Source organism: Bemisia tabaci, chromosome 2 (assembly GCF_918797505.1).
Source record: "Bemisia tabaci chromosome 2, PGI_BMITA_v3".
In the NCBI taxonomy this organism is placed as follows: domain Eukaryota; kingdom Metazoa; phylum Arthropoda; class Insecta; order Hemiptera; family Aleyrodidae; genus Bemisia; species Bemisia tabaci.
This window is the reverse complement of record NC_092794.1, coordinates 73,899,631-74,107,445: the sequence shown is the minus strand read 5'-3', so window position 1 is coordinate 74,107,445 and position 207,815 is coordinate 73,899,631. Positions and strand designations below refer to the sequence as shown.

Below are 207,815 nucleotides of genomic sequence, written 5' to 3'. Positions count from 1 at the left end.
AGTTGAGTAAAACAGCAAAAACATAATTTTGAATTTTTTTTCTTAAATTTTGGTTGAACACACAGCGCACAGCCGTACCGGTTGAACACCAAAATAAATTTTACGGATGAAGTAAGACGTTAGCTTTCATATTTGGAGCAAAACAAATTTCTTGACTATAAAGAATCCGAGTACTAAGTACCCCCTAATAGTATATCCTCTTTTTTTGTACAAAAGGGAGGGAGGGATCTTGAACTATCTTTGAAACAATTTAAATGATTTTTTCATTTGTCTCTGATTTTTTCAGAAATTAACAGTTTGAAATTTGAAGTTAGGGTCCCCGGCCCCCCTCCCCTTGATGAGCCAGAACTGCCAGAAGAGAAAGAGTAAGAGAAGACCAGAAGAGAAAAGCTGAGAGAAGACCGCGCTCCAACTGGTCTAATTGACGAATATTATTCTCTTTAAAAATAAAAACAAATTCTGTTAGAAAAAATAAGCATTTTTGACATTTTGTCGGTCGAAAGAAATTTCATTCGATGAAATTTCTTTTAGCAACTCTGTGGAGGGCTTAGGGCCCAAAAGTGCAGCCACCCTTCTAACCAACTTCTAACGCACAAAATTTCACTGCCAGTCTGCAGATTCCAATTCTAACCATGATGGCAAAGAATGTACAGAAATGAGCGTTCTTCCGCGAAATTGAGTAAATTTATGCAAAAACTGAGTCAAACACGTGCTTAATAAACGACGGTTCGTAACAATAGTATTAGTAAATCGTTCTGGATAATTGAAATTCATAGGTTGGCTGCATTTCTGGGCCCTAACTTTATTCTTGCTTTATTCGCAGAAGCATCGGTGAAGGCCTGATGGATTCTCGGAGTTTCACATCTGTCCATACTCTCGCTATACAGGTACTCTAGTCTCCACGAGCCGTTTCACGAGATATTGAGTTAATCAATAATATTTTTCCCAGTACCAAGTATGGTACTAGGTAGAGTACCTGTATAGCGAGAGTATGGACAGATGTGAAACTCCGAGAATCCATCAGGCCTTCACCGATGCTTCTGCGAATAAAGTTAGGGCCCAGAAATGCAGCCAACCTATGAATTTCAATTATCCAGAACGATTTACTAATACTATTGTTACAAACCGTCGTTTATTAAGCACGTGTTTGACTCAGTTTTTGCATGAATTTACTCAATTTTGCGGAAGAACGCTCATTTATGTACATTCTTGGCCATCTTGGTTAGAATTGGAACCTGCAGACTGGCAGTGAAATTTTGTGCGTTAGAAGTTGGTTAGAAGGGTGGCTGCACTTTTGGGCCCTAAGCCCTCCATGAAGCGATCTGTCCTGTACTAGGTACTTGTACAGAAGAAGAAGTGAAAACGAATTGTGCGATATTTTATTCATTACTACATTGTTAATGTTTGTTTAGTTAAAGTAATGTGTCTAATTGTCAATGGAGAATTTGCACCTATTTTTTTTAATTCATTTTATGAAAGTAGGGGATGAATTGACCTTCCAGGAATTTTTTCCGATTTTTTTGAGATCGGGAACATTTTTTAATTTGAAAATGAAATTTGGGATCCAGTTCGAATTTGAATTTCGCGCTCACGCCGGTACTTCGTGACGTCAACTCGCGGCTGTCCGCCGTCGGCCTGCTGGAGCCCCATTGCTTACTGTGTAAACTTTCGTCGTCCCGACTTCGTTTTTCGTGCTGTTCAGAAGTGTTTTTTTATTGGTTTTTGCGATGAAACCCATCTACAAGACCTGTTTTGTGCCCAAATGCAAGAACACATCGGTCAGTGCTCCCGAAAAGTTATTTTTTTCCGTGCCGCAAGGACCCGTTCGGCACTCGTGGTGCGCGATGGCCAGGAGAGATAAAATCTCATTGGTATCAGCTGTTCAATGTTGTGAAGATCATTTCGAGGTTAGTTCTCAACTTTAAACTTGCTGCAGAGGTTTGTAAGCATTATCAGTCATTCTTTACTTCTTTCCGTTATGTCTCGTTTTTGGAAAAGTGCCCTGTAACCTGCTAGAAGCTGTGCTTTCTTCCTCTTCCTCATGTAAACCAACAAAGCATTCCCTGCTCCAGAGTTATCACAAAGAAGATATAATGTAGTCAGTGCTCTTATTTTCCCCAGGTACTTTCAGTAAGGAAGGATACGATCATGTCATTTTAAGTTCCTCTCCAAATATTGTTTCCTGCCTGAGTCCTATGACTTTACGGTCCCGACTAAGGGCAAGTTTCCAAGCGGCCCAGAGTGAGTTTTGTTGGGGAACTCTGTTTCATACATTTGTTCGTCCTGTATGGGCATCAGAATGATCGCTTATTACTCACACTACCAGCTTGGTTCCCATTTCCTCGAGGTAAAGCCCAGCGGTTTCCTGATAGGCTCCTAGATTTACTGGATGTTTCGGAATATCCTCCGGAAGTATGGTAAGAAATTAAGCGGATAACATCTGCAGGTTTTGGGAGATGTTCTCAGTTTCATGAACAAGCAATAAGCTATGCTTAAAGGACCATTCTATTAGAAAATTGCCCATTCTTTTTGTATGAGGACTTTAAAGATCTAGGGAACTGAGTCTGAAAGCCGTGTAACAGCTCCTAGAGCTTGGCACCCTAAGTGTCGAATCTACAACTCTCTTCTTAATAATTTTTCTTAAGTACACATCTCCGCCATATTACTTTTAATTTTCCATTAACACCCAACCTCATATTCGTTTTCAGCCGTCGGAAGATGTAGAGGAATGGACTCGTTACTGCTTCCTCAAAGAACGAGGCCTACCTACTTTCAACTTACGTATTAAGAAGGGCGTGCTTCCACATATTTTCAACTGTCAGCCTGATCGCAAAAGAGCTCACTCAACACCTTTACGTTCAGTTGTAGAAAAAAGGATCGCAGCGGAAACCAAGCGAATTGCTTTACAGCCTGTGTCAGATCGCAATAATAACAACAACAACAAGGTAAAGTTATTATAAAAGCCACACATTCATAACAATCACTATTCACTTCTCTGAAATGAAATCACTCCGCCAAATCATGAACCTCACTTTCTGCTTCCATATATCTATTCTTGTAAAGGGGGCGGTGCTGTTCATATCCGTCTATCAGTGTCACGCAACCAGAAACTTATTGTGATTGCTTGATTTTGCATTTTCTGAACTTTCCTTTATTTTTATTTTTCATTTTTATCTATTTATTTCAAAGACACATCTATATTTTACCACAATGTCAGCTCAGCCCCCCACCATGAGCACAGTTTGGTGTTCGGACAACCAAACAGAACTCATTTACTGTAGAACTGGAAGCTTAACTATTGGGAAAGTTTCATTTTTCTGATTTTTGCCGGCGGCATGGATAAAAGTTGGCTTTCTTACTTCTTGTGAACACTTTCTTCCTAGGACCAAGAAGAATATGATAGGAGGGATAGTATATTGTGGAAGATTTTATGTAGTTGTCTGTTCATCATTTATTGTCCTTTCTGATTTTTTTCCTTTGATGTCATTACAGGAAAATCACAACCCTCTCATCACTTATCGCCCCCGGCTCAGTGTCTATGACAGTAACTTCTTCATGAGCTGGGCTCATGATTCTGTCTCTTCGCATTATGAATCGGACATCGATGCAATCACTCTGGATACTGAAATCTCTAGTTTCGTGGACGGTGCAGCAAATGAGAACACCAACATTGAAAGAGGTCACAGCTTCAGCGCTAGTTCTCATTCAACTGCTGAGAATTCCACCCCAACAACTTCAGAAGTTACATGTCCGGTAAGTCACTACTCCAAAGACGAAATCAAGTAAAGTGAATTTGGGGGGGGGGGGGGGGGGGGAGTTCACATATCTGCAAACTGTCTTGGCCGAAATTTTAGCCTCCTTCCTATTACTCTACCTATCTACCCTACAAAAAATGCTTGCAACCTGAAGAAATTTAATGAACTGTAATTTTTAGAATATATATTTCTTTTTTCCTGTTTTCCCCTTCTTCTTAAATTTTGTTATTTGATTGGGAATAAAAAAAAAAAAAAAAAAAAAAAAAAAAAAAAAAATAATCAGCGAACATTGTACCAATGTGTGAGGGTAGCAGCACTTAATTTATGAGTTTGGGTTGGTAGCCGAGTGCTAGAAATAATGCAAAAAATGGATTAGGAATAATGGAGTAAACTTTAACAAAGTTTGAAGTAAACTGTAATCCCTGGCCTTTCACTTTCTGATGTATATTGAATGCATTGTGTTGGTTTTGTTTCAGACTTGTAAGCAGAGAGAATCTGCAGGCACACGTGACATTGCTACCTCACCCTGCATTTTGAATGCACCCGTGACACAGCAACATCACCTGTTGATTTTGCAGGAGCAATTGACGAAGAGGAAATTTTATCTTCCTGCTCAGAAGTAGAAACTAGTTATGTTTCTGAAGCTGCCTCAGATAGTACGTACAACCCCGAAGAAAGTGTTAATCAATGCACTGAGGAGGAAGACAGTGCAGAGGAAGACAACGTCATGGAAGATTTTACAACGGAATACACGAAGGATTTATTTTTAAAATTAGCTACTTTCAGAATGGAGCGTAATCCAAAGCAGTACCTGGGTTTACACCCTGAGAATTTAGAGCTTTTGACACATATAGAACAAATAGCAAACATTAGTAAAATCGAGTCTTACATTGTTCTCCGCAAAATTCGAACTGATGAATCTTTTTTTTTTATCGCAGATGACCTAGGTTTCAGCATTAGTAAAGTTTCTCGAATATTTGCTAAACATTTACCCACTCTTTCTGCATACTTTCAGATTTTTGTGTATTGGCCTGAGAAACGAAATATATTGATGACTCTTCCAATTTCTTTTAGAGCTAACTATAAAGATGTAGTTTCTATCATTGATTGCTTTGAAATAGAGTTAGAAAAGCCTTCAAATGCTCTTAATCAGTCTCAAGCTTGGTCCGAATACAAGAAAGGTAACACGGCAAAATATCTCCTCTCTTGCACTCCCAATGGTTTCATAAATTTTGTATCTCAAGGGTTTGGTGGTCGAGCCTCTGATGTTACAATTTTGAAAGAGAGTGATTATCTAAAGATATTGCCCCCTAACTCAGTTGTCATGGCCGACCGTGGGTTTAAGGAAGTTGAAAGTGTGTTGGCTCTGCACAATTGTCGTTTGGTAAGGCCTCCAAGCGTTTCAGAGGGTGTTCCAATGACACAGAAGGAAGCTTTGCTCACGAAAATAATTGCTAGTTTACGCATACATGTTGAGCGTGTTATCAAGCAAGTTCGAGAGACAGCCTTTGTAGATGCGCATGCTCGTTTTAACCACAATTTCACCAGCCAACTTGATAATGTTGTTAATTTAGTCTGTGCTCTATCAAACCTTCAAAAACCTTTGGTAAAGTAGCTCTTCGACAGTTAACCACTCCTCATGAAAATAATTCGCCCCGTTAATATGTGGAAGGGTAGGACCTTTCCATCCTGGCGAGCAACCTCATTATGTCACACCTGGTGTGGAACCGTAATTATCATACATTATTCGTCCAAAATCTTTCCTTGAAAGAGTACTGTAAATTTGACTTATTATACATTATTCCTGTGGAATCTATGCGTAAATACATTTTTATTCTTTTTACATTGTCTTCCTATATTATTTCTGTTCCATATTAAAATGCAAGTAAGATTTTGAAAGAAAAAAAGTATGTGAACCATCCCACTTTCCGTAACAGAATACTTTAGCCCCCAAATCAACTTATCTTCACCTGTGCAGCTATTTTTCTCTCTATTTTCTGTTATTTTGAAGAAAAAAAGTCATCACTTCACTTGTTTAATGCAACAGTTGCAGGTCACTATTTTTATTAAAAAAAAAAAAAAAAAAAAAAATAGAAGGAGAAATAAAAAAAAAGAAGAAAAAAAACCTACTTTTTACACAAAGAAAACAGATTTTATTAATTTACCATTTCAGGTGCTTAAAAAAAAAATCAACTTTCACTTGCCTGTTCGAGTTTCTTTGCTAAGTCCACTTAGCATCTTATTAGAGAAAAAAATTTTTAACAGTAATTCTGAAACTTTGTATTCTGGCATGAAATTCTGGGAGTTCTGTTCAAGTTTCAGTGACAGGTTCAATCCTTTAAAATAAAGGTTAAGCTTCTTGAATAGATTTTTATGCACTCTCTTTAGAATGAATGTAGACTGATCAGGTCAGGTTTGCTTAAAAAAGGTTTTGCCCATTTTCCCCTTTTGCTTTCCTTTCTTTTTCCTCATTTTTTTAAATCTGATCATGAGTGCACAAGTATAGCTATGCATTATTGTCAGATTCGTTTTAATAAATTTCAGTAAATATTTCTAATTTCTGCTCTAAAAAAAGTGGCTACTTCGAAAATGATGCAACTGTGCAACTTTAAATGATACAAATTAGGGTTCTGCGAGTTTTGTTCATCTTAAGAAAGTAGTCAATCACCAAGCTCTCCCATAAGTACTCATTGCCTCAAATAGTGATTTTATTTCTACATTCTCATAACAGAAATTTGCCACTCTCTTTGAAAAATAACAGACCTGCATCAATTTGTAAGTCACTGACAGACTTGAGAAGGTTAAGTAATGTCTGAGAGCTCACTCAGTGATGCAAGTACTACACAGATTCAAATATTATTAAAGATTCCTTTTCTTTTTGGCGGGGTGAGTAGAATATGGATTGAGTTTAACTGAAATGCAGCAAGCCGCATCAAATTTGAACCTAAGAAAATAGATTTAAAGTTTCATTCATCAGTAAGACTCAATCCTGAGGACCAAGTTCAACAACTTTTTTCATTTTCCAAATATACTTCAACAACTATCAATATTTGAAAGGAGAACATGTACGAATGCTTGTTATTGCATACCTCTTCCAACTAATCATTTTTCAAAAGAAGACTCGGTATTTTCCGGGAAACTACGTCTATTTTTAAATCCTCTCACTTTTTTTGCCTAAGGCCCAAAAAGTAGTGCATGGAGGAAATGGTGAGGGTAGAGACGGGTGGAATAGATTTTGAGGGTCAAATAAAAGAGTTCAGATGATTTGAAGGTAACTGCTGCTTATAATTTAATATTAAGAGCACCTTACACGATTATTATGCTACAATCACATTCAATGAAACTGTACAACGAAAATGGTAAGAAAAAACATTATGAATTATTATACTATCTACATTTATAACAGGAGATCAATTTTAACATGACTATATCAGAGAGGCACCAAACACTCTGAAATACTGACAAGTATTTATGAATGAGACTATAAGAATAATTAGATCTGCTTGTACAAAAGCAGTTCACTGATGTTGGGCTGGAATCCAATCACATTCACAGCTTAAACATCAAGTAATTGAATCTTAAATCGAAGAAAAAAACGTATTGTATCACAGTGATGAAACTCAGAAAAAACCCATTATCAGGCATCAGTGTAGTTAGGCACAAGATTCCCAAAAACCAACAAGTTTATAAGAATTGTTAAGGCGGAAATGAGAAGGCTGAGCATTCAAGGGACTTAATGAGGTCATGTAAAGAAGAGAATTGAGAACATGAGCAAGTAATATTCCACGACCCAACGAAGTAACATACATAAAAATTTCCAACGAGTGAGTAACCAAAATAAAGGATAAGAAAAACGTAATAATAATTTCCTAAACATGAACATGGTGAGAGACTTTAATGTGTACAACGGCTGAGATCATAGGAAAACGCCAGAGGTAGATACTTTACAACTTTGGATAAACATATTTACGCCAAAATTCTGTGGCAGCAGTAATCAATTCCATAATAGTAGCTCTATCAAACTTTACTTCAATTATTTTTACAAACCCATTATTTTCGAAATCTGGGTCAGCGACACAAAACAGGCCTTTTTGCTTGTCACATAAAAGCATTTGAAGCAAAATTTGGGCTTTGTACTTAGGTGCTGGTTCCGTAAAATCGTTGTTAAAATAAGATGGGTAGGTTTCCCCGGAAGCTGGACACTTAACTTCCACAACATGCTCTCCAAGAATACCATCAGGCGAAGCACCAAACATTGGGTACGCGCTGTTTAAAACTAATCCAGTCTTTTGCATAGGAACTTTTGTTTTCCGTATTTTCCTAACTTTACTTAAAACTAAAGGCTCTAACCTCCGCCCCCGGGCCATTGCTTTTGTATCTTTGAACTTTTTGGCTCCTAGTATAGTGGCAACTAGGGAACCGTCCTCAGTGTGGCACCTTGCTGCTTCATGCAGCTTAGATGCAGTTACTCGCCCGTATCGAAACTCAAACCACAAATCAGACAAAGCCTGGTTTTTTGTTTCCTCAGCTACCTTTAAGCATTCCTCTACAGTCATTAGAGAGGCACAAAAGTCTGTAAAACTGTCAACGGTATGAGGGTCTGGAGTATCATAAACATAGGATGTATGCATACGGTGAATTGATAAGGTGACCTTAGGATTTGTCACTTGCGCGTAAACTTGGAACCCTGACTTTTGGAAGGTCTTGTTGCTGAGATTTCGAAACTGGGCCAAATTTTCTGGCAGCACCGATGCAGTGTGGCGCTTCTTGCCCATTGCAGCAATCAACTTGAATTTGTCCGTGGAGCCAACCTTCGCAAGGGGCGATCGGAGCCAGTAGCAATCAACAGAAGTGACAGACGGTGTTTCACTTCTCCGATTCACCCAGGCCACAAATGCGAAAACATGCTTGCAAATAACTGTGAACAAAATGAACAGGTGAATTACATTGCTGTTATTAGGAAAATACAATCAGAAACACAAATACAAATCAAAAATCACATTGGTACAAGGGTTATGAAGGTGGCACATGTTCGTCATTTCAGAATATGATGACTTGGGAGGCAGCTGGATATGTGATGGATCTAGGGTGCGGAAAAATAGGTTAACCGCAGGAATCATCTGCAGTTCCAAGGGTTTTATTGCCTTCATATATAAAAACTAGACCCGCACCTAAGCTGCAGGTATTTCAATTCTTATTATTTCAGAAAGTTTCGGCATCCTAGTTTCTTATAGGGTTTGAACTGTCTTAATTATTTGCCGCATTCATGAATGCTGTGTAAGAGCAAATAAATCTTCTTTCTTTCTATGGCAACGTCTAATGAGCGATTTAACTTAGAAATCACCATGCGATGCTGCAGGATATTAAGAAAGTCTAAAACTGACGCCACTTAATCCGCTCTTAGGAACGATGGTAGCTCTTCCAAAACCCAAATTTCAACCGAAGATGCTGGAAAAAGAAGAGATGACTGTAATGAAAATTTCTCAAAAAACCAATAATTCACCTGAGCTAGCTGCACATCCGGAACAAGCTGCTTTCGTTATCTTCATTAGCCCTTCGTCAAGTTCCATCGTCACGGGGTAGCCCTTGTTACGTACTCTATGCTCTGGGGTGACTTCTCCTTTGAGGCACACTTTAAGTCCCTCTCTTTTTACTTGCACATAGCAAACCGCATGATCACCGTAGCTTGCCCGACTTGACCTAAAATGGAAAAAACAGAAGCGTTATAAACATGTACATTAGGAACAGCAACAGACTGTTCAGATAGTACAGGACTCAGAGTAAACAAGAAATCTCCATCATCACGGGATATCACTTGCTTAGCATGGAGCAAAGCGTGGGATGCACTGCGCACTTGGACCTCTAATCATCATGGTTCAGCATTGCCGAAAGGTACAAAAGGGGAAAATCAATAGGATGCACCAGAGAAATATTTCTATATACTGTCTGTCAGGAGTACCTTAGCTGTGATTGCATAAGTTGAGATTTAAAAGGTTCGTATAGTCTGACAGAATAAGTAAGTTGTTGTTTACATTTTGAAATGTCAACCTGTCACCTGAACTGAAAGTTCACGAGAGGCTCTTGTAGGGCCACTTGATCAGTCCAACAGCACCATGAATGATAAGCAAGCACAGGTTTGAATGTACGATAGCACTTTCATGACTCATCATAGTTCATGACAAATTAATGCATATCGCTCGCCCATAATCTGAACCCGATTGCGTAAAAGAAATCAGGTTACCATTACCAAACATAATCCGGCAGTAATGTAATTGAATACACATTTTCTATCTGCAAGGGTCTACTAAATTTCTGATTCCTTGCAAATCTCCAGGTAGAAAGTGGGATTATCATAATGCAAACAGATGTAAGCATGTGCATATTCAAGATGTTCAGGTACAGGCTAGGTGAGCAGAGTTCACATTGAAAAGGGTTAGATATAAGACATTTAAATGTGGAAACTAAGTAGGAGCATTGACTGTAAGTAAGATACTTAAACATTTGCACACAGCGTTTCCTTCATGATGCATTTAAATATGAGAGCTAGGCCACTTTTACACATTCACTCAACCCTGGGCTTGAATTGAAGGGGGCTTGCGATTAGCATTATCATCTGTTAACTCTACAGATGATCAGGATCACCTACTAACTGAACATATGATCCAGCAAACAATAAGCACAAGTAGAAGTACTAACCTTATCTCCTTCACATGCTGGACCTCGGGCTCCAGCCTGACCGATGAATTGAAGAAGTCGACGACCATCCTAAGAGTTAATTTGGGCAAATTGCGACTGTCTGCCTTTACGTATCCATCGGAAACAATTTTCGGCGCCATTCTCGCGATTAAATTAGCAATTCACATTTGATTCACACAATAATTGAACATTTCACGATAGAAAGCCGCACGCACAATGTTTACCTTACGGCCGATCGCCATGTTGGATTCGGATAGCCGCTAGATGACGTCATCAGCCAATCAGAGACCCGGAAACTTTCACGAGCTTTTTCCGCGCTGAAAAAGCACTGACGAACTTTTTTGACCACACCATCGTTTTTCTCGCGAAATTTTCATCTGGAAAAACATTACTTCGAAGGAATCCCCACTGCATGCAAATTCTCCATTGGGTGCATTTATTATTATAATCCCGGTTAAATACTCGACTTTAACTACTTTATCTTCCCGCGCAAACTAGTCGTAGGACTGTATGATCCCCGGCCGCCGTCCCGTGGAGACGGTAACTGGGAAAAATCCCAGAAGTTTCATTTCTATGATTTGAACTTGGGGCAAATCCCATAAAAACGTCCCGTGGAGACAAGGCCCTAGGCAATAAGATCGCAGCTCACCTCCCGTAATTATAAGTGAAACATTTTTGAGACACTTCCTTCCTTCAACAGTTGCGCTAATTTCCCTCAACAGTTGCGCCGTCGAGACAAGGCCTATAACTCGCTCAAAGAAGAATCGGATCCTTCTTTTCGGGTCAAGACGCGCATGTAGCGCGCAGCTGTTGTATCTCGCCCTTTACAGGGTGCTCTAAAAATCCACTCCACTCCCTCGATTATATTATCACATTTATATTTTTAGAACAAAACTTTGAGAACCTTCATGAATTGATGTAAGCTACTTATGAACCCATGATCATCGGGTCGGTAGGCGAACACTCTACCGCTCGGCCACGGGGAAAGTGATATTAGTAGCCGGTCAAGTCGGAAAATAGACATTGCGCTTCGTGCGGCTTGCCGGCGCTCAGTTGACTCGCCGGAACTCCGCGCGGAAACGTGCAAAAATCGTAACTTTAGAAATCCAGCTTCACCGCTCGACGCGACGTCGCGTTGAATAAATCATTTCGTTCTTACATGGTCTCGTCATAAATCTCTTACTAGATCCTGCGGTGTGAAATCATAAGTTCTAACGTCGTAACCTAAATTTGAACTCATAGTTCAACGCAGGGTTCTTGAATCATGACTTCATAAATTTCTACCATATCCTACCTACTACGTATTTAACTTTCTATTCTAACATCATAACTTAAGTTTAAACATATAACCTGTGATGTTACAAGTACTGGCGACTAAGTTTAAACATATTGCTTCACGTCGCGTTCAGATGACGTCATAACCTAAGTTTACCTACCCCAAAACCGCCATTTTGGCCGCCATCTCGAAGTAGGTTTACGGGGGGTTGGAAAAGCGAATTTTTCATTTTTTTTCAGTTTGCGGAGGGCTAAGTATGAGGTAGTGAAAGGTTTTCGGGGAAGGCTTGCGGCGGCATTCGCGATACACGGGCGCTAAGTGGGCGCGGGCGCTAGGTGGGCGCGGGCGCTAGGTGGGGAAGGTAAGATGGAGGGCGAGGGCGGAGGAAAAATTTTGTGTGGGATTTTTTTTTTTTTTTTTTTTTTTTTCAAGATTTTTTTTTAAAGCGAATTTTTCATTTTTTTTCAGTTTGCGGAGGGCTAAGTATGAGGTAGTGAAAGGTTTTCGGGGAAGGCTTGCAGCGGCATTCGCGATACACGGGCGCTAAGTGGGCGCGGGCGCTAGGTGGGCGCGGGCGCTAGGTGGGGAAGGTAAGATGGAGGGCGAGGGCGGAGGAAAAATTTTGTGTGGGATTTTTTTTTTTTTTTTTTTTTTTTTAAGATATTTTTTTTTAAGCGAATTTTTCATTTTTTTTCAGTTTGCGGAGGGCTAATTATGAGGTAGTGAAAGGTTTTCGGGGAAGGTTGCGGCAGCATTCGCGATACACGGGCGCTAAGTGGGCGCGGGCGCTAGGTGGGCGCGGGCGCTAGGTGGGGAAGGTAAGATGGAGGGTAGAGTCCCTTTATACCCAGAGTTAAGACAACTCACTTTTGGTTGGGCTGAAAGTGGCCTAAAAAAAAATCCAATTCTGATTGGTTCTCGCTCATGGAGGCCGAAACGAGTGCACCAAGATGGCGGTACCTCGAATGTGAACAAGAATAATGAAAATATTACCTAATTGTGGTTTATCAAGAGTAAATTGTTATTTCCATCGGTCCAAAATGAAAATAGATTAAGAAATTATTCACAAACCAATCTCATTTTCTTTTTAATTGATCAATTTGTTGATGTTGTTGTTTTTGTGTGACAGACATCGCAGGATTCCTGATCCTTATCCCTCAATATCGTTCGTTTGGGTGCACTCGTTTCGGCCTCCATGGCCAGACAAGGCCGGCTGCCAGTCAGCTGATAATCGAGTTGTCTTAACTCTGGGTATAAAGGGACTCTAATGGAGGGCGAGGGCGGAGGAAAAATTTTGTGTGGGATTTTTTTTTTTTTTTTTTTTTAAGATATTTTTTTTTAAAGGAATTTTTCATTTTTTTTCAGTTAAGTATGAGGTAGTGAAAGGTTTTCAATGGCGTTAGGTTCCGTTGGATTCTGCGGATTTGGAGGTTAAATTTTGTTGAAATTTAAGATTTTTAACATTTAAAAATCTTATTAACACCCACATTATTACGAAATTGACGCAATAAACGATTATAAGCAATTGCAAGTCAGTCTGGTGAACATATGTGGCGAAGAAGTGCGAAAAAATGGCGGTTATGGATGTAAACAATAACATTACAACAATCCAGCAAACTCGGCAGCGGTCCACAGCAGCCGAAAACCTCGCTGAGCTGTTGGGCAGTTTGCTGAGCAGCCATCTTGGAAAACGGGTAAATCCACCAGAATTTACCAACGCTTTCGTTGAGCTCAACGCTCAGCGGGTAATTTTCGTTGGGCAGTTGTGGACTTTAACAACGCACCTAAAGTTGCCACGAGCGCACCGGTAATCGACCGATGACCATTGACTATTCGGATGCTATCTCGTAGATTGGCGCGGGAATTTCGAAAAAGCAGTAGGATTGTAATTTTTAAGTCGGAAATTAAAAAAATTTAAGTTGAGTGGAACATTAATTTTTTTTTTGTTGAAAAACATTAGTTGAACAGAATGCCACTAATTTATTAAAGAGCTGATGACCTAACCTAGCCTAACCTAACCTAACCTAGCCTAACCTAACCTAACCGAACCTAACCGGTAAGTCAGTAAAAGTCGCTGATTTAGCTAACTATTTTCAATATTAAATTAATTGTTGTAAAAATGAGATTTGACCTTACCGCTAAGTCAGTAAAAGTCGCTGATTGAGCTAACTATTTTCAATATTAAATTAATTGTTGTAAAAATGAGTTTTGTGACTTATTTGGACGAAGAATCATGATTGGGGGATTTTACAGATTGGAAAAAAAAAAACAAAAAAAAGTTCCTGTGGCGGGAACCGAACTCGGCATCTTCATGGTAGCAGTCGAACGCTTTACCCGTAGGACCACCGATACTTATGAGGCTTTAATGGAAATAAGTAGTATATAAGGGTAGTGAGAGTTATTGTTGTTGAAAAGAAGATGCATCGTTGACCGGTGACCGACGCGGATGGTTGCTGGGGATTCTGCAACTTTTCATGCCTCTTTCCTTCTCAAGAGTAAACATCGAGTGGAATTTGGGAATATTTGATATTCGAATCATCGGCACCGAGATAATCGCATCACATTCGAATATTCGCTCCCCAAGTATTCGAAATCGCACATTCGAATAATTTGAATAATCGCATTCGAATATTCGGATAATCGCATTCAAAAGTGTCATTTTATCTCTCACGGTTCATAAAAAATCAAAAATCGAAGCAATAATCGAAAATATTCGAATATTCGCATCCGAACTGTTTGCAATCACAGGATTCGAATTCTCAAATATTCGCAATAATCGCATTCGAAAAGTTTCGAATATTCGCATTCCAATTCGATATTCATCCATCCCTATTCTGGACATCAAAACGAAGTGATTGATCTATGACACAATATGCCTTCACGAACTTGCACACGGGAATACCTATGCCCCCTGAATAGATAATCCTTAAGTAATCCAATTACTTAGCGCGAGTGGCGTATTTCGGGTTTTTGCGGTGATTAACGGCTATCATGTGATGTTTTGCAGATTTCACCGTGGTCGACTTTTTCAACCAGATCAGCAAGAATGAGTTGGTTTGAGAAAGAATGAGCCTTAATAAGACGACAGTAATTGTATTACCTACATAAAAGGTTTTAAGTGACCTCAGCAGGGCTGACTCCTACTCCGAGACTAATATTAAAGCTATTGTTGATGCTAATATTTAATATGAAATTGTTTACTTAAAGCAGCACAAAATTTTACTCGGGACCTGGAGTTAGTGGAAGAAAATAAATAACTAGACCAATAATTCTTTTTATTTTAAATAAACGCTTTTAGAAAAAATAAAACAATAAGGATAAAATGCCAAGTTTTTGTATACACTAGACATAACACTGTACAAAAATACAGATTAAAGATAGATGGCCTATGGCCAACTAAAAAATTCATGAAGTAAGTAAAACTGATTTACTTGGTGTGATGATCAGAGAAAAGTGCAGATATAGCAAATTAGGGTCGATATTCTTGTTCTGACTTGGCAGACTAGACTTGCTATGCTGCATCCCAGACTCCAAGGACCCATACTACTCATCGTCTTAAGAAACTCAATAATCCAAATCCTGCTGGCAGAAAGAAAAAAACCTTCCGGTGAACTTCTCAACTTTACAGGGATAAAGGAGAGCAACACGAGAAGAAAACTTTAGAGGGTGTCTACTAAAATCAATTTTGGATTTTTCTGATATTTTGAAAGAAATTCCATAATTTTTGGCGCAAATAAATTGATGCTTGCTTGATTTTACAAACAGACTTATTTAATGAACCTAATCAATGTTTCATTTATGCATGTAGTTGAAGAATGCTTTCATGCACTCAGAATTTCCTGATCCGGCACCAGTTTTCCTGATGACACCAAACTTCCAAACTTCGGTTTTTACTTGCAGTGGACACTCCTTACAAGTTGCAAACACTAAGTTTTGATTCGACCAGTAGGGTACATGTATTCTCAATCATAGCATTCTAGACTGCGGCATTTTCAAAATAAAATGAACCTTCAATTACCTCTATTGACATCTCTGTTACAAGGGCCATCAAAGTTAAGTTCCATATTTCATATCTTCTGCGTAGTAAGAGATCAATTTGATTTAAAAATACACATTAAACTCTTTCCTGCTTTCAGGCAAGCTCAAGTTTTTGAAAATCGGTCAAGGAATTCATAAAATCTCAGGAAATCAGTAATCTCAAGACTACGATCACTGCAGAAGGAGTAAATGACAAGAAAAAACAAATAGACACAAATTAAGGAGGGAAGCCAACCTGTCTCTCACTTCTCATTCTTTTCGCATTTGTTCTTTATTTTTTTTCTGTTGCGCTAGGCGCATACTTCTACGAAGTCGAGTTCCTACCATGCGTGACGGTGATGTTGACATCTTGGATACTGAGTCCCAGTTCATGATAATGTTGTCCCACTGAAAAGTAAAATAAAAATAGTATTGACACACCTACATAATGAATTTATTTAAGTGGGAGAACTGAGCTTTCAGGACTGGATAGTCGCAGGCACTTTCATTGCCTGATTAATACTCAAGATTTGCCAAAAAAGTCATGTCTTTAAATGCAGGTGCAATGGAAATTGAATAAATAGGACATTGCTTCTGACAACAGACAGTCGTAGCAACAAGTGATCTAGTCGGTCCAGTGGCTGAAATCCCATTTACACGATATAAACAGGGTGTTCCAAAAGTCCCGCTCCCCCTCTAACTTTGGAATGGTTAGAGATAGAAAAACGAAACTTTGGGAATGTTTCTATCTTAAAGAGGACCATCTTTAAGGGGGGCGTCAACATTTTTGGCCCTTCCTCCGGGGGGGGGGGGGGGGGTGGCCTCTCAACTTATTTTTTTCAAATGGTAACTTCTATCTTGTGATACATAATTGGAAAGAACATTAAAAACTAAGATTATCACGCAAACCGCAGATCCATATCTTAATTTTTGACAGAGATTTAAGTCAATAGTCAAATTTCACCTATTTTCAAAAAATCATAACTCCGGTTCAAATTATCATAAAGAGAAAAATAAAACGGGAAAATTCTTCAAATTGTGAGCATTTTTAAGTAAAAATCCCTGAAATCACTTCAAAGTAATTTCAAGGGGGGGCTCCGACCCTCAAATACGTCAGTTCGAAGGTCATACGATTTTCCCGCGAAATGTGCCAATTTCCCTTAAATTTGCCTCAACATTATTTCAGTAAGTTCAAAATTGGTTCAACGTTACGTTTTAAAGTTCCCAAATTTCGGAAAAAGTTAAAAAGAAAAACGAAATTGAAAGGTCAAATTTATTTCCTTAAATTTTTTTTGTTTTAACTTTTCCGGCAATTTGGTAACTTGAAAACGTAATGTTGACCCAATTTTGAACTTACTAAAATAATGTTGAGGCAAAGTTAGAGGAAATTGGCTCATTTCGGGAGAAAATCGTATCACCTTTGAACTGACGTATTTGGGGGTTGGAGCCCCCCCTTGAAATTACTTTGAAGGGATTTCAGGGATTTTTACTTAAAAGTGCTTCCGATTTGGAGAATTAACCGTTTTATTTTTCTCTTTACAATAGTTTGAACTGGAATTGATGATGATTTTTTGAAAATACAGGGTGATCCAAAAGTCCCTTCCACCCCCTCTAACTTTTTACCTAATTGAGATAAACATTTGTAATTTGGGGGATATTCCTAGGTCAAAGGGAGCTACTTTTTGGCCCCCCTAAAATTTTCAGGGAGGCCCCCCTTGGGGGGGGGGGGGGCAACGGCCCTCAACTTTTAATTTTCAAATGGGAAGACCCCCTTTGTGATAGCTCATTCGAAAGAGCATAAAAAAAGAAAACTTTCCGCGCAAACCCAAAGTCAATATCTCAAACCGTTTCAAAATGGCGGCCGGTTAAAGTTCAAAATGGCCGAAAATTCACACCGGTTATTTGTCGATGGAATTGCGCGAAAATCGGTGTGTACGGGTATTTTGACACGAGAAAAACAAATTTGACGTTAGATTTTCAAAAAACCGAAATTTCCAAAATGGCCGCCGGTTAAAGTTCAAAATGACCAAAAATTGGTTTTTTCAGAAATCTAAGTTCAAATTTGTTTATCTTATGCCAAAATACTCTGAAATTCTAAGTTTTGGGCAAATCCATCAGGAAAAAACCGAGGTGACAATTTTCGGCCATTTTAAACTTTAACCGGCGGCCACTTTGGAAATTCTGGTTTTTTTTTAAAATCTAACGTCAAATTCGTTTTTCTCGTGTCAAAATACCCCGACACACCGATTTTCACGCAAATCCATCGACAAATAACCGGTGTGAATTTTCGGCCATTTTGAACTTTAACCGGCCGCCATTTTGAAACGGTTTAAGATATTGACTTCGGGTTTGCGCGAAAAGTTTTCTTTTTTTATGCTCTTTCGAACGAGCTATCATAAAGGGGGTCTTCCCATTTGAAAATTAAAAATTGGGGGCCGTTGCCCCCCCAAGGGGGGCTCTCCTGAAAATTTTAGGGGGGCCAAAAAGTAGCTCCCTTGGACCAAGGAATATCCCCCAAGCTTCAAATCTTTACCTCAATTAGGTAAAAAGTTAGAGGGGGTGGAAGGAACTTTTGGATCACCCTGTAGGTCAAATTTGACCGTTGATCTATCATATCTTGGTCAAAAATTAAGATATGGATCTGTGGTTTGCGTGATAATCTTAGTTTTTAATATTCTTTCCAATTATGTATCACAAGATAGGGGTTACCATTTGAGAAAAATAAGTTGGGAACCCCCCCCCCCCCCCGGAGGAAGGGCCATAAATATGGATCTGTGGTTTGCGTGATAATCTTAGTTTTTAATATTCTTTCCAATTATGTATCACAAGATAGGGGTTACCATTTGAGAAAAATAAGTTGGGAACCCCCCCCCCCCCTCCCCCCCGGAGGAAGGGCCATAAATTTTGACACCCCCTAAAAGATGGTCCTCTTTAGGATAGAAACATTTCCAAAGTTTCGTTTTTCTATCTCTAACCGTTCAAAAGTTAGAGGGGGAGCGGGACTTTCAGAACACCCTGTATACAGGCATAGGTTATGCCCCTGCATAGGTTATGAGGACAATCAGATATAACGACCAAATAAAGCCAGTCCTTAGAGGGTTGTTCTATCCAATAACCATTATAACTAAAAAAGTGTGCTGCTAACAGTGACTATTGAATCCAGAAACTGAGGTAGTAAAGTTTAAAAACTAATGTCCTTATAAAAAATGAAACGCTTCAGTGCTTCCTTGTCAAAAAAAATATTTTTGTGGGTTTATGTTTACCAAGTCCACATTTCCTGACAATTTCTGATTGTTGTTTTAATGATTTTTTTTAAATTCAACATCAGTAATGAAAACTTTGGAGTTTTGCATCCCGCTGACGTAAAAAATGCAGCGTCTTCGAAAACTACCAAGTGGTCTTTCAAGTGCACAGATGGACTTCATTTTGCGAATTAGGAACTAAAATTTCTGGCTCATCCGTAAAAACACTTATGCGCACAGCAAAGGTAATGGTACCTACGTTGTTTTTAAACTGAGCCAGAATTTGTGGTTCCAAATTGCAAAATATAGCCCAAATGGGCCTCTAAACAAGATATGCATTAAAGCACAAATTGGGATGTTTTTTCTTTAAAATTTCATAAGGAGAATAATTCACACACAGGGAATGTGAAGGAATCAACCCCTCAACAAGCCATGGACTTACAGCCATGGGATACAATTGACATTGGTTAAACAGCAAAAATACAAATGACGCCATTTGAATAGTCTAACTTCCATCTGATCTGTGTTGAGGATACTTGTTATTACCTCATCGAGGAGTTGATTTCCAAACTTCATGTTGTGTGAATCGTTTTCAAAAAAAGATATTGAAGAGAAACCATCGAACGTTAATTCCTAGTTCAGACCTTATTTAGTGGCCCATGAACGGAAAATGTAACTATGTATATAGATTAGACAGGAAACAGTTGGCGACTGATAAACACTTACGGCTGTGGAGCAGAGTTCATTTCGATATGGGTGCCAAGAAACATCCCTCACACAGGCAGAATGGCCAGTCAGAGCCGCTGCGATCTCTCCAGTCAGTGCATCATAAACTGAAAGAATGAGAAAGGTCACTTGGACTTCAGGGGACATAATAAGCACGCTGAAGTGAGCTAAGACCTGTAAATTTTTTTTTTTTATTTTGAGACTTAAAAGCTGCAAATGCTATTAAACTTATTTTTGACTCAATGATGGCCGCATGTAAACATACATATTTCGCACAATGAACCACTAGACAAAGTACGAATTCAAGCATTCTGATTCACGGTTCTAAAGCAAAATTTCACGGAGAACACAATTCTTGCATCAAAAATTACTGTAATCAACTTCTAACTAAGATGTTAACGAGTTAATTTTGCACTGGTTACAGGAAATTTGAATTGCCCAGTCACAAGAAACAAAATACTCAAAATGAATCAAATTGCCCACTAAAACGGTTTTGGCAGGCTTTTCAATCAGACATTGTTCATTTCTCACCCTTTATTATTTTAAGTGTAAACAATTCGCTATAGCTCAGCCAAAGCGTCAGGATTGAGATTGCTATACTTTCGTATTGCAGAGACTGCCACAGTAACGTTTGGTTTGCGATCTGATGTACGTAGATCACTGTATTTACATGAGTGGGAGGTTTGAATTCACAAGAATAATTAAGAAACATTAGATATCTTGAATACGCGTCAATTTCAGTAATTTTTGTTGCACGAATTTTGTTCTATGTTAAATTTTGGTTTAGAAACATGTATCAGAATGCTTAACTTTGTACCTTATCTAGTGGTCCATTTTCTCCTGACACAAAAGTTTTGGGGTCATTCCGTGCTACATGGGAGGGACCAGTTAACCACCTGATTTGGATTTGCATGATTTTTCTTTGCTTATTATTTAGATCAAAGTGAGATATAATCCAAATTTTTGGTCCAAATACCCAACAGTTTTTGAGAAAAAAATTATCCAAGTTACAATGATTTTAAAAAAAGGCATTTTCGGAATCACAAAAGCGAGTGTATCTTCTCTTCAAAAAATTATCTTTAAAAATTTGAGTTTTGAAAATATCGGGCTGAAAATTTGTATCTTGAGTTAAATTGAAGACATGATACAGAGTACAGCTGCACTGATGAAACAAGCGATGATGATTTTTCAACATTTAAAGGATAAGAAAAGGTTTCCTTTACAGACACTGCTTTTTACTTGAGCAATCGGAAAGATCTAGAAAAAAACAACAATACTCACTGACAGTTTGCCCAGAAGCACAACCAGTATAAATATAGCGCTGCCCAGTTGAGAAGGCTGGAGAGAACCTACACCTTATCAGAGTTTGAAGGACAGAATGTCCGCGATAAGTCATCACAGATGAGTCTCCTTCTAGACTTTTGACATTTTTACAGACTAGAATAAAGAGCAGACAACGACAACAAAAAGTTAAAAGAATATTTTGATACAAATTGTTTAGAGATAAGGACATCCATCCCATAATCATGAATACTATTAATTTAAACAACCAAAGCTGCAGAACTTATCTGATTTGCCGAGGACATGTCAGATGCTACAATAACGAAGCTAACTAAGTATCTAATCAACCCTGTCACACTGGGCACCTTCCGCTTGTGAAAGCACGCAGATACCAAAATTTGCCCAAAAATGATCCTTCGTCCAATGTCTACGCAAGCAATTTAGCCATTACAAAAGTATATAAATCTTTCCCTAGTATTACCATATTTGGAAAAATGAGCCGATCTTTGTTGAATGGATTTTCATGCCATTTCATACCCTTTACTCTGAAAGCTTGGGTAATCATTCTTGCGATGTAGTTTCAATATCTAAAAAACGAAAATTCATAGCCATCTGCTGCTTGTAGATGTTCTTCAAGCTGAGAGACTTTTACAGTGTGAACTGCACGAAAAGAACAAAGCACCACGAAAATGATGCAAGAATAGAACATGCTTCCATAAAACACTCATGAAAATTTTGTTAGTGGGTTTTTTGCGTTGAAATTACTTGAGATTTCATCATAAGGAGAAGTCAATACTTTAAAACCGGCAGCCAAGGCTACGGTTGTCCAGTTTGCCACAGGTGCACCACCATAATACCGATCGTTCTTTCACCTTGAGATCCAATGGCCACACTTAACTGAAAACAAGTAGCAAAAGCTACCTGCTGAGGGGGCGCCGCCCCCCCAGACCCCCCCCCTTTCAAATTATATATGTGAGACTTTCAGTATCATAGAAGTCGTGCGGCGACATGCCGAATGAAATGCCACAATTAAAATTATTGGATCAGATGATGAGCTGATAAAAGCCTTACCCAGTAATTTGGGAACATTTCTGACACAGTTTGGTTGCTTTAACTATCACTTTGATTTGCGAAATACAAATCGTTTTCACTTCGTATGTTGTTAAATTTGATTTTGACTGACTAAGTTTCTGATGGATTCAAACTCATAATATACATTTAGGTTCCAGGGAAAGAAAAATGCAGATGAGCTACACTTCACATGAATATAAATTGAGTAAAAATAAATAATCCGAAGAAGTGATGAAATAAATGATAATTGTTTACTACAGTAAATACTATACCTAGGATTCATAGGAATTTTAAATAAAATCCCACCCATCACTAAAATAACCCATACGTATATACTCGTGGTGCCTGCTCTCGGCTCGATTTCGCCGAATGGAATTCTTTATCATCGCGGTTGTCCTTGTTGCGTGCGGGAGGAAATGAAGGCGCGCTCGCAGTAGCAAGAAGCAGACGCGCCAGGTTGCTTGCGACGCGTGAATGTAGCTTAACCTCCACAGATTAACAAACCGTCGAGCAGCCACGCGAAAAGTCCTATACCTGCATAGAGAAAAAAAAGGAGGTATTTGCATCTTGAGGTTTGTTTACACTGTGACGTAGGTCTGTACAACCTGGCCGGCGAAATCCGAAATTCGTACTATGAAAAATTGACCATAATTTCCGATTTTCCGAGGTGTAAAATACACAACTCAGCAGAAGGAAGAGAGAAAAATCGATTCTATATTTCTGGAGATAAATGTATCGATACGGACGATATATCAACGTTGAAATATCGATACAATATTTTGGTCTAAAATATCGATAGTCTGGTGGCGCGGAGCGTCTTTGGGGGGGAGGGGGGGGGGGGGGTTGGGCGCGTAGCGGCCAGTCGCAAGACGATAGAATATCGCACCCGAAGCCCGAACCCAAATTGAGCCTCATTCGAGCGGGTCTCAAAGCGGGGCCCAAGGCTGCAATCGCGGCCGAGCGGGCCTCACAGCGGCCCCGCTAGGCTAGCGGCCACCGACCCTCGGAAAAGTCATAAAAACGAATGACGCTGATCAATGTTCCCACAAAAATGACGCGGCGCAACGGCTGCGGCCACACCGGAGCGTGACTGTAAGAGGAGGAAGGGGGGAGGGGAGGGCCCCCTTCGGCCCTGGGCAGACCGACCCTGGCGAGAGTAATAAAAACGAGCATTGGAGCCAAATTGGTCTGTTTGTTATTTAGGGATAGTGTCCTAGCCTAAGTTTATTTAAAAAACAATTAAATAAGAGGAAGGATTTCAACCCTGAAAAATGTGTTTGAGACCACGGACAGCCTGTGACCCTGGGATCTTTGTCAGTTTTGGTGAGCACAGTTACAGAGATGGACCATTTTTTTTAGGGAGCGAACAAATCAAAATTTTGAGCCTTAAGTTGGTCGCAACCATATCCGGAAGTCGTTACAGTGACATTTTTGTGCAATATGCTTCTGTGGAAAGTGCAATACTTAATGAATACTTTTGACAAATCGTGTTTTATCCGGTTTGCGCTTCGAACGTGATTTATTTGTGGAGTGTCATACGTTCCTTTTTGAATTGAAAAACTCGTCAGATGCATTAGGTAATAAAGTACAGCATCTCTCATTTCTTAACGCAGGGGGCGGCAAATTTTGCATTTTTTTAAAATGTAGGTTTAAAAAAAATCGGAATCAGAAAAAAAAATTACAAACGAGAAAGCGCCTTTCGGTGACACAAGAGACAGCACCTTTAATTAGTCGAGTTAAAAGAGAAACTAAACACGCAATTTGGCATGGAGCGGTGCAGCAGTGATGATGAGGACTTGAGATAAAAAGGAGAAGCCCTCAGCGGGGCGCAAGGTGAATCGAGTCAATGAGAGAGGTCGGAAAAAATTTGGGAACTTAAAACGCTCATAACTCCGTTTATACAAGAATCTAATGTTCTGCAAGCTGTTCCACTCGTTTTCTCGTGATATTTTCTTCCAGTATCACCCCTTGAACTTTAAAATGTGACGAAATAAACATCGACATTTGCAGTTTTTGTCAAAAATTTCATGTCCGACCCCTCTAATTGACTCAATCCACTGTGCGGCGGTCGGCGTGAAATGCATAGCGCCTACAAGACCAACTACTACTACTACTAGGAATACTTCACGCATTGCGCCAAACACAGTGCGGTCAGCGCGGCGCGCCGGCGGAAGTTAAAATTATTAAACCACATTTATGTTTGTTCTTGCATAATTTTTACCTTCATTTCTTACAAATGGAAGGCCTTGTTCACACATATGTAGATAGGTTTACGGAACTTAACTTTCACACAAAGTTCCGTGCGAACTTTTGCTAGTAAAGAGGGGCATAGTGTCCTTTCTTTTAATTTTTCTTCTTTTGCCGGTTGAAAATGCGGGTGTGATCCCTGCGAAACATCCCGGGTTTCTTATTATATTTCATGTGTTTCTTTTTATTATTTGCGGCCTTAGTCCCGTTTTAAGTTGTTTCTCTGTTACTGTTTCGGGCCGATTAAGTTGTTTTTTATTGATGTTTCGAAACGAATGAGAAGGGGGCGGCAAAATACAGGTGGCCCATAGGCAGCAAGTAGGTAAATCCGGCCCATGGGCGGCAAGTAGGTAAATCCGGCCCTGTTTTTTAAATGAATTTAGAGTCAAATTTACGTGAGAAATTGATTTACCAAGATTATTTTTCTTAATTAAAATTAACTTTCTTTTTAATACAGTTTTTACGTACGAGGGCTGTCCCAAAAGAAACCGGACTTTCGTCATAGAAGGCGAACCGAGCGTCGTAATGAAGTTTTCTGGGGCTTGTTTGAAAGCTGATAAGCTACTAAAGATGCTTGTTTTTACGGCATGCAAAAATTCGTCTTGGTAAGGGAACTACACGCTTTGGAATAAAGGAAAGTCAAACTCGAGTTGCGATTTTTGTCTTTATTTCAAGAAAAATTTAGATACAACTTTACAAAAAAACCCAGGTTTTAAGTTAAAAAACTTCGTTGCTCTCTTCTTCAAATGCTTAAAAATAAGGAAATTAACATTTTAAGCAGCTTACCAAGTCATCACCTATCCCCTTCAAAATATTCGCCAGCTTTGTCGATGCATTTTTGCCACCGTTTCTTCAATGCGGAGAAACACTGTTGGAAATCCTCAGGTTTGAATGATCGCAATTCCTTCAAGGCGTTCTCTTGAATTTCCGGAATGGTTTGAAAACGTCGACCTTTCACGGTAGATTTAAGTCGCGGAAATAAGAAAAAATCACGGGGAACCAGGGCAGGTGAATAAGGGGGATGAGGGAGGACACTCATGGCATTCTTTGCACACAATTCGCGAATTTGGAGGGATGCATGGGCAGGTGCATTATCGTGATGCAGAAACCAGGAATTCTCTCTCCAAAGCTCGAGCCTTTTTCTACGGACATTTTCGCGTAATCGTCTCAGAACACCATTGTAATATTCGCCATTGACAGTTTCTCCTTTCGGTAAAAATTCATGATGGACAACTCCTCGAACCTGAGAATTTCCAACAGTGTTTCTCCCAATTGAAGAAACGGTGGCAAAAATGCATCGATAAAGCTGGCGAGTATTTTGAAGGGGATAGGTGATGACTTGGTAAGCTGCTTAAAATGTTAATTTCCTTATTTTTAAGCATTTGAAGAAGAGAGTAACGAAGTTTTTAACTTAAAACCTGGGTTTTTTGTAAAGTTGTATCTAAATTTTTCTTGAAATAAAGACAAAAATCGCAACTCGAGTTTGACTTTCCTTTATTCCAAAGCGTGTAGTTCCCTTACCAAGACGAATTTTTGCATTCCGTAAAAAAAAGCATCTTCAGTAGCTTATTAGCTTTCAAACAAGCCCCAGAAAACTTCATTACGACGCTCGGTTCGCCTTCTACGACAAAAGTCCGGTTTCTTTTGGGACAGCCCTCGTAAATACGTTTGTTCGTAATTTCCAATACTTTTTACGAAATTTTTATGTTAATTTAATCATTATGTAAATTTGACTTCCTTTTCCGACTTTTTTCTTTTTTCGCGTTTTTCTGTGACTTTTAACAATTTTAGACTTTCTTTCCTTTCTCTAGTAAGGATCTAGTTGTCAGAATCTATCCTGAACGACAACTTACATTCATGGAAAATAAAGCTTTAAATGTTCCTGACCATTTTTTACCATCCAAACTCACTACAACACATGGTATAGGTATATGAAAAATAAACTACAAAAACCCTCAAAAACATTTTTCGGGCAAAAAATCCGGTCGAGGAAATTGACGTGTCACTTCCTTTTAATCAAGTATATGATAGGCAAAAACCTTTGATGAATTCCCAAGGTCCACTAAGACTAATAATCATCAAAAAGTTCAAAAAAAAAAATAAATCCCTTGCCAAAAATAAATAAAAAACCGATTTTGAGATAAATCCCTCGAATGAACTTGAAATCACAAAATCGGTCGAGGATGTCAACTGAAACTTTTCCCCCTTTAATTATGAGCTCCGCAACAAGAGTGACTCGCTTGTACCTTTTCATACACGAGCCGCACGAATTCATCTCTTCTTCTCTCCTCTCCTTCCGTCCATGGACAGAGGTCCAAAATTTTTCGGATTTACTGACGCGACCGGCTGCGGCTCGGTGCGTAAACATGGGTGGATTATACTAAGATTACACATAAGTCAGAGAGAAACACGTACAACCTATCGACTTAAGTGGGGCTCATTCCGTGAAGGGACTTAACTCATCCACTATAACAATTCCACTAATAATTTTGCGATTCAGAAATCCCCTCACTTGTCCGGACCTAACGTGTCTGTCGAAATGTCATCCAATGGTACGGATGTACAGGGTGTCCCAAAAGTCCCTTCCACCCCCTCTAAAATTTTACCTAATTAATATTTTGAAACGAAACTTTGGGGATGTTCATCGATCAATGTAAGCTACTTTTGGGTCAAAAATTAAACGGTCAAATTTAATCACCTTTAATTTCGTTTTTTTTAACTTTTCCCGAAATTTGGGGACTTGCCAACGTGATGTTGAACTGATTTTGACCTTACTGAACTAATGTGGAGGCAAATCTGGTGGAAATTGACTTATTTCGCGGGAAAATTGAATGACCTTTGAATTGGCGTATTTGGGGGTCCGAAACCCCCCTTAAAATTAGTTTGAAGTAATTTCTGTGATTTTTCCTTCAAAGTGCTTACAATGTGGTAAATTTTCCCGTTTTATTTTTTTCATTACGATAATTTGAACCGGAGTTATGATTTTTTGATAATAGGTCAAATTTGACCTTTGACCTATCATAACTCGGTCAAAAATTAAGATATTGATCTGCGGTTTGCGCCAAAATTCTTAGTTTTTTATGCTCTTTCGAATGAGGTATCACAAGATAGGGGTTGCCATTTGAAAAAAAAAAGTTGGGGTCCGCAGCCCCTCCCCACGGGGGGGCCCGAAAATTTTGGGGGGCCCCAAAAGTAGCTTACATTGATCGATGAACATCCCCAAAGTTTCGTTTCAAAATATTAATTAGGTAAAATTTTAGAGGGGGTGGAAGGGACTTTTGAGACACCCTGTACATCCGTACCATTGGATGACATTTCGACAGACACGTTAGGTCCGGACAAGTGAGGGGATTTCTGAATCGCAAAATTATTGGTGGAATTGTTATAGTGGATGAGTTGAGTCCCTTCACGGAATGAGCCCCACTTAAGTCAATAGGTTGTACGTGTTTCTCTCTGACTTATGTGTAATCTTAGTATAATCCACCCATGTTTACGCACCGAGCCGCAGCCGGTCGCGTCAGTAAATCCGAAAAATTTTGGACCTCTGTCCATGGACGGAAGGAGAGGAGAGAAGAAGAGATGAATTCGTGCGGCTCGTGTATGAAAAGGTACAAGCGAGTCACGCTTGTTGCGGAGCTCATACTTAATTAAAGGGGGAAAAGTTTCAGTTGACATCCTCGACCGATTTTGTGATTTCAAGTTCATTCGAGGGATTTATCTCAAAATCGGTTTTTTATTTATTTTTGGCAAGGGATTTATTTTTTTTTTTTGAACTTTTTGATGATTATTAGTCTTAGTGGACCTTGGGAATTCATCAAAGGTTTTTGCCTATCTTATACTTGATTAAAAGGAAGTGATACGTCAATTTCCTCGACCGGATTTTTTGCCCGAAAAATGTTTTTGAGGGTTTTTGTAGTTTATATCAGGTCGTTTTTGGGTGAATAAGTACCTAAAGGTCTGGCTGTACGAAGATCTAGCAAAACCGAAGCGTCGAAAAAACACAAGCAGTGTTGTTGATTTCTCCATAAGCCACCATGTTAGAATGCCGGTTTGGTTCACACTTTGTATAAGTCAGAAATTAAATCCCTATATGAATAAAATCCAGGAGTAACATACATGAATGGATTTATTATGGCTTTGACCATCTATTTATAGCAAAATTTACACAAATTAATATCGATTGACTTAAAAAATGTCGAAAAAACACAAGCAGTCGTTGCTTTTCCCGTAAGCCGCCGTGATAAGAAATGCTTGTCGGTTCACACTTGGTTTAAGTCTCAATTTACTTCCTTTTTAGAATATTATTCAAGAGTATAATACATTAATGGATTCACTATGGCTTTAACTACCCGTTTGCAGCAAAATTTGCAAAAATTAATGATGATTGAATTAAAAATGTCGAAAAAACACAAGTAGTTCTTGATTTCTCCATAAGCCACAATGATGATAAGTGCCGTCGGGTTCACACAGCGCTGCTGGTGGAGAAAAGTGAAAGTGAAAACTGGGGTTTCGGCGTTAGCCGCGAGAGAGCGCACCAATGCTGATTCTGAAACGAATCTGCAGGTGTTCATTGGTTGAGAAGTAACTGCATCATGAAGAATGTGGCCACCACAATTGAGTCCTTATTTTTACTGAACTTCAGACAGTGGGAAACGCACACAGAACTGTTGTCAAATTAAATGATGTTTTTAATTAATAATAATGGAAATATCGTGATCTTTTTATCCAAAGGAATGACGCCAAATCACGGATCGGTTGGGAACAATTGAATCTATGAATCGCTGCATTGCAGCTAGTGTCCTTTGTCCACCCAATGACAAAAAATTATGTTGGTACCTGCACTTGGTATAAAGATTGACAACTGACTTGACCTATTTAATTTATTATCTTATGTGTTCTTAATGCAGTAAATATGTCTGGAGATCTAAGTATTGGCATGAGTTCATTAGAAAAAAAGGCTCATCTGAATGTGAGAGGCCAAAGCGGTACTTACGGTCACCATACCTGGGTTCGTAGGCTCACCCTCGTACCTACTGAGACGGCAATCTCCATCTCTTGATCGGAGGATATGCCGCACCTAGTTGGTAAGAGTGGAGAGGCATTTATGATTACATTGATACCATGGGGTCTAATTGTATTTAGCCTTGATTAACACGATCGCACTTATTCCAATGGAACTAGGCAGGAACACGTACCTACGTATCTTAATACTGAAGTCCTCTAAACAGATGGGCGATACATTCTGTTACTCTTTTAAATAGAGGAGGAATGAACGCACCCATTTCACACAGCAATTTATGCAAGAAAATGAAGCCTTCATTGTATTTTTATCATCAACTTATGAAATTATGAGAATAAAACGGGTACATACCTTTCATTAAAGACCTTGTTATACATTGTTGGGCAAAATGAAGTTTCTAACAACTCCTGACGCAAAATCAAAGAGACTCAGAAGAAACCAATTTGAGCAAATGCTCACAGTCAAAGACCTTTGATTATGTGACATTAAGTTGACCTATGATTGAACTGTTCCGAAAAGGTATGGAATTGTGCCTCACATACTCAGGTTCGCAAGCCATGCGTAACAAGAACGGTAGAAGAGATAGGAAGATTCCAAGATAAATCATGAAGGAAACATGTTCTTAATGTAAATAACATACACTTCAGAGAAGCATAATCACTCCAGAGCAAATAGGTTGATGGCAAGATATAGAGCGAATAAATTTTAGTCGAAGTTCAGTGACAGTCGCATGTGAAGACCGAGGCTCATATTCCAGTAATTTTTAGACTTTCGTAGTGAGAATACATTCTGTGATGTAAATGCTGCTTCCTTTGGAGAGTTTGGCACAATTTCGGTGTAATTTCTTTGACGTATTTACCTGAATTACATCTATCGCTTAGGTCAGGTACTGGCATAAACATGACGACATAACCTCACTTAAAAATTTGTCACATATCGTTCAATAAAATAAAGATATCACTTGAACATTTTAAGAGAAACGAAGGTAATAGTATATCGGGCTCCAGTAGAACACGTGAGACGTAATAATATGAGTAATAGTAGTTAGCATCTACAAAGAATTGAACTCTTATCCAAATTAGGTAAATCTATTCACAACTAGTCAAAGAGGTTGGTAACGACCGACCAGAAATCACTTGAGATTTTTAAGAAACCAATGAAGTAGTGTATCGGGATAAAAGTGGGCGTAATAATATAAGTGTGTAATATTAGTTAAGATCTAAAATGATTTGAACTTTTAAATTAAATCTGTTCATTATTCACAAATGAATACAGCAGCTGGAGGTTGGTATAATCGACGACGTTTCGTTCCCGTAACTCGGACGGACCTGAACGGAATCAACCAATAGCATTGATTGAACCACTACCGGTTTTTTTCTAAATTCAAAAGATTACAGCTAAAATTGTGAAAGATATTAGCCGATGCTGAATTATCCGTGCCATGAAGCCCTATTAAATGTGGTAGAAATGAAATCCTCATATCCTCAACCTTGATCCTTTGTAGGTTTCACTGGAATCGGCCAACGTGTAAGCGAGAAATCTGCTGTGAAAGGTGGTCTTGACGGGGAGGTCGGCAGTCAGTTTAGTCGTTTTTACGTAATTTCTCTTCTAAAACATTTGGAATGTTAAAATAAAGTCAAAAGCGGCACACACGGTAACATGGCGATTCTTTAGGTACCCACTTTTATGGGTCTAAGGTTTACCGTTATCGCGGAGTTTGAGTGACTTTCTCAGGACCCTGGATTCTTGAAATTCAAATTTCCCGGCAAAGTAAAAAGTAAAATTTTCCTCGTTTTGGGTCATTAAGTGCTTATAACTTTTTGAAAACTCAATGGATCTTAATGAAACTCTTCCACTTTGTAGTCCTAATTGAGATGCGTCCGTAGACACCAAGATCGTAGGAATCCGAGCCGTCGTTTGGGCTGCAGTCGAATGGGAATCGAATCAATTTTCAAGTTAAGGGAGTTGCCTGTGACTAAGAGTGTCGGCCACCTGTTTGTTATCGGGACTTTAGTAGGACGTCATTTTCCTCGACCGGGGGTGGCTACCGCCACTCTTGATTTGAAGAGCATCGCTGTCAAAAGCTAAGTTCTCCTTCAATTAAGCTCTTTTTGTATGGTCTACAGGTAAGGACAAAACTAACTGTTTTTGCTAAACGCTTACTGTTTTTTATTCATAAAATTTGAAAGTCTCAATGAAAGCAAAGCTATGTCCAATCACAGCTAGGTATTTTTATTTTGGGACTGCACATCCCAACTTCTCCCACTTTTTCAGCCGAATTATTTTTTTTTTTTTGGGCTAGATTTTGGTTGGTGCAGTAATGCTGATGGTTATTTTTAGAAGACTATGATGGTGAAACCTAAAGTTTCCAATGATATTTTATCAGCATAGTAAACTCAACCACGACTTCAATCATAAATAATTCCATTCAGCGAAATCAAGCTGAAAGGCACAAGTAAGGGATCATGAAAGTTGAAGTCATAGCTCAACATTATAGGGTAGGTTCAAGTAACTTTTAACGCGTTTTAGACTTTTTTTCTTACCGTAGACCCTGAAAAACCACTTAAATTCAAGGAAAATAAACCCTTAAATGTTCATACCCATTTTTAAATGTCAGAACTCCCTAGACCACATTATAATCATTATAAATTTGAAGAATATCGCTGTGAAAAGTTGAGTTTTCCGTAGATTTAGCACTTTCCGTATGGTCTTTAAGGTAATGACAAAAAGTGCTAAATTGAAGGAGAACTCAACTTTTGACAGCGAAATTCTTTAAATTCATCATGAATATAATGTGGTCTAGTGAGTTCTGACAGTTAAAAAATGGTTATGAACATGAAAACTTTTAGTTCGATGAATTGAAGTTGTCCCTTAGGGTCCATTAGCGCTAAGGAAAAAAATTCTAAAACTTGTTTGAACCAACCTTATAATATTCTCCCACAGGATTCACTTTTAGACAGTAAAAATTAATCAACATACACATCAACCATTACTGATAAATCATCAAAGATCCTATTGGGCGAAATTCAGCCAAAAAGCACCAGTTTGGAGTCTTGACATTTTGCCCACCGTTGGTTGCTTATTTACGCTATTAAACTGTGACTCGATGATAAAGAATGCCATTAGGCGACATTGAACCAAAAGGCACCTGTGTGGGTTCTTTACATTATGGTCACAGTTGATTGCTAAACGCTACCAAACCATGGCTAAATGATCAGAAATTCCATTTGGCAACACATGTTAGCACTCTTTGAACATCTGAGGTATGAGTTCTGGAAATTTTGGCTATACTTGGTCGCTAAACGCTACTTAACAGTAAATGTTCAACAGTGACTTGATGATAAAGAATGCCATAGGGCGACATTCAGCCGAAAGGCACCAGTGTGGGTTCTTTACATTATGGTCACAGTTGATTGCTAAACGCTACCAAACCATGGCTAAATGATCAGAAATTCCATTTGGCGACACATGTTAACACTCTTTGAACATCTGAGGTATGAGTTCTGGAAATTTTGGCTATACTTGGTTGCTAAACGCTATTTAACAGTAAATGTTCAACAGTGACTTGATGATGAAGAATGCCATAGGGCGACATTCCGCCGAAAGGCACCTGTGTGGGTTCTTTACATTATGGTCACAGTTGATTGCTAAACGCTACCAAACCATGGCTAAATGATCAGAAATTCCATTTGGCATAATAAAGATGTTGCATGTGTGAGGAATTTGCGATTTGACTGTTGAATCTTGTGTAAAAGGTCACTAGAAACACGATGGTGCCACTGGTTTTCTCTGAAATCATCTCCCAAGCTCAAAAAAAAGCACTCAAGTTGAGGCCAAAATGGAGGGAATATCCCACCCTACCCTGAGAGTCCAAGTCTAGATCAAGACCAACTCTTCATGCAAAGATAGGGAGCTAATACATTGACAGGGCTACTAATTTATCTGGGGACTCCAAAACTGAAAACACGGCAACCCTGCTAATGTATTTGCTCCCTATCTTTGCATGGAGAGTTTGTCTTCATGTAGACGTGGACTCTCAGGGTAGGGTGGGATATCCCCTCCATTTTGGCCTCAACTTGAGAGCTTTTTTTGAGCTTGGGAGATGATTTCAGAGAAAACCAGTGGCATCATCGTGTTCCTCGTGAACTTTTATACAAGAATCAACAGTCAAATTGCAAATTCCTCGCACATGTAACATCTCCATTGGGCCAAAATGCACCGATATCAATACTTCATATGTTTCTTGGTTCCTCGAAAATTCTCCTCTTGGACTTAGCCTAAAAGTGTGAACATTTTTTAGCCTCTGGCAAAACCTAGAGTCTATACGGCTTAGCCGCACGACTAAAAAGAGGTTTGGAGACCTCCAACCGTTACCTATCAATGCTGTATTGATACTGAAGTATAGTCCACGGTACAAGGAATCCAAAAAGCCGATGAGAGCGATAAATGGACCTATAGGCTTTGAAGTCCTTAGTCAGCAGTGCCCTCAATTAATATTTGAATTTCCCTCTAATGTGAATTGCTTCCTACAAGCAGTTTTAAAGGTAAATGAAACCAATTGTTGTATAACAAACCATGACCACCTACTCATTTGAAAAATTTTCCTTGGAGTTTTTGCATTTCCTCATACCCTCGAAGTTATACTTAGCATACTTACACTTTTTGGGGGCTTTCTGGAACCGATAATCCCATGCATGGGATGAAATGGCTTTTTCAGTTTTGTTGAGAGCATCTGCAGAGGAAAAAATACGAATATCCCATAATTTGATGGACTGATCTTTGCTATTGGTGATGAGATGTCTCCTGTCTTGTCTAGAATCAATGTAAGTGATTCCATCCAGATGGCCAGCAAGGATTCCGACAGGTTTTGGTGAGTTTTCATTTAAAGTGCGGGTGTCCCAAACCTATAAAATGTTTGATAAAAGAAAGTTGATTCTGCATTAGCAAAATATACTTAAGCAAAAAAATGTTTATTTTATATTTTAGGACCATCATGTTGCATTCCTTTCATCTCCATAAATATGCATCTTCAAACTTCTTGAAAATAATATTTTTTAGCAGGCCTTTTGATGAAAAATGCCAGTTATTATTCTTCAAAAATAAATGATAGAAAAAGTGAGAAAGAAACTGTTCTTATCAGTACTTCATATACTGCGCATGCATGCTTAGTATTACGCATGTAGAGTAAACTGTTGAAAAGCGTATCCATTAGCTTAACCGGTAATTTTTAATTCTTGCATTCTTGAAAATCAGCAAATGTACTTTGTTCACGGGAATTTTCTTTAAATTTGTTCTTTTATACCTCACGGTGCAATCGAAAATGCACCTACAGCCAGAGGAATGTTTATCAGGCGCCATCTAAGCTTCCCTAATGATGCACATTCAAATGATGACAGCAATTATGCAACTTTAAACTCGTTTTTCACGGGGAAATCTTTTTGCAAAAAATCCAGGAAAATTCCTATGAACTGAGTGCACTTTAAACATTTTAATAATGAAAAAATTATAACTTACAGAATCAGCTCACAGTAATCGACCTACTATGGTGTAGTGGTTGTAGCGCTTGTCGGCCTCCTATGGTGTAGTGGTTGTAGCGCTTGCTCTATAATCGGGAGGTCCTGGATTCGATTCCCGGCCAGGCGACCCGAGTTTGATGGTCTCAAACAATGGTTGCCTGGGACTGGTTCAGTAGGGACGGAGGGGGGATGGGACTTAAAGCGTGGGATTAGCCCTTGAGGGCTATTTGAAGTAGTTAGAAAAAAAAAAAAAAATAAATAAATGCACCCAGCGGCCTAACAAAATAGCTTTTGCTCACAAAATTCGACAGGTGCAAAATGACTGCCAAAACACAGCTATTTCAGTTGCAAGAAGTAAAATCAACCAAAAAGAGCCTTCTGCATTGCAGTGGAATTAATTAGTAAAAGAATATTTTTAGTTGCCAATATGCCCTCCACAACAGCAGATTTGTCGGACATCTTAACAAAAATAAGCCAATGATTTTTCTTACCTTGCAGAGACCATCATCGCCAGCACTATATAATATGTGAGAACTATCATCTGCATAGCTTACTGCATTGACATCCCGACTGTGAGCTTTGATCTAAAAACAATGGCAAAACTGATGATACAGCAAGCAGTTTGAGCAACAATTATTAATTTATATTTTTAAAAACTATTAACAGGCACAAGATGGTTTGAAATACGATGAAAACATGTGGACGATATCCATATGCTGAGAAAATATTTAGAAAAATATCGAGGCAACTGTGCTTTCTCTTGAGTTGACTTTACAGAAGTAAAAAGTAAATTGATTTGAAAGGAACTTCTCAAAAAAAAAACCTTCAAAATGAAATGAATGATAATTGAGACCAATGGAGATGTTGCATATGTGAGGGATTTGCAATTTGACGATTGATTCTTATGTAAAAGTTCGCGAGAGACACGATGGTGCCACTGGTTTTCTCTGAAATCAACTCCCAAGCTCAAAAAAAGCTTTCAAGTTGAGGCCAAATTGGAGGGGATATCCCACGCTATCCTGAGAGTCCACCTCTACATCAAGACAAACTCTCCATGCAAAGATAGGGAGCAAATACATTGACAGGGTTGCCGTGATTTCAGTTTTAGAGTCCTCAAATAAGGTGGCAGCCCTGTCAATGTACTTGCTCCCTATCTCTGCATGTAGACGAGGACTCTCAGGATTGCGTGGGATATCCCCTCCATTTTGGCCTTAACTTGAGAGCTTATTTTGGGCTTGGGAGTTGATGACCACTTCAAAATTTAAATTCACCTTTGACGAATAACCACTTCAAAATTTAAAAGCCAATGAATGAAGGATCAAAAAGATTTGATTTTTGAACTCACTCTAGTATGTTTGTCTCGCTCCAAATGGCAAATGTAAATGTTGCCATCATTTGCACCACCAATTATGTTCTGGCCATCTGCAGCGTAAGCCAAGGAAAAAATACAAAATCGCCTTTCTCCAGAGCAACTTGATAGGGAGATTTGGTCTTCTGGATCTTTATTTAAAGGAACTAGATGCACTAAGAAAGAGAAATAAATCTATGAAGCAGGCATGTCGTAACAATAAAATAACCCATCAAACAAGTTCTTCTTCCAAAAAAAATTGGATTCACATAAAAATTGAGAAAATGAAAAAGTCAACACTACTACAAAATTATTTATTCGATGAAAGCAAGCGATTTATTAAAGTATTTGTAGCGTATCAACCCTTTTGGGCAAAATTTGACGTTGCTGAAGTTTGGATACAACTAAGTCTTGTGCATGAAAGAAGAAATGTAAATCCAATAATGCAGAGTTAAGATTTCAAGGGCTAACCTGAAGTTCACTGTCCTGAAATCGCGGAGGAGGGTGAAATGGGGTTTTAAACTCGAAAATTAAGGTCCTCAAATAAACTGAAAGATCAAGTGTCGCTTCACAACTTCAAGTAATTTAGAGTAAGTTTTTCCATTTTGTCATTGCCAAGAGTACAAGAAGGATTGTAAACAAATATGAAACTTGATCAAGAAAGATTCAGCCTATGTAAAATCGTGGTCTCAATATCCAAAATGAAGTGATTTCAAACCTGACAATATATCAGTACTTTTTGTCTATGAGAGGATTGCATGAACGAAACTCAGTTCTGAAATGATTAGAAATCAGAAAGCTTGCAAGAATCAAACTATTATGTATCTTTAGGCTTTAAAAATCCAGTGTTTTGATTTTATCTTCATTGGTTTTAGCTCAAAAGTAGACAATCTAATAATTTTTACGCAAAAATTTGAGGAAAGCATGATCTGTTGCTCATCTATTCCCCCAAATAACTGAATTATTGATACAAAACGTGCAATTCATTTTAAGAAACTTCTAAACTTTACTTCCGCATTTGCTAGTGGTTTACATTGCTTTCCTCCGACGGCAGATTCTTTTGATGGTGAAAAAAACAAGACTGACAGAAACTTACCACTATCACACCAACTCGAGTAAGCAATAAAATTATTATCTGGACTGAATACTGCATCGAGAATGCTCCAGCTTACGTCCCGACCAGTGATGGTACTTATTGGTTTGAACTCGTCTCTTTCCGAATTATACAGTGTAATGTTGCAATCTGAGAAAAAGACAAGATTATCAGTTGATGAGGAGAAATTAAGCAGTCAGTAGTGAAAGACTGATCTAGTGGCAAGATCATTTGATCTGCATCTTGCAAAAACAGCATTCGTCTATTTCCTCTAGTCTTGAGAAAACTGCAAAAAACTGTGGAAGCCTTCTAAACACAAGATTAAAAAATCTTTAACAGTTAATTACTACAGTAGTGGACTAAAGAGAAGGAGCCCCAAACAGCTCCAGTCGCCTTCTTACTACATAGGCTGTCCCAAAACAACTGAGAGTAAGTCTGTATTTCAGAAACAATAATACGAGGGTCATCCAAAAAGTAAGGTTCCCTACCTTGTATCTTCCGAACGAAAAGAGATCAATCAAATCTGTAAAAACGTACATATTAGGCATACTCTAAGCTTTAAAACAAGCTCAAGTTTTTGAAAATCGGTTGAAGACTTCGCGAGAAAACTCAATTTTACTGAGACAACCTCCCGTCGTCGCGTGCCCAGCTCCGAGGTCAGGATGCGCGGAGAGTCCCTTACTTCAGACTCGGCTTATCGCCTCTAAACATCAAATCGAAAAGGAATTTAAAAGATTTTATCAAGTAGGCCTTACCTTACTTTTTTAGATAGTCTCCGCATATTTTTTGACATTTCTGGTTTCATTACAGCAGCTCTTTCATGCCTTCCGCGTAAAAGGTCTCGTCTTGGCTCCAAAACCAGTCATTGCCAGCGATCTGCACTTCCAAATCAGTTGCTTACCGTGGTAAAATTTTTCCCCAATCCTCCGTACTCTCTTAATTTAGCCTCAGGTGACTTTCGTCTATTCCTGAGATGAAAAACTCCCACTAAGGAAAGCGATTTCCAACCAATTTAGAGGTGCAGATCGCTGGCAATGACTGGTTTTGGAGCCAAGACGAGACCTTTTACGCGGAAGGCATGAAAGAGCTGCTGTAATGAAACCAGAAATGTCAAAAAATATGCGGAGACTATCTAAAAAAGTAAGGTAAGGCCTACTTGATAAAATCTTTTAAATTCCTTTTCGATTTGATGTTTAGAGGCGATAAGCCGAGTCTGAAGTAAGGGACTCTCCGCGCATCCTGACCTCGGAGGTGGGCACGCGACGACGGGAGGTTGTCTCAGTAAAATTGAGTTTTCTCGCGAAGTCTTCAACCGATTTTCAAAAACTTGAGCTTGTTTTAAAGCTTAGAGTATGCCTAATATGTACGTTTTTACAGATTTGATTGATCTCTTTTCGTTCGGAAGATACAAGGTAGGGAACCTTACTTTTTGGATGACCCTCGTAGATATTGAAACGCGGTTTGTGGGAGGTTGTAGCTCGTATCCTTAGCTATCCAACGAGCCCAAGATTAGCTCATTTGGTCAAAATTTCGCTGAGTTACAGCAATTTTCCGAAGCCGTTTAAAAGAAAACCCTACAGGATTTTTGAGTATTTTTTTCCTTGTCTGAACTGTTGTTCCGAGAGTCATGCAGTTGATCGCAACTTTGCGGATCACGTTGGCACTGGTCTAGATGCAAGTTCTAACATGTTTGCATGTGCTTTCATTGCATATCAGAGTTTTCTTCAACTTCCCTGAGCTCAGTGAAGCCAACATTGTCTAGCGTTAATGACACTTTCCTCGGCCGCCATGCGGAATCAAAGCCGCCGACTCGCGACCCTCGGAAAAAGCTGCATGCCACCGATAAATGGTGCTCTCCCCAAGTCAATTTTCTCCATAAGCAACTAACATCTCTTTCACGGTATCAGAGGCAGTTAAACCTCGGCGAACCCAGTAACAGATGGCATAGCGTTGCTCTTGTTTCAGCTCCGCGGGCGAACTCATTGTACCAAACGAGAACACGTGTCATTAACGCTAGACAATGCTGTCAGGGAAGTTTAAGAAAACTCTGATATGCAATGAAAGCACATGCAAACATGTTAGAATTTGGATCTAGACCAGTGCCAACGTGATCCACAAAGTTGCGATCAACTGCACGACTCTCGGAACAACAGTTCAGACAAGGAAAAAAATACTCAAAAATCCTGTAGGGTTATTTTTTACACGGCTCCGGAAAATTGCTGTAACTCAGCAAAATTTTGACCAAATGAGCTAATCTTGGTCTCGTTGGATAGCTAAAGATATGAGCTACAATTTTCCACAAACCGCGTTTCGATATCCATTATTGTTTCTGAAATACAGACTTACTCTCAGTTGTTTTGGGACAGCCTATGTAGAATGAAGTAATTGAAAACAAAGGACACTGGACTTTGGCTGTTTTCAAATGGCACGTAAGAATCTCAGAATTATAAAGCTATTTGATGTCTTCAAAATCTATCCTAAAAAGATTACAGTGGTAAAATATTATTCAAATAAATTTAAAAAAACAAAACGAAGCTAGAAGGTTCGATATCCAAGGTAAAGATTAAAAATGAGAATACCTTGACAAGCAGAGATGAATCTTGAGCCATCGTTGGAGTAGACGCCACAAAAAAGTTTCTGATTATGTTTGATGATGTGGTTCAACTGGGTTGGGAAGTATGATGATGATATTTTAGCCTGATCACCAGCTGTAAAACGGTCCGCTCCAAACATTCCAGTCTGCATCAAGAAAGTACGCGACTATTTACATAGGATATTGAACCTCAAAAGTACCACCAAAAATTTAACTGAAATTGGCTACAAGTTTAGTGAATAAAACCTGCTATCAAATCTATCAATGGAGGATTTGCACAAGAATTTTGTATTTTTTTAAGAAATTTAAAATAAAAGAAAAGGTTGTGTAATTTCATTTACTTAGTTCACTGTTTTTTATATATATATATATATATATATATATATATATATATATATATTCTGATGGATTCATTTAGTTTGACGCTGACACTGATGATAACATTTATCCATGTTTTCATAGTTTGTCATAGATTCACAGTCCAAGTTTATACATTGGTGACATCAATGATGCATAAACCTATGAGTCTTCACCTCAATGAATGAAGGGATTTTAAATAAATGGTGACATAAAAGGGACCGCATTTGCGTTCATCTACTCCAAGGATACCTTCATTGCTTAGAGTGCGAGCAGATGACAAGGGTGAATTCATTTGAGATAGATTACAATAATGTTTTGGTTGATAGAACAAGACTGACCTGTCTGGCTTGGATCATCTGTAGAACACTGTTAGGCCTCTCTTTGGCTTTGTTGTGCCGGAGTCCGGCATTTTGTTGCATCAACAAATAGAAGTCACTATTCTGGGGGAAAAAAAGCAAACAAAATTAAGGACTCTACCGGACATTTCGACACAACTTTGAAGATAGGAGAGATTGACAGCAAAGGTTGACTATAAAAAGGAGAAAAATTGCAGATTATACTTCGATCAATTATCTGTAGTAGTATACCATAATTTAAAAAAGTAATTTCTCACTTTCTATTGAATGTGCTACGATCTTTCAGTAAGATATGCCTTTCTTATATTCCATGCCACAAAAACCAGCAGTTGGGGGATGGAGTCAAATGACTGACTCAGTCAATTGTTTAGAGACTTTAATCCAAATAAAGTTGCATAATGAAATAGTCAGAACTAAACAGAGATGAATAAACTTTTTAACAAATTGCCGCACCCATTACTAGACTCTGATCTGCAGTCGTCTGTCTTCATGGTTTTAACTGTGGTATAGGATACTTAAGCCTTTTCTGAAAATTTTAAGGCCTGAAATTAACTCCTAGATCTCTGTAGCTACAACACCAACAACAACTTTAAAAATTTCTTATCTGTAGCCACTATTAGCCTTCCGTTACAAAAAAAGCAAGATACATCCAAGACTCAAAGATTCAGACTCCAAGACAGCACTGAAAGAGGTTAGACCATTATCATTCTTTGGATTCAATTCACTATATAGGAGAATCTCCAGGGAGATGACGCCACTAAATGAAAATACATTTCGAGCCATAATTATCTCTAAAATTTATTTCATGAAAATGTGCCTGAGTAGATATTTCGTTCCTTAGATGGCCTTTTCAGGCAAGGTATCTATCGTCAGTGATAAGCAAATCTATCACACTAGAAGCACGAAGTAGCTGATTAAGAAACAAAAAAGCCACCACTTGCACCATAGGTAATCAACCATAATCCTAATCAATAATGATATTATTTAAGCATATTTTTAAATGATAAGGTAATTACTTGTAGAACACATACAAATTTGCCTATTCAATTCACCTCAGAGCGGACGCACCGTATGTTGAGACAAAAGTCAAGTATTGTTTAGAACACCACTCATCAGTAATACCATCTGACTGCATGTATTATCCTGTTGAGTGGTGCTCATTTGGTGGTAATCAGAGATTGACATTTGTCTCAACATACGATGCGTCCGCTCTAGCACCGTTGCTATATTCTTAGTAAAGTATGGTCATTACTTTGACCCGTACCTAAATATCAATTAAGGAATCGCTTCGAGTTATTTCCTATTAAAACATTTAGGTAATGATCAAATTAACTGTGCACACCTTCAATTTGGTGGTATTCGGTTTCAAATCGGTACGAGGATGAGGAATGGATCTACGCATTGGGATCCCATCAAAATGGATATTGACCATGTCATCATAACTGTCATCATCGTCTCCTTCTGTATCATCATAGTCATCTTCAGTATCATCTAATTCATCATAGTCATCATCATCAGGATTGTAAAACCATCGTAAGAAATACACTGAGTCCGCATTCCTGCAGAGCAAAATGCAAAAGTTAAGATTCCTTAGAAGCCACAAGTGATGTTCCATCGACAGAAAAGTTCAAATGTGAACTGATGATATCTGTGGGCTTGCAGCATCATATCAGAAATACAAATGAATGCTCCTTGGTAGTAAGATTGAAATATGAAAATCTCCAATATTCCACCAAATGTTTTGAGATCTGGAGAATGAGCCTGTTGCAAGGTGCAGGGACTTGAGAATTGATAACTGATTCCAATGGCAAATTTCACGAAAAGAACGATGATCCTGATAAAAAAGCTTGAAATGACCTCTCAAACTCAGAAAAAACTGTTTATGGAACCGACTCATTCGAAACGGTCACCTTAATGTAGGGCTGGATCTGGCACACTCGTTACAACACATCGCGAGACAAACCTTGTCTTTTCATCACTTACAATGCATTTTCCCATAAGGAATTGGCAGCCGCTTTTCAAATGCAAATATCGAGTCAATCGATTTTTTGAACAAAATGGAATTCAGAAATGGATTCCTAGGACGTATAAATGGTTGGGACCTTCATTAGATAAATAAGAACCGACGGGATAAACCCTATTTTTAAGTAAAACTGTAGCCAATGGGCAATTGTTTCCATCTACCACAGTGACAACGGACATGGACGTTAGCTCAATATTCAGCCATTTTCATGAGTTTTTACTTATTTGCCACTGTTGCAAGGTAAATTACGTTTGTAGATCAATTCTTTAGTGCCTTAGGATCATATTAAAAGCTATAATGGTACACATTGTTGCTTATTAATTCAGAATACACTCCCGCAGTCCAACGCTCAATCCATGGATGTTCTCTCAATGCGTGTAAATCATTCTTAACTCTTCAACAAACATCTAAATATCATTCAGAACATTCTCACGTTTAATACACTTATGTTACTACTTTAAGATCCTGTGTGTTTTTAATGTGACACTATGCAGAGAGATGTATTGATAAGTTTGGGAACCGAAGAAGGATCCTGCGTCTACTTTCCTTGCCTTCATCCAAAACATACCGGTCTTCTCATCTCATCAGTATTGTCAAAGGTAAGTTCTTTTTATCATCAATGATTGATACTATCATTTTGGTGTCTTCAGTGAAACATTGAAGGGTAAATATTAAGAAATAACAACTGACTCGCTACATCCAGGTTTGAGCGTTGGATTGCCGGAGTGTGTTCTGAATTAATAAGTAACAATGTGTACCATTAGAGCTATTAACATGATTTTAAGGCACCAAACAATTGATTTAAAAAAGAAACTTACCTTCAAATAGCAACAAAGAAGTAAAAACTCATGAAAATGGCTAATTATTGGGCGTTTGAGTTTAGCAGAGATTCAGTCTTGGCTCAGAAGGCTCTAGGACATACAGAAAACCCTGCCGCAGATCATCAGTAAGCAGGAGCGTGTCACCGATGCGCATCTGCTCTTAGCTCTGGTGGAGAAAGAAAGAACTTTAATTGCCTAATCAATTAGCAATTCCGTCATTTATGTCATGATCCGCAGTGGCCTGGAGACAGCGTGTTCGCCTTTAGGGTGAGCGGCCCCCGGATTGCGACTCAGTGCATATAAAATTGTTGCTGTCAACATACTACACACAGAGTCATAAGTACCGCGAGTGGCTATAAAGGAATACTTTCTTCCATGAAATAAGAGCGAGGCGTGCTTTATGACGCACGTAATTGAAGAGGGCTCCTCTTGAAGAAAAGCCTCTGAACCTAGGGTGTAGGGCCCCTATATAATACATAAGTGTTTAAGGGTATACAGGGACCCTAATTTTACATGGACCGTCCAATTATCTTCTTTCTCTTTTAGAGGAAAAAGCGGACTCCAAAGACAGACATAAATGTGACATTAGTGGGCAGTAAACGTATGAGTATAAACCTTTACAAAGGGGCCGTCCACAAATCATGTAAGGCACTTACCGGGGGAGAGGGTCCAGATCTGCCTTACGTAAGCCAAACGCTCAGATTTCGTTTTCTTCCAAATTTCGTTAATTTAAAGACTTACTAGTCCAAATTTAGTTTTTTTAGACCTTTAATATTTTTTTGTTAAATTGTAATTTTTCTGAACTTTTTGCATTTAAAAATTGGTTACTTTTTTCAATATGTAGGTACAACTGTTATCCTTCATGATCTCCTAGCAGCGATTAGTCATGTTTAAAACAATACATACCGATTTGTTTCAACACCATTTTTCATTGGTGTATGCATTTAAACGGCAGATGAGGGGGGGGGGGGTTTGGCCAGCCTTACAAGTGCCTTGGGGGGGGGGAGGGGAGGAGTCTAAAAATCGGAAAAATTGCCTTAGGTGATTAATGGACGGCCCCAAAGGATAATTTTGACAATTCTTATTAGTATTTTTAGTATTCCTTATGGTCGTTTTACTCCAAATTCTATATCCTATAAATAAAAGAAGAGCAATTGTGCAGATTTTCTTTTTACATAAAAGGGATCTTTCAGTTTAAAAGATTCCGTCTTGACCCGCAGGATATTTTGTTAGCCCTGCCTGTCCCTACCTGAAGGCGAGGGCTGACAGAAAATCCATCTCCAGGTGCGGAGTGCCAAGAGTCTGCAGAAGGGGAACATCGATGCTCCTGACTGCGCACCAGACATTTTCCGATAGAAATTTGGCAGGATTTTTCGTCAGTCTTACCATTGCCCTGCCTTCGGAGCTCAGGACAGAATCTCTGCTAAACACTTGACTCTAATTATTGAGCTAACGTACATGTATGTTATCACTGTGGCAGATGTAAACAATTGCCCATTGACTACATACGGTCTTCCTTAAAAATAGGGTTTATACCATCGGTTCTTTTTTATCTAATGAAGGTTTTAAGCATTTGAACATCAAAGGAGTCTATTTCTGAATTCCATTTAGTTCAAAAAATCATCAATTGACTCGTTATTTACATTTGAAAAGCGGCTGCCAATTTCTTGTAAGAAAAGACCAAGTTTGTCATGCGATGTGACGTAACGAGGGTACGGGATCCGTTGCCGCGTTAAAGTGACCGTTTTAAAAATTCGAATTTTGAGGCGTTTTTTAGTTGATTTTATGGGGGTTTCAGGTGATAAAAAACTCTGGGAAAATTCCTGTGACATTAGGAGCCTTAGTTCTTTCCATCATAGCAATAAAAAAAAAAATGGTGCAACAGGCCCATTACACCAAGCTTGAAATACCTAAGCGCAAGTTCCATTCTCTTATCAAAGGAAATGCAGACACAGAAGACCAGGAAAGTCTCAGTGAGAGTAACTATGAGCTGTATAAAAATACTTATTCGAATAAATACTTAATACTAAATAAATACTTTAATTAAATAAATAAAGCAGATTGGAACCTTCTATCATCATAGTCCTCGATGGCTACCAGATCCACTGAGCGTTCCCTATTGTTAGCTTCGGAGTTTCGATTGGAGCTGCTCCTCAAAACTCTTCTTGACGGCTCTGGATCCATCCTAGTTGATAATATACCCATGAAAAAAACCTTTAGGCACAGTTAAAAAAACCTCCATCGTCAGACAAAGACCGAAGACATGGGCCTGCACAGATCGAGAAGAGATAGCATAAGTAATCACACAATTGAAACTGTTGGAAGAAGTAAACGGGGGCAGCTAGAACTTGATTTTGCACGAAAAGTTCACGCGAACACTAAAAAATGTCTGAAATAAGAGGCTGATGAGTAGAATTCGGATATCGTACATGAGAAATTGATAGTCCCTGTAGTCCCAGTCCCATGCAACTGTATGGTTATCATAGTACACATAGAATAGAAAGAATAATGGAATAATGCAATAAACCGCGCTTAATCTATCAGACCTCTATCAGACCGGCGCATGAACAACATGCCAGGGCATGCCCGCGTCCGGGCAAGTCTCTGGGCCCGCGACCATAGTACAAAAAACTACCGCTGCAGCGCTGCGCATCCGTTTACGTCCAGCTCCATTAAGAATCCATTGTAAAAGAAACTAAACCACAGATATCGATAAAACTTTTTGAAAAGGCCAACAATCCCTCTGACTGTTGAAAAACATCTTCCCTAGGAGCGCGAATGTGTCCCTTCATCCCCTAACACGCTCCCGCGCGCCCATCAGCCCAGCTCGGTTTTTTAAATTTACCGCGCGAAAGGGCAACTTTAAGCTCGAATATAAAAAAAACTAAACCACGGATTTCGATGAAACTTTTTGAAAACACGGATAATGTCGCCTATTATCGAAAAACATCTTCGCTGAGAGCGCGAATGAGTCCCTTCATCCCCTAACTCGCTCCCGCGCGCCCACCAGACCAGCTCGGTTTTTTAAATCTATCGCGCGAAAGGGCAACTTTAAGCTCGAATATAAAAAAAACTAAACCACGGATTTCGATGAAAAATTTTACATAATAATATTTTGATGAACACAAACATTGTAAAAATCATGTGCAATGATAACCCTAACACTGAAAACGAGACGATTTCAATTGAAAAACAAACACCTTCAGATAAGTGATAGGCACACACACACTAACACACCCTCACACATAAATTGAAAAACTAACACCTCCAGATAAGTGATAAGCACACACACACACTAACACACCCTCACACATATAACTAACACATTTTTGGAAGATATTCCTGGATTTCCCAACGTTCCAAGAAGATTGCAGGTCGAGGTATTTGTAAAGCAGGGTTATGTATTTTAGTTGAACGAATAACATTTTATAAAATAAGCCGAAAACGAATGAAATCCGTGTCAAAATGTGTCATATCAGCCGGTTGCTTGTTTTGCTTAGCCTCGATATTCGAATGCGTAGAAATACTGCTGACGACGCAAGGTCAAATGTGTGGCAAGAAATCGGGAGGCTAATTTTGATGCCATATTGGACTGCCGCTAAAGCGCGTGCAAACACGATGTTTAAAAATTCAAACTTCAACAGTCGTATTTGGAGGGGAAAACGGCTCGAAAAAATCTGAAAAATTCTGCTTGATCAGGAGAAAACGTAGTTTCTGAATATGCAAGAATTAGGAACAAGTTAACAAGCTCATTGGTGAAATCCAGCCTATGATGAAGATATTTAATACATTACCGGCACTGTCTGAGCAAGGTGTCGGTCAAACTCTTCTTCTTGTTGTTTCATTTCTTGCAGCCTTCGCATTTTTTCTTCAACATCAACTTGATCTTTCTGTAACTGAGCTTGCGAGAGATGAGCTTGCAAATTTTGGAGTTGACGTAGAACTTCAGGATTTGATAAAATGCTGAAAAATCAAAGGAGAACAAATCAGTTGAGGTAAATTCATTAAGGTGATTCGATGGACGCCATTTTTTGTGTCAGAATGGCAAGCGATGTATCGCATCGATTGGTTCCATTTTTTCAGCTACTCGTCATTTTTCTCCAATTTTGAGATCGCAATTCTGTTGTCAGGAGACTAAAGCACTCACCAATTTTAACAAAGAAATTCAACGTAATAAAGGCGTGGTTTTTTTAGAGAGAAAACATCGCATTCGATACTGATATCGAAACTGCACTCGAATGCGATATTTTCTCTCTAAAAAAACCACGCCTTTATTATGTTGAATTTCTTCGTTAAAATTGGTGAGTGCTTTAGTCTCCTGACAACAGAATTGCGATCTCAAAATTGGAGAAAAATGACGAGTAGCTGAAAAAATGGAACCAATTGATGCGATATATCTCATGCCGTTCTGACACAAAATATGGCGTCCATCGAATCACCTTAAATGAACACACAAATGCATTCAGAACGAATTCTAAAAAAAATGGCTACCCTAGACCAACAATTGCTATAAGGGGATTTTCATAATGGACCACTAGACAAAGTGCAAAGTTACGCATTACTTACAACATGTGTTTTCTCATCAAAATTTCACGTAGAACACTTTTTGTGACAAGAAAATTATTGACAGAGATATTGACGTTTTTTAATGCAGCGACTCAAACTTCCCACTCATAGAAAATATGATTATTTACTTGAGTTAAATCGCACACTAAACGTTACTGTAGCAGTATTTGCAGTAAAAAAATATCATAGCTTCAATCTCAGCGCTTTGGCTCCACTATTGCAGTTTGACTTGTTTACACTTTGAGCACCATGGGCTGGGGCGGAAACACTGCTTGATGGAGAGACCTGCCAAAACTGTTGTAAAGTGGGATTTGACTCAAGTAGCCTTGTTTTTCTTTAGAGCGGGAAATTCAATTGTTTTGTAACCAATGCTAAATGAAAATGTTGATATTTTGATTAAGAGTTACTTGAAGTTATATCAACTGCACGAATTGTGATTTATGTGACAATTTGGAAAGGGGACATATGAAGCCATATCTATATGAACAGCGGTTATCGAGCATTTTAGGGATTTTCAGAATCCACAATTCTTCTACAGTGTTGGTATCGAGTTTCAGACGTCTGGCATAATTTTCCGTTAAGATATGAAGAAAAAAAACCGTGTTATATCTAAAAACAGCTGATGACAGAATTTGCTGAAACTCATTAATCTACTTAGAGATTGTGTACATTGAACACATTACAATAGTAATACAAGGTAAAAACATCTAAATCATGTAGGTCTTTGGAAAAAAGAATCTTTTTCAATTTTTTCTCTATCATAGAAGACTAATCATATAATTTGTTCCTTATTTTATGTTTGGAAGTTACCGGATGTTTATTTTTTTCGAAATACAGTAGAGCCTTGCTAACTTGGAACCCGCTTTAGCCAGAAACCCCGCTAACTCGGTAATCATGGCTGCGTCTCGTTTTTTCGCCTATTTACGCAATGCTAAAATGTCCGGCTAACATGGAAAATCCTCGAACTCGGTCAAATGTTTTAGTTCCAAACTTGAAAAGATCCCATAAAAAGTTCGGTTAACTCGGGACTTTCCTCATCAGTCTGTCATCTTCTTTATTCTCATACCCATCCGAAAATTCGTTTCACCGCGCTAAAAGTGGGAGCTAAGTGACGGCGCCGCGCCGCAGCACAGTGCTGCCTTAGCTGCTGTCAAACAAATGAACCGGATGCCTCTGGCGTCCCCCCTCCACTCCGTGACATCAGCGCTAGGGATTTGAGGCGCCTCGGCTCGCAGCATCAGCGGCGATGCTGTATGCCCAGGTAGCGGCCCTGCGGGCATAAGGCTTCGAGCCTGATGCGCGCAACCCGCCGGCGCCGACCTCGAGCGCCGATGCCTGATGCTGACGTGCCGCCCTAGGGTGCGTCAAAAAAAATGAAAGTCTGAAATGTTCCGCTCCCCAGGCGGCAATCGATGACGTTTGGTAAAAAAACATGTTTGCCAAAATTTGGGCCAATTTCAACCATTTTAAATGGTGCCAAAGGTCAATTTTGTGATGAAATTATGATATTTTGGTTTAGACCTCGATTTCGTACAAAAAACTCGATTTTACGCTGAAATCGTGCGTTTACGAGAAAAATGCCAAAGAACTCGACTTATAGAGGATGAAATTTTACACTAGGGGAACGTCTTTGTAACCGATAAAAATCAAATTGAACTAGAAAAACTCAACTCGGTATTTATTTTTTTGGTCCTCAGAATTTCCGAGGTCTTACAAAGTAGAGGTTTAAAAGACTAATTTTTCACGAAAATGAGTCGAAAGAGGGTCTAAGTGAACTGTAGGCAAGTGTTGAGGATGCAAATGTCATCAGAACTTCCTCAGTTTCAAAAAAAGTTCCAACAATTTTGCACAATCCTTCAAAAAGTGTACGGCTCGAGAAGGAGGATCGTGCTATAATAGTAAGGGGAAAGTGCGGTTTGACCGGGAAAAATTGCGTAACAAACTTTCCCTATGTAATCGTCATCAGTAGGTCCCCCTGAACAACTTCCTAAAAGTTAAAAATGGCCCGACCCCGGAACAGTCCTCAAAAAAGTTAAAATTGAAAATGGCGGCCGTAATAAGAGGGTCCGGGAAATCGGTATTTTAAAATGCTCATTCTGTCTCATCATGTTAGGTATCATTTCCTATGTAATTTTGGTCGTAGATTTCATAAATGAATTACGCAAGGCCCCTTCTGAACTTACGTCTCTCTCGGTAGTTGTATGTTTCCTTTAATTTCCTTTATTAAATACGTTTATAACATCAAATTTAAGTTTCTTGGCCATAAATACATGAAAATAATAACACTTCACATTCCTTGTTCCTTCGGTGAATATTTAAAACAATGCAACCTCCTGCCTTTCACATTTGGCCGCCATCTTTGATTTGGAGCGCCTTCTTTGGCCGGAGGACCTTGTGGAATTCCTTAATGAAATTTACGACCAAAATTACATAGGAAATGATACCTAACATGATGAGACAGAATGAGCATTTTAAAATACCGATTTCCCGGACCCTCTTATTACGGCCGCCATTTACAATTTTAACTTTTTTGAGGACTGTTCCGGGGTCGGGCCATTTTTAACTTTTAGGAAGTTGTTCAGGGGGACCTATTGATGACGATTACATAGGGAAAGTTTGTTACGCAATTTTTCCCGGTCAAACCGCACTTTCCCCTTACTATTATAGCACGATCCTCCTTCTCGAGCCGTACACTTTTTGGAGGATTGTGCAAAATTGTTGGAACTTTTTTTGAAACTGAGGAAGTTCTGATGACATTTGCATCCTCAACACTTGCCTACAGTTCACTTAGACCCTCTTTCGACTCATTTTCGTGAAAAATTAGTCTTTTAAACCTCTACTTTGTAAGACCTCGGAAATTCTGAGGACCAAAAAAATAAATACCGAGTTGAGTTTTTCTAGTTCAATTTGATTTTTATCGGTTACAAAGACGTTCCCCTAGTGTAAAATTTCATCCTCTATAAGTCGAGTTCTTTGGCATTTTTCTCGTAAACGCACGATTTCAGCGTAAAATCGAGTTTTTTGTACGAAATCGAGGTCTAAACCAAAATATCATAATTTCATCACAAAATTGACCTTTGGCACCATTTAAAATGGTTGAAATTGGCCCAAATTTTGGCAAACATGTTTTTTTACCAAACGTCATCGATTGCCGCCTGGGGAGCGGAACATTTCAGACTTTCATTTTTTTTGACGCACCCTAGTGCCGCCCGGGTAGGCATCTCGCCCTGATGCTGAGGTTTGATGCTACGAAAGTGACCAAGAAGCAATTCATCTTGTGATGCTGGGAGCTCGGTTGTCGGTCTGATGCGGCATCGCTCTCCAAGCCCGAACCTCCTTACCTACGGGGCTCTCCCAGAAGACTGCCGGGGTGTGCGACCCTTAGACTTGGCAATGAATTCGCGGAATACCCCTTTGTCTTCGGTTCCCGTCCGCGCGGCGGCCCACGCCTCGCCGTGCCGGGCGCCGTCGGGCGCTGGCGTCCGACCTCTCTAAATGATGCCGCTCGCCCTGAGAGCCGAGGAGCGGGCATCACAAAGTGAGGCAGCATACCTAACGATGCTCGGTGACGGCTTTGCAAGTGAGGCAGCATCATCTAGCTATGCCAGGTGTCGGCATCGCTACCTAAGTCGGCTCACGGGCAGATGCGCTGTTCTAGCGCGCTGTTCGATGTGGCATGAAAGTCCGCGCCGGATACCTGCCTCGCACGGCGATGCCGCTCCGAGTATGATACTGCCTCCGACCTTAGCCAACGCACCTTCTGTCCTGAGAAGTCATGAATCATTCGCTTCGCTCGCACTCGTTTCGTCCATCGGCTACCGCGCAAGATAAGGATCGCTGCTGCGAAGTGTGAATTCATGTCGCGTTTTCCTAGGATTGGTGGTTGCCGGTTGCCACGCGCTATCCCGCAATTTAAGCCCATTTAACCAATGTATTCCTTACAGTTTCAAGAGGCCTTAAGGCTAGAAGAATGACTGAAATACTACCTTCAGTTGCCCTTTTCAGCGCGTAGAGCCTTTCATTCCTTGGTTCCGGTGGGCGCCCATCGTGTTGTTACGACGTGGAGCAATTATGGCGCGAAATTCAAAATTGCCGAACGAAAGAATACTCAGATTTGTACTTTGCACAGTGGCCGACTAACAGAATAAATTCAAAGGAGTTCATGCAACCCTTGGGGGATCCTGTAACCCCTACAGGACGTGTTCAGGACAAATAGTCCTTTTGACTTGGAAACCCTGCTATCCTGCTAAGTTGGAACGATTCGTTTGTCCCAATGCATTCTGACTTAGCGAGGTTCTATTGTATCATTAAAAAACTCAACAGTAATCATAACTTCTTTCATATCAATCACTCTGTTTTCTTCATGCTAACTAAGTAATTCATTTTATGAAAAAGAAAGAAAGCAAAATTCTTGGTAAAACCAGCAAATGTGATCTTCAATTAAAAATAAAGTACCTACCTTAATTGACATTTGCTTCAAATTTAAATTTCTAAAACTCATATTTTAGAGTAGTATTTTCTTTATAACAAAGAGCGATGCCAAGAATGGCACAATTTGGGCCAGAAGGGATTTTTCTGAAACCGGGCCCAAACGATACCTTATGATACCCTAAAACTCTGGTGAAAATTTTAGCTTGAGTATACGCACGGTTTTTGAGAAATGAGGGGGCAAAGTTGCCAAATCGCCATCATTCTGGACAGCATTTCTACAGCAAAAAGACGGGAAAAATGGACAAAAAAGTTACACCTTTGATGGGTTTCGGCTGTAAATGTTCTCATTGGGCCCCCAAGCATTTGACTTTGTTCAGTTTCAAAAATTTTGGTCGCACAGTGGTCCAAAATGGGGGGAAATCGTCGAAAAATCAGGATTCTTCGTCAAATTTTTAGAAATGGATGTAAAATTGTCGGTCTGCTGCAGTTTTCATGGCTAACAATGTTCGTATCGGTCATCAATGCATGAAATTGTGTTCAGCTTCACAAATTTACATCGCACAGTGGTCAAAAATGGGGGAATTAATGGACAAATTAAGATCCTCTGTCAAACTTTTTAAAAATGAAGTGAAACTGTTGGTCCCCAGTAGAGTTTAGATCCCGGAAAAATTCATGTTTTTAATTTTTTTAATTATTACTACATGTCAGACCGTATTGTTTATAGAACATTGTTATAGAATAGACTTTGTAGCATTATCTCAATAAAATATGCAAACTTTCAGAAATTTAAAAAAAAGAAGGAAAAATGGAGAGAAAAAATTAAAAAAAGATTTAAATAGTCAAAAAAATAATTTAAAGAATTTTTCCGGGATCTAAACTCTACCGGGGACCAACAGTTTCACTTCATTTTTAAAAAGTTTGATAGAGGATCTTAATTTGTCCACTAATTCCCCCATTTTTGACCACTGTGCGATGTAAATTTGTGAAGCTGAACACAATTTCATACATTGATGACCGATACGAACATTGTTAGCCATGAAAACTGCAGCAGACCGACAATTTTACTTCCATTTCTAAAAATTTGACGAAGAATCCTGATTTTTCGACGATTTCCCCCCATTTTGGACCATTGTGCGACCAAAATTTTTGAAACTGAACAAAGTTAAATGCTTGGGGGCCCAATGAGAACATTTACAGCCGAAACCCATCAAAGGTGTAACTTTTTTGTCCATTTTTCCCGTCTTTTTGCTGTAGAAATGCTGTCCAGAATGATGGCGATTTGGCAACTTTGCCCCCTCATTTCTCAAAAACCGTGCGTATACTCAAGCTAAAATTTTCACCAGAGTTTTAGGGTATCATAAGGTATCGTTTGGGCCCGGTTTCAGAAAAATCCCTTCTGGCCCAAATTGTGCCAAAAAACGGTCGTTTTTGGCGTCGCTCTTTCTTGACCAAACCCTACTTGCTCTTGCTCCTTGCTGCTTGACAACGAAATGCACTACTTTGAAAACTTTGAATATAATTTTCTCAAAACTTAAGAACTCGACATCCCCTGTTCATACGTAAATAGCTTCATACATCAAAATGCTCAGATTTGTGCCTTGTTGATGGCCCACTGACAGAATAAAGTCGAAGGAAATCATGTAACCCTTACAGGATCCCTTAACCCCGACAGAGCGTGCCCAATGGTAGGTGGATCAGGAGGCGTCTCTCATTCCTCCAGGCTCCACTATTTAACTAAGAAAATACAGGAGACTTTACAAACCTGCCCAATGAATCAACGACTGCCCCCGGTGCTGCCGATTGTTGATTACTCGATGTATTTCCTCCATCATCTTCTTCTTCTCCATAGTCGAAATCTAAAAGTTTTTTGTCAAATTGAATCTGCAAAAAACAAGGACAAAAACCATCTAAGTGTCCCCTGCAAATTATTAAGTACAGAGAGGAGAGCATATATTCATACAAACAAGGGGTTTCAGAAAAAAAGAAAAAAAATTAATAAATAGGAAGCCAGAATCAGATTTCATTACTTGAAATTACCTTCACTTACCATTTTCTTATAAAAAACTTGCTCTGAGCCTGTTTTAAGGTAAATAAGAACATATCTTATGACATTCTTGGGAGTTTCTCTTGAAAAATCTTCATGAGCTTCTTTCAAAGAAGTTTTGAGGAGTGCCTTAACATCTGCATTTGAGCCACAATAACTCAAATTCCTGGTAGCATCCATATATTTGGGACTTACAGAAGGTTCATTCCAGGCCCCGAAGTTGGCCCGAAATGGATTTTCCGCGTCACCGGATCCAGATATCGATTTTTTGTATCCGGCTCCATCCGGCCGGAGTCGGATACCGGATAATTTGCCAAGGAATCCGGCCGGAACCGGATAATACCGGATCCGGATAGTGCTTATAGATAGTGCTACGCATGAGAAAGATCTCCCGATTTCGCGCTTGGGACAAGAGGCACACTGAGCATTACACCATCAAGACCGTCATCCACGATGTATGTGCCTTCACTTCAGCAACCTCCATATTTTCCAATGATACGCTATGAGTCGGTCTGCTAAAACGAAAACTAAAAACAAAGACCAGGCAGATAAGCAGCATGGCTTTCATTGGCTTCATGGTGTAATGGGCTAGATGAATTTGATGTGCAGGGAGAGAGATATTATTATAAGTGTGCCTAAACAAAACAAAAGTGGAAAACAGCGCTTTGATGCTGCAATAACAAGCTGCGTACTGTGACATTACAATAATTGCGGAGTTACACTCGGACTAAAACCGTTACCCTTAAGCTTATGCACATGTTGGTGGCATTGTTTTTTCTTCATCTTCCACCTGCATCTTCGTCTTTGAAATTGAAAAACGTGGACTTTCGGAATTGAGGATCAAGTTGCAATCGTGTAAATGTGCGGGAAATGTCCTTAATTCCGATGATAACAAGTTTCGAAAAGTTGAACAATTACAATGGCTATTCAAAGTGCGCCGAAAAATTGCAAAGTATCACCAAAAACTTATCGAAATTTTCACGGCCGTAAAAGCACTATCCAGTGGGTCCAAAACCGGATACGGATAACCACGAAAATCGTTTTCGGCTGGAGCCAGATATCCAGATAATCGCCGGATACCCGGCCCAACTCTGGTTCATTCTAATAAACCCATAATCATGGCAATGCAGCACATTTGCATGCTCATATTTATGCAACTACAAATAGATGCATATAGGATATCCTAAACCAGCCGTCCCAACCATTTTTCCCAGTTGTTTTAGGTGAAACAGTCGGAGACAGCAGAGATGGATGGAAATCAACCTCAAGGAATCCAAATTTCATCACCCAAGAGTCTCCCTGGTAGATAGGAGGGGTGTGCTCACTTTAAAAGTTAGGATTAAAATCAAAATTTTGAAAACATTCCATCAAAAACCAGGGCATGCAGGGAATTTTAACCTACCAGACCACCAAGAAATCCGAAGTTGGCCCAGCTGAGTACGAAATGCCGACCCCTAAAGGTGGGGATCAGAGCCCTCATTAATAATATACTAGTTTACTAAATGAGCTTGTTCAGTATTTTGTAATTCTTGCATTTTTAAACCTAGAGAGTGCACATAGTTCACAGAAATTTTCCCCGTTTTTTTTAGCAATATTAACCTACGAAATACGAGTTCAAAATTCCGTATTTTGAGCTCCCAATTAAACGACGCGCCGCTCGGGCTACCCAAAATGGCGGCCCATTCTATCCGTCCTGCGATGGCCACACTTTTGACCTCGCGTGCCGGCAAGGTACCTCTGCCATAGAATGCTGCACTGCAAAACATCGAGGTTGTAAACAAAAGAAGATTGATAACACAAAGGATCCGAACAACTAGAAATTTCTTGATTTTAATTAATTAAAATCCAATTTTGACTTTAACCAAGCATTTGAAAATAATATTCATCGTATTTTACAACCTAGAGCTACAGCTTATTGGCTCATTTTAAAGTGCATTCTGAAAATCAGTTTAACAAGTCCAATGTCCAAACCCTGGCATTCTTCTTTTTGACCATTCTCTTTTCATTTTCGCCTCAAATCAAATGTTTTGCAGTTTCTTTATCTTAAGTATGTGATCCTGAATTCATTCAATAGTTAGAAGTTCAATATTTATTTAGTATTACAGCCTTTTGACCTCTCAAACTTCAGCGATACCTACAGGGTGTCTCACGAAAAACGAGCCACCTTGAATATCTGGCGAACGGGTTGGAATTTCGAAAAACGGTAAAAGACATGTTCGTTTATATCGAGGGGGACACCTTCAGGCGTATTTGACATTTTCTCAAACCGCGGGGGGGGGGGGGGTGTGCCCCCCCCTCCCCCCCCGTAATTCGAAATTTTCAAACGGCACCCCTACTTTTTTACTTCAGGAATCAATTCTACGCAAAAAAACAAGCCACCCTGTCCTAACCAGATGTAGATCGGGCAATTTTTCAGCGATTGGCAGAGGTTGAAACATTTTTTTCATGCTCTTTTCAAAAATGCCCTACGCTCAATGGAACTGCCGTATCAAACCAAACTCTCCGCCAAAAAAATTCTTAAACATTGCACTTTCAATAAAAAAAAGAAAAGGAAAGGAAACCCCCCCCCCAAAAAAAAAAAAAAAAAAAAAAAAAAAAAATATCTGTACTCGAAAACTTGAGCACGCGGAGCCCTTTTTTGCAACATTGAAATGCGTTTGACCGAACATGGACGAAAATCGCATCACTGCGAACATCATTGAAACTCACCGAAAAAAGGTAATTCATTTGTGTTTCTACTTAGCTGTTTCTTCACGGACATGGTTTCTTATGCTTCAGAAACAAAAATAATAATTCGTGTCAAACACTTACCACTCCCTCCCGATGAGCGCTCCTCGGATATGTTCGGTCAAACGCATTTCAATATCGCCAAAAAGGGCTCCACATGCTCAAGTTTTCGAGTACAGATTTTTTTTTGGGGGGGGGGGGGGTTCAACCCCAAAAAAAAAAATCTGTACTCAAAAACTTGAGCACGTGGAGCCCTTTTTGGCGATATTGAAATGCGTTTGACCGAACATATCCGAGGAGCGCTCATCGGGAGGGAGTGGTAAGTGTTTGACACGAATTATTATTTTTGTTTCTGAAGCATAAGAAACCATGTCCGTGAAGAAACAGCTAAGTAGAAACACAAATGAATTACCTTTTTTCGGTGAGTTTCAATGATGTTCGCAGTGATGCGATTTTCGTCCATGTTCGGTCAAACGCATTTCAATGTTGCAAAAAAGGGCTCCGCGTGCTCAAGTTTTCGAGTACAGATATTTTTTTTTTTTTTTTTTTTTTTTTTTTGGGGGGGGGGGTTTCCTTTCCTTTTCTTTTTTTTTATTGAAAGTGCAATGTTTAAGAATTTTTTTGGCGGAGAGTTTGGTTTGATACGGCAGTTCCATTGAGCGTAGGGCATTTTTGAAAAGAGCATGAAAAAAATGTTTCAACCTCTGCCAATCGCTGAAAAATTGCCCGATCTACATCCGGTTAGGACAGGGTGGCTTGTTTTTTTGCGTAGAATTGATTCCTGAAGTAAAAAAGTAGGGGTGCCGTTTGAAAATTTCGATTTACGGGGGGGGAGGGGGGGCACCCCCCCCCCGCGGTTTGAGAAAATGTCAAATACGCCTGAAGGTGTCCCCCTCGATATAAACGAACATGTCTTTTACCGTTTTTCGAAATTCCAACCCGTTCGCCAGATATTCAAGGTGGCTCGTTTTTCGTGAGACACCCTGTATACTATAAGCTCCGAGACCTCCAGACCTCCTAATTTTGCGAAACTGGTAACACTTAGTTCCAGCGTTCTACCCGGCCGATTATCATGATTTTTGCGGCTATTGACGGGCAATTGTCTCTAGATAAGCCCATTCTATTCAGTTTTTCAAAATATGACCCAGGTTTTTTTATACTACGTGGTAAAGTTGCGAATTCTCCCATTTAAACATTGTAAATTTATACTTTTTGTCATAGTTCGTTTGAGCGTTCTACCGGGCCGATTTTAATGATTTTTGCGTAAATCGACAGGTGATGGGCCCTATATGAGCCCACTCTAATCAGATTTTGGAAGTGCGACCCAGGTTTTTTTAAAATCATGTTATAAAAGTGAGTGGATTTACAGAATGCTCCGGGACTGCTACCGCTAGGCGCGGGAGGATGCGCAGTGGTCGAAGAGGTTGCGCAGTGGCTGTGTAGCCTGCGCATCAGCTCTATCCTTATGTACACAAGATTCACCTCACACTTCTTGCACTGGGCAGTGGCCGAGTTGTCTAAGGCGGCAGATGAGCCGGCCGATGCCATAATGGGGGTTCGATTCCCACAGAGGTATCATTTCGAAAATACCTGTTCATCTCAATCCGTTGTTTTACTGCAATGGAGCATTAATAAATCATTGAGAATCGCATCCTTTTGCCTTCTCATTTTTTTCCTCTTATTTATCAAAAAGAAAAATCATTTCATTCTAAAAAGTAAAATATACCTCATGTCGTAATTTTTTTAGGGGAGAATTAAAACCAACATTATTAAGAAGCTAAAAGAGAAAAACGCAACGATAAAAATCGGAAACGAAAAATTTAAAAAGAAAATAAATGAAATAATAATATGAAATAATAGTAAATAAATAAATAATAAAGCAACACAAAATATCAGAACGAATTTCATTAAAAAAATTTGCGACTGTCATTGCGTAATATAATTTATAAAGCTTTATATTGCTTTTCTAGATGAAATTTTGCGACATTGCATTTGAATTGGTCCATTGGGTTTTTACTACTTCCGTCATTTAAGTTTTGCCGAGATGTGTTGAACAAATATTATGAAAATATGAATTTCATTAACGGTGCAGGTACAAAAATGGGCCGCGCCGCTTGCGGCCCCTTGATGGCGCTGAGCGCCTTCAGGAGGTTGGGCCGCGTAGCCCCCTAGTGATCCCATACAGTCCAAGGTTTCTTTGCCCCGAACCAAGTGATTACACATCTGAGGTGTGTATCATGGCTCTTCAAATTCGCAGTTCAAAACTAAATTAGGGATTACAGTTACTTAATCCAGTTCTGCTCTCTTGCTCAATGTTTGTCATAAGTGTTTGTTCGTGTCTGTTCTTTGTAAGTGACCAACTGACCACTTTAGTGCATACACATTTACGCTATCGGTACAGGTATTATTTCTTTTTTCTACAGTCAGAACTTTCTCTTAAGTGCAATAATTTACCAAAGAAATTCCCCTAGTTGCGTAAATAATTTGGTGTTACTAATTCAGTTACTATCTCCTTGCTGTGATGCAAAGATTCTGAGATCTGTCCTAAGTGGGTTTTGCATTTGGACGGTCACTCTTGTCTGATAAAATTACTGCTCTAGCAGCTTCAAATTTATACTTCGGTCTCTGATTCATCTATAAATGACACTTATGGTGTCATTTATCTGTAATCAGTTCAAAGCTATTTCAAAAATGAATCATCGAAGGTCGGATCCAAGAAGGAATTTTCTGGTGTGTGCTGCGGCTGAATCGACATCACAACTCAACTTTTGAAAGTGTCAACCAAGACATGAGCATCTGTCACGAAGTTGAAATATTTTGCAAAATTATTGAAAGTTTAAAGCAGCCCAACAAGACAACAATTCCGATATATTGCATGGTTAAGATAGGGCTATGTCTTTTCATGTCGGGCTGACATGGTTTCAATAATAGGGCCGCTGGTAGTGTAACAGGTAAGATATCTAAAGTTACTTAGGTATCACAAGGTTACATTCGCATTTGTGGAACAGTTTATGTAAGCATGCTTACCTTTGTAAAGAACCTGCTAGAGCAGTAATTTTATCAGACAAGAGTGACCGTCCAAATGCAAAACCCACTTAGGACAGATCTCAGAATCTTTGCATCACAGCAAGGAGATAGTAACTGAATTAGTAACACCAAATTATTTACGCAACTAGGGGAATTTCTTTGGTAAATTATTGCACTTAAGAGAAAGTTCTGACTGTAGAAAAAAGAAATAATACCTGTACCGATAGCGTAACTGTGTATGCACTAAAGTGGTCAGTTGATCACTTACAAAGAACAGACACGAACAAACACTTATGACAAACATTGAGCAAGAGAGCAGAACTGGATTAAGTAACTGTAATCCCTAATTTAGTTTTGAACTGCGAATTTGAAGAGCCATGATACACACCTCAGATGAGTAATCACTTGGTTTGGGCCAAAGAAACCTTGGACTGCATGGGATCATATTGCTGCAGTTTGAGAGGTCAAAAGGCTGTAATACTAAATAAATATTAAACTTCTAACTATTGAATGAATTCAGGATCACATACTTAAGATAAAGAAACTGCAAAACATTTGATTTGAGGCGAAAATGAAAAGAGAATGGTCAAAAAGAAGAATGCCAGGGTTTAGACATTGGACTTGTTAAACTGATTTTCAGAATGCACTTTAAAATGAGCCGATAAGCCGTAGCTCCAGGTTGTAAAATACGATGAATATTATTTTTAAATGCTTGGTTAAAGTCAAAATTGGATTTTAATTAATTAAAATCAAGAAATTTCTAGTTGTTAGGATCCTTTGTGTTATCAATCTTCTTTTGTTTACAACCCCGATGTTTTGCAGTGCAGCATTCTATGGCAGAGGTACCTTAGCAGAGGACGGCCGGCACGCGAGGTCAAAAGTGTGGCCATCTCCGGACGGATAGAATGGGCCGCCATTTTGGATAGCCCGAGCGGTGCGCCGTTTAAATGGGAGCTCAAAATACGGAATTTTGAACTCGTATTTCGTAGGTTAATATTGCTAAAAAAAATCGGGGAAAATTTCTGTGAACTATGTGCACTATCTAGGTTTAAAAATGCATGAATTACAAAATACTGAACAAGCTCATTGAAGTACAGGCACGGACCAAGAGAATAAATAAGGACCCCCGACTCCAGTTGGCAGCAACACTAGCGGTGCCTGGCAGAGGGTATAGTGAGCAAAACCAACCATTGGGTTCTCCAGTCTCATGTTTCCATGCACTACCTATTCAGGCTTATCACACAGGGCTAATGGAAATTTTTAGATTTAGATCCTCATGGTCATTCTGAAGTTCTGAAGAGTTTAATGTGAAAAATTTTCCATTTTAATTTCGATCTTCATAAGTCTTCGGGTACATAAACTGGTAATAATGTGAAGTGTCTTTTCTATCCTTTTTACTCAGTAGCAACTGCTTTTGAGAAAGCAGAAGGAAGTGCGTATGGAGTGTGCACTTGTGCAGCAGGATTGTACTTCTAGCCAAAGGCGTATCTGTGTTAAAGTTGAATCTTTTTAGAAAGAAATAGTGTTGTACTGATAAAAATCAACTCAGTGTCACAAAATCAAAGATATGAACTTCACTTCAAGCATTACCTTTAATTTGATTATTAGCAAGTCTCTTTGATTCTGCGTCAAAAGTTGACTGAATCATCATATTTGCTTGTGTTTTCATAAGATACCTCAAATCAAAGTCTTCCTCATTGACCACTGCAGAAAGTATGTATCCATACTATTTCATTAGTTTGATAAAGTAAAACGTATTAAATTATCTAAATAAATAGATCATAGAATTTACAATGAACATTGTATGGAACACTACCTACTGTAGACATTATGATCTAGGACCGCTGTGGCGTTAATTCACCGCACCCTCTGCCAGGTTTGCTGCAGTCGCACAGTAATAGTTTTTAACACAGGTTTAAATAGGAAGTCGGGGGTCCTTATTTATTCTCTTGATCCATGGTACAGGCTCGGAAAAAAATGTTCTCACGGGTAAAGGATGCCAAGGAGTTCATAATTGACAGTTCGGTATCCCCTCCTGATGGGCAACAGGGTTGGTCCTGAGCTCATAAATTTAACCATTTAAGATTCTCTTGATTTCGGATTTCTCGGTGTTTCAATAGGTTGAAATTTTTGGCACAATCCAAAATCTGGGGGTTTAGATTTTCACTCGTTTTACGCAACCATCCCAATATGGAATGGGTTTCGCCTAAGTGGTCGTTTAGAGAGTTAAGCTGTCTTATGTTGGTTTGGCTCTATTTAGAATAATCTTTGATCAGGAGTGTCGGCAAAGGGATGATCAGGGGACTGAAGTCGAGCCGACCAACTAAACCAAACTGACGTCTGCATATGTACCTGGATACTGCTGGAGTCGTCCTTGTTTGAATATGCAGAGTCTACGACACTTTGTGCCAAAGGGTGAGGACCATGCAAAATTGACTACAGAAGTATTTCAATTTTCCACAGAATCTTACGGGAAAAAAATAATGATCAAGGGCTTTCCACACTTCAGGCAAAATGTCACTCTCCAAATTTAGACAGTTATCAATTTTGGTAAAATAAACTCTCCCTTACTAACAAGGGCCGGTCCCATTATGATGCTAATTCTAAGAACTGTTTTTGAACATGGAAGTCCACTAGAGGTATGACCAGCAGCACTGCTGTGTTTTCTTTCAAATTTTACCTTCCATTAGTTAGTTAAATTGACAATGCCTGACTCTTGCAGGAACTTCACTTTGTTAGCTGTAAAAAGCACACAAAAATTGAGTCTGCAACATGGAGAGCCTTAAGTATTTGCTTTTTCACGGAGGGACCTTCATTTCTAACAACCTTATGTCTCAACTGAATAACAGCCATTCATACCTGTTTGGAAAGTGTATTAGTCGTTTCGTGCACCCACAAACTTGTGTCATTTTTTATAGGTGATGGTTTGTTTTGACTCCCTAGAAAGAAAAATCAAAAACATTAACGAAAAATATACAATGAAATAGTGAGTCAGCTACAGAGTATCAATATGTCAGATTATCTTATGAGTACACACAGCAGAAGTTATGAGAAATGTATGGCATTAAACTGTTGGCACTTTGCTTTGAAGAGAACAACCTATTAATCAGGGGCTACTTGCCTAGAATGCTTCAGCTTAACATATTCGATTCCTTTGGCATGAGTTTTTCTAAGAATTCTTGATCATTGACTGATAATTCCTTACACAACAAAAAGGTACACAGATGTACTAGAGCTATCACCCTTCTTTGAATGCCTTGACTTATGATTGCCCTTGGCTAAGGATGACAAAGTTACTTTCTTCTCTCATGAATTTAAGCTGAGATAAAGAGGGTCATTATTTGTACCACTTTAGTGCAGAGTAACCAAAAAAAGCATAGGAAGCCGCCAACAAGCTTCTTGCTGTTGTGGAACTTAGCGCTTGTAACACTTTTCCCTGATCATTTCCATTCAGAGGTCTCAAATCAAGAGTTCAGATAATGAAGAAATTTCCAAGTTTTGGTTAGAAGGAATGGAAACTAAAAAACATTTAAAAGACACGAGGAAAATATAATTTCCATGTTCACCCTTTTGAGTAATTTCCATAAAAGGAAGACAATTTTTTCCAGGTACATCCTTTTTTGAGAGGTACTATCTATTCTGTAATTTCTTCTTTTCTTTTTTCAACAGATTTCGGGAAGACTATTTAATTATAAGTATTTCACACAAAACTGTCATTAAAAGATGACACTGAAAACAATGACAATTATTAAACACATGTATTTTCAACATTGAGTATGCATCTAATTGAAATGTTAATACTTAACTCAATTCAAAGCTCAAAGTTTGGTTCATGCATGAGACTTTAGGATTTTGAATGCTCTGTAACTGACATGATTCTGCTTTTTAAATTTATAATACATTCTATTTTAAGCTTTTAAAAACTAATTATGAGCTTTCAGTGGTGGTCCATCTTTTTTGCTATGACAGTAACACCTTTTCAATAACCTTACTCGAATCTCATTGACAGAATCCATATTTTCAGCTAGAAAATGGAGCTCAAAGAAATAATAACGAACAAGACAAAATGCACGAAATGTGTGAAGTTGGGCAGAGGGCTGATTCATATTTTAGGGGGGGCTGAAATTGATGGACAAATGATACATAAAGGGACAATGGAGGGAACTTAGCAGGTGGTTGTTATTGACAAACGGAGGAAATGATGGACTAACTATAGGGTCTCTCCTAGGTTGCTGGGTGGTTGCCCATTGCTTAGCTCCTTTGTCTATTGCAACTACCAATAGGATCACTCCAATTTCTATTTGTCTACCGCTTCGTCTATCAATTTCAATAATCAGCCTGCAGCAGGCCGATTATTGAAATTGATCGACAAAGATATAGACAAAGAAGATAAAAGAGATATGGAGGGATCCTATTGGTGGAAGCGGGTGGTTGCAATGGACAAAGGTGATAGGTAATAGACTAACTAATGGCAACCCGCGAGAGACCCGATAGTTAGTCCATCATTTTCTCCCTTAGTCTATAGGAGCTACCCATTTCAACCAATAGGATAGCTCCATTCTCACTGTGACTTCTTTGTCTGTCGCTTTGTCTGTCAATTTCAACAATCAGCCTGCTGAGGGACTTGAAGAGAAGAGCTGCTTGTATGAATCACCTGATTTGGATGCAGAGGGTGGAGTCTTTAAAGATGCAGTTACACCATTGCTTGCAGCAGCTGCGGCTTGTTCTTTGTGCATCGGATGGTTTGGGTCAGCTAGATCAAAGAGTGGCTGAATGACATCTGGCCCGAAAACAGCATTCTTTTGCCACAAATTCAATACTCGGATAACTTTGCTCTACAAGAGATGATAAAATCATATTCAATTCCTAGCTCAAGTGAATGATATGGATGACTTGTCTTCAAATGAAGTTTGTTCAGTTGTGACAGGATCTGTGAGAAGGGACTTCATCTTCCTCGAGCAAAATTTTCTAGGAGAGTCGAATCTAGGGAAAATAGGCAATTTTGAGTCCTCAACAGGAAACGCTCTCCTGAAGCCTTGAGAGCGAGCTAGGCACAGTTTTAGTTTAATTTTCTCACCACAAAAGGCGTTAGTCGCTTCTTTCCTATGTGTATGTCAGAATGCTTAACATAAACTTTGCCTGAAACTTTAACCTGACAATTTTAACTTTAACTTCAGGTTTTGTAAAACATTTTTCAGAGGACTTTGCAACTTTGATTTTAATGGAAAAATTTGGTGATCGAATCCACACTCTTCCCTACAATTCTCACAATTTATCTTTCTAAAGACCTAAAAGAGGAGTGTTATTGATTATTCTAAATTTGATTTCAAGGGTGTCATTTAGAATAAAGCTCATGCATGCATGAGGGATTTGCGATTTAAGTAATTTCACTTTCGTAAAAGTTTGCGAGAAACATGATGGTGCCACTGGTTTCCTCTGAAAACATCCCTATAGCTCAAAAAAGCTCTCAAAGTTGAGGCTGTAATGGAGGGGATGTCCCACGCTACCCTGAAAGTCCACCCCTACGTCCAGTCCAACTCTCCATGTAAATATAAGGAGCAAATACATTAACGAAGTTGTCGAGCTTCCAGTTTTTGAGTCCCCAAATAAAGTAGCAACCCTGCTAATGTAATTGCTCCCTATAGCTTCGATTCCGGTGGCGGTCGCGCAGCGTCATTTTCGCGTGCAAAGATGCTGCGCAGCAATGTCGCGGGACCGCTGATAAGCGTTTCGAACAAGGCTTGGTTCGGGTGCGGAATTCTATCGTCTGGCGACTGGCACTGGTCGCCAGGTGACGAGATCCTGAATACCCCGGAACAGTGTTCCAACTTCACCTCCAAGTTTTAGGAGGCCGTTTGGCCCGTCAAGTTCAATTTTTAGGGGCCATTGAAGATTTTTTGCGGCCAAATTGAATTTTTGCCTATATATCACGGCACATTTAGTGAAAAGTTATACGCAAGATGTACAATTACAGGACTTGCAAGTCGCAGCTCGCAGCCATTACTTGGGATAGGGAAAGGTCAAAGGAATGATATTCCGATTTAAAACAAGGAGCTTTTAGTTTACTTAAAGTTTGTTCAATTAAATAATACTTTTTCTGACTTCCTATTATGAAAAGTAGTAGAACTATGTAGAAGTACCTTATTTGAGGTCCTTAAAAACAAAAGGAGTTATCAGATAAGTTAAGTATTCATTTTCTGATTTGGAGAAAACGAGTTCAAGCTTCAAAATTGTATATGATCTTAAGACATGAAAAAATCGTATGACGTTTATCGTTCCACAAGTTGAGTAGCTTTTTTTTAAAGTTGAAATACCTCCCCCTTTTGTTCCAAAGATTGTACTTGCCTACTTTTTTTGGTTCTAAGGATCTCACGGGTGAATAAAATACTATTGGCTCGATGAAAATAAAATGAGAGGTGCTTTTACAAAAGTACACACTTCACTTCTTTTTTTTTCATTTATTTTTATAACCCTCACAGATGTAACTTTGAGCTGAAGGCACCTCTTGCTCTTGCTTTGAATTTTGAATACATTTTATTTGCTCTTATCCTGTTTAGTGAGAAGTCTGAAAAGTTAAAATAAAAGAAAAGAATATTATAACTGATGTTATTATGAAAGATGATCAATGTGTTATCTTGAGAGAAAAAAATGTGAGTCAAACTATGAGTCCCTAATTTTATTTTTAAGAGAGGTAAACAGTGCCCATGTGTTACGAAAGAAAATAGTGAAAAGACAGTAAACAAAAATTGGATTTTTTAACGAAATGATTCGTTTATTGAAGAAGCTAAAAAGCTGATGATGAATCAAAAAGAAACTTAACAGTTAACATATATATCGGCGATCGGCCGAAGGCAGAACTCCCGAGACTCGGCGGAGTGATGCCGCAATCACACGCTGAATGTGGGAGCTGAATATGGCTTGAATGTGGAAGTCATCGGCCCGATGCCTGAATTTTGCGCGTGACGCGCAAAATTCAGCAACGATCCTCAGCAACCATCGAACCAATTTTGAATTTGTTTGAACTATTCGAGTAGATTTGATACACATCTGGATGAAAATAACTCAAATTTGCTAGATTTCAGCCGTTGGGCGATGACTGTTGACTTCCTCATTCAGCTGCTAAATTCAGCGTGTGATTGCGGCAATAGATGGATTTCTGCGAACGCGCACTATCCCCCCCCCCCCCCCCACGCTATCTACAGTCTACGACGATTCTCAATCTGCAGAGCCGCGGCCGCGACGAAGCTCCGCGCGCAATTGCTTGCTTTGCACGTTCAGTCCAGGCTGACTGACAAAAATCTTGAAATCATCAAACCGTAATTTAGGACTGCGATAATTTTTTAGGGGCCACGTTTGGCGCAGGGTCTTCATTTTTTAGGGGCCATAGCCGATTTTTTAGGAGCATTTGGCGACATGGCGCTCGTGGAGTTGGAACACGGCCCGGAAATAGAAGTCACGCGAAGAAACCGCATGGCTGAAGCAAAGTTATGATTTGCCCCAGTCCCTGTCAAGACCTCGTGGGTACTTTTACTCTTAAAAGCTGGCATCATCTGCATTTAGACGACGATTAACAGGAATTTCAAACGCACCCTCGATCATCCGTGCTTTGAAAGGTTTCCCGCCTTTTCCAAATTTTTCTACTAGTCTTTTCCATTTAGGGGAATTTTGAAGTAACAAGATCAATTTTCTACTTTTGTTATCCGCCCTTATATTTTTGGTGAAAAGAAAAAAACACTAAATTCATACTACAAAATAGAGCTGAGCGCCTACCTGGTTTCCACTTCAACAACTATTTTTGTACTGGTTCATCTGTTGAGAAACAATTCTCACTGAGCCACGGAGGCGACGAAACAGACTTTTTTAATGTGGCAAAGGAATCACTCGCGAATTTGCCGCACGGAAAAATCGCAGGGCGGTGGCCATCAGAACCAAAGCTTATCTACGCATAGAGTTTGTCTTGACATAGAAGTGGACTCTCAGGATAGCGTCAGATATCCCCTCCATTACAGCCTCAATTTTGAGAGCTTTATTAGGCTTTTGAAGTTGATTTCAGAGAAAACCAGTGGCACCATTGAGTTTCTTGCAAAATTTTACTTTGGAATCAGTACTTAAATCGCAAATTCCTGACACATGCAAGAGTTCCATTGGGAAACTTACTCCTGGACCTTTAAGGAACTTCCTAAATCTGCTTGAGAGGCCTACTCAGACGAGCTATGGACTATTTGAGTCCCCTTGACCAGAACTTTTTGACAATTTTAAAAGGTACCAAAATTCTACTATTTGAGTTGAAGAAGCTTCTATCCTTCAGACACCTTCATCAAGAATTTCACTTACTTTATCTTCAACAGGGCAGTTGAATAAATGGACGAAAGTTTGCACAATGTTCCTGGCAAATCGTGGTGCAAACACATCCTTCTCCGAACCAAACTGATGTCTTGACTGCCTCACAATTGAATCAATGACATAAAGTCCAGGAACTTTGTACTCTGGTTTGCACTGTAAACATAAAACAGGCTTCACTTTTACAGCGTACAATGATTTAGATGGTGCTTCTTTGTGACTCAAAGATTATTTGTAGGTAAAGAAGCTTTTGGCAAGAAAATTAACTCAACATAAAATACCCCCAAGACCAAGGATAATTTACAGAGGGACTACTTAGACTTTTTTCTTCAGATAAGGTTGAACGTTTGTCGAGGATGAACTTCATTCAAATATGAAGTTAAATAATGGTTGGAGAGCAGATGGCACATGCAATATCAAGAAAGAACGAGTAATCGGCAAGTATACAAAGTAAGAAATTCAAAGAACAAACCCTCTGGATAAATTTTTCAACACTCTGCACCACATGTTTGTAAAATTTTATTGCTTTAATGGCCGTCTTTGTGATTGAGGTCATCTTCGCCTTAGAGATCGGAGGCTTCGTCTCATAGAGAGATTGTAGCTGTAACAAGAAGGGCAGCAATCATTATAGTCATACCAAAGAATTGAATCATTCAGTAACGAGTCACTAAGAACTCTTGGAACTAAGTCTCCAATTTATTCATCTTGGAGGTATGTGACAACTTTTAACTGATGATAATATATTGTAACAATCAAAACAATGGCTAGTTGCAAGGGTGCAAGCACTTCTTCACAGCGCAAGCGGGTAGGTCACACTTGATCCTGTGCAGAAATAGAAAGGCCGTCGGAGGGGGTAGGCCATAAAAACATGTTTTACTGCAAAAGCAAGGAAGAAATCAGATAATTTAAGTAAAATCATGGAAATTTGTTTGTTCAAAGCCAAATAAGTCATCACTAGGAAATTCCTGAGGAAAAAGGGGTCTTAACAACAAGATGACCAATTTGAGAGATGGGAAGACAAAGAAATTCCTGCATCTCTAGCTAGTTGACTATTCTAGCAGTTCGTGAAATCATAGAAAGAGAACTGAGAGAGTAGATGAATCTGAAAGAATGGTTTAGGAATGATTTATGAGACAAGTAGGCAACTTGAAACCATTTTTAGGTTAGGACTATCGTGGTACTTGGGATGCATCAGTTACATCAAAGCTTCAAAGTAAATAGATCGGGGATCAATCGAGAATAATTATGAAGAGCTTTAAATGCAAGTTTCGGTTGTAAAAGACTTGAAAAACTGCAACGGGAAAAAGGTAAAGAAGAAGTGTGTAACTCAGCGACCATTGATCGTCAAAAGAGAAACACATCCTCCAGGTCAACGATGCAGCTCCTTCCCTAAGGTGAAACCAATGGTGGCTTAAAGATTGTGAGTGTTCAGACCAGGAATTAGGAAATTCAACTTAAAGAGCGAAATCAGGGAAACCGATGGAGTTTGATAGGGTATCTAGTCAGGCCATAGGTTATTCACAGCTTGTGTACCTCCGAATTGAACTGCTTGACAGCTTCCATTTTAGGGCTGTTGCGATGTTTAAGTTCCGCAAATCACCAATCTTTGAAGCTTATCATTTCAGAACGCGCACACACTCAAATTAACCTATAATTACCACAAATTACACATAGTCTGGAACTAATTCACGGCATTGCCTGCCTGAGATTTTCAAGTTTACAGGGAAAAGGAAAACAATTGTGTAGATGATTTGTAGTGTCAAATTTCTCTACTCAGCGCTGTGGTCGACGCATACCGGAGACCCCAAAGAGATGGAGATTATACAGACGGTGGTGGCAAGCGGAGAAATGTACTTTTCTACGTCACAGCTAAAAATGAAGCCGCCCCTCTAATTGGTTAATGGTATCGCGGGAAAACCGAGACCTCTTTGAAATTTTAAAAGGAACGGGAAAGGTTGTGAGGTTTCCACTTATTTTGGCTCTAAAAACTCGTTACTATTACTTTTTATGTTTCAATATATTTTTCTATCAACGTTTGACTATAACTGAAAATAATTTGTGAGTTAAAAATGTATATTTCATATCTTAACAACTTTTATCTCGACTCGTCCCGTTTTGAAGGCATAACCATATTAGATTACGTACGTTCTGTACGTCAAAAAAACAGGAATTGGAGGGTCATGGTAACTAATGTTCAATTATATGACTTTCAATGTTACATTCAGTGGTGATGTGGGTCTTTAGGCAGGATGAAATGTACTCCTTTTTTTTTTTTTTTTTTTTTTTTTTTTTTTTTTTTAATACAGTGCGCCAGTGTTATTAACTTTTTTTAGAATTATTGATTAAACCTTTGGAGGTCTGAGAGCGTTTCAGATGGTCTTTCTGTTGATGCCGCGGTATTATGCTACTATACTGAAGGTGCCAAACACAAAGAGGGGGCCAAAAGGGAAGTTTAGAGAGCAAAACCCCCAACCTAACCTCTAAACTAAACGAAAACATTTGCAACGTGCGAATGTTTTAGGCTTGCGGTAAAAAATTTCAAAATTTAGAATCACTGTTTTTAGCGTTCCTTAGCTTCCTGAGTGTATCCCCAAAAGTTTCAATAAATTTCATGAAATTTCGTGAAATTTCACTCGTATAAATTTCATGAAATTTTCCGTCTCTGTACGTCATAGCCATAGCCAATCTTCAAGATGGCTGCCTTGCCACCACCCTCTGTATTTTCTCTATGCCGGAGATGGCCGGAGACCGTGGTCGGGGAAAGAGGAAGAACTTCACTTCAAGGGGCCGATATACACCTGCGAGTTAGACGCGCATCTTGAGCGGCGAGTAGGCCTTCGGGTGCCTTCGGCCGTGTTTGGTAATCTTCACTAGGCCTTGTCTCCACTAGAGTACCTGTATAGTGAGAGTATGGACAGATCGCTTCATGGAGGGCCAGAGTTAAGAAATTTCATGAAAGATTATAAAAAGAAATTTCATTTAACAAGCAGAATTCAGGATTAAACCCTTGAAACTTATGAATCTCCTTAAGTTCATTTGTATGCACGTGGTAAACTGTGAAAGGGAACTTTAGAAATGCCCAGAAAGTTGAGTAAAACAGCAAAAACATAATTTTGAATTTTTTTCTTAAATTTTGGTTGAACACACAGCGCACAGCCGTACCGGTTGAACACCAAAATAAATTTTACGGATGAAGTAAGACGTTAGCTTTCATATTTGGAGCAAAACAAATTTCTTGACTATAAAGAATCCGAGTACTAAGTACCCCCTAATAGTATATCCTCTTTTTTTGTACAAAAGGGAGGGAGGGATCTTGAACTATCTTTGAAACAATTTAAATGATTTTTTCATTTGTCTCTGATTTTTTCAGAAATTAACAGTTTGAAATTTGAAGTTAGGGTCCCGGCCCCCCTCCCCTTGATGAGCCAGAACTGCCAGAAGAGAAAGAGTAAGAGAAGACCAGAAGAGAAAAGCTGAGAGAAGACCGCGCTCCAACTGGTCTAATTGACGAATATTATTCTCTTTAAAAATAAAAACAAATTCTGTTAGAAAAAATAAGCATTTTTGACATTTTGTCGGTCGAAAGAAATTTCATTCGATGAAATTTCTTTTAGCAACTCTGTGGAGGGCTTAGGGCCCAAAAGTGCAGCCACCCTTCTAACCAACTTCTAACGCACAAAATTTCACTGCCAGTCTGCAGATTCCAATTCTAACCATGATGGCAAAGAATGTACAGAAATGAGCGTTCTTCCGCGAAATTGAGTAAATTTATGCAAAAACTGAGTCAAACACGTGCTTAATAAACGACGGTTCGTAACAATAGTATTAGTAAATCGTTCTGGATAATTGAAATTCATAGGTTGGCTGCATTTCTGGGCCCTAACTTTATTCTTGCTTTATTCGCAGAAGCATCGGTGAAGGCCTGATGGATTCTCGGAGTTTCACATCTGTCCATACTCTCGCTATACAGGTACTCTAGTCTCCACGAGCCGTTTCACGAGATATTGAGTTAATCAATAATATTTTTCCCAGTACCAAGTATGGTACTAGGTAGAGTACCTGTATAGCGAGAGTATGGACAGATGTGAAACTCCGAGAATCCATCAGGCCTTCACCGATGCTTCTGCGAATAAAGTTAGGGCCCAGAAATGCAGCCAACCTATGAATTTCAATTATCCAGAACGATTTACTAATACTATTGTTACAAACCGTCGTTTATTAAGCACGTGTTTGACTCAGTTTTTGCATGAATTTACTCAATTTTGCGGAAGAACGCTCATTTATGTACATTCTTGGCCATCTTGGTTAGAATTGGAACCTGCAGACTGGCAGTGAAATTTTGTGCGTTAGAAGTTGGTTAGAAGGGTGGCTGCACTTTTGGGCCCTAAGCCCTCCATGAAGCGATCTGTCCTGTACTAGGTACTTGTACAGAAGAAGAAGTGAAAACGAATTGTGCGATATTTTATTCATTACTACATTGTTAATGTTTGTTTAGTTAAAGTAATGTGTCTAATTGTCAATTGGGTGCATTTATTATTATAATCCCGGTTAAATACTCGACTTTAACTACTTTATCTTCCCGCGCAAACTAGTCGTAGGACTGTATGATCCCCGGCCGCCGTCCCGTGGAGACGGTAACTGGGAAAAATCCCAGAAGTTTCATTCCTATGATTTGAACTTGGGGCAAATCCCATAAAAACGTCCCGTGGAGACAAGGCCCTAGGCAATAAGATCGCAGCTCACCTCCCGTAATTATAAGTGAAACATTTTTGAGACACTTCCTTCCTTCAACAGTTGCGCTAATTTCCCTCAACAGTTGCGCCGTCGAGACAAGGCCTATAACTCGCTCAAAGAAGAATCGGATCCTTCTTTTCGGGTCAAGACGCGCATGTAGCGCGCAGCTGTTGTATCTCGCCCTTTACAGGGTGCTCTAAAAATCCACTCCACTCCCTCGATTATATTATCACATTTATATTTTTAGAACAAAACTTTGAGAACCTTCATGAATTGATGTAAGCTACTTATGAACCCATGATCATCGGGTCGGTAGGCGAACACTCTACCGCTCGGCCACGGGGAAAGTGATATTAGTAGCCGGTCAAGTCGGAAAATAGACATTGCGCTTCGTGCGGCTTGCCGGCGCTCAGTTGACTCGCCGGAACTCCGCGCGGAAACGTGCAAAAATCGTAACTTTAGAAATCCAGCTTCACCGCTCGACGCGACGTCGCGTTGAATAAATCATTTCGTTCTTACATGGTCTCGTCATAAATCTCTTACTAGATCCTGCGGTGTGAAATCATAAGTTCTAACGTCGTAACCTAAATTTGAACTCATAGTTCAACGCAGGGTTCTTGAATCATGACTTCATAAATTTCTACCATATCCTACCTACTACGTATTTAACTTTCTATTCTAACATCATAACTTAAGTTTAAACATATAACCTGTGATGTTACAAGTACTGGCGACTAAGTTTAAACATATTGCTTCACGTCGCGTTCAGATGACGTCATAACCTAAGTTTACCTACCCCAAAACCGCCATTTTGGCCGCCATCTCGAAGTAGGTTTACGGGGGGTTGGAAAAGCGAATTTTTCATTTTTTTTCAGTTTGCGGAGGGCTAAGTATGAGGTAGTGAAAGGTTTTCGGGGAAGGCTTGCGGCGGCATTCGCGATACACGGGCGCTAAGTGGGCGCGGGCGCTAGGTGGGCGCGGGCGCTAGGTGGGGAAGGTAAGATGGAGGGCGAGGGCGGAGGAAAAATTTTGTGTGGGATTTTTTTTTTTTTTTTTTTTTTTTCAAGATTTTTTTTTAAAGCGAATTTTTCATTTTTTTTCAGTTTGCGGAGGGCTAAGTATGAGGTAGTGAAAGGTTTTCGGGGAAGGCTTGCAGCGGCATTCGCGATACACGGGCGCTAAGTGGGCGCGGGCGCTAGGTGGGCGCGGGCGCTAGGTGGGGAAGGTAAGATGGAGGGCGAGGGCGGAGGAAAAATTTTGTGTGGGATTTTTTTTTTTTTTTTTTTTTTTTTAAGATATTTTTTTTAAGCGAATTTTTCATTTTTTTTCAGTTTGCGGAGGGCTAATTATGAGGTAGTGAAAGGTTTTCGGGGAAGGTTGCGGCAGCATTCGCGATACACGGGCGCTAAGTGGGCGCGGGCGCTAGGTGGGCGCGGGCGCTAGGTGGGGAAGGTAAGATGGAGGGTAGAGTCCCTTTATACCCAGAGTTAAGACAACTCACTTTTGGTTGGGCTGAAAGTGGCCTAAAAAAAAATCCAATTCTGATTGGTTCTCGCTCATGGAGGCCGAAACGAGTGCACCAAGATGGCGGTACCTCGAATGTGAACAAGAATAATGAAAATATTACCTAATTGTGGTTTATCAAGAGTAAATTGTTATTTCCATCGGTCCAAAATGAAAATAGATTAAGAAATTATTCACAAACCAATCTCATTTTCTTTTTAATTGATCAATTTGTTGATGTTGTTGTTTTTGTGTGACAGACATCGCAGGATTCCTGATCCTTATCCCTCAATATCGTTCGTTTGGGTGCACTCGTTTCGGCCTCCATGGCCAGACAAGGCCGGCTGCCAGTCAGCTGATAATCGAGTTGTCTTAACTCTGGGTATAAAGGGACTCTAATGGAGGGCGAGGGCGGAGGAAAAATTTTGTGTGGGATTTTTTTTTTTTTTTTTTTTTAAGATATTTTTTTTTAAAGGAATTTTTCATTTTTTTTCAGTTAAGTATGAGGTAGTGAAAGGTTTTCAATGGCGTTAGGTTCCGTTGGATTCTGCGGATTTGGAGGTTAAATTTTGTTGAAATTTAAGATTTTTAACATTTAAAAATCTTATTAACACCCACATTATTACGAAATTGACGCAATAAACGATTATAAGCAATTGCAAGTCAGTCTGGTGAACATATGTGGCGAAGAAGTGCGAAAAAATGGCGGTTATGGATGTAAACAATAACATTACAACAATCCAGCAAACTCGGCAGCGGTCCACAGCAGCCGAAAACCTCGCTGAGCTGTTGGGCAGTTTGCTGAGCAGCCATCTTGGAAAACGGGTAAATCCACCAGAATTTACCAACGCTTTCGTTGAGCTCAACGCTCAGCGGGTAATTTTCGTTGGGCAGTTGTGGACTTTAACAACGCACCTAAAGTTGCCACGAGCGCACCGGTAATCGACCGATGACCATTGACTATTCGGATGCTATCTCGTAGATTGGCGCGGGAATTTCGAAAAGCAGCAGTAGGATTGTAATTTTTAAGTCGGAAATTAAAAAAATTTAAGTTGAGTGGAACATTAATTTTTTTTTGTTGAAAAACATTAGTTGAACAGAATGCCACTAATTTATTAAAGAGCTGATGACCTAACCTAGCCTAACCTAACCTAACCTAGCCTAACCTAACCTAACCGAACCTAACGGTAAGTCAGTAAAAGTCGCTGATTTAGCTAACTATTTTCAATATTAAATTAATTGTTGTTAAAAATGAGATTTGACCTTACCGCTAAGTCAGTAAAAGTCGCTGATTGAGCTAACTATTTTCAATATTAAATTAATTGTTGTAAAAATGAGTTTTGTGACTTATTTGGACGAAGAATCATGATTGGGGGATTTTACAGATTGGAAAAAAAAAAACAAAAAAAAGTTCCTGTGGCGGGAACCGAACTCGGCATCTTCATGGTAGCAGTCGAACGCTTTACCCGTAGGACCACCGATACTTATGAGGCTTTAATGGAAATAAGTAGTATATAAGGGTAGTGAGAGTTATTGTTGTTGAAAAGAAGATGCATCGTTGACCGGTGACCGACGCGGATGGTTGCTGGGGATTCTGCAACTTTTCATGCCTCTTTCCTTCTCAAGAGTAAACATCGAGTGGAATTTGGGAATATTTGATATTCGAATCATCGGCACCGAGATAATCGCATCACATTCGAATATTCGCTCCCCAAGTATTCGAAATCGCACATTCGAATAATTTGAATAATCGCATTCGAATATTCGGATAATCGCATTCAAAAGTGTCATTTTATCTCTCACGGTTCATAAAAAATCAAAATCGAAGCAATAATCGAAAATATTCGAATATTCGCATCCGAACTGTTTGCAATCACAGGATTCGAATTCTCAAATATTCGCAATAATCGCATTCGAAAAGTTTCGAAATATTCGCATTCCAATTCGATATTCATCCATCCCTATTCTGGACATCAAAACGAAGTGAATGATCTATGACACAATATGCCTTCACGAACTTGCACTGTTGGGCAGTTTGCTGAGCAGCCATCTTGGAAAACGGGTAAATCCACCAGAATTTACCAACGCTTTCGTTGAGCTCAACGCTCAGCGGGTAATTTTCGTTGGGCAGTTGTGGACTTTAACAACGCACCTAAAGTTGCCACGAGCGCACCGGTAATCGACCGATGACCATTGACTATTCGGATGCTATCTCGTAGATTGGCGCGGGAATTTCGAAAAAAGCAGTAGGATTGTAATTTTTAAGTCGGAAATTAAAAAAATTTAAGTTGAGTGGAACATTAATTTTTTTTTTGTTGAAAAACATTAGTTGAACAGAATGCCACTAATTTATTAAAGAGCTGATGACCTAACCTAGCCTAACCTAACCTAACCTAGCCTAACCTAACCTAACCGAACCTAACCGGTAAGTCAGTAAAAGTCGCTGATTTAGCTAACTATTTTCAATATTAAATTAATTGTTGTAAAAATGAGATTTGACCTTACCGCTAAGTCAGTAAAAGTCGCTGATTGAGCTAACTATTTTCAATATTAAATTAATTGTTGTAAAAATGAGTTTTGTGACTTATTTGGACGAAGAATCATGATTGGGGGATTTTACAGATTGGAAAAAAAAAAACAAAAAAAAGTTCCTGTGGCGGGAACCGAACTCGGCATCTTCATGGTAGCAGTCGAACGCTTTACCCGTAGGACCACCGATACTTATGAGGCTTTAATGGAAATAAGTAGTATATAAGGGTAGTGAGAGTTATTGTTGTTGAAAAGAAGATGCATCGTTGACCGGTGACCGACGCGGATGGTTGCTGGGGATTCTGCAACTTTTCATGCCTCTTTCCTTCTCAAGAGTAAACATCGAGTGGAATTTGGGAATATTTGATATTCGAATCATCGGCACCGAGATAATCGCATCACATTCGAATATTCGCTCCCCAAGTATTCGAAATCGCACATTCGAATAATTTGAATAATCGCATTCGAATATTCGGATAATCGCATTCAAAAGTGTCATTTTATCTCTCACGGTTCATAAAAAATCAAAAATCGAAGCAATAATCGAAAATATTCGAATATTCGCATCCGAACTGTTTGCAATCACAGGATTCGAATTCTCAAATATTCGCAATAATCGCATTCGAAAAGTTTCGAATATTCGCATTCCAATTCGATATTCATCCATCCCTATTCTGGACATCAAAACGAAGTGATTGATCTATGACACAATATGCCTTCACGAACTTGCACACGGGAATACCTATGCCCCCTGAATAGATAATCCTTAAGTAATCCAATTACTTAGCGCGAGTGGCGTATTTCGGGTTTTTGCGGTGATTAACGGCTATCATGTGATGTTTTGCAGATTTCACCGTGGTCGACTTTTTCAACCAGATCAGCAAGAATGAGTTGGTTTGAGAAAGAATGAGCCTTAATAAGACGACAGTAATTGTATTACCTACATAAAAGGTTTTAAGTGACCTCAGCAGGGCTGACTCCTACTCCGAGACTAATATTAAAGCTATTGTTGATGCTAATATTTAATATGAAATTGTTTACTTAAAGCAGCACAAAATTTTACTCGGGACCTGGAGTTAGTGGAAGAAAATAAATAACTAGACCAATAATTCTTTTTATTTTAAATAAACGCTTTTAGAAAAAATAAAACAATAAGGATAAAATGCCAAGTTTTTGTATACACTAGACATAACACTGTACAAAAATACAGATTAAAGATAGATGGCCTATGGCCAACTAAAAAATTCATGAAGTAAGTAAAACTGATTTACTTGGTGTGATGATCAGAGAAAAGTGCAGATATAGCAAATTAGGGTCGATATTCTTGTTCTGACTTGGCAGACTAGACTTGCTATGCTGCATCCCAGACTCCAAGGACCCATACTACTCATCGTCTTAAGAAACTCAATAATCCAAATCCTGCTGGCAGAAAGAAAAAAACCTTCCGGTGAACTTCTCAACTTTACAGGGATAAAGGAGAGCAACACGAGAAGAAAACTTTAGAGGGTGTCTACTAAAATCAATTTTGGATTTTTCTGATATTTTGAAAGAAATTCCATAATTTTTGGCGCAAATAAATTGATGCTTGCTTGATTTTACAAACAGACTTATTTAATGAACCTAATCAATGTTTCATTTATGCATGTAGTTGAAGAATGCTTTCATGCACTCAGAATTTCCTGATCCGGCACCAGTTTTCCTGATGACACCAAACTTCCAAACTTCGGTTTTTACTTGCAGTGGACACTCCTTACAAGTTGCAAACACTAAGTTTTGATTCGACCAGTAGGGTACATGTATTCTCAATCATAGCATTCTAGACTGCGGCATTTTCAAAATAAAATGAACCTTCAATTACCTCTATTGACATCTCTGTTACAAGGGCCATCAAAGTTAAGTTCCATATTTCATATCTTCTGCGTAGTAAGAGATCAATTTGATTTAAAAATACACATTAAACTCTTTCCTGCTTTCAGGCAAGCTCAAGTTTTTGAAAATCGGTCAAGGAATTCATAAAATCTCAGGAAATCAGTAATCTCAAGACTACGATCACTGCAGAAGGAGTAAATGACAAGAAAAAACAAATAGACACAAATTAAGGAGGGAAGCCAACCTGTCTCTCACTTCTCATTCTTTTCGCATTTGTTCTTTATTTTTTTTCTGTTGCGCTAGGCGCATACTTCTACGAAGTCGAGTTCCTACCATGCGTGACGGTGATGTTGACATCTTGGATACTGAGTCCCAGTTCATGATAATGTTGTCCCACTGAAAAGTAAAATAAAAATAGTATTGACACACCTACATAATGAATTTATTTAAGTGGGAGAACTGAGCTTTCAGGACTGGATAGTCGCAGGCACTTTCATTGCCTGATTAATACTCAAGATTTGCCAAAAAAGTCATGTCTTTAAATGCAGGTGCAATGGAAATTGAATAAATAGGACATTGCTTCTGACAACAGACAGTCGTAGCAACAAGTGATCTAGTCGGTCCAGTGGCTGAAATCCCATTTACACGATATAAACAGGGTGTTCCAAAAGTCCCGCTCCCCCTCTAACTTTGGAATGGTTAGAGATAGAAAAACGAAACTTTGGGAATGTTTCTATCTTAAAGAGGACCATCTTTAAGGGGGGCGTCAACATTTTTGGCCCTTCCTCCGGGGGGGGGGGGGGGGTGGCCTCTCAACTTATTTTTTTCAAATGGTAACTTCTATCTTGTGATACATAATTGGAAAGAACATTAAAAACTAAGATTATCACGCAAACCGCAGATCCATATCTTAATTTTTGACAGAGATTTAAGTCAATAGTCAAATTTCACCTATTTTCAAAAAATCATAACTCCGGTTCAAATTATCATAAAGAGAAAAATAAAACGGGAAAATTCTTCAAATTGTGAGCATTTTTAAGTAAAAATCCCTGAAATCACTTCAAAGTAATTTCAAGGGGGGGCTCCGACCCTCAAATACGTCAGTTCGAAGGTCATACGATTTTCCCGCGAAATGTGCCAATTTCCCTTAAATTTGCCTCAACATTATTTCAGTAAGTTCAAAATTGGTTCAACGTTACGTTTTAAAGTTCCCAAATTTCGGAAAAAGTTAAAAAGAAAAACGAAATTGAAAGGTCAAATTTATTTCCTTAAATTTTTTTTGTTTTAACTTTTCCGGCAATTTGGTAACTTGAAAACGTAATGTTGACCCAATTTTGAACTTACTAAAATAATGTTGAGGCAAAGTTAGAGGAAATTGGCTCATTTCGGGAGAAAATCGTATCACCTTTGAACTGACGTATTTGGGGGTTGGAGCCCCCCCTTGAAATTACTTTGAAGGGATTTCAGGGATTTTTACTTAAAAGTGCTTCCGATTTGGAGAATTAACCGTTTTATTTTTCTCTTTACAATAGTTTGAACTGGAATTGATGATGATTTTTTGAAAATACAGGGTGATCCAAAAGTCCCTTCCACCCCCTCTAACTTTTTACCTAATTGAGATAAACATTTGTAATTTGGGGGATATTCCTAGGTCAAAGGGAGCTACTTTTTGGCCCCCCTAAAATTTTCAGGGAGGCCCCCCTTGGGGGGGGGGGGGCAACGGCCCTCAACTTTTAATTTTCAAATGGGAAGACCCCCTTTGTGATAGCTCATTCGAAAGAGCATAAAAAAAGAAAACTTTCCGCGCAAACCCAAAGTCAATATCTCAAACCGTTTCAAAATGGCGGCCGGTTAAAGTTCAAAATGGCCGAAAATTCACACCGGTTATTTGTCGATGGAATTGCGCGAAAATCGGTGTGTACGGGTATTTTGACACGAGAAAAACAAATTTGACGTTAGATTTTCAAAAAACCGAAATTTCCAAAATGGCCGCCGGTTAAAGTTCAAAATGACCAAAAATTGGTTTTTTCAGAAATCTAAGTTCAAATTTGTTTATCTTATGCCAAAATACTCTGAAATTCTAAGTTTTGGGCAAATCCATCAGGAAAAAACCGAGGTGACAATTTTCGGCCATTTTAAACTTTAACCGGCGGCCACTTTGGAAATTCTGGTTTTTTTTTAAAATCTAACGTCAAATTCGTTTTTCTCGTGTCAAAATACCCCGACACACCGATTTTCACGCAAATCCATCGACAAATAACCGGTGTGAATTTTCGGCCATTTTGAACTTTAACCGGCCGCCATTTTGAAACGGTTTAAGATATTGACTTCGGGTTTGCGCGAAAAGTTTTCTTTTTTTATGCTCTTTCGAACGAGCTATCATAAAGGGGGTCTTCCCATTTGAAAATTAAAAATTGGGGGCCGTTGCCCCCCCAAGGGGGGCTCTCCTGAAAATTTTAGGGGGGCCAAAAAGTAGCTCCCTTGGACCAAGGAATATCCCCCAAGCTTCAAATCTTTACCTCAATTAGGTAAAAAGTTAGAGGGGGTGGAAGGAACTTTTGGATCACCCTGTAGGTCAAATTTGACCGTTGATCTATCATATCTTGGTCAAAAATTAAGATATGGATCTGTGGTTTGCGTGATAATCTTAGTTTTTAATATTCTTTCCAATTATGTATCACAAGATAGGGGTTACCATTTGAGAAAAATAAGTTGGGAACCCCCCCCCTCCCCCCCGGAGGAAGGGCCATAAATATGGATCTGTGGTTTGCGTGATAATCTTAGTTTTTAATATTCTTTCCAATTATGTATCACAAGATAGGGGTTACCATTTGAGAAAAATAAGTTGGGAACCCCCCCCCCCCCTCCCCCCCGGAGGAAGGGCCATAAATTTTGACACCCCCTAAAAGATGGTCCTCTTTAGGATAGAAACATTTCCAAAGTTTCGTTTTTCTATCTCTAACCGTTCAAAAGTTAGAGGGGGAGCGGGACTTTCAGAACACCCTGTATACAGGCATAGGTTATGCCCCTGCATAGGTTATGAGGACAATCAGATATAACGACCAAATAAAGCCAGTCCTTAGAGGGTTGTTCTATCCAATAACCATTATAACTAAAAAAGTGTGCTGCTAACAGTGACTATTGAATCCAGAAACTGAGGTAGTAAAGTTTAAAAACTAATGTCCTTATAAAAAATGAAACGCTTCAGTGCTTCCTTGTCAAAAAAAATATTTTTGTGGGTTTATGTTTACCAAGTCCACATTTCCTGACAATTTCTGATTGTTGTTTTAATGATTTTTTTTAAATTCAACATCAGTAATGAAAACTTTGGAGTTTTGCATCCCGCTGACGTAAAAAATGCAGCGTCTTCGAAAACTACCAAGTGGTCTTTCAAGTGCACAGATGGACTTCATTTTGCGAATTAGGAACTAAAATTTCTGGCTCATCCGTAAAAACACTTATGCGCACAGCAAAGGTAATGGTACCTACGTTGTTTTTAAACTGAGCCAGAATTTGTGGTTCCAAATTGCAAAATATAGCCCAAATGGGCCTCTAAACAAGATATGCATTAAAGCACAAATTGGGATGTTTTTTCTTTAAAATTTCATAAGGAGAATAATTCACACACAGGGAATGTGAAGGAATCAACCCCTCAACAAGCCATGGACTTACAGCCATGGGATACAATTGACATTGGTTAAACAGCAAAAATACAAATGACGCCATTTGAATAGTCTAACTTCCATCTGATCTGTGTTGAGGATACTTGTTATTACCTCATCGAGGAGTTGATTTCCAAACTTCATGTTGTGTGAATCGTTTTCAAAAAAAGATATTGAAGAGAAACCATCGAACGTTAATTCCTAGTTCAGACCTTATTTAGTGGCCCATGAACGGAAAATGTAACTATGTATATAGATTAGACAGGAAACAGTTGGCGACTGATAAACACTTACGGCTGTGGAGCAGAGTTCATTTCGATATGGGTGCCAAGAAACATCCCTCACACAGGCAGAATGGCCAGTCAGAGCCGCTGCGATCTCTCCAGTCAGTGCATCATAAACTGAAAGAATGAGAAAGGTCACTTGGACTTCAGGGGACATAATAAGCACGCTGAAGTGAGCTAAGACCTGTAAATTTTTTTTTTTTATTTTGAGACTTAAAAGCTGCAAATGCTATTAAACTTATTTTTGACTCAATGATGGCCGCATGTAAACATACATATTTCGCACAATGAACCACTAGACAAAGTACGAATTCAAGCATTCTGATTCACGGTTCTAAAGCAAAATTTCACGGAGAACACAATTCTTGCATCAAAAATTACTGTAATCAACTTCTAACTAAGATGTTAACGAGTTAATTTTGCACTGGTTACAGGAAATTTGAATTGCCCAGTCACAAGAAACAAAATACTCAAAATGAATCAAATTGCCCACTAAAACGGTTTTGGCAGGCTTTTCAATCAGACATTGTTCATTTCTCACCCTTTATTATTTTAAGTGTAAACAATTCGCTATAGCTCAGCCAAAGCGTCAGGATTGAGATTGCTATACTTTCGTATTGCAGAGACTGCCACAGTAACGTTTGGTTTGCGATCTGATGTACGTAGATCACTGTATTTACATGAGTGGGAGGTTTGAATTCACAAGAATAATTAAGAAACATTAGATATCTTGAATACGCGTCAATTTCAGTAATTTTTGTTGCACGAATTTTGTTCTATGTTAAATTTTGGTTTAGAAACATGTATCAGAATGCTTAACTTTGTACCTTATCTAGTGGTCCATTTTCTCCTGACACAAAAGTTTTGGGGTCATTCCGTGCTACATGGGAGGGACCAGTTAACCACCTGATTTGGATTTGCATGATTTTTCTTTGCTTATTATTTAGATCAAAGTGAGATATAATCCAAATTTTTGGTCCAAATACCCAACAGTTTTTGAGAAAAAAATTATCCAAGTTACAATGATTTTAAAAAAAGGCATTTTCGGAATCACAAAAGCGAGTGTATCTTCTCTTCAAAAAATTATCTTTAAAAATTTGAGTTTTGAAAATATCGGGCTGAAAATTTGTATCTTGAGTTAAATTGAAGACATGATACAGAGTACAGCTGCACTGATGAAACAAGCGATGATGATTTTTCAACATTTAAAGGATAAGAAAAGGTTTCCTTTACAGACACTGCTTTTTACTTGAGCAATCGGAAAGATCTAGAAAAAAACAACAATACTCACTGACAGTTTGCCCAGAAGCACAACCAGTATAAATATAGCGCTGCCCAGTTGAGAAGGCTGGAGAGAACCTACACCTTATCAGAGTTTGAAGGACAGAATGTCCGCGATAAGTCATCACAGATGAGTCTCCTTCTAGACTTTTGACATTTTTACAGACTAGAATAAAGAGCAGACAACGACAACAAAAAGTTAAAAGAATATTTTGATACAAATTGTTTAGAGATAAGGACATCCATCCCATAATCATGAATACTATTAATTTAAACAACCAAAGCTGCAGAACTTATCTGATTTGCCGAGGACATGTCAGATGCTACAATAACGAAGCTAACTAAGTATCTAATCAACCCTGTCACACTGGGCACCTTCCGCTTGTGAAAGCACGCAGATACCAAAATTTGCCCAAAAATGATCCTTCGTCCAATGTCTACGCAAGCAATTTAGCCATTACAAAAGTATATAAATCTTTCCCTAGTATTACCATATTTGGAAAAATGAGCCGATCTTTGTTGAATGGATTTTCATGCCATTTCATACCCTTTACTCTGAAAGCTTGGGTAATCATTCTTGCGATGTAGTTTCAATATCTAAAAAACGAAAATTCATAGCCATCTGCTGCTTGTAGATGTTCTTCAAGCTGAGAGACTTTTACAGTGTGAACTGCACGAAAAGAACAAAGCACCACGAAAATGATGCAAGAATAGAACATGCTTCCATAAAACACTCATGAAAATTTTGTTAGTGGGTTTTTTGCGTTGAAATTACTTGAGATTTCATCATAAGGAGAAGTCAATACTTTAAAACCGGCAGCCAAGGCTACGGTTGTCCAGTTTGCCACAGGTGCACCACCATAATACCGATCGTTCTTTCACCTTGAGATCCAATGGCCACACTTAACTGAAAACAAGTAGCAAAAGCTACCTGCTGAGGGGGCGCCGCCCCCCCAGACCCCCCCCCTTTCAAATTATATATGTGAGACTTTCAGTATCATAGAAGTCGTGCGGCGACATGCCGAATGAAATGCCACAATTAAAATTATTGGATCAGATGATGAGCTGATAAAAGCCTTACCCAGTAATTTGGGAACATTTCTGACACAGTTTGGTTGCTTTAACTATCACTTTGATTTGCGAAATACAAATCGTTTTCACTTCGTATGTTGTTAAATTTGATTTTGACTGACTAAGTTTCTGATGGATTCAAACTCATAATATACATTTAGGTTCCAGGGAAAGAAAAATGCAGATGAGCTACACTTCACATGAATATAAATTGAGTAAAAATAAATAATCCGAAGAAGTGATGAAATAAATGATAATTGTTTACTACAGTAAATACTATACCTAGGATTCATAGGAATTTTAAATAAAATCCCACCCATCACTAAAATAACCCATACGTATATACTCGTGGTGCCTGCTCTCGGCTCGATTTCGCCGAATGGAATTCTTTATCATCGCGGTTGTCCTTGTTGCGTGCGGGAGGAAATGAAGGCGCGCTCGCAGTAGCAAGAAGCAGACGCGCCAGGTTGCTTGCGACGCGTGAATGTAGCTTAACCTCCACAGATTAACAAACCGTCGAGCAGCCACGCGAAAAGTCCTATACCTGCATAGAGAAAAAAAAGGAGGTATTTGCATCTTGAGGTTTGTTTACACTGTGACGTAGGTCTGTACAACCTGGCCGGCGAAATCCGAAATTCGTACTATGAAAAATTGACCATAATTTCCGATTTTCCGAGGTGTAAAATACACAACTCAGCAGAAGGAAGAGAGAAAAATCGATTCTATATTTCTGGAGATAAATGTATCGATACGGACGATATATCAACGTTGAAATATCGATACAATATTTTGGTCTAAAATATCGATAGTCTGGTGGCGCGGAGCGTCTTTGGGGGGGAGGGGGGGGGGGGGGGTTGGGCGCGTAGCGGCCAGTCGCAAGACGATAGAATATCGCACCCGAAGCCCGAACCCAAATTGAGCCTCATTCGAGCGGGTCTCAAAGCGGGGCCCAAGGCTGCAATCGCGGCCGAGCGGGCCTCACAGCGGCCCCGCTAGGCTAGCGGCCACCGACCCTCGGAAAAGTCATAAAAACGAATGACGCTGATCAATGTTCCCACAAAAATGACGCGGCGCAACGGCTGCGGCCACACCGGAGCGTGACTGTAAGAGGAGGAAGGGGGGAGGGGAGGGCCCCCTTCGGCCCTGGGCAGACCGACCCTGGCGAGAGTAATAAAAACGAGCATTGGAGCCAAATTGGTCTGTTTGTTATTTAGGGATAGTGTCCTAGCCTAAGTTTATTTAAAAAACAATTAAATAAGAGGAAGGATTTCAACCCTGAAAAATGTGTTTGAGACCACGGACAGCCTGTGACCCTGGGATCTTTGTCAGTTTTGGTGAGCACAGTTACAGAGATGGACCATTTTTTTTAGGGAGCGAACAAATCAAAATTTTGAGCCTTAAGTTGGTCGCAACCATATCCGGAAGTCGTTACAGTGACATTTTTGTGCAATATGCTTCTGTGGAAAGTGCAATACTTAATGAATACTTTTGACAAATCGTGTTTTATCCGGTTTGCGCTTCGAACGTGATTTATTTGTGGAGTGTCATACGTTCCTTTTTGAATTGAAAAACTCGTCAGATGCATTAGGTAATAAAGTACAGCATCTCTCATTTCTTAACGCAGGGGGCGGCAAATTTTGCATTTTTTTAAAATGTAGGTTTAAAAAAAATCGGAATCAGAAAAAAAAATTACAAACGAGAAAGCGCCTTTCGGTGACACAAGAGACAGCACCTTTAATTAGTCGAGTTAAAAGAGAAACTAAACACGCAATTTGGCATGGAGCGGTGCAGCAGTGATGATGAGGACTTGAGATAAAAAGGAGAAGCCCTCAGCGGGGCGCAAGGTGAATCGAGTCAATGAGAGAGGTCGGAAAAAATTTGGGAACTTAAAACGCTCATAACTCCGTTTATACAAGAATCTAATGTTCTGCAAGCTGTTCCACTCGTTTTCTCGTGATATTTTCTTCCAGTATCACCCCTTGAACTTTAAAATGTGACGAAATAAACATCGACATTTGCAGTTTTTGTCAAAAATTTCATGTCCGACCCCTCTAATTGACTCAATCCACTGTGCGGCGGTCGGCGTGAAATGCATAGCGCCTACAAGACCAACTACTACTACTACTAGGAATACTTCACGCATTGCGCCAAACACAGTGCGGTCAGCGCGGCGCGCCGGCGGAAGTTAAAATTATTAAACCACATTTATGTTTGTTCTTGCATAATTTTTACCTTCATTTCTTACAAATGGAAGGCCTTGTTCACACATATGTAGATAGGTTTACGGAACTTAACTTTCACACAAAGTTCCGTGCGAACTTTTGCTAGTAAAGAGGGGCATAGTGTCCTTTCTTTTAATTTTTCTTCTTTTGCCGGTTGAAAATGCGGGTGTGATCCCTGCGAAACATCCCGGGTTTCTTATTATATTTCATGTGTTTCTTTTTATTATTTGCGGCCTTAGTCCCGTTTTAAGTTGTTTCTCTGTTACTGTTTCGGGCCGATTAAGTTGTTTTTTATTGATGTTTCGAAACGAATGAGAAGGGGGCGGCAAAATACAGGTGGCCCATAGGCAGCAAGTAGGTAAATCCGGCCCATGGGCGGCAAGTAGGTAAATCCGGCCCTGTTTTTTAAATGAATTTAGAGTCAAATTTACGTGAGAAATTGATTTACCAAGATTATTTTTCTTAATTAAAATTAACTTTCTTTTTAATACAGTTTTTACGTACGAGGGCTGTCCCAAAAGAAACCGGACTTTCGTCATAGAAGGCGAACCGAGCGTCGTAATGAAGTTTTCTGGGGCTTGTTTGAAAGCTGATAAGCTACTAAAGATGCTTGTTTTTACGGCATGCAAAAATTCGTCTTGGTAAGGGAACTACACGCTTTGGAATAAAGGAAAGTCAAACTCGAGTTGCGATTTTTGTCTTTATTTCAAGAAAAATTTAGATACAACTTTACAAAAAAACCCAGGTTTTAAGTTAAAAAACTTCGTTGCTCTCTTCTTCAAATGCTTAAAAATAAGGAAATTAACATTTTAAGCAGCTTACCAAGTCATCACCTATCCCCTTCAAAATATTCGCCAGCTTTGTCGATGCATTTTTGCCACCGTTTCTTCAATGCGGAGAAACACTGTTGGAAATCCTCAGGTTTGAATGATCGCAATTCCTTCAAGGCGTTCTCTTGAATTTCCGGAATGGTTTGAAAACGTCGACCTTTCACGGTAGATTTAAGTCGCGGAAATAAGAAAAAATCACGGGGAACCAGGGCAGGTGAATAAGGGGGATGAGGGAGGACACTCATGGCATTCTTTGCACACAATTCGCGAATTTGGAGGGATGCATGGGCAGGTGCATTATCGTGATGCAGAAACCAGGAATTCTCTCTCCAAAGCTCGAGCCTTTTTCTACGGACATTTTCGCGTAATCGTCTCAGAACACCATTGTAATATTCGCCATTGACAGTTTCTCCTTTCGGTAAAAATTCATGATGGACAACTCCTCGAACCTGAGAATTTCCAACAGTGTTTCTCCCAATTGAAGAAACGGTGGCAAAAATGCATCGATAAAGCTGGCGAGTATTTTGAAGGGGATAGGTGATGACTTGGTAAGCTGCTTAAAATGTTAATTTCCTTATTTTTAAGCATTTGAAGAAGAGAGTAACGAAGTTTTTAACTTAAAACCTGGGTTTTTTGTAAAGTTGTATCTAAATTTTTCTTGAAATAAAGACAAAAATCGCAACTCGAGTTTGACTTTCCTTTATTCCAAAGCGTGTAGTTCCCTTACCAAGACGAATTTTTGCATTCCGTAAAAAAAAGCATCTTCAGTAGCTTATTAGCTTTCAAACAAGCCCCAGAAAACTTCATTACGACGCTCGGTTCGCCTTCTACGACAAAAGTCCGGTTTCTTTTGGGACAGCCCTCGTAAATACGTTTGTTCGTAATTTCCAATACTTTTTACGAAATTTTTATGTTAATTTAATCATTATGTAAATTTGACTTCCTTTTCCGACTTTTTTCTTTTTTCGCGTTTTTCTGTGACTTTTAACAATTTTAGACTTTCTTTCCTTTCTCTAGTAAGGATCTAGTTGTCAGAATCTATCCTGAACGACAACTTACATTCATGGAAAATAAAGCTTTAAATGTTCCTGACCATTTTTTACCATCCAAACTCACTACAACACATGGTATAGGTATATGAAAAATAAACTACAAAAACCCTCAAAAACATTTTTCGGGCAAAAAATCCGGTCGAGGAAATTGACGTGTCACTTCCTTTTAATCAAGTATATGATAGGCAAAAACCTTTGATGAATTCCCAAGGTCCACTAAGACTAATAATCATCAAAAAGTTCAAAAAAAAAAATAAATCCCTTGCCAAAAATAAATAAAAAACCGATTTTGAGATAAATCCCTCGAATGAACTTGAAATCACAAAATCGGTCGAGGATGTCAACTGAAACTTTTCCCCCTTTAATTATGAGCTCCGCAACAAGAGTGACTCGCTTGTACCTTTTCATACACGAGCCGCACGAATTCATCTCTTCTTCTCTCCTCTCCTTCCGTCCATGGACAGAGGTCCAAAATTTTTCGGATTTACTGACGCGACCGGCTGCGGCTCGGTGCGTAAACATGGGTGGATTATACTAAGATTACACATAAGTCAGAGAGAAACACGTACAACCTATCGACTTAAGTGGGGCTCATTCCGTGAAGGGACTTAACTCATCCACTATAACAATTCCACTAATAATTTTGCGATTCAGAAATCCCCTCACTTGTCCGGACCTAACGTGTCTGTCGAAATGTCATCCAATGGTACGGATGTACAGGGTGTCCCAAAAGTCCCTTCCACCCCCTCTAAAATTTTACCTAATTAATATTTTGAAACGAAACTTTGGGGATGTTCATCGATCAATGTAAGCTACTTTTGGGTCAAAAATTAAACGGTCAAATTTAATCACCTTTAATTTCGTTTTTTTTAACTTTTCCCGAAATTTGGGGACTTGCCAACGTGATGTTGAACTGATTTTGACCTTACTGAACTAATGTGGAGGCAAATCTGGTGGAAATTGACTTATTTCGCGGGAAAATTGAATGACCTTTGAATTGGCGTATTTGGGGGTCCGAAACCCCCCTTAAAATTAGTTTGAAGTAATTTCTGTGATTTTTCCTTCAAAGTGCTTACAATGTGGTAAATTTTCCCGTTTTATTTTTTTCATTACGATAATTTGAACCGGAGTTATGATTTTTTGATAATAGGTCAAATTTGACCTTTGACCTATCATAACTCGGTCAAAAATTAAGATATTGATCTGCGGTTTGCGCCAAAATTCTTAGTTTTTTATGCTCTTTCGAATGAGGTATCACAAGATAGGGGTTGCCATTTGAAAAAAAAAAGTTGGGGTCCGCAGCCCCTCCCCACGGGGGGGCCCGAAAATTTTGGGGGGCCCCAAAAGTAGCTTACATTGATCGATGAACATCCCCAAAGTTTCGTTTCAAAATATTAATTAGGTAAAATTTTAGAGGGGGTGGAAGGGACTTTTGAGACACCCTGTACATCCGTACCATTGGATGACATTTCGACAGACACGTTAGGTCCGGACAAGTGAGGGGATTTCTGAATCGCAAAATTATTGGTGGAATTGTTATAGTGGATGAGTTGAGTCCCTTCACGGAATGAGCCCCACTTAAGTCAATAGGTTGTACGTGTTTCTCTCTGACTTATGTGTAATCTTAGTATAATCCACCCATGTTTACGCACCGAGCCGCAGCCGGTCGCGTCAGTAAATCCGAAAAATTTTGGACCTCTGTCCATGGACGGAAGGAGAGGAGAGAAGAAGAGATGAATTCGTGCGGCTCGTGTATGAAAAGGTACAAGCGAGTCACGCTTGTTGCGGAGCTCATACTTAATTAAAGGGGGAAAAGTTTCAGTTGACATCCTCGACCGATTTTGTGATTTCAAGTTCATTCGAGGGATTTATCTCAAAATCGGTTTTTTATTTATTTTTGGCAAGGGATTTATTTTTTTTTTTTGAACTTTTTGATGATTATTAGTCTTAGTGGACCTTGGGAATTCATCAAAGGTTTTTGCCTATCTTATACTTGATTAAAAGGAAGTGATACGTCAATTTCCTCGACCGGATTTTTTGCCCGAAAAATGTTTTTGAGGGTTTTTGTAGTTTATATCAGGTCGTTTTTGGGTGAATAAGTACCTAAAGGTCTGGCTGTACGAAGATCTAGCAAAACCGAAGCGTCGAAAAAACACAAGCAGTGTTGTTGATTTCTCCATAAGCCACCATGTTAGAATGCCGGTTTGGTTCACACTTTGTATAAGTCAGAAATTAAATCCCTATATGAATAAAATCCAGGAGTAACATACATGAATGGATTTATTATGGCTTTGACCATCTATTTATAGCAAAATTTACACAAATTAATATCGATTGACTTAAAAAATGTCGAAAAAACACAAGCAGTCGTTGCTTTTCCCGTAAGCCGCCGTGATAAGAAATGCTTGTCGGTTCACACTTGGTTTAAGTCTCAATTTACTTCCTTTTTAGAATATTATTCAAGAGTATAATACATTAATGGATTCACTATGGCTTTAACTACCCGTTTGCAGCAAAATTTGCAAAAATTAATGATGATTGAATTAAAAATGTCGAAAAAACACAAGTAGTTCTTGATTTCTCCATAAGCCACAATGATGATAAGTGCCGTCGGGTTCACACAGCGCTGCTGGTGGAGAAAAGTGAAAGTGAAAACTGGGGTTTCGGCGTTAGCCGCGAGAGAGCGCACCAATGCTGATTCTGAAACGAATCTGCAGGTGTTCATTGGTTGAGAAGTAACTGCATCATGAAGAATGTGGCCACCACAATTGAGTCCTTATTTTTACTGAACTTCAGACAGTGGGAAACGCACACAGAACTGTTGTCAAATTAAATGATGTTTTTAATTAATAATAATGGAAATATCGTGATCTTTTTATCCAAAGGAATGACGCCAAATCACGGATCGGTTGGGAACAATTGAATCTATGAATCGCTGCATTGCAGCTAGTGTCCTTTGTCCACCCAATGACAAAAAATTATGTTGGTACCTGCACTTGGTATAAAGATTGACAACTGACTTGACCTATTTAATTTATTATCTTATGTGTTCTTAATGCAGTAAATATGTCTGGAGATCTAAGTATTGGCATGAGTTCATTAGAAAAAAAGGCTCATCTGAATGTGAGAGGCCAAAGCGGTACTTACGGTCACCATACCTGGGTTCGTAGGCTCACCCTCGTACCTACTGAGACGGCAATCTCCATCTCTTGATCGGAGGATATGCCGCACCTAGTTGGTAAGAGTGGAGAGGCATTTATGATTACATTGATACCATGGGGTCTAATTGTATTTAGCCTTGATTAACACGATCGCACTTATTCCAATGGAACTAGGCAGGAACACGTACCTACGTATCTTAATACTGAAGTCCTCTAAACAGATGGGCGATACATTCTGTTACTCTTTTAAATAGAGGAGGAATGAACGCACCCATTTCACACAGCAATTTATGCAAGAAAATGAAGCCTTCATTGTATTTTTATCATCAACTTATGAAATTATGAGAATAAAACGGGTACATACCTTTCATTAAAGACCTTGTTATACATTGTTGGGCAAAATGAAGTTTCTAACAACTCCTGACGCAAAATCAAAGAGACTCAGAAGAAACCAATTTGAGCAAATGCTCACAGTCAAAGACCTTTGATTATGTGACATTAAGTTGACCTATGATTGAACTGTTCCGAAAAGGTATGGAATTGTGCCTCACATACTCAGGTTCGCAAGCCATGCGTAACAAGAACGGTAGAAGAGATAGGAAGATTCCAAGATAAATCATGAAGGAAACATGTTCTTAATGTAAATAACATACACTTCAGAGAAGCATAATCACTCCAGAGCAAATAGGTTGATGGCAAGATATAGAGCGAATAAATTTTAGTCGAAGTTCAGTGACAGTCGCATGTGAAGACCGAGGCTCATATTCCAGTAATTTTTAGACTTTCGTAGTGAGAATACATTCTGTGATGTAAATGCTGCTTCCTTTGGAGAGTTTGGCACAATTTCGGTGTAATTTCTTTGACGTATTTACCTGAATTACATCTATCGCTTAGGTCAGGTACTGGCATAAACATGACGACATAACCTCACTTAAAAATTTGTCACATATCGTTCAATAAAATAAAGATATCACTTGAACATTTTAAGAGAAACGAAGGTAATAGTATATCGGGCTCCAGTAGAACACGTGAGACGTAATAATATGAGTAATAGTAGTTAGCATCTACAAAGAATTGAACTCTTATCCAAATTAGGTAAATCTATTCACAACTAGTCAAAGAGGTTGGTAACGACCGACCAGAAATCACTTGAGATTTTTAAGAAACCAATGAAGTAGTGTATCGGGATAAAAGTGGGCGTAATAATATAAGTGTGTAATATTAGTTAAGATCTAAAATGATTTGAACTTTTAAATTAAATCTGTTCATTATTCACAAATGAATACAGCAGCTGGAGGTTGGTATAATCGACGACGTTTCGTTCCCGTAACTCGGACGGACCTGAACGGAATCAACCAATAGCATTGATTGAACCACTACCGGTTTTTTTCTAAATTCAAAAGATTACAGCTAAAATTGTGAAAGATATTAGCCGATGCTGAATTATCCGTGCCATGAAGCCCTATTAAATGTGGTAGAAATGAAATCCTCATATCCTCAACCTTGATCCTTTGTAGGTTTCACTGGAATCGGCCAACGTGTAAGCGAGAAATCTGCTGTGAAAGGTGGTCTTGACGGGGAGGTCGGCAGTCAGTTTAGTCGTTTTTACGTAATTTCTCTTCTAAAACATTTGGAATGTTAAAATAAAGTCAAAAGCGGCACACACGGTAACATGGCGATTCTTTAGGTACCCACTTTTATGGGTCTAAGGTTTACCGTTATCGCGGAGTTTGAGTGACTTTCTCAGGACCCTGGATTCTTGAAATTCAAATTTCCCGGCAAAGTAAAAAGTAAAATTTTCCTCGTTTTGGGTCATTAAGTGCTTATAACTTTTTGAAAACTCAATGGATCTTAATGAAACTCTTCCACTTTGTAGTCCTAATTGAGATGCGTCCGTAGACACCAAGATCGTAGGAATCCGAGCCGTCGTTTGGGCTGCAGTCGAATGGGAATCGAATCAATTTTCAAGTTAAGGGAGTTGCCTGTGACTAAGAGTGTCGGCCACCTGTTTGTTATCGGGACTTTAGTAGGACGTCATTTTCCTCGACCGGGGGTGGCTACCGCCACTCTTGATTTGAAGAGCATCGCTGTCAAAAGCTAAGTTCTCCTTCAATTAAGCTCTTTTTGTATGGTCTACAGGTAAGGACAAAACTAACTGTTTTTGCTAAACGCTTACTGTTTTTTATTCATAAAATTTGAAAGTCTCAATGAAAGCAAAGCTATGTCCAATCACAGCTAGGTATTTTTATTTTGGGACTGCACATCCCAACTTCTCCCACTTTTTCAGCCGAATTATTTTTTTTTTTTTGGGCTAGATTTTGGTTGGTGCAGTAATGCTGATGGTTATTTTTAGAAGACTATGATGGTGAAACCTAAAGTTTCCAATGATATTTTATCAGCATAGTAAACTCAACCACGACTTCAATCATAAATAATTCCATTCAGCGAAATCAAGCTGAAAGGCACAAGTAAGGGATCATGAAAGTTGAAGTCATAGCTCAACATTATAGGGTAGGTTCAAGTAACTTTTAACGCGTTTTAGACTTTTTTTCTTACCGTAGACCCTGAAAAACCACTTAAATTCAAGGAAAATAAACCCTTAAATGTTCATACCCATTTTTAAATGTCAGAACTCCCTAGACCACATTATAATCATTATAAATTTGAAGAATATCGCTGTGAAAAGTTGAGTTTTCCGTAGATTTAGCACTTTCCGTATGGTCTTTAAGGTAATGACAAAAAGTGCTAAATTGAAGGAGAACTCAACTTTTGACAGCGAAATTCTTTAAATTCATCATGAATATAATGTGGTCTAGTGAGTTCTGACAGTTAAAAAATGGTTATGAACATGAAAACTTTTAGTTCGATGAATTGAAGTTGTCCCTTAGGGTCCATTAGCGCTAAGGAAAAAAATTCTAAAACTTGTTTGAACCAACCTTATAATATTCTCCCACAGGATTCACTTTTAGACAGTAAAAATTAATCAACATACACATCAACCATTACTGATAAATCATCAAAGATCCTATTGGGCGAAATTCAGCCAAAAAGCACCAGTTTGGAGTCTTGACATTTTGCCCACCGTTGGTTGCTTATTTACGCTATTAAACTGTGACTCGATGATAAAGAATGCCATTAGGCGACATTGAACCAAAAGGCACCTGTGTGGGTTCTTTACATTATGGTCACAGTTGATTGCTAAACGCTACCAAACCATGGCTAAATGATCAGAAATTCCATTTGGCAACACATGTTAGCACTCTTTGAACATCTGAGGTATGAGTTCTGGAAATTTTGGCTATACTTGGTCGCTAAACGCTACTTAACAGTAAATGTTCAACAGTGACTTGATGATAAAGAATGCCATAGGGCGACATTCAGCCGAAAGGCACCAGTGTGGGTTCTTTACATTATGGTCACAGTTGATTGCTAAACGCTACCAAACCATGGCTAAATGATCAGAAATTCCATTTGGCGACACATGTTAACACTCTTTGAACATCTGAGGTATGAGTTCTGGAAATTTTGGCTATACTTGGTTGCTAAACGCTATTTAACAGTAAATGTTCAACAGTGACTTGATGATGAAGAATGCCATAGGGCGACATTCCGCCGAAAGGCACCTGTGTGGGTTCTTTACATTATGGTCACAGTTGATTGCTAAACGCTACCAAACCATGGCTAAATGATCAGAAATTCCATTTGGCATAATAAAGATGTTGCATGTGTGAGGAATTTGCGATTTGACTGTTGAATCTTGTGTAAAAGGTCACTAGAAACACGATGGTGCCACTGGTTTTCTCTGAAATCATCTCCCAAGCTCAAAAAAAAGCACTCAAGTTGAGGCCAAAATGGAGGGAATATCCCACCCTACCCTGAGAGTCCAAGTCTAGATCAAGACCAACTCTTCATGCAAAGATAGGGAGCTAATACATTGACAGGGCTACTAATTTATCTGGGGACTCCAAAACTGAAAACACGGCAACCCTGCTAATGTATTTGCTCCCTATCTTTGCATGGAGAGTTTGTCTTCATGTAGACGTGGACTCTCAGGGTAGGGTGGGATATCCCCTCCATTTTGGCCTCAACTTGAGAGCTTTTTTTGAGCTTGGGAGATGATTTCAGAGAAAACCAGTGGCATCATCGTGTTCCTCGTGAACTTTTATACAAGAATCAACAGTCAAATTGCAAATTCCTCGCACATGTAACATCTCCATTGGGCCAAAATGCACCGATATCAATACTTCATATGTTTCTTGGTTCCTCGAAAATTCTCCTCTTGGACTTAGCCTAAAAGTGTGAACATTTTTTAGCCTCTGGCAAAACCTAGAGTCTATACGGCTTAGCCGCACGACTAAAAAGAGGTTTGGAGACCTCCAACCGTTACCTATCAATGCTGTATTGATACTGAAGTATAGTCCACGGTACAAGGAATCCAAAAAGCCGATGAGAGCGATAAATGGACCTATAGGCTTTGAAGTCCTTAGTCAGCAGTGCCCTCAATTAATATTTGAATTTCCCTCTAATGTGAATTGCTTCCTACAAGCAGTTTTAAAGGTAAATGAAACCAATTGTTGTATAACAAACCATGACCACCTACTCATTTGAAAAATTTTCCTTGGAGTTTTTGCATTTCCTCATACCCTCGAAGTTATACTTAGCATACTTACACTTTTTGGGGGCTTTCTGGAACCGATAATCCCATGCATGGGATGAAATGGCTTTTTCAGTTTTGTTGAGAGCATCTGCAGAGGAAAAAATACGAATATCCCATAATTTGATGGACTGATCTTTGCTATTGGTGATGAGATGTCTCCTGTCTTGTCTAGAATCAATGTAAGTGATTCCATCCAGATGGCCAGCAAGGATTCCGACAGGTTTTGGTGAGTTTTCATTTAAAGTGCGGGTGTCCCAAACCTATAAAATGTTTGATAAAAGAAAGTTGATTCTGCATTAGCAAAATATACTTAAGCAAAAAAATGTTTATTTTATATTTTAGGACCATCATGTTGCATTCCTTTCATCTCCATAAATATGCATCTTCAAACTTCTTGAAAATAATATTTTTTAGCAGGCCTTTTGATGAAAAATGCCAGTTATTATTCTTCAAAAATAAATGATAGAAAAAGTGAGAAAGAAACTGTTCTTATCAGTACTTCATATACTGCGCATGCATGCTTAGTATTACGCATGTAGAGTAAACTGTTGAAAAGCGTATCCATTAGCTTAACCGGTAATTTTTAATTCTTGCATTCTTGAAAATCAGCAAATGTACTTTGTTCACGGGAATTTTCTTTAAATTTGTTCTTTTATACCTCACGGTGCAATCGAAAATGCACCTACAGCCAGAGGAATGTTTATCAGGCGCCATCTAAGCTTCCCTAATGATGCACATTCAAATGATGACAGCAATTATGCAACTTTAAACTCGTTTTTCACGGGGAAATCTTTTTGCAAAAAATCCAGGAAAATTCCTATGAACTGAGTGCACTTTAAACATTTTAATAATGAAAAAATTATAACTTACAGAATCAGCTCACAGTAATCGACCTACTATGGTGTAGTGGTTGTAGCGCTTGTCGGCCTCCTATGGTGTAGTGGTTGTAGCGCTTGCTCTATAATCGGGAGGTCCTGGATTCGATTCCCGGCCAGGCGACCCGAGTTTGATGGTCTCAAACAATGGTTGCCTGGGACTGGTTCAGTAGGGACGGAGGGGGGATGGGACTTAAAGCGTGGGATTAGCCCTTGAGGGCTATTTGAAGTAGTTAGAAAAAAAAAAAAAAATAAATAAATGCACCCAGCGGCCTAACAAAATAGCTTTTGCTCACAAAATTCGACAGGTGCAAAATGACTGCCAAAACACAGCTATTTCAGTTGCAAGAAGTAAAATCAACCAAAAAGAGCCTTCTGCATTGCAGTGGAATTAATTAGTAAAAGAATATTTTTAGTTGCCAATATGCCCTCCACAACAGCAGATTTGTCGGACATCTTAACAAAAATAAGCCAATGATTTTTCTTACCTTGCAGAGACCATCATCGCCAGCACTATATAATATGTGAGAACTATCATCTGCATAGCTTACTGCATTGACATCCCGACTGTGAGCTTTGATCTAAAAACAATGGCAAAACTGATGATACAGCAAGCAGTTTGAGCAACAATTATTAATTTATATTTTTAAAAACTATTAACAGGCACAAGATGGTTTGAAATACGATGAAAACATGTGGACGATATCCATATGCTGAGAAAATATTTAGAAAAATATCGAGGCAACTGTGCTTTCTCTTGAGTTGACTTTACAGAAGTAAAAAGTAAATTGATTTGAAAGGAACTTCTCAAAAAAAAAACCTTCAAAATGAAATGAATGATAATTGAGACCAATGGAGATGTTGCATATGTGAGGGATTTGCAATTTGACGATTGATTCTTATGTAAAAGTTCGCGAGAGACACGATGGTGCCACTGGTTTTCTCTGAAATCAACTCCCAAGCTCAAAAAAAGCTTTCAAGTTGAGGCCAAATTGGAGGGGATATCCCACGCTATCCTGAGAGTCCACCTCTACATCAAGACAAACTCTCCATGCAAAGATAGGGAGCAAATACATTGACAGGGTTGCCGTGATTTCAGTTTTAGAGTCCTCAAATAAGGTGGCAGCCCTGTCAATGTACTTGCTCCCTATCTCTGCATGTAGACGAGGACTCTCAGGATTGCGTGGGATATCCCCTCCATTTTGGCCTTAACTTGAGAGCTTATTTTGGGCTTGGGAGTTGATGACCACTTCAAAATTTAAATTCACCTTTGACGAATAACCACTTCAAAATTTAAAAGCCAATGAATGAAGGATCAAAAAGATTTGATTTTTGAACTCACTCTAGTATGTTTGTCTCGCTCCAAATGGCAAATGTAAATGTTGCCATCATTTGCACCACCAATTATGTTCTGGCCATCTGCAGCGTAAGCCAAGGAAAAAATACAAAATCGCCTTTCTCCAGAGCAACTTGATAGGGAGATTTGGTCTTCTGGATCTTTATTTAAAGGAACTAGATGCACTAAGAAAGAGAAATAAATCTATGAAGCAGGCATGTCGTAACAATAAAATAACCCATCAAACAAGTTCTTCTTCCAAAAAAAATTGGATTCACATAAAAATTGAGAAAATGAAAAAGTCAACACTACTACAAAATTATTTATTCGATGAAAGCAAGCGATTTATTAAAGTATTTGTAGCGTATCAACCCTTTTGGGCAAAATTTGACGTTGCTGAAGTTTGGATACAACTAAGTCTTGTGCATGAAAGAAGAAATGTAAATCCAATAATGCAGAGTTAAGATTTCAAGGGCTAACCTGAAGTTCACTGTCCTGAAATCGCGGAGGAGGGTGAAATGGGGTTTTAAACTCGAAAATTAAGGTCCTCAAATAAACTGAAAGATCAAGTGTCGCTTCACAACTTCAAGTAATTTAGAGTAAGTTTTTCCATTTTGTCATTGCCAAGAGTACAAGAAGGATTGTAAACAAATATGAAACTTGATCAAGAAAGATTCAGCCTATGTAAAATCGTGGTCTCAATATCCAAAATGAAGTGATTTCAAACCTGACAATATATCAGTACTTTTTGTCTATGAGAGGATTGCATGAACGAAACTCAGTTCTGAAATGATTAGAAATCAGAAAGCTTGCAAGAATCAAACTATTATGTATCTTTAGGCTTTAAAAATCCAGTGTTTTGATTTTATCTTCATTGGTTTTAGCTCAAAAGTAGACAATCTAATAATTTTTACGCAAAAATTTGAGGAAAGCATGATCTGTTGCTCATCTATTCCCCCAAATAACTGAATTATTGATACAAAACGTGCAATTCATTTTAAGAAACTTCTAAACTTTACTTCCGCATTTGCTAGTGGTTTACATTGCTTTCCTCCGACGGCAGATTCTTTTGATGGTGAAAAAAACAAGACTGACAGAAACTTACCACTATCACACCAACTCGAGTAAGCAATAAAATTATTATCTGGACTGAATACTGCATCGAGAATGCTCCAGCTTACGTCCCGACCAGTGATGGTACTTATTGGTTTGAACTCGTCTCTTTCCGAATTATACAGTGTAATGTTGCAATCTGAGAAAAAGACAAGATTATCAGTTGATGAGGAGAAATTAAGCAGTCAGTAGTGAAAGACTGATCTAGTGGCAAGATCATTTGATCTGCATCTTGCAAAAACAGCATTCGTCTATTTCCTCTAGTCTTGAGAAAACTGCAAAAAACTGTGGAAGCCTTCTAAACACAAGATTAAAAAATCTTTAACAGTTAATTACTACAGTAGTGGACTAAAGAGAAGGAGCCCCAAACAGCTCCAGTCGCCTTCTTACTACATAGGCTGTCCCAAAACAACTGAGAGTAAGTCTGTATTTCAGAAACAATAATACGAGGGTCATCCAAAAAGTAAGGTTCCCTACCTTGTATCTTCCGAACGAAAAGAGATCAATCAAATCTGTAAAAACGTACATATTAGGCATACTCTAAGCTTTAAAACAAGCTCAAGTTTTTGAAAATCGGTTGAAGACTTCGCGAGAAAACTCAATTTTACTGAGACAACCTCCCGTCGTCGCGTGCCCAGCTCCGAGGTCAGGATGCGCGGAGAGTCCCTTACTTCAGACTCGGCTTATCGCCTCTAAACATCAAATCGAAAAGGAATTTAAAAGATTTTATCAAGTAGGCCTTACCTTACTTTTTGAGATAGTCTCCGCATATTTTTTGACATTTCTGGTTTCATTACAGCAGCTCTTTCATGCCTTCCGCGTAAAAGGTCTCGTCTTGGCTCCAAAACCAGTCATTGCCAGCGATCTGCACTTCCAAATCAGTTGCTTACCGTGGTAAAATTTTTCCCCAATCCTCCGTACTCTCTTAATTTAGCCTCAGGTGACTTTCGTCTATTCCTGAGATGAAAAACTCCCACTAAGGAAAGCGATTTCCAACCAATTTAGAGGTGCAGATCGCTGGCAATGACTGGTTTTGGAGCCAAGACGAGACCTTTTACGCGGAAGGCATGAAAGAGCTGCTGTAATGAAACCAGAAATGTCAAAAAATATGCGGAGACTATCTAAAAAAGTAAGGTAAGGCCTACTTGATAAAATCTTTTAAATTCCTTTTCGATTTGATGTTTAGAGGCGATAAGCCGAGTCTGAAGTAAGGGACTCTCCGCGCATCCTGACCTCGGAGGTGGGCACGCGACGACGGGAGGTTGTCTCAGTAAAATTGAGTTTTCTCGCGAAGTCTTCAACCGATTTTCAAAAACTTGAGCTTGTTTTAAAGCTTAGAGTATGCCTAATATGTACGTTTTTACAGATTTGATTGATCTCTTTTCGTTCGGAAGATACAAGGTAGGGAACCTTACTTTTTGGATGACCCTCGTAGATATTGAAACGCGGTTTGTGGGAGGTTGTAGCTCGTATCCTTAGCTATCCAACGAGCCCAAGATTAGCTCATTTGGTCAAAATTTCGCTGAGTTACAGCAATTTTCCGAAGCCGTTTAAAAGAAAACCCTACAGGATTTTTGAGTATTTTTTTCCTTGTCTGAACTGTTGTTCCGAGAGTCATGCAGTTGATCGCAACTTTGCGGATCACGTTGGCACTGGTCTAGATGCAAGTTCTAACATGTTTGCATGTGCTTTCATTGCATATCAGAGTTTTCTTCAACTTCCCTGAGCTCAGTGAAGCCAACATTGTCTAGCGTTAATGACACTTTCCTCGGCCGCCATGCGGAATCAAAGCCGCCGACTCGCGACCCTCGGAAAAAGCTGCATGCCACCGATAAATGGTGCTCTCCCCAAGTCAATTTTCTCCATAAGCAACTAACATCTCTTTCACGGTATCAGAGGCAGTTAAACCTCGGCGAACCCAGTAACAGATGGCATAGCGTTGCTCTTGTTTCAGCTCCGCGGGCGAACTCATTGTACCAAACGAGAACACGTGTCATTAACGCTAGACAATGCTGTCAGGGAAGTTTAAGAAAACTCTGATATGCAATGAAAGCACATGCAAACATGTTAGAATTTGGATCTAGACCAGTGCCAACGTGATCCACAAAGTTGCGATCAACTGCACGACTCTCGGAACAACAGTTCAGACAAGGAAAAAAATACTCAAAAATCCTGTAGGGTTATTTTTTACACGGCTCCGGAAAATTGCTGTAACTCAGCAAAATTTTGACCAAATGAGCTAATCTTGGTCTCGTTGGATAGCTAAAGATATGAGCTACAATTTTCCACAAACCGCGTTTCGATATCCATTATTGTTTCTGAAATACAGACTTACTCTCAGTTGTTTTGGGACAGCCTATGTAGAATGAAGTAATTGAAAACAAAGGACACTGGACTTTGGCTGTTTTCAAATGGCACGTAAGAATCTCAGAATTATAAAGCTATTTGATGTCTTCAAAATCTATCCTAAAAAGATTACAGTGGTAAAATATTATTCAAATAAATTTAAAAAAACAAAACGAAGCTAGAAGGTTCGATATCCAAGGTAAAGATTAAAAATGAGAATACCTTGACAAGCAGAGATGAATCTTGAGCCATCGTTGGAGTAGACGCCACAAAAAAGTTTCTGATTATGTTTGATGATGTGGTTCAACTGGGTTGGGAAGTATGATGATGATATTTTAGCCTGATCACCAGCTGTAAAACGGTCCGCTCCAAACATTCCAGTCTGCATCAAGAAAGTACGCGACTATTTACATAGGATATTGAACCTCAAAAGTACCACCAAAAATTTAACTGAAATTGGCTACAAGTTTAGTGAATAAAACCTGCTATCAAATCTATCAATGGAGGATTTGCACAAGAATTTTGTATTTTTTTAAGAAATTTAAAATAAAAGAAAAGGTTGTGTAATTTCATTTACTTAGTTCACTGTTTTTTATATATATATATATATATATATATATATATATATATATATATTCTGATGGATTCATTTAGTTTGACGCTGACACTGATGATAACATTTATCCATGTTTTCATAGTTTGTCATAGATTCACAGTCCAAGTTTATACATTGGTGACATCAATGATGCATAAACCTATGAGTCTTCACCTCAATGAATGAAGGGATTTTAAATAAATGGTGACATAAAAGGGACCGCATTTGCGTTCATCTACTCCAAGGATACCTTCATTGCTTAGAGTGCGAGCAGATGACAAGGGTGAATTCATTTGAGATAGATTACAATAATGTTTTGGTTGATAGAACAAGACTGACCTGTCTGGCTTGGATCATCTGTAGAACACTGTTAGGCCTCTCTTTGGCTTTGTTGTGCCGGAGTCCGGCATTTTGTTGCATCAACAAATAGAAGTCACTATTCTGGGGGAAAAAAAGCAAACAAAATTAAGGACTCTACCGGACATTTCGACACAACTTTGAAGATAGGAGAGATTGACAGCAAAGGTTGACTATAAAAAGGAGAAAAATTGCAGATTATACTTCGATCAATTATCTGTAGTAGTATACCATAATTTAAAAAAGTAATTTCTCACTTTCTATTGAATGTGCTACGATCTTTCAGTAAGATATGCCTTTCTTATATTCCATGCCACAAAAACCAGCAGTTGGGGGATGGAGTCAAATGACTGACTCAGTCAATTGTTTAGAGACTTTAATCCAAATAAAGTTGCATAATGAAATAGTCAGAACTAAACAGAGATGAATAAACTTTTTAACAAATTGCCGCACCCATTACTAGACTCTGATCTGCAGTCGTCTGTCTTCATGGTTTTAACTGTGGTATAGGATACTTAAGCCTTTTCTGAAAATTTTAAGGCCTGAAATTAACTCCTAGATCTCTGTAGCTACAACACCAACAACAACTTTAAAAATTTCTTATCTGTAGCCACTATTAGCCTTCCGTTACAAAAAAAGCAAGATACATCCAAGACTCAAAGATTCAGACTCCAAGACAGCACTGAAAGAGGTTAGACCATTATCATTCTTTGGATTCAATTCACTATATAGGAGAATCTCCAGGGAGATGACGCCACTAAATGAAAATACATTTCGAGCCATAATTATCTCTAAAATTTATTTCATGAAAATGTGCCTGAGTAGATATTTCGTTCCTTAGATGGCCTTTTCAGGCAAGGTATCTATCGTCAGTGATAAGCAAATCTATCACACTAGAAGCACGAAGTAGCTGATTAAGAAACAAAAAAGCCACCACTTGCACCATAGGTAATCAACCATAATCCTAATCAATAATGATATTATTTAAGCATATTTTTAAATGATAAGGTAATTACTTGTAGAACACATACAAATTTGCCTATTCAATTCACCTCAGAGCGGACGCACCGTATGTTGAGACAAAAGTCAAGTATTGTTTAGAACACCACTCATCAGTAATACCATCTGACTGCATGTATTATCCTGTTGAGTGGTGCTCATTTGGTGGTAATCAGAGATTGACATTTGTCTCAACATACGATGCGTCCGCTCTAGCACCGTTGCTATATTCTTAGTAAAGTATGGTCATTACTTTGACCCGTACCTAAATATCAATTAAGGAATCGCTTCGAGTTATTTCCTATTAAAACATTTAGGTAATGATCAAATTAACTGTGCACACCTTCAATTTGGTGGTATTCGGTTTCAAATCGGTACGAGGATGAGGAATGGATCTACGCATTGGGATCCCATCAAAATGGATATTGACCATGTCATCATAACTGTCATCATCGTCTCCTTCTGTATCATCATAGTCATCTTCAGTATCATCTAATTCATCATAGTCATCATCATCAGGATTGTAAAACCATCGTAAGAAATACACTGAGTCCGCATTCCTGCAGAGCAAAATGCAAAAGTTAAGATTCCTTAGAAGCCACAAGTGATGTTCCATCGACAGAAAAGTTCAAATGTGAACTGATGATATCTGTGGGCTTGCAGCATCATATCAGAAATACAAATGAATGCTCCTTGGTAGTAAGATTGAAATATGAAAATCTCCAATATTCCACCAAATGTTTTGAGATCTGGAGAATGAGCCTGTTGCAAGGTGCAGGGACTTGAGAATTGATAACTGATTCCAATGGCAAATTTCACGAAAAGAACGATGATCCTGATAAAAAAGCTTGAAATGACCTCTCAAACTCAGAAAAAACTGTTTATGGAACCGACTCATTCGAAACGGTCACCTTAATGTAGGGCTGGATCTGGCACACTCGTTACAACACATCGCGAGACAAACCTTGTCTTTTCATCACTTACAATGCATTTTCCCATAAGGAATTGGCAGCCGCTTTTCAAATGCAAATATCGAGTCAATCGATTTTTTGAACAAAATGGAATTCAGAAATGGATTCCTAGGACGTATAAATGGTTGGGACCTTCATTAGATAAATAAGAACCGACGGGATAAACCCTATTTTTAAGTAAAACTGTAGCCAATGGGCAATTGTTTCCATCTACCACAGTGACAACGGACATGGACGTTAGCTCAATATTCAGCCATTTTCATGAGTTTTTACTTATTTGCCACTGTTGCAAGGTAAATTACGTTTGTAGATCAATTCTTTAGTGCCTTAGGATCATATTAAAAGCTATAATGGTACACATTGTTGCTTATTAATTCAGAATACACTCCCGCAGTCCAACGCTCAATCCATGGATGTTCTCTCAATGCGTGTAAATCATTCTTAACTCTTCAACAAACATCTAAATATCATTCAGAACATTCTCACGTTTAATACACTTATGTTACTACTTTAAGATCCTGTGTGTTTTTAATGTGACACTATGCAGAGAGATGTATTGATAAGTTTGGGAACCGAAGAAGGATCCTGCGTCTACTTTCCTTGCCTTCATCCAAAACATACCGGTCTTCTCATCTCATCAGTATTGTCAAAGGTAAGTTCTTTTTATCATCAATGATTGATACTATCATTTTGGTGTCTTCAGTGAAACATTGAAGGGTAAATATTAAGAAATAACAACTGACTCGCTACATCCAGGTTTGAGCGTTGGATTGCCGGAGTGTGTTCTGAATTAATAAGTAACAATGTGTACCATTAGAGCTATTAACATGATTTTAAGGCACCAAACAATTGATTTAAAAAAGAAACTTACCTTCAAATAGCAACAAAGAAGTAAAAACTCATGAAAATGGCTAATTATTGGGCGTTTGAGTTTAGCAGAGATTCAGTCTTGGCTCAGAAGGCTCTAGGACATACAGAAAACCCTGCCGCAGATCATCAGTAAGCAGGAGCGTGTCACCGATGCGCATCTGCTCTTAGCTCTGGTGGAGAAAGAAAGAACTTTAATTGCCTAATCAATTAGCAATTCCGTCATTTATGTCATGATCCGCAGTGGCCTGGAGACAGCGTGTTCGCCTTTAGGGTGAGCGGCCCCCGGATTGCGACTCAGTGCATATAAAATTGTTGCTGTCAACATACTACACACAGAGTCATAAGTACCGCGAGTGGCTATAAAGGAATACTTTCTTCCATGAAATAAGAGCGAGGCGTGCTTTATGACGCACGTAATTGAAGAGGGCTCCTCTTGAAGAAAAGCCTCTGAACCTAGGGTGTAGGGCCCCTATATAATACATAAGTGTTTAAGGGTATACAGGGACCCTAATTTTACATGGACCGTCCAATTATCTTCTTTCTCTTTTAGAGGAAAAAGCGGACTCCAAAGACAGACATAAATGTGACATTAGTGGGCAGTAAACGTATGAGTATAAACCTTTACAAAGGGGCCGTCCACAAATCATGTAAGGCACTTACCGGGGGGAGAGGGTCCAGATCTGCCTTACGTAAGCCAAACGCTCAGATTTCGTTTTCTTCCAAATTTCGTTAATTTAAAGACTTACTAGTCCAAATTTAGTTTTTTTAGACCTTTAATATTTTTTTGTTAAATTGTAATTTTTCTGAACTTTTTGCATTTAAAAATTGGTTACTTTTTTCAATATGTAGGTACAACTGTTATCCTTCATGATCTCCTAGCAGCGATTAGTCATGTTTAAAACAATACATACCGATTTGTTTCAACACCATTTTTCATTGGTGTATGCATTTAAACGGCAGATGAGGGGGGGGGGGGGTTTGGCCAGCCTTACAAGTGCCTTGGGGGGGGGAGGGGAGGAGTCTAAAAATCGGAAAAAATTGCCTTAGGTGATTAATGGACGGCCCCAAAGGATAATTTTGACAATTCTTATTAGTATTTTTAGTATTCCTTATGGTCGTTTTACTCCAAATTCTATATCCTATAAATAAAAGAAGAGCAATTGTGCAGATTTTCTTTTTACATAAAAGGGATCTTTCAGTTTAAAAGATTCCGTCTTGACCCGCAGGATATTTTGTTAGCCCTGCCTGTCCCTACCTGAAGGCGAGGGCTGACAGAAAATCCATCTCCAGGTGCGGAGTGCCAAGAGTCTGCAGAAGGGGAACATCGATGCTCCTGACTGCGCACCAGACATTTTCCGATAGAAATTTGGCAGGATTTTTCGTCAGTCTTACCATTGCCCTGCCTTCGGAGCTCAGGACAGAATCTCTGCTAAACACTTGACTCTAATTATTGAGCTAACGTACATGTATGTTATCACTGTGGCAGATGTAAACAATTGCCCATTGACTACATACGGTCTTCCTTAAAAATAGGGTTTATACCATCGGTTCTTTTTTATCTAATGAAGGTTTTAAGCATTTGAACATCAAAGGAGTCTATTTCTGAATTCCATTTAGTTCAAAAAATCATCAATTGACTCGTTATTTACATTTGAAAAGCGGCTGCCAATTTCTTGTAAGAAAAGACCAAGTTTGTCATGCGATGTGACGTAACGAGGGTACGGGATCCGTTGCCGCGTTAAAGTGACCGTTTTAAAAATTCGAATTTTGAGGCGTTTTTTAGTTGATTTTATGGGGGTTTCAGGTGATAAAAAACTCTGGGAAAATTCCTGTGACATTAGGAGCCTTAGTTCTTTCCATCATAGCAATAAAAAAAAAAATGGTGCAACAGGCCCATTACACCAAGCTTGAAATACCTAAGCGCAAGTTCCATTCTCTTATCAAAGGAAATGCAGACACAGAAGACCAGGAAAGTCTCAGTGAGAGTAACTATGAGCTGTATAAAAATACTTATTCGAATAAATACTTAATACTAAATAAATACTTTAATTAAATAAATAAAGCAGATTGGAACCTTCTATCATCATAGTCCTCGATGGCTACCAGATCCACTGAGCGTTCCCTATTGTTAGCTTCGGAGTTTCGATTGGAGCTGCTCCTCAAAACTCTTCTTGACGGCTCTGGATCCATCCTAGTTGATAATATACCCATGAAAAAAACCTTTAGGCACAGTTAAAAAAACCTCCATCGTCAGACAAAGACCGAAGACATGGGCCTGCACAGATCGAGAAGAGATAGCATAAGTAATCACACAATTGAAACTGTTGGAAGAAGTAAACGGGGGCAGCTAGAACTTGATTTTGCACGAAAAGTTCACGCGAACACTAAAAAATGTCTGAAATAAGAGGCTGATGAGTAGAATTCGGATATCGTACATGAGAAATTGATAGTCCCTGTAGTCCCAGTCCCATGCAACTGTATGGTTATCATAGTACACATAGAATAGAAAGAATAATGGAATAATGCAATAATGAATTGCATTGACGTATAATACAATCTAGACCGCGCATTAGAAAATTTCGGCAAGACTAGAGACCCTTCAGGCGAGACGATAAGCAACCTAGCAACACTCAGTAAGTGTACCGAACCGACCGAGACAATGGAAATGCCAGTTGTTGCCTGAAACGGGTACACTTAGCTCGTATATCCGGCGGTATCAACTAGGCTGAAGGCGCGTCTTTACCCTCCTAGCTGTCTTACCTTCCCCGCACTTTCGATCGATACTTAACTATACTCGGCATCGATACTCCACGATATCGATACCATGCAGTATCGATGCCAAGACCCCAGTATCGACGGTATCGATACTTAATCTGATTTGGCCATGAAGAAGGCCTCTTTCTTTTTTAAAAAATTCTCTCCCCACTATTTCACCTTCATGATGCACTGTGACAAACGACGGAGTAATCAAGTTTCTCAAGATGATTATACTTCAATAAAAATGGTAAAAGCTCAGTTCGATAACTGTAGATAAGGGCTCAAAATAGTTGACTAAGGACGCCAACAGGGCTTTTTCGAGAGAGGCGTAAATCTGGCGGAATTTAATTTAACGGCCGACAGACACATGCACACTCAGAATCACGGCATAATTCAGAAATAGTATCGATGGTATCGATACCTCATATAGGGATGTCGATACTTATCCGATACTTGCAAAGTATCGATACTTTCGATCGATACTTAACGATACTCGGCATCGATACTCCACGATATCGATACCATGCAGTATCGATGCCAAGACCCCAGTATCGACGGTATCGATACTTAATCTGATTTGGCCATGAAGAAGGCCTCTTTTTCTTTTTTAAAAAATTCTCTCCCCGCTATTTCATCTTCATGATGCACTGTGACAAACGACGGAGTAATCAAGTTTCTCAAGATGATTATACTTCAATAAAAATGGTAAAAGCTCAGTTCGATAACTGTAGTTAAGGGCTCAAAATAGTTGACTAAGGACGCGAACAGGGCTTTTTCGAGAGAGGCGTAAATCTGGCGGAATTTAACGGCCGACAGACATATGCACACTCAGAATCACGGCATAATTCAGAAATAGTATCGATGGTATCGATACCTCATAAGTATCGATACTTCAGCTCGATGATCGATACCGGTATCGATGCTTAGAGTCGATACCAGTATCGATACCGAGTATCGATACTTCCCTGAGTATCGACATCCCTAACCTCATAAGTATCGATACTTCAGCTCGATGATCGATACCGGTATCGATGCTTAGAGTGGATACCAGTATCGATACCGAGTATCGATACTTCCCTGAGTATCGACATCCCTACATCTTACCCTGAGAGTCCACGTCAACATCAAGACAAACTCTTAGGGATGTCGATACTCAGGGAAGTATCGATACTCGGTATCGATACTGGTATCGACTCTAAGCATCGATACCGGTATCGATCATCGAGCTGAAGTATCGATACTTATGAGGTATCGATACCATCGATACTATTTCTGAATTATGCCGTGATTCTGAGTGTGCATATGTCTGTCGGCCGTTAAATTCCGCCAGATTTACGCCTCTCTCGAAAAAGCCCTGTTCGCGTCCTTAGTCAACTATTTTGAGCCCTTAACTACAGTTATCGAACTGAGCTTTTACCATTTTTATTGAAGTATAATCATCTTGAGAAACTTGATTACTCCGTCGTTTGTCACAGTGCATCATGAAGATGAAATAGCGGGGAGAGAATTTTTTAAAAAAGAAAAAGAGGCCTTCTTCATGGCCAAATCAGATTAAGTATCGATACCGTCGATACTGGGGTCTTGGCATCGATACTGCATGGTATCGATATCGTGGAGTATCGATGCCGAGTATCGTTAAGTATCGATCGAAAGTATCGATACTTTGCAAGTATCGGATAAGTATCGACATCCCTACAAACTCTCCATGGAAAGATAGGGAGTAACCACATTGACAGGGCTGTCACTTTATTTAGAGTCCCTTTATACCCAGAGTAGCGACAACTCGATTATCAGCTGACTGGCAGCCGACCTTGGCTGGCCATGGAGGCCGAAACTAGTGCACTCAAACGAACGATATTGAGGGATAAGGATCAGGAATCCTGCGATGTCTGTCACACAAAAACAACAACATCAACAAATTGATCAATTAAAAAGAAAATGAGATTGGTTTGTGAATAATTTCTTAATCTATTTTCATTTTGGACCGATGGAAATAACAATTTACTCTCGATAAACCACAATTAGGTAAGATTTTCATGTTCACATTCGAGGTACCGCCATCTTGGTGCACTAGTTTCGGCCTCCATGAGCGAGAACCAATCAGAATTGGATTTTTTTTTAGGCCACTTTCAGCCCAATCCTGGCCCAACCAAAAGTGAGTTGTCGTAACTCTGGGTATAAAGGGACTCTAACTTTATTTGGAGACTCCAAAACTGAAAACACGGCTACCCTGCTAATGAATTTGCTCCCTGTCTTTGCATGGAGAGTTTGTCTTGATGTAGAGGTGGACTCTCAGGGTAGGGTGGGATATCCCCTCCATTTTGGCCTCAACTTGAGAGCTTTTTGTGAGCTTGGGAGTTGATTTCAGAGAAAACCAGTGGCACCATTGTGTTTCTCGCGAACTTTTAAAGAAGAATCAACAGTCAAATCGCAAATCCCTCACACATGCAACATCTCCATTCTGTCAGTTATGTAACCAACACTTGGAAATGTGAAATGACAGATAATACAAAAGATGAAACTTGGCATTTCTTGAGATTTGAGGTGGAATTATTGCTACCTAAAAAGTTTCCAAACTTTGGGGACTACCTTTTAGTTGAATAATTTCAATTTGAGGATATGGTGTAGTGAGAAATAAGTGCTGCACACCTATGAATCACTGGTTTTCATCAAAATTAATGTTTTCATTGCAAAATAAGCTGACTTATTATTAATGGTCTGGTCGAGAAGACTTTAGCGAACAATTTGATGACCACTCTGAAACTTCTGGCTCCATTTGGCGAGATTAACACTGCACCTAATACAACTGCTAAAATAAGTAGCCAAATGTGGTGACATTTTTTTCTATGACTTTTCTCGCTTTAGAATAAACATTTCAGTTCAAAATGGCAATTTTCTTGAATACTCCTTTCGGCAGTTATTGCCAAAGAATCCATGATCTGTACTGATTTATTACCACAAATTGCTCTTTTGCCTCAAAATCGGGGTTGATGACGGCGTAACAGACCGGACATTTTCAGCCTTTAAAGTCTCATATTATGAAATGTAATCATAATTAATCATTTTTTTAAGGATGGATAAGTCCAAGTACATCATTCCTATTTATTTATCAACTTAGTTTTCAATCATTTTGCCATAAGTCATTTATTACCCACTGCGACACGACTATTCCTTTTAATGTTAAATCATCCTACTGATGGGTGTTCAATTACGCACTTGTAAGTAAGTGAGAGCTTATCCTTTAGTCATTTATGCACAGTTTGTTATTGGAATTGTGAATAGACATACTCCATTCTGAATCCATCCCCCATTTATGATGATCTTCGCCTAAATTTTGTCTAAATTTTTACTTACTTTACGTAGTAGAGTTTGAAGCATGTAATTTTAAACTTCTCCATCAGCTACCCTGAATTTTCAAGATGTTTGAACAACTGACTCTGATGTTAGGTCAAAAATTCGACCAGTTTTCTTTTCAAAATTTTAAGCAGGACATACTGCATGTACATATTAGCAACTTCCAAAATTTACTTTTATGTGAATGATTAATGTTAGTTGTTAACATTCTTAATAGAGTTGTCAAATGCCCTGCTCACCCAAAATCTATGATGAACGCAGGGCAAATAAGATGTTAAGAACAACAAGCGCTCTGTTTCGTACCTATTTCCATCCTGCTCATAGGTACAGCAGGTCAAGAGTATGGCCACTGGAGTTACCACCTCTGATTGGCTCAGCCATCTTAGGCTGAATGGAGCCCTTAGGACCCAAAAATGGCGGACGCCATAAAGTTAATGTAATGCAAAATGATTCAAAATGTAGTTGTCTTTGCTTATCGTAACGAGAACTTTACCCAAATGCACTATTGCGACCTTTTTACATATTTTTAAGGCTAATCGTGTGCAATTTTTGAGAAAAATGATCTTAGATGGAGTAAGGTTGGCAGCAAGTGCGGTTGGTGATAACCGTCAAAAGTTGGCAATGACCCCCCTCCCATCCTCAAAAACCAAAACAAAGCACCGCCATTTTTGGGTCCTAAGCCTCTCCATGGGACCCAGTGGCCATACTCTCTCAATATAGGCACTCTAGCTTAAGGCCTAGATACACACGGCGATTAATCGCCGCGATTGCAATCGCGGCGTTTGAACGCAGGTGTATTCGGTCAATCGCCGCGACGGGCGAGTGAAATTCTCGGAATTTCTCCAATCGCCGCGATTGAATTCAAAGTAGGATTCAATCCTACTTTTTGGGCGAGTAGATGCATTTGTTGAGTCCTGTTTATTCTTGATGGATGCGAAATCCACCAGTACATGTGGTCTACATGTGTTTTTGTTTACGTTCTTCTGTCTTCCTGCTGTCTTCGTGGTTCTCGCACAGAGTTGCTAAAAGAAATTTCATCGAATGAAATTTCGTGAAATTTCTTTTTTCCCCATGAAATTTCTCTCGACCGACAAAATGTCTAAAATGCTTGTTTTTTCAAACAGAATTTGTTTTTATTTTTAAAGAGAATAGTATTCGTCAATTAGACCAATTGGAGCTACTTATTTATCAAATATTTCCTATTTAAAAAAAGAAATACGTTAGCGAAGGAAACTGTTAGTTTCTGAAAAATCATTTAAATTGTTTCAAGGATAGTTTAAGATCCCTCCCTCGCTTTTGTACCAAAAAAGGATAGACTATTAGGGGGAACTAGGATTCTTTATAGTTGAGAAATTTGTTATGTTCCAAATATGAAAGCTAACGTCTTACTTTATCCGTAAAATTTATTTTGGTGTTCAACCGGTACGGCTGTGTGTTTAACCAAGATTTGAGAAAAAAATTCAAAATTATGTTTTTGCTGTTTTACTCACCTTTCTGGGCATTTCTAAAGTTCCTTTTCACAGTTTACCACGTGTGTTTAAAGGGAATTAAGGAGATTCTAGAGTCCCTTTATACCCAGAGTTAAGACAACTCACTTTTGGTTCGGCTGAAAGTGGCCTAAAAAAAAATCCAATTCTGATTGGTTCTCGCTCATGGAGGCCGAAACGAGTGCACCAAGATGGCGGTACCTCGAATGTGAACAAGAATAATGAAAATATCACCTAATTGTGGTTTATCAAGAGTAAATTGTCATTTCCATCGGTCCAAAATGAAAAGAGAATAAGAAATTATTCACAAACCAATCTCATTTTCTTTTTAATTGATCAATTTGTTGATGTTGTTGTTTTTGTGTGACAGACATCGCAGGATTCCTGATCCTTATCCCTCAATATCGTTCGTTTGGGTGCACTCGTTTCGGCCTCCATGGCCAGCCAAGGCCGGCTGCCAGTCAGCTGATAATCGAGTTGTCTTAACTCTGGGTATAAAGGGACTCTAGGAGATTCATAAGTTTTTAGGGTTTAATCCTGCATTCTGAGTGTTATATGAAATTTCTGGAAATTTCCTAATGAAATTTATTTTTATAATTTTTCATTTTTGTAAAGATGTAGCAATTTCTAGAGTCCCTTTATACCCAGAGTTAAGACAACTCGATTATCAGCTGACTGGCAGCCGGCCTTGGCTGGCCATGGAGGCCGAAACGAGTGCACCCAAACGCACGATATTGAGGGATAAGGATCAGGAATCCTGCGATGTCTGTCACACAAAAACAACAACATCAACAAATTGATCAATTAAAACGAAAATTAGATTGGTTTGTGAATAATTTCTTAATCTATTTTCATTTTAGACCGATGGAAATAAAAATTTACTCTTGATAAACCACAATCAGGTAATATTTTCATTATTCTTGTTCACATTCGAGGTGCCGCCATCTTGGTGCACTCGTTTTGGCCTCCATGAGCGAGAACCAATCAGAATTGGATTTTTTTTTAGGCCACTTTCAGCCCAACCAAAAGTGAGTTGTCTTAACTCTGGGTATAAAGGGCCTCTAGCAATTTCTATTGCTCTCAAGAAGAAAATTAAGAATATCAGAGATATTATTCCCGTGGACGAGTTTTGGTACTCTACTGCGCAGTGACGTACTATTGCTACTCAGTCAGGGACCAGTTCTATAGGACCCTGGACTATGGAACGCCGTTAGTGTCAAAACCCTTTTCTTGCGCGCGCGGAATTTTTTCTGGCGCGCGGAATTTTTTTTCGGCTACTATGGAACGCCGTTAGTGTCAAAACCCTTTTCTTGCGCGCGCGGAATTTTTTCTGGCGCGCGGAATTTTTTTTCGGCGCGCGGAAAGAAAAAACCCGTTTTCGATGAAAATCTCTGAATTTCCGGATTCCGTGCCGGTTTTCGATATATTTGCGCCGTTTGTGTCAAAACTATTTTTGTCGGCGCGCCGCTTCAAATCTGTTCCGCGCGCGGAATTTTCGATATATCGATTCCTGCTGGCCGTTTGTGTCAAAACTATTTTTTCCGGCGCGGCGCTCCAAATCTGTTCCGCGCGCAGAATTTTCGGTACATCGATTCCTGCTTGCCGATCGTGTCAAAACTGTTCTTTCCGGCGCTGCACCAGAAAATAATTCGAAAAAGTGGCGCGCGGAATTATTTTCTGGTGCAGCGCCGGAAAAAACAGTTTTGACACGATCGGCGAGCAGGGATCGATATATCGAGAATTCTGCGCGCGGAACAGATTTGGAGCGCCGCGCCGGAAAAAATAGTTCTGACACAAACGGCGAGCAGGAATCGATATATCGAAAATTCCGCGCGCGGAACAGATTTGAAGCGGCGCGCCGACAAAAATAGTTTTGACACAAACGGCGCAAATATATCGAAAACCGGCGCGGAATCCGGAAATTCAGAGATTTTCATCGAAAACGGGTTTTTTCTTTCCGCGCGCCGGAAAAATATTCCGCGCGCCAGAAAAAATTCCGCGCGCGCAAGAAAAGAGTTTTGACACTAACGGCGTTCCATACCTGGACTCCCGTAAGAGTCAATGTAAAAATTCGTGAGCAGGTACTAGTGCTGCTATCTCGCGTAGGATCCTCGCAACTCACTGCTGTTATCAGTTGTTGGACTTCATTAAAATCCGTAGGATCGCGTATAACTGCAAAAAATCGAATTTTTCATCGTACCATTGCAGGCGGTGAGTCCTACATTGACGAAAGGGGTCGGAAAACGCCAAAAATATACTTATTTTTCAAGAATTCAGCCGCCTTATGTGTTATTTTTCAATCTCCGGCTTAACCTCACTTTTGGAGCGGGCGATGGATGAGTCGAGGTTCGAGGGGAAGGATCCTCTGAGTTGACTAGGATCCTACGCGAGAATGCGCTGCAATCACCCGCTCACAACAGAACGGCGTCCTATAGAACTCGTCCCTGACTCAGTTCAGTAGTGCTCATAGCATAGAATAATAAAGCTAACGTATTATTCTATGCTCATAGAAGTTTCTAGATCCTCGTATCCTCGTGGTCGCCCTGCAGTTTTGAAGAGTTTAGTGTGAAAAGTTTCCCATTTTCATTTCAATCTTCGTCAGTCTTCGGGTACATGAACTGGTAATAATGTGAAGTGTTTTTTCTAACGGTTTTACTCAACTGCTGTTGAGAAAGCCAAAGGAAGTGTGTGTGTGTGTGTGTGTATTATTCTATGCTCATAGAAGTTTCTAGATCCTCGTATCCTCGTGGTCGCCCTGCAGTTTTGAAGAGTTTAGTGTGAAAAGTTTCCCATTTTCATTTCAATCTTCGTCAGTCTTCGGGTACATGAACTGGTAATAATGTGAAGTGTTTTTTCTAACCGTTTTACTCAACTGCTGTTGAGAAAGCCAAAGGAAGTGTGTGTGTGTGTGTGCAGTGTGCAGCAGGAATCAGGATTGTACTTTTAGCCGAAGGCGCAAGTGAAATCTTTTGATTTAGAAATAGTGTTGTACTGATAAAAATCAACTGAGTGTCACAAAATCAAAGATACTTGACTTCAAGCATTACCTTTAATTTGATTATTAGCAAGTCTCTTTGATTCTGCGTCAGAAGTTGACTGAATCATCTTTGCTCGTGTTTTGATAAGATACTTCAAATCAAAGTCTTTCGCATTGACCTCTGCAGAAGGTATGTATCTATACTATTTCATTAGTTTGCGAAAGTAAAATGTATTCTGTCTACAGATGGCTGTAGATTCCTATCTTATCTATATAAAGGAATAGAAGCCAAAAAAAAAAACTCAAAAAAAAAAAAAAAAAAAAATGTATTAAAGTATCTAAACATATGAATAAATCATAGATAAACAAAGAACATTGCATGGAATAACATACTATAGAGGTACGATCGTGGACCGCTGTGGCGTTAGTTCACCGCACCCTCTGCCAGGTTCGCTGCAAGCGCGCGGTAACGGTTTTTAACACAGGTTAGCATAGGGAATTGGGAGTCCTTATTTATTCTCTTGGTCCATGTACCTATGATGTGCGAGTACCCACTTTGCCTCTAGATCCCTAGTCGTACTCACTAACGATGTTCGTAATCTTTGCAGGTCGCGCGGTGAGATCAACCAATCAGAGAGCGGCACAATCGTGGCAGTACATGGCAAAACTCTCCCTATGAGGGTACTCTAATTCTCTGATGTTCACATAATTTTTAACAGGTTATCCTGGACCTGGCTTCGCGCCATCCTGTTCCCTCCCGAAATAGCGCACTGTAAAATTTCCGTCGATGGAGAGCTCTTTAGCTCCGAGTTCAGTGATGAAAATTTGTGTTGATAACGTTGTGAAATGTATTTTCCAAATATTTTTCTTATTCATTGAGATTTCGGGCCGATCGATCAGATGGCCTGTTGGTCTAGGGGTATGATTCTCGCTTCGGGTGCGAGAGGTCCCGGGTTCAAATCCCGGACAGGCCCAACGAAAATTTTAGCCCCCTACCGAATCAACCTAATTCTCATGGTTCAGCTTCTCATTAGATTTTCCTTCCAACTTCATCGTAAGAAAATTGTGACTGGGTAATTCAGATAGGAAAAATTTACATTCGACAGAGTTGAAAGAAAATATGGATGAGAAAATGAGTCTTGCAAATTGAGCTACTTATACATACGTAGAAGCCACTTTGTGCCTACCTATACCTAACATACATGTTCACCTGTTGAGATACAATAAGTAAAAACTACACAAAATGTATGGTACTTTTACCTAGGTACTATTAAGACTGTAACTGCCACATAACTGTCACTGAAAAATTACCACTTTTGTGATTGACTTGGATGATACAATTCATTGATGATCTCGAAGGGGTAAATATCCTCTTCTCTCCTCCTCCTCCTCCTCCCCCCCCCTCTTCTAATCCAATGAGCTGAACTAGATAGGTACCTGTAATAATGTATCCTCTCTATTCTAATAAAAACATTTTTAAGATGCTCGATGGGCAGGGTAAGGTAGGAGAATAAGACGGTCCGAAGGTCGAATTTCATAGAAGGAATCAAAATTCAGGGTTTTGGCTGTAGACCTCCACAAAGGGGTATAAGCCATTAAACCTGCAAAATTAAAAAATAAAAAATAAAAATAAAATTCAGGGTTAGGAGAAAGTCCTTAGGTAAAAATATTGTTTGGCGGGTAATTTTTCTTTGAGACGTCATTTTGTTATTCAATTAAAATTATCTTCTCATCAACCGCCAACGGGCGACTTCGACGATTTCGCTGCGCACGAAACGGCCTTTGGGGGCGCGCAGCGTCCCTTGGGTTGGGCCGCGTAGCGGTTCGGGGGCGGACCTCTTTGTTTAGGTATTTTTATTGTTTCAGGCAATTTGTATCCGTAGTAGCATTTGTGGCAATCAGTTTCAACCTGGATTTATTAAAGAAAAGTTACAACTTATTGTTTGGAGTGCAAATTGCTTTTTCTTCCATTAGAAGGTACAGAAATTATTTCGACATGTTCCGATGCCATGTTGCAACAAGTTGCAACTTTATTCTGTATTCCTGCTTGCCTATATTTCTATTCACGGGTGCACTTTGAGGTTGGCATTGGCTTGTAACTTGGAGTACAGCTTTTAGTGAAAATTCCAATAATTGCTCATTTTTGGAAGTATGTGCCCAGTTTTCAACTTTGTATCAACTGTTATTTAATTTTCATTTCTTAATTGACGCAACATTAATTGGTTTGACAATGTTCAATAATTTTTAAGCAATAAATTTTTTTTCTTGATAGAGGGGGGTTTTCCTTCCCCTTTTTGAGTTGTTAGTGTATTAATATAGTTTTAAAAAAAATTCACTACCTCATCTCCAAAAGAAAATTTAATTTTGCCACAATAGGCAGAAGAAGAAAAATTTGTTTTCTGCATCAAAAGAAGAATTGACGAAGGTTCAATTAAAATTAGAGTCTGAAACTTGAACGTAAAATGGGACTGAATAATAAACGAACATTTAATACCATAAAATACGATGAAAACAATTAATCCATTCACGGGGGAAAAAAAAAAAAAAAAAAAATAGCATTGATAAGTTTTAAAATTTTGTTGATTACAGCATGAAGTCAAACAAAAAAAAATACTTTCAGTGAAAGGTTGGCTGCAGGGTCTAGAGGAAGAAGTAAGAAAGTGTCATTTACCTAATGATCTGTCTAGGATAGGTATCAACGGCGATCAAGTGCGTTGAGATAACGGCTTAGAAATATATCCATGAAGACAGTAATCTGCGATCTTGTGAATGGTCATTCTGGGCAAAATGATACAAACAAAAAGATCTGCTGTGGGAAAGAAGAAGAGGAAGAAGAAAAAGAAAAATTACTAGTAAGATTACTAGTAAAATTACTACTACTACAAGTAAAAGTAGCCAATTACTTGAAATGTTACAAACCATATACTCTAACTTGTTTAATTGAGTGGTGACATTTCATGACAAGCACACTGATGAAAGGGTTACAGGGTCTAAAAAATTCTAAAAACTGAGCCGTTTGAATCAACATGTGAGTTAGATTTTTCACAAAAATAAGTAAAAATTTACAGTAAGAAAGCTTTTTTCGTTTTCAACAAGTCTGTAAAGAAAATAAATGGTGTTCTACTCTCAGTAAAACCACAGTCAAATCCCACAAAAGCATCATTTACTATAAAAATTTCTTACAATTTTAAAAGAGTAAAATTTAAGTACAAAAACTAGATAATGTAACATAACATAAGAAGAAATTGATTAAAATTCCTGGTATTGCATCAAACAATTAAATCGCATTTAGCAAAAAGGAACTGGCACAATTACAGTGTTGTAAAAAAGTTGCTTCTTGATAATTGTGTAAAAAATCTCCCAGGGTAGCAAGAAGTTTTGGCTTCCTACCGAAAAATTGTTAATTTTAAAGGAAAATGTGTGTAAATTCTAATTCTGTACTTATATTAAGTATTTTTAAAATAGGTAAAAGAGGAAGTTGCACAATTTTGAAAACACTGGAAACGTACTGGTTCTTTTTTGCTGAGAACAATCCAATTGATCAAAGAAAAAAAGGGAAACATTGGAAAAATAGATATTTTCCAAAAAAATTCAGACTTTTGAGACCGTAAAGAGCGAATCAGGTCTTAAAATATATCACCTGCAGTAAAAAAATCAGATAAGATCACATAGGATTGAGACAATCAAATGTATACACAGCATATTACAGAAGGTAATGTCTGTATTAACTTGTGAAATAGAAATTTAGATCATTGTCATTGTTCTTGGCTGATCTAAAGATAGAAACAATTAAAACACGATTCTGTAATACAGATACATTTAACTGATGCATTGGATATAATGAAAGTAACTGCCCATAACAAAGGACTTAAGTAATTTTTTGTTGCAAGGGAGAAGACGCAGGATTATAGGTAACATCAGGAAAGGCAGGAAAAATTTGAACACCTGGGTTCTTCTCTAAAATACAAAGTGATCCAAGGTTAGACGACAAGACTGTAGAAGCATGTTCAATGAGCCAAAATAAGACTTTTTTGTCTTTCATGAAAATTTTCTTGAAGTGCTTTATACGAGGGCTACAACCCTCCTTAATTTCTGGGGGATAAATCGTTTTTCCTGAATTACAGCACGGGTAATGCACTAAATCTCTTGAAAATTGTTATGCAACCTGATACGCTGCTTTCATCTGTGACATTAGAAAAATTGAAAACTCATTTAAAGAAGGGGTTAAGGGGGGGGGGGATGTCTTAGGTTTGAAAGGCCAATACTGGTTTTGTGGCGTGTACAGGTGGTAGTATGCAAATCCCCTGAAACCCCACTTCTAACTGATATTTTGCGTCTTCTAATGTCACTGATGAATGCAGCGTATCAAATTAAGGGTGCAAACCAATTTTCATGAGATTTGATGCATTATCCTTGCCATGATGCGGGAAAATCGATTTATTCCCCAGGACTTGGCAAGGGTTGTAGCCCCCTTTAAAAGCACTTTTGGAAGTAATTTCATGGCAGACGAAAGTCAAATCTTGACCCAGAGTACACATTCCTGAGGTCTGGCGGTTTGCTCTTGAATTACCCTGTATGTTAAATATTATTTTGAAATTTTGAAGCATTTTCTCAAATTTTCAAACTAACATTAGAGAGTTTTTATGTACATTTTTAGCATTACACTGTGTCAAATTAAAATTCGTCTTTTGAAAAAGTACTATCAGGCCAATAAAATTTGCTATCGAGTACTATATAATTTTAACTGACGTTGCATCGCCAAGCAGAAACTTGGCATTTGAGCAGATCTCACTTTTAACCATTTTCAAGCACAACTTATCTCTGGGGAGAGATTTAACCACCAAGGCTTTCGGTTGTCCAAATTTTCTAGAGGGAAGGGAGGCAGGTGTACCCCTCCACTCCTACATGTAATTAGGTGTCCCAACCATCCTCTATGGGATTGATGCACCGGATGTCCTAGAGCACCCATCCACCATCTTTTTCTCGGAAATGGCTGAAAATTGAGCCTCGAGACGAAAACTTCCAGGGGTAAATTGACCCCAAAGAATTCAATGAAAATATGTTCAGCCCACCAAAACCCTATTTAGGGGGGTTTTAAGGGAGATCCTCTCGGTTTCGCATATTTCAAATAGGAAGGGTATGTTATGATTTTGTACTCTATTCCCCTAAACCCCAATTTTTTGGAGTTGCGGGACATTTTTGGGGCAAATTACAAGTAAACACTGTAGGCGTTAAAATTATCCGATTTTCAAAATCTAAAAGTCTCCTGTGATGATTGATGTGTCACATGAACCCTGTTAACCCAAAATTGTGGGGGCCACGACCCGCCATAATTTTGGGGCTTTGGGGGGCCGTCAGTCGAAACTTTCAAAAGGCAAAAGTATGTTTTGACTTCAGATTTGGATTCTACACAAAAACTTGTGTAGAATTGATATGGTGTATGGCCTATTTGACCCAAATTTTTTTGCCCCTTTTCCCCTCCAAAATTACACGGCTAATTAGGGGGAAATGGGGTTCTAAAGTAAGTTGAGGCAAATAGGCCATACTCCACATCAATTGTACATAACTTTTTGCGTAGAATCTAAATCTGAAGTTAAAACATACCCTTGCCGTTTGAAATTTTTGACTTACGGCCCCCCAAAGCCCCAATATTGTCGTGGGGTCGTGGCCCCCACGATTTTTGGTTAATAGTGGTCATGAGACACATCAATAGAAAGGTATTGATCTCTTCTCTCGGGAGACTTTTAGATTTTGAAAATCGCAATAAAAGTTCTTACTTTTGGCCATAGAATTTAATGCTAAAGTTAAAACATACCCTTTGTATTTGAAATATGCGAGAAACGGGGGCATCCCCTTAAAGTCCCCCCAAAATGGGGGTTTCAAGGGCTGTAAATATTTTCAATGTATTCTTTAGGGTCGATTGACCTCTGAAAATTATCGTCCCGAAGCTCAATTTTCAGCCGTTTCCGAGAAAAAGATAGAGGACGGATGCTCTGGAGCATCCAGTATTGCTCTTACAAGCTAACTGAGGATTTGACAGAGCCCTTAGTCAAACCAGTAGAGTACATTAGATCCCTATGTACTGAAGCGCCTATGAAGTCACTTTTCAAAGCTATATTGCCCAGCTCTCTTCAGACTAAAGCGAGGCAACTGGTGATGCCTTATACGCAAGTTACCAGCTTCTGGCTTTCTGTTGGGTGTTTAGACATACAATTTATCACATAAAACCCAAGAGTTCCGCACTTTTTTAAATTTAATGCGAGTTTGGTCAATAATATTTACCAATATTTGCGAGAATTATCAATTTAAAATATCAAATCCCAAGAAACCTTGCAGCTCGCCATTTCTTAATGAGCCCCCATGTTAAAAACTGCGAAATATGTCCCAGCTTGGTCCTAATGCTTGACAAACAGAAGGATAGAAAACGACTGATTGAAAATTGACTTTAATGGCGATCCAGTGCTTGATGACTCTAATGTACTCAATGGTTAAATCCTATCAGAGCCACATTAAAAACCTAACAATATACTAAAGACTAGCACAGAAATATAAATTATTGAGAAACTCAAATGAGGAGATCAAGAGATGGTTGATTATACCTTCTCTTTTGATCCCTATTCCACCAATACTGTCTTAACAGGAATGTAAGAAATCACATTAAATACAGCATTACTGCTTTACTGCTTGACTAGAACTGAAAAAACAAAATTAAGAATAATGATTGGTTCGCCTGTGAAGGACAAGATGCAAATTTTAGTGAGTAATTCTCATTAAAACTGGCTCCAAGCTTATTGGTTTATCAAAACCAATCCTAAAAACTTTCTATATACAGAAAAACGTATTTTTTATTTTTTTATTTTATTTTATTTTATTTTTTTTTTTTCAGGGCAGGGCACCTAAAATTGATTCCCTTGCCAGAACTGACACGGCAAAAATTAAACTGATTCACAGGAAAAATGGACCACATTTTGCAATTGGGGACTACAATATCTGGCTCATTATAAAATAACATATGTGCCACTAATTTCCCTATGCAAAGAGGTGTTCTTATCTACTGGCCAGATATTGTAGTTTTTCTTTGCAAAATGGAGTTTAAATGTTCAGTAATTGAATGAGTTTGAGAATATGATTTACATTGAAGCACTAAAAAAATCTGGATTCTTCCGCAATATGGGAGGCTGTAGCTCGATTGTTGAATCGTTATCGAATGATCCCGATCGATAAATCCCTATCTTAGCAATGCTGTATATCGATCAAGGTCATTCGATATCGATTCAACAATCGACCCGCTGGTGCTATTGGTACCTTCAGGTAAATGATGAACAAACGGAGAAGATTTTAGGGAAAAAATCATTCTCAGAGCTGTCGCCGCCAGTAACTCCTTGGAAGTTACAAGGTTGAGGCAAAATCATACCGTAAATTGCTTTTGGCGTCTGATTCAGCCGAGTCTTAAAAGTAAAGTAGGTCACTGAAACTTCCGAAATTTGACATATCAGTACACTCCCATGCATGTCCTACTGATACTGGAACTTATTTTATCTGGTTCTCAGAAATGTTTGTCGAGGTATTATAAAATTGGTGATTTTCTATTGATATTTAACATTTTTTCTCACCATTTTGAGTTCATGATCAGATACAAAATACAGTACTGAAAAATTTAGAATTTGAAAGGAGAGCACATATTATATGTACTTTGAATCGGTGGTTTTTCTTCTTATTTTTTGGAATAATCTTTAAAAGAGTTACCGCAATGTTGCTGAAAATGTGAGATGCAATGCAATTTTTCGAACAATAATTGAAGTTTTCACAACATGCTGTAAAATTATTGCAATTTTTTTTTTTTTTTTTTTTTTTTTTTTTTTTAAAAATGTTATGAAATAAGAAAATACTTTGAGTAAGACAAAAATTTGCTGGGTCTGATCTGTTTAGTGGAGACATAAAAGTCGGAAGAAACCTAAAATTATGAATAGAGTTAGAAAATTAACTCTAAGGAGTTTACATGCAAGACTGAAGGGAGAAAGTTTCCAGCTCTGGCAACGCAGGCCAGAATACTTCGCTAGGGTCACGCTGAAAGATATAGACTAGTTTGGGTCTTCTTTTAACTCATCAGCAGATTACAGACGGTCAGCTGGGCTAGCTTAGTATCCTCTGAGATCCTAGACAGCATTTTGTTGTCATTGATATGACAGAAGCCACTGCAAAAAATAGCGATGCTAGTGCCATCTACCATCGCTGATGAGCTACGCTCAGGATTATCTTCTCCTCAGTCTTGTACTGAAACTCATTACAGTTCATTTTGAAACTCAAATTGTGATTTTTAGTTTTTTCTGGCTTTGATTTATCTTTAAAATAGTGTGGACAAAACACTATTTTACAGTCTTGTCAGTTACCCAAATGTAAGTAAACCCATATGAAAGAACATTGGTCAGTGTAATGAAATGAAAATTGATCAAATAATTAGCAAATTTTTACCGATTAAAGGCTAATTTTATAGACTATTTTTAGAAACAAATAGAGAAACGACTGACACGGCTTCAAAGTATTTACAAAAGTGCGCTTTCATGTCAAGTTATAATGTTTCCAGGACTGTCCTTCATGTCTAAAGTTAAATGCAAAAGGGTGAAAAAATCACTTTTCCGGCCAATTTCAAGGTACCAGAATGGACAATTCTGAACATCAGATGGAATAAGCCCCAACATCGATGGAGAGCATGTACTCAGATGCCTAACTTCAAAAGTTTCAGTGACCTACTACATACCTAAGCATTCGTTTAAGCAGGCACAAAAATGCGATGTTTGACAAGATTTTGATCCAACAGCGAAACTTCCAAAGGGCAGCAAAAGCACTAAAAATGATTCTTCTCAAAAACTTTTTTTTTCGTTATCACTCATCAAAACGTAACAGTTGCCGAGTAAGTCCCATTATAATTACAAAAAAGCCCAAAATAAGGCTTACCCTAATCGACAGTATAAAGGGTGACACGGGGTTAAACGGCCAGACTGCAAAGCCGAAACACCCCCAAACCCCCTCTTTAAATTGAGATTTGGATTTTTTTCAGATTATTTATAGATTCAGGGCATAAAAGTACAGAGGTGTACAAATTTTCATGAGATTTGGTTCACAACCGTTGCCAAATTTCAGGAAAAATGATCTACTTTTCGAAATTTTGGGGGGCCCTAGCTCCGACTAGGGGCACCTTTGGAAGAAATTTTACACAACAAAAAAGTCTTATTTAGACTCATAAAACACGCTCCTGCAGTCTGGCCGTTTAACCTTGGATCATCCTGTATGATTATTTTTTTATACAAATTTTGTGCAAAATGAAATGTATGAATGTAAGTTATAAAATTGATGTCCATGTAACCGATAACCAAATTCATTTCTGCAGTTGTACAAGAGACAGGTAGCACAATTTTGATGCGTAACTTAATTTTTAAGAGCAAACCCAAATTTGCAATATTGCAAAAAAAGTCAAATTATGGTTTCAAGCCCATATATCTGTAATTTCTAGTGCCTTCATAAAACTTTAAAAATCTTTGAAATTTAACGACAGCATCAATCATTACAGAAAAATGTGCATACGATTCATAAGTAAATCATGTGAAGAGATAATTGTAAAACTTGCGAGTTTGCATAGTTGGAATGAAAAGACTTCATAAATCACTGGTACGAGGTCTGTCCGGAAAGTATCCGATCTCGTTGATTAGCTCGCCATCAACGGTTGATAAGAGGTTGGGGCTTGAGATCATCTTTGCAGGGACTCTCCTGAGTGCAGGAGCACAGCCAGATTATCACCTGTTGAACCAGTCGTTGGTAATTTGCTGATCAATGCGTGCTATTCTGCTGTGATCGTCGGATTTCGTTTTTCCTAAAAAAGAAGTAAAGGAGAGTGGGGTGGGAAGAGTTTGTGAAGATCATCACAAGGGATGCTTCTTGGGTCTACGGGTACGACCCTGGGATAAAAGTGCAATCGTCAGTTTCAAGCGCACATGGGAGACCTTGCCCGTAGAAAGCTCGGAAGAGTCGCAGCAATGTAAAGACAATGTTGACTGTCTTCTTCGATCATGAAGGTGTCGTCCATCATGAATACACTCCCCAAGGCCCTTTATGTCAGTATGCACTCAGTGATATTTTATCTTGATTTGTCTCTTGGTTTCCCCAGTCGCTCACTTGGAGCGCTCTGTTTGTTTTTTGTCTCTCACTATGATGAGGATGTGACCTCTAGATGTTCTTTTGTGCTCTCTCTCTGCTTTTTGTTCAATAAATAAAAAGCCTACTTTGTGAGATATGGACGATTTTTCTTTTCATCCACTGTTTTTAGTTTTTTAGACTTCAACAGATTATGAGACTTAAGCGCTCCGATAACCGAAGAAGTGCGTTCTCAATGGACTTGAACTTGAACTTTCGTGCGTTGTGAGAATCGGTTAATTGATGGCCCGGTGATTGTGTCTCAGATCAGCCTATGTGCGTTCTCAATGGACTTGAACTTGAACTTTCGTGCGTTGTGAGAATCGGTTAATTGGTGGCCCGGTGATTGTGTTTCAGTTCAGCCTATAAGTTGCAGCAAGATGGCAGTAGATAGTGACCTTAAATTCAGCATCCCGAAATTAGATGAAGATAATTATTTCGCGTGGTCGGTGCGAGTGAAAGCGGCACTCATCTCGAAAGCAACGTGGGAGGCGGTGGAGCCAGGATACCCAGCCGGTTGCGTCACCCGGTCTTACCGGCAACGCTGATTTAATCAATGCGCTTCTCGCTACCATTCAATCATTAAATGAACAAATTAAACTTCTAAATGAAAAAATTAGCCGTTTGGAATCACGTCCGGCAAAATAATGTTTCATCTTTTTTCTTATGAGTGTAAATATCAATTCATGTACTAATAATGTCTCTTTGTCTGTTTCTAACATGACTCATACGGAGCTGGAAGATGGCGCAATTGATTTTGACAATATGACTAATCTCCCTGCTCGAAATTCGATTAATTCACTAAACTTTTTGGCATGGAATTGCGGTGGCCTGACTCGGGCAAAGGCTGAGGAATTCAACGTTGCGCTAAGAGATTTCAATGTGGACATAGCCCTCCTGTCAGAGACCTGGTTCACCAGAACTGATTATAAGAGGTATTTTACAGGATATAAAATTTATAATGCTCTTCACCCAGCAAACAAACACAGAGGCGGCTCTTCCGTTCTAATCAAATAATCCATTCAACATAATCTCATTAAAGTAATTGAATCCCAAGCATTTCAAACGGCCGTTATCAGTGTTCACACCGAACTCGGCGTTTTTAATGTCGCCTCAATCTATACTCCTCCAAAAAATGTACTTTCAACAGCCGATTATACCAGTTTTCTGGATGAACTGGGTCCCACTTATCTTGAGGGAGGCGATTGGAATGCTAAAAATCCTCGTTGGGGATCCAGGATTGTAAACCCAAAAGGTGAATCCCTACTGGAGGCTGTAAATAAAGCCGGGGGTAATTTCATCACACCCGGAAAACCTACAAACTTCCCCACTATTCCTGGCCATCAGGCGGATTTGATTGACTTTTTTGTGTACAAAAATTTAAATCTGATCGATCGCACTTCTTGTGACACAATCGCAATGAAGAAACTAGCAGGACATGCACAGATTATCATGTCCATATTCACAAATCCCATTTTAGCAGATCGCCCCCCAGTCATATGTTCTAAAAGGACAAATTGGGACCAGTTTCGTTCTGATCTTGAATCTTTAATTGAAAATAACGTTCCAATCGCCTCCCCTGCGGATATCGACAGAGAGACGGAGCTGTTGGTGGAACAAATACAAAAATGCGCCATATCTAATACTCCGGTGGCCACAAACAAAATTCGGCCTTATTCTATCGCAAAAGACCTCCTCAAACTTATCAGATACAAACGCAAAGCAAAACGCATTTCAGATAATACCCACTATCCAGAAGACATTTCTCACTCTAACAGGTTAAATAAAATTGTAAAAAAACGAACAGAAGAATTTTTAAACAAAAAATTCGAAAATTTCATCAGTTCGCTTTCCCCCATGGCAGATAAAAATTATTCCCTTTGGGCTGCCACTAAATACTTAAAACGCCCCAAGCAACTGAAATTTCCTATTCGTAAAAAAGATAACACTTGGGCTAATAGCGATTTAGAAAAGGCTGAAGTGCTCGCTGACCATTTCGAGGCTGTTTTTCAGCCCCACGAGAACATTGAACTTCCTTACTCAGATTCAGAAGGCTCATCTTCCGCTGATAGCTCCGACTCGGACCCGCAAGGACAGGGGGAGGTGTCCGCATTGAAACCAAAAAAAGTCAAGAAAATCCCACCAGTCAAAATCAAATCCATATCTCCTTCTGAGATTATAAAGGAGATTAAAGGAAAGATCAAAGCCAAAAAAGCCCCCGGCTTTGATAAAATCTCCGGTCTTATTCTAAAAAATCTCCCAAATAAGGCAATAATGAAATTGGTCGGTATCTTCAATGCTGTTCTACGATTTAAATACATTCCCACACAATGGAAAATGGCAGAAATTATCACTCTGCTCAAACCAGATAAACCGCCTGCAGAATCTGCATCGTACCGGCCAATTTCTTTGTTGCCAGTTCTGGGAAAACTGTTTGAAAAGTTGTACATAAAACGTCTCAATGAAATAGTCAAACAAAATAATTTAATTATCGATGCACAATTTGGCTTTCGAGCTCAGCATTCGACAGTTGATCAATTACATCGCATCACAAAATTCATTGAGGACGCCCTTGAAAAGGGGGAATATTGTGTGGCGGTTTTTCTTGATGTTGCACAAGCGTTCGATCGTGTCTGGCACGAGCGTCTCATTGGAAAGCTTTTCTCAATGCTCCCTTGTAACCATGTGGAGCTCCTGTCTTCTTTTCTCACAGGGAGACAATTTCGAGTTCGTTACGAAAACTCAACCTCTGGTTTCAGACCCATTAGAGCAGGAGTTCCTCAGGGTTCTTGCTTGTCCCCCCTTCTTTACTCTCTCTTTACAGCGGATATCCCACAGTCCGGGAGGAGGGGTAAGTTGGGAGTTTACGCCGATGATACTCTCGTGTTGGCTTCGTCTAAGAGCTATAGAGAGGCACGTCATACAACTCAACAACACTTGAATAAAATCAACAAGTGGACTTTGAGAGATAAAACAAAGTTAAATGCCACAAAATCGGTAGAAGTAATCTTTACAAATCGCCCTTATAAACACATTCCACTTTCCCTAGGGAACGATATAATTCCACATGACACAACTGCCAAATATCTCGGACTTCACTTGGATTCCAGGCTCAGGTGGGGCACCCATATTAAAAAGAAAGTAGCCCAGCTACGTTTAAAGTTCTCTAATATGCAGTGGCTCGTCGGACGAAAGTCACGGTTACCTTTAAATATCAAGTTACTCCTCTACAAGTCAATGTTGAGGCCTGTTTGGAGCTATGGCTGCCAATTGTGGGGTTGTGCAGCCAAAACAAATTTAGATAAGATAGAAGTAATACAAATGAAAATCCTGAGAAGCATAGCTAAAGCTCGTTGGTACGAGAGGAATGTCGATATCCGGGCAGACCTCGACATTGATTCTGTGGAGGACTACATCACCAAGATGTACACCGCATATGAGAGCAGGTTGCATCGGCACCCCAACCCTGAAGCGCTCGCGCTCTTGGAATGGGACCGATGCCTCCGCCGATTAAAACGTCGCAAGCCCCATGAGCTTGGAATCCAGGGGTTCTCAAAATTCTCATAATATTAATCATCGTGCCTCTCTACGCTCTTAGGACGTGATCGGAGGTTCTTGGCCTTTGACCGAGTCCGGTCGCCAAAATCCAACAATTAAAACAAAAAGACATTTTTAATTTGAATTAATTGTGCCTTATTAGCTTCTCAATGCATTAGAGATAGTATGTACTTTATAATTTGTAGTATTAGTAGTTAAGTATTAAACTTAATAGTTAAATTAAGCTTTTAAAAGACAAAAATTTTGTCTAAAAGTGTTAAATTGTGCAGTATAATATTATGTGCAAATAAAAAAAAAAAAAAAAAAAAAAAAAAACCCAGCCGGTGTAATTTTGACCGAGGCGCAGGAGATCAAAAATTCAAAGGCTTTGGCATTCTTGTTACTTGTGGTAAGTGACTATCATCTGAATGACATTGGAGATTGCACGAGGGCTAGAGAGGCATGGGACATCCTCCATGAAGCACATTCCAGTTATGGCTTGTTGCATCAAATTATTTTGACCAAAGAGCTGTTCAACGTTTCGAAGGATGAAGAAACTAGTGTCCATGATTATGTTGGTAAAATCCAGAATTGTTACCGGAAAATATCTAAGGTGGGAATTGAATTCCCTGACCAAACCCTGGCCTTAATTGTCTTGATGGGCTTGCCAATGGAGAAGTATGAGGGTTTTGTCCGAGGATTAGAACAAGAGGAGTCGAAGTTAACGCTCAACTTGGTTAAGACCAAACTCCTGTTGGAAGAGAAGCGAATGAAACGTGATGATGGTGTTGTAGTGGCAAAGGTTCTTACTACTAGAAGCGATAAGCCGAAGAAGAAAAAACAGAAGAAACCTGTCATATGCTTTACGTGTGGCACTAGTGGGCACAAATCTCCTGAATGTAGCAAATTTAAAGAAATGATGAAAAAGGCTGGACGCGAAGAAGAAGTGGGACCATTAGAGAAGAAACTGTCCAACGTTCGCTTAGATGATGTTCAGGTATTATGTGCAAACAAAAATTCAACACTAAGGTGTCCCGGTTTATTTTTATTGGATTCCGGAGCCTCCGATCATATGGTCAACGATGCATCTCTATTGGAAAACTATTCGAAAACTCGTGGTAGTGTGAAGGTTGGCGATGGCAGCCCAATCGAAGTAGTAGGATCTGGTGCTTTGCGTATGACTATGTCCAGCGATTGTGGTGAGTCGACTATTTTACTTACTCATGCCCTTTGCGTTCCATCCCTAAAAGATAACATCATATCTGTCGGCAAACTTGAGGAGAAAGGTGCAGAAATTATTTTTTCTGATGGGAAAGCCACAGCTTCCAAGAATGGGTGGCTCTTGTTTATGGCTTTCCGTATTGGCACCATGTATGTTGTCACAACTACTGATTTTAATGGCGAAATTGGTGATGTTGAAAGTATGGTTGTGAGGGTATCATTGTCAACATGGCATGAGCGAATGGGTCATGTGCATTTAGAAGCATTGAAAAACCTTCCGATAAGGGCAATTGAAGCTAAAGAAGCCCAAACTGATTGTGAAGTGTGCATAAAATCAAAGTTAAAGAAGAGTCCATTCCCGGATCGGAGTGAAAGAACGGAAAATGTCTTGGCTCGCATCCATTCAGACTTAATGGGTCCAATTAGTCCAAATTCTATGGGCGGAGCAAAGTATATTGCAACCTTCACAGATAACCACACAAATTTTGTAGTTGCTGTCCCCATAAAGAATAAAAGTGATACAATGGGAGAATTTGTGAAATTTCAGAAAAGGGTCGAAAACCTACATAATACCAAGATTAAAGAGCTTCAGAGCGATAATGGTGGAGAGTACCTCAGTGGTAGGTTCATCAAATATTTGGAAAATGAGGGCATTTCTCATCGATTAACAGTTCCCGGAAACCCTCAGCAAAACGGTAAAGCGGAAAGAATGAACCAGACTCTCATGGCTGTTGTACGCTCTTTACTTATTCAATCTGGCATGCCTCAGACATTTTGGGCCGAAGCCCTCAATACTGCTTGTTTTCTCCGAAATCTCAGCCCTTCGTCCGCGATAAAGGGTATGATACCCTTGGAACTCTGGCTTGGCAAGAAATTGACCGAAAAAGATTTTAATAGATTGAAAGTGTTCGGTTGTCAAGCCTGGGCTGCAGTTGTACCTAAAGATAAGTTGAGCCCAAGAGCTGAGTTATGTATCCACCTTGGTTATCCGGACAATGTCAAAGGTTATCGCCTCTGGAGTACGGAACGGAAAAAGGTGATCATAAGCAGAGATGTTCGATTTCAAGAAAATGTTTTTCCCTACAAGAATCAACAAACAGAAATACGTGAAGAACCTTTAATGATAAATTTTGAGCAGTTTGATGAAGATAATACCGAAGAAACTTCTGATCATAACCTGCCCTTGGATGAGGTCCACGCTCCAGAAATTGGTGATCCAGAGGGAGATACTGCCCAACCAAATCCTACAGGAAATCAGGGTCCAGCAGTTGTTGATGTTACAGGTTTAAGGCGTTCTAACCGTGAGAGAGCTGAAAGGCAGCTGTGTACTCTACCTTGTTGCAACACTGTATACAGTCATGCACATACTGTACCAGCAAACGCTCATGAGGCACTCAACAGCCCTGACTCCAAAAACTGGGAAGCTGCGATGGATGCAGAATTGAAGAATCTTGAATCGCAAGAAACATGGAAAATTGTGGAACGTCCCCCTAAAGTGCGTGTTATTGGTTGCAAATGGGTTTACGCCTTAAAAGAAGGCCCTGATGGGAAAACTTTGAAATTCAAGGCAAGACTCGTCGCTCAAGGCTTCAACCAACTCTATGGAGTCAACTATTTTGACACGACTAGCCCGGTGGTAGAGAAGAAGACAATTCGGTTGCTGACATGCATTGCAATACAGAATGACTGGTCGATTCAACACCTTGATGTGGTAGGGGCGTATCTCCACAGCACGTTAGAAGAGGACGTTTTCATGGAGATTCCTGAAGGCCTGCCCTACAAACGAAATCGTCTTGTTTGCAAGTTACTGAAAAGCTTATATGGTCTGAAACAGTCCGGCAAAAATTGGTATGATTTTTTTAACTTCACTTATGTTAATCTTAGGATTTAAAAAATGCGTAAGCGAACCCTGTGTCTACTTCAGGACAGGGATCATTGTGGCTGTTTATGTCGATGATTTTTTGGCAGCCGGCACAACAGCTGCCTAAACTATTTTTAAGAATGAAATTGCTCAACATGTACAAGTGAAAGACTTAGGTGATGTTAGCGTATTTCTGTCGATTCAATTTGAACGCCCAGAAAAGGATGTTGTTTTTATACACCAGAGTAACTATATCGTGTCTTTACTAGAAGATTACTCTTTAATTGATTGTAAAGGAACGTCTAGCCCTCTTCCAAGTGGTATTTTTGAGTCAAAGGTTGAAGAGGAGTGCTTTGACAAAGAAACGTATCAGAGAGCAATTGGCAGTCTTTTGTACCTCAGCACTTGCACTCGCCCTGATATTGCGCTTGCAGTTTGTAAGCTAAGTCAATTCTGTGCTAATCCCACTGAAATTCACTGGAAGGGAGTTATTCATTTACTTAAGTATTTAAAGAAGACTATCAATTATAAATTGTCGTTTAAAAAGGGAGGAAAGTTCACTTGTAATAGTGACTCCGATTGGGCAGGTGATAAAGTAACTGGCAAGTCTATCACTGGCTATGCTTTGGTAATTGGTGGCGGAGCAGTGTCATGGAGAAGCCGCAAGCAAAAATGTGTCGCGAGCTCCAGCACCCATGCGGAATATATTGCACTGTATGAGTGCGCCTGTGAACTGACATGGCTCCAAACGTTTATGGCAGAGATAGATCATTGTTTCTTACTACCCTGTAAACCTATTCAAATTTTCTGCGACAATCAGGGTGCTAATTCAATTGCACAGAATGACGCTGTCAAAGAACGAAGCAAGCATTTTGTTGTAAAATACTCTTTTGTTAGAGAATTGGTAAGTGAGAGAGAAATAGACACGGTTTATATCCCTAGTAATGAAAATTGTGCTGACCTCTTTACCAAACCTCCAAACTTTGCAATTTTCCCAAATGCTTGGTCTTGTAACTGATTAATTATTTTTATTGCATTAATTTTGCGTTTGTTTCTCAACTGTTTTTCTATTTTTCCTTAGAGGCTTATTGCAAAATCTTTTTCGTTTTTTTACAGAAATTACACAGAACAACTGTACCAAAATTAATCTTAAATGTCTAAGCGACACTTTGCGTCTCCTTTTGATTTTCAATGTAACTTTCAAATTTAAACAGAGTTCTGCGAGTAAATTTTTTTGGTGTTGCTCTTTAGTCCTTGTCTTAAATTGTTGTTCCTTGTTTGCCCGATATTCCGTAACTGCCTCAATTGTTAGTTTTTTTTTTCTTAAATTTCCTTTGTGGTTCAAAATATCCCAGAGCGAGGGAGGGTGTCAGTATGCACTCAGTGATATTTTATCTTGATTTGTCTCTTGGTTTCCCCAGTCGCTCACTTGGAGCGCTCTGTTTGTTTTTTGTCTCTCACTATGATGAGGATGTGACCTCTAGATGTTCTTTTGTGCTCTCTCTCTGCTTTTTGTTCAATAAATAAAAAGCCTACTTTGTGAGATATGGACGATTTTTCTTTTCATCCACTGTTTTTAGTTTTTTAGACTTCAACACTTTAAGCTGTGTAAATTTTCTCGGTAGCTCTCTCCATTGATAGTGAAACATTGGGGAGCATATTCATGATGGATGACACCTTCATGATCAAAGAAGACAGTCAACATTGTCTTCACATTGCTGCGACTCTTCCGAGCTTTCTACAGGCAAGGTCTCCCACGTGCGGTTGAAACTGACAATTGCACTTTTATCCGAGGGTCGTACCCGTAGACCCAAGAAGCATCCCTTGTGATGATCTTCTTCAAAAACTCTTCCCACCCCACTCTCCTTTACTTCTTCTTTTTTAGGAAAAACGAAATCTGACGATCACAGCAGAATAGCACGCATTGATCAGCAAATTACCAACGACTGGTTCAACAGGTGATAATCCGGCTATGCTCCTGCACTCAGGAGAGTCCCTGCAAAGATGATCTCAAGCCCCAACCTCTTATCAACCGTTGATGGCGAGATAATCAACGAGGTCGGATACTTTCCGGACAGACCTCATATGAACCTAAATCTTCAACACACATTAATAAATAATGATGATACAGTCAACTTTCTCTGACAATGAGTCAAACCCTGGCAAGACCCAGTTTTCCTTCGACTATACAGGTAATCAAGGTGGTGGTATTCTATGTAGGTCTGCACTGTCACAGGTTTAGCAATCCTGCAGCTGGTATTCCCTGATTCAAAGGGGGCTTCGGAATCGCTTTAGGCCCAGCTCCTAGAGTAAGAACTGCACAGGAAAAGTTTACAGTATCCGCAGTCTTATCACTATTTGAGTTAGCTGTAAATTATTACTATTTGAGTTAGCCATGAATTACTCCTATCAGCCTTATTAAGATTCGGTGGGATTTCTGAAAGTGTCTACGTTAGGAGAAAATTAGACTTAAACAGTACATAACTTAGAGAAAGTTGACTGCAATGATAAAAAAATAATAAAAAGTACTTGGTATTTTGCCTTTCAGACAAGTTAATAAATGAAGAAAGATATTTACAAACCAATCCAGCTGGTTTATGAGTTGCCTTAAAACTATAGAACAAAAAACAAGTTAAAACATTTTTGGAACTAATACTCAAGTCAAGGCAAAATGGGAAATCTTCAGTTCATGTGTTGATTCTTCGATCCATTTTAAAGCTCTTTCGGCCAGGCTTACTCAGACCATTACTCTTCCGTGCTTCAAAGAGAACATCAGAGTCAGAATCGGATTCAGTGACAGGTAAAACAACTGAAATAAAAGTTCAAAAGGTTTAGCTAATAATCTCATGAAGAAATCGACAGGATTGACTGTTCTGAAAAACTGAAGAAATGATGCAAGACAACTGCAAGAAGAAAAGAGCTTGATGCAAAAACGGCTTTTTTCGCGCCCCCTCTGGAATTTCTTCAGACTTTGTCTATTCATTACTCATACTTGAGCGCTTCTTTCCTCAAAATTTCAGACCCCCAAAAAATTTTGGGGGAAGCTAGGGGGGTGGAAGTCATAACCTGTGAACCTCCATATTTCTCCAATGAAGAAAGATATCCAGGTCCGGTTTGGACGAAAATCGTCTAAAATTGCATACTTTAAAAATCTAAAGGTCGGCTGTCGGTCCCATTCCGAACTGTGCAATACAAAATTAACTTGCTACCACCCCCCCCCCCTCCCCAAAAAAAAGACAGACAAGTAAGAACTCTCTGGTACATAATGATGACTGAATGGAAGACCTTCTTGAAATCTCGTACCTTCTTTTCCGCTACACTGCTATAAACTCGAGGATTTTCTGAGAAAACTTGACGATTATGCAGTTTCTAAATAGGGTTTAGGGAAGCTGGTAAACGCCCAAAACAAAAAATCCTTAGGTGTTCCTGTTTGCAGCGGCCTAAAGTATTTGAGAAACAGCCTGTATAGTGGTGATTTCAAGTTTCTGTACTTTCGAATTTTAATTCTTTTGCAACTTTTTAGGTGTGGAGTTGATTTGCGATAGTTTGTATTTATTCCAATCCTGAATCAACTGATTTCAAAGACCCCTGATTACAGAGATTTAGGAATAGGGTCTTCTTCCACAAGTTTGCTGGTACTGCAAGACGTTTTATGCTCTTGTTTTTTAAGCGACTCCCAAGAAAATCAGGATTTCATTCTTTTTTTGGGGAGGAAGTAGAATTCTGACACAAAACTAAGTATATAGTCCAATAAATTGGGGGTTTTAATGCGGTTTCGAGGGCTGAACTTTTTTTCTCACCCAGTTTCTCACCGACCGGGAGTTCCAGAGCCCTCGTCTACTATCTTCTTCTCAAAAACAACCGAAATCTGAGTTTTGAGACGAACACTAGTGGAGGTAAATCAACCTCGAAGAGTTCAATGAAAATATTCTCAGTCTCCCAAAACCCAATCTTGGGGGTTTTCTAAGGGGGGGGGGGGTGCTCCCCGTTTCTCGCATATTTCAAAAGCGAAAGGGTATGTTTGACTTCGGATTTAAATTATTTTGCGGTAACAGCCAAAAAAGGAGAGAAAATAACCGATTTTCAACCATTTTTTTCGACTTTGTGGGGGTTTTCCAGGTTTTCCCATACTTTTTCGAGGGGCATCTGGATGATCGTTCAGGACCCTTCATACGGGGTGTTCCAGAACACCCGGCCGTCCGCTATCTTTTTCTTGGAAATGGCTGAAAATTTAGCTTTGGGATGAAAACTAGTAGAGGCAAACCAACCCCAAAGAATTTAATGCAAATATTATCAGTCCCCCAAAACCCCATTTTGGTGGTCCTCTAAGGGGATTGGGGTCTTGGTATGCAATGAAATTATCCGATTTTCAAAATCTAAAAGTCCTCTGGAAGAATAAGTCAATGCCTGTATATTGATGTGCAACATGACCCCTATTGATCAATAATCATAGAAGCCACGACCTCCCAAAAATTTGGAGCTTTGTAGGGCCGTAAGTCGAAAATTTCCATACGCAAGGGTATGTTTTGACTCGAGATTTGGATTCTACGCGAAAATTTGCGTAGAATTGATGTGGTGTATGTCCAATTCGCCCCTAATTACTTGATGACCCCATTTCCTCATAGTGAGCCATGTATTTTTGAAGAAAGAAAGGGGCAAAGAATAATTTGGGGCAAATAGGCTCTACGTCATAACAATTCTACGTAACTTTTCGCGTAGAATCCAAATCTTAAGTCAAAATAAATCCTTGCCGTTTGAAAATTTCAACTTACAGCCCTCCAAAGCCCCAAATTTGTCGGGGGTCATGGCTCCCATAATTATGGATCAACAGGGGTAATATGCCACATCAATAAGAAGGTATTGACTTCTCCCGGGGGACATTTAGATTTTGAAAATCGGATCCTTTTAACGTCTATAGTGTCTAACTGAAATTTGCCCCAAAATGCCCTGTAACTCCAAAAAAATGGGGTTTAAGGAAACAAAATGTTCTTATTTTTGGCCAAAGAATTTAAATCCGAAGTCAAAACATTCCCTTCCTATTTGAAATATGCGAGAAACGGGGGGCATTACCCTAAAAGACCCCAAAATGGGGTGTGGGGGACTGATAATATTTTCATTTAATTTTTTGGGGTTGGTTTGCCCCTACTAGATTTCATCCCAAAGCTAAATTTTTGGCCATTTCCGAGAAAAAGATAGCGGACGGGTGTTCTGGAACACCTGGTATGAAGGGTCCTGAACGATCATCCTGATGCCCCTCGAAAAAGTGCCCTCGGAAACCCTGAAAACCCCTCCAAAGTCGAGGAAAACGGTGGGATATCGGTTATTTCCTCTCGTTTTTCGGCTACTGTCGCAAAATTTGAAAGCGGAACTTTTCTTCTCACCTGATTCCTCATTCATAGAGGGTCCAAAACTAGAATTTAAATTTGCCCCCTTGATAAAGTATAGGAACCTCCCCGAAAAACCCCCCACCCCTCCCCCATATCGAAGAAAACTGTCGAAAATCGGCTATTTTCTCTGCTTTTTCAGCTACTATCGCAAAAACCGGTGATGTTTTATCTGCCTATAAGTAAGAGGATCTTACTTGAAAGCAGATAAAATTGTGGTCATCTTTAACTATAGTTTGTGTCACTTGCATGAGCGGGAGAGAGCAGTGATATCGTGAAATGGTCCGCCCCGGGAAATGCTTTTTGAGACTGTAACTTTGGCAACGCCGAACGCCATCTCGTTACGCACGCCTTTAGGACACGTTGGAGACACGAAATTGTAGCATTTTTAATCTACTTTCACTTGGTACAATATAAGAACCTTAAAAATTTGCTGAAAAAAAGTTGCAAGCAAAGAACCATTAAAAAACGAAATTTTGAAAATGACGGGTATTTTTGAAAACCTTGTAGTGAGCACATTTTTCGTCAAAAAATTTCAAATCGGACAAAAATGACCATCATTTTATCTGCTTTCAAGTAACATCCACATACTTTGTCGAAAAAGCACCGGTTTTGTCGATAACAGCCATAATACAAGAGGTCTTAACCAATTTTTCAACGTTTTTTTTCGATTTGGGGGATTTTCCGGGGTATTATCGTGGGGGCAAATTTGGATTCTCGTTTAGGACTCTCTATAGATGAGAAAAAAAGGTTATCTCTCAGAACTTGCAATAGTAGTCGAAAAACGAGAGAAAATATCCGATTTTTGACGGTTTTTTATTCGATTTTGTAGGTTGCAGGGGGGGGGGGGGGTCTCATGGTCGAGGGGGCAAATTCGGGTTCTCGTTTAGGACTCTCTTATGATGAGAAATCAGGTGAAAAAAAAAATTTCCGGTCTCGAAACCGCGTAGGGGCCATTCTCCCCCCTCCCCCCCCCCCCAATGACTGGACTAATAATAAACTAAACTAGTATCAATGGTGAAACTACCAAACCATAATTTTATTTCTTCCAGAGGATGCTGCAGGAAATTTTTGAGCAACATTTTGGAAAAATATTCTTGAGAAACCAAATAAAAATTGATCAGCATTTTGTGCAAAAACAATGATCAGGGCTCTTTTAGAAGAGTTAAAAGTGATAAGATTAAAAATATCTTGAATCAAGATATGTGGTTTGGCACTTTTACTGCTAGTTGGTTCTGCTCAATCTTAATTTAGGATGATTAAAGACGCAAAATGCTATCAAAGGAGATACTGAATAATTAAGATGTTAGAGAACTACAAAAAAGGTACTTACGCCTTTCCTCACTATGGTTATTATTTTGGATAAGGGAATAGCTTCTTCTCTTCTTGTACTGTTTAGTACACGATCTTTGGCATAGACATACAATACCCCACACAACTGCTACTAAAATAACTATAAGCACGAATAAAGCTACAACAACGTATAAAATACTCCAATCTGAAAACAAAATGTTAAAACAGCTTCTTAAATTTCGAACAGAGGAAAAAGGAAAGTTTTAAATGCATATGAATAAATCTTTGGACGTTGTTCCATTGTGCGCTTATATTTCTATGTACTTAGCACGCAGCATTGTCAATAAAAACTGGGATGAAATCAAAGAGCATACCTCAGTTCCTAAAGATGAGTTTGTATACAAGGTGATCTAGGGTTAAACGGCCAGACTGCAGGCGCGTGCTCTATGGGTCAAAATAAGACTTATTTGTTGTATAAAGTTTTTTCAAAAAGTTCCCCCAGTCGGAGCTACGCCCCCCCCCCCCAAAAAAAAAATTTGGAAAGTAAATCGTTTTTCCTAAAATTTGGTAACGGTTGAGAACCAAATCTCACGAAAATTTATACTTCTCTGTACTTGTATACTCTGAATTCATAAATAATCTGAAAAAATCAAAATCTCAATTTAAAGGGGGGAGGGGGGGGGGGTTTAGGGGTGTTTCGGCTCCTGCAGTCTGGCTGTTTAACCCAGAATCACCCTACATACATTTTTGTCCACTTATAATAGACAAAAAAATAAATTTTTGTAGAAGAGAACCACAAGAATTTTAGGTACCCATAAAACACTGAAGTAAAAAGATTTAACCCTTGTTGGATTGTTAGTTCACTAGTTCATAGGTTGGTAGTATGTGTGGGCAGGGGACTATAGCCCTTGCCAGGTGTAAACAGTCTGCAGGCTACTCTGATATCGCTTCTCAATATACCTTTGTCTTCTGTCATGTCTCCGTGAGTCTCTTCTTTCCACCTTGCCCTTTTTAGCATCTTACGATGTATTAACAGCGACGAGGATTTTCGTACTCGTGCTGTCTTCACGAAGTGAATTGCCTCCTCTTCCAACTCTTCCGAACTTCTAGCCATGCCGAGGGATTCAGATCTGTCCCAAGATGGAGATCAACACCGGGTAAGCAGCCTGGAACGTGGCCTACAAGAGCTCACCGCACTAGTTGGACAACTTGCTTCTCTACAAATATTTCAGTCTCAAAGTAGTACAAACCCTCTCCCCGCTTCAACCTTCCGGTTTGATAGGTTTTGCAAAGATTCCAAAACGCTTGATAAGTACTTTTCCAGGTTCCAACTTGTGCTCAAGCTAAGAAACATCCCTGAAGATGCATGGGCAGTCCACATGGGGCAAAAATTGAATTCAGTTTGAAGCTCTTTAACATATCCTACCTAGAAAAGCTCAGACGCAGGTTCGAAGGCTCATTACCAAGAAAAAGGACGAATCTTGGGAGAGGAGCTGTAATCGAATAGACTCGTACATAGGAGGAAGAAAAAGCACTGAGAGCTGGAAGTTGCTGACAGGACTGCGAAGGGACATGAACCAGGACTTAATATCTCCGATATCCATTGATAAACTGGAGGGTTATTTTAAAAATCTGTTGACAGAAAGGCGACCTGAATTTCAAGATGGAGGCGTAAGCTTGGGGTATACTAATGATAATAATAACATGAAGGACGTGGTAAAGGTCGTACGAGAGCTGAAGAACGATAAAGCTCCGAGTCTGGGAAATATTCCTGTAGAGTTGATTATGTGTGGAACCTGCAAGCTGTTGTAGCGTTTGAGAGACCTGATGCAAGATTGCTTGGCAGGTGGCAAGGTACTGACCGAATGGAAAGAGTCTTGGGTGTCACCGATATACGAGAAAAAGGGTAGAAATGATGAGTGCGATAATTATAGAGGACTGTCAGTCGCATGTACCCTAAGCAAGGTATACGGAAAAATTCTGAAAGCTAAAATCAAGGGTAAAGGGCAAGAACAAGAAGCGGAAGAGCGAGCAGGTTTCAGAGCCGGTCGGTCAACGATTGATCACTTATTTACCATCATCCACTTGATCGAGAAAAACAAGGGATTCGGCCAGGAATTACATCTAGTGTTTGTGGATCTCCAGAGAGCTTACAATAGTGTGCCATTGATGAAACTTTGAGAAGCCTTGAACAAAAGGGATTTTAGTGGGAGACTAATTAGTGCAATTCAAGAATTTTATGATGGGACTTTTTCTAGGGTTAAATCACACGGAGAGTTATTGTTGGGGTTTCTGGTAACTAAGGGACTTAAACAAGGGTGTTGTTTGCCGCCAACCTTATTTGAAGTGTACCTTGTAGAGGTTATAGAGGAATGGAAAAGATGCTGTTCAGGAATGGGTGTCCCGCTACAGGAAGATGGCACCCTTTAAACACTGTGTTTTGCTTATAATCAGGTGGTAATAGCTCAGGACGAAGAAGATGCAAATTACATGACGCACAAGTTAGTGAAAGTATACCGTAAGTGGGAGATGGAAGTCAATGCGGTAAAGACGGAGAAGTTGGTTATCGGTGGTGATCAGCAAAGCATCGAACTGGAGGATGGTCGGAGAATTCAAGACTGTGAAGAGTATAAATATCTAGGAGTGTGGTTAACCAAGGACGGAAATTTGGATCGGGCTATTAAAGATCCGAATGTGCAAGGCAGGAAAGTTATCGCGATGCTAAATGGGGTTCTCTGGGACCAGAATATCTCTAGGGAGACAGAAAGAAAAATTTACAACGTCATCGTGAAGAGTATCGTAACTCACGAGAGTGAGGTCTGGCAACTGGAGAAAAGAACTGAAGACATGCTTAGGACAACTGAGATGGACTTTTGGCGGAGGTCTGCTGGCATCTCAAGAAGAGAGCGTATCCGCAATGTAAAAAAGCGCGAGATAATGTGGAGAATGACATCGTGCACGTTATCAGGTCCAAACAGTTGGTCTGGTATGGACATGTGCGAAGGATGGCAGACGATCAGAGCAGGTGTTCGATTAGGTTCCTCCCGGAAGGCGACGGCGTGGAAGTCCGGTGAAAGGTTGCCGATGAGGGATGGAGGAGGAGATCAGAAGGTGCCAAAGGAGATGTTGCATGTGTGAGGGATTTGCGATTTGACCATTGATTCTTATGTAAAAGTTCACGAGAAACACGATGGTGCCACTGGTTTTCTCTGAAATCATCTCCCAAGCTTAAAAAAAGCTCTCAAAGTGAGGCCAAAATGGAGGAGATATTCCACCCTACCCTGAGAGTCCACCTTAACATCAAAACAAACTCTCCATGCAAAGGCATTGGAGCTCTGCGCATTGGCGTTGCAGAGCGCAAGGCTGCACTATAAAAGCGGCTTAATGTATGTGTACATATCCTAACTCTCTCAAAACACTGGATCATAAAGCCATATCAAAACTTTTTCTTGGACGAACTATCAGAACCAGAATTGATATAGTGCAACTTTTCTTTCCAAAACTCTCTCTGACACAGAGTTCCTTCGCTTCAAATCAAGGTACTTCGTCGAAAAAGTGCATCCTAAAGTCTCCAAACTCTAAACCTCTTTCTTTCCAAGAAGGTGATTTAATTATGTTCCGCATAGATATATAACGATAAGTTTAAACCATGGCGGCAGGGCATAGTTCATGCTAAACTAGGAAAACTTCATTTCTCCAATCTCTAAAATGATCAAATTTACAAGCGTCACATTGACAAAGTCCGGTCTTGTGGCAAAAAAGTTTGCTTTCACTTCACCAATACAAATACTTTTTTACAACACAACTTCAGTGCTGCTCCTTCATTCAACACTTAATTTAGAAGTAAGAATAAATCTTTCGAAAATGGAAATTCTAACCCTCTACCTACTTAATGGAAACTCTTCTCCAAGGAGTAACCACACTCCGTTGCAACATTCTTCTACTCCTCCACACACAACTGCTAATAATTGGAATTCTACTGCTCTAAACAATTCCAATCCTGCTCCAGTTAACAGTTCATCTCATTCTGCAATGTAAACTTCAACTCCTGGAACTACACATCAAAATATCCCTGCAACTTCTAGTACTTCTGTTTCTACTGCTCCAGAAACTTCTCCATGATGTCCTCCAATCAGTGAAAGTTCTCAAGAAATTTCTGTACCGACTTCCCCCGACGCCGCTGTATCAGAACTTACTCATTGTTCTCTGATTAGCTCTGATAGTTCTCTTGAGTTCCTAGGCTTTCACACTCCAGAGGAACCTCAGCCAAGCATCAATTTTGCTTCTGCCACTCCGCTTTTCAGCCGGCTCCGCTTTCCAATTTCCAGCCAGGGTCAAGGAAGAAGTGCAGCTCGCAACAACTCACTTCAAGTTCAACCTCCACAGCGACAGTCAACATGGGAGTCAAAACCCCCACAACGCTACTCCTCTCCCTAATTTGATAGATCTAGTCTAAGATTTAATTTTTTTTACCAGTCTTATCTAGTCATAACAATCTTTAATTGCCCTAATCGTACGGAAAAAAGGGGAAAATAGAGACTTTCTTTTTCTTAAAATATAATAAAAAATAATAAAACAAAACGAACTGAACTCAATAAGGTATTAACTGTAGTACATGAACTTAAATAAAAAATCCCTGTAGGAAATGAACTGAAATCAACAAAACTGAAAATTAACACACTTTGAAACTTCCATACTTCTAATGAATTTCTTGTAATCTTGTTTCCTTGCAAGCATTTTTCTCACTTGTTGTTCTGGAAGTTGTTGTATTCCATTATTCCAAAAATTTCCCAATTTTGGAAATGCAGGGGAGAATTGTTGGATCATTAGTTCACTAGTTCATAGGTTGATAGTATGTGTAGGCAGAGGACTCTAGCCCTTACCAGGTGTAACAGCCTGCAGGCTACTCTGTTATCGCTTCACAATGTACCTTTGTCTTCTGACATGTCTCCGAGAGTCTCTTCTTTTCACCTTGCTCTTTTTCAGCATCTTACAATGTATTAACTCTAGCATCCAATATATTAGATAGTACATCGTTTCTGTACCTATTAAAAGCCTCTGGAAACCAGCGACAGGAATACAAAACTGTGAAAGGGAGCTCATAGATCAGGAAAAGACAAAAATACATAAGAATTAAGGAAAAACTTACCACAATTAGACTCTCCATCCCCTAAGTATCGCCGGAAGAGATCATTCATCCAGAACGCTTCACACAGACATAACCTAGTTTCTTGTTCACATAATCCATGACCTGCAAAATAATCCCAAAAGCACAGTCGTCAGTTCGGCCTTAGGTAGGATCCTTTATCCATCCAGAGAAAAAATGGATAGACATTTCATCAGTTTCAGGGATAAAACATGAATTCATCATTAGTATCTTAACTCTTTATGAAAGATGAAACTTTTAAAAAGCTCTCTGTTGGATAGACACAGTTTAATTTTGGAATGCCATTATTTTTCTAAATTTTCCCTTGCCAGGATTAAGAGAAGTCCTCGACTTGAGAGATACTCTAGAATGTAAATTAATTACTTTATGATTTTCTGACCTGGTTGAGAGATAACCTGGAGCTATACGGGATGTCCCTGATCACATGTACTAGGCTTTTATCTCAATTATTTTGGATCAGATGAGGTTGAGGTCAATAGGGTTGAGTAAGCATCTGACCTCAAAGAAACAGATGTCATCATCACGAAGCCACCCCAGAATCCCGTGGGAGCTTAAAAGGGGGTCCTGTCTTTAAAAATCAGGGTTCCTCTTAAAATTTTAAAATTATAAATTTGAAATCAAAGTGCAGAAAATTCTGACCTAAGTTTTTACTGAAGAGTCATAAAGCTCATCTTTGTGATGATTACTCCAATTTTTGGCATTTTTGGCGCTTCAGGACGATTTTTCTCGAAAATTTGGCAACGTAGGGAAAAGTTACAAAGCACATATTATATGTATTTTTTTACGTTCTTTCCGAAAATGTACACAGTTTTTAGATTAAATTAAGTTTCACACACGTAAACTTGAGAAAAACCCTATAAATTGATGAAAATTGGCAACAATGGACCGTTTAGGCCTTTTAAAATTCACAGGAAGCCAATTTCATGGCCAGATATGAAAATTACGTAGAAAAATACATAGAGTACATACCTATGGAGGGTGACTACAGTCGAAAAACATTCAAAACAGCTACCTTCAAGTAAAAAAAAGGCCGCTAAAATCGACGCCCGGTCAATTTTCACATCGTGGGAATCCAGGTGCAACGTTAATTTTTTGATATGTTGTATAGGTAAGAGCTGTTACGTACGTCAATATTAAAGTTGTACCCCACTTTCTTGAACCTAAACTGCAGCAATTTATCGAATTTTTGCCATTTTTGGATCTTTGGAACGATTTTTATCAAAAATTTGGCAAAGTAGAAAAAAGTTGTACTGAACATTTTTTATTCGTTTTTGTGCGTTCCTTTCAAAAACGTGTACGGCTCTTAGTGTGAATTGATTTCTGCATGTGTAAAATTGAAAAAAAAACCCTAAAAATGAGCCAAAGATGGCATTAAAATTTATCGGAGGCCTTTAAACAGGCCAGAAACGGAAAGTACGCAAAAAAATACACAGGAATCATTTGCTGGAAGAGTGATAACAGTCGAAAAAGTCGACGAAAATAACTATTTTTCAATGACAAGATTCTGGGTTTGAGGCGTTGTTGCACCTTTGCATGGGCTCCGTTGGGTAAAATATTTGGCATAAAGTCTACCCAAGACTAGTACTTTGAAAATATTAAACATTCAGCAAAATCCAGGTGGGGCCGGAGAAGGCCCAAAACGATACTCCTCCTTTTCTATATTCTCTGATTCTGATCAATTCATTTAAAAATTGTGACAGGAGCCCCAACTTTTGAACAGGACCTCCCCCTCCCTTCACATCCCAAGGCACTCAGAGGCAGTAAGGCTTCTGGATGATGAAATTCTGGTTACTTGGGATCATCAACCTCTTCAACCCTATGGACCCTACGCAAGATTTGAATCTTTCCAATTTCCTAAAACACTTTTTGCCCCTATATTTAGAGCACTTGGCTCTTTTTCCCAGACTTTTTCTGGTTTCCCAAGATCAATTTTCTCCCCAGATTTTTCCTGTAAAGCTGCGCCATGACTGGCTGCTTGGAGATTAATGCAATTATCACTCTTAAGTCATATAGGATCATAGACTCATAACCGGGAAGCAGTTAGTGTTCTTCATTATTATGAAGTTGATTCATAGTGTAATAATTTGGGCTGAATGTTTAACATACCAGAGCAGTTGTTTTGACAAACAGCAGTGTTGACGCTGACAACAGGCAACTGAAGTAATCCCGGATCTTGATATAACTTATGTCTCAAGATTGAGACGACTTCTGTTGCAGACTGATTTGAAGCATAAAATGTTAGAAGGACATGGTAACTGGGCGATTCTGCCTGCCAGCCTCTCGTGACAATGTCTTTCCCAAGCAAAATTCCAAGTCGAGAAACAACACAATCTGCTTGACTGCTTGTTAACATTGTTGCAGCAACATTAATTCGCAACTCCACCAGCGACAGTAGGAATGGATCTAAAAAGTAGTTGAGAGGATTTGATTAAACTTCAAAAACTAAGCTTGAGGGTATATCCCACAAGAGGGTACAATTATACTGACACGATTTTCAATACCATGCGGCTACTTCTCTTTCTTCTAGAGGAGTTAATTTTTGGGTAAAAGCTGACAGCATACGGGAGAGAATGACTAATCTTGGAAAGGAAGTCAATATAAAATACATAGTTTCTTGAAAAATAAAGAATAACCCATTACCAAACCTATAGCTTGGCACGATGGGGTTCTTTTGTAAGTCAGGGATTTGCAATTTTAGTACTATTTCTGACGTAAAATTTTGCAAGAAACAAAATGGTGTCACTGTTTTTCGCTGAAATCAACTCTCAAGCTCAAAAAAAGCTCTCAAAGTTGAGGCCCTAAAGGAGGGGATACCTAACGTTGTCCTGAGAGTCCGTCTGAATGTCCAGTCAAACTCTCCTGACACAAATAGTGATTAGCAAAGTTGCCATTTTCTTTGGAAACTCCAGAGTTGAAACTGCAGCAACCCTCCTAATGTATTTGCTCCACATCTGTGCATGAAGAGTTTGACTAAATATAGAGGTGGACTCTCAACACAGCGTTGGAAACCTCTTCCATACAACCTCAACTTTGAGAGCTTTTTTTGAGCTTGGGAGTTGATTTTAGAGAACACTAGAGGCATCATCACGTTTCCTGCAAAATTTTAAATAAGAAGAAATACTTTAATCGCAAATACCTGACACATGCAAGAACTCCATTGAAGAGGGATTATGTAAAAATAAAAGATAAGTAAATGGAACACAGCGGAATACCTGGTTTTACAATGATTGAGACTGTATCTTCACTTGACACACCATGATCGTCTGTCACTTTTAATCTAAAAACGTACCTTCCCACCACAAGGCCTGTCAGCTGGAAGGAAAAAAAGCCCATGTAATGGAAGTATCACACTTTTAATTGAAAAATGCGAAGCTGTTAAGTTTATTTGATTTTTAGATCTTGTTCAGCAGCCCTCTGTTAGAACCTGAGTCCTTACCGATGAAACATACATTAAGTTGTATCGTCACTAAAGCATGAGCCAAATTCAGTGAAATATTCCACCACAAATTTCATTACATCATAACAAGCACTGACAAGCTCTTCGACAAATGATTTTGCTTAAAAAACAAAAATTGAAGTCTCATTATGATATATTAAAAAAATATCTTCAACGGTCTTTAAGAGGGTAGTTTGAAACATAAAACTTTTAAAGATATAGCGCATATCATTACGTCTCTGGTATAAGAGCATAGCTCCTTTTTGAGATGCACCAAATGCACCTTATCATCCTTAGAACCCCATGCTCTCTTAGGTTCATGTGATAAAATTGAGTTACGTTACTACATCAGGGGTGCAATAATATGATTTTAAGGTTCTAGAGGTTACAAAAAAATGGTTTCAAAAGAGTTATTCCTGCAAATATACATCCATTCGTGCAAATTAATAAGATAAAAAATAAAGAAAATGCAGTTGTTCAAGACTATTCATAGTTTTGGAAAAATCTAAAACCGTCCCATTCTTGCTAAGTTTAAAAAATCGTTCAAAAATAAAAAATAATAAAAAACAAAGCCTCATAAGAGGCTTACTATTTGATAATTAACATATATTTACCATGACAATGGGCGATTTGTCTGAATTAAGAATAATTGTGCCTAGGGCTAAACTTGAGGGTTCTCTAAACCATTCCCACTTGACAATTCCTAAATCATCTGAAGAAGCAGACCCATTTAAAACGACAAAATTTATAGGTAATATCACAGTCTGATCACCACCACCGTTAGCTTTTGGAGGGGCATTTTTGTCTGAAAAATACAGAAAGCGTTGCAATTTTAGAGAATTTAAAAATTGCGAGTGATGAAAAGAATATCCGACTAATTTTGTCGAACATGGCAATTTTATACCAAAGAATAAGAAATTCTCCTGTGATAAGAAGATAAAGGGAAGCAAAGAGCTGTAAAGAAAGAGAAGGATTTTGCCTCTGATAAATAATTTTTTGACACCAAAAGGAGAAAAATTAAGAGCCAGGAGTTCAATATTGAAAATCCTTCATCAATTTGGATTTTTTACTTTCAATAACTTTCCATCATCAAGAATAAAAAGGGGGAAAAGGGGGGAGAGAGAGAGTGGGTGAGAGAGGGGGGAGAGGGAGGGAGAGAGGGAGGGAAAGAGACCAATAAAGAAACCCATAGATTTTGCATGGGCACTTGGGCAGTAGTATTTTTGAGAGTAGAGAATGAAATTTTTGACATGAGGAATTTAGGGGCCTCCAAAGTTTTAGTTCATCGTCAATTCTCAATTGTATGAGCCTGAATAATTGTTGGACCTGTATTTTCTTAAAAGAGGACAAGCCTGTTCATAAATGAGCTCTGGCGTATGGATTAGTACATACATCAGTTTTTGTGTTTCAGACTTCTTTCAAAATTGGAAAGACTTTCTTCACAAATTGGAGACTAAACAAACACTAAGTTTTCCTGGGAGAAGAAAAAATAAAAATTACAAATTCTTTAATGAAAAAAAATTAAAAATGTCTAGTTTAACATGCAAAATAGATTTCTTGAGCAATTTAAAGTGGAACTAATGTTAATTATTAATGTTTAGCTGATACTTACTTTGTGTAACTGTTATGAAAACGTCATCAGATGCAGCATTGCCATTATTATCAAACACAGTTAATCTAAGATGATAATCACCTTTGGTCAGACCAGTAACGTTAACTAGAGAGGCATTGTTTTGTTGAAAATTCACGGTACTTGGACCACTGAAAAACAGAAAAGCAATTATGAAAGGAATGAAGCACTTCTATGGCAAAGCCACTATTACTAAAATCCGTTAAAACCCTGCACTTCAACTGACATGAGCAGTTAACTTATAAACAGAAAAAATCCTTGCACTTGTCTGTCATCATCCTTTTCAAACCTAAAGGAGGGGGAAATGGAGAATTTGAAATAGTGATACTTACGACTGGTTAAATGATCCCCCCCCCCCCCCCCTTCTTTCTATACTTAAGAAACTGCTCTGTCAGCTTAAGTATCCACTTAAAGGTCAGATAATTCTTTGAATTCCTCAGAGAAGGCAAAATATGAATTCTCATGCTGGTCAAAAAGTTATTCAACCTCAAGATTTCCTAAAATTTGAAAATTTTGAGTTCTAGATGCTCCGCGTCTCAAACTATCCACACTCCAGAATCCAGGTGCTCTAGCTGCGACTATTACCGCACACTGTTGTAAGGATATGCATTTACAGATAGGCTCAATTTCACCACTTGGAGCAATGGGAGATGATCAAAGATTCCGGACATGAGGGTCAAAAGAGTCCTTACCACAGTCAAAAATACCAGACTTTAGCGCCAGAGAGTGAGTGGTAAGGCGTTTGTCTGTAGGTTTGGATAAATCCTCAGGGTACACAAATATCATAATTGCGGATAGTGATAAGTGACGCACACATATTGCTTTTTTGCGAAATAAAACTGAGAGGCTTATGCCACAATAACAGTCATAAAGATATTAAATATAATTAAGAAATATTCCAGACGAAATTCCTCTCAGTACAAGTTTTGAAGGTCCATAGGAGAAGAGGATGCGGTACAAGGTTAAAATTCTCAAAAACCTCAGTTTAAAGGCCCCTCTGATATCATCAGGGGGCATTTTGATATCCTTGAACAGAGTTATCAATTTCATTTGAATTAAACTTGTAACGAGGTTACATTCATATTTGAGACCTTTTCCCACCCGGATTGTTTTGGAACAGTCCGGACCAATGGGAAGCGATCATCAACACCTTACCATCTCCCACCACAAGTGGCTCCATTTTACTGTAGTTTCTACCTTTGGTTCTCGTGGTCGCATCCCCCATCCCTCTAAGATGTATTTTTTTTTTTGGGGGGGGGGGTTGGCCTTTAAGGCCAAAACTTTCGTGTTCATTTCCTCTTTTTAGTGTCCGGTCTGATCGGGTTTGCAGTTTTTTTGGTCCTGCCCTAACACAACCTCGTGTTTTTCCTTTCCATTTTGTCCTAGTCTTAGGCTCCTCCGAGGCCCTGTCTCAGTCTTTCTTCTCGTTGTCTTCACTCTGCCGCATCGTGCTCTCTCTTTTTTCTTATACAGGCGAGGGTTACAAACTCTGAAATTAATGAATTTTAGACAGTAATAGGGGGTGTGCCTTTACCTTATAGATTCCCATTTCCAGGATACTATGCCTACATCATCGGTACTTTTCGATCCATCAAGGGTAGTCCACGTTTGAGGTAAGGATATTGTCAAATTGGATCCAGCACGAGCTATAAAAAATTAATTATTCACTTTTAATTCCCTGAACCAATAGTATTAGAAGCTGTGATGAGGGGTGACACCCTTGACAAACTTCAAACCAGAAGAAATGAGGCTGAAGACGATAAACGTAACTGATCTAGATTCGGACTTCGATACCCGGATATAAGTCTACCTTACATGGACAGTAGAATGTCCCAGATTACCGCAATCAAAAAAATTATCCCGGTTCATGAATATTCAATGGTATTTTACGTCATTATGTTAAACATTTGATATCCCCAAATTTAAGCGAAATCAGATGATTCTTAGTGCTAACGCAACACGTGATCAGTAGGGTGGGACTTATTTTTTTAAATCGACAAAACCAAATGTTGCACGGCTTTAAATGGTTCTATGTGATAAAAAAACACGGTAGCCAAGAGGATTTTGAGAAAAAAAATTTTTAACCCGGCGCGCACAGAGCCTAAACATCGAGATTTTTTTGGTTTTTTCGGCATTTTCGTCGTATATTTTTGATATTTTTGCCAGCAACACGGATTTGACGCTAGATGTCCAAAAATTGGTAAAAACATAGCACACACCTTGCAGATTAAGGGAAAATTTTTGTTTTTCTCCTAGATCACTATCACTTCGCTTGATAATGCCGAAACTCTCCGCTCGGCAGCTCTAAAAATCGAAATTTCGCCGTTTTTTAACGTATAATGAACTTTTTGAGCAACCTATAATGGTAGTAAAAATCCGAAAATTTGTGAAAAGCAAGTCCATACCATCAGTATGGAAGGGCAAATGTCAGAAAACTCCTAGGTCTTTCATTTTCTACCAAACTATGCCCACAATGGTGGAAAACCCGTCAAAAATAGCTCAATTTTGACCGTTTTTTCGCGTTCGAAAATTTATTGGACGCCCTGTAATGACAATGAAGGTCCGAAATTTTGTGGAAAGTAAATTCATACCGTTTGTATGGATTAAAAAAATTTACTTGGTTCCTACGTCTTATATTCTTCGTCGTGCGATACCCGAAATGGCAGCGAAAACGTCAAAAATACCTCAAGTTGGCCGTTTTTGGAGAATTTTTTTGAACACCTTGTAGTGGCAGTGGAGGTCCGAAAATTTGTACAAAGTAAGTTCATACCCTCCGCAAGGAATAAAAAAATCTACTTGGTTCCTATGTCTTACATTCCTCGTTGTGCGGTGCCCGCAATCACTTCAAACGTCAAAAATACCTCAATTCGGCCGTTTCTTCAATGGCGAAATTTATTAGACACCCTGTAATGTCTCTGGAAGTTCGAAAATTGGGGGAAAGCAAGTCCGTGCCACTAGTATGGAAGGGCAAATTTCAAAAGATCCATAGATGCTTGATTGTTTGTCGCACGGTGTCTTCAGATACACAAATAAGTGAAAAATACCTCCATTGTGACCGGTCTTTTGCTATCAAAATTTAATAGACACCCTGTAATGACAGTGGAGGTCGAAAACTTTGCAGAAAGTAAGTTCATTCCATCTTCATGCAATAAAAAATTTTGCTTCGTTCCTATGTTATGCATTCCTCGTTGTGCGGTGCCCGCAATCGTATCGGAAACGTCAAGTATACCTGAATTCGGCCAATTTTTCGGGTGAGAAATTTTTTTGGCACCCTGTTATGACATCGACGACTCTTTTAAGTGCAAGCAAATATACGTTATACATCACTAAGGAACGGCAATTTTTCGAAGACCCTTAAATTTTTTATTGTTGTTGCTAGACGCCCTAAAGTGAGGCGAACACTTCAAAAATACCTGAATCTATCCATTGTTTTCTTTCAACACTAGCTTCTTACATAGCTTCGGACTTCCACTGTCAGTACAGGGTGTCTGCAAAAGTAATTCGGTAAAAAAAAAATTGGCCGAATTCAAGGTATACTTGACGTTTCCGATACGATTGCGGGCACCGCACAACGAGGAATGCATAACACAGGAACGAAGCAAAATTTTTTATTGCATGAAGATGGAATGAACTTACTTTCAGCAAAGTTTTCGACCTCCACTGTCATTACAGGGTGTCTATTAAATTTTGATAGCGAAAGACCGGTCAAAATGGAGGTATATTTTTCACTTATTTGTGTATCTGAAGACACCGTGCGACAAACAATCAAACATCTATGGATCTTTTGAAATTTGCCCTTCCATACTAGTGGTACGGACTTGCTTTTCCCCAATTTTCGAACTTCCAGAGTCATTACAGGGTGTCTAATAAAAATATCAAAAATATACGACGAAAATGCCGAAAAAACCAGAAAAATCTCGATGTTTAGGCTCTGTGCGCGCTAGGTTAAAAAATTTCTTTCTCAAAATCCTCTTGGCTACCGTGTTTTTTTATCACATAGAACTATTTAAAACCGTGCAACATTTGGTTTTGTCGATTTAAAAAAATAAGTCCCACCCTAGTGATCAGTCGCTGCAGGAATTTTTGAGCCTCAACTTTTCCGCATTTTGGACCCAACTGTTAAAAGTGATAAAGAAATTAGTTCTGACATCAATTTTATTTTTATCATGACTAATCATTGTAAAGATCCAAGTAATAATGTTTGCTGTAATGTAAAATACCAAGGAATTTTACAGCAAACCTTTTGAAATTGGGTAAAACTCTTTTTTTAAGATTTAAGCAACTCAACTTGCGTTTGTCTTTCAATCAAAATCTTTAATTCTTCCAAAGCAATTGATAACCATAAACCTATCTAAACATATAGTCCTACAGTGCTTGGAATCATTCGATTTCCATCTTTAGGGGTATTAACTGTGTAATTTAATGAGACAAGGAAATCATTGAACATCAATGATCCAAAAAATTTTTTGGATGGCTTAAGGTTGGGGTATTTTGGAGGACAATCAAAGGAGAAAATATCTCATGAGCAATAAGGGGCAACAAACAAAACAAAACACAATAAATTGAATTTTTAATGATAAATTTACAAGAGTGTTTGACCTATCTTGAGAGCTTTAAGATCAAAAGCTTCTGAAGTGAGAGTTATAAGATCAAGAAGATTTTAAACGTTTAAGAATCACAAAAGATGGCAAAGTAATTTTAGTGGGATCCTGACTTCCTAAACCTGTTCCTAGAAAATGCTATGGTACCCAAGTATCATTTTGTAACTTGTTTAGTGATAAATCCAAATTTTCTTGCGATAGAGGAGGGAAGCGCTTCATTGTAACGGGTGATCCATAGTTCCTTCCACCCCCTTTAACTTTTAACAATTTTTTTTTTTTTTTTATTTTAAACTTATTCTCCTACTTGTACAGCAATTGGAATATTTACAATATGATTATAACTAGACTTAAGGCTAAGACTTAATGCTAGTGCTATTAAAATGTTATGTCCCCTAGATAGGGGTAGGAGGAAAAGTATAATACAGTGGGGCACTATATATACATAGTAATTATAATAAGATAAATATGGAATAGAAATATTATAAAGACCGAATGTCTTTCCTTTTAACACAGTTGAGATAAAGATTTGAAACTTGGGGGATGTTCTTAGGTCAAAGGGAGCTACTTTTTGGCCCCCCTGAAATTTTCAAGGGGGCCCCTTCGGAGGGCGCACCCCAATTTTTTTTTTCAAATAGGAAGACCCCTTTTGTGATATCACGTTTGAAAAAACACATAAAAAACTTTTCACTTAAACCTGAAGTCAATACCTCAAACATTATCAAAATGGCGGCCGGTTAGAGTTCAAAATGGCCGAAAATTGACACCTCGGTTTTTCGGGGATGAATTTGCCCGAAACACAGTATCGGGAGGTATTTTGACACGTGAAAAACGAATTTGACGGAAGAATGTCAAAAAAGTGAAATTTTCAAAATGGCCGCCGGTTTAAGTTCAAAATGGCCAAAAACTTGCCGCCTCGATTTTTGGTGATGGATTTGCCTGAAACTTCGGACCTATGGGTATTTTCGCATAAGAATAGCACATTACAAGTTAGATTTCTAAATACAACCAATTTTCGGCAATTTTGGTTTCTTAAAAATCTAACATTAAATTCGTTATTCTCGTGTCAAAATACTCCCCGATACAAAGTGTTGGAGCCGAGGCTCCAAAGAAAAAGAAGTGATATGATGCAGAGAAAATGAGGAAAGATGAAATCGCAAGAAGACACAGAAAATTGCATAATGGCACTCAGCGCTGAGAGACTAGATGGCAAATTGAGCCTACCTTAAAATGGGGTGCATTGAAAGGGGGGGGGGGGGGCAAGCGGGCTGGCGAGGGAGGAGCAGGTCCCAAAAGGCTGTAAGCTGGTCACATGCTGAAAGGCTGGATATTCACCCGAGAATTACGGCGTCTAGCACATTATTGTTAGGATAGCCATGCTTGCATGAACTATCCTAATATTTACGGCGTTAAACACTTTAGATAAGCAGAAAACGGCGGTAAGCTAGCGGAAAGCAAAGATATAAATATAGAAAAAAGGAAAGGCACGTACAGCGAGAATACGCAACACTTACAGAAGGCAAAGCAAAGGAAAAAGCAGAAAACGCGACTGAAGCACGATACTACGCGGTTACACAATCAGTACTGCGGAAAAACGCTAGCCGCGGGTCTAGCCAGCAGGAGAGGTAGGCGCGGCGCGAAGGGGGGAAAGGAGATGCGGCGGTGATAACAACGAGCGATCGTAAGCACGTGCGTCTTCGTATTAGGTGCCGCGATCTACCTGTGTCCTGTGTCCGCCGGGAACACCGAGTTTCAGGCAAATCCATTCACAAAAAACCGAGGTGTCAACTTACGGCCATTTTGAAATTTAACCGGCCACCATTTTGATACGGTTTGATATATGGACTTCCGGTTTGTGCGAAAAGTTTTTTAGTGTATTTTCCGAAGAAAATACACTATTGCATTCTCCCATGATGTCGGACCCAGACCGGAGACCTTGTGAAGAGCACCGATCACGGGTCGTAGATCACGAAAATATATGCCACTCAAATTTATATGTATATATATATATATATATATGTGTGTGTGTGTGTGTGTGTGTGTGGAAAAAATTAAATTTAAAATTATATAATAATTAATTAAATTTATTTTTAATTTTAATTTATATTTTAATTTAATTTAAAATTTAATTTTTTCATTTGTACGCACAGCTCGGGGTATGTGTTTCTCTCTCGTTCGAGAGCGGGCGGTTGCGTCTAGATGCGTTCGCATCTCCAACCAGTCCGATAATAATTTTTCTCGGGTTTTCCTTGTTTTGTTATGAGAGTTGTTCAGCAGCGACGGTAGATGGCGCGAGGATCACACTTTTGTGTCATACCTCGGGTCATATCCATGACGGCGTTTTAATGCCGTCTTGGATTTTGCGGCATGTTAAGTTGGGTTCACTGCCGAGTGTGATCTTCTGATGAGGTCTAATAAGGCCCAAACCGGTAAAGATCTCTCGGCGTGACTCCAATTTAATATTCCATTGCAAACTGCCTGAGCTGAACACTCTCCCCCCTCAGTTACGCACTGGTGCGCATTAGAGTTCTACATTTGACTCTAATTTTAATTTTTGGTATTTCTTGGCTTTGTTTCCCCGCGAAATGGTGTGGACCCAGCACCATTTCTCCACCTTGTTATATACAGTTTTGGGCCGCTTCTTAGTGTTTAATTTTTTCATTTGTACGCACAGCTCGGGGTATGTGTTTCTCTCTCGTTCGAGAGCGGGCGGTTGCGTCTAGATGCGTTCGCATCTCCAACCAGTCCGATAATAATTTTTCTCGGGTTTTCCTTGTTTTGTTATGAGAGTTGTTCAGCAGCGACGGTAGATGGCGCGAGGATCACACTTTTGTGTCATACCTCGGGTCATATCCATGACGGCGTTTTAATGCCGTCTTGGATTTTGCGGCATGTTAAGTTGGGTTCACTGCCGAGTGTGATCTTCTGATGAGGTCTAATAAGGCCCAAACCGGTAAAGATCTCTCGGCGTGACTCCAATTTAATATTCCATTGCAAACTGCCTGAGCTGAACACTCTCCCCCCTCAGTTACGCACTGGTGCGCATTAGAGTTCTACATTTGACTCTAATTTTAATTTTTGGTATTTCTTGGCTTTGTTTCCCCGCGAAATGGTGTGGACCCAGCACCATTTCTCCACCTTGTTATATATATATATATATGTCGCAGGCTAAAGGCCAAATCCGGCATTTAGGCAAATGCCTAGGCAAATGGTCAAGTTTAATCGAAAACGTAGATTGGCTATTTGCCTAGGCATTTGACTAAATGACGAGGCAATTACATAAAAGCCTAGGCATTTGCGTAAATGCCGAGGGCACGTTAGGCAAAAAGGCAAATGATGTTCCTTTTCAGGCAAATAGTCAAAATCTGAGAAAAAGTCAATTTGCAATAATCCAAAAAACCACGGCCAAAGAAAAAAAGAAAAAAAAGAAAGTCTGTACCTTAAAAAGAATGAGGCAGTAGCGTCACTTGTTCGAGCACGCGATGGGTTGGTGGCACTTGCTGGAACATTTTCTCTGATTTTTGAAGCAAGAACATCGTTTGGTCGCACATTGATTTTTACTGGCTTGGCAATTACACTTGACAAAGCCTTGCCCTTCAAATAACGAAACGCCAGAAACTGCTTCGCGGACCAACACTAGCTTATCCCTCGGAACCTGAGATATTTCAAATTTTATTGCCTCTACTTGTTTTAATTCTTCCCGCGAACACCAATTTTTGATGACACCTGCGGGTGTTCCAATTTGGTAAACATTATTGCGGACGTCAAGAACAATTCCTTCGATGTTTTTTGGGTCCAACGGACCACGATCAAATTTTGAAATGTTCAAAATAATTGTATCTTCCACTTTTAAAGATGTGAATAATTTCGAACTTCTTTCTGTCATTTTTTGAGCTGCAACTTTTTGTCGTAGATGGGCTTCCGCTCTTGTGCGTATTTCTGCCTCGCCATGACAATACTCACAAACAAATGGTTGGTCGCCGTCTTCATTACCACACTCTTGATGACATGAACTATCGCAAGAGCTGCATTTTTTTAAGCTACCAGGCTTTTGACAAGAGGAGCATTGAGGTTGATCACCACACACGTTCTGAGTAGGCTCGGAGCTCGACGTTGCAGTTACAGATACATTGTGAGCCGGGCTGGAGTTTACTATTTGCCTAATCAGCCTTCGGCATTTGGTCAAATCTTCAGGCATTTGCGCAAATGCCTAGGCAATCGACGAATTTCAATGATTTTTACCATTTCTTTTCTATTTGCCTAGGCATTTGCCTAAATGCCGGATTTGACCTTTAGCCTGCGACATATGTATATATGTATGTATGTATGTATATATGTATGTATGTATTTCCGCCTTTTTAAGATTTTTCGATTTTTGAGTCGTTATATCTTTCTTACGTTGAAAGATATTTTGACCAATTTATTTGCATTTAGTAGAGACTCATTAGAACTACTATTCTGCGAAAAAAAATTGAAATTTGAGGCAATAGATTTTGAGGGATGGGGCTCGAAAGTGGGGGGAGGTTGAATCTTGTCCACTCGATAACTCGAACGAAAATAAATATTTTGAGCTGAAATTTTTATGGGTGGTAGTTCTCCTCTAGGACTGGTTTGGTATTGAATTTGAGCTAAATCGGCTGAGCCGTTTAAAAATGGCGAGCTTTGAAAGTTTTAGGCGGGGGGTGCGCGGCATGAGGGGAGCCGGCCGGAGCAGGGCCGCACAGTGGGTCGGGGGAGAAAGTTTTAGGACAAGCTGATCGTCGCACAGTGGGTCAGGGGGAAGAAGTTTTTGGACAAAATTTTCGTCGCACAGTGGGTCAGGGGGAGGAAGTTTTTGGACAAAATTTTCGTCGCACAGTGGGTCAGGGGAAGAAGTTTTTGAAGAAGCTTTTCGTCACTCAGTGGTTCAGGGGAAGGAAGATTTTGGACAAACTGCGCGTCGCACAGTGGGTCAGGTGAAGAAAGTTTTTGGAAGAAAACTATCGATCACACAATGACTTACTGACGTACGATTTTATGATTACAAAAATCCCACTTCGGGAAATACACTTCCTTCCCGCGGTGGATGCGCGGGACACTTAAAAAGAGGAAAAACTGGATGTACAGACGACACTGAAAAGACGCGCGCGAAGCGCGCGTCCTGAGGGGCGAAGCCCCCCCCCCCCCCCCCCCCAAAAACCGGCGCGGAGCGAAGCGGAGCGCCGGTTTTTTTCTTTCTTCTTTCAAACGTGATATCACAAAGGGGGTCTTCCCATTTGAAAAAAAATTGGGGTGCGCCCCCCAAGGGGACCCCCTTGAAAATTTCAGGGGGGGGGGCCAAAAAGTAGCTCACTTTGACCCAAGAACATCCCCCAAGTTTCAAATCTTTATGCCAATTAGGTAAAAAGTTAGAGGGGGGTGGAAGGGACTTTTGGATCAACCTGTATTCACCCCCACAAACAAGCGGCCCATAACTGATGTCATTAATGTACAGATATTATGAATTCTACTTCGAATTCTGCAGAGGTATGGCAAGCAAACTAATTTCATTTAAAAAAATAAAAAATCGATGAGGTAGACTTCTTGAGAGGAGTATGAGAAATTTCCTTATTACAAGTATCTAAATTAAATGAAGAAACCAAAAATTCTGAGAACTCGGTGATTTCTGGTTTACATACTAAAAGCACAAGTTACACGATGCAATTTAAGAGGTTTGCGAACAAAAAAAAACAAAAAACAAAAAAAAAACAGTGAATAATAGGACCAGACTCACCGACAGGCGGTTTGTTTGTTGGAGTTTTGACAAACACATGGACTTCACCTTCTGAGGTTTGGTTGGAGGCATCCATCACTTTGAGAACAAAAGTGTAAATGCCTTCCTCTAAGTTTGACAATTTTAAATACGGCGTTCTTGTGTTCTAGAAAACGTAAGCGTCATCATTAACAAACAAAATACTGATGATTCAAACAAAGGAAAAAAATAAGAAATGAACAAAAGAGAGTCATCAAGATTGAGACAAATCATTCAGCAAGAAAAACTGGACAGCAGAACTTGAACTAGATGACGAGTTGAATCACAAATGGGAAGTCTTGGATACTTTTCGAACATGGCAACAAACAGTATTTAACTCACTCAATCACTAGGCTTGCATTGAGCCCTAATACTGATAATTATCAGAGTTTCTTAGTTGATCAGTGATGTTTGTTGTACCCAGGCTCAAATCAATAGATACTCAGGAAAGTATTCACTCGCAATTTTAAATAACCTGATCATTTATTGTGAAGGGGGTGCTTTATGGGTAAGATGGAGAGGAGGGCTATTTGACACATATGAGATTGTACTGTATGATTTTTATATTTATACAAGTTCTACGTCTAAGTTACACACACGGGTCTGTCTTTCGTACGCATCTGTGCCGAGATATGGGTACGGGTCCAAGTCGTGATTGGGTGCGGGCCCATGCCGTGAATTGATACGGGTCCTAGCCGAAGAGGACAACTTTGTAAGACTTGACTTTGACGTTTGAGTCTTGACTTTGTAAGAGACAACTTGTAAGTTGTCTCTTACAATTTCACTTCTGCACTGGTTGGTCGGCCTATGCCCCGGCCTCTTTTTATAGTCGGTCGCCAACTCCCTATCAGATTGGTATTGCTCAGCTTTGTGATAGGGAACCGAGCGATAGAACTGTAGCCAGGGGCCGAAGTTGAAACTGCTCCCCGCGGGTGCGTCGCACACTGTGGTATTCCACCGGAAAAGCTGGCCAAAACTATTTAAGACCAGATATTGCTGATTTGAAGAATATTTTACAGCCAGTACTTCTTGTTAAGTGATACTATGCAAAATTCAACCACCAAACACATCATATAACAATTTGAGGAGAGTTTAAAGAGGATGAAGTTCCCCCAAAAGAGGTTTTTAACGGACGCTACGTATCTGATACATTTAGAGGAGTTTCTCCTTAACCTACAGTCCACTCTCCGAAACAAGGACACTCTGTGACCCTCATTTACAAACGAAACAGTATCTTTAAAAATGGTCAAAACAACATCCTCCTATACTGATAGTTCAGGTTTTGATTCTCGGTCGAGGCTAAACTTTTTTATTCCGGAAATGTTTTTACTTAATACAAAAGAGTGGATGAAGAGGGATCTTTGTTTGAGAAAATCCCTCAAAGAGTTTATATTTAAGGTAAAAAATTCCCATTTCCGCAGTTTTCCGCAGTCTGTCACCTCTGGATCCTAAAAATACCCACTTTGGACTATAAAATCTCGCCTTAAAATGCTTGAGGACAGTTGAGGTAAAAAAAAATATGGCCTTCTGAATTTCGAAAAAAGTGTATTTTTACATCACTTTTCAACCTTCTGTGAAAATCACTAAAAAGAGGAAATTTCGAAAATACTACGGTTAGTTGTGTGGAATATACCCTAGGGTGGGACTTATTTTTTTAAATCGACAAAACCAAATGTTGCACGGTCTTAAATGGTTCTATGTGATAAAAAAACATGGTAGCCAAGAGGATTTTGAGAAAAAAAATTTTTAACCCGGCGCGCACAGAGCCTAAACATCGAGATTTTTCTGGTTTTTTTGGCATTTTCGTCGTATATTTTTGATATTTTTGCCAGCAACACGGATTTGACGCTAGATGTCCAAAAATTGGTAAAAACCTAGCACATACCTTGCAGATTAAGGGAAAATTTTTGTTCTTCTCCTAGGTCACTTTCACTTCACTTGGTAATGCCGAAACTCCCCGCTCCGCAGCTCTAAAAATCGAAATTTCGCCGTTTTTTAACGTATAATGAACTTTTTGAGCAACCTATAATGGTAGTAAAAATCCGAAAATTTGTGGAAAGCAAGTCCATACCATCAGTATGGAAGGGCAAATGTCAGAAAACTCCTAGGTCTTTCATTTTCTGCCAAGCTATGCCCACAATGGTGGAAAACCCGTCAAAAATAGCTCAATTTTGACCGTTTTTTCGCGTTCGAAAATTTATTGGACGCCCTGTAATGACAATGGAGGTCCGAAATTTTGTGGAAAGTAAGTTCATACCGTTTGTATGGAATAAAAAATTTACTTGGTTCCTACGTCTTATATTCTTCGTCGTGCGATACCCGAAATGGCAGCGAAAACGTCAAAAATACCTCAAGTTGGCCGTTTTTGGAGAATTTTTTTGAACACCTTGTAGTGGCAGTGGAGGTCCGAAAATTTGTACAAAGTAAGTTCATACCCTCCGCAAGGAATAAAAAAATCTACTTGGTGTGTACTTGGTTGCTACACGCTATTTAACAGTAAATGTTCAAGAAAGACTTGATGATAAAGAATGCCATAGGGCGACATTGAGCCGAAAGGCACCTGTGTGGGTTCTTTACATTATGGTCACAGTTGATTGCTAAACGCTACCAAACCATGGCTAAATGATCAGAAATTCCATTTGGCGACACATGTTAACACTCTTTGAACATCTGAGGTATGATTTCTGGAAATTTTGGCTATACTTGGTTGCTAAACGCTACTTAACAGTAAATGTTCGACAGTGACTTGATGATAAAGAATGCCATATGGCGACATTGAGCCGAAAGGCACCAGTGTGGGTTCTTTACATTATGGTCACAGTTGATTGCTAAACGGTACCAAACCATTGCTAAATGATCAGAAATTTCATTGGGCATAATGGAGATGTTGCATGTGTGAGGAATTTGCAATTTGACTGTTGTATCTTGTGTAAAAGGTTGCGAGAAACACCACTGGTTTTCTCTGAAATCATCTCCCAAGCTCAAAAAAAAGCACTCAAGTTGAGGCCAAAATGGAGGGAATATCCCACCCTACCCTGAGAGTCCAAGTCTAGATCAAGACCAACTCTCCATGCAAAGATAGGGAGCTAATACATTGACAGGGCTGCCAATTTATCTGGGGACTCCAAAACTGAAAACACGGCAACCCTGCTAATGTATTTGCTCCCTATCTTTGCATGGAGAGTTTGTCTTCATGTAGACGTGGACTCTCAGGGTAGGGTGGGATATCCCTCCATTTTGGCCTTAACTTGAGAGCTTTTTTCGAGCTTGGGAGATGATTTCAGGTAAAACCAGTGGCACCATCGTGTTCCTCGCGAACTTTTATACAAGAATCAACGGTCAAATTGCAAATTCCTTGCACATGCAACATCTCCATTGGGGCAAAATGCACCGATATCAATACTTCATATGTTACTTGGTTCCTCGAAAATTCTCCTCTTGGACTTAGCCTAAAAGTGTGAACATTTTTCAGCCTCCGGCGAAACCTAGAGTCTATACGGCTTCGCCGCACGACTAAAAACGGCGCTCCGTTCCTGCTTAGCGAGAGCTGCCTGGTTGCAAAATATGGCTCTAATACGCTGTGATAATAACGAAGCCGCTTAGGTATCAGTGCTCTTAACGGCCGCGCAATGGCCAGGGGTAACGCTGTGACAGTGGCGCAAGCTACTGTGAGCGGATTTGCGCTGTGCCAATAGCGCGACGCTCTAAGAAAAAAAAAGGGGGGAGAGGACAAGTATAAAGGCGGAGAAAAAAATTTAGCTCAGATACGCCGTGACAATGGCGGAGCTGCTGAGCCATCGGTGCTCCTAAAGGCTGTGACACAGTCCAGAAGTAACGCCGTGACACTGGCACGAGCAACCAACAGCGGATTTGCGCTGTGACAATAGCGCGAGTGGTAAAAAAAAAATTTACCTCAGTACGCCGTGACAATGGCGGAGCCACTTAGGTATCGGTGCTCTTAACGACCGTGACAATGGCCAGGGGTAACGCCGCGACAATGGCACGAGCGACCGAGAGCGAATTTGCTCCGTGACAATAGCGCAACGCTCTAGCAGAAAAAAGGAAAGCAACAACCTTAAAACTTTTAATTTTGACAAGAGATGCTGGATCCTGTAATAACAATTCATCGTTAGACGCAGATCTTGGTAGAGTTGTTGTTGTTGTTGCTGCTGTTCAGAGTCACGAGATTGTTGGAGCTTCCACCATTGAGAGGGGGTGGCTTTTTGGGTAATAATGGAGACGAGGACTAACTGACACATATGAGATTGTGATGTATAGTTTTCATATACATACAAGTTCTATATGGACTGCATTTTGCAATTTGGAACTATAAATTCTGGCCTGGTTTAAAAACAACATGTGTGGCATTCGTTTCCCTGTGCACTTAAGTGTTGTTTCAGATGAGCCAGAATCTATAGTTCCAAATTGCAAAATGCAGTCCATATCTAAGTTACATCGGCGGGTCTAAGCCGAATCTTTAGTGAGGTGTCTGTGCCATGATATGGGTGTGGGTATGGGCCCATGCCATAAATTGATATAGATCCAAGCCGAGATACAAGTCGTCTCTGCAAATTCCACTTTTGCACGGATTGGCCAGCCTATGCCCCAGCCTCTATTTATAGGCGACTCCCCACCAGGTTGGTATTGCACAACTTTGCAATAGGGAACCGAGCAATCGAAGTGTAACCAGTGGCCGAAGTTAAAAATGCTCCATGCGGGTGCGTCGGCACGCCATGCGCATCATTGAGATGATGTAAGCATGTGCCAAACCGCCACATTATCATACACTTCCTTTATACTTGAGTGTTACTTGTGATTCCCTTAAAGAGAGAAGTTTATTATTTAAAACCGGCGATCACGGCGAAGGTCATCTGCATTGCTTGGCATCCTTCCTTCATATTAGTCCTGACAAAAAAAAGCTCCCCTACTGTTGGAGATTCCTTCACACTCCCATAACTATGAGAGTTAATACTCAGAGTGATCCTGATATTGAACTTTTGTTTACATCAGTGATAATAGCAAGATTTGAGAATTTCAAAACCATTATTGACCAAAAATAATGAAAAATCATTTACCTGCATGTCAACTGCTTTCACGGCTGAAGGGCTTTTGGTCCATTCCCATGAAATGATGCCATGGTCATCGGTGCTTAGGCTCCCGTTTAGAGTGATGTTGTTGTGAGGAAGGTACAGAATAACATTCTGACCTGGGTTTGCTTGTGGAGGCCAGTCAGGGATTTTTTCGACTGTTATATTGGCAGTAGTAGAATTTGTGGCTCCATCGGAATCTTCAACTGTTAATCTGCAACATTTTTTTCTCTAGTTTATTTACACAAATAATTTACAGGACATCTAAGTGCAGACTACTTAGTAGCCTTGACAAATTTGACTTTACCTAGTTCCAGAAACATTGGAAATTGGTTCCACTAGGGTAGATAATTATTGCATTACTCTTGATTTGACTAGGAAAGAAATAAATAATAGAAATTTAGGAGACCTTGATTTCCTCAATGATTAGGAGGGGCTAGATGAGTACAGATTAATTTCTTAGAATGCTACGAGAATATACGCCAATATCTAATGTGCCTTAGCTCTAGATTGTGATGAGGACCAGTAGAATTAAATCGAATCCTTTTCATCCATCCTAAAAGTTCGAATCCTAAAAACACTTAAGGTCAGCTTCACATCAACCATTTTCCAATTCCATAATGAATAACATGAATAATAACTGGAGAGTTTAGCAATAGGAAGAAGCACCTCCGCCTAGGGTGTGGCTTATTTCTGTCATGTAGGAAAATCGACGAGGTCTGGGTGGCAATCGGTTCTATCGATGAAAATAAGAGGCTGTAAAAAATTTGAGCCAATTTGAAGCTTTTTTAGATGATGCTTAAAGAGATCTAAACTACGGGCAAAATTACATTGGTTTGAATGAGCGGAAAAACGCCTAATCTAAAATGCACTAAAATGAAGAAAACCTGACCAGCTCTTACAGAGGCAGCTAGAAGCCCATTCGGAACGAGAAAATCACACTTTTGACCCATGGGTGAGGCTGAGGGTAGGGGGGATCACTCGAGTGCAAGATAAAGTATATACACCAATTTCGTTCCAAGCTGGAGAAATATTATGGGAGGCAACATTGTAAAGGGAAAAGTATAGTTCTCAAGGGCTAAAACAACTATTATACATTATTTCTCATCAAGTTGTGAGTTAAAGCCTCTTCAACTTCGGAACACTTATTTTGAGTTCAATCAGAAAGTCTCAAAAGCGATCATTTAGCAGCGGGTGCGGCGCCTCAAAATCGGCTACGCTGTGACACCCCTGAGTGGGGACAGAATATAGAAAAAAATAAAAAAGAGGTGGAAAGTTGGGATAGTCAAAACTGGAAAAGCACACAATGCTGCAGAAAAAAATTCCTAATTACAGGACTTCCAAGAGAAATCATAATGTAGGGGTTGAATATTTTTTATATACTTCAAGAAAATTAGCCAGCAGATTAAGTATCTTACTTAAAATACTTTCTCAGCAATTCAAAATTAATAAAATCGCTTTACAAAATCAAGAAATGAAACCTTGCATACAACTTCATTAATATTTGCTCATAAACTTGATAAAACACACTTTTTCGTTATAAGCTATGCAAAGAGAACACTGAGTAAATGTTCTATTATCACCGTACAACAAATGGGTTTTGGTTTGTCCTTAGAACCAAAACAATTTGTATCGATTCCTCGGTAATATAGAAGTCCGAAAATGCCCATCATAACTTCAGGAAAATGGTCTGGTGCTCAGGCAGCCGCTATTTTGAATTTGTCAAAATTGAGAAAACCCACGATCAGTTTTTTGGAAATATCTCCTAAACGGGTAATTTTAAGATTAAAAAAAAAAAAACAAGCAGAAAGAGCATAAAATTTCCTACCAAAATCACCCTCCCTTGTATTTACTGGCTTAATTTTTTGGTCGTAAAATTGACGTTTTTCTAAAAAATTAGCTAAAATAAGGCGCATTTTTGCTGATTTTATAAGAAACCGTCAAGTCACCTAACTTGGAACAGACACCTAACTTGGAACAGTTGGGGGAATTTTTCGTCTGCCGCTCGTGGCAGCACTGCTTCTCTCTGTTTGTTTACCTTTGTGTGCAGATCTCACCGGCTATGGGTTAAGGCAGCGAATGAAGCAGCAGAATCCTCGTTGAATCCTGTTCCAAGTTAGGTGACTTGACGGAACTTTGATTCATATCTCCAGCCACGATTATCTGAGAAAAAAAACTGCTATGCTCATTGAAAAGAGCGTAAAATTTACTTTCAGAAAACATATGTCAATAGTTCCTTAACTGATTTAATCCTGTGAAACAGCAGTTGATTAGCTCCGCCCTTAAATTGTGATTATGTCAACCATCTCCTTTAAAATCAAGAAAAAAAGAAGAAAAAAACCTAAAAACGTGGCCCAAACTGTGTAACAAGGTGGTAAAATAGTGTTGGGCCCACATTATTTGAGGGTTAACAAAGCCAAAAAGATCAAAAATTTTCAATCAGAGCCAAAATTGTTTAGCTCCAATGAGGATCAGTACAAAACTGATGGGGGAAAGTGTTAAGCTCAAGCAGTTTGCATTAGAATATTAACATAAAGCCCAATCTCACCCTAATAGAATTAATAGATGGACAATTAAAGATAAAACCAAACTGAATGCTTCCAAATCTGTAGAAGTTGTTTTCACTAACAGACCATTCACCCACATACCACATTTATTGGGTGAAAACCAAATTCCTTTCGATAAAGTCTCTAGATATTTAGGTATTCACTTGGATTCCAGGCTCAAGTGGGGAGCACAAATAAAGAAAAAGGTTGATCAACTGCGCCTGAAATTTACAAATACGCAGTGGCTGTTAGGCCGCAAATCACAGTTATTCCTTCTACTAAAATTACTCCTCTACAAGTCAATGTTGAGGCCAGTTTGGAGTTAAGGTTGCCAATTGTGGGGTTGTGCAGCCAAGTCAAATCTCGACAAGATCAAAAACATGCAAATAGAAATACTAAGAAGCGTAGTTAAAGCAAGATGGTTTGAGAGAAACCCAGATATTCGCGCTGACCTCGACATAGACTCGGTAGAGGACTACATCACTAAGATGTGCAACTCTTATGAAGCCCGACTTCATCGGCACCATAACCCAGAAGCACTTGCTCTCTTGGAGTTGGACCAATGCAGAAGGAGACTAAAACACAGAAAGCCCCATGAGCTTGGAATCCAGGGGTTTACAAAATTTTTCCCTTAAAGAAAGAGATTAAAACGTGCCTCCTCGTTCTCCTCTGACATGATTGGAGGTTCTTTGGACTTTCACCAGGTTCGATTGTCCATATTTGGTTAAAGTAAAAAGACGTTTTTATTTTGTAGTAATCATGAATTTCATTTTCTCCTCGATACATTGAGGTAGAATTTTATATTGTTGGAATTTGTAAATTTAGTTAAGTATTAATTCTTAGAGATTAACTGAGCTTTTTAGAGACATAGTAGATGTCTAAAAGTGTACTTTGTACGTTTATTTTGTGCAAAAAAAAAAAAAAAAAAAAAAAGAAAAATGGAATATTAAGTTGAGGTCACGTCGAGAGATCTATAATTTTGGGCGTTTTCATACCTCATCAGTAGATCACACTCGTCAGTGAACCCAACTGAAAATCTTGCAAAATCCAAGACAGCATCAAAGCACAAGTTCAAAGTACAAGTTTTGTACTACAAGATGGCAAGTTTTGTACTGGTACTCATTAGAGCTCAAAATGTTTGATTCTGATTGAAAATTTTTGAACTTTTCGGCTTTTGATCTCACTGATGAGGTATGAATCACCCAAAATTATAGATCTCAACGTGACCTCAACTTAATATTCCAACGCAAACTGCCTGAGCTGAACACTCCTCCCCATCAGTTTTGTACTGATTCTCGTTAGAGCTAAAAAAAATTTCCTTTAAAAACTTCGCTTTTTTTAGCTAATTTTTGAAAAAAAAAAAAAAAAAAAAAAAAAGTTAATTTTACGACCCAAAATTTAAGCTAGAAAAAAAATGAGAGGGTGATTTCCGTAGGAAATTTTATGCTCTTTCTCCTGATTTTATGTTTTTTTCGTGGGATGAACCGTAGAGGAAATATTTGCAAAAATCAAGTCATGGGTTTTCTCAATTTTGAAAAATTCAAAATGGCGGCGTCCTGAGCACCAGACAATTTTTCTGAAGTTAATATGTGCATCTTCGGACTTCTTTAGCATCTAGAAATCGAAAAAAATTGGTTTGGTTCGAAGGACAGAACCCATGTTGAGCGGTGTAATAGATATTGGAAGTAAAAATACCATCGTTTTGCCTTGCAGAATAAAAAAAAAAGAGTGCAAAATTTGAAGTATTCAATAAGGAAGAAAAGATAAATGCAACTTACTTAAATGTATAATTGCCCGGAAAACGCAAATCATTGATCTGAAGGGTTGGTGAATCTGACAAATGGGGTTCGTACTGCAACGGTCCTTGCTGCAGTTCCCAATGGTAATTTTTTATTTTGGCATCATCTTTGCTGCTGGATCCATCTAACACTGCCACAGTATTGGGTAACTTGATTGTTGAATGGCTGGGAACTATCATGGCTACAGGTGGTTGGTTTAATCTCTTTGCTAGAACAATAACAAAGGTGCCAATTAGCTAAAAATAAAATGGAATGAGAAATAATGGCAAGTAACTTCAAGGGAAGAATAGGGGGATAAAATAATAGACCGTGGGCCAGCAAGGGGTAAACCAACCCCCCCCCCCCCCCGGGGGTGGGAATTTTGAAGATGGTGATATTCTTGAAGTGCTCGACTGGTGGAATAGGATTTTTTTTTACGCGAATTCTATCGTGGTGGAAGGGAGTAAGCCCCCCCCCCCCCCCAACCCTCCAAAATTGCTCAGAATTCCGACTTTTCCGCGAATTTTCCCTTTTTTCTCGAAGAGGCTTGATTTTAGGGCAAAACTCTGCGTCACAAATTTGAAAGCTCGTAAAATTCCATTCCAGAGAAGTTGCAAGTGACTTTGACCGTGATCCATGGAAACTCCAAAATTGGGGAGCATAAAATTTCAAAATATCTCAAATTCCCGAGAGAATGACCGTTTCGCCGCGAGTTCTCGCCAATAACCCAGAGAAGTTTGGTATATCGTAAAATTCTTTATCCCTGAAATGATAGAGAATACATTTTTCATTTGAAGGGCAGCCTAACCCCTCGCGGGAGGGAGGGGGCCCCTAGCAGTACCCACCATGGAAAAACCGTCAAAATTGGCCGCTTCCTTGAAGTAGTGTTATACACAAAAATGAGTGGCAAAATGAGAACTTGTTCTCGACTTTCAGGGCTTGTCATTGACACTCTCACACTAATATAATATAACGAGGGCAGGGAGGAGGAGGGTACATCCTCCCCCTCCTTCTCCCCCCCCCCCCAAAATTTTTAAGCTTACGTCAACATTTCAAAAACATTTGGAGAATAGGCCCGAACGTGTTGGATCACTTGCAAAAATATGCAATTATCCCAAAAAAATAATCACGAAAAAAGTTGAATAAACGCGAAAATTCCACTTTAAAAGGTGACTTTTAGGGCCTTGTTATGGACACGCTTATACTAATATAATTTAACGAGGGGGAGGGGGACGGTGGTTAAAAAACCGTCGATGTCCTCCCTTCCCAAAAAATTATATTTCACTCTTGCTTCCTGTAAGGTCATTGAGAGTTTTTGGCATTGTTTCTCAAGAGATCCAGTCAAACTTTAATGCTCCCCATACCAAGCAATGGAGATGTTGCATGTGTGAGGAATTTGCGATTTGACTGTTGATTCTTATGTAAAAATTCGCGAGAAACACGATGTTGCCACTTGTTTTCTCTGAAATCAACTCCCAAGCTCAAAAAAAGCTCTCAAGTTGAGGCCAAAATGGAGGGGATACCCCACCCTACCCTGAGAGTCCACCTCTACATCAAGACAAACTCTCCATGCAAAGATAGGGAGCAAATACATTGACAGGGCTACCACTTTATTTGGGGACTCTAAAATTGAAAACACGGCAACCCTGCTAATGTATTTGCTCCCTATCTTCACATGGAGAGTTTGTCTTGATGTAGAGGTGGACTCTCAGGGTAGGGCGGGATATCCCCTCCATTTTGGCCTCAACTTGAGAGCTTTTTTGAGCTTGGGAGTTGATTTCAGAGAAAACCAGTGGCACCATCGTGTTTCTCACGAACTTATACATAAGAATCAACAGTCAAATCGCAAATTCCTCACACATGCAACATCTCCATTTCCACCCCTACTCCTCTGGTGGTGGTATTTAAGGTTAAGTTATGTGAGCATTGTTCCAAATTTAATATTAGTAATTTACTGTTTTAATTTATGGTTTAACAGTGAACTTCTAGAATGCGATAAGAAGCTCAAATGCATGCTACTGAGGCTTACTGTTGCTGTCGTTCTTGAGTTGTTCTTGATCTGTTCTTGAGAAAAGGTCGAACCGTAGCAGTTAATTATCACAGCCCTGCGTTTTTTTGGTCATGTAATGTTGCATGGCATGTCTTGATTGATTGTTATGTATCTTTTAGCACTGAATTCGGGAAAAATATCCAAAAAATTCCATCATGTCAGGATTTTTCGCAAATTCAAAATTTTGGTTTTTTGTGGGGAAAAAATTTCCAAAATATTGAATTTTTATTTTCTTTAAATTCCACCATTGATTTTGGTCTGTAGTATCTCTATTAAGTATGATTAAGTATAAAGAAACCATTGCTTGTCAAAAGAAAGCCTCGAAAAGTGATACCTGTCCAAATTTCGTCAAATTTTATACATTTACAGGTGATTTTATCCCCAAAAAATCGTTTTGAGGTCAAATTTTTAAAAATACGACTCAAAAATAAATTTATTCCCACAAATTTTACTTCCGTTAGTGCCCACTAATCACCGTAGCAAACCATTCAAACCGAGGAAAATGCATTATTAGGGACTCTTGAGGGTTGCTGAGCTCACAAATTACAGATACTTCCCAAAAATTCACTTTTTTAGAATTACAGCTCCGTAAAGGACCACTGAGCAGCCGGTCGGTGCTCAGTGGGCCTCTAAAATATCGCTACCAAGCTGTAATTTTAAAAAAGTGAATTTTTGGGAAGTATTTGTAATTTGTAAACGAAGCAATCCTTCAGAGTCCCTAAAAATGCGTTTTGCTCAGTTTGAACATTCAATCTGATTTAATAAGAGTCAAATCCGACTTTTTTGCGCGCGAAAATCGGTCGGCCTGCGTTGAGTGGAAACTTCAATCGATCATAACTCCGGAACCGTTTGGTTCCCCAGCTGAATGGACCACTCGTTGGGTGCGAAAAAAGACGAACAATTTAAAAAACTGGTTTGGGTTCAAATGAAAAATTGAGATCTTGGAAATTTTTCGTTTAAATGAAATTTTATAGACCTAAAAACTGGAAAAAAAGCGCATATATTAACTTAAAAATGTGATATCGGGATTTCGACCTTCAGAATCTTGAAGGATGCCATTTTAGACGATTTTTCGACCAAACCAGACCTCGATATCTTTCTTTGTTTGAGAGATATCGAGGTTCATAGGTTTTGACTTCCACCCCCCCCCCCCAGCTCCCCCCAAAATTTTTTGGAGGTCTGAAAATTTGGGGAAAGCGCTCAAATATGAGTAATCAATAGACGAAGTCTGAAGAAATTCCAGAGAGGGGGGGGGGGCCAAAAAAGCTGTTTTTGCATCAAGCTCTTCTTCTTTCCCCCCTTTCTCCAGTTTAATTGATTGATTTTTCACTAAATTTCTTTAAAATTAATAGCTAACCTTTCTTCGTTTATTCAATGAAATTAAACGATTGGATTGCTTCTTTTTTTTGCTCCAATATTGTTCACTGCTTTATATTTTCTACATCCCATTTAATCAGTGATCCCATACATCTGATATGATTTCACGTTACTCTAACTGCACTTGTCTCGAGTGCTGACTTTATAGAAGGGCCTCTTTGTCTTTAAAGAGAAGAATTAAGATATAAGGGACATTTTTTCACAACCTTTCATACTTGTAACTAACCTTTATTTTACGGTGCGATTAAAATGTTGCTAAATCTTTTTTCATGGGCATGCTCATGCAACACTACTGTGTTGCAATAACCAACTTGTTTCATTATAATTTCAAAAACAACATTGCTTTATAATTTTACCAGCAAATTTAGAACAAACCACACTTAAATATTAAATGCAGAAATTCTCATAGTTTTTGGATATTTAAATTTTTTCAATGCACAAAATTTTTCAAGAACTAACCGCACTCTATCTGCCTGCACTTTGTCTAACTGATCTTTCTGACCGATATCCTACGTAAATTAACGTAACTTCTGAAAAAATTAGGTTTCTGTTATCAAAATACCTACTCTCTCCTGCTTAAAACTTAACAGGACAGGAGAGCCCAAAAACGATTTCATTGTCTTAAAACAAGTTTTTCTCCTTGGAAAAATTACTGCAAGAGTGAATAAGGTTTCTGATTAGGGGGAGTTGAACAGAACCGTTTAACTTGAATATGGTTACATGAAATTTCAAATTTAAGTTTGGAGACTGCTCACTTTGTTCTGTTGTGGTGAGTGTTGCACAAGATACAGCTGTAAAACATGGAATCGGCTCTTTTAAATCTCAAAATGGAGCCCTAGCACTTGTTTTCTGATTGAAGCAAATTCTTTGAGATACAAATAAGATATCATGGTGTCTTAGCAAACAACTACATAGCAACACACTACGTACAACAGTGCACATAGTTATTAAATAAGATGGCAACAAACTGACATAACGTGAAAAACATCTGGCTTTTCATTGGTCAGAGTCAAATCTCAATTGTAGATAGCTCACTTTGCTGCATTGATAAGTAACCTATTATACATTAGCTCCCAACACAATGTGCCTTAAGTTGGGTTAGGTGAAACCTCGCGTCAAGTTGACAGTGATGGTAAATTTTGTTGTGAGCAACACATTTTAAGACCCATTTTATTAAGACACAGGATCCACTTGAGTCGTCGTTTTTTTTCTCTGGGACGCAAGTTGGATGCAAGGCGTGGATAGAGCCTCAGAAGCACAGGACTCGCTTAACCGGACTGGGGATCTGAGAATTTCAGGGTCAGTTCAATCGTTTTATTTCAAATATTACTAGAACTTAAGCCTCTCTCAAACTGCATTTTTATAAAAGGTTTTAACTATGCCCCTCCCCTCTTCCCTTAAAAAAGGACAGTACTTGCAAGGCACCCACTGAATTCTGAAGTTTCCACCAAACGATGTACTTACGAGGGAGAACAGTCAAGTTGGCAAAAGTTTCACCATAGGCACCATCACCTGACACTGCAACTTTAAATGTATACAAGCCAGCAACAAGATTAGACAGTTTGAGTGTGCTTTCATTTTGATCAGTCATTATTCCACTACTGCCTCCAGATACTTTGGTCCACTTGTACTTGTATGGATGACCTCCTGTAAAATGACCAAAAATGCTAAAATATTATTTCCTGGTCACAGAGCCAGTTTGCAATTAAAGGCTGCTATAATATGTAGGCAGACAATAAATATCAAAGTTATGGGAAGAAGAAACGAAGTGAAGTTTTACAATTTTACATTGAGCCAATCGATTGACAAGTGCTCCTTTGGTATTAACTACAACTCATATACATATGATTATTGCATTCATACGTCAATTAGAGTGGCAATGGGTCATTCTGGCTTGTCGCAGATATTATATGTGGTTTAATATTGGAACAAATAAAATTGCCTGAGGGACTAGAATCTATTTCTCCTCACCACTGTCTATCTGGTAATATTATTGGGACTTTTTATTTTAGTGTTTCTTCCCCCTTTTCTCTTCTAATCATAATTTTTTTATTATTACTATTATTACTATTATTACTATTACTATTATTATTATTATTATTATTATTATTATTATTATTTTTCATATTCACTGCTGTCACCAGCTTTGCTGGGTTGCTTTAAGCCCTCACACAGGGGCAAACAATGCTCCTAGGTATGAGGGCTGTTTGTGGTTTGGGTGGCCGGGTGGTGGTTATTTCACTCCCCCTTGGGGGGTGGCTCGTCACGGACTAGGATACCTGTTTTAGGAACCGAGGCAGGGTAGGTGTCTGGAGGACGCCTGCCTAAAGGTTTCTTTCCTGAGGTGGTAGGCGGTAGGGGTGTTTTTGGTGTGTGGGAACGTTCTAGGTGTAATCGCGCTGCTCCACCTAGCTTAAGACCTTCCGGAGGATTCTGGCAGTGCCTAACACAGCAGACTTCTGGGCCAATACTAGCGAATGTTTCCCAGGGATTTCGTTCTTCAGTTTAGTCCAGTCTTTAGAGACTGCTCCGGTAGCTCCTATCACAAAGGGTATGACTCGGGTTTTGGTCTTCCACATCCTGCTGATTTCGATCTCTAGGTCTTTATACTTTAGTTTCTTCTCAGCTTCCTTTTTTGTGATGTTCCTGTCTGCTGGGATAGAGACGTCAATCAGCAGACACGTTTGGCCTTTCCTACGTAGGATGATGTCCGGTCTGTTTGCCTCAACAGTTCTATCGGTTCTGATAGGGAAGTTCCACAGGATCGTTGTCTCTCCATCTCTGGTTGTTGCAGTGTTTTTCGGTTTGTGTTCATACCATTTATCTGCGTCGACTTCGATTCCATATTCTTTGCAGAGGCTGTAGTGAAGTTGGGTGCATACTCTGTCGTGTCTCTCGATATAGTCCTTTTGGGCTAGAATTGGGCAACCTGATGTTATGTGCTCAATGGTTTCTTCGAACTGGTGACAGATTCTGCATTTGCTATTCACATGTTTCTTGTGGATTTTCCTCTCTCGGTACCTTGTGTTTAAGGCTTGATCCTGTGCCGCTACAATTAGGCTCTCTGTTTCTGCTTTTAGTACACCTTTACTGAGCCAGATGGTAGAGAGATTACTCTCGATAGAGTCATTTTCTAGCATCAGTGGATACTGCCCGTGCATGATCTTTCCTTTCCATTTGGTTCTGATGCTTTCTGAGATTTTCTTTTTGATTTTTTGCTTCCAGCTGTTTATGGGGGCCACTTCAAAGTTTTCTCCGAGCTCGGCTTCAAACTTGTTTGCTTCTTTCGCAATGTGGTCTTTGTCTAGAGCAAGGTTGACGGCATATACGGCTTTGAGAAAAGGGTCTTCGTTTTTTTTTTCCTGGAGGTAGTACTTCGCATTGATGATGGAAGATTTGTATGTTGATTCAATTTGCCTAAGTCCTCGTCCTCCTAGTTTTCTGCTCACGTATAGCCTGTCAACGTCTGCGGATGGGTGGTGCATTTTATGCATTGTCAGACATTTTCTTGTTTTTATGTCTAGCGCTTTTATTTCTTTTATTTTCCAATTCAGAATTGCAAATCCGTACTGTAGAACGGGTACGGCTAGCGCTCCAATTGCAGTTATCTTGTTTTTTGCCGTTAGCTCTGTCTTTAGTACTGCTCTTACTCGTCGTATGTATTCTCTCTTTACCTTTTCTTTCATTGTCTTATGTTGGATACCTATACTTTCTTCCATTCCGAGGTATTTGTATGTTTCACCTGGGTCTAACTGTCGGATGCTGGTGTCGACGTCTATATCCATGTTTTCTCCGTGGATGTATTTACCTTTCTTGAAGGTTACCTTGGCACACTTATCTAGGCCAAATTTCATACCTATGTCGTCACTGAATTCTTTCACCGTTTCGAGTTGATTTTGCAGTTTCTCGTCGCTGCTGCTGAACAGTTTCAGATCATCCATATACAGGAGGTGCGTCAGTTGTTTATGGCCTGCCTTGATGTTATATCCATTGTTCATGTTGTTTCGTCGTGTAGAGAGGGGTATTAATCCAACGCAGAACAGAAGGGGGGAGAACGCGTCCCCTTGGTAGATTCCTCGTCTTATTTTAATTTCAGAGGTGATAATTGTATCTGTTTTTCCTCTTAGTTGGATGCATGTTGACCAGTGCTCCATCATGTTCTTACAGGCGTTTACTATATTCGGGTGCACTCCCATGAGTTCCAGTGCACGGATGATCCAGCTGTGAGGCATGCTGTCGAAGGCTTTTTGGTAGTCCAGCCATGCGATCGATAGGTTCTTCTTGTTCTTCCTGCAGTCCTCAATGATGGTTTTGGATATTAAGAGTTGGTCAAGGCACCCTTTAGCTCCTTTGCGGCACACTTTCTGCTCTATAGGGAGTAGTTTGGCACTTTCTAGGTATTTGTACGTTTTTCCGGCTAAGAGTGCCGTGAAGATCTTGTACGCTATGTTGAGGCAGGTTATGGGCCTATAGTTTTTGGGATTTGCCGTTTCTCTATTCTTTGCTATCAGATATGTAGTCCCTTTGGCCAGCCATGGTGGGAATTCTTTCCCGTTCAGTAATTTATTGTACTCGGCTGTCAGGTACTTACGGATGCTAGGGATTTTTTTGAACCAGAAGCTTTGTATCTTATCTGGGCCGGGTGCTTTCCAGTTTGCAAGGTTTTTTATGGTAGTTATCAGTTCATCATCACCGAGATCTGTCCATTCCATTTTGTTGTTCGTGACCTCTGAGTCTTTGATCCACCCAGCCTCCGAGTTGTGCTGAGTAGGGACTTCGTAGATTCCTTTCCAGAACTCTTCCACCTTTTCTTTCTCTGGGGTTTCACCGATGTCGGAGGAGTCACCTTTGATGTTCCTGTAGAAGCTTTTGCAGTTGGTTTCGAAGCTTCTGTTGTGAGAGAATTGATTTGATCTTTTCTGGTATCTTCTTATTCTTTGGCTAAAGACAGCAATACGTTGCCTCAGTTGCTCCATTACATTGTCTATACTGCTTTCTTCTCCTTCCGCGGTGTATTTATCCAGGATTGACTGGACTTTGTGGGTTGTCTGTTGTCCTTTTTCCTTGCACGTTATTTTGAAGTTAGCTAGTACTGAAAGGTTCCTCCTCAGATCTTGGATTCTGAACTCAATTCTTTTTTGCCATAGGGGCTTACTTTCTTTCTTGTTCATTTTAGTTCCTTTTGGGCCGTTCGACTCGTCACTGATTGTGAGGGCTGCAGCGTAGAGCAAGCAGTTGATTTTCCCCAGGTCGAGATTTTCTTCGCTCTCAAGCATATTTTGTACTTCATTGTTAGTTCGCATGATGATTTCTTGGTCTTTTTTCGCCCCCTTTATTTTCCTTATCGGCTCTCTTTCTTCCAGATTCCGTCTCGATGGGCGGTTCTCGTCGTTTGTGGCATCACCTGATGAGCTTTCAGTTGTGTGTTGGTCAGTAGATGCTTCTATGGTGGAGTGAACATCGTCTTTAATTTCTTGAAGCTGTTGTTCGGTTAGTTTTTTCTTGTTCTCGATGTATCTTCGTTGCGTGGCTAGCTTATTAGCGTTGAGATGCAGGCGGGCATTAGGGTTTCGTTGCCTCCATAGCTCGTAGGTGGCCTTTATGTTGTGGATGCCCGTGTTTTCCTTAAAAAACCAATGGCACCATATGACTTCTTTGTATTCCTCTTCGGTCCATTGTACTCTCTGGGTGTGGTTGGCTGCATTATTCATTGTGGTAGGGGAGTTTTGGTTGTTATTGGTATTTTGGGTTTTTCTGGTGACACCCGGTTCACATTGTGTTGCTAGGTTTGCGGCTACATCAGCTTTGATTTCTTCAATTTGTGCCTCACTTAGTTTTTGTTTTTTCGCAATGAATCGTCTTTGTGTGGCGAGCTTGTTTGCATCGATATGCGGGCGGGTGTTCGGATTCCTTTTTCTCCAGAGGTCATAGTTGGCGTTTATATTGCAGCTTTGAGTGCTCTCTTTGATGTACCAGTAGCACCATATTATTTCTTTATACTCTTCTGTGGTCCACTTCACTCGCTCTGTGCTTGCTTACGCTGTGCGTTTGTGTTCTTACCGGCCGGGCTAGTTGGTGGTGGGCTTTGGGCCTGTGGTGTTTGATTCAGCTGATTCTGCTGTTTCTGCGTTCTTTTCCGTGTTGTCCCAGAGACCTGAGTCAATTCTTCTGCATTATCATCGGTTCGGTCGGTTTTTCCTTTGTAGTTTTGGGTTTTTCTTGCTTTAGAGTTGCGCGTTTCCAAATTTGTTCCCACGAGTAAGATGAGGATTTAAGAGGGTCCACCCGTAACCTCTTTCCGGGTAAGGCTATATTAACTCTGGGAGGGCGCCTGGTATCCCAGGGCTCCGTAGGTCGACACCAACATAAGCGCCCTGGTGCCAAGGGACCCAATGGGCACGGTTCGCATAACACCCCGGGTTGGGCTTTTCATTAAGTACTCCTTGGCACATAGAGTGTGCGTCCAGAGTAACTCGGGAAAGGAGGTGCGTCAATACCCCAGACCATAGGCAGTCCTCCCTGCAGATTTATTATTATTATTATTATATGCGAAGTTATCTCCAGCTTTGCTGGGTAGTTGGGCTCTCTTCACGTGAGCAAACAATGCTCATTGGTAGAGAGAGTAGAGTGGGTTGAGGCCGGTGTTAACTTGGCTATGAATGGCCAATTTACAGCCGACGATAAGGTTTGCAGTAACCGGGGTGAGAACTGTGTCTTAAGACGCTCACCCAGAGGTTGCTTCTCGTCGATGATGGTGGGGTAGGGGTTTAGGTTGTGGGGGAACAAATGAGTATGGATTCTTTGGTTAAGGTTTTCAACTTAAGACTTTCCTCAGTATCCTAGCAGTTCCAAGGATTGCTGCTTTTTGAGCTGTGACAAGAGAGTGCTTCCCAGGGATTTCTTCCTTAAATTTCTTCCATTCTTTCGAGACTGCTCCCGTCGCGCCGATTACAAAGGGTATGACTTTCGTGTCCGTTTTCCACATTCTACTTATCTCGATTTCTAAGTCTTTATACTTGAGTCTTTTTTCGACTTCCTTCAATGATATGTTCCTATCCGCTGGGATTGATACGTCGATAAGCAAGCAGGTTTGCCCCCTCTTTCGCAGGATGATGTCAGGCCTGTTGTTCGGCACCGTCCTATCAGTTCTGACAGGAACATTCCATATGATAGTTGTTTGACCATCATCCGTTGCTGTGATAGCTTTTGGCTTGTGCTCGTACCAGTTTGTTTCGACTTATTATTATTATTATTATTATTATTATTATTATTCTTATTATTATTTTTATTTTTTTTGTCTATCTCAAAGGATTTCTCTTGGTATTAAGAACCCAAAACGAGTCAAGGACTAGGGTCTTGGGTCCTTTTCATGCCCTAACCATTAAAGTTTGTAAGAATAGGAAATTAAGAAATCGAAAAGAGAAATTCGAGAAATAAAAGAGAGAGGACTGTTGAAGGAAACTCCTAACTATATTGCAGGTGCTAAGAATAACTGACTTCTGCATGGTGTGGAGAAGGTGATCCCTGTTCAGCTCTTTTAGGTGTTTAATCAGGCTCTCCGGTATGACTTCCGTGACGGACATGATGCGGGGTCTAATATGGACAATGTCCATGTCCCAAATTCTCTTAATTTCCATGGAGAAAGGCATGTATTTGGATATCTTTTCTTCATACCTTGACAACAAATTGTGTCCGTTAGGGCTGCTGAAATCTAAGAGCTGCACATCAAGACAATGCAGGGGCGCATACATCCAATTTTCATTGGCAGATCCAGAAAATCAGCGACATTTTCTTTTCTACATTTAAACCTATGGAAATGTATTGATTGTTTGAGGGGCCCCGGTGCTCGATCAAGAATCGATTATTTAGCATAGCTTTAGATGGAGGCAATCCCGTGTTGCCAAATTGCTGGATCCGCCTCTAAATTTCACACGGGAATTTTTAGAAAGTAAAGGTGTTCGGCTTCTTAGGTATCCTCCACACAGCTCAGATCTCGTCCCATGTGATTTCTGGCTGTTTCCAACGCTTAAAAAAGCTCTTTGCAGTCGGAGATTCGGCACAAAGACCGAGATCAGACGGCAGTCCAAAAAACTTTCAAGAACATTCCTAAAGAAGAATTTCACAAGAAGATGCTTGTTAAATGGGAGCAAAGTAGGCAAAAATGTATTAACAGCAATGGGAAATACTTTGAGAAGCAACCAGACAATCTGGTGGAGACGAATGGCAGCAGAACTGAGGACTAAATCACGGTTAGAATTTTTTTCGTAAAAAACCCGTAGGTGGCACACAAACATCCATCACAAAAACTACCATTACTTCGTCAATGTTTATTCAAATGAAATGATCTTGGTCTCAATCGATAGAAAATGACTTGATCTTTTAAATGAAACCAAGAACACATTTCTAGCTTGTTTCGTTTTGAAATAACAGCATCAGTCCACTTACTTACGGAACACCCTATGTACTAAGATAAAAATTGTACTGGCTGTACATTAAAAATGTACCAGCTGTTGCTCCTTATCAAGCAAGCTATGTCATCGGGCTGGCTAACTCCCATATCTTAGTCCTTTCTGACCTTCTTAGCTCGTTTGAAAGATCGAGCAGAGCTAGTGCTTCTATGTTAGGATGGGAGTGAAGCCGCTTCTCATATCCAGTTGCTACTTTAGTGATATATACTGTAACAATCTCCCAAGATCCCTGTGGATGTTGCTATTTTCTCAAACCATTGAGCAGAGACAATTGTTCTACGAATTTTCTAATCATTTTTTTTTTAAAAAAAAAAAATAAAAATTTAATTCATTTTTGCTTTAGTATCAAGTTAACAGAGTAGTAATTCTTGGTTTCCATGGTCTTGGTTTGGTTTGGTTGGTCAACTTTTCATGTTATTTACTTCAGTTTGCTACAAAACTCTTCCGCACTGTTTTCGCAGGTTTAAAATTTAAAATATGCTGCGCCCTTCTGGTAGTGAGTTTTGGAATATATTATGATTTGCACTTCTGACTACCTGCTCTGCCAGTGAAATATTTGCTTTTTTCTAAAATATATGCTGAGGATATTTTATGCAAAACTGAGTGTTCAATTGACAGAAAAAAGGTTCTCCCCATCCCTTGCTTCCTCGCTTTTCCTATACAAAGGTGAACTTTGCGATGGTCACCCTAAGCCGGTCCACAGGAATTTTGAGTCCTTTGTTGTTGTAAATAGATACATACATACTAGAGGATAATAAAAAACAAATGGATACCTTCTTCCTCTATTGGAACTGTGAAGGCAGATAATGTAGCAGAATTCTGGGGCAGCTCAATCTGTTTTGAGGTGGCAGAGACAGTGATATGCTTGATTGGCTTATTCTTTATCTCTTTGGATTCGGACTGCCCTTCAAGATATCCCTACACAAAGAGATAGAAAACAAATTCAGCTGAAAGGAGACATATTCTTACTAAAAATTCCTGTAACCTAAACACAACTATCACATTGAGTCCCAAAAATCTAGGGCTGGGCAAAAATAGTTTTTCCACCTTAAATTGTATACACTTGCTTATACATATTTTATCAGAACTACCTCTTTGTTATTCACTTTGAGGTATAAATATTTCATAATGTTTCAATGAACATCTGATAAGTAAAATTATTGAGTAGGGTGTCCCAAAAAAAAGTCGACCCGCGAAAAGTTGCGTTTTCTAGTAGAAATAAGTTCCATTTGGTTAGAAAACACTTTTGGCCAAGATCCAGATGTTTGGCTGAAGTTTCAGTGCTGCCACATCGCTCATTAATTGTGACATAAGCGATCCTGATAATGGAGATCTTTGACGATTTGATAATTTTTTGTTAGGGACGAAGTAGTCACACTAGAGCCCTGAAAATTTGAGATGGTAGACTCCTAACACATGACTTTGAATATAAATTAAACATTTTGGCGTACAAGACACGCATGTATTTTTTAAAAAATTCGGAAACTTAGACATTTCAGCGAGTTGACTGATTTTTTAATGTTTGAAGGAATATTTCTATCGTCGTAAAAACTTAAGGTAAAGGACTTCTAATATACTACTTTTGATATAAAGTACACATTTGAGCATGCAGGACGCGGAAATGTTTTATAAAAATTCGGAAACTTGGCCAAAAATGCTGTTCTGAAGCAAAGATATATTTTGGCGAAAATTCATTATTTTTCTAAATTTCGAAGAAATACTGCTGGCGTCGTATGGGTCGAAAGTAGTCGACTTCTAACAGCATAGTTTTGACAAAAAGTAATAGTTATGGTCCCAGAGCCAGAAATTTGGCAAATCTATGAACTCACTTAAAAACGTAATATTAGGCTTAAATATTCTTACTTAGAATATTTTTTTTGGCGATCTGTAAAGGATGCAAGAAAAGTCTGCTGAAAAAGTAATATTCAACATGAATAACAAGGAGAGGATGGAATTTTGTTGATAGAGTAAAGAAAAGAAAAATACTTTCTCTACTCTAAGGTAGCAAGGAAGTAAAACAAGGAGATGAAAGATAAAATTCAAACAGGGAAAGTGCGAATATGAAGTTGTCCCGAAAATCCTTATCACTGTATTTGATAAAATTAATGAAGTTTACCTCCGCATTGTGATCGATAACCTGAGGAAATTCATGCAATGTTCAGCAATGTCACCTTTGGATAATAATCAATGCGTAACGCACACTGCAAGCGAATATCGGAATCTAAAACATCTGGCTCTGGGACCAAACTATTACTTTTTATCAAAACTATGCTGTTAGAGGTAGACTACTTTCGACCCATACGACGCCAGCAGTACTTCTTCGAAATTAAACAAAATAATCAATTTTCGCCAAATGTATCTTTGCTTCAGAACAGCGTTTTCGGCCAAGTTTCCGAATTTTTAAATAATACTTGCGCGTCTCGTGCGGCAAAATGTTTAATTTATATTCAAAGTAGTGTGTTAGGAGTCTACTATCTCAAATTTTTGGGGTTCTAGTGTGACTGCTTTGTCCCTAAAAAAAGCATCAAATCGTCAAGAATCTCAATTATCGGGATCTCTAATTTCACAATTAATAAGCGATGCGGCAGCACTAAAACTTCAGCCAAACATCTGAAACTTGCCCAAAAGTGTTTTCAAACCAAATGAAACACTTTTTTAACCAGAAAACGTAACTCTTCGAGGACCGACTTTTTTGGGGACGTATCTGCCAAATTTCACGCGTCTAGCTTCAAAGCAGCCACGAAAATCCAACAAACCTCGGAGGAACAGGGCAGATCGCTTTTTTCCAAGATGGCGGCCAAATTCGGCGATAAAATGGTTGACCATGCTTGGGTCTCGATGAATTTCTATTTTCAACCCACTTATGAATATTCTTGCCAAAATTCAACATATTAACGCATATTCCTGCCGAACATACATCTCAATGGAACACAGCCGCGAAAATCTGATATACGCGAAGATTTGGCGCTGAACCGCTAATTTTCAAAATGGCGGTCAATGGCAAGGGAAAATGGCCGACTGGACTTAAATGTCAATTCTTCCTCATTCTAGACACATTTAAGTACATTCTTGTTAAATTTCATGTCAATAGGCATGTTAGAACGCCTGAAAAATGAGATAATAATGGAAATCAGCTTATGGCGGCCATCTTGGAAAATGGCCGCCAAAATACGGGAAACCATTGAGATCCAGCCTGGATCCATGGATTTTCGTTCTAGGAACCTTAGACTACATTTTCACCAAGTTTCATGCTGGTACCCAATTTGAGCCATTAGGATAATTTTTGACCCTACGCGACCCCACTATAATGTAATACATTGAGCAAAATATATGGTGCCTAAACGCATAAGAGATTTGTTTGCCTCAGTTTTAAAATTTAAATTACGTTAGAGGAGATTTTGGTAAAAATTTTAGTATGAATTCCATTTTCCTGAAACTTGATGCATCATCAATTTTCAACAAAAATAATCCGTGTTTTTTGATTTCCCTGACACAAGAATGGCTTGCTAAATAAAATTCCCTGACATTTCCCCGTTTTCCCAGGCACTAGACACCCTGCGCACTGTTGTGTCTCGCTGCTGGAAGTATAATTACGTTCTGTGCGCTTTTGGAAGATATTTTCTTTTGTTCATTTTTTGTCATTGTCCTCATTCTTTCTACAAATTAGCATCATACCTAACTTCTTTAGATTGATTAGGTTATTGAAATTTTAGTCCATCCGAGAATTCATGACTGTTTTATTTCACTCAAAATTCCAATCAAACTTCAAGATTTTGCAAACTTAGAGGTATATTTCTTGAAATACATTGTAGTAAAAGCATATACCTGAAAAACCTACCGTAGGTTTCTGTTAGCTTTTTTATCATACTTAAGTAAAGATTATACAGTCACGTCTAAAGCATGATGTCAATGGATCTAATAGATCCTAATGAATTGTGGAAAAGTTAAGACTTTTAGGGATTGCAGTATTCACTGAGTGGCAACAACAATCAAATATTTAACTGAAAATGCCTCATACTACCAACAAGTCAATTCTGAATATATTGATCACATATCATGAAAAAATTTTCAATAAAGTTTAATGATCAGAATAAATACAATAAAATAGCAGTCATACACAATATTCAATAGCTGAGAAATAGGTGATGCAATCACCAAAATGCTGGCGCGGAGCAAGAAAGTCCTGTGTGCCCCCCACACTACACCGTGAAGCTGGGGGGGGGGGGGGGGGGCGAAGTCCCTCTATTTGCCGGCGCATTTTTAACTACTCATGACCCAACTGCTTTCATGAAATAGTATAACACATTATCCTCTTTTCTTTAAAAGTCTTAATTAAGCGTATGATTGAAAAATTAGGAATGCTTTACTTCATGAGGTTTGACAGGAATTCCCTAGATCTATAAAGCAAACACTCTTTGGAGGCAAAAATCCCATACTCAACAGTTTGAAATGCTTACCAAGTTCCCTACGGATGACAAATGGCCAGGTTTAAGGTTATTAACTTGTGGTAAAGCAGAAATTTCTTGAGTTGAGGCTGCAAAAACAAAAGGAAAAATAATGACTAAAGTATATTATATTTTTAACCACCTTAATTTCTTTCTATAAAATTTAGGTAGTTAATCATATTAATCAACAAACATACCATTTACTAGGTGTTCCAGGCGCGCTTCGCACGCCCTCACAGGTGGGCAAGGGATTCTTCCCTGCCCCTGGTCAGGTCACCGGTTTCGTGGGTGACTTAGAGGCTTGCTTCACAAGTCTTTATGAAGTGATGTCATCGAATCGATTAGTCACTATATTACTTTTTCTTAAATTATTTTTTTTCAATTAATTTATTAATTTTATGTTATTTTCATCTGCCTTTGATAAATTAAAAACATTTATTTGCTGAATAAAGAAGAAAAAAACATGCGTTGACAAAGAGAAAGTATTCTAAATATGTAGGCTTTTATGATAGCAGTTCGTCATAGATAATGTTTTTTGTTAATACATCTGCGCCATGCAGTCGTGCCATTTTAGTGAGCAAACAAACATTTCCTCAGCGAGTGCTACTGCCAGAAAAATCGACAACGCTATTCAAGCAAACGAGCAAAGTGTCTGACAGGACAGGATAAGGATGACTAATAATAAACATAGAAAAAAAATGAGGTGTCTGCATTTTGCGCATCTTTGATTTTTTTGATAACGTCCGTCAGTACGGACGATTTTTATCATCGATTTTCTTGAAGATGGTGTAGTTTATGGAAAAAAGTCAGTCTATATGAAGTGTTTGAAATTATATCGTTAGTTGATTTAAGCATAGAAATCGGACTGTACAGTCCATTTTTCATACTTCAAATTCCGGATTTTGCTGAAATACCTGTGCCGACATGACAACGTAAACAATCCTCACGATGCTAACACCTCCTTTTTTTCTCTATGAATAATAAGCGAGGTGACTCGGACTGCTCTTGATCATTAAAACAAATAAATATTTTGTTCCTCTGAGGACTGCGCCAGTGTGTGTCTGCGACGAGAGCTCTGCAAATCGTCACCATGGATACCGACTGGACCGCATTGCATCACCGTTATTCCTCTCTCATGGTCAAATCTTCATTCCCATCTCACAGTCAAATCTTTATTTAGGGTTTCATCGAGGTTTATAAAGTAGATATTATTTATATTATTCAAATTACTATTCATAGGACTTCATGAATATTGAATAATTTTTTCAAGGTGGTTTCTTGTAGTTTTGCGCGGGGGGGGGGGGGGGGGGCCTAGTTGGTGGGGTTCGGTTCATTTGCAAAATTTTGATTCGGAAATGCCAAACCTTATTTAACGCAGTTCATACTGGTTTAGCTGGCACTCATGGGTTGATCCTTGCGGAATTTAATAATATGCGTAGTCCCAAGTCTCAAACAGAAGCACTACCTACAGAGATTGACCACAGGCTCAGGTATACATCAAAAGCAAATTCTTCACAAAATCTTTTAAAAGACGTCCAAGAAAGGTATAATGCTGTCCACATTAAGATAGATTTAGTGGCTATAATACTTGAATTGTAGGCTGGTTTTCATCAACAAAATAATAAAACTTCTATCTCAAATTTCAAGTGTAACATGGCCTGTTTTAATCATCTCATGCCTTTGAAAAGCAGCAAAACTCAATCCAGACAGGAATCTCTAATTATTATTTTATTCGACTCGATCAATCGGACTATCCACTTGAAAAATCAGTCTATGCTGAGTAAGAGTGAGCCTATCCATTAACTGAAAATACAGCTTACTTGGAAGAACAATAAATGACTTACATGCTAGTGCAGTGCACGCGTCAGATGTGGAATTGTACATGTAACCTTGTCTACACACACAGCTACTTCCATCAAACCCTGCAAACTGCTTACATTCTTTGTTTACTCCACAATCACTGTCATCTGTGCAGATTTTGAATTTCTCTTCTTGAATTTCTGTTTCATCAGCCACTAAGTGATCATTGTAAGTACTGTATTGAATTTGATGAAGATAATTATTCTCATACAAGGAAAATGATATTACAAATAACATTGAAGTAGGTACATTCTAATATTCCGCATGTTCAAAATAACAGAGAGCTTTACTTAATTTGATTACTTGATCATACACTAGAGGTGAGCTAGCTCTGATTAGATCTATTTTCTCTGTAACAAACACTTAATTGTGTTTAGTAACAACAATGCAGATGAAACAGATTATCATGTACCAAAACCTACGAGTTCTTAGTATTCTAATGATTCCAAACTTATCTCCTCTTTTCTTTACACCCTTTCCCCCTCTTTTTCCAAATATATCAGATTTGTGGTGCTTAGTTTCATTTCTTTTAGTTACTTTGAGATTAAAGCCTTTTAATTTTTTCCATTGTATTAAGTTGAGTTGAGTGGCCTTTTTGTTTTTTTTGACTGTTAGAGTGCGGCACATTTTTTTTTTGCATTCTTTTCTCTTTTTCTTATTTTTAAATTTTTTTCTGTGACGTGCTCACACAAGATTTTTTGTGTATGGCTTTCCTTAGCCTGCCCAGAGCCTAGTTGAGTGCGGTCCCTTCCAACTTCTATTAGTTCCTTACGTTTAATTTCACTGCCTACTTGCGTTCCCTGAATTGTCATTAAGCCCACTTGCATCTCAACTGAGTTCTGTTAGTTTTTTTCAAAGGCCCCCTTGAACTTACATTCAAGTGCGTACGGTCTTCTTAGAACTCTTCTTTCAGCGGTCCAGCTTAGCAGAACCACAATACTTTTAATTAATTGGAAGCGAAATTTCATTTTCTGCCTCTAGCGCTTCATCTTCATGTCTTTGATGAGTCTAGGAAAGAGAAAAAGACTGTTTCCACTGACACCCTGAGTAACATCTCCAACCCTGGTTTAAAAGGGTGATGTCTTTGCTATGGGGGTAGAAACACGATGCTTGGGCAGGTCATGTTATTTTTGGCTTATCTATGGATGATAATTTTTATGACCTGATTCTGCAACTCACTAAACTAAACCACTTAAATAAGTAACGTACCTTTCATAGTTTGCAAAAGAATCTAGTGCATCACTCCATGTATCAGTGGTAACTGGATTCACCAAAACCATGGCTGTTTCGTCTGGTACATCATACAGATAATTCGGGTAACAGTATTCATCTTTAAGGCAGGTCACCTGTAAAAATCAGGTCATTAGTTCATGAGGGTCAAGATTCTATTAAACAAGTCTTGGGAGGTGTTGAAGTTAAAATATTGGATCGATTACTCAGCAAACAGGAAAAAAAAACACTAAAAATGTTGCCTGAACACTTTAAGTAACAGGATGGTAGAATAGTGCTAGATCCACACTGTTCAGTAGGAAAATCAAGGCCATATAGTTCCAAAAATTAGCATAAGAGGCTAAAAATGAAATTTAATCACTAATCAGTGCAAGACTGAGGAGAGAGTCTTTAGCCCAGGCAGATGCATTGAAATACTATCCTAGGGTGACGCTGAGAGATTTAGATCAGTTTGGGTCTTTTTAGACCTACTCAGTAGTAGGGGTGTTCAAACGAATCTTGCCGGAACACTATCGATATCGTCTCTTATTGAAACTGGCGGCAGTACCGACAGTGACGATGATATCGTTAACAGCCGGCCTTACGGATTTTTGAGAGCTCGCACTCAATGTATTGTTGCCCCATGCGTCGGTTTATCAGATTGCCTGGCGCTGCGGTGCGTGAAATAGATTTACAAATGGCAACAGCTTATTTTCGTCAGTTCCGAAAATTCTGATCGCTATCGGTAAGAGCGCTCTTATCGTAACTTTTTCTTAACGGAACTGTTTCAGTGGCTTACCGACAACCAATAGAACAGCCCTACTCAGTAGATGAGACTCTTCAGTGAGCCCAGTTTAGCATCCTGCAAAACCCTAGACAGCATTAAAACGCCATCATGAATATAAAGCCAGACATGACACAAGAGTGCCACCTTAAGGTGCAGCTTATTTCCGTCATGTAGGAAAATCGACAAGGTCCAGGTGGCAAACGGTTCTATCTATGAAAATAATGGGGTGTATGAAATTTGAGCCAATTTGAAGCTTTTGTAGATGATGTTTTAAGGGATCAAAACCACGGGCAAAATTACATTGGTTTCAATGGGCGGAAAAACGCCTGATCTGCGAAAATGCGCTTAAAAGAAGAAAACCTGACCAGCTCTTAGAGAGGCATCTAGGAGCCCATTCGAAACGAAGAAATCACAATTTTAACCCATGAATGGGAGCAGGGGGGTCACGGCGTAGCCAATTTTGAGGCGCCGCACCCGCTGCTGAATGATTGCTTTTGAGACTTTCTGATTAAACTCAAAATAAGTGTTCCGAAGTTGAAGAGGCTTTAACTCACAACTTGATGAGAAATAATGTATAATAGTTGTTTTAGCCCTTGAAAACTATATTTGGCCCTTTACAATATTGCCGCCCATACTGTTTCTCGAGCCTGGAACGAAATTGGAGTATATATTTTATCTTGCAGTCACGAAATTGGAGTATATACTTTATCTTGCAATCTCTCGAGTGATCCCCCTACCCTCACCCATGGGTCAAAATTGTGATTTTCTCGTTTCGAATGGGCCCCTATATAACTCTCCAAAAGCTGGTCAGGTTTTCTTCATTTAAGCGCATTTTAGATCCAAAAAATGCATTTTTGCAGATCAGGCGTTTTTCCGCCCTTCAAACCAATGTAATTTTGCCAGTAGTTTTGATCCCTTTGAGCATCATCTAAAAAAGCTTCAAATTAACTCAAATTTCATACAGCCTACTTTTTTCATGGATAGAACCGATTGCCACCTGGACCTCGTCAATTTCCGTACATGACGGAAATAAGCTGCACCCTAGTGCCACCCCCACCCTCACACTATCAGCTATTGCTGCTGAACAACATTCTCGTTCGGTAGTGGGCAGTTGCATCTGCTCTTCAACAGCGATGGCAGAGGGTGCGAAGATGGCACTTCAGTGTCATGCCTCGCTTCATATCTATAGTGGTGTTTAAATCCTGCCTAGGATTTTGCAGGATGCTAAGCTGGACTAACTGATGCGTTCTAAAAAGACCCGACCTGGTGTAGATCTCTCAGCAAGACCCCATCTAAGTATTCCAATGCATCTGCCTAGGTTGAACATTCTCCCCTCTCAATATTGCACTGATACTCATTAGAGACCATTTTGCTTAAACTTTAATGCTGATTTTTTTAATATTTTGGCCTAGATCCCCTCACAGAATAGTGTGGACCCATCTTTATTCAACCATCCTATTACTCAGCAAATATATAGCTGCTTCCTTGATTACTGAATTTTAAAGGCAGTCCAGACTTTTGAATGGTCCAGCAGTATATGACTGGCTAGAGTTTAAAAATGAGTATCTCCAATGAGATGTTTTCAGATCTTTGCTAGTGTTTTATTTAGATGAGAAAATCAACCAAAAGATCTTAAAATTGACTGTAAATATTTGTTTTTAATTAAGAAAATGCAAAGGAAATGTCAAGAAAAACGTCTGTTAGTTTTCTTTAGAAACAAGACAATAGAGGCTGGACTTGCTACGTCACAATTGTAGGTACCTATGCATTTCTTGACGTTAGCCATTGATATCAAACTGATAAACACTATGGCACTAGTAACACATCTTGATTGGAAAATGAGGTACAGGGGTAAAAAATACCTGCATAACAAAAAGATGCAGGGGGTTGTTGCGAAAACGTTGTCATAATTTTGCTGCCAAAAATGACCATGCAGCATTGCATTTGTGACATGGTCGCAAAAGTATTTTTGATCTTTGCCGGGCAGGTTCCTCCTTACAGGATGGTTTGACAAAGAGTCAGAAACTTAAATTGAAAGTACTCACAAGATAGCAACTTTGTTTGTGCATAAAGGCTACATTGCAACCGTCTGTAATGCAGCAAAGTAAAGTGCACGCTTTGATTGTGTGAGCTTCGAGTTGTTTGGCATAGATGTTTACAGAGAAGTTTCCTCGTGGTGCATACTTGGTGAAAATTTTATGCACAAGTCGCGGACAGCTCCGATACATATTGGTGTCATGTTCACTTGTGCTCCATGCTTGAATGATGCTCAACCAAGATAAAATGAACAGAAGAAGCATTTTTTGGTTGTGTTCCTAGAAAGTAAAAAAAAAAATTATCAGCATTGCATCAAAATTGCAGTTTTTTGCAAGGAAAAAAAGCTTTCAAGTTTATGACAAGAAAGATACATGTTTCAATTTTTTATCACGTTCAATTTTCATGCAGAAAAAAAACTTTCTTGGGTTTTCATCAAATTTTTTCCTCTTTTCTTTCAATGGCGGTTCAACAAATATTTACAACAAACAGCGTACCTACGAAATTGAGGGTTTCTTTAAAAAAAAAATGCAGGAACTTCAGTAACACCATGTTTGGGAAAAATATTTTTCTGCTATCACCAACATTAGAGACTTAATTAGATCAAATATGGTGCGAGTCTTTTAAAATACAAGAGGGAATCATAGTTACACCCTCCCTTAGCAAGATTTGGAGTATCATCTAAAAAGACATGATTTTCAACCTAGAGTTTAAAAGAAAGGTTATGATCATTTAAGAGAAACAGAAAAAAAATCATAGGTATCCATAAGATGTTCTACTCAAATGCAGTAAAGGCTAAACTCCCATGTACCTCCAAAAAATTGAAATAAAAAAATTGGAGTATGTACTTAAAATTCAGTCACCATGCGTTAGGGCAGTGAGCAGCATGAGTGAGGAATGAGGAGTTGGACTACTTATATTAAATCCTTATCAAATGCACATGGACAGCTACTTCCTTTCAAATAGAAAGCGACGAAAAATAGGTCAGCAACCATCAAAGGGAACTTGATGACAATCATAGCACAAAGGGATATAGAAGGAAATTGGTGTGATTTGAAAAATGGCATTAGGAAAAATAAAAATAGAATAAGAGGTGCTCTCAAGAATATCGCACCATTGGAACTGAATTAAAGCATTACAATGCAAGAATAGGTATTGTCAAATTATTACAATTATTTTAGTAATAATATTGAACCTATTTTTTTCAACATTTGACACAACCTTTTTCTTTAACTGAAAAAAAATGAAATTTTAGTGAGAGGAAAATTGAAATTTCTTAGGGCCTCAACATTTGGGAAATTCATGGGAAAGAGGGAATACTTTTTCTGTGCCACTTTTCGACTAAAAAGCATACAAAATTTTTTAAACCTAACTATGGTCCCAATTTAGGGAAAAAGTTGCTGAGGGAAACAGAAAGATATCCAAATATTTCCCTTTTCTTTAGGAAAAAAAATTAGTCCCTCATGGTCTAAAAACTTTACAAACACCAATCAAAAATTATGTGGTCTCATTACAATTCTTGACCAGCCGGAATCCCATTAAGATTCTAAGCGGCTCAGATTCAAATGACTTGGAAACTTGTGTAAACCCGTGCACCGCTAACGTAATTGATGGAGCTGTGTTGGTGCATACTTTAAATAAATCAAATGCTAAAACATTCTCCGAATTCTCCATAAAAGTTTTTCAGTCAGCAATTAAGCGCAAACTGCAGAGCTTTGACAGGGTTGATATTGTTTTCGACAGAAATCCGCCTTTTATAGCTTAAAATCAGACACAAGAGAGAAAAGAGGGTCCGGAAGAGAAATTCTCGTAAAAGGTTCAACGCCTATACCGAAAAATTTTGGCCATTTCTTGCAAGTTGATCGTAACAAGACTCAGTTATTTCAATTACTCGCACAAGACATCAAATCTATGGAGACAATGGGTAAGATCGTCATTTGCACTGATGACGTATATCGATCGTTTCAGCTGGAAATTTGGTTTCAAGCGCCGATATTTCACCGTGTTTCCACGAGGAGGCAGATACTAGACTTTTCATTCATATTAAGAATGCTGTTCTATCTGGTCATAAGTTTGTACTGCTCAGTACTGTAGATTCTGATGTCATCGTGATTGCAACTTCTATGTTCCAAACTTTGAAACAATTCGGTTTGCAGGACCTGTTCGTAGAATATGGAGTTGGTAAAAATAGGAGTTTAATGCAAATTTCTAAATTAACATCGAAAATCTCGCCGGATATGCGCAACGCACTGACAATCTTCCATGCGTTTACAGGTTGTGACTTCGTATCGTCTTTCTACGGCGAAGGCAAGACGAAGGCGTGGAATATCTGGAATAAATTGGAGAATGATTTAACTGGAACATTTTTCAGGCTTTCATCGTGTAACGAAATTTCTAATAATGATTTTGAAAAAATTCAGCTCTTCACTATTTTTATTTATGACCCGTCCAGCCAGGCAAAATCCGTCAATGAATGCAGGAGAGTCTTGTACACTCAAAAAAATCGATTGGTTGAGACATTCCTCCCACTGAGGAAGCATTGCGCCAGCATTTGCGGAGAGCAATGCTCCAAACTCACATTTGGAAGCATTGCTTGGAGCTGAATCCAGTTGTTCCCGACGTGAAATCTTGGAGTTGGACAATTAGAACTGAGACCACTGAGGGACTTGCCATCAAGCCACTGTGGACCACCTTATCAGAGGCTTCGAAAGAGTGCCACGAGCTAATATCTTGTGGATGTAAAACAATGTGTATAAAAAATTGCAAGTGCCAACGCTTTAATTTAAAGTGCACAGCACTTTGTTTATGTGATGGGCAATACTCATAAAGGTTTGCATTTCCAACTTACTGGCCCGAAGCACTCTAATTTTGAATCCATCTTTCAAACAACCGCACTAATATCATACTAGTTTATTGCAAAACTTAGGTCATGAATACCAAAAGAATTTATCCTCTCATGCCAAACATTTGGACTGCATTTTGCGATTTGGAACTATAAATTCTGGCTCTTCTTGAAAAACACGGATAAGCGTAGGGAAACTAATGGCACGTATGTTGGTTTAAAAGCGGGCTAGAATTTATAGTTTCAAATTGCAAAATGTAGTCCATTTACTCTTCCGTCAAAAATGTATTTTATTAACATTTATTTGTATTTTATACTTCCTTTTATTTTAGTTTTTTTGCGAGACTGTTGCAATACACCCAACGGGTTATACACCCACCCTGTTGGGTGTATTTAGTTAATTTCGTTTATTGTTGTGATAACAAAATTATAATTATACAAATTTAATTTTTGTCACGCTGATTTATTTCTACTTGGAGGCACCCTGATGTTTCTACGGAGAAACAGAATTACGTACATACTAACCTGTCAGGACTGACTCTAATTTTCTACCTGTTCGTGACTAATTTTGTATGTTCATTCATGACAGTTCATACTTAAATATTTATTTCTTATTAATTCTCTATATAAGGTGCTTTACCTACTTTGGTTTCAAAGTCTATAACTACCAACCTATCCAGAGCACAGCAAGTAAAAAGGCAGGAAGATTCAAGTGTCCAGTTATTAATTGCTTGATTACCAGAGGGCGCAACGCCTCGGGTGATGACGCGCGCCCGCCGGAACAGCGAGTTTTTCGCAAGACAGCTGAGGAGCAGAGGAGCGCGCAGCAGCGCGGCGGGCCTCCCCCTCCCTTCTCTCATATTATTCACGTATGAGTACTTCATTCATACCGCTTTTTCACGCTGAATCTTTTTTAACTAAGAAAATTTTTTGATATCTGCCGCCGTTCTCGAGATATTTTGAAAAAACCCGATTTTGGCCGCCATTTTCCAAGATGGCGACCAAAAGGGGGGGAAAACGGGGGGAGCGCGGGTGACTCTCGGTGGTTTCTGAATCAGGAGGGTCTAACGGTCATTTTAAGACCAAAATCACGTTGGTAGCCGGAAACCGCGTATCATCTTGCATTTATGAGCTAAGCGACCACACTAATACACAACTAACCAATTTCGAGGTTGAAAATTTGTGATGAGGGTACCATTTTCCTCAAGACAGTAGTAGGTAGGTGAAGCTTTTTTGTGGAATAATATTGACTTACTGTTGTTTGGTCTGAAAAAACATCACTTTTTGCATACTATTTCACTGAATAGGATATTTAATTTAAATTAAATTAGTCAAATTTTGAAGGAAAGTCCATTACAGAAACATCCGTCTCTTTAGCAGAACACAGCAGAATGGTGCCTCATACCAACCAATTCTCTTCTTGCATTGAAATAAATCCCGTGATATGGAAAGCCAGAACCTAATACCTACCATTAAAACTGCAGATTTTAGAAACCTACATTTCACTGAAGCTGCTTTATCTATGCCGTGATTGAAACCTTAGTTTGCCATTGAAGTGAGGTTTTGAGCCTCACATAGATCCATCTTCGTCAGTATTGATCTTTAGGAACTAAAAATGTGCCGGGTAATTCATTCCACTTATTAAAAATCCTAAGTAAATCCTTAAGAAAAATAAAAAATGAAGGCTCTCGTAAAAATATTGGATCATGGTAGTGATGAAGTTGTAATACTGAAAAAAACAAGATACTCAAGTTAATTTGATCGCTTGTATAGTGCGCCTATTTCTAGAAAATTCAGTGAAATATTTCATGGAGCACAATTGAGTTGCAATGTGCTAGAGCATCAATGAAGTCAAGCCTCGAACAATGCGTTTTTAGCCTCCTACTCGCCAGAAGGTGGGAACCATCTAAGAACTATATAGCATTTTATAACACTGCAACGTAAGGAAGAACCTCAGGTTGCGAGTGATTTTTTAAATGTCATAATTTCAAATGATGGTAACTTTGGCGAATTTGGGAAAGTCAAGTATATTGACCAGAGACATAACAAAGTAAAAACTGTAGGACACTCCTGGTTCTTGAGAAATACATTTTATACCTGTATTTTCTGAGCAAAGCCCGGCAGCCTGTTGTTGAATTTATGTCGTCACGACAAGAATCGAAAATCGACACGGCACAGATAGGGGGCTATGTCCCCTAGTAGCAATGGCTATTGAGAAAAGTTGTAAAAAACTCGTAAATTTTAAGAGATCTTCTAAAATTTACTTTAAAACCACTTGAAAATTACATAGAAAAACTCTTGAAATGATCGTATAAGGAAACCCTTTTAGGGGCTTTTTTTTACATAAATTTGAAGAAAAATTTTAGGTAAAATTTAAGTACCTATTTTTTTTTTAGCTTCCTGCAGGCAAAAACTAGGAAAAAAAGTGGTGAACAGAAAAGTTTAAAAGGAACAGTTGCAGCCCATAAAAATTGAGGATACTTATAGTTTATTGATTTTTACGTAAATTTTCCATTTTCTTTTAATTAAAATGACACTATTTTTTTACGTAAAAGAATTCCCCAAAAGGGTTTGCTAAAACGAGTAGGTGTTTCGAGAGTTTTTTTACTTAAAAATTTACAAGTTTTTTACATTTTGTTCATAGAGTACAATAGAGTCGCAATGTACTGGATCGCCAATGAAGTCACTTTTCGAGGCTGTTTTGTCCAGTTCTCCGGGGACTAGTGTGCGGCGACTAGCGATGACGCATACGCAGAGACTCGCGCTCAGCGCACCCCACTCCCGACTCGGCTCCATTCGTCGGCTAGGTCCACACACATTGAACCAGCTAAGTAGGCCGGTAATAAGTCTGAAATTGAGTCCATATATGAATATTATCCAGGAGTAACATACATTAATGGATTCATTATGGCTTTGAATATCTAATAATAGCAAAATTTGCAGAAATTAATATAGATGGAATTAATAAAAGTCGAAAAAACACAAGCAGTTGTTGATTTCTCCAAAAGCCACCGTGTTAGAAATGCCGGTTGGTTCACACTTTGTATAAGTCAGAAATTAAATCCCTGTATGAATAAAATCCAGGAGTAACATACATGAATGAATTCATTATGGCTTTGACCATCTATTTTTAGCAAAATTTGCACAAATTAATATCGATTGACTTAAAAAATGTCGAAAAAACATGAGCAGTCGTTGCTTTTCCTGTAAGCCGCCGTGATAAGAAATGCTGGTCGGTTCACACTTGGTTTAAGTCTCAATTTATGTCCCTTTTGGAATATTATTCAAGAGTATGATACATAAATGGATTCACTATGGTTTTAACTACCTGTTTGCAGCAAAATTTGCAAAAATTAATTATGATTGAATTAAAAATGCCGAAAAAACACAAGCAGTTCATGATTTCTCCATAGGCCACAATGGTGATAAGTGCCGTTGAGTTCACACTTGGTTCACACTTTTCGGAGCACAAGCGGCTCGGAAAGACGCGTTAATGGATTGACTTCATCGGCGCTCTAATACATTGTGACTCTATTGTACTCTATGATTTTGTTGGACAAGTTTTTGTAGAACTTTTTTTAAGAGCCATTGCTACTAAGGTCTTGTCTTATCGTGCCGACATAGCCAGTTAAAGTTTCAAAATTTCAAAAATCGGGCTGGAGAGCTAGGATCTCACACATACAGCATTGCCAGTTGCCGCACACTAGTCTCAGGACTACTGGACAAAACAGCCTCAAGAAGTGACTTCATCAGCCCTTGAGTAGATAGCGACTCTGATGAACTCTCTGAATTTTTCTCTGCCCTGGTTTCTTTTCTGTAGCCATTTCAGTTTCTTCGCTCTTGGAGGGTATTAGATCAAGAGCTTTTGAACAGCATTAGACGATGTAGCTAAAATTAGTACCTAAAGTAAATAATGAATAATACAAACCTCTGGACTAAATTTTCACTTGAGGGAACGATGCAATGAACAGAAAGAGAGGCATCACAAGAAAATTAACCACTAGAAATGTATTGCATCAACCGCGTTACGGAAACCCGTGATAACATGAGGAAATAAAACGGACGCAGAGGATCGATAATGGAAATCGTTCAAAAGAGAGATAATAGCTACGTTTATGCGAGGCTCGAAACCGGGGTTTCACGAAACCCGAGTTTGTAATGCAAGTTTCCTCCGTCGGGTTTATGCGGGCGCTGTAACCCGACTTTCGCGGGAAATCAAACTTTCCGATTTTGGCGCTGTTTATGCGCATATTTTCGATTGAACTTGAATTTCATGTTGGCGCCATTTTCACAAGCTATACTTCATTTTTCCACTATGAATTGATTCAATAAATTATTAGGTATTACTCTTTTATCCTGTGTATGTTCAATTTTTCCACAATATATAAGCGGAGGCTTCATCTTCACTAGAAAAGCCTTTACTGACTTTCTGAGCAACAGTTGGAAAAATGACAGTAGATGTTTAATCATTTTACGTTCATCTTTAAAATTGAATGAATACCTAATCTCAACAACCCTCCAAATCATGCTCGAGCTTACATTCTGAGTTCAGAAAAGTTGCCATAGGTAATTTTAGTGATGTTAAAAATAATTGTGGCAGGCGCAGAAATTCATCATATTGTTTATTGAGCTTCTAATGATCTTACAATAGGTAGATATAGGCATTGAAAGTGTAGGAGTGCTAATCCGCAAGCAAAGCACCGCACCTTCACTCCATGCTGTTGTAAAGATTGTATGTCTGCCATTATTGTAGTGAAACAAATAAAGAATCGGGATATACTTATGGGAATTCCTCCTTCAAGATATGATCAAAATAAGCAGATATTGATAGGTCAACAATGTATCGCTGAAGCAGAAGCGTCTAAATCCTCTTGAGGCAACGGACGGTGACAATCTCAACAAACTGGTGACGCTTCACAAATTTTGAATTTCCACATTCCCAGAGACACGCGCTGAAATCCTGTTTCTCACCCCTCTTTCCGACTGCTCTCCGAGTCCATGAGCAAGACAGGAAGAAAATAGGCAAGCGACCTACCACTGTTCGCCTACCTATGTGTGTTTTTCTTAAACTTGATTTTCAAAGGTGACTCATGTAAAGAGCAACTGAAAAACAAGATTTCAGAACCTGCCATTGCATTTCACTAACCTAAGACACCAACCCAACCTTACCATTGATATTCTTTCGCTTACACTGTATATTATTCTCCCACTGAGATTCGATATGAACTCAATTCAAAAATCCTTCTGAATTTAATAATACAGGTAGATTGGAATCTGGAGCTCTCAGTCTATCTGTAAAGTGCATTTACTAACATTCACTGCTGTCACAAGATATTTTTGCACAGGCAGAGCCACTTTCCACAGTTGATGCATCTCTAACGCCAAAGCTCAATTATGACAAGTGGTTCAACGACCAAAAATTGTTACACGCCTCAATAAAAACCTTATTCTTATCTCAAATTGAAAATCTTGGATCACAGAGCACTCACCGAAGAATCTCCTTCCTTCTGCATCAGTATGAGAAGAGTGACGATACTTTGGAGCAATAACTTTGAACTAGTTTCAATAAATGATGGCTTCAGAATTTGAGTCATCATTTACTAGAGATTGGATCAAAGAAATAAGTCAGCAGGTCACGGTTGTGGCTGGAGTCACACTTCCAGTAGGACAATCAGGAAATACGTACACGGATAACACACAAATTCAAGAGCTATGCAGCTCTGATTGGATCAGATTTTAGATTTAATCGGTAGATTGAAATGAAAAAATTCGGTGCACTACTTAAAGGGAAGCAGGGTGCCTTATCTTGAAATCCTAGGCAAATCGTGCGGATGCAGTAAAAAAGTTCTCCGCAGATGATGAACTGGTGGGTAAGGCTATTACTCAATTGTAGCCTGTAAAGCTCTTTGCTTGCTTTGCTTCTGTAGTCATAAAATGTTGATTAGAGTTGCAAGAATAATCTGAAAAAGCAGTAATAAGCCTGGATTCCATCTGACACTAAACACCTTCACTAGAAAATAACGTCCTACGTTTAGCTAAATAAGGATAAGTAAGCCACATATAACTGAAGGAATCACGTAAAAGTGCTTAAGCAACAATTATAGTAAAATTATGATTGTAAAAAATGTTGAATAATGGCAAAATTAAAGCTAAATCGTGGGATAAGCACCAGTTGTTTACGAACGGTATGATAATAAATCCGCCATATTGCCGATCGCGCACCTGAAAATCGCATTTGAAGTCGAATTTCAACTAATTTCAACCTCCGGTTCGTTTATGCGGAGTGCGAAAACCTAGTCTTTAGTGTAAAATAAGGTTTCAAACACAAATTTCGGAAACCTACATTTCGTTAGTTCCGTATCGTTTATGCCGTGATTTGAACCTTGGTTTCAAACTCAGGTTTCGATTGAAGTTAGGTTAAGAGGCTCGCATAAACGTAGCTATAGCTAATATTCTCCGCGCGCAGAAAAATCGATATATCGAAAAAGTGGCGCGCGGAATTATTTTCTGGTGCAGCGCCGGAAAAAACAGTTGGCCAGCAGGCATCGATATATCGAAAATTCTGCGCGCGGAACAGATTTCGGAGCGCCGCGCCGGCGGCGAGCAGGAATCGATATATCGAAAATTCCGCGCGCGGAACAGATTTGGAGCGCCGCGCCGGAAAAAATAGTTTTGACACAAACGGTGCAAATATATCGAAAACCGGCGCGGAATCCGGAAATTCAGAGATTTTCATCGAAAATGGGTTTTTTCTTTCCGCGCGCCAGAAAAAATTCCGCGCGCGCACGAAAAGGGTTTTGACACTAACGGCGTTCCATAGTAGAGTCCCTTTATACCCAGAGTTAAGACAACTCACTTTTGGTTGGGCTGAAAGTGGCCTAAAAAAAATCCAATTCTGATTGGTTCTCGCTCATGGAGGCCGAAACGAGTGCACTAAGATGGCGGTACCTCGAATGTGAACAAGAATAATGAAAATATTACCTAATTGTGGTTTATCAAGAGTAAATTGTTATTTCCATCGGTCCAAAATGAAAATAGATTAAGAAATTTTTCACAAACCAATCTCATTTTCTTTTTAATTAATCAAATTGTTGATGTTGTTGTTTTTGTTTGACAGACATCGCAGGATTCCTGATCCTTATCCCTCAATATCGTTCGTTTGGGCCTTGTCTCCACGGCGCAACTGTTGAGGGAAGTTGGCGCAACCAGGGACGAGTTCTATAGGACGCCGTTCTGCTGTGAGCGGGTGATTGCAGCGCATTCTCGCGTAGGATCCTAGTCAACTCAGAGGATCCTCCCCCCCGAACCTCGACTCATCCATCGCCCGCTCCAAAAGTGAGGTTAAGCCGGAGATTGAAAAATAACACATAAGACGGCTGAATTCTTGAAAAATAAGTATATTTTTGGCGTTTTTCGACCCCTTTCGCCCATGAAGCACCCGCCACATGTATCAGTACGGTGAAAAATTCGATTTTTTGCAGTTATACGCGATCCTACGGATTTTAATGAAGTCCAACAACTGATAACAGCAGTGAGTTGCGAGGATCCTACGCGAGAATGCAGCACTAGTACCTGCTCACGAATTTTTACATTGACTCTTACGGGAGTCCAGGGTCCTATAGAACTGGTCCCTGGCGCAACTGTTGAAGGAAGGAAGTGTCTCAAAAATTAGAGTCCCTTTATACCCAGAGTAACGACAACTCGATTATCAGCTGACTGGCAGCCGACCTTGGCTGGCCATGGAGGCCGAAACTAGTGCACTCAAACGAACGATATTGGGGGATAAGGATCAGGAATCCTGCGATGTCTGTCACACAGAAACAACAACATCAACAAATTGATCAATTAAAAAGAAAATGAGATTGGTTTGTGAATAATTTCTTAATCTATTTTCATTTTGGACCGATGGCAATAACAATTTACTCTTGATAAACCACAATTAGGTAATATTTTCATTATTCTTGTTCACATACGAGGTACCGCCATCTTGGTGCACTAGTTTCGGCCTCCATGAGCGAGAACCAATCAGAATTGGATTTTTTTTTAGGCCACTTTCAGCCCAATCCTGGCCCAACCAAAAGTGAGTTGTCGTAACTCTGGGTATAAAGGGACTCTATCAAAAATGTTTCACTTATAACAGAAACTTTCAAGGTCAGAAACCTGGAACCTCAACAGTTGTTTACCTTCGTATTTTGAATTGATAACCGCTGGTTACACGTGAAGCGGGAGTTTATTACGGGTGTTTTATTTCGGAGCGGTTAATATTTAGAAATATTTATATACATTTCAGTATCAATTTTACATTTTCGTTTGTAGCATATCACTACAGCAGAAAAATAAAATTTTATCGAATATATTTTCTTTTAATCCATATCTGTGTTATGTTATTGTTTTTTGTTTTATACCTGGTCGAAATAACGCAAATTATTCACCTCCCGTTCATAATTATCAGTTCAGTTACCTCAATTGACATTGTTTAACCTAAAAAAATTAACGTTGTTCAAATATTCCCGCCTAAAAGTTCCAGGAACACATGCTCGTGCGTCGAGACAGGGAACTTCGATTAGTGCAACAAACTCGTAACAGTTGCGCCAACTTCCCTCAACAGTTGCGCCGTGGAGACAAGGCCTTAGGTGCACTCGTTTCGGCCTCCATGGCCAGCCAAGGCCGGCTGCCAGTCAGCTGATAATCGAGTTGTCTTAACTCTGGGTATAAAGGGACTCTATTCCATAGGACCAGTTCCCCCATAGAACTCGTCCCTGTCCGTACGCTGTCCGCGCGGGTATAGGGAATGTCCGCGCGGCACGGAAATATCCGTACGCCTGGGAACACTGGGACAGGATAGACCTATAGACCTATAGACCCACACACCACAGATTAGTGGCCCTCACAGTAGTGTCACTAACGGGAATAAAGATTACATTCAGAGATGGAAAATTTCATGAAATTTATTCGAGTGAAATTTCACGCGTGAAATTTCATGAAATTTCATGAAATTTCACGAAATTTCATGAAATTTATTGAAACTTTTGAGGATACATTCAAGAGGCCAAGAAACGCCTAGAAACGGTGATTCTCGATATTGAGATTTTTCAGCCCCCCCTGACCTAACCTAACCTCACCACCCACTCTTCCAGCAGCTCAGTTTTTTATCACGAAGATTTCGGTGTCATGTCAGATGTCACTTATGTAAGTCATGGGTCCTTAATTTTCGTAAGTAATGCATCATTGACACTTGAGTGCCTCCGCTCCACCACAAGAACAATTTCCTCCACGCATCGGCATGAAAATACTAGTTTTTTTATGAGGGGGGGGGGGGGACTTTTATTTGAGAAACGTTGGAGAAATTGATGCTAAAAATTGTAATGCTAAAAAACGGCACTTTTAGTGGTATATTTCTGAACCAACTTAATGTCCTACATATTTAACAATTATACTATAAAGATTATTCTCAGCAGTGCCAAACTGCCAACATATATATTTTAGAGTCGGAAATCTCAGTTTCAAAAATGGATTGTTTTCAATCATCTTGAATTTTATCAAGTAATTCCAAACGTAAGTAACTTTAATTTTATTTGTAAAAACATTGCTAAACAAACATTGCTAAACATTTGCTAAAAAACACGCACACACCTATATCTTTACCTGTGGGAGTGGGTCCCTTTTTTATACCAAAATGAAGCCGAGCACGGCTTTTCGGCTTTTTCGCCATTATTCACATCTCTGAAAACATAAAAGTACTAAAGTAAAACGTTTCTAAAAGGGTGTGATGTTCTTATAATCTTGTCCACGGCCACGCGATTTGCTGGGTACATGTCTGTTTACATTTGGTTTGGAGGTTAGGTTAGGGCTAACTTTCTCTAAAACCCCCCTTGTGCCCCCTCCTTTGGGTGTAGCATCTCATTAGTGGGCCATATTCTAGGGATGGGCGATGGTCGAAAGACATCGATAGCCGACTATCGAATGGTGCGACCCGTCGATATATCGAGCACCGATACATCGGTCCAAAACCATCGATAGTCTCGATATATCGGTCCAAAAACCATCGACGATCCCAAAAATTCGATATTTCTTGAAAAACGCTCCCAAAAGCTTTGAAAATCTTCACCCAAAGCCAAAAAAACAGTAAAAATGAGTAGAAAGTATTATATTTCATCCAACACGTGATTACTGTTCATCAGATAAGATAAAATATTGCCAGAACCTGAACACAACGGCATGATGGGGATGAACACAAAAATAAAATATTTAAAGATATGACTAGAACCACAACAAAACACTCGAACTTCACACACAACAACCTGTCCAAACCATGATGAAAACTATAAATTAAATTGCGTGTGTTTGTTTGTGTTTACGAAAACATTGGCGAAAACATCGGCGGAACCCATCGATAGTTCGGACATCGATCCTGTCAACCATCGATGTGAAAACATCGAAACATCGATGGTCAACCATCGATGTTTCGATAGTATTGCATCGACATCGCCCATCCCTACATTCTGCTGCATCAGCAGGAGGATCATCTGAACCGTTTCCGAGGCTTAGTAACAATATTTCTTTGAAAAATCAACAAATTTCAATTTTTTTGAAATTTATTCGGGCCTTGTGAAATTTCATGAAATTTCACGTGAAATTTCATGAAATTTCAAAACGTGAAATTTCACTTTCCATCTCTGATTACATTTTCATCGATTGCAAAGATCATAATCTGGAATGGACCAGGGAATTACGGGTTCGGCAAGGAACAAACGGAATGAGAGAAGGAACGGAGGAAGGAATTTGAGAATGGGCCGATCAAAGATTCCAAAAAACGTTCAGTTTCTGTAATCTTTATTCCCGTTTGTGACTCCATGAGGGGCGTTGATGAGGGGGTGTTGTCTTGACTCTCAGTTATTCTTAGTATTCTCTTTTAGTAACTAAACCTCTTGGTCCATGACTAAACTAACAACTAACTCGGTTTTGACTGATATCCCCCCTTACGACGCGATCGGCGAAGATACCCCGAAGACTGGAGTCCCTTTATACCCAGAGTTACGACAACTCACTTTTGGTTGGGCCAGGATTGGGCTGAAAGTGGCCTAAAAAAAAATCCAATGCTGATTGGTTCTCGCTCATGGAGGCCGAAACGAGTGCACCAAGATGGCGGTACCTCGAATGTGAACAAGAATAATGAAAATATTACCTAATTGTGGTTTATCAAGAGTAAATTGTTATTTCCATAGGTCTAAAATGAAATTAGATTAAGAAATTATTCACAAACCAATCTCATTTTCTTTTTAATTGATCACTTTGTTGATGTTGTTGTTTTTGTGTGACAGACATCGCAGGATTCCTGATCCTTATCCCTCAATATCGTTCGTTTAGGTGCACTCGTTTCGGCTTCCATGGCCAGCCAAGGACGGCTGCCAGTCAGCTGATAATCGAGTTGTCGTAACTCTGGGTATAAAGGGACTCTACCGAAGACGAGACTACGAGTATGACCAAAGACATAAAGACGGAGCACTAAAAGCAAAAAATGAAGCTTCTAGAGCTTCTTTTCAATCACCTCTACTATTGGCTAGAGGATTGGCGGCGAAATCGGGACAAGTTTGAATTCAAATGTAGGGCGGGAACTAATAAATAAAATTGCGGAAACAAAGTATTTTAGGTTGATTTTTGCCCAAATTCAGGTACACACTCATATTTTATTAACTTTAGGTTAGTTTCGGTCCGTCGTCGACCGACTGATTTCATTTGGGAGTAACGTAGATCTAGAACTGTAACGGCCTGTTTGAAC

At 39.1% G+C, this 207,815-nt stretch overlaps 7 protein-coding genes and 1 non-coding gene across 17 annotated transcripts; 3 read left to right on the top strand and 5 right to left on the bottom strand.

Annotated features, from left to right (window-relative positions):
• Positions 1-1,477: 1,477 nt before the first annotated feature.
• LOC140223874 (uncharacterized) lies at positions 1,478-5,598 on the top strand. Of its 2 annotated transcripts, none has more exons than XM_072296233.1 (4): positions 1,478-1,907; positions 2,709-2,945; positions 3,493-3,753; positions 4,232-5,598. In XM_072296233.1, exons 1-4 carry the CDS (start codon positions 1,728-1,730, stop codon positions 4,376-4,378), a joined length of 825 nt encoding a protein of 274 aa, XP_072152334.1. In that variant the 5' UTR covers positions 1,478-1,727; the 3' UTR covers positions 4,379-5,598. The 2 variants fall into 2 exon arrangements, with proteins under 2 accessions (XP_072152334.1, XP_072152335.1); XM_072296234.1 differs by lacking the exon at positions 1,478-1,907 and adding an exon at positions 2,148-2,417.
• Positions 4,543-5,370, top strand: LOC140223929 (uncharacterized). Its single transcript, XM_072296452.1, has one exon. The coding sequence runs from the start codon at positions 4,543-4,545 to the stop codon at positions 5,368-5,370; it is 828 nt and encodes a 275-aa protein (XP_072152553.1).
• Positions 5,599-6,235: 637 nt separating the features above from the next.
• On the bottom strand, positions 6,236-10,860 carry LOC140223872 (uncharacterized). 2 transcript variants are annotated; one of them, XM_072296230.1, is made up of 3 exons: positions 10,452-10,860; positions 9,259-9,455; positions 6,236-8,673 (listed from the first exon to the last, which is right to left on the bottom strand). In XM_072296230.1, exons 1-3 carry the CDS (start codon positions 10,589-10,591, stop codon positions 7,700-7,702), a joined length of 1,311 nt encoding a protein of 436 aa, XP_072152331.1. In that variant the 5' UTR covers positions 10,592-10,860; the 3' UTR covers positions 6,236-7,699. The 2 variants fall into 2 exon arrangements, with proteins under 2 accessions (XP_072152331.1, XP_072152330.1); XM_072296229.1 differs by lacking the exon at positions 10,452-10,860 and adding an exon at positions 10,003-10,445.
• A 4,125-nt stretch (positions 10,861-14,985) lies between these two features.
• Positions 14,986-45,625, bottom strand: LOC140223928 (DDB1- and CUL4-associated factor 11-like). The gene is made up of 12 exons (XM_072296451.1): positions 45,510-45,625; positions 41,940-42,156; positions 40,580-40,681; positions 39,868-40,027; positions 37,292-37,438; positions 36,193-36,371; positions 35,339-35,431; positions 33,989-34,235; positions 20,994-21,149; positions 19,713-19,819; positions 16,090-16,152; positions 14,986-15,306 (listed from the first exon to the last, which is right to left on the bottom strand). Exons 1-12 carry the CDS (start codon positions 45,623-45,625, stop codon positions 15,292-15,294), a joined length of 1,602 nt encoding a protein of 533 aa, XP_072152552.1. The 3' UTR covers positions 14,986-15,291.
• On the bottom strand, positions 41,940-70,354 carry LOC140223801 (uncharacterized). Its single transcript, XM_072296228.1, has 9 exons — positions 70,110-70,354; positions 69,049-69,177; positions 68,571-68,732; positions 64,891-65,071; positions 63,096-63,175; positions 54,201-54,319; positions 47,236-47,404; positions 45,510-45,710; positions 41,940-42,156 (listed from the first exon to the last, which is right to left on the bottom strand). The coding sequence occupies exons 1-8, from the start codon at positions 70,137-70,139 to the stop codon at positions 45,627-45,629; spliced, it is 954 nt and encodes a 317-aa protein (XP_072152329.1). The 5' UTR covers positions 70,140-70,354; the 3' UTR covers positions 41,940-42,156; positions 45,510-45,626.
• An 8,086-nt stretch (positions 70,355-78,440) lies between these two features.
• On the bottom strand, positions 78,441-109,417 carry LOC109039705 (DDB1- and CUL4-associated factor 11). 4 transcript variants are annotated; one of them, XM_019055318.2, is made up of 12 exons: positions 108,968-109,417; positions 105,396-105,612; positions 104,036-104,137; positions 103,324-103,483; positions 100,748-100,894; positions 99,649-99,827; positions 98,795-98,887; positions 97,445-97,691; positions 84,449-84,604; positions 83,168-83,274; positions 79,456-79,607; positions 78,441-78,764 (listed from the first exon to the last, which is right to left on the bottom strand). In XM_019055318.2, the coding sequence occupies exons 1-11, from the start codon at positions 109,102-109,104 to the stop codon at positions 79,470-79,472; spliced, it is 1,683 nt and encodes a 560-aa protein (XP_018910863.2). In that variant the 5' UTR covers positions 109,105-109,417; the 3' UTR covers positions 78,441-78,764; positions 79,456-79,469. The 4 variants fall into 4 exon arrangements, with proteins under 4 accessions (XP_018910863.2, XP_018910864.2, XP_018910865.2 ...); XM_019055319.2 differs by having other exon boundaries at positions 79,545-79,607; XM_019055320.2 differs by having other exon boundaries at positions 78,441-78,761; positions 79,545-79,607.
• Positions 109,418-118,370: 8,953 nt separating this feature from the next.
• On the top strand, positions 118,371-118,442 carry TRNAP-CGG (transfer RNA proline (anticodon CGG)). Its single transcript has one exon. It is a non-coding gene; the product is annotated as a tRNA-Pro (tRNA).
• Positions 118,443-120,379: 1,937 nt separating this feature from the next.
• On the bottom strand, positions 120,380-200,160 carry LOC109039704 (dyslexia-associated protein KIAA0319-like protein). Of its 5 annotated transcripts, none has more exons than XM_072296226.1 (19): positions 199,965-200,160; positions 198,668-198,884; positions 193,206-193,475; positions 190,374-190,510; positions 189,149-189,339; positions 187,317-187,393; positions 183,633-183,777; positions 175,856-176,038; positions 170,965-171,193; positions 166,629-166,854; positions 161,536-161,680; positions 152,720-152,831; positions 151,168-151,316; positions 150,170-150,360; positions 149,332-149,431; positions 148,226-148,522; positions 146,102-146,203; positions 140,993-141,157; positions 120,380-137,084 (listed from the first exon to the last, which is right to left on the bottom strand). In XM_072296226.1, the coding sequence occupies exons 2-19, from the start codon at positions 198,830-198,832 to the stop codon at positions 136,963-136,965; spliced, it is 3,006 nt and encodes a 1,001-aa protein (XP_072152327.1). In that variant the 5' UTR covers positions 198,833-198,884; positions 199,965-200,160; the 3' UTR covers positions 120,380-136,962. The 5 variants fall into 5 exon arrangements, with proteins under 5 accessions (XP_072152327.1, XP_072152328.1, XP_018910857.1 ...); XM_072296227.1 differs by lacking the exon at positions 198,668-198,884 and adding an exon at positions 197,507-197,765 and having other exon boundaries at positions 199,965-200,158; XM_019055312.2 differs by lacking the exon at positions 198,668-198,884 and adding an exon at positions 197,536-197,765 and having other exon boundaries at positions 199,965-200,158.
• Between the last annotated feature and the right edge of the window lie 7,655 nt (positions 200,161-207,815).

Coding starts and splice junctions, on each gene's coding strand:
- LOC140223874 (XM_072296233.1), top strand. CDS start 1,728: ATGAAACCCATCTACAAGACCTGTTTTGTGCCCAAATGCAAGAACACA. Junction 2,946..3,492: donor ATAATAACAACAACAACAAG/GTAAAGTTATTA, acceptor ATGTCATTACAG/GAAAATCACAACCCTCTCAT. Junction 3,754..4,231: donor CTTCAGAAGTTACATGTCCG/GTAAGTCACTAC, acceptor GTTTTGTTTCAG/ACTTGTAAGCAGAGAGAATC.
- LOC140223929 (XM_072296452.1), top strand. CDS start 4,543: ATGGAGCGTAATCCAAAGCAGTACCTGGGTTTACACCCTGAGAATTTA.
- LOC140223872 (XM_072296229.1), bottom strand. CDS start 10,256: ATGTTTAAGTATCTTACTTACAGTCAATGCTCCTACTTAGTTTCCACA. Junction 9,456..10,002: donor TTACTGCCGGATTATGTTTG/GTAATGGTAACC, acceptor TTTCCATTTTAG/GTCAAGTCGGGCAAGCTACG. Junction 8,674..9,258: donor CGGATGTGCAGCTAGCTCAG/GTGAATTATTGG, acceptor TTTTGTTCACAG/TTATTTGCAAGCATGTTTTC.
- LOC140223928 (XM_072296451.1), bottom strand. CDS start 45,625: ATGGATCCAGAGCCGTCAAGAAGAGTTTTGAGGAGCAGCTCCAATCGA. Junction 36,372..37,291: donor CTCGAGTTGGTGTGATAGTG/GTAAGTTTCTGT, acceptor TCTCTTTCTTAG/TGCATCTAGTTCCTTTAAAT. Junction 16,153..19,712: donor ATGAACTCTGCTCCACAGCC/GTAAGTGTTTAT, acceptor TTTACTTTTCAG/TGGGACAACATTATCATGAA.
- LOC140223801 (XM_072296228.1), bottom strand. CDS start 70,139: ATGGAAGCTGTCAAGCAGTTCAATTCGGAG. Junction 69,178..70,109: donor TCAAGCAGTTCAATTCGGAG/GTACACAAGCTG, acceptor TTCTTGTTACAG/CTACAATCTCTCTATGAGAC. Junction 54,320..63,095: donor CTAATACACTTTCCAAACAG/GTATGAATGGCT, acceptor TGTTTTTTGCAG/ATTCAATTTGACAAAAAACT.
- LOC109039705 (XM_019055318.2), bottom strand. CDS start 109,104: ATGGGTATATTATCAACTAGGATGGATCCAGAGCCGTCAAGAAGAGTT. Junction 105,613..108,967: donor GAGGACTATGATGATAGAAG/GTTCCAATCTGC, acceptor TTTGCTCTGCAG/GAATGCGGACTCAGTGTATT. Junction 103,484..104,035: donor AGATGATCCAAGCCAGACAG/GTCAGTCTTGTT, acceptor TTCTTGATGCAG/ACTGGAATGTTTGGAGCGGA.
- LOC109039704 (XM_072296226.1), bottom strand. CDS start 198,832: ATGGAGCCGAGTCGGGAGTGGGGTGCGCTGAGCGCGAGTCTCTGCGTA. Junction 190,511..193,205: donor ACAAACAAAGTTGCTATCTT/GTGAGTACTTTC, acceptor TGATTTTTACAG/GTGACCTGCCTTAAAGATGA. Junction 148,523..149,331: donor CTCAATCATTGTAAAACCAG/GTATTCCGCTGT, acceptor ACTACTTTTTAG/ATCCATTCCTACTGTCGCTG.